We start from the raw sequence: 284162 nt of genomic DNA, 5'->3' as shown, positions 1-284162 counted from the left end.
CTTGCCTTGAGAACCCCATGAACAGTATGAAAAGGCAAAAAGATGTGACACTGAAAGATGAACTCCCCAGGTCTGTAGGTGCCCAATACAATACTGGAGAAGAGTGGAGAAATAGCTCCAGAGGAATGAAGAGGCTGAGCCAAAGCAGAAACAACACCCAGTTGAGGATGTGTCTGGATATGAAAGTAATTCCAATGCTATGAAAAACAATATTGCATAGGAACCTGGAATGTTACGTCCATGAATCAAGGTAAACTGGAAGTGGTCAAACAGGAGATGGCAAGCATGAACATTGACATTACAGGAATCAGTGAACTAAAATGGACAGTAATGGGTGAATTTAATTTAGATGACCATTATATCTACTACCGTGGGCAAGAATCCCTTAGAAGAAATGGAGTAGCCATCAAGAGTCCAAAATGCAGTACTTGGGTTCAATCTCAAAAATGATAGAGTGATCTTGGTTGGCTTCCAAGGCAAACCATTCTATATCATAGTAATCCAAGTCTATGCCCCAAACACCAATGTGGAAGAAGCTGAAGTTGAACGGTTCTATGAAGACCTACAAGACTTTCTAGAACTAACACCAAAAAAAGATGCCCTTTTCATCAAAGGTGAATGGAATGCAAAAGTAGGAAGTCAAGAGATAACTGCGGTAACAGGAAGTTTGGCTTTGGAGTACAAAATGAAGCAGGGCAAAGGCTAACAGAGTTTTGCCAAGAGAATGCACTGGTCATAGCAAACACCCTCTTCCAACAACACAAGAAACAACTCTACACATGGACATCACCAGATGGTCAATACCAAAATCAGATTGATTATATTTTTTGCAGTCGAAAATGTAGAAGCTCTACAGAGTCAGCAAAAACAAGACCAGGAGCTGATTGTGGCTCAGATCATGAACTCCTTATTGCCAAATTCAAACTTAAATTTAAGAAAGTAGGGAAAACCACTAGGCCATTCAGATATGACCTAAATCAAATCTCTTATGATTTTACAGTAGAAGTGACAAATAGATTCAAGGGATTAGATCTAATAGACAAAGTGCCTGAAGAAGTACGGACAGAGGTTCGTAACATTGTACAGCAGGCAGTGATCAAAAACATTCCTAAGAAAAAGAAATGCAAAAAAGCAAAATGATTGTCTGAGGAGGACTTACAAATAGCTGAGAAAAGAGAAGCAAACGGCAAAGGAGAAAAAGAAAGATATACCCATCTGAATGCAGAGTTCCAAAGAATAGCAAGGAGAGAAGAAAGTTTTCCTAAGTGAACAATGCAAAGAAATAAAGAAAAACAATAGAATGGGAAGGACTAGCAATCTCTTTAAGAAAATTAGAGATACCAAGGGAACATTTCATGCAAAGATTGGCACAATAAAGGACAGAAAAGATATGGACCTAATAGAAGCAGAAGATATTAAGAACACGTGGCAAAAACACACAGAAGAACTATATTAAAAAAAAGATCTCAATGACCCAGATAACCATGATGCTGTGATCATTCACCTAGAGCCAGACATGCTTGAATGCAAAGTCAAGTGAGGCTTAGGAAGCATCACTTAAAACAAAGTTAGTGGAAGTGATGTAATTCCAGCTGAGCTATTTCAAATCCTAAAAGATGATGCTGTTAAAGTGCTGCATTCAATATGCCAACAAATTTGGAAAACTCACCAGTGGCCACAGGACTGGAAAAGGTCAGTTTTCATCCCAACCCCAAAGAAGGTTAATGCCAAAGAATGTTCAAACTACCGCACAACTGCACTCATTTCACATGCTAGAGAAGTAATGCTCAAATTCTCCAACCTAAGCTTCAACAGTATGTGAACCTGGCATACTAAGATGTTCAAGCTGGATTTAGAAAAGGCATAGGAACCAGAGATCAAATTGCCAACATGCACCGGATCATAGAAAAAGACAATGCCAGAAAAAAAATCTACTTCTGCTTTATTGACTACGCTAAAGCCTTTGACTGTGTGGATCACAACAAACTGTGGAAAATTCTTAGAGATGGGAATACCAGACCACCTTACTTGCTCCCGAGAAACCTGTATGCAGGTCAAGAAGCAACAGTTAGAACTGGACATGAAACAATGGACTGGTTCCATATTGGGAAAGGAGTACGTCAAGGCTGTATATTGTCACCCTGCTTATTTAACTTATATGCAGAGTACATCAAGCAAAATGCCGGGCTGGATGAAGCACAAGCTGGAATCAAGATTGCGGGGAGAAACATCAATAACCTCAGATAGGTAGATGACACCGTCCTTATGGCAGAAAGCGAAGAGGAACTAAAGAGCCTCTTGATGAAGGTGAAAGAAAAGAATGAAAAAGTTGGCTTAAAACTCAACATTCAGAAAACTAGGATCATGGCATCCAGTCCCATCACTTCATAGCAAATAGATGGAACAATGGAAACAGTGACAGACTTCATTCTCTTGGGCTCCAAAATCACTGTAGATGGTGAAAGCAGTCATGAAATTAAAAGACATTTGCTCCTTGGAAGAAAAGCTATGACAAACCTGGTCAGCATATTAAAAAGCAGAGACATTACTTTGCCAACAAAGGTCCATCTAGTCAAAGCTATGGTTTTTTCAGTAGTCATGTATGGATGTGAGAGTTGGACCATAAAGAAGGCTGAGCACCAAAGAATTGATGCACTTGAACTGTGGTGTTGGAGAAGACTCTTCAGAATTCCTTGGACTGCAAGAAGACCAAACCAGTCAGTCCTAAAGGAAATCAACCCTGAATTCATTGGAAGGACTGATGCTGAAGCTGAAGCTCCAATACTTTGGCCACCTGATGGCAAGAGCCGACTCATTCGAAAAGACCCTGATGTTGGGAAAGATTGAAGGCAGGAGAAGGGGACGACAGAGGATGAGATGGCTGGATGGCATCATCGACTCAATGGACATGAGCTTGAGCAAGCTCTGGGAGATGGTGAAGGACAGGGAAGCCTGGCAGTGCTGCAATCCATTGGGTCGCAAAGAGTCCGACATGACTGAGAGACTGAATAACAACCATATGCTCCAGGGCTCATCTTTCCGCAGTAAATCGTCCAGGAATGGGCGTGGTCTTCTTCGTCCCACCTGTGCAGGGAACCTAGCGAAGAAACAAATGGGCAGAGACCACAGGAGCACCGCCCTCGACCAGAAAGTGAACGGGAAAGTTGCTCAAAGAGTCAGACTCTTTGCGACCCCATAGACTATAGCCTGCCAGGCGCCTCTGTCCATGGAATTCTCCAGGCCAGAAAACCAGAGTAGGTAGTCAATTCCCTTCTCCAAGGCATCTTCCAAACCCAAGGATGGAAACCAGGTCTCCCTCATTGCAAGCGGATTCTTTACAGTCTGAGCCACCAGAGAAGCCCAAGAATAATGGAGTGGGTAGCCTATCCCTTCTCCAGCGGATCTTCCCGACCCAGGACTCGAACCCGCGGTCTCCCATTGCAGGCGGATTCTTTATCAGCTGAGGTACTATGGACGCCCAGTCGGTCAGAAGCAGCCTCGCCCAGACCAGCCTCCAAATAGGAACTACAATTCCCAGCGGCCCCTGCGGACGGCGGGCCGTGGCCACGATGCGCCTGCGCAGTGGCGCAGGCTTGCCCTGTGTGGTTCCCGCCAATTCTTGCGGTAGTCCTCCCACGGTTGAATTCTGTGTTCCATGGAGGCGTTTGATCCTGCCGAGCTGCCCGAGCTGCTTAAGCTTTATTACCGAAGGCTCTTTCCCTACGGCCAATACTATCGCTGGCTCAACTATGGCGGAGGTGATGGAGGCAGGGAGAGGGGTGGTAGTGTGTCTGCAAAGGCGTGTGAGGAGGTTTTGGGAGGGTACCTTGGAATGACAATATGAAGTGCCTCCTGTGCGCCAGGCGTTGTGCTGGGCACCTTCGTTTGTTATCTCCAGCCCTCTCCGTCACCTCTGAGGGGTAAATGGGCCGAGAGAGGATGTAATCACCAGCCTACGCCGCACACGGAAGGGTATAGCCGCTACCACTACGTGTTAGTGTGTGCTAAGTCGCTCGGTCATGTCGACTTTTTGCGACCCTGTGAACTATAGCTCACCAGCTCCTCAGTCCATGAGATTTTTCCGGCTCAAATGGTCGGACTCACTTTCCGTTTGATGTTTACCTGCAACCACGGGGCGTGAGGGGAGCGGGGGGTGGAGGGGAGGAGGTACAGGGTCATAGCATGAAGCTGCAAAGTCGTGATCTGCTCAGGGACAGAGGGGCATCTCCTAAAAGAGGAGAGGTACTTAACTCTTGCCGCTTTAATTTATTAGTGCCCACCAAGGAAAGAGAGGTGGTATTACATATTGAAAATATTTCTGCATTTTTATCTTCATCTTTGTAAACCCCTTCAAATTAGGAACTAGCTCTTGTCTTTTTTTTTTTTTAACATGTAGCATAGTGTTGAGCAGAGGACTCATTAAAAATATCTTCTCATTGGTTAATGTTTTAATGCTGTGAGCTGGATAAAGTACCAAATTAACTTTAAGGTGTACATTTATTTTGCAGTGGTAAAGAATTACTTTCAGCACCGTGAATTTTCATTCACATTGAAAGATGATATTTACATTCGCTACCAATCCTTCAACAACCAAAGTGATCTGGAAAAGGAGATGCAGAAAATGAATCCGTACAAGATTGATATTGGCGCAGTATATTCCCACAGAGTAAGAAATCGTTTTTTTAAGTAGTTTGTTGCTTTTTAAACCAAGAAAGGTTTGGTGCCCCTAGCATTTTGAGATAAATTTGTAGTGTTTATTTTATTTGAAGAGCCACACTTCAACCATTTTTGTAAGAAAGTTGTAAAGTAAAAAAAAAAAAATCTTTAATACTTTACTGACTGGAAATCATTTGGAAATGGATTGGGTATATTCACTCTAGGACAAAAAACTTTCAGCCAGTATCTGGCTAAAAGACTAAATGAGGTCCATTAAAAAAGAAATGTTTAAAAAAAAAAAGACTAAATGAGGGACGTTCCTGGTGGTACAGTGGATGCAGGGGAAATGGGTTCAATCCCTGGTCCAGGAAGATCCCACATGCCATGGAGCAATTAAGCATGTGTGCCATAACTAATGAGCCTGTGCTCTAGATCCTGAGAGCTGCACCTAAAGCCCAGGCGCCCTAGAGCCCATGCTCCTCAACAGGAGAAGCCACTCCAATGAGAACCCCGTGCACCGAAACTAGAGAAAGCCCATACAGCAACGAAGAGCCAGCACAATCAAATAGATAAAAAAACATTTTTCAAAGACTAAATGAAGAAGTCAGCATGGTTGAGCACAGAAGATATTGGAGAGAATCATTCTTGATTCCTCTCTCACACCTATATCTGTTTCACTAGGTAATCTCTTTAGCTCTTCCATAATAGTATCTACTAACCACTGCTACTAGTGGTCATATCATCACCATCACCTCTTATCTGAATTATTGTAAAAACTTCCTAACACTTTGCTCCTGTAGACTCTAGACTGTATTCTCAACACGGCAGCCAAAAGGATCCTTTTAAAACAAGTAAGATCATCGTGATTCATCTGCTCAAAACCATACTCCAGTGGCTTCTCATTTTACACAGAGTAAGCCACTCTCTCTCCCTCACTCACTCCATTCCTGTCACACTGACCTGTGCTCAATCAATTTCCATGGCCTAGAACCCATTTCCCAAAGCATCTTTTTGGTTCATTTTTCTCACCTTCAAGTCCTTACTCAAAGAGGCCTGCAGCCTGCCCTTCCTCCTACCCTCTCCCCTCACTGATACATTCTAAGTGCTTAGAATACTGCCAGGCAGAGAGAGTATCTGTTGAATGAATGAACATAATTGCCCAAAATTGCCCTTCTTCCTCTCTTTAAAAATATACACAGGTAGGGAAAAGATACACATAGAATAACAGCTTTTATATGGAGCTTTTTCTTAATGTTGTATAACTTGTTTTTCATATCATTCTTCATTATTCTTTTTTTAAAAAGAGAACTTAAATAATTTGGCCAAGGTTACACAATTTCTAAATGAGGGAGATAGGACCTAAATCCAGGTTTTCTGACTCTAAATCCCAAAGGAAAGGGAGAGGAGGTAAGAAAAGGCAGGCAGGGAAAATACTTTGGAGCAGGTTTCTCCTCTTTTAGGGATGGAGATTAAAACTGAAGTCTCTATAGAAGAGCCAAGGTGTCACTCTACTCCTCCCTAGCACAGAAGGGGGAAAAGGTGTCATTTCTTAAATTGGGCCAAGACAGGCATCTATACATCATCTTTGTGTGTTTTTATTGGTTATACATGCACGTAGTTTACAAAATCAACTACTATTAATTAGGCTTTTTTTTTTTTTGGTCTCCTACTTTTGCCCCTATTTTCTGTTCCCAAGAGGCAACCTCTTTTTTTTTTTGGCTGTGCTGGGTCTTAACTAAGGTACAAGGAACCTTCAGTCTTCATTGCAGCATATGGAATCTTTAGTTGTGGCATGTGGGATCTAGTTCCCTGACCAGGGATTGAATCCCAGGCCCCCTTGTATTGGAAGTGCAGAGTCTTAACCACTGGACCACCAGGGAAGTCTCTTCCTACTTATTGTTTTCATTTTCTCTGCTTTCTGGGGAATTTCCTCAGAGGTTTTCATTTCTGCTATTATGTTTTCATTTCCAAGAACCTTTTTTTTCTCACATATCCTGTACTCTTTTCATTGATATATCTGATCCTGCTGAAGATATCAATGACAGGTTTTTACATTTTCTTCTGTTACACAGGTTGTTTTATCTACAGTTACATTTTTTTCTGTTTTTCCACTTTTATCAGAGGTTTTCCTCATATATCAGGTAATGTCTTGCTTGTTGCTTATATTTAAGAATAGAGTACCAAAGAGCTGATTGGAAGCTCTGTGTACATGGCTGAGATTTCTTTACTACAGAGTGATCTGACTGGGCCATTTTATTGTGGGAAGCTCTGGTGTCAGTTTCTCTAGGTCTTTGCTAGAATGAAAACTCCAGCTGATCACTGATCTGTTCCTAGAGCCTAATAACAATGCCTGACACACCTGGTCAGTCTTCAGAGCGGAATCTTCCTGTCTCCTGCCTGGGGCGGCAGTGGAAAGGTACAGAGGAGACAGCTAGGTCTCAACATTCCACAAGTAAATGTCTAATTAATCCCCTGAACATCTGTACAGTACAACGTTTTTTCAGCTGTGCCTACTCTCCCCTTCTCAGTCCAGGGACCCTCTGTTTTATGCTCTCCAGGTAATGATTCAGGTGTCTTTGCCAGGGAAATGGAAGCACAGTCACCTAGCTCCACAGAGTAGGTTTAGCACTAACTGCCTCATAAACAGGTTTGTAATCAATCCTCCTGTTTTTAATCTCAGCTCCAGAGATACATGTTGTCACCTGTTCCTAAGACTTGGGGATTCTGAGATGTAAACTGGGTTTCTTCTTGTTCTTTCTTTACTGAGAGCTGAAGATTCAGCTTTTTGAATCTCCTTATAAAAATTGTGGTGGTATTGTCTCGTCTCTGGTTCTTTTTAAAAAGACTTATACCTGTCTTTAAAAAGAAAAAATTATTTTTGTACAGGTTTAGAGGAAGCCAAATAAGTATTTGCATTCAGTCTATCTTCTTTACCAGATACTCCATAGCCTCAAAGGAAATTACTTAGAGCTTGAGCCAGACTGACTTGAGAGATCTTTTTGAATTATTGAAAAGTTTTAAACACATTTTTGTTACTTATATGCCCAATAACAATTAAAGGTCCTTAAAATATCTTGCAGTAGGCTTCTAGTTATTTGTATGGACCTTTCCTGATCAGAAACCTAAAAATGCTTTCTTATGATTTCTATTGATCAACAAATGTTTATTATACAATGTCTTATGTCAATTATATCTCAATAGGATTATAAGAAAACATAACTTATGGTAAAACATTTATCAAACCTTGTTTTTAGTAGATGAAAGTTACACTGTCATCACTTCTGGCTGTATAGGATCAAATCAATGTCAGTCACTGACAGACTTGGCATTATATGGTTTCTTTCCTTCTCTTTGGCACCTTTTTCTTTATAAGTAGGAAATTAGCATATCTGACACTGTGGCAGCTCTTACAGAAACTGATTGATATTTTGTCCCTTTAGCCCAATCAACACAATACAGTGAAGCTGGGAGCTTTCCAGGCTCAGGAAAAAGAACTGGTGTTTGACATTGACATGACAGACTATGACGATGTGAGGAGATGTTGCAGGTGAGCTCGGCATGCTTTGCTAGTAGGGTGGGTGATATCACTGACAGTGAGTAATGATCATCCTGCCCCAGTTCTGCAGACATATGTTCCAAGTGCTGGACCCTCATGACGATGGCCATACATATCATCGACCGAGCACTGAAAGGCAAGTATTATCAGTATCTAAATGGGGTCACATGCAAGAATCTTTTTTTCTTCTGAATATTAATCTGTCTACACCATTTTTACAATCAATTCTCATAAATTTCTGACATGTTTCTTTGAAATATATGATGGGAAAATAAAAGATTAAAGTTGTAGTTAAAAATTTGATAAACCTGTTGATCAAATCATGTAATTTTTTTCCCAATTCAGTCATCTGTTGAGCAACTCTTGCATGCCAGTTACTGTCCTAAGTGAGGGAACTATGAAAGATAACAATTCTTACCTCAAGTAAGTTATGCAGTCTAAAGAGGAAACAAGAAAATTCAGGATTACGTATGTGTTAATATGCACAGGGTGCTATGGGGATATAGAACAGCAGGAGTGCATACAGGAATGGGAAGATATTAGATCAGAAAAGGCTTCCTGGAAGAGGTAATGGTAAGGATAACAATGATAATGACTAACTTATATAAGAGGCTTATTATGTACCAGGCACTGTTCCAAACACTTTAAATTTGTTACCTCTTTTAATATTCTTAGACTGGGTCTTCAGAGAGAAATGGCAATTGGTCAGGGAGAGAAATGGAAGTAGTGGGGCATGAAGAAATTCTTAGCAGAGTGACAGAATAAGTAAAGAACTGAAGGCAAGAGCTCAGGGAACATGGGAAAGTACAAATAATGTACAGTTGACCCTTGAACAACATGAATTTGAACAGCGCAAGTCTACTTAACACAGATTTTTTTCAGTAGTAAATACTGCAATACTATATGCTTCATAGTTGGTTAAATCTGCAGATGTGGAACCACAAATATAGAGGAACTGCTGATGCAGAGGAACTCGTCCTTTTACATATATATATATATATATATATATACACACACACACACACACACACATATATATATACACACAAACATATATGTATATATACATACACATATTTATTTGTTGGCTGCACTGGGTCTTCATCACTAGACATGGGCTTTCTCTAGTTGACAAGGAGGGCTGTTCTTCGTTATAGTGTGCAGGCTTTTCTTATTGCAGAGTATAGGCTCAGTAGTTGTGACACGCAGGCTTAGTTGCCCCACAACATGTGGAATTTTCCCTGATCAAGGATCAAACTTGTGTCCCCTGCATTGGCAGGCAGATTCTTAACCACTGGACCACCCAGGAAGTTCAAGGAACTGTTTCTATGGAGGGCCAACCATAAGTTTTATGTGGATTTTCTAGTGGGAGGGTCGGCATCCCATTTTGTTCAAGGGTCAACTGCAGTATAGTTAAGATGAGTACATGTGGATAAGAGGTAAAAAAAATCAAGCTAGAGAAGTATGCAAGACCAGAAATTTACAAATGTATTTTAAAACTGATGCTTTCTTCCCTCCTCAGAGGACTTTGGATTTAAACATCGTCTCTGGGTATATTCTGGAAGGAGAGGTGTTCATTGTTGGGTCTGTGATGAATCAGTTAGAAAACTGTCCTCTGCAGTACGTTCTGGGATAGTTGAATATTTGAGTCTTGTAAAGGTAAGGTCTTCTTAATGATAGTTTACATTTCTTCGTTAGCTAGACATTACCCAGTCTTGTATGCTTAGTAACAAAACAAACTATCTTTTAAGTATTCATATTTCAGAGTAAATGATTTTACCAGTAGATCAGTTAAAATCATAGTAGTTACATTTTTTAAGATATCTCATATTTTGCTGTAAGTATCCTCCTTTGTGGCAAAAGGAAGTTTGGTTTACTTTTCTGGTCCAAGTATGTCAAGTAAAGTTAACCAAGAAAATTACAGGTATTAAGATCATATAAAATGGCATCCAAGATTCTATACTTTGACAGAATTTAATCAATATCTTTAGAACACATTAAAGAAAATTTTGATTTATTTCATCTATGTTATATAATATACATGAAGTTTTTGTTTGTTTGTTTGTTTTTGATGGTTTGTTTTTCAGGGTGGTCAAGATGTTAAAAAGAAAGTTCACCTAAGTGAAAAAATTCACCCTTTTGTCAGGTCTGTTGGGGAAGACTCCATGAAGTTTAAGTTGTGTCTGATTTACCTGCATGTGCTTTTAGAATTACTTTATCAATTTTCTGCACCAGGGTAGCATTTTACAACAGTAATAGCCAGAATTAATTAATTGTCTGTTTTGTACATTCCAGTATTCTTGATAGGTGTTTCACAAATGTTCTTATTGGTCTTCACAACAACCGCATTAGATACATGATGGTTATCTCCACTTATAGATGAGAGAAGTGAGATTTGGAGAGATTTTATAATTTGTTTGGCTTTATGCAAGTAATTATTAAAATCAGGATATATGTCCTTGTCTGCTTGATTCCAAAGACCATACCCTTTCCATTGAATTCACTACTTCTCTAGGATAATGGAAAGAGCATTGCATTAGAAGTAAGAATCCCTATTCTGCCACTTTAATATGACCTTGATAAAATATTAGAGACTCTGTTTCTTATCAGTATGGGGAGAACAGTGTCTACTCCATCTATCTCAGAGTTGTGGCAGAGATTAAATGAAACAGTAGAAGGGCCCTGGCAGTCCAGTGGTTAAGACTCTCTGCCTCCACTGCATGGGTCATGGGTTCAGTCCCTGACTGGAGAACTGAGATCCTGCATGCTGCGTGCTGTGCAGCCAAAAAAATAATAAAATAAAAGCCAGTAACCTAACATACAAATATATATACATAAAACAGCAGATGCAAAGTCTATTTTCAAAATGCAAAGCACTTTGTAACTGTTGAGATGCTAAAGCAAGCAATTCAGAATAGAAACTGTGGATTGTACCCCACATCCTACTACTGATGTATTATTACATTGTCCTGATTTGGTTGCTTTCTGCCCTTGTTACATGTCTATGATGCTATTAACCTTCTAAGTTGTGGGATTTAAGAAGTAAACATTTCTTGAATATCTAGTCTAAGCCAAGTACTATGCTAGGTTCTTTCCCCTTAGAGTGTTTCATTTAACTCTCATAACCCTGTGAAGAGGTATAATTCCCATTTTATCTAATTAAGTTCTAGAAATTCAGTGAAAATAAGTACTAGCCTCCCTAGTGAACAAAAGCCATGTGCCATATATGTCGCTAATAGTGTTGGGACTTTGTTATTATTGTTCCTACAGAAAATCTATAAACATAATAAAAAAATACTTTGAACAATATGCCTTAGTTGATCAAGATATTCTTGAGAATAAACCAAGTTGGGATAAAATTTTAGCCCTTGTTCCTGAAAATATCCTTTCCCAAGACCATTTCTATGTGAGCTACTTGTACTGACCTATGATACTATAAATTTGTTCTACCTGCATGTTCTCATATACTTGTATAGTTTTAACCTTTTTACACAAAACATCTCCTGTATTTCTGCATTTTTTTTTTTAATCTCTAGTCTGGAATACAATAAGAAGTGAGGCTGTTTTGTAAATAAATTTCCTCATTTTGGAAGTTGATCCTCCTAAAATTAGTGACTACTTAACGAATGCAAAATCATCATCAAAATATATACAGATCATGGACCAGTTTTACCTTAAACCTTACAGCTATTTTGGCATTCTTTCTGTCATACCTAATACAATTTAACAGGGGAATTTTTCTAAGGTTTTGTGTTTAATATTTGTATTTTAGAAGACAATAATTACTGTGTAATCTTTAGATATCCTTGTGGTAATACACAGTGAAAATAAGTTGTTCATTGATGTACCCTAAATGAGTGTGTTCCTTAATGATCCATCACCAGTGCGTGATGAACTTCAACAAGGCTTCCAAAGGCATAGCAATTCACTTCAGCGTTGGGAGACTTTGAAGAACACCATCAACAAATATCAGGTATATTCCATTGAAATCTGTATTACAAATACAATAATGCAATTCTTAATTAAATTATCATTTTTTCACTTACTAAGTTAAACATGGTTGAAGATCATTTTTTCACCACCTTAAAGAAATCTTCAAAAGTTCCTACTGATCCTCATGCTGGACTTGCATCTGTTTTTAGAAAAACAACAAAAACGACAAATGTGGACTCTGGCTTGAGTGGGAGATCATGCTCCAGTATTGTTTTCCACGACTGGATATCAATGTTAGCAAAGGAATCAATCATTTACTGAAGAGCCCTTTTAGTGTTCATCCTAAAACAGGTACTATGTAAAAAAAAAAAATAAGAAAAACAAAAGAAAAATCAAAGTTATTTTTTGTTATAGAAAGCATGTCGCTGGGTGTGAATGTCTGAAATAGTAAAGCTTGAAGAATTGTTCTGTCAGCTAATATCTGAATTAACTTATTTTTCCATTGTCAGTTAGTAGCTATTCAATGAGTTTCCACTATGTAAATAATTTTCAGTTGGGTTTCTAAGGTTCAGCGTTAGAAGTAGAGTTGGAGAGGAACTTAAAAATCACAGAACAGCAGCACATATTGTACAGATGAGAAAACAGTGGCTCGAGAGGTTAAAGTGATTTGTCCACAGTCTTAAAACAAATTTTGGGGAATTCCCTAGTGATCCAGGGAGGTTAGGACTCAGCACTTTCACTCATGGGAACCAGGTTCTATTGCCATTTGGGGAACTAAGATCCCACAAGCCTCGTAGTATGGCCAAAAATAAAAAAATTATGTCAGAACTGATAACAGAGTTCAATTCTTAAGACTCAAAGTTCCGTGCTTTTTAGAAATAGAATCACATATGTAGAGGACAAACTTCTGGTTACCAAGGTGGAAGCAGAGGGTGGAATGAATTGGGAGATTGGGATTGACATACATATACTACTATGTAAATAAATAATGGGAACCTACTGTATAGCTCAGGAACCTGTACCAAGTATCTGTGAGAACTTAAATGAGAAGGAAATCTTAAAAAGGAGGGGGTGGGTATATGTATACATAGAACTGATTCATTTTGCTGTACAGCAGAAATTAACAACACTGTAAGGCAACTATACTCCAATTTAAAAAAAAGTTCCATGCTCTTTCCACTATGCTGCTTCCCTCAGGTCTTTTTCAATAGATTTAGCTTTCTTCTTTCACTCTCTGGATAAGATTTGATTAACTAAAACTGACTTTACAATAAGTATGATAGTCGAGCTAGTGGCATAAACTTTGCTCCATCCAACTAGAGGACACAATTAGAAGTATCTAGTTATCCTTTTTAGTGTCAACGATTCAACTCTGCCACTTGCTGTGGGAAGTTAAGCAAACTACCCTTGGTTTTAGCATCTGTACAATGGAGATACCTCAGTGGTTTATGGTGAAGATCTAAAAGGTAAAATGCTTAGAAAAGTGTCTGTCACATGTTCAATACTCCCAAATTGCCTGCTGCTGCTGCCAAGTCGCCTCAGTCGTGTCCGACTTTATGCGACCCCATAGACGGCAGCCCACCAGGCTCCCCCGTCCCTGGGATTCTCCAGGCAAAACCACTGGAGTGGGCTGCCATTTCCAAATTGCCTAGTTTTCTTTAATAGTCTACAATGACTCTGTAGTGTATACATTTATATAGCCCCTTTTCAAATCTGCCAATTATGTGTTTTTAGTTTATTTTGGTAATAAGCTTAATGTTTCTTAATGTTCATCTTAATATTCTAAAGCTTCAGTGAGTATTCCCTTTATTTAATATTCAAGATTTGAGTAACTAATTACATTCACTTGTAGGTATACATTTTTATTGTATCTTTTTCCCATTAAATGGCTATAGTCTTTTCACTCTGCCTTCCACCAGTAACTCCCAATTTCCTTAATTATTTTGTTAGTCACCTGCCATTCTTTAAATTATCTCATTTTTCAGATATGAATTTTATGTCATGTCCCAGTTGTGGATTTTGTAAAAGGGTAATATGTCATTTATATTATTTCCAAAGATGCTCAACACATAGGTGTCTGTTTTGATTTCAGCAAATTAAAGTAATGAAGTAAACTACTTCCATCTATTTTGTGTTCCATCTTCACGACTCACTAAATTTGAGATTGTTCCGTACTTACGTATTGGAAGATATAGGGAAGAGGAAAACAGAAATCAAAATGGATATAAGAGCAACTAGGTAATAGCTCAACAGTCTTTCACATCTATTTTTTGTTTTTTTTTGGTGTTTTTAGAGAAATAAAAGGCACTAATGTGAAAGTACTTTTTTTTAAGACCAAATTTTATTGTATTTATGTATTTTTTGAAACTTTTTGGCCACATGGCATGTGGGATCTTAGTTCCCTAGTCAGGAATAGAATCATACCCCCTGCATTGGAAATGTGGAGTCTTAACCATTGGACCTCCAGGGAAGTCCCGAAAGTACTTTTAATTTATATTTCTAAATAAATACTCTTAACAGATTAGTGTAACCCTTTTTCTAAGCCTTAAAGTTTTAGCCAAAAATAACTCATAGGACACAGCCTATAATTATTTGTATTGTACAATATTCAGCTTATAATTTTTTGTTTCTCACAGGTCGCATTTCTGTGCCTATTGACTTACAGAAAGTGGATCAATTTGATCCATTTACTGTTCCAACCATAAGGTATGTTCCAGATCACTGATCACTTCTTTTTTGTTTGTGGCTATTATAAATGTGAAGTAAATTGGATTAGATCCCTTATGGAGAGGCAGCTTCTCTGAGGCTGTATGATGGTGCCCTTCCAGAAGAGCATTTCCTAGTGAGTTCTACAGAACACAGGTTTTTCAGCTACTATTATACAAAAAAAAAAGTTCAAATAAATTTGAGAAATGTTGACTTGAGCAAAATTTCCTAGTCTTTAATAGGCTAACATGCATGGAAAACTCCAGAAAGAGAGCATGATGTTTAGAATATCCCAAATTTATTTGGCCACATTTTTTTCACAGAAAACCTTGTGAGATTCATGTGCTTTCATACACTGGGTCATACTGACCAAGAATCAACTTTTAAATTATCTTCTTCTATTATTTGTAGTTCCATTTGCCATGAGTTGGATGTTATTTCTACTAAAGAAGAAAAAGAGAATGGAACTGAATCTGATACTAAACACAGAACCAGAGGTAGGTTAGTATATTGAAGTCTCACTTTAACATAATCTTTTTATATTGACATCTTTCTGTGACTCAGTAATTAATTTGCCTTGGATTCAGACCAGAATGGATCATTTTTTATCCTGAAACCAGCTCAGTAGCAAATAATATGATCACAATGTTTCTCTCCTTCATCAGTTGCCCAAATGGTGCTGTTGAATCCAATGTGAGTCAACAAATATTCACAAAGTAACATTTAATGCCAGGATCTATACTGAAAAATTAAATTGTCAATTGATTTTGACAATTGTTTGAATCCCATAGTCTTAGATTCAATAACTATTTACTTAACAACTACCATGTATGCAGTATTTTGTTCTCTACTTGTTTTTGTATCCAGATGAGTGTTACGTTAAATATATGTCTAAACTGTAACTGAATTGTATATCCAATAATTTGAAAGAGCTGGGAGTATAAAACGGCCTGTTCAGTTCAGTTCAGTTGCTCAGTCGTGTCCAACTCTTTGCGACCCCATGAATCGCAGCATGCCAGGCCTCCCTGTCCATCACCAACTCCCAGAGTTCACTCAGACTCATGTCCATCGAGTCAGTGATGCCATCCAGCCATCTCATCCTCTGTCGTCCCCTTCTCCTCCTGCCCCCAATCCCTCCCAGCCTCAGAGTCTTTTCCAATGAGTCAACTCTTCGCATGAGGTGGCCAAAGTACTGGAGTTTCAGCTTTAGCATCATTCCTTCCAAAGAAATCCCAGGGCTGATCTCCTTCAGAATGGACTGGCTGGATCTCCTTGCAGTCCAAGGGACTCTCAAGAGTCTTCTCCAACACCACAGTTCAAAAGCATCAATTCATCGGTGCTCAGCCTTCTTCACAGTCCAACTCTCACATCCATACATGACTACTGGAAAAACCATAGCCTTGACTAGATGGACCTTTGTTGGCAAAGTAATGTCTCTGCTTTTGAATATGCTATCTAGGTTGGTCATAACTTTCCTTCCAAGGAGTAAGCGTCTTTTCATTTCATGGCCGCAGTCACCATCTGCAGTGATTTTGGAGCCCAAAAAAATAGTCTGACACTGTTAGTGAAAGTCAAATCTTATACCAACACCCAAGAGACACTATAGCAATAGCTCAACAGTACCTTCTGTGATGAAAATGTCATGCACTGTCCAAATGGTAATCACTAGCCTTTTCACGTGACTTTTGATAACTTAAAATGTGAGAAACTGAATTTTTAGCTTCATTTAATTTAAATAGGCTCATGTGACTTGTGACTACTGTAATGGGCAGAACGGATCTCTGATTGATCTTTTTAGTCAAATGTTGCTACCTTGCTTTCAGAATCCAAGCTCAAATGTCACTTCATATATTTCAGCTCTAACATAAACAAGGTACATTCCTCCATCAATATTTATAAAATGATTACAAGCATTCTGTTTAAAATAATGCACAAAAGTCTCAAACAAACTGGATAATAATAAACTGAAAAAAAAAAAGAACTCAGGGAAAATAAACAATGCAAGGAACAGAGGAAACCTTTTTTTAAAAAAACTGATATCCTCAGAGATTAAGAGAAGACAGTGTATCCATGAAGCAAGACCAGAATGCTATGAAAAAAAAAAAAAAAAAATTCAGAATAAGAAAGAGGTCTTAGAAATCAAAGACATAATCGTTAGAATAAAACTTTCACTGGAAGGGCTGGAAAAGAAAAGAGGAGACTTCCTAGAAAGTAGTAAAAAAAAGACAAGTTAGTAGGTTTTTTAAGGAGGAAAAAGATAAAATTAAAGACTGATTCAGGAGGTCTAATATCTGACAGAAAAAGAACAAATAAAATAGGGATGGAAAAAATTGTCAAAATTATATATGAAAACATCCCAGAAATGAGCCCTTTGTTAAAAGGGCTCAGCAAAATGAGAATGGTATGCCTACACCAAGGCACATCGTTTTGAAATTTAACACTCAGAATTAAGAGAAGATCTTAAGAGCTTTCAGACCCCTTCCTACAGTCCCTCCCCACAAAAAAGCCATGGACCTAGGAAGAATGGCCTTAAATTTCTAAGTAAAAATGGAAGTATTCATTTTTAGAAATAAGTGCTAGAAAAGAAAAAAGTAGTTGCCATTCAAGAAGATGGAAAGGTTAGCAGGGAGCTGCTATTTTTTCCCACCATAAACCTGTTAGTATTATTTTACTTTTTTTTTTTTTAACAAATTACTTTTAACACAACTTTTTTAATTTAATAATTAAAAAATAATAAATTTAATAGTATCTCTTTGTGAACATCTTCTTACTTTGTTCAGAGGTTTTAAGAAAGCAAGTTTTGGCTCCCTATAAGGAGAAGCTTTATAATAAATGTGTTCAGAAATAAACTGCACTTTCAAGTATTCATAAAGGCTATTAGCCATAAGTCAGGGATGCTTTAGATGAGGTGGGAGGCTGGCATAGGTGATATTTAAGTTCCGTATTATTTCTTTAATTTCTATGATTCTAAACTTTTGTCCATTTTCATATTAGTACCATTTGCTCCTTCCCTTCTACTTCCCAAATACTGGTATGTTCTCTACCCTCCTCGCTGACTATCTAATTAAATCTTTTTTCTAAGACCCAGTTCATAGCTACCTCAGTCAACTTTGATTGGTCAGTTCTTTGGACACAAAATTATCCGTATGCCTGTTTGGCCTTTAATTATATATTGTCTTCTGTTACTACATAGAGGAGTTGTTTTTCCAATTCATTTAAAAGCTTCTTGAAGGAATTCCCTGATGGTCCAGTGGTTAGGATTCCATACCTCCACTGCAAGGAGCCTGGGTTCCATCCCTGGTCAGGGAACTAAGATCCTGCAAGCCTCACAGAGTGGCCCAAATAAATAAATAAATATTTTAAAACATAAAAATTTCTTGAGATGAAGTAGTTTGTATGGATTATACTTTTTTATAATTTAGCATAGTACTCAATATATAATTATGGCATGTGGGATCTTAGTTCCCTGACCAGGGATGGAAGCCTACCCTGCAGTGGAAGCATGGGGTCTTAACCACTGGACCACCAGAGAAGTCCCTGGTTCCTTTTCTTTTTTTTTTTTTCTTTAAATTATTTTTAGTAAACTATTATGAGTATTCTTAATTCCATGCAGATAAAATCCAAATCTCATTTTGATCTCAATTAGATTTTTTCCCTTCCTTTGGGTATTAATTATAGATTGTATAATTAAATGGATGATTAAGATTCTGTATTCAAAGTTTTATATACATTTTTAAGACTATTTTATAAATCAAAAAATACCTGTACTTAATGCATGTGACTATAAATTTCTGATTGTTTCTAGAAGGTATGGCCCTCACTTCACATTTTCAGTGTTTTGATCTGTTGGTAAAACTATTTATTATTGAAGCCACTTTCCAAAGAAAGGAGTGTTTGGTGGGACTTAATACATAGCAGTAGATGATGTTGGTCTAGTACCAGAAAGCCTACTAGAGTAGTTATATACATATGGTTTGGATGTTTTAGAGCAGCACTGTCTATAATATATTAGCTACAGTGTGGCTATTAGGCATTTGAAATATGGCTAGTATAACTAAAGAACAGGGTTTTGTTTTGTTTTGTTAATTTTAAGTAATTTAAGCTTAAAAACTGATAACTGATTCAATTATTAGAAAACTTTTAAGCATGTTAGAAAAATTAGTTATATGAGCTTGCTTTTTTAAATCTAGATCAAGTATTTCCAATGATATGATAATATAGTATCTGTTAATAAATTGAGTTATACTTTAAGTATAAAACACTACATTTCAAAGACTTAGTATGAAAGAATGTAAAATATTTCAATCTTTAATGGCAACCCACTCCAGTATTCTTGCCTGGAAAATCCCATGGATGGAGGAGCCTGGTAGGCTACAGTCCACGGGGTCGCAAAAGTCGGACACAACTGAGCAACTTCACTCACTTTTTATCATATGTTGAAATATTTTAGATATAATGGGTTAAATAAAATATACTATTAAAATTAATTTCACGTTTTTAATGTGGCTACTAGAGTGTTTTAAATTATACATTTCTCATTATTTTCTATTGGACAGCACCATTCTATAGCATTTTTACAAGAGACTAAAAGTTATACTTTCATGTTATTCTTGCTGCCAAAATGCTAATTATAACTCATGGTCTTCATAATTTAGATTATAAGAAGACCAGTCTAGCTCCTTTTGTAAAAGTTTTTGAGCAGTTTCTTGAAAACCTGGATAAATCCCGAAAAGGAGAACTTCTCAAGAAGAGTGGTAAGATTCTATACCTTTCCCTTATAGCTGTTTTGATCTTAGTATGAGCAGTTTAAAACATCTAGCAAGTGAACAATTTTTAGAGCTCTAATCTTTGCCCTCTCAAGAAAAGTTACTAGTTTATCTTACTATCTTTAGTGTTTTGAAAACTGAGGTCCCTTAATTCAGTTCAGCACATACTCATTTAACACTGTCTATATGTCAGGTTCTATGAGAAAAATAAAAATGAATTATACAAGGATGAATTCCACACTATGGCTCCCTGCCCTTAGGGAGTACTAACTGATACCAAAAAAAGAAAAAAAGTATAAAATGCTAAAAAAGCAATAGAGGTCTCATCTGACTGAGAGAACCTGGGAAGATTTTATACAAAAAGAATGGCATTTAACTCTATTCAGTGAACTACTGTATGAATTCTAGTCCCCAGTGCCAATATATCAGGCCTTGAGGTATGAGTAGGAATTCCACAAACAGATTTGATGAGATAAAGATACAAGAGTGGAGAAAGGAGACAGGTTGTTCATTCTTGAAGGAACAGCAGAAACAAAGGCATAGAAGCAGGAAAGCATCAAGTTACTCTAGAGGCCATCAAGTACATAGCTTATTTGGAAAAAGATGCATCAGGAAGTGATGAGATAGAAATTCAAAGAAGCCACAGTGTAGATTGCCTTGAGTTCCAGACTTGGGAGTTTGAGTTTAATTCACATAAACAGGGAAGCAATTAAAGCTTTTTGAGGAAGGGAGTATCATGATTTGTTGTATCTAGAAAGTTGTGTCTAGAAAGAAATCTACTAGCAGTATCTGGGGAGAAACGGAATAGAATGAGCTGTTAGTATTAGGACAACAGAGCTGGAGATCTCCAAAACATGCAGATACTAGAGCCATCCTTGAAACTTGGTAATGATTTTTTGGTGAAGCTGAAAGATCTAAGCATAAGTGTCACAGAAGCCAAGCAAGAGGAACGTTTCAATGAGCTTATCAAGTTCTTTGACTAGGAGACACCCAAGCATATGTGTAAGGCAAAAGGAAAAAAATCAGTAATGAGTATTATTCAAGAGATTGATGAATACCATAGAAAATTGGCAATGTTGTAGAAATGCAAGCCCCCTTTCCACTTCATTTTTTAATAAAACGTATGATGATTAAATAGTAGTGCCTAAGATAATGCTCTACTCATAGTAGACACTCAAATACGTGCTTGTTGAATGAACAGTGATGACTCTGAACTTGGAAAGCCTCATTGAAGCTGCCATTCCAATGCAGCATATTAAGTCCTTTGTATTCTCGTTCCGTACTAACTCAGCCTATAATGTGGGCTTCAGCAAATGTGAAAGCAAATCTTTATGCATGATGTGAATTTAATGGAAGCATTAAGCAAATCAGAATGTGAAATAAATGAGCTTTGTTTTCCTTTACTATCCTTGATAAAAATCTATCCTATTTTAGATTTACAAAAAGACTTCTGAAGATAACAGCTCCTTTTATATGAATATGGATTATCGTCTACCTTCAACCAAGAATCAAATACTTCAAGAGCCATTTAATAAACGTAGCAGAACTGTGTATGTGTCTTAATGCTCAAAGCAAAATTTCCTTTTCTTGAGAAATAATTATGTTGAAAAGATTTGGGAAACCACCAAAGGAGAATGTTCAGATTCCTGGAAGGAGCAATAATGGGAAGATATAAGTGAATGCAGATTAATCTGTAAAATTTAATATTATAATTCTAAGATTACTGATACAGGTACTAACTTCTAGTAGTTGCCATGTATCGAAGTGAGTAGTAATATGACCAAGACTTTAATGTCAGTTCACCAGATTCAACCTCATATTTCTAGGTGTATGAGGGTTTTGTTCTTAAGTTCTTAATTAACACTTAAGTTAATTATACCTGGAGTGTATATTCAGTAACTTCCTCATTTTGTTCACTGATACTTTTATTGGTCAGGCCACACCCCACTCCCTGTCTTTTAAAAAATCATTTTAAAATGGGCATCTAAACCTACTATAACTTTACTTCAAAAGATATGACTTAATACAGTTACAATATTAGAGCCTAGTATTTTTTACAACTGTTGGCAATTGTAGCTCCTAACTTCTTCCCTGAGAGAATAATTTTCTAAGCAATTTAGAAAAAATAAACCACTTCACCAGCATAAAACTTTTTGTACTTGTCAAAACACTTGGACTTTGTAGATCTCCAGATACTTTAAATTTAAGTGTGTTTTTTTTTTAATTTAAATTTTAAAGGTTTCATTTCTTCCATATTTGACTTCATGTGATAGATTCTGAAATGTCAGATTTCTTTTGCCTGATTTTACAGCCAGTCTAAACAAAACAGTCATTCTGGTTTACATTGTCTTTTGAGAAACATTGAGAAGCAGGCTTTCAGGCTGGTGCTTTCCATGGGGTATGAAAATTTTCCTTTCTTTGCATTACCTATAACATTGTTTTCACCATAGCCACAGTCTTTTTTTTTTCTTTTGTCTTTTGACTTATATAAAACAGATTGTGTAATACAGTCAACACACTGAAATGCCTTGCATTTCTTTCTCTTTTCTAATTTTTTAAGAAAAAAAGTAAAGACTATTGTGTAAAATTCCTCTGTTGAACTTCTGTTTGCTATATATTGTTCAGTCTTTTTGGAAAACAGGGACTGGTCAATTAAAACTCCTGAATACAAAATTACTAGAGACTTGTTAGTCCATCTTAAGTAAATGAGAGGAGAAAGACTGGGATTACCCGTTCAATAAAAGATGTTTTAGCATTAAAGCATTTTAATGCTTTAATATTAGAGCCCTTGATAAAAACTGGTATAACAGCCCATAAAATAAATATATTGTGCTTGTATATAACAATGTCTGATTCTTGAAAATAGCAGAAACATGTTCAAAGACAATTAACTTCTCTTAACTCTGATTTGCCAACTCATCCATGTATGAAAATTGTAGAAACAAAGGGCACAGAACTAGTTTCCATCTTCTAACTTGCCCAGTTTATAAAGAAACCCAAAGAAAGAAAGTACATCCTTCCTTAGCTAACGATTAACAGTTATAAGTCAGTGGGCTTGCTGGGAAAGAAAGGGGAGTAGTCAGAATGTTTTACTTATCTAAGGCCACAGTTGGCTATTATTGGCCCTTTCTTCTGAAGGTAAATGAATGCACTGAAAGCCTCCCACATCACTATTAAGCAGAAATATTATCAAAAAATTTAATAGTAACAATAAGTTGGCTTACATTACCTTCCTAACAATCCTATGAAGTAATCCTCACACACAAAAAATTTGGCTTCCCTGGTGGCTCAGACGGTAAAGCGTCTGCCTGCAATGCGAGAGACCCGGTTCAATCCCTGGGTTGGGAAGATCCCCTGGAGAAGGAAATGGCAACCCACTCCAGTACTCTTGCCTAGAAAATTCCACGGACTGAGGAGCCTAGTAGGCTACGGTCCATGGGGTCACAAAGAGTCAGACACGACTGAGTGACTTCACATAGTAAAATAGTGAAATTTTAAAGTAGCTTTTAGACCATTTAAAATATTCACTGCTTATCTTAAAAGTGTTAGGCTCTCAGGCATGTCCAACTCTTTGGGACCCCATGGATTGTAGCCCTTCAGGCTCTGTCTATTGGATTTCTCGGGTAAGAATACTGGAGTAGGTTGGCATTTCCTTCTCCCAGGGAACTTCCCCACCCAGGACTCCACCCCTCATCTCCTGCATTGCAGGCAGATTCTTTACCACCTGAGACAATAGGAAACCCACTTATCTTAAAAGATAGCCACAATTGTCTTAAAGCCACTAGCTTTTAAGTGTATTTAAAAGTGTGGTGTTGGAGAAGACTCTTGAGAGTCCCTTGGACTACAAGGAGATCCAACCAGTCCATCCTAAAGAAGATCAGACCTGGGTGTTCATTGAAAGGACTGATGTTGAAGCTGAAACTCCAATACTTTGGCCACCTGATGCAAAAAGCTGACTCACTGGAAAAGACCCTGATGCTGGGAAAGATTGAGGGCAGGAGGAGAAGAGGACGACAGAGGATGAGATGGTTGGATGGCATCACTGACTCAATGGACATGGGTTTGGGTAGACTCCAGCAGTGGGTGATGGACAGGGAGGCCTGGAGTGCTGCGGTTCATGGGGTCGCAGAGTCGGACACGACTGAGCGACTGAACTGAACTCAGTGTTAATACTGTACTCAACAAATACAGTATTAACACTATTTGTTGAGTCCTTTTGGAGAGGATATGGGAATCAGGACCCCTGGCCTTTTCATTAACAAAACGTTTACATTCTACTTTTCAAAAACTACTGCATAAGGAGTGGGATCCTCTAGAACGGATGAGTTTCAGGATACGGTGTCCAAAATAGAGGCAAAAAGAAATATACTGAGTATAGAAATTCACACCTTCACGATAATCTCATTTAAATTATGTATTCCAAAATAAAATAATTGACAGCCTAGGTCACAGCTACCTTTCATTGGTGTGACTACAATCTCCGTGTATTCGTCATTATTTAATACGTCGTTCTACTGAATTAATTGATAAAAGAAAGTCCGAAAGTAATACTGTTGTGGCTACTTTGCTGACCCGATTGAAGAGGCTGCTGCCTCAACATGAGGGACGCGAAGGGGTCGGCTATCTAAGGACTGCATAGCTCAAGATAGAGAGTTCTGCCAGGCCAGCGAGTCCTGTTCTAAATTCATACCCTTATTTAGACCTCGTCACCATCCACAACTGGAAACAGCCGGATGACTTACTGGTTAAAGGAAGTGACTGTAAGCAGCTCCTGACCCGGAATTAGATCCTGGTCCCGCCCCCTCCGCCAGGCTTCGTTCTGCAACAGGCGTGGGTCACGCTCTCGCTCGTTCGCTCTCTTTCTGCCGCCATCTTGGTTCCGCGTTCCCCGCACAGTAAGTGCTTGCCTTCGCCGCTACTTTTTATCCGTAGCCATCCGCCTTTCTTGCGGCCTGAGGCGCCGCGCAGAATAAGAGCTAAGGAGAATTAGAGGTTTTATGGGGTCACGGGGTTCCTATTCAACCCTGGGCAGTGTGGCCTTGGGGCCTCCGGACAAAATGGGGTCTGCTCTTGGTGTCCTGGCAAGAGTAGGGCAGAAAGGCCAGAGAGTCCAGGGCTAGGGAGATGGGAGCCGTTGGGGATGGAAGTGGGCTGCGTCTGCTGTTGGAACTGGCTTCGCCAGAACCCAGAGGATGTTAAGGGGTCACAGCTTTGGAACAACCACCCCCGACCCCCGGGCGCCCGGGCGCGTATATGCACACACACACACACACCCTTATTGTGACAAGCCAATGTTGGGACTTAAGACACCCTCTTTCCCCTTCTGGGTCCCGGAAATCAGCAAACGAGGGTCCTGGAGGTCCTCGCCCAGAAAGCGTGTGGGGGAGAGGGGGCGCGGCGTTTCAAGGTAGCGTCTGAAGTCTCCCATCCCGTGCTCAGGAGCCAGACCGGGATCCTCTCCCTCGGGTTGAGAACGCAGTGATAATTGCTTCTGTGTGGGATTTGGAGTGTGGAATAAAACGAATCCCTGGGCACTGGGAAATCCGCTGTCCGCGGAGTGAAGAGGAGCGATAAAAAGGTGATTCTCTTGATCAAAAATGTGAGGGTTACGTCGTGTTTTTCACCTATTCCAGCTACTTTGGGGAGGGTTGTCCCACACACCCTTACGGTATTTAACAACCCTCAGCAGTTTTAAGCGTGACTCTGGATTGGGCAGCAGAATGGATCCGAGTCAATTCAGGCCTCCTTTTTATTCCCTTCAGAAATGCCCGGTGAAGCCACAGACACCGTCCCTGCTACAGAGCAGGAGTTGCCACAGCCCCAGGCTGAGACAGGTAGGTTCCCCCTGGACCCCTTGCCCTTAATTAAGATTGTAAAATTGTCCCTAAAAATATATGGTGGGTTAAATGACAAATAGACTATACTTCTGTTTTTTAGTATTGGTTCTCATTAAAGATGGGGCTGTAGCTTTACCAGGGAGGAGAGTCCATAATAGTAACTTACTTATTGGAAATAGGTGGCACACTGGCAGGCCAAGGAGCCCTGAGCTTTTGTGAAGTTCCAGCCAGCAGATTGCATCGAGGTTTTAGATGGCAGTGCTTGGCATTGTGCGGTCATCACATGCCTGGATGAGATGTGTGCTGGTGGTAAATGTGTTCTCCTGGGCCCTGGGACCCTCCTAGATTGGTTAACTTGTTTTGTGGATTGGTGCTGAGATGTTTTTAGTGTCCTGGAACAATGCCTTCATCAACAGCTTATCTGGAACCCAGGATTGAATTAGAGCCTTCTTTTGACTGCTCTTTAGCTTTGAAATTAATGAATGTAGAACGTAGTGTAAATGCAAGGTCTGAATTCTGTTTAAAATACATCTCTACAAAACCTGAGAGGGGTAGTGAAAAAACTTTTATGGTAGTCTTCTTGCTGTTCAGTTGTGCAGAAGTAAATGAAGGGAATCTTCAGGCTATGACCTCCATTCTCACCTCTCCCCACCCCCATGGTAAATTCTTTTTTTTTTTTTTTAACTCCACCTGTCACTTAAGGGCAGTTTCTATCTCCTGGAATTAAAATAGTTGAAAGCATTAAGGTTCTCCCTCCCCACCTGTCTCTTTAGCAGCTGAACGGATTAATACAGCTGCTTGAAAAGAAAAAGGAGGGGGCCTCTGAGTTGGGGAATGAGCTATATGAAATCCTTGAACTACTGGGACTTAAGGAAGGTTATAAAATAAGGGACTGGTCTCTGAAGATTCTGTACTTTCAGTGTTAGACAAAACTTTGGAGAGTCTCAACTTGATTTTATAAGTGTGGGGACTGAAATTCAGATGAGTTTTGAATAATCTGAATCAGGCTTCAAAATTAATGCTGTTTGCTTCTGAAGCAGTCCTCACAGCTGTTCAACTTATACCTGAGTATTTTGAGATTGCACTGTAGGTTAGATTGAGTGCCTGTAGTGAATACTCGGGGTTTGTTTTTTTGTTTTTTTTAAATACATAACTATAACTAAATAATTATTAGAGTTAGTATAGAAACTGACTCAGGTTATGGTGTCTAAAGCGAGTAATTTGGGCCTTATCCTGGAGTTTTGAGGTTCAGTAAGAAGAAAACATTCTAAGTTTCAAATTCTGATTAATGTTTGAGAGCGTTTGCACTGTAGTCATAAAGACTTTGAGCTACCAAGTTTCCAGGAAAGACTGGTTTGAGCCTACCTTTGTAGTGGGATACTCTTGATTGAGTGATCTGTGAATTTGGATGCTCTAGGCTTTTTTAAAAAATAATACTAATACTCCCTTCTAGGTGTTGAGCAGTCATTTAGAATCTTTTGCATAGCTTCAGTGTGGTGCTAAGCAGTGCCTGTTTTGGCACAATGGCATACTCGTCCAGATTAAGGGGTGAGGACCCAGTGTATTCTCTCCACTTGAATTCCCTACTTTCAAAATAGAACCACAGTCTAGTTTGACCAGTTGGATTACAGTTTCATAATACAGTCCCTACCCATGTGACTAAGCTCTGTTACTCGTGGTCTAATTCATCCAGATTGATGTCTGAAGAGCTAACATTGCTTAGAGACTGTAGAGTCCACGCTTTTGTGGTTGGTGTTTTGTTTGTTTGATTTTGGTGAGTAAAATGAAGTACAGGGAAGCTCAGTGACTTAGTATTTAATATTGAGTATTCTGAAGCCTGAGCATTAAGAGTCCAGTTTTTCTCATTCAGCTCTGATTCTCCATCAGTATTGCCACTCATTAGCTTCCTTGTTCCAGTTTTCAGCATTTGTTTCAGTTCATGCCCCTTGGGTGGATAGAGTAGAACTTTCTATTGGTGATTCCATGGTCTGTGAGAAAGTCTTAGGGTTCCTTTGAGGAGGGAAGAGAAGGGCACAACTGGGAAAGGGTACAAAGCCTGCTGTTGCCAACTTATTCCTGGGCCTGTGCTCCCCATTTAGAGACTAATAGGCTGGTCTTAGACTGTTCTTCACCCTAAAGGGGTTTACTTATTTTAGTAGATTTGGGAAAGGAAAAGAATGATGTATTCTACTTGACCACTGAAGTATGTTTAGGGAAGATTGCTGTTGCTTGTCACCTTTGTCTAATCCTGCGTGGTGACTTTCATTCTCAGATTTAAAATTCCAGTGTTTCTTGTGTGAGGCGTGTTGTACTAAGTTGGGCTGTATAACTCACTTGTTTTTTTCCTTCCCTTTCCTCCTTCACCCCCCGCCTTTTTTTTTTTTTTGCTTTTCTTCTCCAGCTGTGCCTCCTGTGTCTTCATCCTTGAGTGTCACTGCTGCTTTAGGGCAGCCTAAACCTACGCCTACCCCTCCTTGTTCCCTGGCCTCCCAACAATGCCCTCTGGCAACCCCTGACCAGCCTTCCCCATTCCTTTCTCCCTCTACCATTGCCTCAACCTCTTTTGAAGCTCCTTTTCTCCAGTCACCCCATGGGACAGCCCTGCCTTTGGGAGCTGCCCCTCCCACTGACACCCCCATTTTCTTACCAAACCTAATAGGGCCTCCCATCTCCCCAGCTGCCTTAGCTCTGGCCTCTCCCATGATAACTCCAGCTCTGAAAGGTGCTCATTCCTCTTCAGCTCCCTTGGCTCTGGTGGCCTTGGCTCCCCACTCAGTTCAGAAGAGCTCTGACTATCCCCCTAATGCTCTTAGTTCACCTCCATCTGTTGCCGTAATTGAGTCGGAGTCAGTGACATCTCTGTCGGCTCCAGTTGCTCTCTCAGAACCAAAGCCCTCTCCTAGTCAAGTTCCCTCTCAAGTAATTCCTAATCCAAAGGGTACCCCCAACCCTCCAAGTATAGTCAGTGCTATCCCTTCCCATCTTGTAACGCCTTTGGCCTCTATTCAGTCTGAACTAGCCTCGTGTTCTCAGATAACACCCGCCACTCCCCCAGCCATCCCTTCCCCTCAAGTTAAAGGTGTCTCTGTTTCCTCAGCTCTGACTGCTCCACAAAACCCTGTAAGCCTCAGCCTAAAGGGACCGCTTAGTCCACCCACTGCTTCATCTCTTTCAACTCAGTCTTTTGCTGTGGCTGCTGAGTCCCCTCCAGTTTTCCTCACGTCTCTGGACTCTCATCTTACACCTTTACATCAGAGTTCTCCTGTCCAAACTTCAAGTTCTAATATTCTGTCAGATCCCATAGAAGATACTATTTTTGTAGATCATTCTTCTACAGATGCTTCTTACACTTCTCAGAGATCTGTAATTCCTCCCCTTCCTTCCAGAAATGAGGTGGTTCCTACTGCTGTGACTGCTTTTCCAGGGGGGACTCCAGCTTCCTCTCTGGCTCTGTCTGCTGACAAAGGCATCTCTGCTGTCACTGACCTAGCCTCCTCAAATATAGTTGCCTCTTCTCCATTATCTCCTACAGCCTCTCTCGTTCTCAAAGATTTTCCTAGTACAGCAGCCCTGGCAGCACCTAAAGATGCCCCCTCTCCCCAAATTACATCATCTTCTCCAGAGATAGCTCTTTCTCCTGAAGCCACCCTAGCAACAAAAAGCTACCCAGAGCCTCTCCCTGTAGTGAAGCCAGCCAGTACTACTCCCTCTTCTTTGAGTGTTAACTCCCCAATCTCTGTAATCAAGACAGATTCTTACGCAAGCCCAGACCCAACTAATCTGCTTCTCAAAAGTTCTTTCACTACCCCAACTGTAGCTGCATGTCCTTTGGAAAGTGCTGCCATTGATGGAGTGGCTCCTACAACTGCCAAAGGTCCTTCCACTCTTACTACTTCACCTTTGATGCCTCCAACCTCTGAAAGTTGCCCTATGGCTCCAGTAATGACTTTATCTTCCCAGAATGTTTCTGCTTCTCTAGCTCCTATGGCACAGGTCCCTGAAATTCCCAAGTCTGAGTCTTCTACCCCTCTGCCTCCAACTGGTGCTCCTCAGGGTGAAAAGAAAGTTCATGGCATTTCTCAAACCTCACCATTGGCACCTGTGGCTTCCGCTCCTGAAGGGTACCCAACTGAGGACTCTGGTGCTTCTATTACTGCATCTTCCAAAGGAATGTACCTAGCTGACTCCCCATCTCCTCTAGGGACTACTGTGTCTCCTCAGCCTAAAAGAATTCCAACCAAGAAGGGTTCAGCTACTGCTCCCTTAACTCTTGCCCCTTCTGCTGCTAAAAGTGTACCTGCTATCCCTGATACTCCTGCTGGAAATCTTTCGTTCACTGTTTCTCCAGTTGAAGCTTCCTCTTTTCCAGAGGCCGATCTTCCTTTTCATGTCTCTAAAGGATCACTAGCCGAGAAGCATTCCCCTACTCCCCCATCCCCCAGAGAGGCTCCTGTTGCCCCGCCTATGGCTCCTTCCCCCAAGGAGGGGCCAGCATCCCCATCCCCTAAAGAGACCCTTACTCCTCTAGCTGTGACCCCTTCCACCTCCAAAGGAGCCCCAGCAACTCCTTCCCCCAAAGAGGCTCCCACTCCCCTAGCTATGACTCCTCCTTCCCTCAAAGGGAGCTCAGCAACCACATTACCTAAAGAGACTCCCCTTCCTGCTGTGACCCCTTCCTCCCCAAAAGGAGCCCCAGCAACTCCTTCCCAAAAGCAAACCTCAGCCACCCCACCTCCCAAAGAGGCTCCCACTTTCCCAGCTATGGCTCCTCCCTCTTCCAAAAGAACCCCAGTTAACCCACCTCCAAAGGAGGACTCCACTCCCCTAGCTGTGACTCATTCTTCCCCCAAAGACAGCCCAGCAATCCCACCTCCCAAAGAGACTTCCTCTCCTTCAGCTCTGACTCCTCCCTCCCTCAAAGGGACTCAGGCCCCCAAAAGAGCCTCAGCTACCCCATCTCCCAAAAGAGATTCTACTCCCCAAGCTGTGACTCCTCCCTCCCCCAAAAGGGGCCCAGCAACTCCATCTCCCAAAAAAGCCCCGGCTAGCCCACCTCCAAAGGGAGACTCCGCTCCCCCACCTGTGACTCCTCCCTCCCCCGAAGGGAGCCCAGCAACTCCATCTCCCAAAAAAGCCCCGGCTAGCCCACCTCCAAAGGGAGACTCCACTCCCCCACCTGTGACTCCTCCCTCCCCCAAAGGGAGCCCAGCAACTCCATCTCCCAAAAAAGCCCCGGCTAGCCCACCTCCAAAGGGAGACTCCGCTCCCCCACCTGTGACTCCTCCCTCCCCCAAAGGGAGCCCAGCAACTCCATCTCCCAAAAAAGCCCCGGCTAGCCCACCTCCAAAGGGAGACTCCACTCCCCCACCTGTGACTCCTCCCTCCCCCAAAGGGAGCCCAGCAACTCCATCTCCCAAAAAAGCCCCGGCTAGCCCACCTCCAAAGGGAGACTCCGCTCCCCCACCTGTGACTCCTCCCTCCCCCAAAGGGAGCCCAGCAACTCCATCTCCCAAAAAAGCCCCGGCTAGCCCACCTCCAAAAGGAGACTCCACTCCCCCACCTGTGACTCCTCCCTCCCCCTCCCCCGAAGGGAGCCCAGCAACTCCATCTCCCAAAAAAGCCCCGGCTAGCCCACCTCCAAAGGGGGATTTCACTCCCCCAGCTGTGACTTCTCCATCTCCAAAAAAGGGCCCAGCAACTCCATCACCCAAAGGAACCCCCACTCCCTCTGCTGTGACTTCTCCCCCCAAAAGGGGTCCGGCAACCCCACCTCTCACAGGAGACCCTGCTCCCCTATCTGTGGCTCCTGTCTCCCCCAAAAGAGCCTCAGCAACTCTGGCTCCCAAAGAGTCTCCAGCAACTCCAGACCCCAAGGAGATTGCCACTTTAGCAGCCATGACTCCTTCCCCCAAAGAGGCCTCAGCAGCAGCATCACTCAAAGAAACGCCCACTCCTTTAGCTGTGGCTCCTCCCTCCTCCAAAGGGACTCTGGCCGCCAAAAGAGCCTCGGCAACTCCAAACACCAAAGAAGTCCCTACTTCCCCAGCCGTGACTCCTTCCACCAAAAAAGCAACAGGAACCCCAGTCCCCAAAGGGGTGCCCACTCCCTCAGCTGTAATTCCTCCCTCCCCAAAAAAGTCTCCAGTCCCCAAAGGGGCCCCAGCAACCTCATCCTCCACAGAGGCTCCCGCTCCCCCAACTGTGATTCCTCTCGCTCCCAAAGAGGCCCGTACTTCCCCAGTTTCAGTCACATGTCCCTTGGGGTCCACTGCCCCTCAGGCATCTAAAGGGCCCCCAATAAAGAAAGGCCCCACAGCTTTCAAAGCAGTGCTTGATGGTTCAGCTCCAGAAAGTGCACCAGTCATCACAACTCCCACTCAGAAAGGTCCACCAGCCAAGAAGAGTGCTATTTCACCACCTGTATGCCCAGATCCCTCAGCTCAGAATGGTACTAAAGGACCCCTTCCTGCAGTGGCTCCAGCTCCTCTACCGACAGTCTCTACTCAGAAAGGTTCTTCTCCAAAGGCTCCAAAAGCCCTCCCTGTCTCTCCCTTAAAGGGTAAAGATTCTTTCCATTCCCCAAAGGGCCCCTTGCCGCCTCCTTCTGAGTCAGAGACATCTACCCCTTCAGCAACAGCTGCCCCAGAGAAGATCCTTCCTAAAGCTGGATTAGTGTCTGTCTCTCCAGCACCTACCCCGTCAGTCTCTCTGCCTCTTGCTTCCTCCCCAGTTCCCCCTCTGCTTCCTAAACAGCAATTTCTGCCGTCCTCACCTGGGCTGGTGCTGGAATCACCCTGTAAGCCCTCAGCCCCTGCTGATGAGGATGAGCTGCCGCCTCTGATTCCCCCGGAACCAATCTCGGGGGGAGTGCCTTTCCAGCCGGTCCTCGTCAACATGCCCACCCCCAAACCTGCTGGGATCCCTGCCCCAACCCCCTCTGCCAAGCAGCCTGTTCTGAAGAACAATAAGGGTATTTGCCTTGGTTTGCCGTGTGCATGGTGTGTTGCCCACAACCCTCCCGGGCTACCCACCAATACTAACCATAGGATGCGCCGCTTTTTCCAGTATACCTGCTTGTGTTTGGGCATAGAACAATAAGTTTAAATGCAGAAACTCTAGGCATGTGAGACAGAATCTTGGTTTTCGCCTCAGATAGTCCATTATGTATTTATTATCTTGTGTAATGTGGTCCAGACTAACTCTGGGTCCATCATCTTCCTTACCTACCTGATCTGACACTGAAAACCAAGACATTCTAGACTTTTAATTTGCTCTAATCTCTACCACATCACTAACCTTGTCCCTGGGCCTGGGATTTGCTAAAATATTGGGAAATGTAGAACTGCTTGAATTTCTTCGTATCTTAAACTTAGTAATAACCAGTGCCCAGGGACTCTTCCTCCAAGACCTATTATGTTTCCTAGCCTGAGAATGGTGGAGGTGTATGCTTTTACCCTCAGTAGTCCATTGATGCTTGGCCTTTGAATTGAGGGAAATTTAAATATGTGAGTTACATTAGGAAGAAATGAGTGAGGACTATTAGAACTATAGATAAAAAAAAAAAACTATAGATCAGCATTTTGAGACTATTTGGGTTGTGTTGATTAGATCAAATTGCTAGGGTTAGCAGTTTGAAAATAAAGCTAAATGTGTACACAACTGCTTCTGGCCTCCCCCAACCCAGTTTAAAGGATGAGGGGAAAGTGTCCTCTCCCCTCAACCCCCTCAAGACCGCCTCCACAATGTCATCTTAACTGTCTTCACTGAAGTATACCTGGAGGCACCTTGCCTACCAGAACCTTTCTAAGATGGATGGGCTATTGGGTAGAATTTGGCATTGCATAAATCATTGGTATTTGCCTGTGCCGAGAAGTGAAGAACTTGAAGAAAAAGTAACAGTTATATAAAATGCTCAGCTGTGTCTAGTGTTTCTGGGGCTGGGTCTTTAATGGATGTGTACACACTAGTTTTTGACTAAGTTACAGGCTATCATACTGTATAAACCAGTGACTTTTGGTCTGGGCAAGCCATGGTGAGGTGCCTCTTGTAATCTTTGCTATAAAATGTAAAAGTTATTTGTCATTTTAGGGTCTGGAACAGAATCTGATAGTGATGAATCAGTCCCAGAGCTTGAGGAACAGGATTCTACACAGGCAACCACACAACAAGCTCAGGTGGGTATTATCTTAACTTACTAATGTAAGTACTTGGGTCAGAGAAACATTGGTGAACCAGTGTTGATCAGAGAAAGCTGGCTTATGCGTTTGGAGCTGTGAACTTTTGTAAAGGGAAAACCACATGGGGATTTTGGTATCCAGGTTTTACATTCCAGTTTACTCATAGCTATTTGATTTTCTTAGCTGGCAGCAGCAGCTGAAATCGATGAAGAACCAGTCAGTAAAGCAAAACAGAGCCGGAGTGAAAAGAAGGCACGGAAGGTAAGAATTGAAGTTATAAACAAGAGTTAAAGGTTCTGATGAAGCAACTTTCGAAAGGGGGAGTCTGTAGTGGAACTCAGGGTAGTGGCAGGAAGCCTGGGAATCAATGATGTGTTCCTGTATAAACTTTTCTTCGCCCACAGAAAGTCTTTGCTTAGAATGTAGTTTTGTTGAGTTTATTTCCTGAAGCTGCTTCTAAAGAAGTTGACAACTGTTCTTTTTTATTCTTTAGGCTATGTCCAAACTGGGTCTTCGACAGGTTACAGGGGTTACTAGAGTCACTATCCGGAAATCTAAGAATATCCTTTTTGTCATCACAAAACCAGATGTGTACAAGAGCCCAGCTTCAGATACCTACATTGTTTTTGGGGAAGCCAAGGTAAGGAAAGTTTTCTTGAGAATTACTATAGACCAGGATTTCTCAACCTCAGTGCTGTTGACATGTTGGATCAAATAATTCTTTGTTGTAGAAGGGCTATCCATTAAGCAGTATCACTTGGAGTTGTGATAACAAAATCTCCAGGCTTTTGACAGATGTCCCTTGGGGGACAAAATCACCCTCCAGTGGAGGACCACTGCTTTAGACATAAGCTATTTCTTTGTCTACAGGGATATATCAGTATTATCTGAGTGAGATCAAGCCATTTAAAGCTAGGTGGTAAGTTAATGTGATTTAGATTTAAGTTAGTTAGATTTAGAGTGCGAGTTTGGGAGAGATACCATTTTGTTGATTTACTGCAATTGATCTACTCATTTGAATCTGTACTTTCTGTCCTGTAGATTGAGGATTTATCTCAGCAAGCACAGTTAGCAGCTGCTGAGAAATTCAAAGTTCAAGGTGAAGCTGTCTCAAACATCCAAGAAAACACACAGACTCCAACTGTACAAGAGGAGAGTGAAGAGGAAGAGGTATATAAGGAAACCTTTTGTACCTTAAATCCTTTCAAGATAATACCATGTTTGTATTGATGGGTGTGTTCTATATGGTTTTAGGCTCTTGAACTCCATGAGTTAAGTAGCTTTTGACTTACGTTAAGGTACTGTCTGTAGATTCAGGAGATGCCTGACAATTCTTGAAGTTGTTCTTGCCTTTAGTTTATTAAGTATTTTTTCCTTATCTTAGGTTGACGAAACAGGTGTGGAAGTTAAGGACATAGAATTGGTCATGTCACAAGCAAATGTGTCTAGAGCAAAGGCAGTCAGAGCCCTGAAGAACAACAGTAATGATATTGTAAATGCTATTATGGTAAGTATCCAAGCTTATTCTTTGACTCCCGCTGCCCTGACCATTTGTGGGTGACTAGTTTTTGTGCTTAATATCAGCCAATTAAGAAGCCTCTTTCCAGAACCTGTTCTGAGTTTTCTTGGATTTTAGTGACCTGTATTCTCTGAATTTGCATGTAACCACTTCTGATGATCTCTTTTCTCTTACAGGAATTAACAATGTAACCATCTGAAAAGACGACCTTTTTTTGGTGTTTCAAAAGAGTAACTGCAGCTGGGTTTGAAATTTGTACTGTTTCTATCTAATAAAGTTATGGCTTCTTGTTGGATGAACTCAATGGGTGCTTGATCTCTTTGGGGTTGTGGGGACAAAAGCGCTAGAAATAAAAACACATTTATTTGTAACTCTTAAGACCTCAGCTTCAGTTAAAGATGTTTAATGCCACAGGTTTCCCTTTTAATAATTATCCTCTCTTCTGACCTATGATCTTTCTGAAAACATATTGGGACTCATCTGGCCTCTTGTCATGTAATATCTTGGTACAGGGTTGGAAGTAACAGATGTGAAATGCTTGCCACAGAGGCCAGATGAGGCCCAATATGTATTCAGATAGTACTTTGTAAAAAAGTGAAGATACTAGGACTTCCCTAGTAGTCCAGTGACTAAGACTCCTCACTCCCAATGCATGGGGCCCAGGTTAAATATTTTTTTAAAGGAAGGTACCTCATGAAGGAGAGATTTTTGACTATAGACAGTGCACATGCTGTGCTCTTAGTCATACAGACATATTAATCTGTAAATTCTGATTAGGGTAGCCATTAATTGTGCTACAATAATAAATGAAATCAGAACTGCTCCAGGCAAATTGGAGTTTAGCCAGTCGTGATAAATACACAATACAGATAACTAGAAGTCATAAGAACAGTGAAGTTTCTGAGTTGCTCAGTTGTTTCCAGCTCTGTGACCCCATGGACTGCAACATGCCAAGCTTCCCTTTCCACCCAACTCCCAGAGCTTGCTCAAACTCCTTGTCTGTTGAATTGATGCCATTCAGCCATCACGTCCTCTGTCATCCACTTCTGTCTTCAATCTTTGTAAGCATCAGGGTGTTTTCTAATGAATCAGTTCTTCCTATCAGGTGGCCAAAGTGTTGAAGCTTCAGCATCAAATCAGTCTTTCTAATGAATATTCAAGACTGATTTCCTTTAGGATTGACTGATTTCATCTTGCAGTCCAAGAGACTCGAGAGTCTTTTCCAATACCACAGTTCAAAAGCATCAATTCTTCGGCACTCAGCTTGCTTTATGGTCCAACACTGAACGTCCATACATGACTGACTACTGGGAAAGCCATAGCTTTGACTAGATAGACCTTTGTCGGCAAAGTAACGTCTCTGCTTTTTAATATGCTGTCTAGGTTTGTCATAGCTTTTCTTCCAAACAGCAAGCATCTTTTCATTTCCTGGCTGCAGTCACCATCTGCAATTATTTTGTAGCCTAAGAAAAAGTCAAGTGTTTCCAGTGTTTCCCCATCTTTTTGCCATGAAATAATGGGACCGGATGCCATGATCTTAGTTTTTTGAATGTTGAGTTTTAAGCCAGCTTTTGCACTCTGCTCTCTCACTTTCATCTAGAAGCTCTCTAGTTATTAGGAAGTGGTTTGGGGGAGAGCAGAGGGCTAAAATTTGAAAATAGGAAGGCTACATTTTTTAAAAAATTAGACGCTGTGGTATGTTTTGGGAACTAAAGTTTAAATCTTTTTACTATTCTCAGTTCCTTTGAGAAAGTAGGCATTATTTTAGGAGTTGGGATTAAGGACCAAAAGAGGTTAAATGACTTCCCCAAAGACTGTGGTAGGCTATCCTAGAGAAGCACAGATTGACTTCTGGCTGAGAATAATGATCTGCTTCTATTTCTCTGGAGTAAAACAATCATTAAATGAACAGAAGTCTCAAGAGGCTGAATTCTGCCAAGTCTGAGTCAGGTAGTAATTATTTCAGGAAGAAATTAGGGATATTAACTCCCATTTCCTCACCCTTCCCTTTCTACAGAGAGAACAAACTGCCAGTTCTTGGTTATATTTTTAGAGAAGTATCTTATTCAAGGCTATTACTGCCACTGATAACTGTAGTGTATTCCCATTTCAGACTATTGCTACCCTTTATATCATGTATTACAGGCATTTGTTGTTTAGTTGCTAAGTCGTGTCTGACTTTTGTGACCCTCTGGACTATCACCCACCAGATTCCTCAGTTCATAGGATTTCCCAGGCAAGAATACCAGAGCAGGTTGCCATTTCCTACTCAAGGGAATCTTGCCAACCCAGGGATCAAACCCATGTCTGTTGCTTTGCAGGTGGATTTTTTTTACCACTGAGTTACCAGGGAAGCATTACTTTACTAGCATGTGAGATGAGTGCAATTGTGCAGTAGTTTGAGCACTCTTTGGCATTGCCTTTCTTGGATTGGAATGAAAACTGACCTTTTCTAGTCCTGTGGCCATTGCTGAGTTTTCCAAATTTGCTGACATATTGAGTACTTTCACAGCATTATCTTTCAGGATTTGAAATAGCTCAACTGGAATTCCATCACCTCCACTAGCTTTGTTCATAGTGATGCTTCCTAAGGCCCACTTGACTTCACATTCCAGGATATCTGGAATATGATCACTGGTGAGTGATCACACCATCATGATTATCTGGGTCATGAAGCTGATTTTAGAAAAGGCAGAGGAACCAGAGATCAAATTTCCAACATTCGCTGGATCATTGAAAAAGCAAGAGAGTTCCAGAAAAACATCTATTTCTGCTTTACTGACTATGCCAACACCTTTGACTGTGTGGATCACAATAAACTGTGGACAATTCTTAGAGATGGGAATACCAGACCACCTGACCTGCCTCCTGAGAAATCTGTATGCAGGTCAGGAAGCAACAGTTATGACTGGACCTGGAACAACAGACTGGTTCCAAATAGGGAAAGGAGTACGTCAAGGCTGTATATTGTCACCCTACTTATTTAACATATGCAGAGTACATCATGAGAAACGCTGGGCTGGAGGAAGCACAAGCTGGAATCAAGATTGCCAAGAGAAATACAATAACCTCAGATATTCAGATGACACCACCTTTTTGGCAGAAAGTGAAGAACTAAAGAGCCTGTTGATGAAAGTGAAAGAGGAGAGTGAAAAAGTTGGCTTAAAGCCCAGCATTCAGAAAACCAAGATCATGGCATCTCGTCCCATCACTTTATGGCAGATAGATGGGGAAACTGGAAACAGTGGCTGACTTTATTTTTCTGGGCTCCAAAAATCACTGCAGATGGTGACTGCAACAATGAAATTAAAAGATGCTTACTCCTTGGAAGGAAAGCTATGACCAACCTAGATAGCATATTCAAAAGCAGAGACATTACTTTGCCAGCAAACGTCTGTCTAGTCAAGGCTATGCTTTTTCCAGTGGTTATGCATGGATGTGAGAGTTGGACTATAAAGAAAGCTGAGCACCGAAGAATTGATGCTTTTGAACTGTGGTGTTGGAGAAGACTAGAGAGTCCCTTGGACTGCAAGGATATCCAACCAGTCCGTCCTAAAGGAGATCAGTCCTGGGAGTTCATTGGAAGGACTGATGTTGAAGCTGAAACTCCCAATACTTTGGCCACCTGATGCAAAGAGCTGACTCACTGGAAAAGACCCTGATGCTGGGAAAGATTGAGGGCAGGAGGAGAAGGGGACAATGGAGCATGAGATGGTTGGATGCATCCCCGACTCAATGGACATGCGTTGGGGTGGACTCCGGGACTTGGTGATGGACAGGGAGACTTGGTGTGCTGTGGTTCATGGAGTCGCAGAGTCAGACACGACTGCTTGACTGAACTGACTGAACTGAACTACCAGTGAAACCCAGAAAAGAAGAAGGGGTAGTAAGGCAAAAAGGCTAATCTCTGGCATACCTCAAAGATATTGTGGGTTCAGTTCCATACTACCACACAATACAGTGAGTCATGAATTTTTTTTCTAGTGCATATAAAAGTTACGTAGGACTTAACCAGGTGGTTTTTTTTTTAACTGGTGGAAGTCTTGATGGCTACCGACTGATCAGGTGGGAGTTTCTGAAGATTGAGAGTAACTTTTTTTTTTTTTATGGCCATGCCATTTGGTTCAAAGTCAGTGTGTAGGATCTTAATTCTGGACCAGGGGTAGAACCCTGGGTCTTAGCAGTGAGAGGTTGGTGTCCCAACCACTAGACCACCAAGGAATTTAAGACAATAGTGAAGTTTGCCATATCGATTGACTTTTCCTTTAAAGAACAATTTCTGCAATGCTGGTTTTTTTAAGTTTGTTTGTTTGTTTTTAACATTTATTTTACTATTTATTTGGTTGTGCCAGCAACTTGGGATCTTCAATCTTTGTTGCTGCCAGCAAACTCAGTTGTGGCATATAGGATCTAGTTACCCAACCAGGGATCAAACCTTGGCCACCTGCATTGGGAGCGTGGAGTCCCAGCCACTGGACCACCAGGGAAGTCCCTGCAATGCTGTTTGATAGTGTTTTTAACCACAGAAGAACTTCTGTCAAAATTGAAGTCACTCTTAACAAACCCTGCTACTGCCATATCAACTAAGTTAATGTAATATTCTAAATTCTTTGTCATCATACCAATAATCTTCACAGCATCTTCACCAAGAGTAGATTCCATCTCAAGAAACTACTTTGTTCATCCATAAAAATCAACTCATCCATTCAAGTTTTATCATGAGATTGCAGTTATATCTTAAGGTTCCACTTCTAATTTCTAGTTCTCTTCCTATTTCCACATCAGCAGTTACTTCCTCCACTGAAATCTTGAACCCCCAAAGTTATTCAAGAGTGCTAGAATGAACTTCTTCCAAACTCTTAATACTGATGTTTTGACCCCTTGAATCACTAATGTTCATGGCTTCTAGAATGGTGCATCTTATCCAGAAGGTTTTCAATTTACTTTGCCTAGATTTATCAGAGAAATCATCATGGCAGCCTTACGAAATGTATTTCTTTCTTAAGTCATAAGACTTGAAATTACTTCTTGATTGCTGAACTGCATCAGGGATATGTTCAAAAACAACATTAATTTCACTGTACATCTTTCAGGGCTCTTGGATGACCAGGTGCATTGTTGATGAGCCATAATATTTTGAAAGGAATCCTTATTTCTGACAGTTAAGTCTCAACAGTGGGCTTAAAATATTCAGTAAACCCTGTTGTAAGCAGATATGCTATTATTACCCAGACTGTGTTGTCCCAATTACAGAGCAAAGGCAGCATAGACTTAGCATTTTTAAAAGCCCTACGATTTTCAGAATGGTTGATAAATGAGCACTGGCTTCAATTTGGAGTCACCAGCTGCACTATCCCCTAATGAGAAAGTCAGCTTGTCCACTGAAGCTTTTCAGCCAGGTATTGACCTTTCTACCTATGAAAGTCCTGAATAGTCTCTTTACTGAAATCTGTTGTGTAGTGTAGCCATTTTTATTAATTATATAAGCTAGATTTTCTGGAGAACTTGCTGCAGCTTCTACACAACACTTGTTTGATCTTGCAGTTTTATGTCATGGCCTACTTTCTTATATCTCATGAACCAACTTTACCAGCTTTTCCTTCTGCAGCTTTTACCAGATTTTCCTTCTGCAGCTTCCTCACCTCTCTACTGTCACCAAATCTAAGAGAGCTGGGGCCTTGTTCTGGATTAGGCTTCTGTTTAAGGGAATGTTGTGACTGGCTTGATCTTCTATACAAACCACTAGAAATTCTCTTTATCAGCAATAAGACTGTTTTCGCTTTCCCTTGTGTGTTGCTGAAGTAGCACTTTTAATTTACTTCAAGAAATTTTTTGTTGCATTCACAACTTGGCCAATTGTTTGGTGTAATTTAGACCTAGTTTCAGCCTATCTCTGCTTTTGACATGGCTTCCTCACTAAGTTTAATCATTTCTAGCTCTTGTTTTAAAATGAGAGATGTGAGTCTCTTCCTTTCACTTGAACACTTAGAGGCCATTGTTTGGTTATTAATTAGCCCTAATTTCAGTATCCTTGTGTCTCAGGAAATAGAGAAGCTTGAGGGGAGAGAGAGAAAGAGAGATGGCTGGTCAGTGGTCGAGTTCACCATCTTATACAGGCATGGTTAATGATGTCCTAAAACAATTACAGTGGTAACATCAAAGATCACAGATCACCATTAAAAATATAGTAATTTTAAAGTTTGAAATATTGTGAGAGTTACCAAAATGTGAGATAGACATGAAGGGAGCAAGTGCTGTTGGCAAAATGGCGCCAATAGACACTCGACGCAGGGTTGCCACAAACCTTCAACTTGTAAAAAACACGGTGTCTGCAAAGCAAATAAAATTAGGAATGCCTATAATTCCTTCAACCATTTTTTATCTACTACCTTTAAAATGTACAACTAACCTCCTCTGCTACCAAATGATTAAATTTTTAGTTCTCAAATTAGGGGATGTATAGTTTCGATAAACCTTTTAAAGAGAAATTGTTCCTTCCTATTCTCAAACTGATTAAATACTTACGTTCAAATACTCAATAGGCCACATATCAGTGAAATCTCAAGTAATATCTGCTTCCATCTGTAACAGTAGACCTAATACTCCCAAAACATATTTAGAATGTTAGAAGCATTTGATAAGAATTTGAAATTGGCACAGGTTATTTACTAAATCACCCTTCTGATTTAAAATTAAAAGTATTTTCCTGGTGTTACAGTGGATAAGAACCTGCCTGCCAATGCAGGGGACAGGGGTTCAATCCCTCGTCCAGGAAGATTCCACGTGCCATGGAGCAACTAAGTCCATGTGCTGCAACTACTGAGCCCACACACTGCAATAAGAGAAGCCACTGCAATGAGAAGCCCACACCATTGCAAAAAAAAGTAGCCCCTACTCGCTGAAGCTAGAGAAAGTCTGTGCTCAGCAACAAAGACCCAACACAATCAAAAATACATATAATAAAAATAAAAAATGAGGACCTTCCTGGTGGCACAGTGGATAAGAGTCCTCCTGCCAATGCAGGGGACACAGGTTCGATCCCTGGTCCTGGAGGGTTCCACACACCCCATGTGCCACAGCTACTGAGCCCACATGCTACAGCAACTGAAGACCGCATGCCTAGAGCCTGTGCTCCACGGCAAGAGGCCACTGCAATGAGAAGCCCAGGCACTACAACTAGAGAAAGCCTGAACGCAGCAACGAAGACCCAATGCAATCAAAGGTAAAAATAAACATTTTTTTTAATGAAAAATGAAAAGCTTCCTAATGGGCCAGTTTATTTACTTAGCTAGGTTTCACATTTCAGCCATTCACTTAAATTTTTTTCTTTATTTTTGGCTGCGCTGGGTCTTCACTTCTGCACGGGCTTTTCTCTAGTTGCAGGAGCTACTCTGTAGCTGCGGTTCGCAGGCAGAAGCCATGGCAGTGGCTTCTCATGATGCAGAGCACTGGCTCTAGGGTATATGGGCTCAGTAGTTGTGGCTCAGGGGCTTAGTGGGATCTTCCCTGATCAAGGATTGGACCTGTGTCTCCTTCACTGGCAGGCCAATTCTTCACCACTGAGCCACAAGGGAAGCCCCATTCACTTAAAAATTGATTATTTTATTTTGCTTTTTTAGGCCATGCTGTGCAGCATTTGTGCTCTTTGTTCCCCAATCTGGGATCAAACTAATGACCCCCTGCTTTGGGGAGACACACTCTTAACCACTGGGCTGATAGGGAAATCCCCAAAATTGATTTTTTAAATTCCTATACATGAGTTCCTATTCTTAACATACATTTATAATATGCCAAAAAAGTTAGTGTTCTGCAAATTTAAAACTTTAAATAAAATTGTATTGTATATTACATATCTTCATGTAAATTGCTTTTCAACTTACTTTCCAAGATTTATCTATGATGATAGATGTATTCATTCCCTTCCCAGTCCACTGTTGTCTTCCTTTTATCTCTACTTCTCCAGGAACTGTTTCTCATCCAGGGCTGCTCCTGCTGCTGCTAAGTCGCTTCAGTCGTGTCCGACTCTGTGCGACCCCATAGACGGAAGCCCACCAGGCTCCCCCGTCCCTGGGATTCTCCAGGCAAGAACACTGGAGTGGGTTGCCATTTCCTTCTCCAACTCATCCAGAGCACCTAGTTGCTAAGTCCAGTGGACGGACACTTCATGCATGGCTGCATTTGTCTTTCTTCAAATTAGCTTTCTTAACATTATCTAGTCTGTCAAAATTTTCCTTTATGTATTTCCTGCTAATACAGTTAATGAATGACACAGCTATTCATTCAGTCATGTTTAAAAAAAAAAGGAATTCCCAGGTGGTCCAGTAGTTAGGACTCTACATCCTCACTGCCGAGGGCATGGGCTCAATTCCTGGTTGGGGAACTAACATCCTGCAAGCCACGCAGTGCAGCCAAAAATTAATTTTAAAAAAGTAACTTGGTCTTTGCAACAAATTGTGTCAGGAAAACTAGATATCCACATGCAAAAGAATGAAGCTGGACCCTTATTTTACCCCCATATACAAAAATTAACTACCAGGAATTCCCTGGCAGTCTCGTGGTTAAGAGTCAGCACTCTCACTGCTATGAGCCTAGGTTCGGTCCCCTGGTCAGGGAACTAAGATCCCACAAGCCTCATGGTGTGGCCAAATATATATATATATAAAATAAACAATAACTACAAATGGATCAAAGACCTAAATGTAAGACCTAAAATGATAGAACTCTCAGAAGAAAATGGGGAAATCTTCATGTTCTTGGATTTGGCAATGATTTATTAGACAACAAAAGCACAAGCAACAAAAGAAGGAATTAGATAAATTAGATTTCACCAAAATTTAAAATTTCTATCAAAGGACATAAATCAACAGAGTAAAAAGACAACTCAGAAGTTGGGGGAAAGTACCTGCAAATGACAATTTTGGGGTTATAATAGGTTAATATCTACAATGTACAAATAACTACAACTTAGTGGGCAAAGGACTTGAATAGACATTTCTCCAAAGAGGTTATTCAAATAGCCAATAAGCACATGAAAAGATGCTCAACATCACAAATCATTAGGGAAATGCAAATCAAAACTGCAATGAGATACCACCTCACTAGCATTAGAATGGCTACCATCAAAAAATAAAATAGATGACAAGTGTTGGTGAGGATGTGAAGAATGGAAACACCTGTCCTCTGTTCATGGTACTATACAGTACTTCAACTGCTACAGAAAATGGTATGGCAATTCTCAAAAAATCAAAAATAGAATTACTATGTGATCTAGCAGGTCCACTCTGGGTATATACTCCAGTCAAAATCAGGACCTTGGAGACTTCTATACACCCATGCAGCATTATTCACAATAGTCAAAATGAAGAAACAACCTAAGTGTCCCTTGGAGATGAAGGAAAAAGCAAAATGCAGCATATACGTATAATGGAATATTATTCTGCCTTAAAAGGAAGAAAGTCTGATACATGCTATAAGAGTAAACCTCGACATTAAGCTAAGTGAAATAAGCCAGTCAAAAAAGACAAATATTAATGCATATGATTTCACTTATATGAAGTACCTAGATTAGTCAAATTCACAAAAACAGAAAACAAAATGGTGGTTTCCAGAGGTTGGGGGAGAAACGAAGGGAGAATTAGTGTTTAATGGGTACAGAAGTTCAGGTGGGGAATATGAAAAAGTTCTGGAGATGGATGGTGGTAATGTTGCAAAATGACAAGAGCATAATCCCACTAAACTGTACATTTTAAAAAAATGATTAAAAAAGTAAATTTTATATTGTGTTATTTTTTTAAAAGAAAAGTCTTGTCATCCTAACCTTGTCACAGTTTCCTGTTGATGTAGGTTGCTTCCATGTCTTGGCTATTGTAAACAGTGCTGCTATGAACACTAGGGTGCGTGTATTTTTTTAAACAATCATTCTTCTAAAAATTTTTTTTTTTGGCTGTGCTGATCTTCATTGCCACATGTGGGCTTTCTCTAGTTGGAGCAAGTGGGAGCTACTCTTTGCTGTGGTGCATGAGCTTCTCTCGCTGCAGAGCACAGGCTCTAGAGTGCATGGGCTCAGTAGCTGTAGCACACAGGTTTAGCACACGTGGCCTGTGGGATCTTCCCAGACTAGGGATGAACCCATGTCCCCTACATTGGCAGTCATTTTTTAAAAATAATACTTTTGTTATTTATGGCTGTGCTGGGTCTTCATTACTGCACATGGGCTTTCTCTAGTGTGAGGTGACAATTAGCAATACTGAGCATCTTTCCATGTGCCTGTGGACCATCTGTATGTCTTCTTTGGGGAATGTCTGTTTAGGTTTTCTGCCCATTGTTTTGATCGGGTTGTTTTTTTGATACTGAGTTGTATGAGCTGTTTGTATATTTTGGAATTTAACCCCTTGTTGGCAGCATCATTTGCAATATTACAGTTGTGGTGAGTGGAACTCTTCGTTGTGTATGAGCTTCTCATTGCAGTGGCTTCTCTTTTGAGGAGAACAGGCTCTAGGCACAAGGATTTCAATAGTTGCCACACACAGGCTCAGAGGTTGCAGCTCATAATCTCAGTAGTTGTGGCGCTTGGGCTTAGTTGCTCTGCGGCACGTGGAATCTTCCCCAACCAGGGTTTGAAATTGTCTCTTGCATTGGCAGGCAGATTCTTTAGTACTGAGCCGCCAAGGAGGCCCTTATGTTAATTTTTGATTGAGTACTCTGACATGAATATTACTTTGTTGGATTGTGGTTATTTTTGTATTTCTATAAACATTCTTGAGATTTTTTTTCTGAGGTGCAGTTAAATTACTTGCAAACAGTTTGATTCTTTCAGGTCTTACTTTTAACTTTGTTAGATGAGGCCAGGGCAGAGTTTGGTCTAGGGCTAATTTTTTCCCAGTACTGAAGCAAACTCTTCTAAGTACACTTACTCAATCATTTATGAGGTTTTCAACTAGTGGGAATAAGCATTATTCTTGATCTTATCTTACATTCAAAGATTGCTCTCTTTGTTTCAGGTGGTTCTTTCCCCACTCTAAAGGTTCTTTTCTCACGTATATGCACTAAACAATACTAAGGAAAAGACCTAAGAGGGAACCCCTAAAGATTTCTAGAAATCTCTCAGTGTGTATCTCTCTCTTTTCTGATACTTTATCCCATGATACCTTGGCCTCCATCTCCTTTCAGTTCAATTCAGTCACTCAGTGTGTCCGACTCTTTGTGACCCCATACACTGCAGCACTCCAGGCTTCCCTGTCCATCACTATCTCCTAGAGCTTGCTCAAACTCATGTCCATCAAGGCGGTGATGCCATCCAACCATCTCATCCTCTGTCGTCCCCTTCTGCTCATGCCTTCAATCTTTCCCAACATCAGGGTCTTTTCCAGTAAGTCAGTTCTTTGCATCAGGTGGGCAAAGTATTGGAGCTTCAGCTTCAGCATCAGTCCTTCCAATGAATATCCAGGACTGATTTCCTTTAGGATGGACTGGTTTGATCTCCTTGCAGTCCAAGGGACTCTCAAGAGTCTTTTCCAACACCATAGTTCAAAAGCATCAGTTCTCAAAAGCATCAATTTACTCATCCATCTCCTTTACTCAGGGTAATGGCCAGGCTCCTCCTAGATTCTTCCTCCTTGTGCCATGACCTGGAACTTCTCTCTAGGCATTAAACGGAGACAATCTTAGGGTTCACTTCATTGGTCTGTCATTTTTAAGTAATCACTAGCCTTTGTTACCTGATGTTCAATGTCTTGAAAACAATTGTTTCATATATAGTCTAGTATGATTAGATTAGATCCCTGTTACTTTATGTTGGCCAGAGCAGTAGTCCTGGCACTTTTCTGGCATAGCTCCTTCTTCATCAGCAGTCTATGGTGGTTTCCCAGGTGCCTATTGCTAAAAGAGAGAAAAGATATTGATTTCTATATGTTTCTATTACCTTTATAAGATATGTCTCTGAGTGGAAATGGGGAGTAAGGCTGTTGGGGCTGGTTATTTTTTCATAACATACAGGACTGAATGACTCTTTTAAACCACATTCTTCTGTAATTTTGATTAAAATTACACAATAAATGGTAATGGGGCATCCCAACTAGTTTATGATTTAAACATTGCTGTAGTGTTTTACCATTTAGGATAATATTTGCAATTTGTTTGGATATAACATAGCTTTTGTTTAAATTGTTTCCTTGAATTCTTATTTACTTAGATTTATTATTTATATTGTTATGCATAAACACTGACTTGTGAAAAGTTTTTCAGCTTTCATTAATAATAATCCTAATACAATCATAATAAATTATAGTAATTGGTTTCCTTAATATTAAACCACCCCTGCATTCCAAAAATAATCTTGAGTTAGTTGTAGGGTATTATTCTTTTGCACACTGATGGATTCTCTTTGCTAATGTGTTATTTAGAATAACCACCCCACCAAGTAGGAACTCTCCTACTTTTTTGTTTATTGTTTGATGTTTAAATAATTAATGATTACTAACTGCATGTTGATTACAAATCAGAGCGAGGTGCTAGGATGAACAGTTTTCTAAATAGGGCACCAGGATCCACAGTTGCAGGGCCCAGTCAGCCACTGGTTTAGGCAGTTCTGTACTAAATAATGGAGTGGGTACAAAGGGGCAGGGCTCTTAATGGTTTTTGTTAACAGAAATCCACTTCTTCCTTGCCGCCAACAACTCTGGAAGGGGCCCATGTTCACAGCTGCCTGGATAGACTGGATCCGCTGGTCCATTCCTGCATAGGGCCAAGATCAAGCACACCACGTGGTTTCCCTCAGCCATCCAACCATCTGCCTCTGTTTCGCAGGCTTTTATGAACTGCTTCTTGTTATTGCAAATATAAAGCTCAAAGTAGTTACATTTCTGGCTGTCACCTATCTTTCTGATGCTCAGATTCTTCAGGGGCATGACTCCTCTGGACTCCTTATCCATCATATACTCAAAATAGTAGAGGCAATTGTCTCTGAGGATTAACCAGTGCTGCTTCCACATTTTCACCTGGCCCACTTCCCCCACCCCAGTTTAAGGAGTCAGTGTCAGGGCACTGGTTGAAGAATTTCAGATTATCATTCCTGATCATCCTCAGGCTCTTGAAGGGCTCATTTTGGGTGTGGTCCTAGAAGTTCCAGATCAGCTCCTTAGGCAGGTCCCACCCTACTTGTGCTGGTTCATAGCCACAAAGTGCTCCAAGCCTGGCTTGTTCCAGATGTTGGGACTGTAAAGGCTGGTGTTCAGCATTATCTCTGGTGAAGGACAGTACATAGCAGGCATCTGTGGACTGGATAATCCCAGGGTGGCATCTGCAGTATCCACAGGCAAAGGCTTCCATCATCTGATCAATCTTCTAGCCCTCTCTGGGGAGACAGTAAGCTCCATAGAAATTGCCTGAGGGCCTCACCAGTCATGTAGATCCATGAAGGTATGCAGCAATGGTAGGTTCAGGTCTTCCCTCTCCCCTAAGTAGTCCCCGTGACTGTCTTGTTCAGGCCCTTGCCCTTGAACAGGAAACAGGAATTGACCCCTTGGGGGTGTGCACTGGAGAAGTTTGTTCTCCACCAAGAACTTAATCCCCCTTCTTGGGGTCCTTGTTGAAGTTCTTTCTAACTATTGCCATGTTCTGATCCTATTGCAAGGACTCACTGCCCTCAATGGCCTCCAGGCGCCCTCGCTCATGGCTTCATTGAGCTCCTACCACAGGTGGTGGATCTCCAGCAGCAGCTTCTGCATCAACAATGAGACATTCTCCAGCTCCATCTGCTCCTTAGGACTTTGGTCTGGGTGCTCATAGACACTGTCCTCCATGGCTGCCAAGTCCCCTCAGGCAGGGCTGGATCCAACTTCACCTGTGGGCTCAGATCAGCCAGTCAAATATCTTGAGGGCTGCTGCCACTGTCTAAACAAGGGGAAAGTAAACAAAAAACAAAAGGAGTAGCAGGATAGTGGGAAAACTGGAATAGCTGCCTCCTAATAAAAAGAACAGGTTCCTGACATTGTTTAGGAGGTGGTGATCAAAACCATCCCTGAGGAAAAGAAATGCAAAAAGGCAAAGTGGTTGTCTGAGGAGGCCTCACAAATATCTGAGAAAAGAAGAGAAGCAAAGGCAAAGGAGAAAAGGAAAGATATACCCATCTGAATGCAGAGTTCTAAAGTAGCAAGGACAGACAAGAAAGTCTTCCTCAGTGATCAATGCAAAGAAATAGAGGAAAACAATAGAACAGGAAAGATTAGAAGTCTCTTCAAGAAAATTAGAGACATGAAGGGAACACTTCATGCAAAGATGGGCACAATAAAGGACACAAATGGTATGGACCTAACAGAAGCAGAAGATATTAAGAAGAGGTGGCAAGAATACACAGAAGAACTATACAAAAAAATCCTAATGACCCAGATAACTATGATGGTGTGATCACTCACTTAGAGCCAGACATCCTGGAATGAGAAGTCAAGTGCGTCTTAGGAAGCATCTCTATGAACAAAGCTAGTGGAGGTGATGGAATTCCAGTTGAGCTATTTTAAATCCTAAAAGATGATACTGTGAAAGTGCTGAACTCACTATGCCAGCAAATTTGGAAAACTCAGCAGTGGCCACAGGACTGGAAAAGGTCAGTTTTCATTCCAATCCCAAAGAAAGGCAATGCCAAAGAATGCTCAAACTACTGCACAATTGCACTCATCTCACATGCTAGTAAAGTAATGCTCAAAATTCTCCAAGCTTCAACAGTACATGAATTGAGAACTTCCAGATATTCAGGCTGGATTTAGAAAAGGCAGAGGAACCAGAGATCAAATTGCCAATATCCGCTGGATCATGGAAAAAGCACGAGAGTTCCAGAAAAACATCTATTTCTACTTTATTGACTACACTAAAGCCTTTGACTTGGATCACAATAAACTGTGGACAATTCTGAAAGAGATGGGAATACCAGACCACCTGACCTGCCTCTTGAGAAATCTGTATGCAGGTCAGGAAGCAACAGTTAGAACTGGACATGGAACAACAGACTGGTTCCAAATAGGAAAAGGAGTACGTCAAGGCTGTGTATTGTCACCCTGCTTATTTAACTTATATGCAGAGTACATAATGAGAAACGCTGGGCTGGAAGAAGCACAAGCTGGAATCAAGATTGCCAGGAGAAATATCAATAACCTCAAATATGCAGATGACACCACCCTTATGGCAGAAAATGAAGAGGAACTCAAAAGCCTCTTGATGAAAATGAAAGGGGAGAGTGAAAAAGTTGGCTTAAAACTCAACATTCAGAAAAAGAAGATCACGGCATCTGGTCCCACCACTTCATGGGAAATAGATGGGGAAACAGTGGAAACAGTGTCAGACTTTATTTTTTTAGGCTCCAAAATCACTGCAGATGGTGAGTGCAGCCATGAAATTAAAAGATGCTTACTCCTTGGAAGGAAAGTTATGACCAACCTAGATAGCATATTCAAAAGCAGAGACATTACTTTGCCAACAAAGGTCTGTCTAGTCAAGGCTATGGTTTTTCCAGTGGTCATGTATGGATGTGAGAGTTGGACTGTGAAGAAAGCTGAGCGCTGAAGAATTGATGCTTTTGAACTGTGGTGTTGAAGACTCTTGAGAGTCCTTTGGACTGCAAGGAGATCCAACCAGTCCATTCTGAAGGAGATCAGCCCTGGGATTTCTTTGGAAGGAATGATGCTGAAGCTGAAACTCCAGTACTTTGGCCACCTCATGCAAAGTGTTGACTCATTGGAAAACACTTTGATGCTGGGAGGGATTGGGGGCAGGAGGAGAAGGGGACAACAGAAGATGAGATGGCTGGATTGCATCACTGACTCGATGGACATGAGTCTGAGTGAACTCCAGGAGTTGGTGATGGACAGGGAGGCCTGGCGTGCTGCGATTCATGGGGTTGCAAAGAGTCGGACACGACTGAGCAACTGAACTGAACTGAATGAGTGATGGAATGGAGAGCTCCAGAGTAGAATTTAGGAGACCACTTATATTTTAGAGGACAGCAGAGAGTCAGTGAAGGACAGAGAAGGACCAGTCAGTCATCAGTCACAGAGATTGAAAAGAACTAGAAGGGAGCCATTTCAAGAAAAAGGGGTGATTGATCAGTTACGTCAGATGCTTCAAAGAGGTCAAGAATAAGGACTTAAAAGATCTTTTAAAAAATTATTTCCCTCACAGATCTGGCACATGACACACTCTTTAAACAAATTATTTATTGAGCAAGAATCAAGATAAAGCTATTAGAAATAGGAACTTCCCTGGTGGTCCATTGGTTAGGACTCCACACTTCCACTGTAGGGGGCACAGGTTTGATGCTTGGTTGGGAACTAAGATCCTGCATACCCCACAGCATGACCAAAAAAAAAAGCTACTAGAAATAAAACCAGATGCTGTTGGCAACTGCAGCGATCAAGAGAGTGACCCATGGGCTAGGAATTAAAAATATCCCTCTTTAAGCGGGGAGTAGAGTTTCCTGATAAGTCAAGAGGGACTCAGATTTGTATATTTTAATTTTTTTATTTTTGCTGTGCCATGTCACTTGTGGGATCTCAGTTCCTCGACCAGGGCCTGAACCCAGGCCACAGCCATGAAAGCCTGGAAGCCTAACCACGAGGCCACCAGGGAATTCCCAAAACCTTATTTTTTTTAAAAATGAGGGAGTCAGTATCCTCAGGGTAAGAACAGCTTCTGCATGTTTTCCTGCTGACCTCTGTCAGCAGCAGTCAAGTAGGAATCCCAGAACTGTGCATGTCCTGGCAAAAAGTCCCCATTTTACTCAACATTCACAGCTTCTCTAACACTATCTCCCTTGAGATCATTATGCCCTTTATCCCTGTTCAGTCAGTTATCATTAGAATCCAGGATTTCCCAGCCATGCCTTTATATCCTGATCTCTAAAATTCCTACAGTCTGCATATCATCGCTTCAAACTTTATTTTACACCCCTTCCTAAATTCTGAAATCCTTTCACAACTGAACTCAAGATCAAATGTCTGCAAAATCACTTACTTCTCAATCTCTTTTCTGAACATTTCCTTCACCTTAGTGCTCTAAGTGAAATCTGGCTCTCCTTTGATGGCAGTGTTTCCCCGCAGCCTTCTTGAATGTAACTATTCTCCTACAGTCTTTGGGACTATGGGGCCTTGAGATGGGGTGTCCTCTTTATATAAGTTGGACTTCCCTGGTGACTCAGTGGTAAAGAATCCTCCTGCCAATTCAGAAGACATGCGTTTGGTCCCTGATCTGGGAAGATCCTACGTGCTATGGAGCAGCTAGGTCCATGTGCCACAATGGTTGAGCCTGTGTTCTAGAGCCTGGGAGCTGAAATTACTGAGCCCATGGGCCCTAGAGTCTGAGCTCCACAACAAGAGAAGCCATCGCAATAAGAAGCACTCAAACTGCAACTAGAGAGTAGCTGACACAGCAACGAAGACCTGGCATAGCCAAAATAAATTTCTTTTAAAAAGCATAAGTTATCAGACTACACACAGCCCCAACTTTGAACTGTATAACTTATGGTTGGTTTTTCAACTTTACAATGGTGCAAAAGAACTATACATATGTGTGTGTGCTAAGTCTCTTTAGTTGTGTCCAATTGTGTGTCACCCTGTGGACTGTAGCCTAGGGCTCCTCTGTCCATGGGGTTCTCCAGGCAAGAATACTGGAGTAGGTTGCTGTGCCCTCCTCCAGGGGATCTTCCTGATCCAGGAATCAAACTCATGTCTCTTATGTCTAACCTGCATTAGCAGGTGGGCTTTTTACCACTAGGGCCACCTGGGAAGCCCCAATATGCATATAGTAGAAACCATATTTCAAATTCTAGATTTTGATCTTTTCCTGGGCTAGCATTATTTGGTATAATACTCTCTTGTGATACGAAGCAGTGCAGGGACCCACAGCTCCCAATCAGCCATGTGATCTAGAGGGTAAACAAGTCATACGCTGACAACCATCCTGTACCCATATGATCAATTTGTTTTTCACTTTTAGTACAATTCAGGGATACTTTGTTTTATTGTGCTTCACAGGCTTTCTCTAGTTGCCTCAAGGGGGGGGCGACTCTTTGTTGTGGTGCACAGCCTTCTCATTGCAATGGCTTCTTTTGTGGTGGAGCATGGGCTCTAGAGTGTGGGCTCAGTAATTGTAGCACAGAAGCTTAATTGCTCCACAGCTTGTGGGATCCTTCTGGACCAGGTATCGAACCTGTGTTCTCTGCAATGGCAAGCAGATTCTTAACCACTGGACCACCAGGGAAGTCCCTCTCATTGTAGTTTTGAATTGCATTTTTCTATTAGTGATGCTGACCATTTTTTTATGTCAACATTATAAAGTAATTTGTGTTCGATGATTTTGCCTAACTTGTAGGCTAATGTGTTCTAAGCACATTTAAGGTAGGCTAAACTAAGCTATGTTGTTCAGTAGGTTGTATATTAAATGCATTTTTAACAAAAAATGGGTTTGACATAACCCCTCTGTGAGTTGAGGAAGATCTGTATACTACACACTTGCTAGCTCCTCTTTTAATTTACTGCCTTTTTCCCTAGGTTACTTCTACTCATTTCTTTAAGATTTTAGATCCTGGTTGTCTATCACTCTCTCCAGGGACAAAACTATCAGAATTCTTGGTGATATCAATATTTCTTCAATACCTTATGTTTCAAGTTCATTGACTGCTTCTCCCCCAATGATATTCTACATCATACCTGAGCCACTCATTTCAATGGTCTCACCCTTATCATCACCAATAACTGTAACTTATCCATAACTTCATTTCTTTGCCAACTTATTCGGCCACATACTTGAGAATGTGTAATTTTAATGTATATTAGATATTTGGCAGTGATTTTAACTTCTTAAATCTTTTTGTAAAAGATATTGAATAATACATCTCAGCATACTTCTTGCTTCTTTATTGCCTCCCTGACTACAGTGTAAGCTCTTTGAGGGTAAGGATTTTTGTTTTGTTTATTGTTATATCCTGAACATCTACAACAATGCTGGGTCATAGAAGGTGCTTAATAAATGTGTTGCATAAATGAATGAAAGAAAGATCTATTACATATCAGGCCCTAGGAATACAACAAACAAGACAAAATCTCTGACTCTTTGGAACCTACAATTTTATACTGAAAATAAGAATATTAAAGTGATGAAACTTCACTATTTAGGTAACAAAGTATTCTTTTATTTTTTTGAGATATGAGCTTCAGTACAAAATATTCTTGAGTCTGTATCAGGACTCTATCAAGAGTACTCCCATTCTTGAGCCTTCCCTGGTGGTCCAGTGGCTAAGACTCTGCACTTCCAAGGCAGGGGCCTGGGTTAGATCCCTGGTCAGGAAACTATATCCCACATGCCACCACTTAGAGTTCGCATGCTGCAACTAAAGATCCTGCATGCCACAATTAAACATCCTGTGTACCACAATGAAGATTGAAGATCTCATGTGCCATAACTAAGACTGCTGCTACTGCTACTAAGTCACTTCAGTCGTGTCCGACTCTGTGCGACCCCATAGATGGCAGCCCACCAGGCTCCGCCATCCCTGGGATTCTCCAGGCAAGAACATCTTTCTCTAATCCATGCAAGGGAAAAGTGAAAATGAAGTTGCTCAGTCGTGTCCGACTCTTTGCGACCCCATGGACTGCAGCCCACCAGGCTCCTCTGTCCATGGGATTTTCCAGGCAAGAGTACTGGAGTGGGTGGCTGTTGCCTTCTACAATAACTAAGACTAGACACAGTCAAATAAATAAAAATAAATATTTAAAAAAAAGGAATGCCCTCATTCCTGTTATAGTTATCATTAAAGTTTATACAAAGGTGATTGGATCTGTATGAAATCATCACTTTGATATATGACTGATCATCTTTGGCAAATGTTGGGCTGCTCTAACAAAGTACTATGTACTACATAGCTTAGAATCAATAGAACTTTACTTCTTACAGTTTTGGAGGCTAAGAAATCTGAGATCAGGGTACTAGCATGGTAGGGTTCTGCTGAACAGGCTGTCTTCCCAGTTACAGACTTTTCATTGTATCCTCACATGGTCGAAAGATGAGACAAGAGCAGTTGGTCTCTGGGTTCCCTTCTAAAAGGGCACTAATCCCATTTATGATGGTTCACCCTCATGTCCTAATTACCTCTCAAAGTCTCCACCTCCTAACACCATCACATTGGGAGTTAGGATTTCAACCTATAAATTTTGGGGGGATACAAGCATTCAATCTATCACAGAAACCCAAAACTTAGGGTTAGAGTACCAAATAGTTCTATCTGTATACACTACATAAGAGATCTCCTTACAAGCCAAGCCTTGAGTTTTGTTTTTTGTTTTTAGCCTTGAGTTTTTGTATGTTAAGGGGTTTAGAACTTGCTTATATAATAATTTAAAAGCCCTTAGACATTCATCGCCTTCTCTGTTTCCTCTGGGTTTTATCTTCTGCGCCTCATATCAGACCTTGTGCTCTCAATTATCCTGTCTTCGACCACTCCCTTTCTACTGGCTTTTTCTCTTACTCTTCAAACATGATAAAAACAAAACAAAAACCCTTCCTCATTCCTAAACAAGCCACAAAAATAAAAAACCTTCCCTCAACTACTAAATATATACAATATTAAAGTCTCTTCTTACTTCTCCATCTGTCCCTTTTAGTTTCAGCTAATGGTGTCATTCACCCACTCTCCCAAACTAGAAGCCTCTTTATCTCGTCCCCCTTTTCTAACTGGTCTTCAAGGTCAGAAATTAGTCAAAATTTTGGGTGAGCACTCCTCTTCAATTCCTCAGCGATTGTTTTAGTTCTGGATCTACTGTCTTGCCTAAACTACCATAGCTGGCCTGTCGGCAGTCTTTTTACAGCAAATTATATTCCACAAACTTTTGAGCATCTATTACGTGTCTGGCACTGGAAACACAAAGACAAATATGACACCAGTCCCTATAGTCAAGAAGCTTGTCCACTCACACTGTAGCATCATTCCTATATGATTAATAAAAAAACTTCTGTTGCCAGCAGAATTAAATCCAAACTCCTTAAGCAAGCATATAGGGCCATTTACCATCTGCCCTGAACCCACTGAATTTGCTGTCTTATTTCTCACTACTGTCCTTTACCTACAGTCTCTCCTAAGCTCTGGCCATGCTGAACTTTGCACAGATCCTTGAAAATTCCATTCCTTTTTATGTGCTATCTTATGCCTGGAATAACCTCTTCCACCTCTCACCATTGGCCTGGGAGAAATTAATTCAGCCTTTGAAACTCAGCTTTGATCATTACCCCTTTTTGACACTTTCCCAGACTCTACTTATTTCTCTGGGTTGCTGTTCCCACAGTACTCTGGGTTGCTGTTCCCACAGTACTCTGTTTACAGCTCTAATATAGAACTCATCACCATGCATTATAGTTTATGTATTTACTTATTTATCTTTTCTACAATTCCTGGAAGTCAGGAACAGTATCAGGCTTTGCTGTATCAGGCATATGATAAATTCCTTTTTTTTTTTTTTTTTTGCCACGTTGAGTGGCTTGTGGGATCTTAGTTCCCTGATCAGCGATGAACCGGGCCCACAGTAGTGAAAGAGTAGATCCTAACCACTGGACTACCAAGGAATTCCCTCCAAATATTTTTTACATGAAATCTCTAAGCACTTGGTCTTTTCTTATTTCCCCCAAATGGTAGTCTTTATTTCCTAGAAAAAGGAGCATTAAAAAAAAATTCAAGTGAGCAACAAAAAATCAGAAAAAAAAAGGCTCCTTTAACTTTGAAAGTAATCCTTTTTCTCCATCATCCCATTATATATCCAGTTATCCTAGTTATCCTGCAAAATGCTGAACAAAATGTTAATATTCCACCAAAATATAATGTCTGAATGTATATGTAACCTTCTTCTGGTCACTTCCCACCTTACTCAATGAAAAAGCACAACGACCTATTTACCTATGGCAAACAGAGTTACCCACAAACAGTAATACATTCTCTCTCATTAAGACTATGAAATTAAAACTATTACCTCATTTTTTCTGATCCCAAAGAGTACTGATAATTTACATAGAATTAAGAATATATCACTATTTATTGTCATATTTTCTACAATATGAACTGCAGTAAGGTGATGTTTGGGGTAGACGACCATTTTTAGGCTATTTCAATGTTTTATTTTAAAATGAAATTAGCTTTTTAAAGCCTCTTCCTTCACTTAGAGCAGTTCATGCCTTTGTCATTCTACTGTGAGAAAGTAGCAGCAAAACTCAGGATATGAAAAAGCTCAATATAAGACAATCATTTTTTTACCCCTTTCTATTACTGCCAAACCAGGCTGGCAGGGTATGTTTCTAGCAGGAAGATGTGATGGTATCAGAGATCATAAAGTAATTTAAGTTAAAAAAAAAGTAATTTACGATCATAAAGTAATTTAAGTTGGTATATGTTATGTTTACATCATGGAGTATGTGATGTTTACAACATGTCATGTTGTCTCTCTTAAACTTTGACCAATTTCTTATACCCTATACCTAGAACAGATTACTACTTGCTCCTTTTCCTTTTATTTACCTTTTATTTACAAAAGTTATTAGAAAACCCATTCATAAAACTGGACTTTTTAAAAAATGGCTCATGTCAATCTATAAAGTCATCTCTTGCTATTAGTGACTGTGGACACACACTTAAATTCCGGCCTCAGAAAAATATCAGGGAAAAGATGGATGCTACAACTGAAACTGACAAATTCTTTGTGTTCCTTTTTACTGCTATTTTTAAAAATTGTATTTTTGGCTATGTTGGGTATGTTTCTCTAGTTGTGGAGCAGGGGCTACTCTCTAGCTGCAGTGTTGCACAGGCTTCTCATTGTGACGGCTTCTCTTACTGTACAGCATGGGCTCCATCTAGGCTTGGGCTTCAACAGTGGCAGCACATGGGGCTCAGTAGTTGTGGCACATGGGCTAAGTTGCTCCTAGGAACGTGTGATCTTCCCGGACACGAATCAAACTGGTGTCCCCAGCAGTGGCAGATGGATTCTTAACCACTGTACCACCAGGGAAGTCCACTAGTTTGTTAAACTGGCCTGGGAATTCTTTTCTCTTGGAAGACTGTTAGGATCAAATTTGTGAAATGGCAGCTAATACCAACTATTCTCTGGTTTCTGCCAATTTGGGTTGCATATTTTTCTCCCTGGAGCCCTGACACTATAGCTACACATCTTTGAAACTAGATTTTGTTCCCTACTAGATATAAAACTTTTCAGTGAATTTGAAAAACAGGATCTGGTACAAATTGGGTCCCCATCAGTTAATAGATAAGCTGTATGCATGGATAATCCTGATTACATGGTATTTGTGAAACTTTGGGTGGGAAGCCATTTCCAGAGCTACAGTAACATTAAATCCCTTAAAATATGTGCAATGGGGGTAGTAAATAAACTATAAAACACAATGCAATGGATTTGAATTTTCAAAAAATTTGTATGGAAGGCAATTTTTCCCACAGCACTTTCTTTTGATAAGGGAAATTGCCATTTGTTTCAGCTTGCAGACTTCCAAATGCCATTTTCAATTCCTCCATTTTCAGTTCATCTTATATGTTGTTGCCAAATTGATCTTTCTAGAACACAAGAGTGTTACTCCCCTTCAAAAAAACCCAATAGTTTCCCACTGTCAGAGAAATAAGATGAAAACAATCAGCCTGCTACTCAGTGCCACCATTATTTGGTTGCAACCTACCTTCCCCCATGCTCTGGACTACCTATGCTGAGGATTGGCCTGCAGCCTTCAGGCTGTTAATTTCTGTATAGCCTTCAAGAATGACTTTTATATTTACAAAGGATGGAAAAGAAAATAATGTGACACGTGAACATAAAAAATTCAAATTTCAGCAGTTTTTTTTTTTTTTAACACAGTCACTCTGGTTTTCTTATATATTTTCTGTGGTTGATTTCTTTTCTTTTCTTTTTTTTTTGTGGTTGATTTCATGCTACAATGCTGCTAAGTCGCTTCAGTCGTGTCCAACTCTGTGTGACCCCATAGACAGCAGCCCACCAGGCTCTGCCGTCCCTGGGATTCTCCAGGCAAGAACACTGGAGTGGGTTGCCATTGTCTTCTCCATTGTGTGAAAGTGAAAAGTGAAAGTGAAGTTGCTCAGTCGCGTCCGACTCGTATGGACCCCATGGACTGCGGCCTACCAGGCTCCTACATCCATGGGATTTTCTAGGCAAGAGTACTGGAGTGGCTTGCCATTGCCTTCTCCGTCATGCTACAATAGTAGAGTTCAAAAGTTCCAGTACAGACCTTGTGGTCTTATCTGAGCCTTTACAGAAAGTTTGCCAGTCCCACCAAGATCCACTTCTGTTCCCACCGCTTAACCTATCAAGATCCCTCCCTGCCTGGAATGTACTGCTGCTGCTGCTGCTGCTGCTGCTAAGTCGCTTCAGTCGTGTCCGACTCTGTGCGACCCCATAGGCGGCAGCCCATTAGGCTCCCCGTCCCTGGGATTCTCCAGGCAAGAACACTGGAGTGGGTTGCCATTTCCTTCTCCATGGAATGTACTACTCCCACTCATTCCTGATGTCACCTCTGAGGATATCAAAGTAGAATTTTCAAAAACTTTCAAAACATGCTTCTCCCACAAATACAAAATCAACATGAGCCAAGCATTAACTTAGACTTCCTTGGTGGCTTAGATGGTGAAGACTCTACCTGCAATGCAGGAGGCCCAGGTTAGATCCCTGGTTCGGAAAGATGCTCTCTGGAGAAGGGAATAGCAACCCACTCAGTATTCTTGTATGGAGAATTCCATGGACAGAGAGAAGCCTGGTTGGACTACAGCCCATGAGGTCCATAAAGTTGGGCATGACTGAGCAACACTTACACTTAAGTATTTACTCAATTCACTGAGGGACCCAGTAAGATGGTAAAGCTGGTTCCAAGGGGATTTGCTTTTTTTTTTTTTGCATTTCTTTTCCATGGGGATGGTCTTGATCTCTGTCTCCTGTACAATGTCACGAACCTCCGACCATAGTTCATCAGGCACTCTATCAGATCTAGGCCCTTAAATCTATTTCTCACTTCCACTGTATAATCATAAGGGATTTGATTTAGGTCATACCTGAATGGTCTAGTGGTTTTCCCTACTTTCTTCAGTTTCAGTCTGAATTTGGCAATAAGGAGTTCATGATCTGAGCCACAGTCAGCTCCTGGTCTTGTTTTTGTTGACTGTATAGAGCTTCTCCATCTTTGGCTGCAAAGAATATAATCTATCTGATTTTGGTGTTGACAATCTGGTGATGTCCATGTGTAGAGTCTTCTCTTGTGTTGTTGGAAGAGGGTGTTTGCTATGACCAGTGCATTTTCTTGGCAAAACTCTATTAGTCTTTGCCCTGCTTCATTCCATATTCCAAGGCCAAATTTGCCTGTTACTCCAGGAGTTTCTTGACTTCCTACTTTTGCATTCCAGTCCCCTATAATGAAAAGGACATCTTTTTTGGGTGTTAGTTCTAAAAGGTCTTGTAGGTCTTCATAGAACAGTTCAACTTCAGCTTCTTCAGTGTTACTGGTTGGGGCATAGACTTGGATTACTGTGATATTGAATGCTTTGCCTTGGAAATGAACAGAGATCATTCTGTCGTTTTTGAGATTGCATCCAAGTACTGCATTTCGGACTCTTGTTGACCATGATGGCTACTCCATTTCTTCTGAGGGATTCCTGCCCGCAGTAGTAATATAATGGTCATCTGAGTTAAATTCACCCATTCCAGTTCATTTTAGTTCGCTGATTCCTAGAATGTCGACATTCACTCTTGCCATCTCTTGTTTGACCACTTCCAATTTGCCTTGATTCATGGACCTGACATTCCAGGTTCCTATGCAATATTCCTCTTTACAGCATCGGACCTTGCAAAATGGCTGTCTGGGGAGGCCTTTCAGATAGCTGTGAAAAGAAGAGAGGCGAAAAGCAAAGGAGAAAAGGAAAGATATAAGCATCTGAATGCAGAGTTCCAAAGAATAGCAAGAAGAGATAAGAAAGCCTTCTTCAGCGATCAATGCAAAGAAATAGAGGAAAACAACAGAATGGGAAAGACTAGAGATCTCTTCAAGAAAATTAGAGATACCAAGGGAACATTTCATGCAAAGATGGGCTCGATAAAGGACAGAAATGGTATGGACCTAACAGAAGCAGAAGATATTAAGAAGAGGTGGAAAGAATACACAGAAGAACTGTACAAAAAAGATCTTCACGACCCAGATAATCACGATGTGATCACTGACCTAGAGCCAGACATCCTGGAATGTGAAGTCAAGTGGGCCTTAGAAAGCATCACTACATACAAAGCTAGTGGAGGTGATGGAATTCCAGTGGAGCTATTTCAAATCCTGAAAGATGATGCTGTGAAAGTGCTGCACTCACTATGCCAGCAAATTTGGAAAACTCAGCAGTGGCCACAGGACTGGAAAAGGTCAGTTTTCATTCCAATCCCAAAGAAAGGCAATGCCAAAGAATGCTCAAACTATTGCACAATTGCATTCATCTCACATGCTAGTAAAGTAATGCTCAAAATTCTCCAAGCCAGGCTTCAGCAATATGTGAACCGTGAACTTCCTGATGTTCAAGCTGGTTTTAAAAAAGGCAGAGGAACCAGAGATCAAATTGCCAACATCCGCTGGATCATTAAAAAAGCAAGAGAGTTCCAGAAAAACATCTATTTCTGCTTTATTGACTATGCCAAAGCCTTTGACTGTGTGGATCACAATAAACTGTGAACAACTCTGAAAGAGATGGGAATACCAGACCACCTGACCTGCCTCTTGAGAAATCTGTATGCAGGTCAGGAAGCAACAGTTAGAACTGGACATGGGACAACAGACTGGTTCCAAATAGGAAAAGGAGTACATCAAGGCTGTATATTGTCACCCTGTTTATTTAACTTATATGCAGAGTACATCATGAGAAACGCTGGACTGGAAGAAACACAAGCTGGAATCAAGATTGCCGGGAGAAATATCAATAACCTCAGATATGCAGATGACACCACCCTTATGGCAGAAAATGAAGAGGAACTCAAAAGCCTCTTGATGAAAATGAAAGTGGAGAGTGAAAAAGTTGACTTAAAGCTCAACATTCAGAAAATGAAGATCATGGCATCCGGTCCCATCACTTCATGGGAAATAGATGGGGAAACAGTGGAAACAGTGTCAGACTTTATTTTGGGGGGGCTCCAAAATCACTGCAGATGGTGAGTGCAGCCATGAAATTAAAAGACGCTTACTCCTTGGAAGGAAAGTTATGACCAACCTAGATACCATATTCAAAAGCAGAGACATTACTTTGCCAACAAAGGTCTGTCTAGTCAAGGTTATGGTTTTTCCTGTGGTCATGTATGGATGTGAGAGTTGGACTGTGAAGAAGGCTGAGTGCTGAAGAATTGATGCTTTTGAACCGTGGTGTTGGAGAAGACTCTTGACAGTCCCTTGGACTGCAAGGACATCCAACCAGTCCATTCTGAAGGAGATCAGCCCTGGGATTTCTTTGGAGGGAATGATGCTAAAGCTGAAACTCCAGTATTTTGGCCACCTCATGTGAAGAGCTGACTCATTGGAAAAGACTCTGATGCTGGGAGGGATTGGGGGTAGGAGGAGAAGGGGACGACAGAGGATGAGATGGCTGGATGGCATCACTGACTTGATGGACGTGAGTCTGAGTGAACTCCGGGAGTTGGTGATGGACAGGGAGGCCTGGCGCGCTGTGATTCATGGGGTCGCAAAGAGTCAGACACGACTGAGCGACTGAACTGAACTGAACTGAAGGGGATTTGAGGGAATATTTATTTATGGGCATAAAAGAATTCAAATAAGGTGGCATGTTAAAACTGGATAGTGTCCCACAGAGCAATAAAACTCTAAACCTTGGGGTTACCTTTTCATCAGTCAGAAAGTTGCAACTCAAGTAACTTCACAATATTTGAGCTCTAATTACATAACAAGTAGCAAAGTTAAACAGAGGTACCTTCTCTTACAGACTCATCCTTGGGCAGAGGTTAAACCATGTCCCAGAGTCAACTGAAAGGTCATTCATGCCTCCATTCATTTCCATGTTTTAGATCATCTTTTTTCATAAGGCCTCTCCTAACCCTTCCAGTCAATATCGTCCTCTCCTTTTATGCATCCATTGTATTTTGTACTTCCATTATAGGACTCAAATATCTTGACTTGTACGCGTACTCCGTTTTCCCCAACAAGTACTAGGCTCAGTAGAATCATAGTATATGAGAGCTGGCGTTTAACCTCCCCTTTTACCGAGATTCGAGCATTGGGTCCAATCTCTGTAGCTCCCAACATCTGCCTTGCACAGAATAGACACTAAGTCCTCAATGCTGAACATGCAAGCCCCCAAACACTTCTCAAGTCGATTGCACTTTCCTTAAATTTTATCTGCTAATGAGCGGTGCACTGGTGTATGTCTCCCCTTGCTCCAGGGTTAAGTGACCTTCTAGAGTAGACAAAAGGAACTGTGTTGATTGTTTACCAACCCTCTAGATCCTAAACCAATGCCTTACACAAACTGGCAGTTCCACAAAAAACTGTTGGAAAAAGATGGGAGGGGGGCCTATCCCCCAACTGATGCACCTGGAGACAGGAGTGTCCTAATCTCTCCATTCCTACAAACTTAAACGGCTAATAACCTTCCTGTCTCACCTACAGCACTAATTTCTCAAACTAGGTGCAAATGCCCGGGCCCAAAGGGTAAAAAAAAGTTCCCCCTCAAAAGACCTCAAATTTTCTCTGCCTCTTTACAGGATCTCCAACCCTCAGAAAGATGGCGAGGTGGACCCAGGCCCTTAATTCAGAAGTTAGCCCTTCTCCGCAAATATGAACAGCAGAGGCTTCTGCGGTGCAGTCTCCTCAGCGGACTGGTTTACTCTCTTTAAGAGTAACCGAACCTCCACTTCACTTTCCGAGACTCTGGGCTCCGCACCCTTCGCCTCGGCCTTTCTTCCGCGGCCAACGCGGCCGTTTTTCTGGGAGATAGTCCGAGGCGCGTGGCGCGGCGGTTAGACGGCCAACGGTTTTCCACCGCTAGGGGGGAGCGCGGGAGGAGCGGCGGGAACCAGTCCGGCCAGAGGCTGCGGACGTAGGGCGGAGCCAGCGCCGGGAAGGATCGCGAAGGAGCTGGGAGGCCCCGCCCTTTCCGTAGATATCTCTAGAAAGCCGCGCAGGAGCCCGAAAACAAAGAGTGCGCACGCGCGGCGGCTAGGCCCGGGCATTTTGCTGCGTCACCAGCCGCCGCCCGGCCTCACCACCCCTCGCTCGCACGCACGCACGTTCATTCTCCGTCCTCGCGCCCCTTTTCCTACACTTTCCTCTTCTCTCCGACCGGAGGAGTCGCTCTCCCCGCGCGGTGCATTCTGGGGAGCCAGGTCGAGCCCGCCGCCGCCGCCGCCGTCGCTTGAGGAAAGCGAGAAGAGGCCGCGACTGGGGAGAAGACGCCGGAGTCGCCACCGGAGAGGAGTCGCCTGCCCAGGAGCTGCCGCCGGAGAGGCCCGCCCACCCGTTCGCCCGTCCCCCTGCCCCGTTTCACGATGTGAGTGCGATACCCCGCCGAGAGAAGGTCGTCCGGGAGGGAGGCCGAGGCCGCGCGGGGGGCTGCCGGGAAGCCGTCCCTTCCCCTCCCCCTCTTTCGGCCCCCTCGGCTTTCGTCCTCAGTGGAAATCGTTCTTGCCTGGGGGTGGGAGGTTCATTATCCTAGTTCCGGTTACCGTTGGCGGGTGGAGGACATTTTTCCTCCGATGTCCGCTTTCCCCACCTCTAAACTGGCCTTTGGCTTCCTTGCGCCGGAAATCCCACTTACCCCCCATCGGCCGGGCGGGCCGCTCCTAACTCTCGGTAACTTAGCCGTAGGCCTTAATCTCCTGTGAGCTTTTAACCACGCGGGCGCCCTGGAGGCGTGGACCCTCGTGGGCCTCTGCTCCGCTCCAGGGGCAGTTTGCCCCTGTCGCTCTGTGATGCTGGGACTAGGCCCGGCGCCAAGTGCACCTGCGGTGGGTGCTACCACGAGGCTGCTGGTGCTCGTCGTAGAGCACCACGCGGCCCTCCCCCGCGAGCGACAGGTACTTCTAGGCGACTGGAGGGAGGCCATACCTTCTTCGCAACTTAACTTCCCTCTCGGGGTCGTGATTGCTTGAGCATGGTCTTTCCAGACTTCCTCCTGACTCCAGTCTCGCTAAGGGAGTGAAGGTTGCCAAAACTCAATCGTGTCCCTGGCAGCGAGGAATTACCATTGAGCGGGGAGTTCTGCACGTGTTGGAGTCGAGAAATACTTATGGACATTTTCTGTGTTCTATGTTAAACTTGAGGCGAGCTTTCGGTATCCTAGCTTAATTTAAGGATGAAACAGGTATGTCCCTACTTTGGCTCAAATTTGTTTATGTGAGGTGACTAGATACTTTAGAAATTTTATGATACAGGGAAACCTTGATGATTTTAACCAAATGAGAAATCTTGGCACCGCCACTTTCAGCCTTTAAATTTTTCTCAGGGAAAGCTTTACCTTTTCAGATGTGAGAGTTTTTTGGCACTAAATGCTTCCTAAAAATTGCATATGGAGAGCAATTGAGGGGAACAGTTTTTATTCCTGGAAAAAATAATGCACTTTCAAGGGTTTCCTTAATAAAATAATGATTTTGCGGTGAGTATATTTAGTTAGACATCTAAATGGATATGGAAAAAAACACCAGAGCTAGTTAACGATGGAAAATAAGCCTTGAGAAGAACGCGTGTATTATTGTAAATATTAGAATTTGAAAGGATTCCTCCACCCCCAAAAGTATATAATAGATTTTAATCGACGTAGTTTGTGCTTTTACTCTTAAGAAATCCGTATTCCAGATAATGTACAAGGATTGTCAAGTTTTAAAACTGTGAGGACATGAATCCTCACTTAAGGCATTACCAACTTTTAATAGGTTAAATGTAGCCAAGCAAATCTTTTCACGAAGAAATAGTACGTTGAATATGGTTTGACATAGAAACACTCTGGGAGGTCACATGAGATAGTTAAATAGGTAAGAGATATTAAGTATTTGTATTGTAAATAGATTAAGAACTCGGGAAAAGTGTAACAATCACTATTTCTAAAAGCAGTCTGTCTATAATTAAGAATGCTACTTTCAAAATGAGTGTTTTGAAGAGTCCAGGTAAATCTCATTTGTTTTAAGATAACTCCATATATACCCTCTAGCAAGTTCTCTAGGAGATCTTATTAATGACTGAATGAATTTACAAGATGAGTATTATGAGTCAGTTACTTGAGTTGGAAAAGACTTTTTAGTTAAGAGTCCTAGGAAGAATCTTGGCTGATGAGGGTTCATTTTGTTGATGTCTGCTGGAAACATTGTTTTAGTTGTGGAGAAAGACGTTTTTGCCGGACATCTCAAGGGTTTAGGGTCTGCTTTTTATCACTTCTTAGCTCTTCAGTCATTTCCTAGGTAAATTTCTTTCAAGTTTTTAAACTTTTGTCTAGTAGTTTATGTAGAAGTGAAGTCTCAGTCGTGTCCGACTCTCGGACTGTAGCCTACCAGGATTCTCCAGAACGGGAGTCGGTTGCTATTTACTTCTCCAAGGGATCTTCCCGACCCAGTGATCGAATCCAAGTCTCCTGCATTGTAGGCAGATGCTTTACCGTCTGAGCCACCAAGGAAGTCATTCTCCTACTTTAGAGAATGCTGAAATTGAGGACCTCTCCTCTGTTTAAGACCCACACAAATCCCCCGCAGAGGGTGCTACTTTACTTTTTCTTTTTTAAGCTATTGTAGTTGGTTTTAAGTTGAACCTGTTAAGAGATGGTGTAAAATGTTTAGATTTGAGCTATTTGAAGTCCTTCTTTCCAATGTCTTTTACTTAAATTATTACACTGTCGAGAAACTTACTGTGACTATTGTTACCGTTGGTTAACATCGTACTTACTTTGCCATCATTCAACTTTGTAAGATTGTTCCCAAAATAAAATCCATCTGTTTTCAATCTCCAAAACAAGTGGTAATAATGACCATACAGCATATGGTTAATGTCTATAAGCTAAGAGTAACTGATGATGGCTTTTGTTCAGTGTTGATTTTCTAATCACTGTAACCTGGCAACTGGATTTTCTTTTCGTTTTTTTTTCTGTGTTTGCACTAGAAGGCAGTAGAAGCAAAGTGACAGATGACTTGAGTGCAGACCAGTATGTATTGTTAAGATTTTCCTGTTGAATTGTGTTTAAAGATCTTTTAGAAGCTGTATCATTGTGGAGTCATAGGTGGTTAGTGATAATTGCGTCCCAGGAAAAAAATACCTTTGTAATATCAACTGTTTAGAATCAGTCTAGTTCTGAAACACTAAATTGAAAATTGCTGTATCTAGTGTATTTTAAAGTGTTATTATTTGCTGTGTAGATTGGCAGTGATAGATTTTACATTTACAAGCTGACTTCCCCAGAACACCTTTGAACTTTTGGTTTTCCAGGAAGATGCCAATTCACCTGTGTTCTATTCCAGAGCCAAATAAAACGTTTTTTTGTGGATTGTCTATGCAATAGTTGATCTTCTCATGTACCCATAGTTTATTGCTAGAAAGGGTTTATGTCAGGGCTCTTTCCATTAATTATCTTTGTGTACTGAAAGGATGTAAGTCACAGAGGTGTTTTTTTAAATTTTGAGTATTACTACAAGGTTTGGTTCTTCAACTATGATTTGAACCTAGAATTTCTGACAGCAATTTTTTTCCCCTACTTTATGAAAAGGGAGAATAATTGTCCAAGTGGTCCTTATATTTCCAATAAGGAAATGGCAACCCACTCCATATTCTTGCCTGGAGAATCCCATGGACAGAGGAGCCTACTGGGCTACAGTCCATGGGGTCGCAAAGAGTCGGACACGACTGAGCGACTTCACGATCACTAAACATGTCTGTAGCTCGGTTTTATTATCTAATATAACTGCTTCTATTAAAACCTTCCCACTTCCTGAGATAAGAGGCTCTGAAATCTGTAATGGAAGCAATGAGAGAGTGACCTTGCTTCAGTTTTATTTATATGAAGAAAAATTAAAAATTGTACCTGGTTTGACGATGTTAAAAGGATATGTGCACAAAAGTGGGAATGTGAGAAAGTCATAGAGTTGCTTGGAAGAAAGGCACTATGTTGGGTCGGGAATAGTGTATTTAAGAACATATTCACTTTTATATTTTAAAGTGGTAATTACCAAAGAAAGGAACTAGCACAAAGGTTCACTGACCCCTTGGTGTCTTGGTAGTGTTTCTGTTTTTGTTGTTAACTGTTTTGGGGTTGGTTAGTTTTTTAATGGTGCTGCTAGACAGCCAAATGGCGTAACCTAGCAGTTCTATTTATTAGGTAGTTGGATCCAAACAACTTAAATGCTTTGTCCTAACAACTTCCTAACTCTTTGGAAAACTAATACACATAAATTGCAAGAAAAATGTAGTTTCTTGAATAACTATGGTTATTAATGGAAGGTGTCTGCCTTTTGGGCACTCTATCACTTGTTATACCTTGAAATCAGATTGGATACTTCCATCTCAATTCCGCATTGATTTTTTTGTTTGTTTGTTTTTGGTTTGTTGTGTTATTTTGTTAGTTTTAAATTAGAACAGCCTCCAGAAACCCAGCTATGCAAAGATGAAACTTAGTGGAGAAGAAGGATATAGTGCAATAATCTACTGTTGAAACTGAGCTACTTGGTATCTTGACTGAAGCTGAGTATCGCTGAATTCCTTTTAAATTTGAAATCTTCTGTGACAGCTCTGTAAATTCTCCCATAGAGCTGTGATCCACCTTGGCACCCAGTTTGGGAATCACTGGACTTAGATGTATATTCAGATCACTTTTCCAGAAAGTTTTACATAGTAGTGCAACTGACATACAGAAGATCTGAAAATATGAGAAGGATATCAGGGTTTCTGTGAGCAAAGAATATGTGAAATAGAGTTTGGTTTTAGATGTTTACAGGCAGGACTTTTGATAATACTTAACTCACTGGAACTGCTTTTTATCTTTTTTAGCAGAATTATTCATGTTTCCATATCATTCCTCACTTGATACAAACTGAAATAGATTACCAGTTTCTTTTTTTGTAAATGATAGGCCAGTTTCCAGACTTAAAAGTGTCAGTTATTCTGAACTTCTGTGACATCTTTTTTAAACTTTTTTTCTGTTTTCTCCTTTTTAAAATTTTTTTTACTTTTAATGTTTATTTATTGGTTCGGCTGTGCCTGGTCTTAGTTCCAGCATGTGGGATCTAGTTCCCTGATCAGGGATGATAGAACCTGGGCCCCTTTGATTGGGAGCGTGGAGTCTTAGCCTCTGGACCACAGGGAAGTCCCTGTAATTTTTCTAGATGTTTAAAAATACTCGAGGTATATTAAAAATGAGTGATTCTAGTCTTTAAGAAGCTTTCCATTTACTAGAAATGTTTAGTTTATCCTCTAAACATAGAGTATATTTACTCCATTAAGTTCTACTTTAAAAAAAAATTTAGTGTTCTGATTACTATTGTTATATCTTAGAATTCAAAGTGATCTTTTAATTCAAACAAACATGTTCCATTAAAAATGAATTCATAGGGGACTGTCATTACTTCTGAATAAAGTATGTGAGGTTGTATGTCATAATGTATCTTACAGTTAAATACACAGATGAGTTGCCTTTGAAAGTGCTAACCAACACAAGTATCTTATGGTGTATCACATATTTATGCTTTAAGAAAGATAAATCATAACTAGTAATGGATCTGAACCATCTACACCCATGTTTCATAGAAGACTTTTGGGCTAAATGTCATCCAACTTGAATGTGAGTTTCTTAAAGGCATTTTATCTCTGGACAGTTGTATCTAGACAGTTCCTGGTATCATGTTCAATAAATACTTGTTTATTGAATAATATTCAAATTCTAAATCTCTTAGCTATAAGGCTCGACTATGAGGTTCTTGACAGTGAAGGTTGGGACTAACTCAGATCTTCTACAGCTGGTCCTGTGTTCTGCTATATCACATCTTTGGTCAAATTCAGCTATATATCATATAGATTCAAAAGTAGATTGCTGGTCAGTAGTTGAAAGGTAAAGTTGGTGAGAGTCATCTATAGCTTTAGATTCTGTTAACTGAGGCTTTGCTGTATTTGGGGAAATCGGGAAAAGAAGTACCACCAAATGAGTATATATCCTCAAATTATGTTTGACTTGTTTGTGAGCCCTTTATTAGGGAAATGTTTATTTTGGGAATATTTATTAGTTATAATTTGATCAGACTGATCTTTCTCTTAATTAATTGAGTGGTATTACCATAGATTCTCTTTTAAGAGATTCTGCCCTTCTACCCTCCAATTTTTTTTTTACATCCAAAGAAATTGGCCTTTCGGTAAAAAAGTAATACTTTAACTTTTTATGCTTGATTAATTTCTATATGTGCCCATCAGTTGAAGATAAAACCTAATACATTTTTTAATTTCTTATTTGTTTGTAGCTGTGCTGGGTCTTTGTTGCTGCATGGGTTTTTGTCTAGTTGCTACCAGTGGGAGGGCTGCTACCTAGTTGCAGTGCCCGAGGTTTTCCTTGCAGTGGCCTCACTTGTTGGGAAGCGTGGGCTCTAGGACACATGGGCTTCAGTAGTGGCACATGGGCTCAGTAGTTGCGGCTCTCAAGCTCTAGAGCACAGGCGCAATAGAGTCTGCACAGGCTTAGTTGCTCTGTGGCACGTGGGATCTTCCCAGACCAGGGATCGAACCTGTGTCTCCTGCATTGGCAGGTAGATTCTTTACCACTGAGCCACAAGGGAAGCCCAAATTTATCTTTTCAAAATGTACTTACTACTTTGGCTGTGCCTGGTTTCAGTTGTGGCCACTTTGTGTCTTCAGTTTTCGTTGTGGCATGCAGGATTTTTAGTTGTGACATGCAGGATCTTTCGGTGAAATGTACGGTATCTAATTCCCTGACTGGGAATTGAACCTGGGTCCCCTGCATTGGGAGCATGGACCACCAGGGAAGTCCCAAGACACATTTAACAATATTTGTTTTATCACAAAGATTCTTGTCATTTAGCATGTGCTCATATCACATTTTTTAAGCCCTTTAAGTACTTTTACAAAAGTAGAACATTTTTGGTTTTGTTGTTTGGCCAATCTGTGCCGCATGCAGGATCCTGACCAAGGAAAGAACCCATGACTCCTGCATTGGGAAAATGGCATCTTAACCACTGGAGCACTAGGGGAAGTCAGTGGTGCGTCCATTTTTTTAAAGGGAGAAGTGCCCCTCCCTCAGAGCTCAGTAGTAAGAATTCACCTGTAATGCAGGAGATGTGAGTTCTATCTCTAGGTTGGGAAGATCTTCTGAAGTAGAAAATGGCAACCCACTCCGGTATTCTTGAATGGAAAATCATGAACAGAGGAGCCTGGTGGGCTACAGTCTGTGGGGTTGCTAAAAAGTCTAGACATGAATGAGCAGCTAAGCAACATATGAATACTTATAGCTGATTCATGTTGTAAGATAGAAACCAACACAACATTGTAAAGAATCATTCTCCAATTTAAAATAAGGAGAGAAGTGCTTATTGTTTTCATACAAACCATAGTTAAGATGCACCAGATTCTAGTATGTTAAAAGTAGTATTTGGGAACAAATGTGGTTTCCACTCTGTCATTCATTCTAAGACAAACTAAGAAATTTTAGTCAAAACTACAGAAGAGAATTTTAGGTAATGCAATTTTTAATTGCTCGAATTGACATAGCCCTAAATATTGAACTTGAAAATATTTGTCAGAAGAACTTGGAATGTCCCAATTCAGGGATTTTGGGTGGTGTTGTAATTAGTGACTTATTCACATAATGTATAGAGAGATGATGAAAGTTTTGCATCTATGTTAGTATTAAAAAATGGATTAACAGACTTGAACAGTAGTGTGGGATTTTGCCAGGGTTTGTATAAGACTAGAGATAAATCCAACATAATTTAGATGGTAGAGTTTAAAATCAGCCTTTCTCTGGGTTAATAGGAAAAAGGGTGATGTGATATGATCCTCACAGAAGACAAAAAGGAATTTCATAAACACTTGGTTTGCCTTTCAAGTGAGTGAGTATGTGTGTCTGTTACTATTTAGGTTAAGGGTAGGATTTCCTCTCGTATTTTCTGATGGTTTAGATCGGGGTCACTTGGTAACTATTAGGCTTTACAGGCCATGAGTATCCCTGTCTCACATTCTTATTTTTGCAACTCTTAAATATTACAAAAGTTAAGACTTCCCTGGTGGCACAGTGGATAAGAATCCACCTGCCAATGCAGGGGACATAGGTTCCGTCCCTGGTCCAGGAAGATTCCATATGCTGTGGAGCAACTAAGCCTGTGCCCCACAACTGCTGAGCCCATGCTCTGCAACAAAGAGTAGTCTCGCTCACCACAACTAGAGAAAGCCTGCACAAAGCAATGAAGACCCAGCACAACCAAAAATAAATAATAATTTATTCACATATATATGCATATGTGTATATATATATACACCAAATGGCTCCTGGGCCAACCTCTGATTTGGATCATTTGAGTTTGCTTTTATTATCTGGTAAATGATCGTATTAGTTTGTTAGGGCTGCCATAGCAAAGTACTAGAGGATGTGTGATTTAAACAGTAAAAATTTTTTCCTTACAATTCTGGAGGGTGGTTAGTTCAAGATCAAGGTGTCAGAAAGGTTGCTTTCTTTTGAAGCCTCTACTTGGCTTGCAAATGGCCTTCATCTGTCTTCACAGGGTCTTCCCATATTTTTGTAAAAAATTAATATATTTTTAAAATTAATTTTATTGAAGTACAGTGCTGTGTTTGTTTCTGCTGTACAGTACAGTGAATCAGTTATGTATACATATATCCTCTCTTTAGATTTCCTTTCCATTTAGGTCACCACAGTTCCCTGTGCTATTCAAAAGGTTCTCATTAGTTGTCAGTTTTATATATAGTAGTGTGTATATGTCAGTCCTAATCTCTCACTTCTTCCCACTCCTCCCTTCCCTGCTTGGTAACCATAAATTTGTTCTCTACATCTGACTCTCTGCGTTGCAAATAAGTTCTTCTGTACCATTTTTCTAGATTCCATATATAAGCGATATTATATGATACTCGTCTTTCTCTTTCTGACTTCTCTCTGTATGACAAACTCTAGGTCCATTCATGTCTCTACAAATGGTGTTATTTCATTCCTTTCTACAGCTGAGGGTAATATTTCATTGTATATACCTATCATATTTTCTTCATCCGTTCCTCTGTGTATGGACATTTAGGTTGCTTCATTGTAGCTATTCTGATCTCTTATAAGGACATTAGTCATACTGCATTATGGCCCACTATAAGACCTCATTTTATGTTAAAGACCCCGTCTCCAAATACAGTCACATGAGGTCTAGGACTTAACATAGTAATTTGGGGGTTTAGGACTTAAACATAGGAATTTGGGACACAATTCAGGCTGTAACAATGATGTAAATCTAGATTACTGAATGTGAATTCAAGGAAAGAAGAAAGATCCTCCCAGATTCCATTGTCCTTGATATGAACAGAAACCGAAGAGTTTATGTACTTGGTTTTTGATAGAGCGGCCAGGTCACCAGTGGTGCGCCTCCTCCATTACTATAGCTTCTTAATGCATAACTCCACTTGAAGAAGGTACTGCTAAGTCACTTCAGTCGTGTCCGACTCTGCGACCCCATAGACGGCAGCCCACCAGGCTCCCCCATCCCTGGGATTCTCCAGGCAAGAACACTGGAGTGGGATGCCATTTCCTTCTCCAATGCATGAAAGTGAAAAGTGAAAGGGAAGTCGCTCAGTCCGACTCTTAGCGACCTCATGGACTGCAGCCCACCAGGCTCCTCTGTCCATGGGATTTTCCAGGCAAGAGTACTGGAGTGGGTAGCCATTGCCTCCTCCGTGAAGAAGGTAAACACTCTACTTTAACATGGTAAATGGTACTGTTAACCATTTCAGATTACGTTGTTCAATTGGCTGGAAAAGCGTGTTTACCAGTATTGAAATAGCCATTGGTAAACATGCTGGGAGAAGAATTTTCATTAATCAAGTTAATTCTACATTGTAAGTCAGCTTGGGCCAATAAAAATTCATTTTTTTTTTTTTTTTAAATCTGGGTATTTGTTTTTAGCGATACTGTTCCCCCCTCACCCCCCAAAACAGGAAAGATAGAATACTACAATGAATTCTTCAGAAACCCATTATTCAGTCTCAACCTTTATCAGTACAGGGTTATTCTTATTTTATCTACCCCCCTCCCTTTTCCCCAGTGGATTTTATATTGAAGAAAATCCCAGACATGTTCCTTTAAGTAAGGAACATCTGCAGTCTAGGTACCTTTGACAACAGGCAATTCTGTTTACCAAAACAATAATTACTAAACTTGAGAATAAGGGACAATTGGACAATAAATCCTAGACAGATTTTCTGGGTTGTAGCTATTTCAGTCTTTGTTGTTTTGTGTCTTAATTGAATGGAAAAGATTGATTTTTCTTTTTAAATAACACAGTTTCACCATTAGACTGTGTTGCTCTAAAGAAACAAACCATTCTGTGTCAAAACCATTTAATATCATTTTTCTAAAGTGTGAAAATAATAAACCCATCTACCCTTAGCAGTTTGAACGTTTAGCAGGTCATTGCCACGTAGCTTTCTCTCTCCTCCTTTCCTTTCCTTAATTAATTTAACGCAAGCCTCACGTACTTCTCTCTTAATCTTGAGTGGAGGTTTTTTTCCCTTTTGTAAAGCAGTGCCTTTCACACCTAACAAAACTACCAGCTTTCACGTTTTCTAATACTCTCTCCATATCTAGGACAGGTTTCCGTGGTTTTGGGAATCTTTTTTTTATATTCAGTTTGAATTGAGATGCATACCAGATTTACAAATTGTGCTTGTTCGATAGTTCTTAGGTCTCTTTTAATCTAGAACAGTTATGTTCTAGATTGGAATGAATCATATTGATCAATCAGAAGGTAAATGTCTGGTTGTCCCACTTTTGGTGATGCTGAGATCATAAATTCTTTATCTGCTCTTCATCTAATCATTACTCATGGTCCTATTTATTGATGAATAACTGCCAAATCAGTATAAAGATTGAAAAATGGTGATTTTATTTTATTTTTTGTTTTTGCCCCTCACGTTTTATTCCATACCAGAGCTAGAATTCTGTAAGGAAGCTTCCTTCATGAAATGGTCCTATTCAGGTATCATGAATAAAGATTCATAAAGGGGACTTCCCTGGTGGTCCAGTGGTAAAGAATCTCTGCCAATGCAGAGGACATAGGTTCTATCGCTGATCTGGAAAGAGTCCACATGCCACAGGGCAGCTAAGCTTGTGTGTCAGAACTGCTGAGCCTGCATTCCACTAGAGCCAGAAGTGGAGCCTGCACACCCTAGAACTTGCACTCTGCAACAAGAGAAGTCTGAGCACTGCAACTAGAGAAAGCCTGAGAGCAACAGTGAAGACCCAGTGCAGCCAAAAATAAAATATAAATGGATAAACAAAATTTAAACATTCATAAAGGGAAAACAGGATAGATGCCTGTTCTTTCTTCTTAGTTGCCTTTTTGTAAAGAATTGGAGCTGTATCATCTTCTGGTGATCTAGAATTGTGGATAGTTTTTTAATCAATATAAATTTGGAGTATTTATAGTCAGTGTATTTGGATCAATTTGCAATCATTCTTTCAAATTGTCACTGGCCAAGGAGAGAGACACCATACTTTTTTTGCCTCAAGTGGGCAAAACATTGTTTTTATTTTTATTTCTTTAAATTTTTGGCTGTGCTGGGTCTTCGTTGTAGCATGTGGCCTCTTTGCTGTATGCAGGCTTCTCATTGCAGAGCCCTGGGCTCAGTAATTGCAGTTAGTGGGCTTAGTTTCCCTGAGTCATATGGGATCTTAGTTTTCCAGCCAGGGCTCAACCCAAGTCCCCTTCAAAGGGAGATTCTCAACCACTGGATCATAGAGAAGTTCCAACATATTATTGACCAAAGAGATATTAATTTGTTTAATTGTTTAGTTCCTGAGTCATGTTTAACTCTTTGGACCACCGTGGATTGTAGCCTGCCAGGCTCTGTCCATGGGATTTCCCAGGCAAGAATACTAAAGTGGGTTGCCAATTCCCTATTCAGGGCATCTTCCTACCCCTGGGATCGAACCTGTGTCTCCTGCATTGGCAGGCAGGTTCGTTACCACTGAGCCATCTGGGAAGCCCAAACATTTGTTACCCAAACATTATTGACCAGAGATGTTAAATATTCACTTACATAACAGATTTCCAGCCACTGGTGTTTTTGCAAAAATTCCCTAGTCAATAATGAGTTAACAAGTACTAAATATTTTCCTTTAAAGAGTAAACATGGGGGGAATTCCTTCTCAGTCCAGGGATTAGGACTGCTGGTGCTTTCATTGTTGAAGGCCCATTTGACCTCTGGCTGGGAAACTAAGATCCCACAAGCTGCATAGAAAAGGCCAAACATATTACCACATATTGAGAAAACTGTTTTGCCAAGAAAATGAACTAGAGGTAATGTGTGGCCTATTGGAACCTATTAATAAACTTCTAAATCATATATGTACATTGACATAGTAACATTAGAAGTTGTGATTTTAATTTTTTTTAGTCCACAGAAGTTTGGTTCTTTTTCAAAGTGAAGTCGCTCAGTCGTGTCCGACTGTTTGCAACCCCATGGACTGTAGCCTACCAGGATTCTTCATCCGTGGGATTTTCCAGGCAAGAGTACTGGAGTGGGTTGCCATTGTCTTCAGGGGATCTTCCTGACCCAGGGATCAAACCTAGGTCTCCCACCTTGTAGGCAGACGCTTTACCGTCTGACCCACCGGGGAAGTCATAGACATTTTTCAAAGACATTTTTAAATCCCACCCCAGTCTGCCAGTAGATGCCTAAAGAAATGATTTGTTGGTATTTCGGCTTTGGAAATTGCTGTTTATAATTTTTTTTAAATATTTATTTGCCTGTGTTGGGTCTTAGTTGTGGCATGTGGGCTCCCTAGTTGCGGCTTGTGGAATCTAGTTCCCTGACCAGGGATCAAACCTGATCTGCATGGGGAGCTTGGAGTCTCAGCCAGTGGACCACCAGGGAAGTCCCGCCATTTATAACTTTTAATTTCAGAGCTGATATCAGTGTTCCAGAGTAGTGTGTGGCAACTAGTTTAACCATTACACAAGTGTAACCATTGTGTAAAAATATTAATGAGCTGTGGCTGTAACATTTTAGAACTTGAAACGGTTACACCTTAGGATTGGGAATTTTGGAAGCAAACAATTCCTTTATGTTGAGTTGATTTATGAGTAGTGTTTGACAATATAACTAATTTGTTTAAAAGTTCGGATTTGAAGTTTTGGGTTTATAGAAAAGTTTTTAAAAATACAAATAATTCCTGCAACTTTGGTTTTTAGGTGATCAAAGTGGCACATACTTATTTTTAAAAAGTAATTGCACCCAAAATGCAAAATAAATGGTTTTTTAAATAATTGTAACAGTTGAGATTGATATGGCTCTATTTCCTTTCTTTTCTCTTTCTGGCTCATGCTTTAGAGGCAAGTGCTGTTAATCTACCTGTTCTTCGTGCGCACATGCCTGCATGTGTGTGTGTGAGAATTCTTGGAATTTTTATGAGTGTGTAAATATTTATCGAAGTAACCTGTCTTGGTCTTGAAGATAACAAAGAAAAATTTTATTTATCACATGTAATCTTGTGTGTGTGTGCACTCAGTATTGTCTGACTCTGTGACCCCATGGACTGTAGCCCACCAGGATTCTCTGTCCATGGGATTTTCCAGGCAGGAATACCGATTGGGTTGCCATTTCCTGTTTCAAGGGATCGTCCCTACCAAGGGATCAAACTCATGTCTCTTGCATCTCCTGCATTGGCAGGTGGATTCTTCACCATTAGCACCACCTAGGAAGTGCTTATAATCTTTACTGCCTGTTAATTAACCATATTTGACTGTATTTGCTTCTAGCAGATTTTTAGTTATATTTTAAAACATAATTTTTGATGGATGAGTAGAGCTTTAGGCAGAACTTTGAAATACTGTCATTTCTCATACTTGTAAAAAAATTCCCCCCCCCCCCCCCCAGTTTCTCGAATTGTAAGTAGAAATGTTGCATACTGTATTTCATATGACAATGGATTAGTTCTTTTAAATCATGTGAAGTTGAATTTTTAAGAGCAGGGCTATAAAGAAGTAGCACATAAATTTTAACAGGGCTACCTAAGTGGTTAACTCCATTGAACATTTTGGTCGTATGTTTTAAAATCCCTTCCTATGAGGGAACAGTATCATTGCATTTTAACCTGAAATGCACCTGTTAGGGGAAAAACATATTAATAGTTCACATTTTAAATTGTAATACTCCCTCAAAATAATGCTCTTATGGAGAATAGAAGTATGTTACTTACATGCTAAATTTCGGAGGTTTATGTAAATACCCACTTAGTGAACTTCAGCTTAACTTTGTCTAATTTTATCTCATTATAGGCAACCTGCTTCTGCAAAGTGGTACGATCGGAGGGACTATGTCTTCATTGAATTTTGTGTTGAAGACAGTAAAGATGTTAATGTAAATTTTGAAAAATCGAAACTTACATTCAGGTAAATTACCATTTTTATATCATTGGGTGAAATACTTGTTTCAGACAGTTTGAATAGCTTTGGTTTGCTTGTTTTGTGTTTTCTCTGAAGTTATTACTAATCTTTACCTCTTTGAAACTCATTTTCCCCCTTTTTTTTGTACAGTTGTCTTGGAGGAAGTGATAATTTTAAACATTTAAATGAAATTGATCTTTTTCACTGTATTGATCCAAATGTAAGTAGTTTTGAAACTTTAATCCCCAAAAAAATTTAAATTTAACTTTAAATTGTGAGGAAATGGACATAATTTAAATACTCATTTTAGAGATAAATACTAATTCTTAACTGTTCAGAGGCTAAAATATAATTGCATGGTTTGCATTGTTTTCCATCTTGTAACTGCTTCTCTGCATATTATTTTTGTTGTTATCAATGTTTGGACTCAGGACAGTACTGTCTTTTTTAACCTTTTTAAAATTGCAGTGTAGTTAATATAAGGACAGTACTCTTGATGCTTGTCTTATTTAAGCATAGATGTAGCTAAGTATGTTCTATGCTTACACCATGTTTACTAATTTTTTTAAAACTTCTTATGCTATTCACCTTGTTCAGGGGAGGCAAAAAAAATGATATTTTTGCTATTGGATAGCTTATGAAATCTTCAGTAGCCTAGGGGATGTTTCAGGGTGTAGGGAAAGAAATAAGGAGGAAAGAAATGACAACAAGCAACTTTGTATCCTATATTGATACTAGAGAGTTATAACAGTATGAAAACACTTATTTTTGTTATAGGATTCCAAGCATAAAAGAACGGACAGATCGATTTTATGTTGTTTACGAAAAGGAGAATCTGGCCAGTCATGGCCAAGGTTAACAAAAGAAAGGGCAAAGGTAGGTTTCTTTTCCTTTTTTTGAAAGTTAGGTAGTTTTAAATAATTTAAGGTACGTTGACATCAAACTCAAACGTTTCTGCCCAGCAAAGAAAACCACCAAGATGAAAAGACAACCTACTTAATGGGAAAATATATTTACAAATCATGTATCGATAAAAGGTTAATATCTAATGTATATGAGGAACTCCTACAATTCGGCAACAAAAATCCAGTTAAAGTGGGGGCAGACATCTGCTATACGCCAATATAAAATAAAAATTAAATAACAGAGGAACAGGTAGAGCAGTTCCCTGGTGACCTAGTGATTAGGATTCCAGGCTTTCATTGCCTTGGCCCAGGTTCATCTCTAATTATTAGAGAAATGCAAATTAAAACCACAATGAGATATCATCTTCTGTTAGAATGGCTGATGTCAAGAAGGCCAATAAGAAATGCTGTTGTTGCGATTATAAACTGGTTTAGCCACTATGGAAAATAGTATGGAGATTCTCAAAAAATTAATAGGAGTAGAACTACCATATGATCTAGGCATTCCAGTTCTCGGTATTTATCTGAAGAATATGAAAACACTAGTTGGAAAAAATGTGTGCCATCTCTATTCATTGCAGCATTATTTAAAATAACCAAAATATGGAAGCAGCCAAAATATCCATTGATGAATGAATGGTAAACCGGTGTGTGTCTGTTCAGTGGATTAGTAGTTAGCCATCTTAAAAGAATGAAATCTTGCCATTTGCAGCAACATGGATGGACCTTGAGGGTAATAAGTAAAATGAGTCAGAAGGAAAAAGACAAACCTAATTTAAAAAAATACAACAAAACTAAAAGACACATACAGAGAACAGATTGATGATTACCAGCAGGGGAGGGGTAGTTGAAGGGGTAGGTAAGGGGTACAAGGAGTCAATTTTATAGTGACAGACAATAAGGGAACTTGGAAGGTAATCACTTTGTACTTGGAGATGTTGAGTGACAATGTTATACACCTGGAACTGGTATTTTTAAAAATTGGTATGAGGAATCATAGTGTATTTATTTCATGGCATAATTACTATTAAGGCCCTGTGTTCTATACGCTTTTCTCTACTTTGAGATTTATTAGTGTCAATACCGAGGGTGGTCAGAATAAGGTCAGTCACTAATTGATGCAGGCTCTTTTGCATTCAAGAGAAAGACTTAAAGGTATAAATTACTCAAATATCAGATCAGAGTATATCATGGTGGCATTTAAAAAATAGTAAGTTAATTATCTGAATTTGAATAGTTTCTATTAGTGAATTTTTTTTAAAGGTTTCTGACAACTGAGACTTCATGAAACTATATTTACTAATATATATTGCATTTAACTTCTGATTTTTCTAGTCTATTCTTTTTTTGTGCTGATTCCATGCCTTGCTAGTGAGTATGAACCTCATAATTCAATAATCTAATCAGAGGGTGATATTTGTATTGATCTATAGCTTAATTGGCTTAGTGTGGACTTTAATAATTGGAAAGACTGGGAAGATGATTCCGATGAAGACATGTCTAATTTTGATCGTTTCTCTGAGGTAAGTTCTTTTAAATGCATTCTTCCACCTCCCTCTCAGTACAAGTCTTTCTAGTCAGTTTAATTTGGTTTTAAAGGCCTAGTGATATGTAAGGACCTGCATTACTTTAGTTTCAAGACTGGTTTTTTATGAGTTTATAAAAATTGTCAAGTTCTAAAGTTGATGTGTAAGGGAAAAAAATAAACTCTAGGGTCAGTACAACACAGCTAGTTTTTACTGTTTCTTTGGGAAAAAAAAAAAAGTTAAAAAGTAAGTACCCAATTTCATGTATGCAGTTTCTTATTTAACATCTCTCACATGGCTCTGGCACCTTGATTTCAAAGGAGAGAAGGGAGAAGTGATATTCATTGTCCTAAACTGTGCTTCTCCTTACCTGTAGTAATTGGTCCCACCATTTACCCAGATGTGCACGTTACAACTTTTACCAGTCTCCTAAGTAAACTCTTAAATGTATTCAGTTCTGTGTCTGTTGCCATTGCATCTTGACATCTAGTATTGCACTTGGAGACTTCTGAGTATTTTTCTGCTTAAAGAAACTTAACCAGTATTTAGTGTCTTCAGATGTAGGAAAACTCTTCACTAGTTACTCATATTATTTGAGAGTAGATGCTTAGGATTTTTATACTGAAAGGTTTTTGAGTCAGTATCTTTTTAAGACCCCTTCAAACTCTGAAGTTCAGGTAAGCGTGTTTTTGAAGTTCCATATGAATTATTTAGTCTGCTTATTTATACCTCTTTACGTAATATATTGCAGTTCTTATTATTGGGCCCAGTGTTTTTAAGTATGTAAGAGTATTTTACACAGCCTATATGTTTTGTTTCAAGGATTATGTTTATTTTCTGTTTTTAACTTAGTTACTAGTATTTAGCTGAATTCAGTATTCAGGCCTTTTATACAAACTAATCAGCCCAAAGGACTTTTTTTTTAAGTTACCATTGATTCTTCACAATATTTAAAACTACAGTGAGAATACCATAATACACACGCCATTTAGTTGAACATACAAAACTTTACAACTAAAAATAATCCCATTCTTAGTCACCAGAGGTACCTGCTATTCAGGATTATGGTATTTAATTTCTGCATCATACATATGTATCTTGTTGGATGAATTTTAAAAATTTCACTTTTCTTCAATGAGAACCTACTCTTAACTTCCTAATACAGTTCAGGATTTTATGTAATTACATAAAATCTACTTTTTCCAGAAAGGAAAGTACCTAACTAACCTATAGTTGAATTTTTTTTTAATTGGTGGAAATCTATGGCAGAGCTAAGGTTTATTCTGGAGTGTGCAACCTAATAATTAGGGCTTAATTTAACATCATTTTTAAAACTAATTTTTACACTTCAAATAGATGATGAACAACATGGGTGGTGATGAGGATGTAGATTTACCAGAAGTAGATGGAGCAGATGATGTAAGTCTATAAATTCTTTTCTATGTTTAATAAAATAGTAAGAAACAATGTATTTACAGGTTGTTTTATATAAATCAAGACTGCTTTTTTTGCCATTGGTTGGTTTTTTTTCCTAAAAAATACTACAGGGAAAACCAATTCTTTTAGAAGTGTTCATTTTAGAGGGATGGATACTTACTAGGAAACAGGTGTCCCATGGATCATTCTTAAAGGGACCAGATTTATAGTTCAGAATAATTATTGTACAGAGACATGTGCCTTATTCAATTAACAGTTTAGGGAATATTTTGACAAAGTTAAACAGGATCACAGCAGGATGGTCAGAGAGACATATAGTATACAGATGGATGTTGTGAATCTGTAAGGAGGATATACTGGTCCACTCTTCTCAACATTTTCCCACCTGGCATCCTGTTAACATCTTTAAGAAAGTTTTTCGATCTAGTTTGGAAAATATTTATTTAAATAGTTCAACAGTTAGGATTAGAGTTCATTGTCTTCTGTCATTCCAGTGGTCTTCATATTGAGCCATTTTGTCTTGCATTAAATGCCGAGAGAAAAGAAACCATTTTATAGAAAATTTCATTTTGATTAGTAGAAAGGAGTTCAAAGGATGGGCTCAATTCCCTCCAAAAGCACACATCTTATAGGAAGATATATCCTCAGCTGTACATACTGTTCATCTTAAATAAACCTGTTTTTAAGTCCATTGATAAGTTCATGAGATGAATGTAACCACATGTCTCTGCTACTTTGGTCAAAAGTATAGTGCTTCAACTTTAAGGCGAACAGTTCAGTTAGCGGAGAAATATTCGATCAATTTGGTTGAAATTTTTATTTCTCTTTCTGCAGGATTCACAAGACAGTGATGATGAAAGTAAGTATCTTTGTAAAAATAGATCTACACAGAGATATTTCACATCAAAAACCAAATTCTCAAAATAGAGAAGTTACTTGTTTAAAATTCTTAGATCCGTGATTATGGAAGATACGTGATTATTTCTTTATGGCCTCTAACAAATAGCTAAAGCAAAATTTTGAATGATTCAAAGTTGTTGGGTTATTATCCTCTTGTAATTTATACTAATCTTTAAAAAATCTTTTCAGAAATGCCAGATCTGGAGTAAGGAATGTTGTCATCGCTGGATTTTGAGAAAGAAAAATAACTTCTCTGCAAGATTTCGTAATTGAGAGAATTCCTGAATTGATAGCTCTAAAGGCAGATGCTGTATTTGCCTCCTTTAACCCATTTTTCAACCTGTTTGTTTTTTTTAAGGCTTCACTAAGGGTTGATATGTACCATTGTATGGGGCAGTTTTAAGTCAGCTAAGGCAATAACCTTGTGCATGAACATTTCCCAGATTTCCATGATGCTGTTGAGGTCCTAAGCAATTGACACAGCAGTTGTGATAATTAAAAATCTCACCTAAGTCTCCTTTACTCATAACTTAGATACTGACATGATAGGAAGCTCTCTGGCTTAGGGAAAGTAACTAAATTTTAGATTTTAGAACATGGACTCAAAGTGGCTGAAAGAATTGGTTGATACTTTAAACTGGTAACATGTTATTCCTCTGGCATATCCTTCAGGGTTGTTCCACTAAAGTTTTATTTTTCAAAAAATTTACTTCACATTATTGTATGTAAGTGATCCCTTGTCAGTGTTCCAGATGTATCTTTGCTAAAACTAGTGAATGCCCTAACTTAGATGGTTTTGAAGCCTGTACATTTGGTATTGTTTGACCCTTAAACTTTTACATCTCTTAGCATGGAGGACTAAGAAAGGCTGTACATTGTTGCTTGAGAGTCTGTACATTTAGACCAAATTTGTATTTGCACTGTCAGTATGGCAAATGAGTGGAAAAAAATGTTAATACACTATTGGATTTTTTTATTCCTTTTTTTTTTTGGATTCAGCTTGTACCTGGGCTGAAAACCTCAATTTATGTTCATGACAGTGAGGATTTTTTTTTAATGTCTACATTCTTTCTAATAAACTGTTGGAAGACTTCTTGGCTATCCTTTCAAGTGTCTGGTTTACTGTAATTTCATGTATTGCCATTTACTGGAATGGAGTTTTTATTTTTACTTGAGGAAGAATTTGGGAATATTCCTCTGTTTGGGGGAAACAAAGGCTTGCTATAATGTCACAGAAAATCTTTTAAAAGTGGATCTGTAATAGAAAATTGTAGATGCACTTTGCAACAGTTGGAAAAGAAAGTGTTGTGATTTGATTGAAATAAAACTAAATGTGTTGTCCTCCTCTAAATCTCTGAGCTTTCGCATTTTGGCACTTCTTATTCCTTCCAACTTCTGTGTATTTGTCAAAGCATAGAAATGCTTCATATTTCAGTACTTTCTCATGTCAGACACTAAGGACCTTTGTTATAGGCAGTGTTAAAGTGCTGGGGGCAGGGAATACAAAGATAAATCCTTTAGGTAATTGTATACTCAGGGAGCACATATCACAAGCTAAGCCTTGGGACAAATAGTGAAAAGAAACTTGGGAAATGGCAAATGTAGTAATAGGTATGGATAGAGTGTTGTGGGGATTTAGAAGGAAAAACACAACCTTTTTTCTTTCCTTGTTAAGTATATAATTGTTCCAAATGATACTCAAAGCCATTTTCTTGAAATGGTACAAATAGAAAATCATACTACTTAGAGACTGGGCAATCAACTCTTTTGTTACATTGGTCGGTCTTATGAGAATGCAATTTTTCTTCAAAGCCTTAGTTTTTTCCACATTAGGTATATTTGGACTTCTGTCCTAGAAAATTAAGGTCTCCTTTCTCTGGAGCATGCCAGAGGTATCAATATGATTAATAATATACTGCTTCATAGAAAAACTTTAAATTTTCAAAAAAAAAAAAACCCCTCTAGTTTTATTCTCGCAAAGAATTCTTTTTGTATGTTCTGGAAGTTAGAGAGTCATTAATGATTTATTGACTTAATGCCAGCCATTGGGCTACAGCATTAAAATATAGCATGATGGATTTCTAATTTCATCCTGTTCCTTAAGATTTTTTCAAACCTGCTTTGTGCTCAAATACTATAGTGGGATTTCAGTAATCCTTATTGCTGTCAGGTATGAAGGCCTCTCAATGGTATCTGACCTCTCTTTAAGTTAGAAGGATATCATGCCAAAAGGTGAATTGACAGGCCAAAACTTAAGGACTATTAGGCCTTGCATTGCAAATCTGAACCGTGGCTACTTATGCCTTTAAAGAGTCACTGGGGAGAGGATCATTTGGTGAATTTAAGCTTGGATGAGGGAGATGGCATCTCTTTATTACCATTTGGCTATTGTGACGTGATAAAGATGGCTCTATTCAACTTCCTGAACTGTGAAGTTACCTTCAAGGAAGAAAGGAAAGTGATTAGTTGCTACAGCTTACGTTTTATTTACCCATTCAGTTCTGTGCAGTTTTTTTCTTCTATTTAGCAGGAGTTCTTTTGACGTGTGATAATGAACTTCACCTGTATGTGAAGATCAGCTGCTGTTCCCTTTCGCTTTCCCAGTATTGTACTACCCTTGAGAACATAAAGGCTGGGGAGGATAGGGTAGACAGGTTTGTGTAAGGCCTACTCTTAACTCCCAAATTATTTTACTCTAATAGGCTTCCATACTTGATGATAGTCGGTTATCTCTTCAGGAACAGTGAAGGATGTATATCACCACTAAATATCCCACCCTGAGGACAGCCACCTGCTAAAGTGAAAACAAAATGTCAATTGCTTACAGCTTTTAGTGTCAGCCTGGATAATTTCATTGTTTATGTGAAGAACCTATCCAGACCTCTAGCTCAAATTTCTTTGCCTCAAGTCCAATGACCTTGACTTCTCTCCTTAGCAACCCATTCCCATATCTCGTGATCACAGCTTTAGGAGGGATTGCTGTAAAGCTGTTTACAGTACAATTAACAGCCTCTTGAGTTTACCTCCCTCCCTCAACCATATTTTTGTATTCTCACAAGTTTCATCTTGAAGCTCTAGTTCCTGTCCTGTACCTATAGCCCTGTAGCTATAGATCCACTTTGGGTCTATGTGGATTCAGAAGGCCCAACTGGAAGATACGCCTTAGGATAGTAGGTGCATGTGGGGCCCAGAAAATTGCAATTTGATACTTGACGTGTGATCCCAGTGGTCCAGTGGCTAAAACACCATGCTTTGGATACACAGGGGGCAGTGGATTGATCCCTAGTCAAGGAACGAAGATGCCACATGCCACAAGGTGCAGCCAAAATAGAGATGTAGTTTTTGGTTTTTTTAAGTGTCCTGGCTACCAGCATCAGTCTCACCTAGGAACTTGTTAGATATATAAATCCTGGGCCCCCAAATCTTCCAAATCAGAAACAGCTGTAGGGTCTTAGGCCCTCTAGCTGATTCTGATGTGTGGTGAAGCTTGACAACTTCCTTTAGATCTAAAACACAGATTCTGAGTAAGTTGGTCCTGCTAAGATGGCAACCCCGTCCAGTGTGACTGATGAAATTGTTCTGTGTGTCTCCATTGTCTGATAGAGTCCGTGCCAGCTGCAAAGAACTATTGGAAATGTGGCTAGTGTGACTGAAAACTGAATTAATTTTATCATGTAATCCCATATAGCTAGTGATTACCATCGTGGATAATGTAGATTTAGATGATTCTGGTGCTGGTGGTTCCTGGCCCACTCACTGCAAAAAGTTCAGATTCTTACTAACGATATGGGGAAATTCTTCCAAGAATGATGCAAAATCTACAAGGTACAAAGGAGAGAGAGAGAAAAACATAGGTAATTCTTGCTGGTCCAGTGGTTAGGATCCTGTGTTCTCACTGCCAGGCACCTGGGTTCACTCCCTGGTGGAGGAACTAAGGTTTCCCCATCCCACAAGCCCTGTGGCACAGCACAAAATAAAATTTTTTAAATTAAATGAACATTAAACCATTTTATTTCTAGTAATTTTAAAGAAGCAATAGATGGTATACTCATGTTTATAAGATTTCTTTTTTCCTTCAATACTGCATGTAATAGCCATTTAAAACAATCCAAATAACCATTAATGGAGTAAGTTATTACACATTTCTGTGCCATAAGGTGTAGCTACAACCAAAAATGTAAACTGACACAAAGTTCTCAAAAACATAAAGATCAGAAACCTTATGTTTTCTGAAGTGTGCCTCCACTGAAGTTTTTTTAAAAGACAAGAATATATGTTTTATGGACATGGGATGGAATGAAAGTGAATGCATACATGCAAAATATTTTTTAATGCTTATTTCTGGGAATGAGATTTGGGTAGTGATGAAAGGATTTATCCTGATCCTGTGTGCTTACAATTTGTTCATGTATTACTTGCATTAAAAAAAAAAAAAAATTGTGGTCTGACGAGAATATTAGATTTTTGAGGTACAACTTGAGTAGGATACTCAAGTGGAATGTCAGTTCAAAACTAATTGGAATTGAAAAGATTAAAAAATTCTGAAGCCAGGGAATTGATTGGATTATTTTTGAAATTGGATTATTTTTGAAATCACCCAACATGATTGTCAAAAAATATCGTAGAGACAAAGTACTGAATGAATGTGGGACTTGGCCACTATGAATGGCAGTTGAAATGAGTTTGTAAGGAATTCCCTGGCAGTCCAGTGGTTGGGACTGTCCTTTCACTGCTCTGCGTTCAATCCCTAGTTAGGGAGCTAAGATTCCGAAAGCTGCTGCTCAGCCAAAAGAAAAGTTCATGGTAAACAAAATTTTCACCTTAAGGTGAAATTCATAAGGTTTCCAGTCATAAATTGAGAGGTTAGTTAATTTGAAATTAACTTCAGGTTCAGTCTTTGTGATCTCTCTTATCCCATGGAAAGTAACTTGTATTTTACATGAAATACTACCTGGGCTATCTAGAAATCAAGAAAGAAGCAAGACCAAAATATGTCACAACTTCAAAATGTGCTGTGTTTAGTTGTATCTGACTCTTTGTGACCCCATGGGCTGTAGCCTGCCAGGCTCTTCTGTCCATGGGGATGCTCCAGGCACGAATACTGGAGTGGGCTGCCATGCCCTCCAGGGGATCATACCAACCCAGGGATTGAACCCAGGTCGCCCACGTTGCAGGCAGATTCTTTACTGTTTGAGCCACCAGGGAAGCCAAAGAAGACTGGCTACTGCTGCTAAGTTGCTTCAGTCATGTCCGACTCTGTGCGACCCCATAGATGGCAGCCCACCAGGCTCCCCCCGTCCCTGGGATTCTCCAGGCAAGAACACTGGAGTAAACCACCATTTCCTTCTCCAATCGTGTCCGACTCTTCGCGACCCCGTGGACTGCAGCCTACCAGGCTCCTCCGTCTATGGGATTTTCCAGGCAAGAGTACTGGAGTGGGGTGCCATTGCCTTCTCCAGAAGAATACTGGAGTGGGTAGCATATCCCTTCTTCAGCAGAACTTCTCCACCCAGGAATCAAATGGGTCTCCTGCATTGCAGGTGGATTTTAGACAGTATTATAAATTGAGCAGGTTATCTAATTTCAGACAGCAAAGGAGTTAGAAAAATTAAAAATTTACGAATGAGCATAGTGGAGAAATGGCTTTATATATCCACATTAAGAGCATTTAGCGTTGCATTGTGATACAAAGATTTGTTTAATGTAACCCAACTGCCCAAGGGAGAAGACAATGGCAACCCACTCCAGTACTCTTGCCTGGAAAATCCCATGGACGGAGGAGCCTGGTGGGCTGCAATCCATGGGGTCTCGAAGGGTCGGACATGACTGAGCGACTTCACTTTCACTTTTCACTTTCATGCATTGGAGAAAGAAATGGCAACCCACTCCAGTGTTCTTGCCTGGAGAATCCCAGGGATGGCAGAGCCTGGTGGGCTGCCGTCTATGGGATCACACAGAGTCGGACACGACTGAAGTGACTTAGCAGCAGCAGCAGCAACTGCCCAAAGAATCAAGTTTCCTGATAATATCCTAAATATGTAAAAACATTTCAAAAAGTGATGAGCCTCAGTTACTTGGAATTTTATGTTGAAATCTTTCTTTGGACACCTGGATTAAGTGAAGTGTCAGTTTAAATGTTTGATGGTTAATAAAAATTTTGGCCACAACCAAAAGTGATGATACAGAACCAAAGGATCTTAACACTAAGTCAATAGTAAGTAAAAAGACTACTTAACACAAATATGGTACTGATTATGTGCCAGACATTTTTCTAAATGCTTCTTTCACATTTTAATCTATTTGATTTTTGAGACAACTCTATGAGATAATCCTCATCTCTTATAATGAGGAAGATGATATACAGAGATTTTAAACTTGCTCAATGATGTCTAGTAAGTGTAAAAATTTTAAACCCAGTCTGGTTCCAGGGGCAATACACTTTAAGTATCTTATCCTTTCTATAGAAACTTCAACTCTAATAGTTGAGAAAAGCAAGTGAAATGTATAGGTTCCTATTAAATGGGATGCTGCCCCGTGTAATCGGAAGAGCACAAGTTGCAAAACAAAAATGTATATCCTGCATGCAGCCCATTGAAATTCTTTGACCCTGTATCACTGCAGAATGAATTCCTAGTTGCCAAACCCAACAAGTTCTTTTGAGCCCTTATTTTATAGCATAGTTATGTCATTGATACTATTGACCACTTTCTCCTTAATATTCTACTTAATTCTTGCATAGTGTATGTTCTTCGGTCTTCTTTTTCCTCTGCTGTTTCCCAAGATGGTTTATTTTTTTCTACCTGCTCCATACACATTGCTGTTTTCTTGGGTTCTTTCCCTCTTACTAGGCAAGATTACCTGTGTGGATGCTAAGTTGCTTTAGACGTGAACTTTTGGGACGCTATGGACTGTAATCCACCAGGTTCCTCTTTCCATGGGAGTCTCCAGGCAAGAATACTGGAGTGGGTTGCCATGCCCTTCTTCAAGGAATCTTCCTGACCCAGGGATGCTACCCAGGTCTCTGGTCTGCACTGGCAGACAGGTTCTCTACTACTACTAGCGCCACCTGGGAAACCACAGGCACTTCAAATTAAACTTTCTCTAATTCTCTTATGTTCCTGCTTTCTCCTTTTAAGTTCTTTGTAGTTCTTGCTACCAAACAGTAGAAAACTCAACTATCATGCAGAAAAATAAGAACTAATGTGTGCTGGTTGGAGAAAGTCTGGGGAAGTAGCTTCATGCTGACCGGCAGCCATGTTTGTCATTAGCCATGTTTGTTCTAATAGATTAAGGGTTTCCTCCACCCTGCTCCCAAATACCTTAAATAAAGTCAATACTACATTAAAGGATGTCCTATTTATTTTATGATTTTTCGTGTTCAAGGACCACACACTTACCTCTGCCCTGCCTCCACTCCCATCCAAGGCCCTGAGAACTGGTTCTTCTCTCTGTATTCATCTCTTTGCTGAGTCGCTTCAGTCATGTCCGATTCTGTGCGACCCCAGAGATGACAGCCCACCAGGCTCCCCCGTCCCTGGGATTCTCCAGGCAAGAACACTGGAGTGGGTTGCCATTTCCTTCTCCAATGCATGAAAGTGAAAAGTGAAAGTGAAGTCGCTCAGTCGTGTCCGACTCTTAGCGACCCCATGGACTGCAGCCTACCAGGCTCCTCCGTCCATGGGATTTTCCAGGCAAGAGAACTGGAGTGGGGTGCCATTGCCTTCTCCATTCATCTCTTTACTCGCCTCTTTTTCCCCTTCCTCACCTGAAACCTTCCTCACCTGCAGTACCACAAAAGAAACATGCTGTGTAATACAAATATATAATGGAATAGTCTTCCTTCCTACTTTACCCTAGGAATTCTACGGATGTTTCCCAACAGGTCTGTCAACCTCTTCCACTTTAAAGGCAATTCCACCTACATTTCACATTTCTAGATGACCTAAATTTATCCCTTCCTCCATCTGTTTTACCCTGTACTAACCAAGACCTATCACACTTTATTGTATTGTTTGCTCATCTGTTTTTAAGTCTTATTTATCTTTGCCTCCTCAATGCCCAGCACACATTTTTTAAAAGACTGGTTTACATGAGTGTCTTTCATTTGTAGCTTTAATTCTGTCCAGATTCCCGACCTGCTGAATTGTCTAAAAAATTCCAATCTCCCTACTGCGGAAGAAAAACCGTTTGACTCTAGAGAAGACTCCTACTAGCCAAGGTCAGTCAATGTTGCCTCATGAGGCTACCACTTCCATAAAACCGCCCCTGAGACTGTCACCTAGCTCAAGGTCCTATCTAAGGAGAGAGCCCAAGGACAGCCAAAGACAGCCCACGTGCTTCCGCACAGGAACTCGGCCCCTTTCCCAAACGCAGTTCCTCCAAGGGCTCTCTCCGACTGACATCCCTGTTGTCCAATTATGTTTCAAAGTTCTGAGGGTTGCACCGAGCCAGTCATTGTCCAATAAAAAAAGGAATTCAGATTAGCACGAATTTTGGCCAATGATTGAGAAGATGAGAGACTATTGGCCTATAGCAGCAGCGCCCAGAGTGATAAGCAGAAAAATTACCCAATGGCCGTGCCTACCGCAGAGTGGGTCTCGCCTCCAACTGCTGGCAGTTGGAGGCCAGATCGCTGCAGCGCTCAGTCTCCACCCGGGCTCCGCCATGTTGGGACTTGTGGGTCGTGTGGCTGCTGCCTCAGCCTCCGGGGCCTTGCGGGGACTCAGCCCTTCAGCGCCGCTACCGCAAGCCCAGCTTTTACTGCGGGCCGCTCCTGCAGCGTTCCAGCCTGGTAAGTGCCTTGCTCTAGCAGCTGGGTTCGCTTCTGTCGTCCCATGACCTTGAGCCTGGGGCCAATAGTTGCTCCGGCCTAAGGGATCTGTGGTGCTAGAAGGACGCCAGGGCCAGCGCCCTGCCCTCTAACGGCGGAAGAACAAGAACAGGGACAATCTAATTCCGTCTTATTTTGGAAGAGGGGCGCTGTGTGACGTAATAGTGCGAGCAGGTGCATTGACCTTCCCGTGAAATGGGGGCACCGCTCGCGCTCTCGAATAATGGAGTTTTGTGCATGAGGATGGAAAGATGGTGAAGGCTCGCTCTTCGTTTCCAGCGCGGCCCTCCCTCTGGACCCGCCTTCCGTGCAAGCGGAAGGGGGCCGGGCCTGGGCTGCGTTCACTAGTCCTTGTGAGTTAAGTCCGGGCGTCCGATGACCTTTAACTGTGCTAACCGCAACTTTAACATCTTTTTTGTCTGTTAGCCAGAGACTATGCCGCTCAAGCATCTCCATCGCCAAAGGCCGGCGCCACCACCGGGCGCATCGTGGCGGTCATTGGTGCAGTGGTGGACGTCCAGTTTGATGAGGGACTGCCTCCCATCCTAAATGCCCTGGAGGTGCAAGGCAGGGAGACCAGGCTGGTTTTGGAGGTGGCTCAGCATTTGGGTAAGTAGAATTTGTTAGGAATACTAAAGATCTTGTTCGACCCAAATATCCCTCAAAACCAGGCTGTCTTCTATGATGATTTTATCAAAATGACTTTCGTTCTTCTGAGTTTGCTGAAGCCACATTTAGGTACTGAGAAGAAGTCTTGGTTGACTTAGGTGTTTAATGCCAGCTACAACTTAATTAAATACCACGAAGCCAGTTTGTCCTTCTGTGTAATCCTGCAATGCCTATATCTGACAGGTGAAAGCACAGTAAGGACCATTGCTATGGATGGTACAGAAGGCTTGGTTAGAGGTCAGAAAGTCCTGGATTCTGGTGCACCAATCAGAATTCCTGTTGGCCCTGAGACCTTGGGTAGAATCATGAACGTCATTGGAGAACCTATTGATGAGAGGGGTCCCATCAAAACCAAGCAGTAAGTATTCCTGTTGTTGTATCTACACACAAAGGAACTTTTTCCTAGCAGCTTTATACATTAAGGTGGCACCATCTACTATAGCAGACTTTTTCTGCAGAGAATCCCTAAAATGCTGCTCTAGTCATTTCTTTAAACCACACAATGCAATTTCTTATGAAGAAAATGAATGATGCAGAAAATCTGATTATAAAGAAGAAAACTGAACTCCAGAGGTTGATTATTTCAGTTCATCTTAATACCAGTGGTGTTTGTATTTCATATTGGTATATGAAGAAGTGCTGTTTAGACTCTGTAAAAGGAAAACTTCATGACAGAGTTGTCAGGGAATGGGATTATTGCTTCCTGAGATAATGAAATTCCTTTTATTGCAGAGTATTTGGGCTCGATGGTGGGTGGTAATTTGTCTAGAGTGTTATATAAAAGATGAGACTGTGAGTAAAGGGTTAGGCTTGAGAATTGAGAAGAACTTTTTAATAAGATGAATAGACACTGATCTTCTCATCTGCCTTTACAGATTTGCTGCTATTCATGCTGAGGCTCCTGAATTCGTGGAGATGAGTGTGGAACAAGAAATTCTGGTTACTGGTATCAAGGTTGTGGATCTGCTAGCTCCATATGCCAAGGGTGGCAAAATTGGTATGTTAAATGACAGGTAGATATTTTCCAAACCTAATGTGGGAAACAAATCCTACCATGTTATGAGTGGTTACTGAGATAACATCCCTCACTGATGAGCAGCTTCTGACTTTCGTTCTTCTGAGTTTGCTGAAGCCAGATGCCATTTCTGAGAAGGGAAAAGATGGAAAGAAACAAAATTTTTTTTTTGAAGTTTGCTTTTGTGGAAATGAAATTCTTAATTTGTTTTCTCTCAACCTCATGTAGGGCTTTTTGGTGGTGCTGGAGTCGGCAAGACAGTACTGATCATGGAGTTAATCAACAATGTTGCCAAAGCCCATGGTGGTTACTCTGTGTTTGCTGGTGTTGGTGAAAGGACCCGTGAGGGCAATGACTTATACCATGAAATGATTGAGTCTGGTGTTATCAACTTAAAAGATACTACCTCTAAGGTGAGCACTGAGCTGATGTCCGTATAAGTAGTGTCAGGAAACTGTTGAAGTTGACTTGTTTTGTATTTTCATTTTATTGTCCTAGGACCTACAAAGGAAAGTTCTATCAGTATTTTCCCCTGTTTCTAATACACTCATGTACATTGCATTTTCCTTTTTAATATTAGATAACATTTCTTGGGTTTTTGTTTTTTTGATATCTAGACCCATCATTTGAAAGCTAATTCTGGGGACATCAAACGTGGTTCTTAATGTCTCAACCCTATTTTGTGCCTTTCACATATTTACAGTTTATTTCCTTCCTGCCAGAAGAATTTTGCCTCAGTAATAAAAGAACTTATCTTTTGTTTTGAACTGCAGCTGTAAAAGGAAAAGGAAATTTATGAACAAAAACCTAGACACCTGAGGAGGAGAGTTTTTTGGTAGTTTCTCTGATTTGGTGACCTTGGATAGATGACTTTCACACTCCTCTGCCAGGATTTCTGATTGTTTATAATTGCTGCAGGTAGCGCTGGTGTACGGTCAAATGAATGAACCACCTGGTGCTCGGGCCCGGGTCGCTCTGACTGGGCTGACTGTAGCTGAGTACTTCAGAGACCAAGAAGGTCAAGATGTGTTGCTGTTTATTGATAACATCTTTCGCTTCACCCAGGCTGGCTCAGAGGTAGGCTTGGGAGAACCTGGTTCATTTGACCTTTCTATGGAATGATGCAGATAAGGCTAATGATAACGGTTTTTCTTTTTTTTCCCAGGTGTCTGCTTTATTGGGCAGAATCCCTTCTGCTGTGGGTTATCAGCCTACCCTGGCCACTGACATGGGTACCATGCAGGAAAGAATCACCACCACCAAAAAGGGATCTATCACCTCTGTACAGGTGAGAACAATTAATGGATGAAGGTCTAATTTGTGTAAAGGCATGTACAGAGGTATAAAATCTTGTTACTTTTTTTAAGTAAGTACTGGAGCTTAAATAATATTTAAAATTCTGTGTGTGCATGTTAAAGACCCTAAAAGATTAAGAAACCACTCATCTGAACTAATTGAAGGTGTATATGTAAATGTAGATCACAAAATAGTGGTTTCCAACCTGAAGAGAACTTTGAAGTGAGCTTTAAATATGTACTACACTGGCTACTACAATTTTCAAATGTATGTAGATGGTATATATAGTAAAATTATCAAAAACTTTGTCTAAATTTTTTTAACTTTCATGATTCATTTTTCTCATATAGTAGGGCGAGTGTTTTGGTTTAGAGTTAAAAAGTGGGATGAAGAACAAAAGGAGTAACAATGAAAATTCTTCCATTACAACTTGGAGGAACCAGATAATATATAACCACTAATACTCTGCATTAGGAGTGTAAGAGTCTCCATTGGACTCTTGAATATTGAGAAGATAGAGTAACATAATGAGGAGGGGTCAGAAAAGGGGATGGTTTAAGTAGAATTACTTGGCTTCCTGCTGCTCTTAATGGGTTCTTGATTCACTTTAGGCTATCTATGTGCCTGCTGATGACTTGACGGATCCTGCCCCGGCCACTACCTTTGCCCATTTGGATGCTACCACTGTGTTGTCCCGTGCTATTGCTGAGCTGGGCATCTATCCAGCTGTGGATCCTTTGGACTCCACGTCTCGCATCATGGATCCCAACATTGTTGGCAGTGAGCATTATGATGTTGCCCGCGGGGTGCAAAAGATTCTGCAGGTGAGATCAGTGGCCATAAAGTCGTAGAGGGAATTTGGGGACTATATTAGGACAAGATCTTCCTGGAAATTTGTGTGATTTGCTTTAGAGCAAGGAAAGAAGAGACTAGTATTCCTAGTGAGTGTTAATGAGGTCTCCTGAGTTTCCAGGTTTGGAGTCGCAGTTTTTTATAACAGCACCTGATAGATTCAGAGTAGGGGAAACAAGATACCAGTCTTAGCTGAGGGCCCTCATGACCCTCATTTAACTGATTTGTTTCAGTTAAGTGCAGTAAAGTGCTAAAATGCTCTATACAAAGCTCATTGTGAATATAAAGTTGTATTAACCCTTAAGTTTTGCCCAAATTTGAGGAATGTAAATATTTACTTGGCGTCTCTAATCTTGTTTTTTCATAGGACTACAAATCCCTCCAGGACATCATTGCCATCCTGGGTATGGATGAACTTTCTGAAGAAGACAAGTTAACTGTGTCTCGTGCACGGAAAATCCAGCGTTTCTTGTCTCAGCCATTCCAGGTGGCTGAGGTCTTTACTGGTCATTTGGGGAAGCTGGTACCCCTCAAGGAGACCATCAAAGGATTCCAGCAGATTTTGGCAGGTGAGATTTCCAGTATAAGGCTGAACATAAAGTGGCATAGAAGCTGAACTTCCTTGAATGCTGTGCTGTGTTCCTGTTCAAGGAACCATCAAGCAATATATATTATGCCTAATTACATAATTTATATATGAAAATAAGTTATTCTCCATCAATTTTCTTTGAAAATACCATCTGAGAGTGAGCCTTATATTTAGTGAGTCTTAGTTTTCAGTGCCAGCTACTCTTCTAAGTGAATTATAACATCCTTATAAAGAAGGCATTATTATCCTATTTTACACATTAGGAAGCTTGAAGCGTGGAAAGTTTAACTGGCCCCATTATCATACAGCCAGAAAGAATCTGAACCTGAGTTATGTGACTCCAGACCATATATTCTTAATCTGTACTGTAGCATTTCTTGTAAATTGTGAGGCGAGTTTAAGAAAAGAAAAGAACCTAAGATGACAGGATTTCATCACGTTCTGACTGGTGGCCTCAAGTGGTGAGGTATGTAACCACTGTAGAAGTTAATATCCTTCACTTCTCACCAGTTGAATTTTTTTTTCCATATAGGTGAATATGACCATCTCCCAGAACAGGCCTTCTATATGGTGGGACCCATTGAAGAAGCTGTGGCAAAAGCTGATAAGTTGGCTGAAGAGCACTCATGAGGGGGTCCTTTTGGCAAATTAAGCACTCATCCTCCATGGTGTCCCTCTCCTCGCCCCTAATCCGGAAATCGCAGTTTTCTCTGTAGGCCACGTGAGAGCCTTGATTGAAGACATTGTGTTCTGTCTGAAGAATATTTAAGGTTTCCAATAAAATGTACATCCCTCAACATCTGTCTGTTTTTCTTGGTCCTGACAACACAGCCAGTACTGAAGTTTTTAATAGTATTTTAGAAAATGGGGCCATCCAAAAAGAAAAGCCATTGTCTTGCATTGTTGAATAGTTTAGTCTTGTGAGGGGGTTTCCTGGGAATGATGGGATCCTAATAGGGCCTCATTTTTGGCCCTTTTATGTCATTTTTCAAGTTGAGTTTTGCTTCTTAAATATATGTAGTACAGTCCTACTTTTTTAAAAAGCAAAAGGATTTTTAGAACATTTTGGGGAAAATGGGTTTAGAAATAACTGCTATTCTAAGAGAAGGCACAGGTCAATCAGTGAGTTAAATTTTTTGGAAATGATGCATGTTCTGAGGGATTAAAACTGAGTCAAAAGGGCTCTCTTCTATTACCACCATTTTTTTCAGAAGGTGTCCCTGACTACTACCTCCTAACATATTCTGGGCAAGACTTGTATGTCTGATTCCTTGCGGCAATGCAGAATATAAAGTTCCTTAAGGCCTATTTTGAGGTTTGCTAAAATTCCTTAAGAAAATTGGGGAAAAAATGTTACAGGAAGAGTAATTTTCAGACTTCCCTGGTGGTCCAGCAGTTGACTCCTACCACTGTAGGGGGTGCAAGTTCTGTCCCAGGTTGGGGAACTAAGGTCCACATGCCCTGTGGTGTGGCCAAAATAAATTTTTTTAAGAGGTAATTTTCAGGGTTGTTGGGCTTGAGTTTCTGAGCTAAATAATGGAATGTAGACAATCTTCCCTTCATTTTAGGCTTCATTTAGGCAGGATTACAAGAATAGCCACCTAACAATTGCCTGTTAAAGTGCAGGGTTGGATTTGGTGCCCATTAGGTGTTCCCTTCGATGTTCTTTTGTAGGCCCAGACCCAGACCCATCTGCCCTCTGGTGGTAGGACTGAAGGCTTTGCAAGAACTGATCTCACCATTTTGAAATCCATGAAGGCCGTTTGCTGGGATATGGTTCTTTGCTAATGACTGTTTACAAACCAGCTGGGGGTTTTGTCCTAAGGAGGAGGCTGAATCTATAAGCTCCACCCCGAGGCTTTCAAGTTGGGTAAAAGCAGGGCCGGATAAACTGAGATCCCAATTCAGAGGCCCCTGGGGGCTGAAGGTTGGGGAGGGGCCTTGGGAGAGGTGCCAGGGGTGGAGTAGGGACCTTTAAGTTTCCTCCCATCTGCCTCTGACGTCCTTGGCACCAGCCTGTCCTGTGTCACGGTTTGGCCGGAAGGTGGAGCCCCTGAGCCGCCTGTGCTCAGTAGTTTGCCCCTAGGAAAGCCTGGATTTGGGGAAATGCTGAGTTACGGGGGTGTGGGCACATCCTCTAGGTTTTGACTCTGGAATGGGTAACAAGCTGACGCAGAAGTCCCCGGGCTATGGGTCCACCCTCTCTGCTCTGTTTTCCCATGTTATCTAGATGCAGAAAGACCTAGGAACTGGGATCCTAAAGGTGGTTTCTCCCATACTTTTACCCCTCCCCCCACACATTTCTGTCTCTTAGCATTCATCGAGAACCTTCTCCTTCTCACTATCTGCAACTATTTATTTCCTTCCCCCTTCACCACTCCTGGTACCACGCCACTAGGGTGTCAACACAGATCTAACCTTCCTCCATATTTCTCCTGGTTCGGCCCTGTCCTCACCGCCTCCTCCCTCTCCACCCAGAGAAAGCCCCGCCCCTCCCTCCTCCCTCCCCACCCCAGTCTGTCACACAGGGACATCACCCTACAGCAGTTCAGTCTGTGGTTCGCAGGAAGCATACATTGGCTTTTTGATTCGTGCTAGTTCCCAGCTCATAGTTTGGGAGGATCTAACACCAGCCTGCACGTGAAGGGGGAACCAAGGACAGTGAGGAGCTGGTGGTCCCAGCCCTGGAGCCCTGCCAGCCTGACATGAGTAAGTATGAGGACCAGCCCCCGGGAAGGCCTGAGGGATGCCTACCTTCCTCCCTGGCTGACTCAGCAGGGGTGGGGCCTAACCTTTGCTCTTCTGGGGGGAGAAGGAGGGGAAACCAGACTATAGGGGCACAGGACTCAGCTGGTGAGGCTGCTGACCAAGGGATCGTCAGCGTTGGCAAGCACCAGCCTCAGGGAAGAGCCTGGACTGCCCCTTAGGTGGGGGCTTCCCCCCCGCCCCACTCCCGCCCCTTCAACCCCCCAGTCCCTTGTGCCTCCCCATTAAGCTGCTGGGATTCAAGAAATATTTTACAGCACTCATTGGTGGCCTCCCCTCTAAAGTAAAGCCCACTTTTGGTCACGTTGGAGAATTTTTAAGGTGCCTCTCCCTCTATTTTTTCCCAGGCCTTTTTAAGTCCCTGTCTTCTTTCCTCCCCCACCCCGACCCACCACCAGGTGGGGGCTGCACTGAGCAGCTGCTTCCTGTTGCCCCAGAGGTTGCTGCAAGGGTGGCGGTGGTTGGGGGAAAACTGAACTAGAATAAAGCCGATTCTCACGGTCCCACATCAGCTTCACCAGCGCAGCTACTGGCGGCCCCCCACGCTCCAGTCACTGAGAGACAGGCAGAGGCAAGACTGAGGTTGACAGGCCTAGGAGGTCTTTGCCCTCGTGGCTTCCTGATTCCAGAAGCTTTTACACTTGGGTCGTGCCGGGGGAAGGAGGCTGCGTCTCCCCGCAGCGGTAGGGCTTGAGCTCCCGAGGAGTTGAACCTGTTCACCTAGTAGGGCCGCGGTGCGTTACCCGCAGCAGGCTCGGCCGTGAGTTTCCTCTCGGACACCTCTCTATTCCTCCGGAGTCCTTGTGACTCTCACTGCCTTCCTGGCCCTCCTTTGTGAAGAGATCTCGGCCGGTGTCTCCCGGAGCGCGGGTGGAGCTATCCCAGGTCCTCCGGTTCTAACCCACCACCATCCCCCACTTCACCACAGAAGTTTCTGTCTCTTCTTCCTGGGGATCTGTTCTCTTCCTCCATCTGGGATTCTTCCTGGTTCTGGCCCCTAGGAGACGCCACCGGCTTCCCCCTCCCCCAGCGGATTCTTCGCGACAGCCCTACCCGAGCGCTTGTCCCTACCCCAGTAGCTCCTGCCCCTTTAAGTGCTTCCCCCCCTCCCCCCCCGCCCCGCCGGCGGCCCAGGGCTGGGGGAGGAGGCGCCGCCGCCGCCCGGCTCGGCCACCTGCGCTGCCGCCACCGCCCGGCCCTGCTCCAGGTGAGGCCTGGCACCCACGTCCGGTCCCGGAGTCCCAAGGCGGGCCGCCCCTGCGGTCTTCTACCCGGGATCCGCGCTGCCCGGGACTCAGGATCTGATCCTCCCCCTGCGGGAGCTGCCCTTCCTCTCTCCCCCGCACTATCTACTCGCGCATTTCTCCCCTGTCCTCTGCGACCGGAATCCGGAGGCGTCTCACGCCTTTCGGCCAACCTCTCCCGGGTACCCCTCCTATTCTGGACCCAGGATCTCCCCCTCCCCCGCGCCTTCCTCGCCAGAAAAATCTCCCTTGGTCTGGATATTGCCCCCTCCCCTCTGGAACCATCGCTTTCCCACGCCATCCTAACCTCCAATGGGAGGGGGAATAACCGTCACCCCAACTCCTCTCCTTCCCCGTAGTAAGGGGGGTGGGGGTTATCATAGCCTAGAGTCACTTTCAGGCCCTGCTCCGTTTAGCCATTCAAGTTCAACTAACTCTCATCTAAAGCTTTCCTGAAGCCCTCACCGTACGTCATTTCTCCGAGACTTCGGGGGTGCGATCTCAGCACCAACCCAGGTGGGAAGGGACCTTCTAAGCTTGGGGTGGGCCAGTCGCGCCTAAGACCGCTCTTACCCCAGAGTCAGGGAATGGTGGGGGGTGCCACCCAGAATCTTGTGATTCTGGGCTTAAGGGGCTGTTGGAGAACAGTGGATGAAGGGCTAGGACTAAGTCTCTAAGGGTGTTGGGGGTGGTGAGGAAGGCCTGGGAAGCCCGGCCTTTTCTATTCAGATGCAAAAGAAGTCCTGAGGAAATTAGGTCTTTCCCCATCCTCTTCTGAGACCAGTTTGGATAAGCTCCTTGGAGAGTTTGAAAGAAGACTGCTGAATCTGAGGGGACCATACCAATTTGGAGAGAAGACGAATGAGGTCCTTTTGATGGCGAGAAGAATCTGGCCTCCCCAAAATACGGGGTGGGAGGGTGTGGGGGGAGAAGACTGTTTTCCATTAATCTGGAGAGGAGAGTGGGACAGGTTGGAATGGTTAACAGGTTGAAGGCTATCTCCCCACTAGACCCTATTAACATGTGAACCCTTCAGCCAGTGAGGGCAAGGGAGGTCTTTAATATTGATAATTACCCTATCCCCTCCGTCCAAATCCAGCTGAGACCTTAGCTCTGCCCCTTTTCTTCTTGCCCTCTCATTCCCCACTGTCCCCAGTACAACACACTCCAGAATGAAGGGACAGGGTGTCTGGATTTGAGTCATGTTTCACAGGCTGAGAGGGAGCTGGGTGGGGATGGGAGATGAAGGAGAGGGTGGTCAGCAGTGGTGGTTGGGGTTGAATTCCAGGAGTGCCTGGACAGGGAGAGGGAGAAGTAGAGGGATGTAAACGAATCCGCCGTCTCTTGCTTTCTGTCTCTTTCCCCTCTGAGCTCCAGCCCTCTGGCTTCTCAGTGGAGCCATGCACTATGGCAGCTGACCCCAGTCAGGGTGGTATAGCAGGAACACAGGGAGGGTGAGAAAGGGAGAGCAGGTGCTAATTTCTCCCTCCCCATTCTCTTTATTACCCGCCCACTGGCCTGGCTTGTTAGAGGTTCAGAATATTCTCTAGCTATTCTTCTCACAAGTTGCTGAAAAAAATGACCATTTGCCCCTTCCTGTTTCTAGTAGCTTCCTAAAGAGAGATGGGGTAGAAATTGTCCACATCTGATAGGACTGAGGAATGTCTGGGGATCTAAAGGGTCAGTCTGCCCTCTGTCGTCTGGATGTGGGGGAGAAGCACAGCTGCTCTTTGGGGTGGCTTCTGGCAAGAAGGAAACACCCAGCTGTTGGCATATTGACACCCCAGCCTCATCCTTACTCAAAGAGCAAGGAAGACCTCTGATTAGAAGGGACGAGGAGGGGTCTCATTCAAGGAGGAGGGTGATTGTAGTCTTTCTGAATCAGATGGGAAAGAATGGATCCTGCCTCACTTTCTTTTCTAATCCCGAGTAGCCCTTTCCTATCCAACACCCTTCTTCCCAACGGCTCCTGGCTGGGATAGTCCTAGGGGTTGCCCTGGAGACTAGGCCTGAGGCTCGGAAGGGGTGGGGGCAGTCAGTGGGGCACAAGAGTAACCGGCTCTTCCGGAGAGGAGTGGAGCCAGCGGGTGGGTGTGTGTGGGTGTGTGGTGGTGGGGGAAGGGGGCGTGGCTACACCCGTCTGACTGGAGCAGGCTCCTCCCCTGCCGCCCGCCTCCTACTGTCCTGCCCACTGATAGGGGGCGGGAGGTAGGAAGTTCGCCCTCATCTGCCCTGGAAAAGGAACAAGAGAAAAAGAAAAAGGATACCTAGCTCTCTCTCTTGTCCCTTTAGGAAGCCAGTTCCATGCCCTGAGCTCTCTTCTTCACTTGTCTTTATTTGGGGGATGGGGGAGGCATTCCTAGGCAGAAGTTTGCTGGGTCCTTGCTTTCACCAGAAGAAGGGACCCTCCCTCTACCCTGAGTGTGATCCCTATTTACCCAGAGACTTGAGGTTAGTAGGCTTTTAGGGGTCTTGATTTTTTATTCAAGGTGACCCTATAAATCTGTTATTGAGTCGTGGAGGAGAAAAGGATTTTGATTTCTGTCTGCTCCTTCCTACTGGCAACCTATTTTTTTCAGGAGGAGAGACATCCTCCTAACCCTCCTCAGCCTGTCTCTGGCCTACACACTTTGAGCTTTGCTGAAGTTCACTTCCTTCTTAGCTTTTCTGAGCCATTTGTTTGTTGTGGTGAATGAAGTCTGTCAAAACTCAGGAAGAACTCACTTCTCTGTGGAGCAAGAAAATCCAATCTAGACTGATGGATTTGGTCCTGCCTTACTCTGGTCCCACCCAGTTTTCAGATCTTCTTCCTCCCCAGACTCCCAGAGGAAAAAAGTATTTGTTGACCCCTGCAACCTGCCAGAGTTTCATCATCCCCACTCTGAAACTGTTCCTCTTCCAGAGAATTCAGCCTGAGTTTTGCACAGTTAGGCAGTTGTTTGTAAAACTGCATTGCAATGAATTGAATAGGAATTATCTTGACGCCTGCAAAGTCTGTTGAGTTGCAAGGAAAAAAAACCTGGTTTCTGGTCACATTTTATCCACTGTTTGACCTTGAACGAGTTGGTTACTCCCTTCAGGCCATAATTTCTTCATCTAACAAGAGAAGATTGAACTAGAAATTCTCTAAATTCTAACATCACATATGACACTGTTCTCCATTCTGGGCCTCTGCAATAGACATTTTAGGTGATAGATTTTTCCTTTCTTCTCTCAGAAGTTTTCACATATAGCGCTATCAGAAAAAGTACTGTAACTATATAAAAAGTGATTTGGGGCACCTTTTTTGCTGGTCAGTTTTCCTGTTCCTCCCCTGTCCGTCTGACCAGATTTAGGCTAGACTCTGGCCTTCCCTTTCTCGTCTTAAGGTTCCTTTTCTTACCCACAGGAATCTTCCTGACCCTCAGGGTCCTGCTGATGTCGCCGGGAAATTGGTGATACAGGCAGGACCGGGCTGCCATCCACGGGGCAGGTGAGTGGGCAGCAGATGGAGCTTGCCTTCTTCCACCTCTATACCAGGATTTAATTTTTTCTAACCTTTCCGCTCCTGCACTTCCACTTTTCCACTACTTATCATGGGAAATAGCTGCCCCCGAAATGATCTCCCTATCCTATCTCCCGCCCCGCCCCCCCCTTAGGGGACTGGCACATGTCTTGGTCCTAGAAATTTGGTGTAGTCTTTGAGGTTAACCTTGGGTTCAGGGCACGCCTTTCAGCTTGCTCAACGTGATGCGGGACTACCGCCCACAATGAAACAGTGCAGAGGTAGCTTACCGGTAAGCTAGGGTGACGCCGCGGCGCTAGGACCCAGATCCGGGTCAGGGAGCCGGGATGTCCGGCGCTAGGACCCGGCGGCGAAAGGCGGCTCTCTTGCGACCGCAGCTTCCCCGCCCCCTCCGGCTTCGACTCACTCCTCCCCCGCCGGCCATGTTGGCTCCGCTCGGGCCCCGCGGTTGAGCCGCGTCCCCCTCCCCCCTCCCGGACCCCAGACCCCCTCCCCCGCGTTCCCCTCCCCTCCTGGCGCCCGGAGCGCGGCCATGTGAACCGCCAGTCCCCCGGGGAGAGACAAGCCCCGAGCCTGGCTGGACGCCGCCGCCTCAGGTCTGTTGGGAATGTGGCTGGGGGCCTGAGGGGAGGGAGCCCCGCTTTCATCCGAGGTTTCCCTCAGGGAACGGAGGCTCTGGAACCGCCTACAGCCTTGAGGGGAAGTAGAGGGAAGAGACGCCGACTTTCTAGTTAGGATCCAGCCCTGGGCGGGGGTCTTTCCGCCCGGGGGGCTGGAAGGAGAAGGGGGCTGGCCGGCCTGCTGTAGACCCGGGATGGGGCGGCGGGGGCGGGAGCGAGAGGAGCTGTGGAGGCTCCCGGCGACGGCGGAGGCTGCGAGGAGGAGGCGGAGAAGCCTCCTGGCTGGTGGAGATGACTCCTGTGGGGGACTCAGGGTGGAATCCCCGGGAGGGGCTCCACCTCTTCAGAAGGGGTGGGGATTACCCGAGTGCGAAGGGTAGGTGAGGGGGTTCCCTGGACGGGTTACACACTCCGTTTGTGGGGGTTGGGGCGTTTTGGCAACGGTGAGTGGAGGTTAAAGGGTTTTCCAGGGGTCTCGGGGTGTCTCCTTGGCGGAATGGAGGGGTGGGTGCACGTTCTCTTGAGCTTGGCGAGCAGGAGCGAGCCCTGCTGGAGTGAAGCTGTGCTTGGCTTGGGGCCCTCGAGTCCAGGGAGAATCCCCCACTCCAAGGATGGGGGTTGGTAGAGCCGGTGCTGAGGCGTCCGGATTTGAGCTGGGCTTAGGGGCCGGAGGGAAGAATAAAGAGGGAACCCTTAACAAGCGGGATCCCTCTCTAAGGGGATCCCCATTTCCGTGGCAGAAAAGATGATCCTGCATCATCCCTTTCTTTCCTGAGGTCCCCAGTTTTCAGGGGAAGGCAGTGCCATCAGCAGTCATCCTTTGTAGGATTTGTTGGAGTGAGAGATTTGCATCCTTCGGGGGGCGATGCGGGGGGATAGCTTCCACCTCCATCTGTACACAAACAGCCCCTCCCCCAAGCCTCCCGCAGGAAGTGGCCGGGAAATGGCAGCTGTGCGTTTGCTGCTGCGTCTCTTGTTGTTTTGAAATGTCCATTTTAATCAGATTTGGTTTCATTTTCTGAGGCCTTCAGGCAAGCTTGGATCCTGCCAACCATGTGGTCTGAGAGTCCTTTCTTTCGACTTTTTTTTTTTCCCTTTTTAGTAAACTTAATTTGTCAACTGAAAGTAGTCACTGCGGTTGCCTCACTGATCCCAATCCCCCCTCCAAAGCGTCTCTGTCTCCTTGTCTGGATTTTTTTCTCCTGAGCTAGAGGTCATAGAAAATCAAACTCACTCATTCACCAGCAGGGCTACACTTTCAGTACAAGTGATGCAAATTCCCTGAGTGTAAAGAGCAGCCAGGAAGACTTGGGATCTTTTGTGGCATGAGAGTGGCTTTTGGGGATCTTGATTTATATGTGTATATGAATATTAAATATATTCTTACATATGACAGTTGCTCTATTGCAGACCACTTGAGCAAGTGAGCTTGTGAAGAAGTTAATTCTGAGATGTGGAAGAAGAGGAGGGAAGGGGGAAGATTTAACTGAGTGGGATTTATGTGTTGGGGTAGGACTGATTTGCAGAGTGAGGGTGGTGGGCTTGTTCCTCAGTGGTGATTCTAGCCTGAGAATAAGTCCCTGTTGGAAGCCTGCTAGTTAACATAGGGGATGGTTTACCTTCTGCAGAAACAACTCATTAGGAGAGTTAGTTATCATATGACTTACGCCTCAGTTCATAAAAGACATTCTCTCTTATTACCATTCATGGAGAGTGGTAACCTTTTCCCCTGTTCTAAGCAAAGTCATGTGTCTGCGAAGATTTTCTTTTTCTCCCACCTGATAATCCCAGGAGATTTTTATTGCAGCGGACAGTGATGGACTCTGTACTATGCCCCCAGGCACTTAGTTAGACCCTGGATTTGGTTTGAGGTGAGTTGGCCACGGAATTTTATTTATATTTTGAGAGATGGAAGTATTGAGATCATTTGAACTACCCTGAAGATGGCTTAAGCCTAACATTTAAATAATCTTTTCAGTATTTTCCACCTGAATTGTAGATTCTTAGATTAAAGGTCCAGGATAGGACCTGGTAGACATATGATGATGTGACAGCAGCATCATCACTGTTAGGATAGCAGCATTGCTCTTTTTACTGGGGCTGTTGGAGTTGATATTCTGGAAACAGTAAAAACAAGTTCAGTGTCATTGTCCTTTTTTTTGCCCCTCTGCTTGACTGGTTGGCTCCTTTGAGTTGCTTTCTGACAGGGTTGACTTGACACTGATTTTTAAGTTCCCCTTTCTTCAACCTTTGTTTACCTAGATTGGGGCCTGACAGAATAGTAAATTGGTTTTCCCTGTTGGAAATTAAAACAATAAAGGAAGGAGAAGGACTACTCCTGTTTCTTTGGATTCTTTAAGAGAAGTTGATATTTGAGATAGCTATGGCTTCATTCGATGTGATTGATCAGAAAACTGAATGAAGTAAAGCTTTCATGTCCTTTTTGTAAAATGGATGTAGTTTTCTCTCAGAAGTGGATTTCTGAATATTGACTTTGTTGGTTTTTTTTTTTAAGCCTCTCTGTAGAGGAGAAAATTTGAGGTGTAGAGAGAACTATGTGGGCCGACCTCAGAGTCAGTCAGAAATCTAGAATGCCCTGCGAGGCTCATCTTGCAGTCTTGTGGTTCTGGAATTGGGTGTTGCCAAGGGAGAAGCAAAGCTTGTTAGGGTTACTGTGTCTTGCTCCTGTTGACCTTTCTTCTCACCTCTGAAGAGGTCTGCTATATTCTTTTACTAAAATAATAAAATAGTTAAAATAATGTGGAAGTTATTCCAATAACTGGTATGCTGCTCAGTCTTGTGTGAGATGTGTACAGTGAGGCAGTAATGTCAGAAATTTTATTTCCTATGACATAGAGTGACTTATAAAACTCTTGAGGATTTTGTGGGGCAAGTAATCTTCTGGATTTGTTTCTTAGGATATGAATGTTCTCATATACCTCATAGCCCAAGATTATACTTTCTCAGCATTGTTGCACATGGGTCAGAGGGACCATTTTTCACCACCTTGTTGTTTTTCATAATTCTGATCTATAAAATTATAAATTTATAAAACCTGCTTCACTAAACGGGATCTTTACCCTGCCTTCTCAGCTCAGGTTTTTTTTTTTTTTTTTTTTTTTGAGGAGGGTAATATATTTTTGAAGAAAGGGGTGAAGTCTGACTGTTAGAGCTGAAATTGAGAAACAGAGCTTGAAAGGGAAATAACCTTGTTACAGCCTCTGGAGTGTGGCTTTTAATGTCCTGCAATTTTAAAGGCATTTCCAGTTCTCTGGTGAAGTGACCAGAGCAGTGACAGAAAACCTAGCCTAGATTGTTGGTATGTGGTTCCTTTATTCAGTCACCAAAGATTTTAAAACCTGCTATATACCTTGAGTGTTCAGTTAAATCATGCTTCCCTGTTTCTAGGCCTTATTTTCTGCATGAGACATCTGTCTAAAATATGTCAAGATTTGGGGCCTTCCCTCTAGAAGAGTTACCTCTATGAACAATGAAACTGAATTTTTTGTGTTCCTACTATTCTCTGAGAATGGTAGGAGCAAAAAACCTATTCTATATTGGATGAGTAAATTGATAGTAACACGAAAAGATAGGTTTATTCATTCATTTGCTTAATCTACAGGTTCAACAAATATTTCCTTTCATTTTTTTATGTACTCAGCACTAAATTAAGTGCTGGAGATATAATGGTAGAACTAATACCTGGTTGATGCTGTAGAACCTACATGTGTGCTCAGTCGTCAGTCTTGTCTGATTCTTTGTGACCCCGTGGACTGTAGCCTGCCGGGCTCTCGAAGTTCATGGGTTTTTCCATGCAATACTGGAGTGGGTTGCCATTTCCTACTCCAGGGGATCTTCCCAACCCAGAGATTGAACCCATGACGAACTCTTGAACTGGCAGGTGGATTCTTTACCACTGCGCCACCTGGGGCCCCTAGAACCTACATAGTATAGAAGAAATAAGAACAGAGAATAATCATCTTTGTGTTCTGTGCAGCTTGGGCATGGCAGTTGTCTTTGAATAGCTTTCTTTAGTATAATAACCTTCCTTCTTTCATCTTCCTTCTGCCTCACTGTCCTGACTAGAAAAGGGAGGTTAAGGAAAGGACATTATGAGAGAATGAGCCTCAGTCAGTATGGCTATAGTCTGAGTCAGCATTCCAAGGGAAGTCAGTTACCAGTGCTGTCAAAATGGACTATCCTGACAGGAGAAGAAGGCATGTTGATTTTGTGGCTTGACACTTGGAACTCTATTGGTGGAGGAAGACAGCCTAGCCAGGGAAGGGGTTTTTAGATTTGAAAGGCAAGTCATCCTTGTTTGCAGCATCAGGCATTGGGAATAGTGAGAACTTTTGGATCTTCCCCAGAGAATAGGATAGGAATGGGAAATGAGGCTGCTTTTGTATTAGAGCAGAGTTTTTCAACCTTGAGCAAGAGCCAAATAATCCTTTGTTGTGGTGGGTTGTCTTGTGTATTACATGATCATTAGGAGCATCCCCAATGTCGATTTCTTAGATACCAATAGCATATACCTTTCTACATAACTAAATGTCCCCTGGTTGGGAACCACTGTATTAGAGTATGGTGGGTGAATCCAGAGATGTTCAGTGTTCAGAAATATCATAACATGCACCATTACAAATCTAAAATATAGTAATATGATTTATTTACTATACTGCAAGATTTACATTCACCGTTTAGTAAAGACGGGTGTTTGAAATCTCTTCCTAGGCCCCCATATTAGAAATCTCTCTGGAATTTTAGCATTCTGTATGGGAAGAATGAAGCAAGAAGCTGCAGGCATTGCTCAAGGGTCCAGCTGGATGGTGTTGATGTGTCTTGTTTGGGGGTAGGTAGCCTCAGAGGTCTGAGTGTTGGTGTTGGTCAGGGCACCTGCAACAGTGTTGAAATTTGCAATGTTTATTTCAATACTTTGTGCATTGTCAGCCTTTTTCTGTTAAAGCCGTGTCACAGGTCCACAGAGTAGTACCTCTTCAGTTGCAAGTGAGAGAAAGAGCAGGCTGTTTGGCCATGTGGCAAGAGCTTTACTGCCTCAAGCTTAAGGGGCAGTGTCCCTCCTTTAACTCTTATAAATGAAGCTTAAAGTCTCTTAAGAGATCCATTTACATAGTACTGGGACTGGGCTGGGTGCTGGCCTGATTGTACTTCCTGGTCAGGAGAGATGTCTACTATTCTGGGGGTTGAGCACTAACTGATTTCCTTTTTTTATTTGGCCAAAATCCTGTTAGTTCAAAGGGAGACACTCTCCTTTGCTTTACTGTTCTCATTAGCTCTAGATGGGAAGACATGATTTACCTTCAGGCCTTATCGTGAAAATCATCTTGGGTAGAAAGGTTAAAATAAAATACCTCTGATTTTATTGCTGAGGGGACCTGCCCACATTTTCTTTGCATTCCTGTACTGTGGTGCCATATTTAAGTGACATCTGAAATTAAAAGGCGCTTGTTCCTTGGAAGAAAAGCTATGACAAACCTTGACAGCATATTAAAAAGCAGAGACATCACTTTGCTGACACAAAGGTCCATATAGTCAAAGCTCTGGTTTTTCCAGTAGTCGTGTACGGATGTGAGAGTTGGACCTTAAAGAAGGCTGAGCAGCGAAGAATTGATGCTTTCGAGTTGTGGTACTGGAGAAGACTCTTGAGAGTCCTTTGGATAGCACAGAGATCAAACCAGTTAGTCCTAAAGGAAATTAAACCCTGAATATTCATTGGAAGGACTGATGCTGAGGCTGAAGCTCCAAAACTTTGGCCACCTGATGCAAAGAGCCGACTCATTGGAAAAGACCCTGATGCTGGGAAAGATTGAAGGCAGGAGGAGAAGCAGGTGACAGAGGATGAGATGGTTGGATGGCATCACTGACTCAATGGACATGAATTTGAACAAACTGGGAGATAGTGAAGGACAGGGAAGCCTGGCATGCTGCAGTCCATGGGGTTGCAAAGAGTTGGACACGATTGCGCGCTGAACCACAAAAGTATACAGTGAGTCTGGCTGGGAGGATCATCCCTGCTTTTGTAATATCTCATAGTAGTAAAATAGTAATGGTTTTAAAGTAACTTGTCAAGGTCACACAGCTAGTGGTAGTAGAGCTGGAATTAGTACCTAAAGCCCACTGTTGTTCCACTGATCTCACTGCACAGCACAGAGTATTCTATGTTTCTTTCTAGGAAATTTCTTATAAATGAAGTGATGGTGGTACTGGTGACCCCTCAGTAGAGGCTACTGGGGAAACAGACCTCAGGCACTAGATAACTTCTCATTCCTTTTACTTATCTGATTTCTGTAAGCCATCCATTTATGCTTGCTGCTGCTGCTAAGTCGCTTCAGTAGTGTCCAACTCTGTGCGACCCTATAGATGGCAGCCCACCAGGCTCCTCTGTCCCTGGGATTCTCCAGGCAAGAATACTGGAGTGGGTTGCCATTTCCTTCTCCAATGCATGCATGCATGCTAAGTCACTTCAGTCATGTTCCACTTTGTGCGACACTATGGACAGCAGCCCACTAGGTTCCTCTGTCCACAGGATTCTCTAGGCAAGAATACTGGAGTGGGTTGGCATTTCTTTCTCCCCGTTTATGCTTATTAGTATATAATTTGTGAGACAGGAAATGGTATACTGTCCCAGACTAGCAGAGATGAAAAAGTCACTAGTTTCCTCATGGATTCAAACAGAAAAAGGACAGCTAACTGTGGCCTATCATTGAGTGGGAGAATATAGTCCAGCAGATATAGGAGAGAAGATGTGTGTCTCACACACCCCAGCAGATATGTGGCTGTGCATAAAATTGGAGGAGTGGAGAGGTGGGGATCAGATGAGATTGGCTCTCATCTGATCATCAAGCATAGATAGCATTTCTAGACTTGTGTAATGAATTACTGAATATCCTCTCTGTGATGTAAGTTTGCTTATAGCTTTGCTTATTATTATTTTGGCTGTACTGCCTGGCTGGAGGGATCTTAGTTCCCCCACCAGGAATTGAACCCAGGCCCCAGTAGTGAAAGTACCGAGTCCTAACCACTAGACCAGCAGGGAATTCCCTGTGATGTACACTTTCCCAGGTGGCTCAGAACTTGCCTGCCAATGCAGGAGATGTGGGTTTGATCCCTGGGAAAATCCCTGGAGAAGGAAATGGTAATCTACTCCAGTATTTCTGCCTGGGAAATCCCCTGAACAGAGGAGCCTGGTGCGCTATAGTCTACGGGATCGACAATCCATGGGGTCCCAAAGAGTTGGACATAACTTAGTGACTGAGCATGCATGCAACCTAGGAGATAGAGGATGAACTTTTCTTCCTTAATGTCTTTCATTTTGGAAGGATCACTATTCTCACAATGCTTATTTATCAGACCGTTAGTGCTAAGGAGTGGCCTTTAACTATAGGGAAATCTTGGAGGGCCCTGAGGTCTTCTCTGTAGAGACCCAATTTCTTCATTGTTGCCTAGCAAGTTTGGATCTGCTGCTTATTTTAGAATGAAGATAGGAAATCCTGTATGGTAAATAAGTTTATCCTAAAAACTTTTTCTCCCTTAAATTGACAAAATACATTGGCTTTTATTTTTCAAATTCTAGTTAAAATTGATGAAGGTGGAGACAATTACAGTATTAAGCATGGAAAATCTTATAGCTATCATACCATATGCTATACTGGGTTTTTGTTTCATGCTCAGGTTCTTAGGTTTACCTAATGGTGGCCAATTTGCATTATCTAGCATGTTCAAGAATATGGTTCTTATAAACCTTGGGCAGTGGTCTTATATATTCTTAACTAATTTATTCATTCTTTAAAAAGCTTTACTTCTAGTTATTTTATTTTTTTAAGAAGTTATTAAAAAAAAAAAAAAAAACCTCACCTAGGGGACTTCCCTGGTGGTCCAGTGGTTAAGACTCTGTGCTGCCAGATTTGACCCCTAGTCAGGGACCTAGATCCCACATGCACAACCGAATAAAAACAAAACAAAAAATGTAACCTAGGACTTCCCAGGTGGCACAGTGGATAAGATTCCATCTGCCTGTGCAGAGGACATGGGTTCAATCCTGGTCCAGGAAGATTCCACATGCTGCAGAGCAACTAAGCCCGTATGCCACAACTATTGAAATCTGCGTGCTCTAGGGCCTGCAACAAAGAGTAGCCCCAACTCTCTGCAACTAGGGAAAGCCTTCTCGCACCAATGAAGACCCAGCACAGCCATAAATAAATAAAATTATATATTAAAAAACACACATAACCTAGGTCTGCTTATTATTTCATCTTGGGAGCTTGATAAATCTTTCTACCTGAATTCTTCTGTCCTTTTTCAAAATGTAGTAACCAGAGGAGTTGCTTTTTCTGTATCACAACAGATCATGTCTCGCACATGTCAAATTAGTATGTGCTAGTATATCCTAAGAATCTGATTGATGTGTCAGACTTTGCCAATAATCCTAGCTTCTGTTTCCTATCTTTCTTCCTTTTTCTCTTTGCTCTATCAAAGTAGTAAGAGTAAAAAAAATTTACTCTTTAAAAAAAATTGTTTTTTTAATTTTTATGAAGATCTATTTATTTTCGGCTATACTGGGTCTTAGTTGCCACACTGACTTTGTTCAGTTGGAGCGAGCGGGGGCTAGTCCTTGTTGTAGTGTGTGGGCTTCTCATTGCGGTGGCTTCTCTTGTGGAGCACAGACTCTGGGGCGGTCACGCTCAGTAGTTATGGGGCACAGGCCAAGCTGCTCCACTGCATATGGGTTCTTCCTAGACCAGGGACCAAACCCATGTCCCCTGCATTGGCAGGCAGATTCTTAACCACTAAAGTTCCTCAAAATAATTTTATTTATTTATTTATTTTTGGCTGTGCTGGGTCTTTGTTGCTGCAAGGGCTTTTCTGTAGTTTTGTACAGAGGGGCTACTCTGTAGTTGCAGTGTGCGGGCTTCTCATTTTGGTGCACAGGCTCTAGGGTTCATGGGTTTCAGTAATTTTGGCTCCCTGGCTCCAGAGCACAGGCTCAATAGTTGTGGTGCATGAGCTTAGTTGCTGTGTGGCATGTGAGTTCTTCCTGGACCCGGGATCGAACCCATGTCTCCTACAGTGACAGGCGGGTTCCTTACCACTGAGCCACCAGGGAAGCGCCAAAGATAAATTTATTCTAATCATCATTCCTACTAGTATATCACCTCATATTCAGTAGAGGGTAAAGAACTTTTTAATCATATTTCTCCCCAATGAGCCACTGCATTTTACAGTTTAAGTACCTAGCAGTTCTCTCAGTGACCCTTTACATTTAAGCCACAAAACCAAAACATGGGGAAGTAGTCATAACAAAATACTGTTCTTTAGTTTTCCAGCTCTGACACTTTCCAGAGCTATGTTCTTGAGAGCGTAGGATTTCCCATGAAAAAGGAGTAGAAGTGTTACTTGATGATTTGAATTTTGCCATTATGATCAGCTTTCCTGAAATGTGTGCTTTTCAAATTCCTTTACTCAGGTAACTATACTGTCTTCTGATGTCTGAGGCTATAGATAGGATAACATGAAAATTAACTCAACTATAATAATAAAACATGATATGTATTAAATATACGTTTTCTGCCAACATGTCCATGCTTTCCTGTCAAAAGATGGCTTTGGGAACCTTCTGTAGACCCTGAGAATGGGACTCTGACCTTAATTGAGGGGGAGAAAAACGGATGGAGAATGTTTGATTGAGGGTTAATATCTAACACAGAGGGGTAGCCTGGGCTGGGAGTTAAAAGGGTGGAGCTTATACCGGGGAAAGACTCCTCCAGGCAGCTATTTTGGTTTTTCTCCCTAACTCTTTGTATCTCTACAAGGCTGATTTTTTCAAAAATACTTTCTATAGGGTCATTGTCCAGATTGAACGTGAACGTGAAGTCACTCAGTCGTGTCCAACTCTTTACGACCCCATGGACTGTAGCCGACCAGGCTCCTCTGTCCATGGGATTTTCCAGGCAATAGTACTCGAGTGGATTGCCATTTCCTTCTCCAAGGGATCTTCCTAACCCAGGAATCAAACCCGGGTCTCCCGCATTGTAGACAGACGCTTTACCGTCTGAGCCACCAGGGAAGTCTAGATTAGGAGTATATTTCCTCTTCTTCTCTTTTTCCTCAACCCCTATTCTCCCCACCACTCTGCCCTGTCCAGTACTTAGATAGGAGAAGGGTAAGTAAAGTAGATGGAAGGGTGGGGGCATTACTTCTAGAATATTTCAGGTGACATAACCTTGTTTAACCGCTAGTATTTTTTTCCCCTTTCTCTCCCCTCCTACAGAAATGGAGGCAAACGACCATTTTAACTTTACTGGCCTTCCCCCTGCACCTGCTGCCTCAGGACTGAAACCCTCTCCCTCCTCAGGGGAGGGGCTCTACACTAACGGGTCTCCCATGAACTTCCCCCAGCAAGGGAAAAGTGAGTGTGAGGGCCATGTGGCCTGGGAGGGAGTGGGCTTCATTTTTTTATAGTAGATTGATGGGATCAGTGGGCTCGCCTCTGGGTTGGCTATTTCACAACAGCTCTCTTTTATGTCAGGTAGGAAGGGAGGAAGTGAATCCTCAGAACTCCAGCTGCTGGAGAGAAATCAAGCTTCTTAGAGCAAGTTCTAGGGGGTTTTGGAAGAAACACTGTTAGTTTTAAGGTTGGAAGAGATTAGAAGAATATACTGGCCTTTTCATATTAGCTTGTTCTTCTGTTAGCCCTGTTCCCTGGCTACTGCCCCAAAGTGGTGAGGTGGCTACTGCTTCTGATAACCAGGTTGCACCCGTGAGAAAGAGATAAAGGGCCAGTCCTCTGAGAAACTGTTTTTAGAGGTTGGAGTAGCCGCCCCTAGGACTGGAGGTAGAGGGGTTGGGTGAGGGTTGGGATGTGTTTGCCTTTTAGTTTGTGCAGCGGAGAAGAGGGCGGATGCTTGAAGTGCCTGTATCACTTCCTGTCCTTGTGGATAGAAGAGAGGGACAGGGAGAGTTTTAAGTTTACCTACTTCCCCAGAGAGAAACATCTGTAATTCCAGACGGAAGTGCTGCTGCCAGGATCTGGTCTTTCCCTTGATTTGGCTTATCAGTTGCTCTCAGCAGTGGCTCTGCCAAGTACCTCTCTACTCTTGCCTTGGTTTCAGTCAGGTACTTTATGCTTGGAAGCAGGGGGAGCTCAAACGCTTCCCTGTTTCCTTGCAGCAGAAAAATACTGCCCCAGGCTTATGCTTAACCAACACTCCCTCCTCTATTCAACCAGAGGGTTGCAGATAGAAACTCCCTCACACCCCCACCTCCCCTGAAGCTTCCCTAGTATTTTGGTTTCTTTTATTCCATTGCCCTCCAGTCCAGAGGCTGCCATGGGTGTTGAAAGCTGAAGTCTGCAGTACTGGTCATGCAGAGATTCCCCTCGGTGCCTATTACCCTGTGGGGTACAGTGCCTATGGGGAGGGGCCAAGTCCAGTCTCTTCTGAGCTGGGATCTTGCTGCTGTGGTGACTGCAGATTCTATTCTTAGCCCAGCACAAAGTGCTGGATCTGCATGTGCCAGTGAGGTGGAGGCTGTCCCTTCTGGTGCCACCGTGGGGCCAAACAGGCACTGGGAAAGGCAGGGGGGCGGGGGAAGGGAAATGGAGAATTCAGTCATGCCACTCCAAGGGAAGAATTCCTCCAGGGAATGAGGGTGGGGAAGAATGCAAGTCACTGTAGGGATTCGGCAAACAGTTTCATTTAGCAAAGAAAAAAAAAGAAAAAAGCCCTGAGCGTCAGCAGCAGCCATCTCCCTGCTGGTCGTTCCTGTAGTAGGCCGTGAGAGTTCCCCAACCCCCTACTCAGCAGCCTCAGCCGCAGTTGCTAAGCTTACATCCAGGAGCATCTGGGTTTGGTGTTCCCTGGAGACCAGAAAACTGTAAATATAGTAGAGGGGGAATCCCCCACCCCTTCACCTTTACTTTTTCTAGTCAGTGCTGTTCCTTTAGAAGAATTGGTATTGTTACTTGCATACATATCTGAAACTGACCCTTTTCCCTCCTTCTCTGCCAGGTTTGAATGGGGATGTGAATGTTAATGGCTTATCTACTGTATCTCACACTACTACTTCAGGGATTTTGAACTCTGCTCCCCACTCCTCCAGCACCTCACACCTCCATCACCCCAACGTGGCCTACGACTGTCTCTGGAACTACTCACAGTACCCATCTGCCAATCCTGGCAGCAACCTCAAGGACCCACCCCTTCTCTCCCAGTTCTCGGGGGGACAGTACCCACTCAACGGCATCCTTGGGGGCAGCCGGCAACCTTCATCCCCAAGTCACAACACTAACCTTCGGGCTGGGAGCCAAGAGTTCTGGGCCAACGGTACCCAGAGTCCCATGGGGCTTAACTTCGATTCACAGGAACTCTATGATTCCTTTCCCGACCAGAATTTTGAGGTGATGCCCAATGGACCCCCTAGTTTTTTCACCTCCCCACAGACTTCTCCTATGTTGGGATCCAGCATCCAGACCTTTGCACCCTCCCAGGAGGTAGGCAGTGGTATCCATCCTGATGAGGCAGCAGAAAAGGAACTTACTTCCGTCGTGACGGAGAATGGTGCTGGCTTAGTAGGCAGCCTGGAGCTGGAAGAAGAGCAGCCAGGTATAACTCATGTGGGTCCATGAGCTGGGTTGGGAGAGGGAAAATGGGGCTGTGGGGGGCAGTGGCTTTTTGAGGTGAGGAAAACTTGTCTTTCCAGCTCTCTGCAGTGGAGGCTGATTTGCATGTTGGTGATTAGCAGAGCCAAGTGGCTGGTGTTTTTGTGGCAGCAGCACCAGCTCGAGAGTGGGAGTGCAAATTATTTCAAGCTCATGCAGAGCTGCTGGCCTGGAGAGGGCAGGTGGGCGAGCCCGAAACAGCCCCAACAGACACCCTGCATCAAGAAAGGCTTCTTCTAAGATATAGGAAGGGGTTGGAGCATCAGCAAGAGGCAAAGAGGCCAATTTGATTTGACTGTGGCAGAGCCAGACTGGCTGCTAAAGTGGGCTGAGCCCTAAGTAGTGATTGGCACATGAAGGAGGGAAGGAACAGGCAGAGCATACCATTGCTTGTCTACTCAGTCTCCTTTCTTTTTTGTTGTTCTTAGCATTGGTGCATGTGCAGTCCCTCATCTTTTCCCTCAGAATATAATTTGCTATTGATTCCAAGTACAAGGGATGACCACCCTGTAAAGTCACAGGATGTTTTCTCTAACACCTGTTCCCACTGAATGGGGGAAAATAGCTGAAAACATGATGAGTTCTTGTCTCAGACCCCACTCTTCTTTTCCCTTTTTATCTGCTGTAAGATCTTACACATCTTTGTTTAATCAAAGTTCTTGGTATTTTCGGTACCCAACATAGAACTGGCACCCATAAATGTTGAAAGAATGATCATCTGTCCCTCTAGCAAAGATTGCCTACTATAGCTGACTGAACCCGTTGAAGGCACTGACTTTGACTTTTGCCTTCTCCTGGGGTATCCTAGAACTAAAGATGTGTGGCTACAATGGCTCCGTCCCTTCTGTGGAATCATTACACCAGGAGGTCTCAGTCTTGGTCCCTGATCCCACAGTGAGCTGCTTAGATGATCCTTCACATCTTCCTGATCAACTGGAAGACACTCCAATCCTCAGTGAAGTCTCTCTTGAGCCCTTCAACACTCTGGCACCAGGTAGGCTTGGAGATTGACTCCCTTCAACGTATCCATGCAGAGGGTAACTGACTTATACCACCTAGAAGAGATAGTAAGCCAGGGAAAGTATTTGCGAATTTGGGCCCCTGGGGCCCCCAGATGATCCTGGCAGATCACAGTTTGATGCCACTGGCCTGACTGTGCCAATTGCACTCTGAGCTGAATTGGTTCATTTCCCACGTTCTCTCCCAGTGTTCCTTTTGGCCAGGAGCCCTGGATAGGGACTTCTTACAACACAGTTTGGCTATTTGGGTTCTCACTAACTGGAAAGAAAACATTACCTTTTACCACACTGTTTTATGATAGATACTAGAATTTGGTGTTGGTCTGTGGGTTAATAGAACCATTGCCTTTCCTTCCCTAATATTAGAAAGAACCTTCACCCTGTAGGAACTAGAATTGGATATATTCACACTAATATTTCTTAAATCTCACTTGCTGATTTTCTACCCCTAAAGAGCCAGTGAGTGGAGGACTCTACGGTATAGATGACACGGAGCTGATGGGTGCAGAGGACAAGCTGCCTCTGGAGGACAGCCCTGTGATATCTGCCCTTGATTGCCCTTCCCTCAATAATGCCACTGCCTTCAGTCTCCTGGCAGATGACAGTCAAACTTCAGCCTCTATTTTTGCCAGCCCCACCTCTCCACCTGTCCTCGGGGAGTCTGTTCTGCAAGGTGAGTGAGGAAAGCTAGACAAAGTCCTTGACCTAGGAAAAGGTGAAAGTACAGGCCTTAGGGCTGGGAAATCTATGAGAACACTTTGCTGGGAGCTGAGGGGTTATGGGATGGTGTATGGTGGGACTGAAAAAAGGCATTCTGACTTCTTCTCTGTGCCCAAAAGAACTTGTGGGGTAAGACTTGGAGTTTGCAGGATAAAGGAACCCAGAGGCCTTTATTGGCTCCAGGTGAAAGGTATTCACACAGTGAGAGCAGCAGCAGTTTTGCCCTTTAACCTTCATGAATGATAGGGGAGGACAGCCAGAGGCTGCTTCTCTTTTTCCTATCCTAGGGGAAAGCCCTTGAAGTAACCTTGCTTAACTTAGTCCAGGTTTGTCTGAGTAGATTCTCTTATTTTATAGGGTCATTTTTCCTTTATCCATCCTGTCCCTTTGGATTCTAGATAATAGCTTTGACCTGAATAATGGTAGTGATGCAGAACAGGAAGAAATGGAGACTCAGGCTTCAGACTTCCCACCTCTGACCCAGCCAGCCCCTGACCAGACATCCACTATTCAGCTACATCCAGCAACCTCGCCAGCAGTCTCACCAACAGCCTCCTCAGCAGTCTCCCTGCCAGTGTCTCCAGCAGTCTCTCCAGAAATTTCCCCAGCCCTCTCCCCAGCAGCCTTCCCAGAGGTCTCTCCAGCTTCCTCAGCAGCCCTCCCACCAGTCTCCTCCGAAGTCTCCTTGACAGCCTCCCCAGTGACCTCCCCAAAAGCCTCCCCTGCAGCTTCCCCGGCAGCTGTCTTTCCGACAGTCTCCCCAGCAGACAAGGATATCAGCAGCATCCCTGAAACAACTGCTGACCTGGAAGACACCACTGTAGAAGGAGTCCCTCCCTCTGGTAGCGGTGAGTCTCTAGATTCTGTTCCACCCCTGACTGGTTCCAGGGAAACGTATCTGTCTCATGTAGCATTTAGCTCCTCCTCACTGACCTGTTGTTTCAGTATTTTGCTTTACCTCTTAACTTGGGTATCCCTGTCTTCCTCCCCCAGGTGATGTCCTGAGGAGACGTATTGCTACCCCAGAAGAAGTTCGTCTTCCCCTCCAACATGGGTAAATGCTCTAATTTGTTACATGCGTTGACCTTTGACACATTTAATGAATAATTCTAGGAAGAAGGGAAGGGAACTCTCATCTGAGATGGGGGAGGAATGGACTAGACAAGAATAGGTTAAAGGATAGTTATCTGCAATGATAATGTTTCTGGGCATGAGATTCTTAGGCTTTCTTTCTTCCTTTGTCGAGGTCTTCCTTCCCTCACCCATTCTTTCCTCATTTTGTGGCCACTTAGTTTTTTCCTCCAGGGGCTAGTGCTGTTATCTTTTCCAAATTCAGCTGGTGGGTCTGGGGTTTAGGTATCCAAATGAGTTAATTTGTCCTATATGTTTGGAGAAGGAATAGCAGTGAATGGGGAGTGGCTTCATCCCCATGAATCAGGATTTTTTTTTTTTTTAATGCACGTTAAGGGCAGGAACAGTATGTGACCAGAATGAACAAGCTAGCTAACACCAAGGGCTTTGTAGGAATAACTGCCTTCCTGATCTTCCCCACCCCCGCCCCTCTAGGCTACTTGTGGTCACCAAGTCTGAGTTCTGCTTTAAGTTTTGAGAGAAAGATAAGGCTTAGTCTTAGAATAATCTGTTGCTCAGAACACAGAGTTCCTTACTAAACCCTGGCCTCTACGGAGTCATTTCATGGAGTTGGCAGTGAGTGTGTTCTTCTGCTTGCCTCCCTACCCTCTGTCATTTCTGCCTTTATTCTCTTAGGTCTGTATTCTCTCTGCTGGAAGCCCAGTAATTTGTCCTGAATGGCATTAGGGAGGGGGTTTCTGGCTGCTCCTCTGGCTGACTTTGGAAGGGGATGGGTGGAGGTCTTCCTGGGCTTGTGCAGTGTGGTGTGTTGCTTTCCCTTGAGGCACTGAGGGGCTTGAGGCTCAGGCCTGCCTTCTGGCCAAGCTTGTGTCTCAGAAAAAGTGAAAGTGAAGTCACTCAGTTGTGTCTGACTCTTTGCCACCCCATGGACTGTAGCCTACCACGCTCCTCCGTCCATGGGATTTTCCAGACAAGAGTACTGGAGTGGGGTGCCATTTCCTTCTCCAGAGGATCTTCCTGACCCAGGGATTGAACTTGGGTCTCCTGCACTGTAGGCAGACACTTTACCGTCTGAGCCACCAGGGAAGTCTTGTGCCTCTGCATCTACATGCAGTTCCAGTGAGATAGGTGTGGGGAGGGCTATCTGCTTAGTGGGGTTGGCTTCTGGGTGGCTTAAGAGTGGGTAGGGGTGTGACCTGGCGGCAGGGCCCGTGTGTTTCTCTGGCAGATGGCGGAGAGAGGTGCGCATCAAGAAGGGCAGTCACCGATGGCAGGGGGAGACCTGGTATTACGGCCCTTGTGGGAAGAGGATGAAACAGTTCCCGGAAGTGATCAAGGTAATGGAGCTTTCGTGGACTCCTGTAGGAAAGCACAGACTCCTTTTTTGGGCCCAGTGGCAACAGGCTGGCATTGTCTGCTCTGGGGCTTGTTCTGCTTGTGTTGTTGCTGGCCAAAGGGCATGGTAGGACTGTAACTTCACTGATGCCACTTTACCTCCTCCTTGTAGTACCTGAGCCGCAACGTGGTACACAATGTCCGTCGGGAGCACTTCAGCTTCAGTCCCCGTATGCCTGTTGGTGATTTCTTTGAAGAGAGAGACACACCAGAGGTGCACACCCGAGGGTTAAATATACTTTTTTAAATATGAGGAGGGTTGGTGTACAAGCTGCAGCTTCCTTGTGGGATTTGGAGATTCTCAGGCATCAAATGGTTCAGAGGTTCTGGTGGCTTGCGTGAACTTCAGTTGTAACAATGTCTTCCTTCTTACCTCAGGGCTTGCAGTGGGTGCAGCTCTCAGCAGAGGAGATCCCATCCAGGATTCAGGCAATTACTGGGAAACGGGGCCGACCTCGAAACACTGAGAAGGCCAAGACCAAGGAAGTCCCCAAGGTGAAACGGGGCCGAGGTCGGCCACCCAAGGTCAAAATCACTGAGCTGTTGAATAAGACAGACACCCGCCTCCTAAAGAAACTGGAGGCCCAAGGTACCGTGATGTTTCTTAACTTGGGAATTCTGCTCAATCTCTGAGGTGTCTGAAATGTTGATGAATTGGTTAATGCCTGGGTTTCCCAGGAGTGTGACTGACATCTGGATGGAATGAATCTGAATTACCTTCCCTTCTCTGGAAAGCAGCATCAGGGTCCTAGCACTTTTGTGGTGGGGTTTTTTTTTTTTTAAAACAACCAGTTCCTTTCTTGAGTTTCTCTTTAGTGGAGTCTTGTGCGGGGAGGTGGGGTGGTGTCCCAGGAATAATTATGAGAGGAGAAGGCTTTCATGTCCTTTCTTACCATCTTTTAGCTTCTTACTTATCTTACTGGTCTTGCTTGTCTTATGTAAACACTCATTTGCCACCATCATAGAGGTTCAGAATTCACATCTGAATCCAAAAGATAATTGGTACTGTTTTAGTGGGATGGATAGGTAGGAAATGTCTATAATTTTTCAGTAAATATTGCACTTACCCTTATATAGTATGAAGAATGTGAAAGAATTTGGAATCAAGTATCTCTTATTCAGAATTCCAGCTCTGCCAGATTCTGACTGTATGACCTGGAGCAAGTAAAGCCTCATAGTGGTTCATCTGCAGATAGTATCTAAACTTAGAGGGTTGCTGCACAGATGTAGTGGTGGTAGTATTTCTATGCCAGAATAGGATAGGTACTATTGTATCAAAAACATCAGTTCTAAAACACTGTTGTCTGCAGAATCACATCTCAATATCATCTTCCAAAGGAGAAGAAATTCAGATATTTTAATGGAGCAAGACATAGGAGCTGAACATAGGCAATAACTATGTCAGATTTGATAGGATTCTACTAAAGTGTCCATTATCTGGGTCCTTCCTTTCTGGCACATTTTTGCTTAATTGGTGCTTCCAACTCAAGACCACCTGCTTTCTCTGGCAGTTTTTCTGCTTCCTTTCTTAGTTCTAAAATCAGCCTGTCAGGCAGCCTGGGGGAGGGACAGTCTCTAAGGCTACTCTGCTGTTCTGGCCTCCAGGACCCTTTCTAAAGCCATCTAAGTTCCAGAGGCTGGTGCTTCTGGGCACAAGATGCCATTTGTGTTAACCTCCACAGGAGGTTCCTCTCATACATTTTTTTCTCCCAGCGTTTTATGTATACTTTAAAAAAAAAAAAGACAGGCATCTAGTTTCTTCAGGGAGCTGTTTGGAGGCCAGCTTTGTGACAGGCGTGTGCTGGTCTGGATGCTGGAGATTGGTCTGCCTGCCTCACTCTTCATTTTTCTTTTTGCTCTCACAGAAACACTGAATGAGGAGGATAAAGCAAAGATGTGTAAAATCAAGAAGAAGATAAAGCAGAAGGTGCAGCGGGGAGAGTGTCAGACTACTAACCAAGGGCAGGTGAGGGACATCAGCAAGATTCCACAGCAGGTTCACTTCTCCTACAGCTGCTCTGTCTTCTTTTCCATCTCCCACGCCTGCCACCTGCCATTTCGAGAATTTGGCTTGTTCAAAAATAATGTGGACATCTCCAGGGTGAAAGAATTGATCCATTGCCAGCCTCTCATCCCATGTCTCAGCTCTTCTCCCCAGCATCCTTGTTTGTTTTTGAATCCTAGCCCAAGCAGTGATGCTTTCAGAGTTTGAGGAGAAATGACTTCCTTTATGGTTTACAGGCCAAAAACAAGAGGAAACAAGAGACCAAGAGCTTAAAGCAGAAGGAAGCCAAGAAGAAATCCAAGGTAGGTACTTATATGCACAGGCATAACTTTGAAGTCACCAAACTGATTTTGCAAGACATGTGAGTTGGTCATGTTTTATAGTCATGTTTCTGGATATAAGGTGGGGAGGAGGGGACCAGGGAAGGGTGGTGATTTGAATCTTCATGGCACTCTTGATTCCTCTCTCCCTTGGGTGGGTAGGCTGAGAAGGAGAAGGTAAAAACAAAGCAGGAAAAACTGAAGGAAAAAGTCAAGAGGGAGAAGAAGGAGAAGGTAAAAATGAAGGAAAAGGAGGAGGTGGCCAAGACCAAGCCAACGGGTAAAGCAGATAAAGTGCTGGCCACACAGAGGCGCTTGGAGGAGCGGCAGAGGCAGCAGATGATCTTGGAGGAGATGAAGAAGCCCACAGAGGACATGTGTCTGACTGACCACCAGGTAGTGAGGGGAGAACAGCAGGTCCTGGAGGGGCCGCCCATGAAGACACTTCTGTTACAGGAGGAGCCTCCTAGATACCCAGACTGTTGCCTTCCCATGTGTTTGACAGAACACCTACCACTTTTATCCCTACAGCCGCTGCCTGACTTCTCACGCATCCCTGGTCTGATCCTGCCTAGTGGGGCCTTCTCAGACTGCTTGACCATTGTGGAGTTCCTGCACAGCTTCGGCAAGGTGCTGGGCTTTGACCCTGCCAAAGATGTCCCTAGTCTGGGGGTCCTGCAGGAGGGGCTCCTGTGTCAAGGCGACAGCTTGGGCGAGGTGCAGGATCTCCTGGTGCGACTCCTGAGAGCAGCTCTCTGTGACCCTGGCCTGCCCTCCTATTGTCAGGTGAGGCCCTTCCTGGGGTCAAGGGCTTGGGATCCGTGCTTTTCTCAATTTGGCTTTCTCTTGTGAGTTGAACACATGAAAGCCCCTTCCAAAGTGATCAGGACAAGTAAAGGGAGATACACAAATGGTCCCCAAATAAGAGTGGTTTGACTTACAATTTTTCAACTCTACAGTGGTTCAAGAGTAATAGGCCTTCAGTAGAGGTACTTAAGGTTTTGATTTTGATCTTTTCCTGGACTGGAGAAATGAAATAGTACACTCTCACGGTGCTGGGCAGCGAGTCAGCCATGCATGTCACTTTTGCAGCCATTCTGTTCCTCACTTTCAATACTGTATGCAGTAGATTGTGTGAGATATTCAGCATTTTATTATTAAGTGGATTTGTGTTAAATGATGATTTTGCCTTCCTCTAGGCTAATTTAAATGTTCTGAGCATGTTTAAAGTAGGGTTGGCTAAATGGTCATGTTCTGTAGATTAGGTGTATTAAATGCATTTTCACAATATTTTCAGTTTATGATGGATTTTCTGGGACATGATCCCATCATAAATTGAGGAAGATATGCATACTACATGCTATGCCTTGTAATTTACTGCCTTTTTTCTTATGTTACTTCTCATTGCTTTATGATTTTAGGTCCTGATTCTCCATTATTCTCTCCAGGGACAAGTGGAGGAAGATCTGTAGTTTCTTCCTATTTTTGTTTTCCTCTATTTTTTATTTTTCTTTCTGACCTCCCTCTGCTTTATTTTATTCATTTTCCTTTAATATACTTCTTTTCTTTTGTACCTGTCCTTTTTCTTCTCTCATCTTACCCTAGCAACTTTCCTTCTTAACTTTTTCTATCTTAACTCTATAGTTCTCTCCTACTTTCCTACTCCAGATTGACATAACTTGAGTTGCTCCTCTTTCTCTCTTAACTCCTATTATGTTCTCCTCCAAACAGTCCTTAAAGATCTTGGGGGAGAAGGTGTCCGAGATCCCACTAACAAGAGACAATGTGTCTGAGATCCTGCGCTGCTTCCTCATGGCGTATGGAGTGGAGCCAGCCCTCTGTGACAGCCTGCGCACCCAGCCTTTTCAAGCCCAGCCACCCCAACAGAAGGCTGCTGTTCTGGCCTTCCTTGTGCATGAGCTCAATGGCTCCACCCTCATCATCAAGTGAGGGGCTGGGGTGGGGATGGTTATTATGTGCCTTGGTCAGACTGGGATAGGGGAGGGTATAGCCATCTAGAAATCCTAGGTGATGTGTGTGTACTGCCATGCTCTGGGCATGCTGGGATGACCTGGGACTGAATCTGATTTTCCTTCCCTGGCGAGTCCGAGCCTTACTCTGCCATTCATCCAGTCTAGATTCTAGGATGAAACTCCTTTTACCCTTGAACCTCCCTTCTTTGGTGTGTGTGTTGCCACTTCTCCCTCAAAATACTATTCCATTTCCCTGCAGTGAGATTGACAAGACTCTAGAGAGTATGTCCAGCTACAGGAAAAACAAGTGGATTGTTGAAGGCCGGCTGCGAAGGTAAGGACAGGACAGAGGAGAGAAGGGGACAGGGTGAAGCATGCCCAGGACTTGTGTTTGGAACTTGGTGTCCTTAGCCCCTCTCCTGGGGTTGAGACTGGTCCAGGGCCCAGGACGGCTTAGATTCAAGGTGATCCTTTTGTGGCGGTATCATGTTCCTCACCACAGTTTTCCTTAAACTCTGTGTCAAGATTGAAAACTGCTTTGGCCAAGCGAACGGGGCGACCTGAGGTAGAGCTGCAGGGACCAGAGGAAGGCCTGGGGCGGAGGCGCAGTTCTCGGATCATGGAGGAGACCAGTGGCATGGAAGAGGAGGAAGAGGAGGAGACTGCAGCTGCTGTCCATGGCCGTAGGGGTCGAAGGGATGGAGAGGTACTAGCCCAGACCAAGGAAAGTGGGAGGTGGAAAACATTCTTTCTCTTGAATCTGATGATTCCCTTTTTCTCGGTGTCTCTTGTTTCTTCTCCAGGTTGATATCACAGCATCTAGCATCCCAGAGCTAGAGCGCCAGATAGAAAAACTGAGCAAGGTACTGTGCTTCTAGCCTCCCAGGAGCTGGAGATAGGGGCTGGGTGGGAATTGGTTACCTTATGAGTTAGGCCTAGATGGTATCAATTTTATAGGGAAGCTGAGAGCCATGCCCTTCTCCCATATACTGGACGAAGTCACCAGTGTCACCCTGGAAGTGTGTTTTTCATTCATCTTCCTTTTCCACTGCCTACCCAGCGTCAGCTCTTCTTTCGAAAAAAGCTGCTTCACTCATCCCAGATGCTTCGAGCAGTCTCCTTGGGTCAGGACCGCTACAGACGCCGCTACTGGGTGTTGCCCTACTTGACTGGTATCTTTGTGGAAGGAACAGAGGGAAGCTTAGGTAGGTGTGTCGTAGGACCCTGGGTTGAGACCCAGCTCACAAAAGTTAAGCAATTCCTTTTCCCCTACCTAGCATCTTGGGCTTTTTTGATTGTATGACAATCAGTTTAGCATACTGTGGTTAAGAGCACAGTATGCTCTGGAGTAAGACTGCCTACCTTCTGCTCTGCCATTTACCAGCGATATGCTTCAGTTTTCATTTGTGAGATGGAATTAATAATAGAATGTATAGGTCATAGGGCTATTGAGGGGATTAAAGTAACTTAATAGAATAATAACTTAGAATAATGTGTAACATAGCTGGTTCTCAATAAATGTTAGCTTATGTTTATGCTGATGATAATTACTTGGGAACATAGTTTTTCTTTTGCAGATACTATGCTGGTTGCCATATAAGAATTTTCTAGTGCAATCTCAAAAAGTGGGGGATTAAGTCCAAGAGAAAAAAAAAGTATATGTCCTGTGTTTGTACACCCTCTTTCTTTCCCATTATGTATCAGTGTGTCTTATGCTCTTCCCTTTGCTTTACAGTTCCTGAAGATGTGATAAAACAGGAAACTGACTCCTTAAAAGTGGCAACCCATTCAACAACCAGCCCAGCCTACTTCTCTCTGAAGAGGGAGTTAGCTGGCTCCAGCACCTCTGCCAATTCTCCTGCCCGGGCCCGAGGCCGACCTCGGAAAACTAAACCTGGCTCTATGCAACCTAGGCACTTGAAATCTCATTCCAAGGGTCAAGGTTCAGAAGAGCCTCAGACCCAGCTTCAGCCTGAGACTCAGTCCCATCCTCAGCTTCAGGCTCATGCCCAACCCCAGCTTCAGTCCCATCCTCACACTCATAATGGGTTCCTGGAGCCAGAAGGCTCCCCATTGTCTCTGGGTCAGAGCCAGCATGACCTCAGCCAGTCAGCCTTCCTGTCTTGGCTGAGCCAGACTCAGAACCATGGCTCCCTGCTGAGCAGCTCAGTCCTCACGCCTGATAGCAGTCCCGGAAAACTGGACCCAGCCCCATCACATGCCCCGGAGGAGCCAGAACCTGACGAGACAGAAGCCAGCCCTGATTCTCAAGCTCCCTGGTTTAATTTCTCAGCCCAGATGCCCTGCAATGCTGCCCCTACACCACCCCCTGCAGTTTCTGAGGACCAGCCCACTCTTTCCCCTCAGCTACCTGCTTCTTCCAAGCCAGTAAGTAGCCAGAATTAGTGGTATGCACTTATATTCATCTGGCCACAGGCTAGATTGCCTGGCTGTGGGCTGTTGCCATGGTTGTGGGGAAGGGATGAGGCCACTGGGATCCTGTCAACATGAAAACACCCTCATCACCTAATGTTTCATCTCATTCATAGGTGAGTAGAGCCAGTGCTGCCAGTGCCTATTCTCCAGGGCCATTCTCTTTCACTCCTATGCTGGGCATGGCTCATAAAAGGCGAGCAGGAGATCCTGGAGAAACACCACAGAGCCCCACAGGGCAAGGACAGCCAAAACGGAGAGGGAGGCCTCCCAGTAAGTTCTTCAAACAGATGGAGCAGCGCTATCTAACCCAGCTGACAGCCCAGCCTGTCCCACCTGGTGAGTGACCCTGGGGTGGGATGGAATGAGAGTACAGGTAGGAGTGGCATCAGATGCGGACCACATAGTTCCCGTTGCCCACATTACACAAATAAACTGTTCACAGAGATGCGCTCTGGCTGGTGGTGGATCCGAGATCCTGAGACATTGGATGCCACGCTCAAGGCCCTGCACCCCCGAGGCATCCGAGAGAAAGCACTTCACAAACACCTAAACAAGCACCGGGACTTCTTACAGGAAGTCTGCCTACGGCCCTCAACAGGTAAATACTTAACCAGCCTGAGCTGAAGAGCCCAGGTCAATTTTGAGCTGCTGCTGTGGATGGTGAACAGTCTGATGGGCTTTTCCCTCTGTCTTCTGTCTTTTCAGACCCCATCTTTGAGCCCAGTCAGCTACCTGCCTTTGAAGAAGGGATCGTGAGCTGGACCCCCAAAGAGAAGACATATGAGACAGACCTGGCTGTCCTTCAGTGGGTGGAGGAGCTGGAACAGCGGGTGATCCTGTCTGATCTGCAGATTCGGGTACCCTGGGCTGGCACTGGGTAGGGGGTTGTTGAGGAGAGGGTGTTAATCTCTTATACCCTGTTAGGAAAAACCTAGGGTTCCCATTTTGCAAAGTGACCTCCCATGACCCTAAATGGGTCATATCTTTTTCTGTGCGTAATGTCCTTCTTTTATAATGAGTTTTATTTCTGTCTCCCACCTGCAGGGCTGGACGTGTCCCAGCCCAGACTCTACTCGTGAAGACTTGGCCTACTGTGAGCACCTAGCTGATTCCCAGGAGGATATCACCTGGCGGGGTCGAGGCAAGGAAGGTCTGGCACCCCAGCGTAAAACTACCAACCCCCTGGACCTGGCAGTGATGCGACTTGCTGCCCTGGAGCAGAATGTGGAGCGGCGGTACCTGCGGGAGCCCCTGTGGCCAGCTCATGAGGTTGTGCTGGAGAAGGCCCTGCTCAGCACACCCAGTAGTGCCCCACAGTGTACACCTACAGAGATGTGAGTGCCCACCCTCCAGTTCTTGGTCTTGGGGAGAAGGAATCAATAAATCCTACTCCTCATCCCCAAATCACCACTTTCTCCAATCAGATCATACGAGATCACCCCTCGAGTTCGGGCCTGGCGCCAAACGCTAGAGCGATGCCGGAGCGCAGCCCAAGTCTGCTTGTGCTTGGGCCAGCTGGAGAGGTCCATTGCCTGGGAGAAGTCTGTCAACAAAGTGGTGAGAAGCCTGGGGAGCTGAAGAGGTGGCAGCTGGGATGAGTGGGGTGAGTGGCAGGCAGGGAGGCTTGAGGGCTCACCCTAACTCCTTACAACCCTGGTCCAGACCTGTCTAGTCTGCCGGAAGGGTGACAACGATGAGTTTCTTCTACTTTGTGATGGGTGTGACCGTGGCTGCCATATTTACTGCCTTCGGCCCAAGATGGAGGCTGTCCCAGAAGGAGACTGGTTCTGTGCTGTCTGTCTGGCCCAGGTACGTCTTCTGCTCTCTCAGTCCACTCCCAAGCAAGTTAGAGGTTTTCTTTCTCATCCCATTTACCGCCAGTCTTAAAAATATCATTCTTCCCATGCCTTCCATCTCTCCTGGGAAAAGGTTCCAGATGACGTGCTAGGAGACCTGGGTTCTGGTCCTTTTTTGCACAAGTCACTTTTAAATTTTACCACCTTACTTGTTTTCCTTGTAAAATGGGAATGATTATACTTTGCTTTTTCACATAACCCAAAAGGGTGAGTAATAAATTCACAGACTGATTTACGCATGAAAGTATTTTGAAACCTCAGTCACACTCAGACAAGTAGTACTGTGTTAAGTCACTTTAGTCGTGTCCAACTCTTTTGCAACCCTGTGGACTATAGCCTGCCAGGCTCCTCTGTCCATGGGATTCTCCAGGCAAGAATACTGGAGTGGGTTGCCATGCCCTCCTCCAGGGCATCTTCCTGACCCAGAGATCAAACTCACGTCTCCTGCATTGGCAGGTGAGTTCTTTACCACTTGTGCCACTTGGGAGGCCCCCAGACAAGTAGGGATTGTGATAAAGGAGAGAGCAAGCAGAGTATGTATTTCCAGCTGTGGCTGATCTCACCTTTTTCTTATCCTCAGCAGGTAGAAGGAGAATTGACTCAGAAATCTGGTTTCCCAAAACGAGGCCAGAAGCGGAAAAGCAGTTATGTGCTGACCTTCCCAGAGGGTGACAACCGCCGGCGCCGGCTGCTACCAAGGGGCCGAGAGAGCCCAGCAATGCCCCGGTACTCAGAGGAAGGGCTGTCCCCCTCGAAGCGGCGGCGCGTCTCCATGCGGAACCATCACAGTGATCTCACGTTCTGCGAGTGAGTTGAATGAATTCTGGGGACAACCAGCTCTACGTTTTCCAGAGTAGAGGGCTAGGAGGGGTCCATGGTTTGCTTCCTGAGAGTGTATCATCACTGTCTGTTTCATAATAGGATTATCTTGATGGAGATGGAGTCCCATGATGCAGCTTGGCCTTTCCTGGAGCCTGTGAACCCACGATTGGTGAGTGGGTACCGGCGGATCATCAAAAACCCTATGGATTTTTCCACCATGCGGGAGCGACTGCTCCGGGGAGGGTAAGTAGACATCATTGACTCTCCTGGCTCTTCTGTTACTGCCATTGCTGGTACCCCGCTGACAGCTCTGTCTCCACCCCTGCCCAGGTACACCAGCTCAGAGGAGTTTGCGGCTGATGCACTCCTGGTCTTTGACAATTGCCAGACTTTCAATGAAGATGATTCTGAAGTGGGCAAGGCTGGACACATCATGCGCCGCTTCTTTGAGAGCCGCTGGGAGGAGTTTTATCAGGGAAAACAGGCCAATCTGTGAGGCATGGGAGGTGGGGAGTCACCCTGTGGCATTGCCCCCTGCCCTCCACACAAACCCTGCCATTCTCACCTGCTGATGCTGCCCTGGGTCCAGACTCAAGTCAGAGGGAGAACCCTGATTTTTGACCTTGCCCTTGGCAGCGCCCTACGTCTTCTTATCCTTACACCCTTTCTCCCTTTCCTCCTCTTGTTCCTCAGATAAGAGGGGCAGAGATGAGGTCCTTCTGGACTGAAAGCCAAAAAAGAAAAAATAATTTTTCCTTTGTTTTATTTCCTAATTAAATAAGAGGAGGAGGAAAGAAGCCCCTACTCCTCCTCCCAGCTTCCTCACCTTCCTTGTACGTGCCCCAGCATTCTGGGGCTATTTAACAATAGCAATAGTTCTAGTGAATGTGTGAAACCGAGAAACACTCTGTACTGTGTGTGGACCCGCAGTGACGGCCAGTAAAGTGGACTTAACTCCCAAGTGTGTCGAGCCGGACACCGGGCCCTGAACATGCTGCTTCCATGTTCAGTCCCTCCCTTGCTTCTCACTTTCTCTCTCTCACTCCCCTCTCCCCTTCAGATTTGTCTCTCATCCAATAATGTAAAACTGTGTACGGGTTCCTCCCTTCTCTTCCCCCAAATTTTTCCCTTCAAAGGAAAAAGAAGTTCAGAGGTCCCTGTCTTTCTCTCTGTCCTCATCTTCCTGCCAATAGCTAGCCCCTCTATAACGTTGGATACTCCTCACATGCTGAGTTTCTAGCCTTTTTTGAAACTCAGTAAACTGGGGAGAAGGCAGGGAGGCACCCTGGACCCTGGGCCTTCCAGCCTCCTTCCCCACCTCTTACCCAAACCTCCCTCTTGGGAACTCCTCAGGGACAACTACTGCTGAGTTCGGGCACACCCCAAGATGGAGGCCAGGTAGCAATCGACTGGCCTGAGACAGAGAGAGAGGTGTGTATGGGTGTGTGTGTGTGAGAGAGGATGCGATTGTGCCCCTGTTTTTGGTGGCATCCATTCATTTTCCCCCCCAAGTATCTGTTCCCCATTGTTTCAAACCATTGAGACACCTTTCTCATTGTTTTAAACTATCACTTTGTCTTTGGGAAACCACAGGAACAGTTTTTCTGGGTCAAAGCTGTGTCTCTTCCCTCTCTCCCAGTCATTTCTGTTCCAGCCTCTTCAAACTGTGCAATCTTTTAACAGGAACAACTTCTTTCAGTAGCTCTGAGTCCTAAGCTTTTGCAGGGAGAGGGGTAGAACTGGATCTTTTCCTAATCCCATGAGCTTCTGTGGGTTTAGTTGTGCTCTTTCCCTTATCTACTTTGTATCCTGGGACCCCTTCCCCAGTAGCAGAGACCCCAGAGCACAAGTGAGTAGGGAGCAGAGGCTCTGGGTCCATCACTGCCCTACATGTGACTATGCCCAAGTTAAGCCCCAACAGAGGAAAGCTGCTAACTCCCAGCTATAGCCATGGGCCCCTGGCCCCCTGCTTTCCTGCTCAGCAGAGCCCCTCCCATCAGAGATTACGGGTACTTGCACTGGGGAGGTGGCTGCTGGCTGGCCCAAGCAGAGAGCTGAGGCACCCAAGAAATGTTCCATTGGTGGGAGAGGGGGTGCCGGGTGAGGGGGAGCATTCCTGTACTTCTAGCAGCACTGAATTGCCACTGAAGGGGGTGGGGGCAGTGTAGGTCCTGGGGCAACCCCTTTCTTTCTTTATGCCCCTTCTCCCCCTAGCCTATTTCTAAAGTCGCCTTTTCTGTCAGATAAACCTCAGAACTTTTAATTTTATTTGAGATTTTTTTTTTTTTTTGCTTTTAAATAAGAGGTGGATTGAAGAATATTTGAATTGACTTTATATTATGCATAAATATTTATATTTTATCTAAATAACTGCTCTGTAACAAACTTTGTGTTAGTCAAGCATTTGGAACTATTATAGTTGGGGGCTCTTCTTTTTCCCCATGGCAGTTTTCCCCAGTATAAAATGTTCTAGATTAATTTTACTGTTGGAGGTTAGATGGACGGGGGAGTGAAGTTTCAATTGTTCCTGCTGTGTTCCTCTCCCAGCTCCATCTCTTTCCCTAGGGACCAGGCACTCTGAAGGTGGGGTGGAGTCCTAGCCTCAGTTTGGAGTGGGGGTTGATGGGGGGGTGGGACAGGGCATGATCAAAGGGGCCATTTCTCACTTTTCTTTCTCATCTTCACTGCCCCTTGAGCTAGGTGGATTTTCTCTTCTTGACGAGAGTATTTGATAGGGAAGGCAAGTTTTAAAAGTAAATAAAACCCACCCCTGCCCCTCTGTTTCCCTTCTCCCATCAGTCTGGTAACAGGAAGAAACCACACCATCAACACCAACAAATTTCCACGTTCCTTTTACAACAAAAGGGACTTGACTTTTTATATAACCAAATGTGGTGTTTTAGTGACTTTTTGATAATGTACAGTTTTTTGTGAATTTAAATTTATTTCTTTCTATATTTTTAGGACCAATCTCATTTTTAATAAGGTAAAAAAAGGAAAAAAAAGTCTAGAGATAAAAAAAAACTCCTGTTTTTGCCATGTGATGTTCCACAAGTGCAGCTGTAGAAAAGTGCTTGTCAGTTGAATAAAAACCACATTTGATAGAGACTCAAAAGACTCCGTGTATTTATCTTCCTTCAACAAAGGTTCTTGTAATTGCCTAAAGGGGAAAACTGGGTGGTGTCAGGGTGAGTATATGACTGGTTTGATGGAGAAGACAGCAGGCAGGAGAGCAGTGTGCCCCTAAGTGTCAACATTTCTCTCTCAACCTCCAGGCTTGGCCCTTCCTTTTCCAGGAGGCGTCCAAGGCAGAATTTCTGTTTATGTGAATGAAACGGGTGCTTCTGGCTGAGGTGCTGTAACAAAGGATTCAAGTGTGCCGAGTTCCTACCTTGTGAGGCATGGCCTTGGCTTTCTAAGGCTGCCACCTGTGTTCCTGATACAGGAAAAGTATGTGCTCATCACCACCTTCCCCAGCTTCCCACCCATGGATAAGACACCACGAGGTAGATTTTGTGTTTTATTTCACAAGTTGAAATAAGAGAAAGTTCTACCAAATTATAGGGAAGAAACATGAGAATACCAAAGGTCAGAAAATTAGAGTGGGCAGCACTGGCACAAACATGGCAAAAGTATAAAATTAGAAACCTCTGGATAAAGAACTGTACAAAATGTGTTTTGAGGATAATTAAACTTATTTCCTGTCCAAGGTGGTAAGTGCATGCAGGAGTGCACTCACCACCCCCGAAATTGTATGTGTTGGGGGATGCAAACACCAGTAAATGCTGTGAGAACTTTTTACAAGCTGGGAAAGCTTATCACACTGAAGGCTGGAAGTTTTGTTTTGGTGACCCTCTAAATGGAATAGGAGGAGAAGGAATATCTCTGTTTTCAACCCTCCAAAAACCTCAGATGGCCACTTTGGTGCATGCTTACCTTCTCAGCTAGTGGCAGCCACTGGCAAACTTAAACAAGTCATAAGTTCTGCTTCAGTGCTGGTGTTCTGGGGGTGGCTCCCAAGCATTACTTAATATCCTAAGCAGTCATCATTTGGCCTACCACAGCAATATCTAACTGAAGAGTTCACACTATTCTAGGGTGAATAAAGGAGGTAAAAATCTCAAAGACATTCCAGAAATAGAAATAACGAATTCTCGCATTTGATTGTGAGCCCTTTCTAGCCCCCAGTTTCCTAACCCTTGTGAAGGGAAAAACAGTAAAGGAAGGAAACACGTGTAAACCAGGTGCTTGTGCCTGTGTTGAATGTGGAACTGTGAGGTAGATCTGTAACGAGGACAATGAAGTTGTGGGCCATACCCGGGAGAATGGAGGTTCATTTGAAATGGAAGTGGACAGGCCAGGGAGGAGCAGCAGTGGTAGCTGGGCTGAGAGGGCACCTACCTCTCTTATTACTAGTCTCGTGGGGAGCACCTCTACAGAGGTGCCGCAGAATTCAGCAAAGAGGAGAAGGGGGATAGAGCTCACAGGCCTGGCTCAGCTGTTGAAGGAAGACCCTCCTACAAAAGGAAAGGGTAAAAGCAAGGGTGAAGGCGAGATCTGCTAATGCCTGGAAGGAGTTAAAAGCAGGTAGCACAGAAATGGCATAGTTGGTTTAGGAGGGAATCACGCAGAGGTTAATGTGGCAAGGCACAAGGTTAGACCTAGCCCTTACAGACTGGCTGTCATAATACCACCCTCTTTGAAGTTGGTCTAGCAGAGCCTGGGGACAAGTTTAGACCTGATCACTGACCCAAGTTTATCGCCCTAGGCCAAGAAGGTCGAGGTAAACTGCTAATAAGTGCAATGCTGCTGCTCTCCCAGAAGGTGGGGCACGTGCACGAAAGAACTTTTAGATGTTTACACTCCATTCCAGTAAGCCCTCACACTGCACCTTTGTGGAGCAAAATAACAACCCACAAGTAGGCACCCCAAACGGCAGACACTGAAGCAGCAGGGGATAAGCAGTGCAGGCACCAAGGGGCTAAATGAGCTCACTGATCAGTAGGTCAGGAAAAGAAGAATGGAACTGGGCTGAGGTGGCCTGGTCCAGGGCGGGTCAGTAAAGCAACAAAGTCTAGTCCTCACACTCAGTGCAAGTAATGTCCCCCTACTACCCCATCTATTCCTGACAAGGGGTATTTATTTACTCTTTAGAGCCACTAGGCTTCCTAGTCCTGGGCAGCTCTTCCAATCCTTTGGTTAAAAATACTCTAAAAATAACATCTCTCCCCACTGTCATTTCTACATCTTCCTTAACCTCGACCCAAACCCTCCTCCAAAAAGCCTCGGGTCTGAGTATCCAGAGTGAGACAGGAGCAGTAATATTGGCATGAGGTGGGACAGGCAGGTGCTAAGCCTAATAAAGGATTATATCATCTGAGAAAGTGATTCTAGTATGTTCTATTTGACTGAAAAGAGAAAAATACCAAGTAGTAAAATATTTTAAGAATGTTAACGAGCACTGTCATGATCAAGAGTGAGATATGAAGTACAGGGAGAGTACGACCTGGGTTCCATGAAGACAGGATTCAGAAAACACTAGCATAGTTTAAAGAGCCCAGCCCAAGGCTATGAGCCTGCAGACGCCCCCTACAATTCCTCAGCAGCTCCACTGCCACCAGTGGGCCATTTTGAGAGAGAAAAACTGGCCCTCGTTCCTTCTCTCCTTTTCCCACTCACTCATGTTATGAACTGTCAGAAATGAACTAACAATTAGGGGGAAAGTATCATGAGTGTAACCCAAAAGGGTCCAAACAAAATTCCACGACGCCATTAACCACCAGAAAAATAACCTCAGGCTCTCACTCCATCACTTCCCATGCCCAAACCTGCCCAAACCAGAAACATTCATTAATAAAATCCATTAAGCAGATTCACATGAGGAAAACGGACAAAAGGTAACTTCATAATTTTAAAACAAAACAATGCAAAATTAAGAGCCATTTAAACATTTAAATACAGAGAAAGTAGAACCAAGAATTCTGAGAGGCAGAGAAGGGGCAGCACTAATGTCAACAGCTTCTGTACATGAAAGGCCCTCCTTTCACTAAACCTCCTAGCAAAGCAAGGTTCCCCCAAACTACTATTAATTAACTGAACTAGACTCTTCTCTTTTTCTTCAAGGCCCCTGAAGAGACCTATGGTGTACTTTTCTGACTAAGGACTAGAGACTCGGAAACAAGAGCTACCTGCCCAGGCAAACCCTCCCAGAAGGTTACTGGACTTGGGGCTGTTTTACATCAGATAAAGCCTTCCTGAGGTTGGAAGTACCCATGAGAAAACTGTAGCAATTTCGTCTTTTATATTTTCCATCTTACCTATTATCCCCTACCTACTGTCTGCTGCCTCTACTTCCTCACCCTCAGGATGCACAAGAGGACTCGGGGTGGGGAGCATCAGGACTCTCAACTCTGGGAAGGGCGAGCTGGGCCCAAGCTCTGTGTACAACTGACATCACAGCTTCTTCCCACCCTGGAGCATCTCCTTCCTCTCCCTACAGCCAGCCTACTGAACACCTGTTTCCCCATTCTCCATCATCGGGCTTTCTGTCTGTCTGGGGGAAACGTACCTGACCTGGAAGTGAAGGGGAGCAGCACTCGACTTTCAGTGTAGAAGGGAGTGACTGGGAAGAGAAGGTGCAGGACCGACCTTCCTGGACGATGGGCAAAGGCTTCCTCCAATCTGTCTCCAGGTGCGTAGCCAGGTCTTGCAGAAGGAGATGGGGTTGAAGAGCAAAACAGAGCCTTGTTGTGAAGGGCTCCTGACCTTGGGAATACTGAGATGGGATTTATTGCTCTTTTCTCTCCTAGCTCCCTGATGTCCTTCCACAAGGAAAATTATTTTTGACATCCTGGTTCCCTGGGAAAGGGGCCCAAATGCTCTGGACAGTTACAAAGAACTTTGTCCGTTCCCACCCCAGCATAGCACACACACACAGAGAGACCAGCCCCCGCCTCGATCCCTCTCAACGTGTGTGTGCACATGGCCTGAACCCTTCAAGGGCAGCCCTTGCTGTATACATAGAGGTGCCAAAGGTGAAAGCCTGGGGAAAATTCAAGAACCTCAGTTCTCTCTCAACTAGTTGCCTGGGGCTCAAAAGGCACTGTGTGTCCAGGGCTGGGAATTTACCAAGTCCTCTGGTACACAGGCAGGCTTGACACTGTCTTCATCAAGGTTTCCTAACCGTGGCACTACTGACATTTTGAGTCCGAGTTCTTTGGTCCGGGGAGCCAGGTCTCTCCTGTGCACTAGAGGGTGTTCAGCAGCATCCCTCGTCTTCAGCCACTAGATGACAGCAGCACACAGCCTCATGCCCAGACATGACCATGAAAAAATGTCTCCAGAGACTGCCAAATGGCCTCTCGGGGACAAAACCACATCTCTGAGAATCACTGGTCTAAAGGTGAAGCCGCTGATGGTCCACGGTGGGGAAGGAACCTAAGTGGATTCAGCAAGGTCACAAATGCAAAGGCTCTGAGCATGGCAATGACATGCAACAGGGAAGAGAGGGGCCCTGAGACCCAGGGCAGAAAAGATCCTCCGGGAAGCAAAAAGCAGGTATTCCTGAAAAGCTGTAGCTGGAGAAGACATTTTCTCAGAAGGTGTGGTGCTGGCCTCGGCAGTGAGAAGAATTAGAAGTCAGTAGGTCTGTTCCTCTGGAACTTGCCAGGGAAAACCTAGTCTTCATCCCAATTTGGATCAAAGATGGCTACCAAAGGCTGTGGAACTGTCTCCTTAGCCGAGGTCAAGGCTCAAGGCTCTGCCTCCGGAAGGGCAGAGGGAGGAAAAGCCGCTTCCACTGCCTGCTTAGTCTCCCTGTTCCTTGCCCTGCCCCTCCAAATTCCATAGGAAATTTCATTCAAAAAAGAAATAACAAAATTAAAAGCTGTAAAGAGGTTAAAGTAAGCAGGTTCTGCTGTATGGAAAAGAGAAAAAGAACAATCTGGATGAGGAAAAGAAGGCATAAAATGTATGTGAAGAAGCAATGGGATGTGTGATCTAAGAGCTTTATAAAACAAAACATTGAAAGTCTGTGTATTCTTACACACACCTCCCCACAAAAAAAGTCCATTGCTAAACTCAGTAAGAAGGGCCCACAAAGGACTCCATCAATGTTCTAGCACCACATCTTTTTTTTTAAGAAATAATGTTTATAAAAAAAGCCTTCCCAAAAAAGTCCAACACATCAAAAATGGTTTTTCACAAAGAAGGGAAGAAGTTCCAGGCACCATGTCTCTTTGGAGTAGGATAAGAGTATATTGCAGTTAAAAGCAAAACAGCAAACTTTCTTCACAAAAGAAGTTTTGTTGATGTCCTTGACTGCAGCACACACAAACGGTGACAGCCACCACCCGCCCAGGCTCCACCAGGAGTGGAGGAAGAGCAGAAGGCAGGGGTGCAGATTTCTCTTTCCAGGCCCAGGCCTGTGAAAACCGATGACCAAGTGTTAGTCCTCAGCTGGGCCCACAGAAGGGCTGTACTCCTGGTCAGCCCTCTGGAGTCTGGAGCATCAGCATATCCAAGAATTCTTTTATATTCAACAAAGACGGGGAGGGAAACCCTAAAAGAGGCATAAGCCAGAGAGGGTGGGGAGGCGGAGCGACAAGCATGAGAACCAGTCTGATTTCAGGCTGTTCAGCCCACCCCACCCTCGGTGTGTGTTTCTTACCACTGTTACTTGTTGAATTGGAAAGAGTAGACGCCATGCTCTGAGGGTGCATCCACCGGCACTTGGCTTTGCTGGCTGCCACTCTCCTGTACCACAGGCAAGGCAGGCGAGTCAACTTGCACATCCTTCCCTCACCTCCCACTGAAGCAGCCTCACTACGCTGAGTGCCCTCCCCAGCCTACCCACTGCCACACACCTGTGCGAGTGCACGCACACACATGCACACTCACAGCATTACTTTCCCAACTTTAAAGCAACCTATCCTCATCCCAGAGCACACTGGTCAACGCAAGCCAGCACCCTGGGGTTAACTGCTGTCTGGCTAAACGAGAGGAAGGGCCTCAATCAAAGGCACTAAGTCTCTCCTTCCTATATTCTTCACACACCCACCAGCTATTTATGAACACAGAATCGGCATCACTGCGAGAGGAAGATTTTGATCAGTGGAAAACCTGCCTCTGTTCCTTTTCAACCCCAAGAGACTATGAAGTTCTTACCTCAACTGAAACACTGGAAGAAGGCACTGGGGTGTACTGGGAGAGGTAAGCTCCCTGCAGAGCTGCAGCTGTTGGCACATACTGGAATGAGATGCATTGACAGGTTCAGAGCAGTGATTCTTGGCTACAATTAAAACACCTGGGGAGCTTTAACTACTGTAAGTGCCTGTGTCCCCTCTCCAGAGATTCTAATTTAACTGTGCTTTTTAAAAGCACTTCCGATGACTCTGAAATACACTGGCTTAGAGAGACTTCTACCTACATGACTCCTTTTCCTCCTCTTTCCCATCTTCTGCTTTTTCTCAATGCACTGCCCTCTCTGCTTTAAGCACTGCTCCACGAACCAGAATGCACCTGAGCTTCGAGAAACCTAACAGGCTTCACCCATTCTTCCTATTACTATTCTGATAAGGCTTTCAAGAGATGTGCGTGAACCCCTACTAGATAATACGTAGACAGAAGCACTGATCCTTTAGTTACATGAAGAGGAATCAGTTAAAACGAATGAGTTTCAGAGTAGAAGGCTGTATTCCTCGCTCACAGTCCATCTCCTTTTCTGAGTGTGTCCTCGATGACAGTGAAGTCATTCCCATCCTTATCCAAGAGTATTTAAACCTAAGAGTTACACAGGTGTTCCTTGTGTGGCAGGAGTTTATAAGAGGAATATCCTGCTTTACCGTGCCCGTGCTGCTGAGAGAGAGGTGGCCCAACTGCTGGGTAAGAGGTCCCACCATGGAGGCAGGCTGGAGAGAAATGGGATGGTCCATTCCTGGTGTCAGAACTGAACCCTAGAAGCAGCAACAAAGGGCAGAGTTAGTTGGCAGCATCCTGTGAGGCTGCAGGAAGCAGAGGTTCATGGCTACCAGAACCACTGCTGACAGACATTTAAAAATCCTGGAAAATGACAGGCAAGCAACCACCTAGCCCTGCAGCAGGAACATGCACTCTGCCTACCAGGCTGGAGGCGTCCTTGTCTAAGAATAGTAAACTCACAGAATGTAAGGTCAGACACCTGGTCACACGAGAGACTGAGCCAGGACTCACACCCACACCTCCTTTCATCAAATCCCACTATTTTCTTTTACATCAAATTGGCGCTTTGGCTTTTGCCCACTTCTGAACACTCACTGAAGGCTGCATGAGGTATGACTGGTGGTGCATCCAAGACGGGTTAGGTACTTGTAGAGGAGATGTCTGAGTTACTCTCTAATGGAAGCAAAAATAAACAAACAAGAATGTTAACTTCCTGAAGACTATTATTTCACCCAATGATCTGATAATTTTCAGCAAAACACAAGTAAGTTTGGAGTGTGGGGCTTCCCTGGTGGCTCAGATGGTAAAGAATCTGCCTGCAATGCAGGAGACCCAGGTTTGATCCCTGGGTGGGAAAAGTCCCCTGGAGAAAGGAATGGCTACCCACTCCAGTGTTCTTGCTGAGAGAATTCTATGGACAGAGGAGCCTGGCAGGCTACAGTCCATGGGGCCACAGAGTCAGACATGACTGAGCGACTAACAATTTCAATTTCAGTGCCCCCTTAGAAAATAGAAATATTTAAGAATATTTTTAAAATATTAACAACTCTTACACTTCAAGTAACCCAATTTTAAAATGGGCTAAGAATCTGAGTAGATATTTCTCTCAGAAGATACACAAACGACCAAGAAGCACATTCAACAGGCTCAACATCGTTAGTCACTGCTGCGCTTAGTCACTCAGCTGTGTCCGACTCTGTGCGACCCCATGGACTGTAGCCCACCATGCTCTTCTGTCCCTGGGATTCTCCAGGCAAGAATACCGGAGTGGATTGCCATTACCTCCTCCAAGGGATCTTCCTGACTCAGGAATCGAACCTGCATCTCTTGCATTGTAGGCAAATTCTTTACCGCTGATCCACCAGGGAAGCCCCTAGTCACTAGGGAGATATAAATCAAAGTCACAACGAGATACCACTTTATACCCACTTAGATGGCTACAATTTTAAAAGGACCGAATAACAAATGTTATACACTGCAGGTGGGGATGTAAAATGGTACAGTGACCTTGGAAAACAGTTTGGCAGTTCCTCAAAAAGTTAAATGTAGAGTTAATAGGTACTGAGTAATTGTATGTACCCTAGAGAATTGAAAACATATGTCCACAAAAGTTCATAGCAGTATTACCCAATAATACTATGACTATTATTATTCATAATGGCCAAAAGGTAGAAACAACTCACACGACCATCAACTGATACACAGATAACAAAATGGGGCATGTCCATACAATGGAATATGATTCAATCATAAAAAAGAATCAAGTTCTGCTACATGCTACACATGAATAACTTTGAAAATATGCTAAGTGAAAGAAGTCCAGACACAAAAGACATTTACTATATGCTTCCACTTTTACAGTATGTCCAGAAGAGGCAAATCTGTAGATACAGAAAGTGTATCAGTGGTTGCCAGGGGCTAGGGTGAAGGAAGAATAGGGAACGGCTACCAATGGGCACAGAGTTTCTTTCTGAGGTAATGAAAACATTCTGGAATCAGATAATAGTGATGGTTGCATAATCCTATAAATATACACTACTGACTAGCATACTCTAAAACTTTTATAGTCTGTAATTTATATCTCAATTTTAAAAGAAAAAAAGCAATGAGAAGCTAGAAATGCATCTTGATAAACAAGTAGGTCTATTCCACAAATGTAAGGATTGTTCAAAATCAGAAACTCTACAAACATAAGTCAAAATTGAAGGAAAAAGTCAGTGTAATATTAGATGCTGAAAAGACATTTTATAAAATCCAACAGCCATTTACTTTAAAAAAAAAAAAAAATCATGAGGTAGGGAATTCCTTGGAGGTCCAGTGGATGTGACTCAGAGCTTTCACTGCCATGGCCTGGGTTCAATCCCTGGTTGGGGAACTAAGATTCTGAGAGCCGAGAGTTACAACCAAAAAATAAATTTTAAAAAATATCACAACAAACAGAGACTAAAAAGAAACTACTTACATATATTAAAGGCTATTACCAAAAACTTAGCTGCAAGCATTAACCCACATTAAAAACACTGCAATTATGGTAACCTATTAGGTAGTGGAGTCAAAGAAATACAATTGGGATACCACGGCATAAAATTGAAATGGAAAAGAGAGCTATTATTTTGCATCAGTGATATAACTGTACCTAGAAAACCTAAGAGATTTAAGTTAAACAATTACTAATAGTAATAAGAGGATTCACTAAGTGAGCTGTATACAAAATAGATGAACATAAATCAATAACCTCTCTTTGGTGTATCAATAAGCACCTGAAGATGATGACAAAAAGTACAGACCTACATAAACAAAATTAAAATCCTACTGAAGGACATAACAAAGATCTGAGAACATGAAAAGAAATACACCTTAGGTGAAAAGACTGTACGTTTTAAGTAGTCAATTCTCTTAAATATATAGGTATAACGTAATTTCAATTAAAGCCCTCCCTCACAGATTTTTAAAAATTAGATAAAATGATCATAAACTTACACAGAATAACAGATGCCAAAAAAAAAACAAAGAAAAGTATGAAAAAGAGAGTGAAGAAGGTTTTATCTTATTAAATATTAGAACATACTATGAAAGCCACTGTAATCAAATTAACAAATTATTGAAATAGGAACAGATACAATGATCACTGGAAGACTATAAAGGATACAGAAAAAAATTCCAGTGTTTATTATATGACAAAGGTAGCATCTCAATTCAGTGGGAAAAGGATGTGCTTAGTCGCTCAGTCGTGTCTGACTCTCTGTGACCCCATGGACTATAGCCTGCCAGGCTCCTCTGTCCGTGGGGATTCTCCAGGCAAGAATACTGGAGTGGGTTGCCATGCCATCCTCCAGGGGATCTTCCCAACCCAGGGATCAAACCCAGGTCTCTGGCATTCCAGGCAGATTTTTTACTGGCAGAGCCACCAGGGAAGCCCAGGAAAAGGATGGATTATTTAATAATTTGGTGCTAGGACAACTGGTGAATACTTTGAAGGGAATACAATAGCACCCCTATCTTATGTCATATACAAACATAAATTCCTGGTAACTATACATTTAAATGTAAAACAATGAAATAAATCTTGGGGACCACATGAACAATATACAGACTGGGAAGACCTTTTGAAATAGGACAAGAAATTCGAAAGCTATAAGAAAAAAAAAAAAAAGGCAGACATATTTAACTATATACAAATGTTAAACTTTTGTATATAGCAAAAACTAGTGATTCCCAAAGTATGATCTCTGGACCAGCAGTAGGAGCAACACCTGGGAACTTGTTAGAAATACAAATCCTTGCCTCTCACCCTAGACTTGCTGAATCAGAAATTCTTAGTGTGGTGCCCAGTACGTTTAATAAGCTCTCTGACCTAGGTTTAATGACATCAACGACTCGATGGACATGAGTTGGAGCAAGCTCCGGGAGTTGGTGATGAACAGGGAAGTCTGGCGTGCTGCAGTCTATGGAGTCGCAAAGAGTCGGACATGACTGAGCGACTGAACTGAACTGAATAAGCTCTCCAACTGATTCTGATGCACAGCCTAAGTTTGAGGACCACAAAGGCAGTGGGAAAAAAAATTTGGAAAAAAACTTGTAACAAAGATAACATTCAGGAGACTAGCACTTTTAATAGCTTTTTTTTTTTTTTTTTGGCCAGGTATGCAGGATCTTACTTCCCTGACCAGGGACTGAAACTGTGCCCCCTGCATTGGGAACTCAGAGTCTTAACCACAGGAACACCAGGGAAATTCCAATAATATTGATAGTTTTCTTTTTTAAAGCATGTGATAAAAAACCATAGCTGAGCCTGCTTCCTTGCCCAGAAGCAAGCCAGGAGAGTCTGACAAGTGTATGTGGGTAACTTAGAAATAAATCCCTCCAGCCTTCAGAACGTCCCAGAGCGTGCACTGTTGAGGTTTTTTTTTTTAACTTGGCTGGGCCAGGTCTTATGTGTGGTATGCTGCAGCATGCAGGAACTTTACTTGTGGCAAGTGGGATCTCGTTCCCTACCCAGGGATAGAACCTTGGCCCCTGCACTGGAAGCACAAAGTCTTAGCCACTGGACCAACAAAGACGTCCCAATAATATTGATGGTTTTTATAAGCTGATGGGAAAAGAACAAATAAATAGGAAAATGGGCCAAGTATATGAAGAGTAATCAGGAAAGAACAAATCAAAGTATGACCCAAAAATGCTTAAACTCAGCTTCAGTCAGGGAAGTGCAAATTAAAGCAGCATTGTACTTTACACCTACCAAGATAGGAAAAACTTTACAAGAGCAATGCCACCCCTGGCTGGAGGGAAATAGGTCCTCTCATATGTTGCCAGTGGGAACATGAATTGGCCACCTTTGTGGAAAGAAATCTGTAACATCTATAAAGCCAAAAGTCTGTATATCATTCAACCTTACAACCTCACCCCTTGGACTCTAGCCCCCTAGAAACAAAAGCACTCATCTGTGAGGACACAGGCAAAAGCATGTTTACCAGAGCATCATTTGTACCAGAAAAAACTGAAATCCAAAGAATGCCCTTCACGATGGTCTAGTGAAAGAATTCTGGTATTTATGCAACATGAACTATAATGTGACTATTAAAAAGAAATAATTAGAACAGAGCTGCACAGAACCACCTGGAGAGCTTATTAAATCTCAGGCTGGTAGGACTCATCCCCCAGAGTTCCTCTGGATCTAGGGTGGAGTCCAAGAATTTGTTTCTAAAAATACCCAGGTAGGGCTGATACTACAGGTACAGGGACCACGCTTTGAGAATCACTGGTTTATGTGGGCAAAGTGTAAAAAAGACATTTAATATGGCAAATTTTTATAACATGAACAATGACTTCCAAAACCATATATTTATACGTATATGAAAATGACCAAAAAAAGGTGGAAACTAACATGGGTTTGCTTGTGGGAATGGTGGATACAGAGTACAAAGGGTGCTTCTACAACAGCCTGTATGCGTGTAAGGGGATCATGTGTTACACTTTTATGTAAAACTGTTTGCATATAATCTGTGTAAAGGAAACAATGGAAAAAACAGCAAGTTGTTTCCAGCCTAAAACACAATGGCAGGGCAAACCCCGAGCCCTTTTCTGGGCATGAACGTACCTGATATGACGTCATAGGAGATGGAAGATACGGGGACAGTGCAGACTGAGTGAGCATCCTGTTGGGGGTGATGTTGTAAGGAGCTGGGTAAAACCTGTAGGAAGGGACCACATCAGTAAGGAGTCAGGAAACTGCAAAGCAAGGGCCCCCACTGACAGATACAGCCATGAACATCAAGGCAATCCACGCGAGGGCCTGGACACACGACTATGGCATTTTCAGGCGGGCTGTTTACATATGACACCCTTACCCATTCTGAAGAGCTGTGGAGGGGTCATAGGTCAAAGCCATGCCACCCTAGAAAGAAAGAACACAGTGCGCACACTGTGAGTGCTTAGGTGAGAACAGGAGCAGGCCCAGAATTTCAAGGCTGGAGAAGCGTCTGGTTCAACTGATTAAAAGCCAAGTCTGGACTAGTCCCCACAGTAACTGTTCCAGGCTTTTCCTGCTTGTGCAGGGTGCACAATCCCATTTACACTAAAGAGTGTGTGAAGCAGCCAGCATTGCTCATTTACATACTGGAGCTCTCAAGCCTACCCCAGGAATCAAGCCATGGAAATTTCCATTCCTTCTTTTTTTTTCCTTGGCATCCCCATTTGGCATGCAGGATCTTAGTTCCCTGGCCAGGGATCGAACCCGCCTTCCCTGCAGTGGAAGCCAAGTCCCAACCACTGAACTGCCATGGAAGTCCCATCCATTCCATTTTAATGTCATTAGTATTCTTGTCTCTGAGAGGGCCTCTTACCATGTCTCCATTTCTTGGCCAGGCCCGTCCGTTCTGCACAAATTTTCCTTGGTTCTGTCGTTTCTTTGGACCCCCATCAGCAAATTTGCAAAGCAAGGGATCAGATGGGGCTGCCGAGAGAGAAAGCAGACAGGCAGCTGAGTCCCACCTCACTTAGCCCATTCACTCATGCAAAAAGCCTCCAGAATCTTCACAGAAGTCATAACCTGTGGCCTCTCAGCCTGATTCCCAGATGCCTCACCTGGTACTCCAGGGGGTGTCTTAATATATTTTCCATTAAAGTGGGTGATGATGGCTTCACACTTCTCTGTGGACTCCATCCTAAGGAGCACAAGAGGAGTTAGGGTCTAGCTTCTCCAGGATCTATACCCTCCCTACATTTAAAGAGAAAGCTCTTAAGTTCCCAGCCCCACAAAAGCTCCAAAAATTGTCAACTACAGAAACAGAGCTTCTCCACACAAATTCAAGGCATCTTAGAGAAGAAACCCCAGCTTCTGATGAAGGTTTTTCTCAACTGGTTCCTCTAGGGATCCTGAAAGGAATAATGGGGGTCTGCAAGCCATGAATATTCCAAAGAAGATACTGATGGATGGATCTAGTATTCAGTATTGTGTCTGGGTTCCTAAATAAGAATACAATAAACAGAGGCTGTTACCATTATTTCTTATTAAAAAATTCCTAATGGAAACTTTCCTAGGTTTTTTTTGGCTCTGTTTGCATGATCTTACTTTCATGACCAGGGATTGAATCCAAGTCACAACAATGAAAAGGCTGAGTCCTAACCACTGCACCACCAGGGAATTTCCCTGTTCTTTCACTCTGATAAAACTGTACAAGCTAAGAATTTGCCAATATTTATTTTTTTGCTCTGGCTATACTTATAAAGGTCTATTAGCTACCAATAACTTCCTTAAGATTTCATGAGTCAGGGGAGGGAGGCTTATTAGGAGTGTGAGGTAAGCAGATACAAATTACTATATGTAAAATAGATAAACAGTATCATACTGTAGAACACAGGAAACTATGTTCAGTATCCTGTAATAAACCATAATGGAAAGGAATATGAAAAAGATACACATGAGTATATGCACACATATCACAATAAACTGTGGAAAATTCTTAAAGCGATGGGAATACCAGACCACCTGACCTGCCTCTTGAGAAATCTGTATGCAGGTCAGGAAGCAACAGTTAGAACTGGACATGGAACAACAGACTGGTTCCAAATAGGAAAAGGAGTACATCAAGGCTGTATATTGTCACCCTGTTTATTTAACTTATATGCAGAGTACATCATGAGAAACGCTGGACTGGAAGAAACACAAGCTGGAATCAAGATTGCCAGGAGAAATATCAATAACCTCAGATATGCAGATGACACCACCCTTATGGCAGAAAATGAAGAGGAACTCAAAAGCCTCTTGATGAAAGTGAAAGTGGAGAGTGAAAAAGTTGGCTTAAAGCTCAACATTCAGAAAACGAAGATCATGGCATCCGGTCCCATCACTTCATGGGAAATAGATGGGGAAACAGTGGAAACAGTGTCAGACTTTATTTTTCTGGGCTCCAAGATCACTGCAGATGGTGACTGCAGCCATGAAATTAAAAGACGCTTACTCCTTGGAAGGAAAGTTATGACCAACCTAGATAGCATATTCAAAAGCAGAGACATTACTTTGCCAACAAAGTTTCGTCTAGTCAAGGCTATGGTTTTTCCTGTGGTCATGTATGGATGTGAGAGTTGGACTCTGAAGAAGGCTGAGCACCGAAGAATTGATGCTTTTGAACTGTGGCGTTGGAGAAGACTCTTGAGAGTCCCTTGGACTGCAAGGAGATCCAACCAGTCCATTCTGAAGGAGATCAGCCCTGGGATTTCTTTGGAAGGAATGATGCTAAAGCTGAAACTCCAGTACCTTGGCCACCTCATGCAAAGAGTTGACTCATTGGAAAAGACTCTCATGCTGGGAGGGATTGGGGGCAGGAGGAGAAGGGGACGACAGAGGATGAGATGGCTGGATGGCATCACTGACTCGATGGACGTGAGTCTGAGTGAACTCCAGGAGTTGGTGATGGACAGGGAGGCCTGGCGTGCTGCAATTCATGGGATCGCAAAGAGTCGGACACGACTGAGCAACTGATCTGATCTGATCTGATATGAAAAATATATAAACCACTTTGCTGTACACCTGAAACTAACACCACATTGTAATTCAACTATACTTCAATTATTTTTTAAATGCGGAAAAAAGATTCCATGAGTCTGCAGGAAGAAAGAGTATTAAGACAGGGTTTATGGTGACAGAACAATGTTAGAAGCTACGCAGCTAAAGTCTCTTGTTGGGAAAAGAGAAAATGAGGAAGGAATTAGTGGTGCCTGTTCACCACTCACAGGCTCTGTGAGTCAGAACATGCACCAAAGTCCTCCGGACTCATTCCTCATTTCTGCTTCAAATCTCCATCTACCTTACCATACAGCGCTCAAATGAAATAATGTGTATAAACGTGTTCTATAAATTATATGAAGATCTACATAAGACAGGGTACAGTATTTTCCCCCTTTTCCACAGTTAAAGTAAGTCAGTATATTTTCTATGCCAATAACCACTAAAGATCTGAACAATCTCCATGTTGGCAGTTACTAGAAAAAGACCTTAAATGGAACCTTCTAGTGAAAGCATGCTGAGCATTCTAGAGCAGTGTTTAGTTGGGTTACTCCTATTCTTGAGTCTTTCAAAAGGGTGACAGGCATGTAGGGTTTTAAAAGAATCACTTTCAGGAATTCAACTTCCTCATAAACTCTTTCCTGAATGATCAAGGCTGAGGTCCCCTTTCACAACTACTCCACTCAGCTTACTTCAGACTCATCCCAAAGCTCAACAGGAAGCACAGAGGACTGAGTTACAAAAATTGTTTTTTTAAGTTACATGTTTCCAATTCTTCCTTCCCATAAAGCTAAAGGACTCAACAAGTTGTCAATTGACAATTAAAAATGTCAGTTTTGATGATGGATCACCCTGGTTCTTGGTATATAATTCAGAAAGAACTCAAAGAATTCCTATTTTAGCAAAACTCTTTCCATTCCCATTTACTTATTTATGTGAACAAGGAAACAAAACACAAATAGAACTGACATTAAATTTTGTCTTGTTACAGCAATAAACAATGTTCACTGATGGCTACATGATTTAATTATAAAAATATAAAAGAAGCACTTCCAATAAAATTTATTTCATATAAAACAATTTTGTATCAACATTTTAAAATATTTATGTTGTTTGGGGCAACTGTGAACTATTTATAAAGATAATTTCCGTATGGATTAATGCATAATGATTCAGAGCCACAATAAAAAAATTAATTTATATTCTTGTTGCAGAGAAGTATAGCAGAATGATCCATACAAAGACTTTCAACTATAAAAATATTTTAAAAACTAAAATACAATTCTGTAGGGAAATAAGATGGCAATACAAAATCAAGAGAAAAAGGAATACTATAAGAATCATTTAAGAGTTTAACTTAAAGAAATGCCCCATGTATTTTTGAAATGATTTTGTGTATTAAATTGCTACATTTAGATTTCATTTGGATATATTTTAAAATAGTATGACAGTTTTATTTAGACTAACATAGTCTAAATTATTATTAACATTATGTAAATATTATTAACATAATATTTATAATTTGCTGGAAAATATACTTTGCAAAAATCTAAATGTATGAAGAAAATTTGAAGTTATTAATGTAGAAACATACAAGAGATTTCATGGCTTTTCAAGACTTCAAAGCCATAGTTCCTAAACTGGGCTTTGAGGCACCCTGGGTCATTGTGATGAGCTCACAGAGGCAAAGCAAGGGATACTTTAACTTTCTGAAGAAAATACAGCAACACTAATTGGCTATTTAGCGTAAAGACTACTAACTCTAAACAGTTCAATACTTCTACAATCTGGTTTTTCAGTAGTTGCTATGACAAAAGCAAGTACCCTAAGAAAACCAACATGTAACAGGAAATGAGGGTGTCCTTGTTCAGTAGGATTCCAAGGTTTGAGAACTGTGCAGTGTCCAACAGGCCACATCCACTGAAAGGATAGTTATTTAAGAATGAGATAAAAATATTTTCTTTCAATGTATTTTTCAAATAACTACAAAGTTGTTAAAATATTAAACATTTTTTGAATGTTTAGAATATTTAGTTACTTGATACATTAAACTGTTAAGTATTTCTTTTGGTCTAGGACAAAAAAAATTATCTGGATGAAATGGAGCTTCTGCTTTAAGAGAGTATGGGAGCAAAAATTTTGAGTACAAGCTTTAGAAATTCCCCTTTAGTTATACATGGGGTCACCAGCAGGTGGCGCCATCGAGATTGAGTAGGCTAGGGAAGAGGCCTTATTCCACGTTCCCAAGGTCCGAACGCTGCAGAGTAAAGCAGTGTCCTTGGACCAGAGAAGATATTAAAAAAGAAAAAAGGACTTTCAGATTAGTCCAGGTCTTTTCAAACTTTTTAGAAAGGCATCAGAATCTCCTTTCAAGCAAAATCTTAAATAAAAACCATTTCCTAGGTGGGCTAGGGAAAGCTGAAGCCCTACAACAGTGACACTAAGCTCCAAAGAAGGAGCCCTGGAAAACTCTACAGCTCGAGCAAACGCCTTCGAAAGATGGTACCGATGATCCCACCTGCAGGGCAGCAGAGATGACACAGAGGTAAATAAGACTTGTGGACTCAGTGGGAGGGTGGGATGATTTCAGAGAATAGCACTGAAACATCGGAGAAGGCGATGGCACCCCACTCCAGTACTCTTGCCTGGAAAATCCCATGGACAGAGGAGCCTGGTTGGCTGCAGTCCATGGGGTCACTAAGAGTTGGACATGACTGAGCGATTTCACTTTCCCTTTTCACTTTCATGCATTGGAGAAGGAAATGGCAACCCACTCCAGTGTTCTTGCCTGGAGAATCCCAGGGACGGAGGAGCCTGGTGGGCTGCCGTCTATGGGGTCGCAGAGAGTCGGACACGACTGAAGCGACTTAGCAGCAGCAGCAGCACTGAAACATACACATTACCATATGAAAACTAGGTGACCAGTGCTGGTTAGATGCATGAAGCAGGGCGCCCAAAGCCGGTGCTCTGGGACAACCTGGAGAGGATAGGGTGGGGACGGAGGTGGGAGGGGGTTCAGGATCGGGGGGACACATGTATACCTATGGCTGATTCATGTTGATGTATGGCAAAAACCATCACAATACTGTAACTATCCTCCAATTAAAATAAATTAATTTTTTTTTTTTTTTAAGAAAATCACTCATCTAAACCTCTGCTTCACAGGGTAACCACGGCTCATAAAGGTCTGATATCACACGGGCAGTTAATGGTAGAGCTGGATGGAGAATTTAAGGCTCGCAACAGATCTGGAAAGGTAGACCAGATCTTCCATCTAATCCTGCCTATCTTGAAGCCACAAGGGCAATGGCTCTCCTCTACCACCCACTCCTGAGACCTTGGGCAAATCACTTCATATTGAGAACTCTGGTTTTCTTTTCCATAAATAGAGAATTAATATTTATTTCAACAACATTATAAGGAACTATACTCCAATTTTTTAAATTAAAAAACTACATAAGTAAAAACTCAAACTGTATAGTTAAAATTGAATTTCATTGCATTTACTGTCAATAAAATTTATTTTTTTTAATAAAAAAAATTTATTTCATAGAGTAAATGAGATAAGACAGACAGAGGTTCGCTCAGTCATGTCTGACTCTTTGCAACTCCATAAACTGTAGCCTGACAGGCTCTTCTGTCCATGGAATTCTCCAAGCAATACTGGAATGGGTTGCCATTCCCTTCTCCAGGGGATCTTCTCAACCCAGGGATTGAACCTGGGTCTCCTGCATTGCAGGCAGATTCTGAGTCACCAGGGAAGCCCAAATGAGATAACAGGATGAGAAATACTCAGGAAACTAGAACAGGATACAGAATTATAATCTTTTATTCTGCTTAGTTCTAGATCAAAGGAACAAAGGCTAAAGTAACAGGAAATAGTGGCAAAAGCACAAAGATTTGAGAGCAAAGTTTTTCTGAGTATTGTGACCTATAATTAAATAAACTTTTGATTGACTGTCAAGAACTTTTGGCCAGTATTTTGGTCCTGGGGGCAGGACACAGACTTTTTGATGACCTTCTGTGTGACATTTTTTATTATAAAAGTCATCATCTGCCACTCTTGGCATCCCTCACCTGGCAAAGCCAACCCCTCTGCTGGTCCCACTGGTGTCTCGAAGGATTCTAGTGGAGATAACCTGGCCAAAGGGCTTCAGCATTCCCTCCAGTTCTTGCTCATCCATTGACAGTGGGAGGTTTGAGATGTACAAATTCGTGGGGTCCTGCTCCTGTTGCTATGGAAATAAAAGTGAAAAAATGAATTTCATATCTCTTAACCCTCTCCCACCCTCAGCCGTTATTCGCAAAATGACATTTCAGAAAAGAGAGAGGAAGAAGGGATGACTGAACAAAGAGAATCTTAGCAACTATTTGCAACACCTAGTCCCACTACCATGGGTTATGCGTCATATATTGAGTCTAGGCTGAAAACCCCACAGATCTACTATTTCTAGCACTGTAGGAGCCCGAGCCCATAAGACAAGTCAGGGACGAAGTTTTGGGCTGTCGCTTTAAGAACCAGGCAGAGCAGTACTCCTCTCTCCCAGCCGGCAGCCTGTCCCAGAGCCTGGATTCTCCTGGACCGCCTCGCTTCCAGAGTTGGATTGTTTTGAGTAATCTCCCTCCCCCCTCTTCCGGCCACAGCACACTCCTCTTAGTAGCAGGAATGTCTGTACACTCCCTGATGGAGGGCACGCTGGAAGAAGAGAGAAGGGAAGTGCTGGGGGCTACACCAAGAGCCAGATGTACAGCACACGGGGTCACCCCAGAAGTTCCCGTCTCACAGGAAGTCTGAAGTCACTCTAATGTCAGAGGGGTTTTCTCCACAAAGAGGTGGGAGAGCACCTCCAGGGGGCAGACTCTGTAAAATGGCAACAGCTTCCCAGGGCGGTGCTGCTAAGAATTTAAGCAGTCACTCTGCCCCAGACAGTGGTCAGGTGCAACCTTACTCCCTCTTCTGCCTTTCCTTTCAGGGCTTTCTTTTTCTTCAACCATTACAGGAAAGGATGGCTGGTAGGCAGGCCTGCTGCATCAGCCCCTCTCAGGCATTCACAATGACCTTAGAAAGGCAAGAGGGTAACTCCACCTAAGAGAAGAGGGAAAAGTCTCTAGCTTTCTAGTAGCCTAAATGACAGACGGGAGAAAGGAAGGGATAGTTTCCTTTCTCTCTGTGGTGTCTATACCCCCGACACCCTACATACCACTCACCCCACCCCCGCCCGTTCCTACAGGGAACAGTGCTGGGAGGTAGAAAGCATTGTTCTGAACTTTGGAGTTGACAACTGGCTTCTTCAGAGAGTGCTGCAAAAATACCACGAGCTGTTTGGTAGGGAAGTGGGACGAGGATGGAGATAGGGAAAGAGCTGGAGGAAGGGAAGACGCCTCTGGACCCTCTTGCCTGCTTATAATACTTGATGAGAGGAAGAGAGTTAACAGAGCTACCTGCCATGGTTCTGAACACCACCTTCCTCTAGCAGCAGAGGCACTCAGTGGGGCCCTGGTTGAGACTAGATATAGTCAAAACGCACTGCAGAAAGCCCTTGCCCTTCAACCACGTGGCTTTTAAGTCCTCTGGACACCTTGGAGGCTAACTACCACCTCTCAGAGGAACAGACGTGGGGTAGTACCCTTACCTTTGCCATCTGCGCTTGTACACCACTGGCCTTCAGTGCTGTAACAGCTTTCTGTGCTGCTGAAGGACTGTCGAAGTCCACAAAGCCATAGCCTGGAACAGGGAAACAGAGTCACTGGGAGGCAGGAGGTGTAAGGGAGGTAGGAGGCCCCGGCTTTTCAGGAAACAGAGGAAGAGTTTCGACCCACATAATAGAAGTGGCAGGGAGGAAGAGAGATTAAGAGGTTTCAGGTGGTTTTCCATGGGATCCCCAAACCCTGTGAGATTTAGTCTACTTTATAGCTAAGAATGCCAAGGGCCATGAGGTCTTTGTGGTATCCTTGACTTCCTCCCTCTCGCCTAAGAAAAACCCAAGGTTTCAACAACTAGGCTCCTCTAGTAACTCACGGCCCCCCTCTATTTCCAAAAGAACTCCCTCCTCTTGTCTAGTCACATCCCAGAAATGCTAGGCATGTAGGAAATACAGCCTCTCCACTGCAGATAGCCAGCCACCTGCTGGAAGAAGCCCCTCCTCACCCCAGCGTCCAGCCCCTTCCTTCTTTCCCTCTCCACCTAGAGCTGCTCAAAACCCCAACAAAATTAAGCTGCCCCATGTACACCAACACAAGACATTTACAGTGCTCTGCTGAGTAGAAATAGTCTCACGTGCCCGTATCTACCATCCAATCCAGGAGAGCATGACACAAAGGCGTGGTCAAAGGACTCAAAGGCACTCAGTGCAGGCTTCTAGCCTTGGGTCTCCCAAACAGCACTTTTAGCTCAAGCTCTCTGGTCACCAAAGAATCTACATACCTACCTGACTTTCAAGCCTGAACCCCTGAGAGACGCCACCCTGGTACTGGAAACCAGGGGCCTGAAGCAGGGAGGGATGGAGGCAAGCGAGGGCCTCACCTGCAGCTGTTCTCCACCAGCAGGAATAGTTGTATTCTCACCTTTGCACTTGTTTGTGGTCTTGTCCAGGATGGCCTTAGTGGAGACAATCTTGCCGTATCTAAGGGAGAAGAAAATGCAAAGTGATAATCTGGGGGCAGGGGTTTAGACAAGGACAGAGACTGAGACATCTAGAGGAATCCATGCCCTGTCTTCACTCCCACTAGGAAAAACTGTCCTGCTCAATCCTTAGCAATAAGAACAAATGAATTTAAAATGTCACACTTCTCATATAAACCTATTCCCCAAAGGCATCTACAAGAAGTAGGGTAACTATAGTCCCTACACTGTCAACACATTTCTCTCTTCTCCCCCAAATAAGACTCAGATACCAGTTAGAAAGAGACTACTGTCTTTTTGGGGGGAAAGAAGCTTGGTGACGTCCATTCATCAGTGTGCAAGGGCAGAGCTCTGGCAAGAATTCCCTGAAGACTAAAAGTAATCCTTGATATTACTTATCTTCCTTTGGACAAACAGCATTTCTCCCATGAAAATCTATTTCTCTTCTCTAATATCCCACTCCTCACTCTTCAACTGGCCCCCTGATTGAAGGTCAACTTAAGCCAAACTGCATTTATTCATATCCTGATTCTGCCACTTAGCTATGTGTGATCTTGGACAAGTCATTTAATCTTTCTGTGCCTCTGACTCACCATCTGTAAAATGGAGAAAAGATTGTTGGGAATATGAAATGAGATCATGAATACAAAGCACTAATGTCTATCAAAAAACATCTGAACACTGTTAATCGCTATTATTATAATATTATATCCAAAGGACCTCAACATTTAACCAAATGGCTCTCTTTTGGGCTTTAGTGTCTAAGACTTCTTTCTCTTTTCGGCTGTGCCCTGTGGCTTATGGAATTTTAGTTCCCCAACTAGGGACTGATTCCAGGGCCCTGGCAGTGAGAATGCCAAGTCCTAATCACTGGACTGACAAGGAATTCCCTGATTTCTACCTGTCAAGATTTCAGTGTATTAGGGAGGGGGACTGGGCATTAGATTAAATGCAATAGCTGTGTTAAGAAAATTACCCAAAACTTGATAAGGCAGAATGAGGATTTCACCTTCTTTCAATGTCACTCTGGAACATTGTCTACAAGGCCCATTCAAGGTATATTCTCTTATCTAGAAGGATGTTTCTTTAGTTTGCTATTTATTACTGATGAGGCTCAGATTTTATGAAGATACATATTAACTTGTAGATTTTTATCTAGTAGAGATACAAGTAATTTTTGTCCATTAGAAAAGATAATCCCAAAGGTTACTGTTTTACTGTCCTAAAGGGTATGAAGCACTTTTCTCTGTAACCTAGTAATCTTATTCACTTTCTTTCTTCAGTACCTATCGATACTCAGTCTCTCAAATGCTCTTTGAACCCATTTTACCATTCTGCTAGTTCCCTCATTAATGAGTAAAGTAAATATTGGCATAGGCTCACCTATATTTGTAGGAGAGTTATGTTCTTCAACCTTTTAAAATTATACTTTAGCCATGTGGGGTCCTGTGGAGTTCCCCAAACTTGTCAACAGTGGAGTATCACTGTTCCAGGATATATTAGAAGTGTTCTACTAGAAAGAAATCTCTACATTCTACTCCAGGAGGGTGAACCATATTAGAGAGACAGAAAAGAAAATCAGTAACAAAGTCAGGAGTATAAAATTTAACTGGAAAACAGTTGGCAGGGACTGAATTACCTGAAACAAGGATTTTTTTCTACTTTTCCTCCCATTCCATCCCTAAAGAACAGATGATGACTGATGTATTTGCTTTGCTCCTTGACAGCCCCTGACTGTTCTAGTGGGGCTCTGTGACCCTCGGATTAGACAGAATAAGCCAAGTAGGGCCCTGGAGGCTAGAATAGATGTGATCCTAACCCTCTGGGCTGCATACTTGGATTCTTCCCCAAATTTAGGCAAGAGAAGGGATGAGGGAGACTGCGAGCTTGAGAACACACATGCTGCTATCTCCACCCAGGCCCTAGGGTGGGGCTCGCTGTGGTCTGAGCAGCCTGAGACTCTGAGCTCAGAGTTTCCACTGCAGCTGGCAACAGCTGGATCGTGCTGCTTCCTCCGTGGAAGGAGCCCTCCAAGAGAGAACCAGGAGTTCCAGTTACAGACTCCACGCCTCTCTTTCCTGCCCACCAGGGCTTAGGATCCAGCGTACTTCCCCTACAACCTAGAGAGATAGCTGGGACAAAGGCAGGAAGTCCTTCTATGCATGGGAAACACCATTCACAGAGAGGTTTATCTCCCAGCTCACATGCCTGTGAGGGTTCCACCCACCTGCTCTTCTCAGCTTCCCTTTCGTCATAACTCATCTAGCACCTATTTTTTTTCTGCCGCACTCCTACTTATGGTCCCCTCCTGGGCTCCTTACTCCCATCCTATATGCTCCCATCCTTATTATTCTCATCCCTCAGACACAACAGAAGGTAAGGCAACTATCGGTAAGGACAAAATTAGCCTTAAAGTAGAGTGAAGCAGAATTGAGCTTTTCCTCTGTCTTGTGGAGTCACAGAATTGATTTTTGTAGCACACTATATTTAGTCCATGAAACAAAGGGTAGAGAAATCAAGGAACTAGATTGATATAGTACTCTTTTCCTTCATATTCTAAGTCACTTTAGTCATGTCCGACTCTTTGCAACCCCATGGACTGTAGCATGCCAGGCTCCTCTGTCCACAGGGATTCTCCAGGCAAGAAGACTGGTGGGTAGCCATGCCCTCCTCCAGGGGATCTTCCCAACCCAGGGATCAAACACACGTCTGTTATGTCTCCTAAAGACATTCTGGCCAATTTCTATTCCCTCAAAAAATTACTAGTCCTAGACTAAGTCCCCTAAGTTAATTTAAATATCTTTCTAACAAGGTAAGCTGAGGTAAAGGATCCAGTGTTATACACATAGCCAACCTTTAGAGACTGATTCTGTGCAGCCTGGTGCAAAGAGAATTCCAAAACCACAACTTCAGAAGACTAAGGGATTTACAGAGTACCTCTGAGGCCTCATACATTCTGGGGGAAGGATGTTCAGCCTCTCCAGGATTTGGGACAGCTGGCACACGCATATACTGTTATGGGAGTTTGTGTCAGTTTGACCACTTCAGAAAATTGTTTACTAGTATCTACAAAAGCTGAACAAATGTATACCCTATAATTTAGCGATTTTACTCCTAGTAACATAAATGTATATACACATGCAACAGAAGTCTTGCTCAAATTCACAGCAGCACTATTCATATCTATAACAGTCACATACTGGAAACCAACCCGATATCTAGCAACAGTAGAACAAGTAAATAAACTGTGCTATATTCCTATGATGGAATTCTAGAAAGCAAGAAGAATGAACAAAGTTTTGCTACAAGCAACAATGTGGATGCATTTCACAAACAACACTGAGAAAAAGAAACTAGACATAAAATGGTATGTGCTATATCATTATATTTATAAGAAGTTGAAACAAGCCACATTAATCATTCAGAGGTCAAACAGTAGATACCTTTGAGGGTAGGAGAGAGATTGTCACAGGGACGTGGGCTTCTGAAGAGCTGATAATGTTCCATTGATCTGCGTTACAAGGGACTCTTACAAGGATGTGTTCACTTTATGAAAATTCACTGTTCTGTAAGCACTTATGATTTGTACACTTTTCTGTATGCTTGTTATACTTCAACAGTTTTAAACAATGGTAAATTTAGGAACTTCCCTGGTGGCCCAGAAGTTAAGAATCCACCTTCCAATGCAGGGGACGTGGCTTTGATCCCTAGTAGGGGAACTAAGATCCCACATGCCTCACAGCAACTAAGCCTGAGTGCTGCAACCACTGAACCCACAGGCCACAACTAGAGAACTCGTGCTGCAACTAAAGACCCCGCGCGCTGCAATGAAGATCCTGCTTGCCGCAACTAAGACCTGGCACGCCGAAATAAATTTCTCCTTCTCTGTAAGTACTCCCATCCTACCAGCCTCCAATCACTCCCCCACATAAATGATCTGAAACACATATTTTTCTGCTACATAGAATTGAGCTGGCATCTCTGCATGCGTGCAATTTTTCCGGCTTTCCTAACTGGGCTAATTCCATGGTAGTTATTGCTACCTCATGACTCAAGTCTATGCAAAAGAACCCCTAAGATCTTTAGGGGGTAAATACCAGTTGACAACTCTTTCTTCATATTCTTCTTTATCCACTAGTTTGAGGGCCCCTCTGGGTCCCTGGAAATATCTCTAGCAGCAGAAACTCTCCTAAGAGCATAATTCAATTTAGTCCCACTTTCTTCTATCCTCACTGCTGACTCTATCTTCTGATCAATATCTTCAGAGATATTGAGCATTTCTATTCAAGGTGTAAGGTCAGAAATCTTTCCACTAAGACCATCAGTTCTAGATACATGCTGGAAACAAACTCATATACTAACTAGGCTTTCCAGGTCAGCCTGATCTGGCTTTTTTCAGAGAAACACATGAAAGTTTTATATATTGGCAGTACATAGAATTTCTTTCGGAGGGGTTGCTGAGAAACCTTGTGGAAATAGGGGTAGAAGCAAAATAATACTGCATTTCAGGATAAGAGTATCTGGTAAGAAGCCAGCATCACCAAATCTGTACTGTCCCTGGAAACCTATCCACGTGTGCCCCAACTTACGACTGACACAACTTCACTAGGTCCTGGTCAGTAGTGCTTGGCTGCAATCCCCGGATGTAGAGGTTGGTCTTACTCAGCTGGTCCTGTGCAGTGCTCCCACTGCTGCTGTTAGGGGTACTGCTGCTTGGACTAGGTGGTGCCATTTGCTGAGACAACGACACATATGGCTGCGGGGAGACATGAAGAGCAAAAGGTCAGAAAAATCACACACTTAGATGCTCAGGAGTGAGGAAGATCTTGGCCCTTGGAAAGAATGATTCCAAACCCGAACAGCAATGAAGTCATAGAAGAGTTTTTAAAAAAATGAAGGAAAAAAAAAAAAAAAAAACACCTAGCAGAATTCTTCTCTGAATAAGAAAATATTTAACTGTCCTTTCACGGAAAATGAGAGGTCAAAATATGTTTGCTAAAGGTTTAGAAAAAAGATACTTTGTGATAGAGAAGTGTTCTTTTTACTATATAGATGCTGGAAATACAAGAGATGTATGCCTCTTAAGTAAACTGTGTAATGAGACAAGATTAATAAAAATCTAAGTTCTATTCAAAAATGACAGAGAGGAACTAGTAATTTATCAAATCAAGAAGGTACAGAAACGCTGAACACAGATTATTCATAGAGCTGTAGAACAGGAAAACTGCAAAATACTTGCAAGAGTTTGAAAATTATTATACACTTGGACAAATAAAATGAAATACTAATTATCGTGCCAGATAGTAAAAAATGACATTTTTCACTCTGCTAATAGGGGTTTAGTCGTAAGTTCTTTACAACCATATTTTAAAGGTTTAAATATGAATGAATACTAGATAAAGTATGGGTAAGGAAATCCAAGATTTGGGATGAAACATCTGTAATCTTTCACTATTGATACCAGGACAGGCAACCTGACTCTGCTACACTTTGGGGGTCCTTCTGTTAGAGAAAAACTACCAGGTTGACTAGAACATGGATTCATTCTTTCCAGGCATATTTTATATCCTAATGCTCTAATCAAGCTTCTAGTGTATACAAATATATGCTTCATAATACTCTACATTTGCATTTGTTAGTTACTAAGTCATGTCCGACTCTTTTGCAATCCTATGGACTGTAGCCTGCCAGGCTTCTCTCTCCATGGGATTTTCCAGGCAAGAATACTGGAGTGGGCTGCCATTTCCTCCTCCAGGGGACCTTCCCAACCCCAGGGATCAAACCCTAGTCTCCTGCATTGCAGGCAGATTCTTTACTGTTGAGCCACTGAGGAAGCCCCCAAATTTGCGTAACTACCTATAATGTGGTACACTTTACTATATCATACTCAAATTCCAGTTCTCCCTTGGCTTAAAGCACTTTACAGTACAAATCTATTTGGAATTACTTTCCTATAAAATGCCAGCTTCATCTCCAGGGTTCCCCCACCTGCTTTTCTTTGGTGGCGGTGGCAGTAAGAGACTGGAGTGGTAACAAGAAAAAGAGATACATAAATATAAAAGAGGGGAAACCTTCCCCCAAATAATCTTAATGTAATATGTGCCTCTTATATTTCATGCCTCTGACCTTTAGAAAACTCTTAAAAATCTTTGCTCAGGCTAAATATGTTGAAGCAAGTATTTCCCTGTTTCTGTCATTAAAAAATGTGCAAATACACATTTGTATCCACTTGCAAATACACTGTTCACTCCTTAGCTGCATACTACAGCGAAGAAGAAACTCAATACCACATTCTGGAATGGCCCAAAGACTCATTACCTACTGCACCTCCTGATATACCCTATCTATTTCCTATCCCTGTTCCCCTCTCTTTGCCCGCACTCATACTAGGATTTTCCATACAAAACAATCCACATGCTGGCAGAATATGAATTATTATTCCTCTGTGGTGGCAGTGGCAGTCAGCAAGTGCAGGGCAAGGCATGTGTATTTTTTAAGCAACTTTCAGACAACAAGACAAAAACAGGGCAAATAAACCTAAAAGTCATACATCCAGTGCTAGAAATGGCAGTACTTAAGAACGATGTTGAAATCGCCAGTGAATTAGTAGATATGTAATAATAATCAAATACTAGGTGTCAAGACCTCCCCCATTGTCACTACTATGGTAAGTGCACCATCTGATTTAGAGGCAAGAAGATTATGACCTATATTCTAATCATTAGTGCTTCTGAGTTCAGAATAAGAAGATCACTGCTAGAGGTCATTCGCTAAGACATCCTTTCCTCTTAGCTGAGAAAGCCAAGCTGATGCTTCTAAATATAAGATTCTAGGGAACTCCTGGAGGTCTAGCGATTAGGGCTCAGTGCTTTCACTGCTGGGGCTGGGTTCAATCTCTGGTTGAGGAACTAAGATCCTGCAAGCTGATGGTGTGCAGCACCCTCACGCCCCGGCAACCAACCAGGATTAGAGTCTGGGCCTGGGGATGACGGTGGTGCCGGCAGTCCAGTGGCAGCAGAAGCAACTCTAGTAGCATTGTACCAGGTACCAAGCACAAGCCCATGAGATCATCCATCTCAGTCAGAGTTCATCTGTGCCCTTTCCCAATGTGAGAGAACATTCCTAAGAGGAACTATCAATGATGCTAGGACTGTCCAAAGAAGAACCAAGGGTTACTGAGGAAAGAAAGAAATCGAAAACAAGTTACTGGTTTGCTACCATGGTTATAATCTTGGTTTTAACAGTAAGGTCTTAGGCATAATCTAAAAATATGACTTAGTCATTAAAAAAAAAAAAGGCCAGAAAAACTCCTAGAAAAAAAATGTAGTTCAGAAAAAAGAAATTTTTTTTCTCTCTTGCTGTTCCCAAATAGCTTCTGAAACTGCTATGCAGGTTTGGCTCCAAAGAGAAAAAAGAAAAATACTCTCTTTTCAAGAGAATTTACGAAATAAAATTGAGCCAGCCTCTTAAGTAAAGCTTATTTGGCTTCCCAAAAGAAACTATTTGGAGAGAGAATACTAACTAAAGTAAACTAATGATCTATGTTTACCTATATATGTAAAAGAGAAAAGGGCGATATACATGAGAGTTCAGAGGACTGAGATATTTTTGCTGGGGGTGGGAGGGGAGGGTAGAGTTGTCTTCTTTGTCTCCTCCTTGTCTGAAATAGTCCTCTGAGGCCACTGGTCCTCTATCAGGGCCTAAGCTAGAAAATGAAGAGCAAGATTTGAACTCTTTAAAGCAAGGACCCTCACATTTGGCCTAGGATCTTAAGACACCTGGGATGGTATTAAACTTGCCTTCAGAAATAAAGGATGTAGCAAAGAAATATGTAAAGTTATTCCATAGAAGAGGGGAGGCATGAGCCATGTTATGAAGATTTAATTCCGGAAGTGACTGGGAAACATTACTAGGTTTATTATAAGCTGAGAAATGACATGATATCATATATTTAAGAAAGTTGACACTGGCTGTATTATCCCAGCTGGTTCAGAGGGGTAGGAGACCAAAGGTAGTGAGACTAATTAGGAGACATTAGACACGAAGGGAGGTCAGGAAAAAAATAGAAGTTAAATTCAAACTTGCAGGGATGGGCCTGTGCGGCGCGGGGCTGGAACCTGTGGGATATCCACGCGGCCTGAGCCATGGCTGACAGTGGCCAACACCTCAGGCCCGGGCTCTCCTGCAGCAGTGCCTGTGCGCTGGGCTGCAGGTACGCCAGGCCGAGTGGGTGGAGGTTCAGAGAGGATTAGTGATCTAGTGTGCTTTTTCAAGGGCACTGATAAAGAACTTCTTCCCAAAATGGTTAATACACTGTTAAACTTGAAATTAAGTGAAACAGAAAATGGCAAGCACGTCTCTATACTGGATCTACCTGAAAACATTCTTATCATCCTCAAGCCACCCTTGGTGGGAGAGAGAAAGGAAGAAGCATGCAGCATCACTGTAACTCTGGAAAAGAAGAGGGGTTAGAACTTGATTCCCAATTTGTGAATCTCTGTAAAAAGAATCAGCTGCTAATAGCAAGTGTGCTGAAGCTGGGGCTGTGGCGGACATGGCACTCACGGCAACAGGCAGGCGTTACTGGACACACACCTAATTGAGTTTTGAAGTTTCTATAGTCGTAATTAGATTCCCTAGCCCCTTCTTCTTGAGAACACTAATCTGAAGCATTTTTAGTTAAGAAAATCCTGGGTCCCATCCATAACTCTGCAGCCTCCTAATTGGATGAGCTTGCCAGTCACCTAAACTCTGGATCTCAGTCACCTTCCATCCCACTTTCCTCTACACTGACACTCAAAAATTCCTTCTCTCCACTTTATGGTCACTGATAAGAACATGGAAATGTTCCTAGAGAGCTGTATTTAAGCATTTTTCAATGAATCATTTTGTACAATCAAGAAAAATATATTTCTTATGCCCTCAAATGTATGTAGTATGTAATAAAAATAACTATTTGTGTTAAAACTAGGTAAAACCCAGCACAAACCAATTACAATTTTGTAAAATTTGTTTTAATATTTCATATTTCCGTATTTTGAATGAAAGAATATGCAATTTACTATTCCTTTTAATACTATGAAAATGTAATGCAGAAATATTGTACATTTTAATATTACTTTCCAAGGATATCCAAGTGCTTTAAATTATTTTAAGAATCTTTAGTTGATACAGGAACAGGGAATGGGGGACTAAAAGTTGTTTTGTTTAATATTCTGGGTTAATATTCTGTTTCTCAGTTTTTTACCAAGAGTGTATGTCACATTATCTGTCTTTCATTTTTAAAAGTTACTGTTTCATTAAACTAGTGTTCATAAATGGAATTACTTGGAAAAAAATTCAAACTTGCAGAATTTGAAGTGATCTGCTTGATGCAGATATGTGAATGCTTTTACAATAAATACTGGTTAATTTTATTCATTTAATAAACATTTAAATACCTTAGAAATACCTCACAGGGAAGGCCTGAAAAGCGTAGTCGTTAAGTGTTGGAGAGCCTTAAAATTTGATTTTTTAGCTAAAAGTGAACATAGCGCCTTAGAGATGCAGGCTTACGGAGTAGATATTAACGCTTTTAGAAAGTTCTAATATTGCACTAATTCCTGGGAAATGGAATAAATTCAGTTGTGATCCCTAAAGACGGGAGACAATCTCAGGGCAAGGACTTTATGGCTTTGGATCTTCCAGTGAAACTCAGATACCTATGGGCAACGGGTTACCAAGGCAAAACAGAACACTGGCTGGACTGCAAAGGTGAACTGACGGAACGCAAATGCCAGAGAGCAGCCAATTCAAGGCTGGCAGGAGGCCTGAAGCTCTCAGTAAAACGTGTGTGGGAACACCAGCATGGGGAGGACTTGGTTGCTTCCAAGAGAGACCACTCCCCTTCAGAGTGAACAGCCACACATGAGAGCTGAAAGAAGGCAGAGAAGGGAGGACAAATGAGCTAAAGGATACAGAGTACTGAACACAGGGCTCGGCGCACAGCAAGCGCAAACTCAGTTACAGTTATGCTTTTAGAAGTTGGAATTGTTTTAAAAAATGAAGTTGTTCTATAATTAAAGGATAAAATCCTTCCTTTCAGAATATAGATAACTCACCCAAATTGAGCTATTATTTGTCTTCAGAGACTTGATGCTTCCCCTAGCAGTTCTTAAGGATCCAGGAAAACTCTGGAGAGATGTTTTTATGGAAAGCGCATGAAGAGATATGAGGTTAGGAGGCAGGCAGTGAGTGGGTCCTAACCATCTTGAGAACTACCTCTCTCTGACCACCTTGATGGTTACTTATGTCTAGATGATAAAACAATTCCTTCTGTTTTGTTCTTCTTTTACTAAGCCTGAGACCTTTAAGATAAAATATTGAAAAGACTTTAATTTCTTAAAGACTGGTGGGATTAAAGATTGGTGGGGTGGTATTTAAAGGATGATTAGAGAACTATGTTGTAAAAATATCCTGTAAGAATCTCTGGGGCATGATAATCTGGGGAAGGGCTTATAGCATGGGGATAAAGAAATATATAACTCCTTCATCTTCATCCAGAAAAAGAAAAAGCAAACTCCCCTCTTCCTGTAGCAGGAACTTTATGTTTCCTGTCTTGCTGAGTTACAGGAAACCAGGAGACAAGAGTGTGTCTTCCTTCTGCTCTCTTGCAAGAGATCACAATGGTAGCAGAGATTCAAAGCCTACTTTCCAATCACTAAGTTTTCATCAGATCTTTAAGAGAATGATCCACTCAGATGAGTTACCTGCTAATTAAAATCTAATGCAAGTAAAACACTGTCTTTATTCTGAAAATAAGGTTCTCAGATCAACTGTTCACTTTGCCTGGTTTAAGAAAATTCACAAACCCTGTATCCATTCATTTGCTATCAAAGTCATCCCCATCCTGAGCCCTTAACTTTATTATCACCAGAGCCAGAGAAAACTCCACCCCATGTCTAGTGCCCAGCTAAGTTCCGGGCACAGAATATATGCATGGATATTTACTAAAAGGAGTAAAACAAATTTAGGGGGTTTGCTAATAGTAACTGTGTATCATCTTAATAAACCCCTAAGAAAGTCTCACAGATACAAAATTCAGTGGCCTGATATCAAAATTCCTATTACAATATGGATATTGATGTTCCACAAGGCAAGTTTCTGGAACCAGTGGTCTCTGGGACATGTAACACATCTGATCATTTTTATCTAAAAATACATTATTTCCTGAGTTCTCTCATTTCTCCTAATAAAGTCCACTTTCCCTGCAAAGTATCAATCCTCTTCATATTCACTCATGAGGCCCTTTGCATTATTTGAATCATTCAATAAATATATGAATGCCGAATATGTGTAAGCTCTGCTTGATGCAGTGGGGACTCACAGGTGAATAAATGTATAAGTGAAATATTTCATAATAAATTTAAACACATACCCACAAGAAGCCATTGGGATTCCCTGGTGGCTCAGAGGTTAAAGGGTCTGCCTACAATGCAGGAGACCTGAGTTCGATCCCTGGGTCGAGAAGATGCCCTGGAGAAGAAAATGGCAACCCACTCCAGTATTCTTACCTGGAAAATCCCATGGACGGAGGAGCCTGGAAGGCTACAGTCCATAGGGTCACAAAGAGTCGGACACAAGTGAGTGACTTCACTTTCACAAGAAGCCACTAAGTAATTCACAAACCAGAGCATACAACCTAGATAACTAGCAGAACAAAATGTGTGTGCTTTTTATGGGGATCCAAGAAAAATGGTATGAGAACATGAAAGAAAAAACAATTCCTGAGGGAAAAGTTTCTCAAAGAAAATGTTTTGGGTTTTACCTTGAAAAATGAGTAGGAGGGTAAACTTTTAAAAGGGAGCCATAGGGAAAATCAAACCAAAATCATAATGAGATACAACTTCATATCCACTAGAATGGCTATAATAAAAAGATTATGGCTTTAATCAAAAGTAACTTTGATGGCTACAATAAAAAATAACAAGTGTTGGTGAGGCTGTGAAGAAACTGGAACCCTTGTACACGACTGGTGGGGATGTAAAATGATGCAGCTGCTCTGGAAGACAGTTTGGCTGTTCCTAAAATAATTAAACACAGAGTTATCACATGACTCATCAATTCCATTCCTACGTATGTACCCAAGAGAACTGAAAACATGTGTCCAACACAAAACCTGTACAAGAATTTTGTAGCAGCATTATCATAGCCCAAAGTGAACACAAATGTCTATCAACTGATAAATGGGTGAATAAAATGTGGTACATCCACATATGAGCCTATTAGTCATTAAGAAGGAAAGAAATACAGATACATGCTATGATGTGAACCTTGAAAACATGCTAAGTGAAAGAAGGCAATCACAAAATACCACCAATTATATGATTCCATTTATATGAAGTGTGTAGAACAGGCAAGTCTTTAGAAACAGAAAGTAGATGAGTGATTACCTATGGCTAGGAGAGGGCGATAATGAAAGCACTGGGAAGTGATGGCTGTGTGAGTGAGGTTTCTTTGGGGGGTTGGTACCGAAAATGCCCTAAAAGTATGGTAATGGATGCATGACTCTGCAAATATACAAAAAGCCACTGAATTGTACCATTTAAATGGGTGAATTGTACACCATGGGAATTTTATCTCAATAAAGCTGTTATAAAAATTTCACAGAGAGACGTCCCCAGTGGTCCAGTGGTTAAGAATCTGCCTGCCAATGCAGGGGACATGAGTTCAATCCCCTGTCTGGTAAGATCCCACATGCCTCGAAGCAGCTAAGCCCGTGCACTCAAGCCTGCATGCTCGAGTCTGGGAGCCACAACTACTGAAAGCCCATGCTCCACAACAAGAGAACCCACTGCAATGAGAAGCCTGCGCACCGCACCTGGAGAGCAGCCCCTGCTCACCACAACCAGAGAAAGCCCATGTACAGCAACAAAGTTCCAGCACAGTCAAACAAAGAAGTGAATAATTAAAAAAAAATTTTCATAGAGATGGGTGGAGAGGAGAGGACATTCCAACCACTGAAAACATCCTACAGGCTAGCATGACCTAGCACAGGACTCAGCTTAAGTTGGCATCACCCTACTTCATTTACAGGTAGAGAAGTCTTAAAATTAACATACTTTATTGAAATTCAAGTAAAAATATGAATTAGACATTATATCATATCAGAACAAAAAAGGAGTATTTTCAATCATCCTTCCTTCTGGAAAAAAAGAAAACAGTAACATTAAAAACAAAACGAGGGGCTTCCCTGTTGGCTCAGTGGTAGAGAATCCACTTGACAATGCAGGAGACACAGGTTCGATCCCTGATTCAGGAGGACCCCAAATGCCAAGAAGCAACTAAGGCTGTGCACCACAACTACTGAGCCTGTGCTCCAGAGCCCGGGAGCCACAGCTACTGAGGCCACATGCTGCAACTAACGAAGCCCATTGGCCCTGGAGACCGTGCCCGTGCTCCGCAACAAGAGAGGCCAAACAACGAGAAGCCCGTGCAAAACAACTAGAGGGTAGCCCCTGCTCGCCACATTGAGAGAAAGCCCTTGCAGCAATGAAGAACCAGCACAGCCAAAAATGAATGAATAAAATTATCAAAAGACAATAACAACAGAAAGGTCGCTCTGCAACATGCAGAGCCTAGGCCAGAGAACCCACACCACAGATCTGCCCAACATACCTGGTCTTAAAACATGACTCTCAGCACTTTCACTACTTCCTCTCAGCTCAAGTAAGCCTGACACCTCCAGCTCATCTCCTCCCCGCTTCTCTTTCACGGCTCTTACCGCTATAACAGTAATCTGTTTTCCACATTCCTTTAATGCCAGGGGGAGTTACTCACATTCATACCAGGTGATACTCAAACGAGATCTTAGGTATAAAATCGACATTTTCAAACCCTAACTCAAAATAACTAAAGAATCCTCAGTTAATAAAACAATCAAACTTATTGCCAAAGGATCCATCCATGCGCCCTTCCAGATCTGCCTGCCACTCCTGTCCACCTTGCTTTGTGGCTAGGAAGCTGACCATAAAGAGTGTATGAACAGGCTCCCCTGTCCTGTGGATTCCAGTTGGGTTTGTGAACCAGATACACACCAGCAGGATATCAAAGGGCAGGAGGAGGAGGAGATCAGAATATTTCTTTTCCTAGCTCCTTCCCCTGCCAGAATACCGTGATTTGACTGCATACTGCTACTGGCGCCCAAAGTTCTCTCCATACAGCTGCTCTTCGATTCTGGCAATCTCCCTCAGTTCCTTCCCCCTTTAGATCTAGAGTAACATAGGCTCTGTAATTGCTGGCCATAGGGTACTCTGCTCGCTCTCACTGGTTTCCCTAAGTCTCTTTGTAAATAGTCCCTTTATTACATCTTTCTCAAATTACTCTGCTTGGGTATGCCATCTGTTTCCTTTTGGGGCCCTGAATGATGAACAAACCATTCTACCTTAAAGACTCAGGTGCAAGGGGATACGTACGTACTCAGAAACTCTTGAGAAACTCTGCTTTCTTCAAGACTGGAAAAAGAACCTCCTCACTCCTCTAGGCACATGATGCAGAATTTTGTACTCTATCTTTTTGTCTGATGATTAACCAGTATCTTAAGTCCTATAACATTTATGATTTCATTTGCTCTTCCCAACAACTCTGTGAAGTAGAGCAGGGAATATGTTATTAGTTTCCTTCTAAAACTTAGAAACTGAGTCTTAATTTTATTTCAACATTCCCTTTGGTATGTCACTTCACTTTTTATTAAGCAGAACCAAGTAATGGAAACCCTAAGACTGACAGTATCCAAACCGGTGCAGAGAGCTGAGTAAAACAGTTCTTACATGACCCTACCTCCTTTTGTCTCCCTTCTGAGAAGAGGACAGTTCTAAGTTCCCTGGGAATAGGTAATGTCGAGTCCAAAGTAGAACATTTAAGAAACAAAGGCATTTGAACCGTGACCCAAATAAGTTAAGAGTAAAACCTACATAAGACTGGTGCTTACATAGACTGACCAGAGCAAGAGCCCTCAACTGAAATATGTGGACAGTTCTATGGGGGGCACAGCCCTTTCAGGCAGCAAAAGCCCATGCCTGTATCCCAAGGAATAACCAACTATGCCATCAGTGTGTAGGTACACGTCAGTGTGGCAACATCTCGTATGTACCAGGAAACACAGGCAAAAAGTTTAACTTCCAGGACAGGAAAAGGAGCTTTGAAGGTTAAGCGGCTTGTCTGAACATGACAACCAACTGCTTAGGCAGAACATGGCTGGGACACAACTGAGTCCCCATGGAGTGCGACTCTGCATAACAAAATCCCTCCACTATTCAGCCTAGCTGGTGGGTCAGCTGTTCAGGAGGAGATATGGTGGAAGAAGGAACTGCAAAGTGGAAAAGGGTAACAGAGCTTGCAGAGAGGTGTACGTGGCTCTCTTCCACAAAACGGTTGCCTTAGAGAAAAGATGAAGGAAAAGATAATGTCTGCCTAGAGTTTATTCTGTCCTCCCTTGTCTTTTATTCTATTTTCATCATTTGACACAATTTCATTTTGGTAAGACGTACAGAGATCACAAACCCTTAGAAGTTAGGAAACACCAGCATCCTCTTCTTCACCCTTATACTACCCACAGAAAGAATTCTTAGATTGGTAGATTAAGGGTCTGGTTTCATCAAGGCCTAAAATCTCAAAGTCATGAAAATATTCTGTTCCTGTGGTCATTAGAGAAATATTTTTGTTTCACCAAACAATAAATACTGGCAACACTACACATTTGAAGGAAGTAGCCTAGCCCAAGAATATGAAAGGTATACGTGCCTAGTCTATCTTCAGATCAAAATAAAATGTATATATGCAACCACCTAGCCCCCCATGAACTATATCAAGTTTAATCTTTATCTATGCTTATTTTTAAAAATCACAAAGGACTTTGGAAATAATTTTTCAAAGTTTGATATAATATACATAGAACTATCTCTAGAAAGATACACAAGAAGCAGTTAATAACGATGGCCACTAGAAAGACAAACTAGGTATATGGAGGATGGACTGAAAACAGACTTTTTATTTGCTTCCTTTATACTTGTCTGAACCTTTTATATTTTATAACAAGTCCATACATCTATTATCTATTTAAAAACAAAAGTCTCTTCAAGTCTGACATACTTTTTTTTAAAAAACTAGGGTAGAATGTTAAAACACTTGAGTCCATACAGCCTGACTACTGGACCCACACTCTCATAGTTTCTAACATATCTTGAATCTCAAAAAAGACAGTGATCTGAGTAGAACTCGTCCTCAGGAAAGTGTTAACCTAGTTTATCCAATTCATGGTTTAAATCACAATTGGGAATGAGGCAGAAGTTGGAGGTAAGGGGTGGAAGTAAGGACTGGTTGCCAAAGTAAGAACTGAAAACCAAAAGCCAATTATAAACAAAGGGATAAGGTCTCCAAAAGAAGAAGAGAAACTTCTGTAAGTTCTATCTAGTTCCTGGATAGTAATGTGGAGGTTCTGTAAGATCTAGTACCCATATCCACATCAAGACTTTATTTACAGAACAGCCACAGCATGCTTAATCCATTAACAATATAGAAAAAGGGGAAATCCCTATTCTTTTAGGCTGATTTACTAAAACAAAACAGCTATTTTCCTCTCTCCTTATTTCAAAATAGTTTTGATAGAACTTACAGAGCAGAATCTCAGGTTCCTGCTTACTTTTGTTATCCTTTAGAGGTGAAACTGAAAGAAAATTTAGAATGAGAATAACAGACTTATAGTTTAGAGGCAACCCTCTACTGCCCCTCACTTCTTCTCTTTTTCTAGTCTCCATCCTCTCTTATCTTACTCCTCTCCATTCTTCTTCCATTTTTTTCCCTTCCTCTCTATCTTTGCTTAGGCTTACTCCTGACAGTTGCGTTCAGTGGTGTCCTTAATTAACAACTAGCCAGTTGTTAATATCAGCATTCCTCTTCTTCACCCTTGTACTACCCACGATCCCACTACTAGGCATATACCCTGAGGAAGCCAAGACACAAGTACCCCTATGTTCACTGCAACACTATTTACAATATGGAAGCAAGCTAGATGTCTATCTACAGATGAATGGATAAAGAAGCTGTTGTGTATACATACAATGGAATATTACTCAGCCATAAAAAGGAATGCATTTGAGTCAGTTCTGATGAGGTGGATGAACCTAGACCCTATTATACAGAATGAAGTATCTCAGAAAGAAAAACAAATATCATATACTAACACATATATGTGGAATCTAGAAAGATGCTACTGATGAAATTATTTGCAGGGGAGCAATGGAGACACGACACAAAGAACAGACTTATAGACATGAGCGTGGGAGAGGGAGGAAGGAAAGAGTGGAAAGAGTATGGAGCGAGTAACGTGGAAACAAATATTACCATATGAAAGATAGATAGCCAATGGGAATTTGCTGTATGACTCAGGGAACTCGAACTGGGGCTCTGTAACAACCTAGAGGGGTGGTATGGGGAGGAGGAGGGAAGGAGGGTCAAGAAAGAGGGGACATATGTATACCTATGGCTGATTCATGTTGATGTTTGGCAGAAACCAACACCATACTGTAAAGCAGTTATCCTTCCATTTAAATAAATAAAAAATTTCAAAAATCATCAAAAATTCTACTAGATTAGGGATTTCCCGGGTAGTCCAGTGATTCAGAATCTGCCTTGCAATGCAGGAGACATGGTTCGATCCCTGGCTGGGGAACTAATATTTCACATGCCGTGGGACAACTAAGCCTTTGAACCTAAAGACCGTGCTTTGTAACAAGAAACCATAATGAGAAGCCTGCACGCCACAACAAAGCGGCTTCTGCTCCTCACAACTAGAGAAAGCCTGTGTGCAGCAATGAAGACCCAACAGAGCCCAAGACAAACAAATGCACAGTGTTTAAAAATCTACTAGATTTAAGCACTGGTCTGGTATGTGAAAATGGAACTAAACTGAGGAATCCGATCATCACCCTCACTGGGGGAATCACTTACTGCCCACTGCACTGCGCCCTTCCATGTGAATAGACAGACATCAGCAAACCATCCCTGGCGGGCAGGCAGCTCTGCTCTGGGGGCACAGCTGCCTGAAGGGAGCAGGCATTCAGCTTTGCAACAAGCTGAATGTAACAAGCTTTTTTACCTTACACACTGGTGAGGTTCACAGGGGTTGCCTCACAAGGGAGGACCATAGCTTTCTGTTTGGTTTGGTTCTGATCACTGCTTGCACCTAGGTGGAATAATCTGCCTAATTCTGGCAGTATTAGAAAATTCACTGGCCCACAGATAGGAGGTACCGTCTTGAATATCAGTTTTATCAGTAATAAAGGTGTTGGTTTTATTTCCATTTGTCAAACGTTTTTCTTATTTCTCAACTGGAGTGGAGAAGAAGGATGCTTCAAACTGAAACCCTCAAACCCCAACAGTCTTTAAGGGTTAGGCAAGTATTTGACGGCTGAAGTGGAGGCCAGGGTAAAATGTTAGCATGCCTAGCCATACCAATCTACAAATTCTGTAAATGTAAAATAATGGTTTAGTATTAATTAAATTTGGAACAACAAAGAATATAATTTTCATTTGTAATGTAAGATCTTTATGTTACAAATAAGAAAAAAAATAAGATTCGGTTTTGATATAAGCACTCAATTATTTCACTATTCAATTAGCAATTGAGTAAGGAATGAATCAATGTTCACTAAATGTTTTTTCAAAAAGCGTTAGTTCTTGTCTATAGAGCCCATTAACTAGCAGAAAGTAGTTAAAACACAGGCTCAAAAATTAAAAGACTGAGGTTTAATTCTACTATTGCCATGTGTGAGCTGTGTGACTTTGGTAAGCTGCTTAACCTTACCTGCAAAATGCAGACAGTAACAGCAACTGTATAATATGATTAGTGTGAGGATTAAAATACATACAAATAAAGCAGGCAATGCCCAAAGAATGTTCAACTACTGCACAATTGCACTCATTTCACATGCTAGCAAGGTCATGCTCAAAATCCTTCAAGCTAGGCTTCAACAGTATGTGAACCAAGAACTTCCAGATGTACAAGCTGGACATAGAAAAGGCAGAGGAACCAGAGATCAAATTGCCAACATCTGTTGGACCTTAGAGAAAACAAGGGAATTCCAGAAAAACATCTACTTCTGCTTCATTGACTATGCCAAAGCCTTTGACTATGTGGACCACAACAAACTGTGGAAAATTCTTAAAGAGAAGGGAATATCAGACCACCTCATCTGCCTCCTGAGAAACCTGTATGCAGGTCAAAAGGCAATACGTAGAATTCTACAACAGACTGGTTCAAAATTGGGAAGAGAGTACATCAAGGCTGTATACTGTCACCCTGCTTATTCAAGTTATATGCAGAGTACATCATGCGAAATGCCAGGCTGGATAAAGCCAAGATGGAATCAAGATTACTGGGATAAATATCAATAACCTCAGATACTAATTTGAAGTGACACCTCAGATGACACCATTCTAATGGCAGAAAGCAAAGAGGAACTAAAGAGCCTCTTGATGAAACTGAAAGAGGACAGTGGAAAAAGCTGGCTTAAAACTCAACATTCAAAAAACTAAGATCATGGCATCTGGTCCCATCACTTCATGGCAAATAGATGGAGAAAAAATGGAAACAGGGACAGACTTCATTTTCTTGGGCCCCAAAATCACTGCAGACGGGGACTGCAGCCATGAAATTAAAAGACGCTTGCTCCTTGGAAGAAAAGCTGTGACAAACCTAGACAGTGTATTAAAAAGCAGAGACATCACTTTGCCACCAAAGTCCATCTAGTCAAAGCTATGGTTTTTCCAGTAGTCATGTATACATATGAGAGTTTGACTATAAAGAAGGCTGAGTGCCAAAAAATTGATGCTTTCAAACTGTGGTGTTGGAGAAGACTCTTACGAGTCTCATGGACTGCAAGGAGATCAAACCAGTCAATCCTAAAGGAAATCGACCCCGAATATTCATTAGAAGGACTGATGGTGAAACTGACACTCCAATACTTTGGCCACCTGATGCGAAGAGCTGACTCATTAGAAAAGCCCCTGATGCTGGGAAAGATTGAAGGCAGGAGGAGAAGGGGACGACAGAGAACAAGATGGTTAGATGCCATTACCAACTCAATGGACATGAGTTTGAGCAAGCTCTGGGAGATGCTGAAGGACAGGGAAGCCTGGCGTGCTGCAGTCCATGGGGTCGCAAAGAGCCACAACTGAGAGACTGAACAACAGAAGCTCTCATAGTGCTTGAAATATGAAAGGAGCTCACATTCATTCGTTCAACGAATACTTCATGCCCACTTTAGAATACCAGGCACTATGTCAGGTACCAAGAGCAAAACCCTGACTTAAAGATGATCTAGAGACAAAGATGTGAGATGGTCTTGGTCCTAACAGAATTCAGCATTTAGCAGAGATACAGCCATTAATCAAATAATTGCAAAGTAACTGTATAATTACCGAGTGTGATAAATGGGCTGGGGGAAAAAAAGATCAGAAGGCTGTGACCTACTTTAGTTATTATAGTCGGAAAGGTGACATTTAAGTGAGACTTCAAGGATAAGCAGAAACCAGTCATTCAGAGAATGAAATGAAAGATCATTCCAGAAAGAAAAACGTGCAAAAGACACAAAGTGAGATTTTCAACTGAATCTGAAAGAAACAGAAGGCCAGTGACACTTGTGTATAGGATAAAGGTGTAGGTACAAATTTTCAGGCTGTCTTAAAGTGTCTGGCTTTCATTCAACCCTACAGACAGTGAATAATTTTATGTAAGAGAGAAGTTATAAGATCTGATCTAGGTTTTCAAAATACTACTCTGGCTACTATGGAAAGAGTAAACAAGAGTAAGACAGGAGTTGAAGTGGCAAGCTCAATTAGGAGGTCACCGTAATAGTCCAAACCAGAGACAATATAGCCTGTAATTGGAGAGATGGCTATAAAGATGGACAGTTAGCTTATATAATAAATTAGACGTGGGAAAGTATAGTGTCTAGCTTGAGTAACTGGATGGATGGTGGTATCATTCACTACTACTATAGAGATGGGGGGCAGAGCCAATTTGAGGACTACAAAGCAATCATCACATTTTGAATACATTAATTTTAATAATTTGTGAGACTTCTAGGAAAAAATACCAATTAAGAAGTTGGATACACAGAGGAGAAGTCTGATCTAGTAATTATCGGTAAACCTATTAGCATAGTAATAAGTGAAATTTAGGAAGAAGGTATATTTAGAGAGAGGGCAACAAAGCCTAAAGAACTAAAAATACTCAAAAAAAAAAAAAAAAAGAACTAAAAATACTCAGAAACTGAGTAGGGTAATTGACAAGAAGGTCAAAAGAGGAGGAGGAAAGGGCAAGACCCAAGAAGGTGGTGTTACCAGAAGCAACAAAAGACGGCGATTCAAGAAATGGGGAATGGTCACCTCTAGCAACGCCACTAAGAGGTTACATAAGATAAAAGACAACAAACAAACAAGATACTAGTTGGATCTGTCAACTTAAAAGTACCATGGACTAGACCAAGCAGAAGAAAGAATCAGTGAGCCTGAAGAGAGATCATTTGAAATTATCCAGCCAGAAGGAAACAAAACAAAGCCAGAAGGAAGAGGGATGAAGAAAGCCTATGGGACTTACAGGGCACATTAACAGAAACAATCCACACACCACTGGAGTCACAGAAGAAGAGAGGGAGAAAGGGGTAGAAAGCTTATTCAAAAAGTAATGGCTGAGAACTTCTCAAATGTGGGGAGAGGTGTGGACATCCAGGTTCATTAAGCTAAAAGTTCACTTCAAAATGCCAATCCAAAATGACCTTCTCCAAGATGGATTACAGTAAAACCATCCCACATGCCACAGAGCAACTAAGCCCAGGTACCATAACTACTGAAACCTGCACACCCTGGAGCCCACGATCTGCAACAAGAGAAGCCACTGCAATTAAAAGCCCACGCACCCCAACTAAAGGAACTAACCTCTACTCGCAGCAACAATGAATGACCCACTGCAGTCAAAAAAATAAACACATAAACAAAAAACTTTTTTTTTAAAGTCAGAAAAAAAGAATGTCTCTCATACAGGAGAGTCTCCATAAGGCTACGAGTTGATTTCTCATCAGAAATATTGCACGCCAAGAGGGAATGGGACGATATATGCAAAATGCTGAAAGAAAAAAAAATGCAAAACAAGAAATACTTTACCCAACAAAGTTGTCCTTCAGAGGTGAAGGTGAAATACTTTCCCTAACAAAAGTTGAGAGTTCACTACCACTTAACCTGCCTTAACAAGAAATGCTGAAAAGAATTCTTCAATCTGAAAAGAAAGGATACTAACTAATAACATGAAAATACACAACACACTGATAAAGGTAAACATAGATTTAGAATACTAGTACTTGTGCCTGGAAAATCCCATGGATGGAGGAGCCTGGTAGGCTGCAGTCCATGGGGTCGCTAAGAGTCGGACACGACTGAGCGACTTCACTTTCACTTTTCACTTTCATGCGTTGGAGAAGGAAATGGCAACCCACTCCAGTGTTCTTGCCTGGAGAGTCCCGGGGACGGGGGAGCCTGGTGGGCTGCCGTCTATGGGGTCGCACAGAGTTGGACACGACTGAAGCGACTTAGCAGCAGCAGCAGCTACAGTAATTTGTTAATGGATACACAATATAAAAGGATGTAAACTGTGATATGAAAAACATAAAATGGGGGGAGGTAAAAGGGTAGATTTTGTATGCAATCAAACTTAAGTTGTTATCAGCTTAAAAATAGATTGTCACACCTGTAACATGTTTCAGGTGAGCTTGATGGTAACAAATCAAAAACCTATAATAGATATACGTAAGATAAAGAGAAGGGAATCAAAGTACATCATATCAGAAATCACCAATTTCAAAATAAGACAGTAAGAGAGGAGAGGAAGAAAGGAACTACAAGATGGCCAGAAAACCATTACCAAGATGGCAGTAATAAGTCCTTAGTGTGTGTTAGCCGCTCAAGTGGTGTCCAACTGTTTGCAACCTCATGGACTGTAACCCACCAGGCTGCTCTATCCATGGGATTTCCCAGGTGAGTATACTGGAGTGGGTTGCCATAATAAGTCCTTACTGAGTTATAATTACTTTAAATGTAAACAGATTAAGCTCTCTAGTCAAAAGGCAAGAGTGAAGAGTGGCTGAGTGCATTAAAAAAAAAGGCCTGATGTTTATGCTGCCTACAAAGACTCACTTTGCTACAAGGACACACATAAGAACAAAATGAAGGGCTGGAAAAAGATATTCCATACAAATGGAAACCAAAATAAAGCAAGGATAACTATACTTATATCAGGGGGAAAAAAAGTCAAAAACTGTAACAAGAGACAAAGAAAATAATTATATGATTATAAGAGAGTCAATTCATCAAAAGGATTCACAGCACTGGAAGGATTGATGATGAAGCTGAAATTCCAATACTTTGGCCACCTGATGCAAAGAACCGACTCACTGGAAAAGATCCCGATGCTGGGAAAGATTGAAGACAGGAGGAGAAGGGAACGACAAAGGATGAGACGGTTGGATGGCATCACTGACTTGATGGACATTAGTTTGAGCAAGCTCTGGGAATTGGTGATGGACAGGGAAGCCTGGCATGCTACAGTCCATGGAGTCGCAAAGAGTCAGACACGACTGAACAACTGGACTAAACTGAAAATATTAAGAGGACCTAAACATCAGAGCACCTAAAATATTAAGAACACCTAAAATATTAAGCAAATATTAACAGATCTGAGGGGAGAAACAGACAATACAATAATAGCAGAGGATTTCAATATCCCACTTTCAATAATGAATAGATCACCCAGACAGAAAATCAATGTAGAAACAATGGACTTGAACTATACTTTAGATCAAATAACTTAACAGACATATATAGTCTTCCATCTAAAAATAATAGATTACATCTTCAAGTGCACCTGCAACATTCTCCAGGATAGAGCACAGGAGGTCACAAAAAGTCTCAGTAAATTTAAAAATATCGTAACTATACCAAGTATCTTTTCTGACCAATACGGTATAAACTAGAAATAAATAACAGATGGAAAACTGGAAAATTCACGAATGTGTGGAAATTAAACACACCCCTGAACAACCAATGGGTCAGAGAAGAAATAAAAAAAAATCTTGAAACAAAAATGGAAACACAACATACAAAAACTCAAGGGATGCAGCAAAAATAGAGCACAGAGGGAAGTTAATGCCCATGTTAAAAAGAAAAAAAATCTCAAACTACCTCAAGAAAAAGAAGGACATATTAAGCCCAAAGTTAGAAGAAAGAGGGAAATAACAAAGATCAGAGAAAAATAAATAAAATCAGGAATAGAAAGACAACGGGAAACTAAGCGTTAGTTTTTTAAAAAAAGATAAAATTGACAAGCCTTTAGCTAGACTTACAAAGAAAAGAGGACTCAAAGAAATAAAATTTAAAACGAAAGAGGAGATACCACAAAAACACAGAGGATCATAAGACACAATCATATGTCATCAAACTGGACAACCTAGAAGCAACGAATAAGTTCCTAGAAATGTATGATCTACCAAGTCTTAGTAATAAAAAAATATAGAAAACCTGAACAGACTAATAAGGAGACCGACAACCTCCAGGACTAGATGACTTCACAAGTGAATTCTACCAAACATTCAAAGAATTAACACCAATTCTCAAACTCTTCCAAAAAACTCAATAGAAGGGAACACTCCCAAACTCAGTTCATGAGACCAACATTACCCTGATACCAAAGCCAAATGAGGATACTACAAGAAAACAACAGGCCAACATCCATGACGAGGATAAATGCAAAAATTCTTAATAAATACTACTAAAACAAATTCAACAGCACGTTAAAAGGATCATATACCAAGATCAAGTCTTTTTTAATACTTATTTATTTTTGGCTGTGTGGGGTCTTCATTGCTGCAAGCAGGCCTTCTCTAGTTGCCGTGCATGGGCTTCTCATCATGGTGGCTTCTCTTGTTTCAGAGCATGGGCTCCAAGAGTGTGGGCTTCTGTAGTTGTGGCAGATGGGCTCGTTTGCCCCACAGCATGTGATATCTTCCGGGACCAGGGATCCAACCACTGTTCCTTGCATTGCAAAGTAGATTCTCAACTACTGGACCACTAGGGAAGCCCCAAGGACACATTTTATTATTGAGATTGAATAGGTTGCTTTTCATTTTGTTTGAACATTTGAAAGAATTTAGTCTTAAATAGGGCTTCCCAGGTGGCACTAATGGTAAAGAACCCAATGAAGGAGATGTAAAGAGATGTGGATTCAATCTCTGGATGGGAAATATCTCCTGGAGAAGGGCATGGCAACCCACTCCAGTATTCATGCCTGGAGAATCCCATGGACAGAGGAGCCTGAAAGGCTACAGGTGATCCATAGGGTCACAAAGAGTCAGACATGACTGATGCAACTTAGCACCCACGCAGTCTTAAACACTTTCTGATTTAAAAATTTTAGGACTTCCCTGGTGGCTCAGTGGTAAAGAATCTGCCTGCCAATGGAGGAGACACAGATTTGATCCCTGGGCCAGGAAGAGCCCACATGCCAAGGAGCAACTAAGCCCGTTACCCACAACTACTGAGCCTGTGCTATAGAGCCAGGAAGCCACAACTGCTGACGCCTGCATGTCTCGAGTCCGTGCTCTGCAACAAGAGAAGTCACTGCAATGAGAAGCCTGTGTGCTGCAACTAGAGAGTAGCCCCCACTCACCACAACTAGAGAAAAGCCTGAGCAGCAACAAAGACCCAGCACAGCCAAAAATAAATAAAATTAAATTTCAAAACCCTTTACAAATTTTTAAAAACTTTAACTTTTATGTATCAAGATGCTTTTTCTTTTCATTGTAGAACTTGTTTATAAAAATTCACTTCCTGAAAGAGAAATATTTGCAAATCATATACCTGACAAGGTATTAATATCCAAAATATATAAAGAACCCCTAAAACTCAATAACAACAAAAAAATCCCACTTTAAAAATGGGCAAAGGGCTTCAGTATTTCTCCAAAGAAAATATACAAATGCCCGATAAGCACTTGAAAAGATGATCAACATCACTAATCATTAAACAAATACAAATCAAAATTATAATGAAGTACCTCTCACACCCATTAGGATGGCTACTATCAAAAAAATAGAAAATAAGTGTTGGCAAGGATTCGGAGAAATCAGAACTTGTGCACTACTGGTAGGAACATAAAATGGTATAGCCACTAAGGAAAATAATATGGTAATTCCTCAAAAAATTAAAAATAGAATTACCATATGATCCAGCAAGTCCAATTCTGGGACTATACCCAAAAGAACTGAAAGCAGAGTCTGAAGAGGTATTTATACACCCAAGTCCACAGAAACACTATTTACAATAACCAAAAGAAGGAAGTAACTCAAGTATCTCTCACAGATGAATGGATACACAAAATGTGGTATGCACATTCAATGTAATATTATTCAGCCTTAAAAGCAAGGAAATCTTGATATATGTTACAACATGGATGAACTTTGAGGACATTATGATAAGTTATATAAGTCAATCACAAAAAGACAAATACTGTATGACTACATTTATATGAAGTACTTAGAGAAATCATAAAAGATAGAAAGTAGAAGAGTAGTTGCCAATAGTTTGGGGGGAGGGGAGAATGGGGGAGTCATTTAATGGGGTAATTTCAGTTCTGCAAGATGAAGAGTTCTACTAGAGACTGGCTGCACAATGTAAATGTATCATACTTAATACCATTACAATGGATACTTAAAAATGTATAAGATGGCAAATTTTGTTATATATATTTTACAATTAAAAAATAAAAAGAGCAAATATTGAGAAAAAGAGTGGAACGTTAATGAAGCAGAGATTTTAGAGGAACTACTTTTTCAAGAAGGTGGATTATAAAAGGGATCAGAAAAATGGGACAGTAACTGGCAGAAGAAATGGGATCAAGCAAGATTTCCATTGTTTTGTTTTACAATGAGAGAAACTATAAGCTTGTTTATATGCATACAGGAAGAAAAAGAGACCCCACTCCTACGTATAAACTCCAAAGAAATTTTTACACAACTGTGCCACATATATGATAATATTCTGAGCAGCTATGTTAGGAACAGCAAAAACAAACAAGCCTGCAATAGTCAAAAGCTCACTGGTGGAAGAATGGATAAATTATGGTATATTCACAAAATGAAATATTATACAGGAAAAAATGAATAAAATATACAACATGAATGAATCATGAAGATGTAATACTGAATGGAAACAAACAGAAGACTGTGTTGCAATAAGACAATAAAGCAGTGGTTGACAGCACAGATTAGGAGCCAACGATCTGAGTTCAAATCCCAGCTGGGCCATTCACTAGTAACGTGATTATTAAGCTCTCTGTAGTTCATTTTTTCTCATCTGTGAAACAGGCAAAATAATCATGAAACTGTCATGAGGATTAAATTATATATGTAAAGCACTTAGAACAATGTAAAAAAGCAAATTAAACATGATTTTAAACTATATTTTTTAAAAGCAATAGAATGATAAATATAAAATTTAAGAGCAGTTACCTTTAGAAGGGAGGCAGGCAGTGGGATGGGAAAAACTCCTAAGTATACGTAATTTACAGGCAATGATTCTAGTTCTTAAGCTGGAAGATGGGTTTACAGGTGCTCCTCTTTTTTAATTATTGTATTTCTTTCTGGCTGTGCTGGGTCTTTGCCGCCGCGAGGGCTTTTCTCCAGCTGTGGCGAGCAGGGTCTACTCTCTAGTAGTAGTAGTAGCGCGTGAGCGCTCATTGTGGTGGTTTCTCTGGTTGTGGAGCACAGGTTCTAGGGTGTGTGGACTTAAGCAGCTGCAGCTCGTGGGCTCAGCTGTTGTATCTCCTGGGCTCAAGAGCACAGGCTTAGTCGTTGTGGCACATGGGATCTTCCTGGATTAGGAATCAAACCCACGTCTCCTGCATTGGCAGGCGGATTCCTTACCATTGAGCCACCAGGGAAGCCCACAGGTGCTCCTCTTTATTATTATGCTTTATCAGTTTCAGTTCAGGGAAACTGAAGGACAGTTTCCCTGTCCATCACCAACTCCCAGAGCTTACTCAAACTGATGTCCATCATGTCAGTGATATCATCCAACTATCTCATCCTCTGTCATCCCCTTCTCCTCCCACCCTCAATCTTATCCAGCATCAGGGTCTTTTCCAATGAGTCAGTTCTTCGCATCAGGTGGCCAAAGTATTGGAGTTTCAGCTTCAGCATCAGTCCTTCCAATGAATATTCAGGAATGATTTCCTTTAGGATGGACTGGTTGGATCTCCTTGCAGTCCAAGCGACTCTCAAGAGTCTTCTCCAACACAGTACAAAAGCATCAGTTTGGAGCTCAGCTTTCTTTATAGACCAACTCTCATATCCGTACATGATACGCTTTATAGTTACATGTAATCTTTTGTGTTATTAAATAATATATTAAATATAATAAAAGAGAAATAATGGAAGGAAATAAATTGGAGACAGCTAGTATATATAACTCTTAAAAAAAACAATTCTTTCAAGATAGTTTATATACAGCGAAGAAGAGAAATGGAACAGCAGCTGAAGAAAGAAATGGCACCAAGAGAAAGGGTTTTGTTTTTTTTTTTTAATAAAAGAAATAACAGTCTATTTACATAGGTCCTAGCACATTCTGGAGCTATTTAATGAATGTGAGTACGATGAACAAATAAATAGTAAGGCCATTCCAAAAGGAAGGGAACAACAACAAAAAAGTATCAGAAGCTGAATACTACATGAAGCACAAAGACAACAGAATCAGAGAATAGGAGGGATTATGAATAAACACATATATTTGGAAAGTATCAAGTAACTGATCATGAACCTTTTCACATTTTGGCTTCTGTATCTCTCATCTTTAAGAAAATTCTCCCCACACTACCACTATCTTCTTTCAGCCTTTATCTCATTTCTCTGCTCCCCATCTTTTTAAAATAACTTGGGACTTCTCTGGTGGTCCAGTGGCTAAGATTTCATGCTTCCACTGCAGGGGGCCCGGGTTTGATCCCTAGTCAGGGAACTAGATCCCACATGTCACAACTAAGACCCAGCACAACCAAATTAAAAAATATAAATAAATAAAATATTAAAAAATAAAAATAACAGCTTTATTGAGATGTAATTCACATACCATGTAATTAACCCATTTAAAATATAATTTCAATGGTATTTGGATCACTATAATCAATTTTAGAACATTTTCATTACCCCAAAAAGAAACCCAATACCCCATTGCTGCTGCTGCTAAGTCGCTTCAGTCGTTTCTGACTCTGTACAACCCCATAGACGGCAGCCCACCACGTTCTGCCGTCCCTGTGATTCTCCAGGCAAGAATACTGGAGTGGGCTGCCATTTCCTTCTCCAATGCATAAAAGTGAAAAATGAAAGTGAAGTCGCTCAGTCATGTCCGACTCCTAGCGACCCCATGGACTGCAGCCTACCAGGCTCCTCCGTCCATGGGATTTTCCAGGCAAGAGTACTGGAGTGGGGTGCCATTACCTTCTCCCAATACCCATTACCAGTCACTTTTCTTTCCCTCTGAACTCTCCTACTCCATCTCTAGGCAGCTGCTAATCTCCTTTCTATCTCTGATTCTGGACATCTCATATAAATGGAAGCATCAAATACAGCTGATCCTTGAACAACACAGATTTTAACTTCACGGGTCCACTTCCATGTGGATTTTCTGCTATTGGTTTAATCTGAGGATGCAGAACTATGGATATGGAGGAGTCATGGACACAGAGGATCAAATATAGCTTATATGTGGATTTTCAACTGAACAGGGCTGGTGTTACAAGCCCCGCGATGTTCAAGGGTCAAATGTATGTGGTCTTTCGTGACTGGCTTCTTTCACTAACATAATTTTTTCAAGGTTCTTCCATTTTGTAGACTGTATCAGTACCCTATTACTTTTTCTTTTTTTGGCCACATCACACAGCAGGTAGGATCTTAGTTCCCCAAGCAGAGATCAATCCCATGCCCTGGAGTCCTAACCAGTGGACTTCCAGGGAAGTCCCAGTACTCTTACTACTTTTTAATCACTGAATAAAATCCAAAATTCCATTGTATGGGTAAATATAGTATTTTACTTATCCATTCATCAGTTGATGGATATATGGATTGTTTCTACTTTTTGGCTATAATGAATAATGCTGTTATGAACACGATGTACAGGCTTTTTGTGTGGACATTGTTTTAATTTCCCTTGGGTATATACCTAGGGGTGTGTTTAACCTTTTAAGGAACTGCCAAAATGTTTTTCAAAGCAGCTGCACCATTTTACATTCCTATCAGCAGGTTATAAGGGTACAATTACATCACGCTGCTGCTGTTGCTGCTGCTAAGTTGCCTCAGTCGTGTCCGACTCTGTGCAACCCCATAGACGACAGCCCACCAGGCTCCCCTGTCCCTGGGATTCTCCAGGCAAGAACACTGGAGTGGGTTGCCATTTCCTTCTCCAATGCATGAAAGTGAAAAGTGAAAGGGAAGTCGCTCAGCCATGTCCGACTCTTAGCGACCCCATGGACTGCAGCCCACCAGGCTCCTCCATCCATGGGATTTTCCAGGCAAGAGTACTGGAGTGGGGTGCCATTGCCTTGAGTTTTTGATTACAGCCATCCTTGTGGGTGTGAAGTGGTATCTCACTGTGGTTTTTATTTCCTTGATGGTTAATGATGCTGGACATCTTTTCATGGCTATTTGTAGATCTTCTTTGATGAAATATCTATTCAGACATTTTGCCTGTTTTTCCTGCACTTTCATCTTAATCCAAATTCTTAAAAGATCAGTCTATATTTACCATCTATACTTCCTTACTTTCATTCACTCAACAACCCACTCCAACCCTGCTTTTACTCCCCAATCTGAAATTGCTTGTTAAAGTCACAACCACTTCTCCACTGACAAAATCATGACTATTTATCAGTCTTCATCTTCCAGGATTAACTCTTACGGTTTGCACATCTGCATTTTAATTCTAGCTGACTTTTTTTGGCCACATTGAACACCCACAGCATGTGGGATCTTAGTTCTCTCACCAGGGACTGAAACCGGGTTCCCTGCATTGGAGATGTACCATCTTAACCACGGGTCCACCAGGGAAGTCCCTGACTTCTTCTTCTGATTTATATTCTCTTCTGTCTTGTTTCTTTTCTATATTTTTCTGTCTTACAGCATATTTTCTTAGGCGATTAGAAATGTAAACCAACAACCAAAGAGTATGACCAGAGAACTGCAGGTAACACAACTGGTTCACGTGGAGTCAGCGTAATGGCAGCGTGCAGGGGAGGTGGGGGGATAAGGTAAGCAGAACCAACAGTGGGCACTAGGCTAAGGATTTGGACTTTGTTTAGCAGGTAATATACACCCATCCAGCAATGCAGGAGACCCAGGTTTGATCCCTGGGTCAGGAAGATCCCCTGGAGAAGAAAATGGCAACGCACTCCAGGATTCTTGCATGGAAAATCACACGGATGGAGGAGCCTGGCAGGCAACACCCCATGGGGTCGCAAAGAGTCAGACATGACTCAGCAACTAACACACATATGCCCATCAAAGGTTTTTACACAAGAAATGCTCAGCACTATACTGTTGGAATGTTGGAAGATTATTCTGGTAGCGGGTATAAAATTACTTGGGGACAAGGGGTAGGGAGTGGAGAAACAGGAGACGAGGAGATCCTGTGGGATGTTTATTACTGTAGTAATACGGGCCTAAGTTAGTGTAGTAGAGCTAAAAAAGGGGGAATCAATGGAGAGACATTACCAGTAAACTTGAACCAACTGAGTTCCCTTTATTACCGATAACCAGAACTATGAGCTGCCACTGGTCATGAGATGTTGGACTTTAAAAGTTCCACCAGGGAATTCTCTGGCAGTCCAGTGGTTAGGACTCCGTGCTTCTACTACAAGGGGCACAGGTTCAATCCTCGGTGGGGAAACTAAGATCCCACATGCCACACATTGTGGCCAAAAAATAAAATTAAATAAAAGTTCTACTCAATTTGATTCAGTGGTAACTAGATGAAAATGTAGCAAACACACAAAAATTCTCTCTCCCTGTTAGAAGTATAAACAATTCTAGTATTGCTTCCCACTTTCTGCTCTCCTGAGTAAACACTTCCAAAAACTTCAGGTAACTCAAACTTCTTAAAGAGTGAAAATCTGGCAATGCCTACCAGCCAGTTCTGCTCTCATCACGGCCTCTGCTCCTCCACCCCACCCCACTCCCCGCAACTCCCCACCCCAATATGGCCTTCAATATGTTAAGATCAAGAAGAAATAGAAACTTATGCAAAATAGGTCAGGGAAGGCAAATTATCCCAAGTTAAACAAAGTCTCTTTTCTTTTTTTCCAAAGGGAATGGTTGTTGATGCTCTGAGGAGTTAAGTTATAATAACACATGCCAGGAAGATGATGTCAGGGAAGGTGTGGTTAGGCTCTTTACAAGTCTGAAATTCCTTTACTCACAAACACTTCCTCTTTCAGACTCACCTATACACAAATCTCTCTACTGAGGCAACTCTTTCAAAAGTTGAAGGAAGTGTTGAGACCTTAGAACTCTGATCTTTTTACCTTTAGTCTTTTCTTTTTTTTAAGAACTAAGAATAATTAAGATAGATTTTTTAAAAAATACCATAATTTTTCAGAATCTCTCTTTGAAATTCACATTTTCTCCTTTCTATGATTTAGAATTCTCCAGGCAAGAATACTGGAGTGGGTTGCCATTTCCTTCTCCAGGGGATCTTCCCGACCCAGGGATCAAACCAGTGTCTCCTGAATTGGCAGGCAGATACTTTACCACTGAGCCACCAGAGAAGCCCTTGTGATTATTTAATTCCATTAAAAAGAATGGATATTCAACAGTACATCCTGAGAAAGAATGTGTGTGCCTTTATCAGGCATTAAACATGTGTTGATTGTATACCTATATTTACAACAGCCAAGAAAGAGTAAGAAAACTGTAATTGTCCTTGGCTCCTCGGAAACAACTTCTCTGATAAAATATACACATGTTTCAAAATAAAACAATCCTTTTTTTTTTTTTTTTTTTTGCCGAATTGCAGGACTTACACGATTTGAGTTCCCTGACCAGGGACTGAACCCCAGCCATGGCAGTAAAAGCACTGAGTCCTAACCACTGGACTGCCAGGAAAGTCCCCAAACAATTCTACTTTTAAAAGACATTAAATAAAAATCAATCAAGTTACAAAAGTGCTGTACAAATAAATCTTTTCAAACTGAGCTCACTCAAGAAATTATTTTTATTCCACTAAGCAGAAGGGACAACTACAGTACATTATGATATAAAAACTCCTTAAAGAAAACGGCTCTACAAGCCTGTTACTTACAGATTTTGGTACAACAAAATGATGGAAAAGAAAAGCAGATATTTATAATGTGTACCTTTTCAGAAATTTAGAATTTTATTTCAGTTTTTCAAATGTTCCAGAGATCTCCAAAACTTTGCACATAGACTTGTCCTACCTGACAAACTTAGGTATTAATAGAAACGGCAAATAAGCCAATGTCAAAATTAAAACTTTAACTTGTCATTGAAAAAAGTCTGGTAGAATAGACAAAGCAAGCTGCTACTAATCACTTCCCTTACCGGGGGGGATTTAGGTAAGTAACATCAGGACATGAAGTGAAGATTTTTTGTTTTATATACCTCTTGATGCTTAAATTTTAAAAATAAATATGTCTTACGTTTATTACTAAAAACTAACAACTTATTTTAAAAACTAACCTTCAGTATATAAACAACCAGATTACATGATCAGATTCACTCAAAACATTCTTCTCAAAAAATGAACACATTAAGCTGTACATATCAACAAAAACACAAACAGTAACGTAGTAATCACTTCATTTAAAGAGGCCCAACACCTACAAACCTATATATACACACAAGGTGTCATAGTCACCAAGTGATGTCATCATAATGCTGACCTATAAGAACCCAAAGAACATTTGACAAATACCCTGAGTAATTACGATCTACCCCATCCCAGGTTTCTTAATGCGCTTCTCAAACCTTACAAGTTATCAGAAAGAGATATATTTGAATCCCAGTCCACAATAATAACCCTCATCCCCTAAACCAGTGGTCCCCAACCATTTTGGCACCAGGGCCTGGTTTCGTGAAAGACAATTTTTCCACAGATTGGTGTGGGAGATGGTTTTTGGATGATTCAAGAGCATTACATTCATTGTGCACTTTATTTCTATTATTTCTACATCAGCTCCACCTCAGGGCATCAGGCATTAGATCCCAGAGGTTAGGGACCCCTGCCCTACAATATCCTCGATTTAGAAGCTGGTTAAATCTTTCCTATACAACAAGCAGAAAAGGAAGTACAGAGCTAAGAAACAAGAATATTTTAGATATCATCAAATACATGGGTACTAATAGGAAAAAAACAATTTCTGGAATTCATTTTACTGTATTTTAATGGGTAATCTGAGAGACTTGGAGGGAAAAAATTAGCAAGGAAACTTTTATACAGTACTATACAAGATTTGATGGAGAAGGCAAAGGCATCCCACCCCAGTACTCTTGCCTGGAAAATCCCATGGATGGAGGAGCCTGGTGGGCTGCAGTCCATGGGGCCGCTAAGAGTTGGACACGACTGAGCAACTTCACTTTCACTTTTCACTTTCATGCATTGGAGAAGGAAATGGCAACCCACTCCAGTGTTCGTGCCTGGAGAATCCCAGGGACAGGGGAGCCTGGTGGGCTGCCGTCTATGGGGTCGCACAGAGTCGGACACGACTGAAGCGACTTAGCAGCAGCATACAAGATTTGAAGAGAATAAAGACAGATGAGCTACCCCTCTGTCAAAATCATATTGATTTATGTGTGTACATAAAATTGATAACATATGAACCCATATTTCTTAAGGATATAATAGTGTGTGTGTGTTTACGCACGCACGCGCGCATGTGTGTGATAGTTACTCAGTTGTATCCGACTCTTTGCCACCCCATGGACTGTAGTCCACCAGGCTCCTCTGTCCATGGAATTCTCCAAGCAAGAATACTGGAGTGGATTGTCATTCCCTTCTCGAGGGGATCTTCCCAATCCAAGGATCAAACTCTGGTCTCCTGCATTGCAGGCAGACTCTTTACTGTCTGAGCCCTCAGGGAAGCAATGACAGAATGAATACCTTATAAACTAACACCAGGTGTTTCGGTTCCAAACATTTACCCACTGCCTTGATCAGATACTTTGTTCACCTGTATCAGTCTCCTTAGGTATATAAGAAAGTATCAAGAATCCCTTCCCATGCCCCAACAATCCATCAAATGAGCAAAATAACCTAAAATATATATGGCACCTTTTTCTACAAAGAACAGCTAGAGAATCAAGACAGGGAGTAAAGGGTCTTTCTGCTACAGCATAAAGTTCCTCCTAGTCAGCACTGTGTGCACTGAAATGCCAAGAAACTGCCCAAGATATTCCTTGGCAACTGTGGGCACGACTGTACACCTCTCCCCAGACTGCCCCTGTGCCCAAGCATAGCACAACTCTCTGGCAGCTGTGGGTTAATCAAAAAGACTTCAAAGATGCCTGCTGAGCCTGGCTATCTGCAGAGCAGGAAGCCCCAGCTTAGCAGCAGACCCCAAAGAATCCTAGAACTTTCTGCCTTAATTCCCAAGGTCTTCTCTTAAAAACTCCTTGCCTACAGGCTGGGTGGAGTAGGGTCTCTATCTAAGCTCCAAGAGTAGACTCAGTCCTCCGATGAAGCTGTGATTTCACTGACTGTATTCAAGCTACCCGATAACGCTGATGGAATGGTAGGAAGGAAGGTGGGCTGGAGGAGAATGCAGTTAATCAAAACAACGAAATAACCTTGGAGTGAGCAGGCTGGGGGCCAGGGTTTGAGGTGACATATTTTCCCTGTGAAAACTGGATACATCAGCAGGAAGTCAAACTAACTTCACAAAGCTCCGAACTTGCAAAACTTGATTTGTTTTTAATTCCACTGCCTTCTCAGGCCTCAGGTAAGGGACTGTAAATTCCTGGAACTTCAGAACCAGGTAAGAAAAGATGACAAAAAAAAGTGGTGGAAAAAGAGGAGCTGAGAGGAGAGAAAGCCTGTTCCCCTCTTAAGGAGAATGTTAAAGCCAAGGGCACTCCCCGATCCCCAGAAAAGGAAGTAGCTGAATTCCAAAAAAGCACTTTTCCCTACCTTCTTGTTGTTCTTGTTATAGCCAAAAGTCGAAATCCCAGGCCTGGACGTCACTGATAGCAGCATTTTCTCTTTAATGTCAGGAAGCTAAGAGAGAAAGAGGGAGAGGGAAAGGGAGAGGAAAGAAGGGAGAGAAGGAGGGAGGGAGGGAGGAAGAGAAGGGAGAGGGAAAGGGAGGAGGAGGAGGGGGGGAGGGAGGGGGAGTAAAGAATGAGCTAGGGCTGCTTGTTTACGTCACTGATAGAAGTTAACCCCGAGTCTGAGTGAGGCTCTTCCACTGGGTCCTAATGCCCAAGATGTTATTTTTTAATTTTTCATAGGCTGAGCAGTTAGACCAAAAAGAAGTTTTTAGGTCTACCTCTTTCAACTCTATCCCCTTTCCTATTTATTTTGTACAAGTTCAGATTCTCATGGAAAAAATGAGGACATTTTCTCCTTAGATCTCAGCTATAAGATTCCAAGCTTGATTTTAAAGGGACACTGCTTTGGAGAACATGTGAAGAAAATAAGCTCAGTACTTCCCCACACACACACACTTTATATTTACAGCGAGCTTAACACACAGAATAACAAACAGAAGAGCTCACCAAAGAGCAGAGACAAGCAAAACAGAGGATGGGAAGTAACTAGTTTCAGATCTTTGGACAGTTTTATTTCTCTCAGGTCACGCTGATGCTTCTTAATCCTTTCAGATTCCCCCAGGTATGACTTCAAAAATGATTTTTCAAACTGGACTAAGTCATTAAACTTGATGCTTAGTGCTTTTTTTTTCCCCAGCTTGACTGAGACGTAATTGCCTAGTGATTTCTTTGACAATTGTAAGCTATCTTATATGAATCTTCATCCCACTATTCCGAGCTTCAAGGTCCATGAAACTGAAACGATTACTCACACTATCTGAAGTTTATGCCCAAGCTGAAGTTCACAGAGTTGGGATGTTTGCTTCAAGCTGTCTCTAAACTGCAGAAAAATAAACAAATAACTATTTTAAAAACACATTTCACAGAGAAGAAAAATACAAAGATCTTAGGAGGAAAGGAACATTAACTTTAGAGTCAAAAATTTAACACAATTGCAACACTTACCTCTAATATTACTAAAGGAATGTGCTGTAGAAGGTGCCTTAACAATAAAATAAACTTGTAGGAAACCAAAAATTTAAGAACACTATCCAGTAATTTACCAATCTAGTCCAAGTGGAACAGGGATATAGGGTGAAAGCCTTCAAATCCCTTCTTAAGGCCCCCTCACTGTCATAGTGGATATTCTAAGAAATAAATTAACCTGTCTGCTTTGCCACAACAAACATTAAGGCCAAACCCTCCCTTAAATGAAGTCCCAGTCTCTATTCTAGTTCTCCTGTCAGCTTTTTGCTATCATAAAGGGACAAACAGTACCAACATTCTGCAGAGTAAATACATACATACCACAGCCCCAATCTCGAACTTTCATTTCTAATAGGACAGGAAGTGCCTGCTAAGCTCAAGGGACACAGGAAGGGTGGGAACAGCCTCAATGTGGGAATTGCAACTGAGACTGGAAGCACAGCAGCCAGATGCAGTCAATAAATCAATAAAGGCATCTCCAACGGATACCATATTTTTTTAAGTCCCTTTTCTGCCCTCAGAGGTTCTCATTCACTATATGCCAAGTTATCACTGCCATTTAGGTCCTTCTCCCTTAGCCTAACAATGTGGCACAAAACCTTAGTCTTTAAGACCTGATTTATAATGGGGCTTATCTTTCAGTGGTTAAGACTCTGCGTTCCCAATGCAGGGGCCCTGGGTTCAATCCCTGGTCAGGGAACTAATGACTATATAGAGCTGAAGTGAAGTAGGGGTCAAAAAGAGTCGGACATGACTGAGTGACTAACACTTCACTTCAACTCTATATTAGAGCACAATTCTCATGCTGCAACTAAAAAGATTCTGTGTGCTACAACTAAGACCCAGCAGAGATAAATAAATATAATGAGGTTTATAACAGCACTCAACCTAATTTCTTAAAAATCCTAATATTCTCAATGTGTTGTGTTCTCTTACTGCATTCCTTAATGCTCAACGATATCTTAGAATATCTTATGGTCAAAACCATAAGTTTTAGAGAAAAGCAGACATGCATTCAGATCCTGACACCACTGTTAGTTACTGTTTATGTAACTTTAGGCCAAGTTACTTAACATCTCTGATGCACTCATTTCCAAAAGGGAGATAATAGCTCCTTCATTAGCCTTTAGGGTCAAATCTAAGTTCTGGTTCAGTCCTCTCACTCACAAGCTGAGTGACACTGGGAGAACTACCTCACATGTCTGAACCTCACTTTGCTCATCTGTAAAATACAGTAAATAAATAGTCTCTACTTCCTAAAATTGTAATGAAGTGAAATAAGGCAACGCATATTAAGCCCTTAGGAAGCTACGTGGCACACTTGGTAAACACTTGGTAAAAAGCTAATAGATGTTCAATTCAGTTCAGTCGCTCAGTCATGTCCGACTCTTTGCGACCCCATGAATCACAACACGCCAGGCCTCCCTGTCCATCACCAACTCCCGGAGTTCACCCAGACTCACGTCCATCAAGTCAGTGATGCCATCCAGCCATCTCATCCTCTGTCGTCCCCCTCTCCTCCTGCCAGCATCAGAGTCTTTTCCAATGAGTCAACTCTTCGCATGAGGTGACCAAAGTACTGGAGTTTCAGCTTTAGCATCATTCCTTCCAAAGAAATCCCAGGGCTGAACTCCTTCAGAATGGACTGGTTGGATCTCCTTGCAGTCCAAGGGACTCTCAAGAGTCTTCTCCAACACCACATTTCAAAAGCATCAATTCTTCGGCGCTCAGCCTTCTTCACAGTCCAACTCTCATATCCATATATGACCACAGGAAAAACCATAGCCTTGACTAGATGAACCTTTGTTGGCAAAGTAATGTCTCTGCTTTTGAATATGCTATCTAGGTTGGTCATAACTTTCCTTCCAAGGAGTAAGCATCTTTTAATTTCATGGCTGCAGTCACCATCTGCAGTGATCTTGGAGCCCAGAAAAATAAAGTCTGACACTGTTTCCCCATCTATTTTCCATGAAGTAATGGGACCAGATGCCATGATCTTCGTTTTCTGAATGCTGAGCTTTAAGCCAACTTTTTCACTCTCCACTTTCACCTTCATCAAGAGGCTTTTTAGTTCCTCTTCACTTTCTGCCATAAGGGTGGTGTCATCTGCATATCTGAGGTTATTGATATTTCTCCCGGCAATCTTGATTCCAGCTTGTGTTTCTTCCAGTCCAGTGTTTCTCATGATGTACTCTGCATATAAGTTAAATAAGCAGGGTGACAATATACAACCTTGACGTACTCCTTTTCCTATTTGGATGTTAACTCCATTTAGATTAATTACTCTGTCTTCCAGTGTGTATCCCTCTGGGTATTATATAACCCAGATTTTATGATCTGATGTGAACATTTCCAAAAACTAGTATTTTAGTTACATTCAAAAGATCATACTAGGACTAGACAGGCTGAACTATATAAGTGGAAATACTGAATAAGAAATTTCAGGAATCATCCAACCCAATTTCTTTTCTCTATCTTCCAGAAGCAAACGATCTGATTGTTTGAAAATTCTTTTCATAACTCCAGTCTCCTGAAATTGGTGGAATATCTCTTATCTCTAGGGAAAAAAAAAAGGAAACAAAATAATACAGAATCAAAGCACATTAGACAAGACATCCCAGCTCCCATTTCTCTAGAGTCCTGCTACTTTAAGAAACTGAAATAGATTTTTTTAAAAAGGTAGATCTTCATTTACCCTAAAATTTAACACGTTTTTGCCATTCTAAAAGTAGATAAAGAAGGATCCAATTAAATAAATTCTATTATATATAATAGAATTTATTTAATTGGATCCTTCTTTATCTTTATATATTATTCTTTATATATATATTTTTATTTGTTAGGCTGTGTTGGGTCTTAGTTGCCGCTCACAGGATTTTTTGTTGTGGCCCATGGATTCACTAGTTGTGGCTCAAGACCTTAGTTGCTCACAGCATGTGGGATCTAGTTCCCAGGCAGGGATGGAACCGAGGCCCCTGCATTGAGGCTGCAGAGTCTTAGCCACTGGACTACCAGGGAAGTCCCTGGTAAGTATATTTTTAAAGCAAGTAGGGACTCCCCTGGTGGTCCAGTGGCTAAGACTTTGTGTTCCCAATGCAGGGGGCCTGGGTTTGATCCCTGGCCAGGGAACTAGAATCCACACACTGCCAACTAAGACCCAGTGCAGCTAAATAAATAAATAAATATTTTAAAAATAAAGGAAGGAAGTTATAGAATCTTATGGAAGCAATAGCAAAGGTGATGGAGTTCTGTGGTTAGATTCAGAAAGTGTATGAGAAGGGGAAGAATCCTATTTCTTCCAGTGTGTTTACTTTGATACCCACCCAACTCATCTGCTTTGCCGATTATGACTGCTTACATTTTTCTAGATTTAGTCAAAGCTTCTCAAATTCTTGGTTCTTTTGGGCCCAGCACCCAAGAGTTTTTCTGAGGGGGAAAAAGTAAAATAGTTATTTGGAACATCTCTTAGAAAGAGATATCTATACCTCAGATTCTATATAGACTAGTATGTGATTTCTCCAGAAAAACTGTAAAAGGGAAGAACAAATCTGACTCCATATTGGATCTGTTTTCTTTACTTTAACCTTTGTATTCTATTGCTTTTGCTACAAGTTAAGAATGCTGCCTATAGCCTGAAATATAAAGAATAGCCCATTTTCAAGGTTCTGACTTTTAAGGTATAACATTTTTCCATTCATGTAACATTTGTCATGTTGGAGGTACAAAGAAACAATATAACCTGACCTACATGGACAGATGCAAGAACAAAGGATTCTGACCCCAAGAAGTCTGTAACAACCAACCACACCCCCTCTCCCCTTTTAGTATAAAAGCAGCCTGAATTCTAACTTGGGTAAGGTGGTTCTTTGGGACAACAGTCCATCTTCTCAGTCTGCTGGCTTTCCAAATGAAGTCACTACTCCCTGCCTCAACAACTTGTCTCTCCATTTATTGGCCTGTTCTGTAACAAGCAGTACAAGCATGAACTCAGTAATAAAACAACAGTTTTAAGTGTCTCAGGTAGAGCAGTCGGAGGTCTTGGGACTTCTCTGGTGGTCTGCACTGCCACTGCAGGGGCATGGGTTTTATCCTGGGTGGGGAACTAAAAAAAAATCCTCTGTGGGTTATCTTTCCTCTCACTGATTAACTTCTGCGACCAAAAGTCTAAGTAATGACAAAAGACCCAAAAGTTCAATTTATTTAATGGTAAAGAGATGAATAATGCCTCAAGAAGTGGTGGGGGGGGGGGAGGAGTTTAACACATCAGCTTACTCAAGCAGAAATATTTAAGGATCTGCATCAAACAACTAGAAAAACTTAGCCCTGTTCCCTTCAGATGTAGGATGGAATGACAAAATGACAAAATTGGTCTAAAGCTAGAAATTGAGAAAGTTCGCCCTTTCAACTCCTTGACATAACTCATAGAAAAGAGAGGGAAAAGACAGGCAACTCTGAAGAATTATTTAATTAATCATACCCTGGATATCAGTGCCAATAGTATATTCTCCTCTTCCATAAGAAGATACTTCTGGCCAAAACTTATTACAAAGAAAACCCTAACAAAACTTTCAAGTAACTCTTCCTTTGCCAGACACTAAAGAAATATAGCAATCAAATCATCTAGCATCCAGGGACCAGAAAATTAGCATAATGTAGAAAGAAAAGACTAGACTGGATTCTATGCACACCCAGAATGGACTGCATTGATAGGCAATATTATAGTCTCCAAATGCATGTTTCCTTCACACTTGAGACATTAATTTTGTTTAGCTTCAGCTATCCCTAAAATAGGACTGATGCTAAAGCTGAAACTCCAATACTTTGGCCACCTCATGTGAAGAGTTGACTTATTGGAAAAGACTCTGATGCTGGGAGGGATTGGGGGCAGGAGGAGAAGGGGACGACAGAGGATGAGATGGCTGGATGGCATCACTGACTCAATGGACGTGAGTTTGAGTGAATTCTGGGAGTTGGTGATGGACAGGGAGGCCTGGCATGCTGTGATTCATGGGGTCGCAAAGAGTCAGACACGACTAAGTGACTGAACTGAACTGATCCCTAAAATAAATAACTCAGATAATCACAATAAAAGCCCACAACTGAATTCAACAATTAGACTGAACCAAATGAAATGGCTGGTTATGTAGGTTAAATACAGAATCTTTTCAAATAGTCAAATACTGGTAATTTCATGTGATTAAATCCAACATTGCAAAAAGTGTGAGGCAGTGAGGATGATAATGAGTTAGAACACTGGTGAACTGGATACCTCCTTTCCTTTGTCCTGTCTCATTTTCAGATTAAAAAAAAACAAAAACCCAGAGAGGTAAACTCACTTCCATAAGGTCCTGGGAGTCAAATAATATCTGACACAGGAATCCAGACTTTTTTATCAGTGTGATTTGATTGTAAAATTTAAAATTCTGATAAATATATATTTAGGGGTCATAAATAATAAAGGAATAATCCTAAGATTCCAAAGGTGAAAGTTCAACTGTTTTCCTGAAATCAACTCTATCTCAAGTAGCAGAAATATCTAACATTTCAGTCTGTTCCTAAATTGCACAATGGAGGATATTTCTAGGGCTAAACCTATAATGCAAACAAGAAAATTTATAGAAAACTACAGTTGTTGGGAAGTGCTGCTAATTAAGTATTCAAGATTCTACCTGAGGTTTGATTCATTATATATTTAGAAGGTAATTTGCTTGAATTCTGCTTTCCTCTCAGGGATAATTTGTACTATAACCTGAAACTCTCAGATGAAACACAAGAAGATTTGAATATAAGAAGTGGCTTCTAAAACATCAACATACATTACTTATGAGGTTACTAGTCACCAGTAGGTTTTGCCAGAATCACAATCTTGATGAGGACAGGGACTGTGACTATTTTGTGTACCCTATTATATCCCCAGTATTTAACAGCATCTGGCTAAATTAACATTTAAAAATATTTGTCAGCAGTGACAACCTCCCCATGAGAGTTTGCTTCTTGAAAAGGATCTCCTTCATCCCTTTCTAGAAGAAGAGGAGAAAGGAAACTCCACCTAGAGTGGAACCCTAATTCCTACTTAGTGGATGTAAAACGCCCAGATGCTATAAGATCAACACTCTCTTTAGTCATGCACAAATGCTAGGTTTGTGCTCTACTGTCCTCTGGCAGTCGCAGGAGAAAAAGCAAGGCTTACAGAAACATGCTCCTTTAGACAGAAGCAGCAGTAAAAACACCCTGGGACTTTCCTGGTGGGTGCAGTGGTTAAGAAACCACCCGCCAATGTAGGGAACACAGGTTCGATGCCTGGTCTGGGAAGAGCCAACATGCCACATAACAACTAAGCCAGTGCACCACGACTCCTGAGACTGTGCTCGAGAGCTCAAGAGCCACATTTCCTGAAGCCCGCTCGCCCTGGAGCCCATGCTCTCCAAGAGAAGCCCTCATACTCAACTAGAGTAACCTTGCTCACAGCAACTAGAGAAAGGCCTCTCGTGAAGCAATGAAGACTCAGCACAGCCAAAAATAAAACACTAATTAACTTGAAAAAATACAAGCACCCTAAATCAGGATGAACTAGAAACCATTTCAACACACACATTTTGGATACACATGTGAAACACACACACCACTTAAAAAAATATATTTGGTTAATGAACAAATGGAATAAACTTCAACACTAAATTTACATCTGAAAAAATATTAAAAATACTGAATATAGTGTTGATAGTGATGGAATGGCACATTAGGACATGTAGGAGCTTTTTCCTTTACATTTACAATGCATATGATTTTCCTTTTGTGGGTTATTTTTTTTGTCATTAGGACATCAGAAAGCTAGAATTTACCTGTGTCTCTCATCTGTGTACTAGATAAAACTATACCATCATCACATAAAAGACACCACCCAAAAGGCCCACTATAAATTTGTATTCCCACAGCATTTTATACACAATATTGTAGGCTTTGAACTCTTACTTACTGCCCCAACTCTTGTACCTACATGGTGACTTTCTAGGAAGCAGACACCAACTTTATTCATCCTTTTATCTTTAACACCTAAATATAACTTACACTCAAGAATACCAGCTGGAAGAATACAATTTTCAATTCAAGTGTCTCCAGTGTGAAAGTGAAGCTCAATGAACATTAAGAGAACACTGCCACCTCCTGGGTAATATAGGTCGTGCATTCTTTAGCAAATACCAGGAAGAGAAAGCACAGAATTTGTATATAGGTAGATCAGAAATTCGAAATTTAAACCCAGCTCTATCATTTGCTGTGTTAAACTGGAAAATCTCAATCAGTTTTCCCTTCTACAAAATGAGCATAGCACCTGTCCTATTTCTCAGGAATAATCATGACAGTCAAATTATAATGACTGTAAAAGTACTTTGTTGGTTATAAAATGTTTTTCAAGTATGAGACCATAGTTGACTATTTACTCTGCTGTGTTGAGCATAATAAATCCATCTTTTTTTAATTGAATATTTCATTAACATAATAGTTGTTTTAACAAATCCATCTTACTTCTTACCACAAATCTAACTAAATAACCTGCAGGTTGAGGATCAGAGCCAACTCATTAAATTTTAGATGTCTAATGGCAAATTTCTTTATATGTTAATGTAGACTGTCATTAACTTATTAAAATGTGTTGTTGAGCATAAAATTAAAATTACTTGGCGACACCACTTCTCACCCACCAGACTGGCAAAAATCCAAAAGCTTGACAACAGACTGGTGGAAAGAGTGTGGTAAAAAGGCTATCATATATTGTGTGTGGAAATGCAAAATAGCATATCTCCTTTTGCACTATTAAGCAAAAGGACATATATTTTTACCCTCTCTCAACTTAAAAATTGAGTAATGTTTTATTCGGAGGGAATTTGTAGGACGTCAAGCCCAGGAGACAGCCATTTCAAGTGACTGACAGAACTGCTCAGAGGCGGTGGAGGAAGGAGTCAGGGTTACACAGAAGTTTGCAATAAGGGGCAAGTAGTCTGAATATCAAAAGATTATTGTTAATTAAGAAAAACTAGGTTAAGGAATTTATTTATTTATTTATTTATTTTATTTTTTTGGTTAAGGAATTTATTAACTTGAATTTATTAATTCAAGTTAAGGACTTTATTGCTTTTCTATTTTAGGGAAGATGCAGGAGTCTGGGCTTGCTGAAGTAATTTCTTTCATATGCATCTCAGCTATTTGGGGCCAGTATTCCGAGTATTTCACATCTTTGAAAAGGCAACATCAAAATCATAAAATTTACATGTGTTATGAACCATATCTAAAACTAAATATAATAGAAATTTTATTTCCTGATTTTATTTCAGGAGAATTAATGTTTAGGAAATCTATTACGTGAATCTTCTATAAATTACTGTTTCTAATTTTCGGTCATACTCTTAATGATTGCAGCAAGATAGTCCTAAGATATACATCAAACCTAGTATGCATTAAAAATCCTGTAAGGTCCTAGGTAATTTTCATTTAATTATTCATTAAAGAAACGCTTACTCTATCATGAACAGTGTGAAGCTCTTGCTGTTGTTGTTGTTTTGAAATTATTAATTAATTTTGGGCCACACCCTGAGGCATGCGGAACTTCCCCAACCAGGGATCAAACCCACATTCCCTGCACTGGAAAGGGTCTTAAAAACCGGACTACCAGAGAAGTCCACAAGCGTGAAGTTTTTTTTTTACTGTTAAGATCTGTCAACCATAAAAAAAAAAAAAAAAAAACTACTGGAGTTGTGTCAAAGGATTCGAGAGTCAACTTCAGGGGACTCCCACTATCCAGAGATGGGATATTTGAGCATCAGAAATAAAAATTGCAAAGAATGTAAACATATTTTAGTTGTTCAAATTCATAGTAATTTTTAAAACTGACTGATCACCTTTGATATTATAGAACCAACTTATTATTCTATAAATTGGCAAGTAAAGAGAAACAAATCAAATATACAGCCTACCTTTTCTATATGAACTGTATCCGTGAATGACTAAATACTTGATGAAGCAAAGTCCTTATTTATACAAGAATTCAAAATAATAAATAAGGAATATACAACAAACCCTAGTGAAACAGCTGGTCTGGGCAATGATTATCAAAGGATATGAAAAAATCATTAAATTAAAAACTGATTAGGATCATAAGGAAAAAACTATATACAAATATTCCTTATGAATGCAGATATAAAAAACCTCAATGAAATATTAGCAAACTGAATTCAGAAACATATAAAAAAAGGTTTAAACACCATGACCAACTGCAGTTAGTTCCAGGAACCCAAGGCTGGTTAAGTATCTAAAAATCAAGTAATGTAATATGACATATTAATAGAATTATGGAAAATCCCCATGAACTTCCAGATGTTCAAGCTGGATTTAGAAAAGGCAGAGGAACCAGATATCAAAAATCCACTGGATCATGAAAAAAGCAACAGAGCTCCAGAAAAACATCTACTTTTCCTTTACTGACTACACCAAAGTCTTTTACTTGTGTGGATCACAACAAACTGTGGAAAATTCTTCAGTTCAGTTCAGTTGCTCAGTCATGTCTGACTCTTTGCGACCCCATGGACTGCAGCACCCCAGGCCTCCCAACCATCACCAACTCTCAGAGCTTACTCAAAATCATGTCCATTGAGTCAGACATGCCATCCAGCCATCTCGTTATCTGTCGTCCCCTTCTCCTCCTGCCTTCAATCTCTCCCAGCATCAGGGTCTTTTCCAATGAGTCAGTTCTTTGTTGACTGTATAGAACTTCTCCATCTTTGGCTGCAAAGAATATTATCAATCTGATTTTGGTATTGATCATCTGGTGATGTCCACATGTAGAGTCTTCTCTTGTGTTTTTGGAAGAGGGTGTTTGCTATGACCCAGTGTGTTCTCTAGGCAAAACTCTATTAGTCTTTGCCCTGCTTCATTCTTTACTCCAAGCCCAAATTTGCCTGTTACTCCAGGTATTTCTTGACTTCCTACTTTTGCACTCCAGTCCCCTATAATAAAAAGGACATCTTTTTTGGGTGTTAGTTCTAGAAGGTCTTGTAGGTCTTCATAGAACCATTCACCTTCAGCTTCTTCAGTATTACTGGTTGGGGCATAGACTTGGAATACTGTGATATTGAATGGTTTGCCTTTGAAACGAACAGAGATCATTCTGTTGTTTTTGAGATTGCATCCAAGTACTGCATTTTGCACTCTTTTGTTGACTATGATGGCTACTCCATTTCAAGAGATGGGAATACCAAATCACCTGACGTGCCTCCTGAGACATCTGTATGCAGGTCAGGAAGCAATAGTTAGAACTGGACACAGAACAACAGACTGGTTCCAAATCGGGAAAAGAGTACGTCAAGGCTGTATATTGTCACCCTGCTTATTTAACTTATACGCAGAGTACATCATGAGAAAGGCTGGGCTGGTTGAAGCACAAGCTAGAATCAAGATTGCTGGGAAAAAATATCAATAACCTCAGATATGCAGATGACATCATCCTTATGGAAGGCAGTGAAGAGGAACTAAAGAGCCTCTTGATGGAAATGAAAGAAGAAAAGAGTGAAAAAGTTGGCTTAAAACTCAACATTCAGAAAACTAAGATCATGACATCAAGTCCCATCACTTCATGGCAAATAGATGGGGAAACAGCGGAAAGAGTGACAGACTTTATTTTTTGGGGCTCCAAAATCACTGCAGATGGTGACTGCAGCCATGAAATTAAAAGATGCTTGCTCCTTGGAAGAAAGGCTATGACCAACCTAGATAGCATATTGAAAAGCAGAGACATTATTTTGCCAACAAAGGTCCATCCAGTCAAAGCTATGGTTTTTCCAGTAGTCATGTGTGGATGTGAGAGTGGACTAAAGAAAGCTGAGTGCCGAAGAATTGATGCTTTTGAACTGTGGTGTTGAAGACTCTTGAGAGCCCCTTGGACTTCAAGGAGATCAAACCAGTCCATCCTAAAGTAAATAAGTCCTGAATATTCATTGGAAAGATCAATGCTGAAGCCAAAACTACAATACTCTGGCCACCTGATGGGAAGAACCAACTCATTGGAAAAGACCCTGATGCTGGGAAAGATTGAAAGCAGGAGAAGGGGACGACAGAAGATGAGATGGTTGGATGGCATCACCGACTCAATGGACATGAGTTTGAGTAACCTCTGGGAGTTGGTGATGGACAGGAAATCCTGGCGTGCTGCAGTCCGTGGGGTTGCAAAGAGTCAGACACGACTGAGTGACTGAACTGAAATCCCCATGATCATCTCTGTAAACGTAGAAATAACATTTGACAATATCTAATACTCATTCATAATATAACTAATTCATGATCTCCTAATAGAAATTTTCATTTTAATAGACAAAGAATAAATACAAAAACCCTACAGCTAACTTCACATATGCATGCATGCTAAGTCACTTCAGTGTGTCTGACTATGTGTGACCCTATGGACTGTAGCCCACCACGCTCCTCTGTCTATGGATTCTCCAGGCAAGAATACAGGAGTGTGTTGCCATGACCTCCTCAGCTAACTTAAACTTAATGCTAAAAAACTGAATGCATTCCCCCTAAAATCAGGAACAAGGCAAAGGTGACTGCTCTCACCATTTCTGTTCAACACTATGCTGGAAGTTCTAGACAACGCCCTAAGAAAAAGCAAGCAAACAACAACAACAAAACCAAATAGCGTAAAGGCATCCAGATTGGAACGGAAGAAATAAAGCTATCCTTATTCATAAACACAATTGTCTGTGCAGAAAATCCTAAGGAACCTACAATAAAACTGCTAGAATTAATAAATGAGTCCAGTGAGGTCACAGAATACAAGATCAATATACAAAAATCAACTATATTCCTACACACTAGCAATAAACAGACTCAAATGAAATTAAGAAAATTCTATTCATAATAACATCAAAAGGAATTAAATGGAAATAAATTTAATCAAACAAATGTAAAATTTATACACTGAAAAGTATAAAACATTGCTGAGAAAAATTAAAGAAGTAATTGTTAAGATGATAATTTCTACTAAATTCATATATAGTTTCAATGTCAAAATCCTAGTAGGCTTCTTTGCAGAAGTTGATAAGCTGGTGAAGCTGCAAAGGACCTAGGATAACCAAAATAATTTTGAAAAAGAAAGAAGTTTAAAGATTTACACTGAATTCAAAACTTACAAGAAAGTTAAAGTACTCAAGAGAATGTGGTATTGTTATAAGGATAGGAATGTAGATCAATGGAACAGAATTGAGAGACCAGAAGGAAACCCTTGTATTAGTGGTCAACTAATTCTCAAAAAAGGTTTCCACAAACAATGCTGGAATAATTGGATATCCACATGCAAAAAAGAAAACTGAGATCCTTAAATCACACTATTCACAAATATTAATTCAAAATGGATCACAGAATTAAATGAAAAAGGTAAAACTATAGTCTCCTAGAAGAAAACAGGAGAACATCTTCATGACTCTGGACTAAAATTCTCAGACACAACACCAAAAGCACATGGCATAAAAGAAAAATATGATAAATTGGACTTCATTAAAATTTTAAACTTTTGACTTTAAAAAGATACTATTTTAAAAATGAAAAAAAAAACAAGTCACTAGCTGCAAGAAAATATTGCAAATCACATATCTGATAAAAGACTTGTGTCTAGAATATACAAAGAACTCTTAAAACTGAATAATAAGACAATAATCCAATTTTAAAATGTACAAAAGACTAGTGGTGCCCAAAGACATTTCATCAAAGACATCCAAAAGACTAATAAGTACATAAAAAATCAGAATCATTCGCTTTTAGGGATATGCAAATTAAAACCACAATGAGAAACTACGATATGCCCATTAGAATGGCTCAGGACTAAAGAATCCGCCTGCAATGCAGGAGACACAGGTTCAATCCCTGGGTTGGGAAGATCCCTTGGAGAACAAAACGGCAACCTACTCCTGTATTTCTTGCCTGAAAAATCCCATGGACAGAGGAGCCTGGTGGGCTACAGTCCATGGGGTTGCAAACAGTTGGACATGATTTAACGACTAAACAACAATCAAAAAGACATTAAGTGCTGATGAGGATGTAGAGAAATCAAAGCTCTCATACATTGCTTGTGGGAATGTAAAATGGTACAGCCACTTTAGAAAACTGGCAGTTTTCTTTAAAAGTTAATCACATTATTACCATATAGCTTTATAAAAGTTTTGATATCTGGTGGAGAAGTCCAGACACTTCTTCACTCTTTTTCAGAATTATCTTGGCTTCTCTCTTTTGTTTTCTACTAAGATTTTAGGATGCATGAAAATTCTGTGCAAAACCCTGTTGAGATTTTGATTGGAATTGTGTTAAGATTATGTTACTTTGGGGACAGCCTCCATCTTTTTGATTCTGTTTCCCTCCATTTAACACTGTATGTGTTCTGTTACTCGCTCAGTCGTGTTCTACTCTTTGCGACCCCATGGGCTGTAGCCTGCCAGGCTCCTCTGTCCATGGAATTCTCCAAGCAAGAATACTGTAGTGAGTAGCCATTCCCTTCTCCAGGGGATTTCCCCAACCCAGGACTCGAACCCAGGTCTCCTGCATTGCAGGCAGATTCTTTACCATCTGAGCCACCAGGAAAGCCTCTTTAGTTGTCTATTACCACATAAGATATTACTGTAAACTTAGTGGTATATAACAACACATATTTATTATCTCACAGTTTCTATGTGTCAGTTGTCTGGGCATGGCTTAGCTAAGCTACAATCAGTGTTGGCCAGGGCTGAGTTCTCACCTGAGGCTCAAAGCAGGAAGGATCCACTCTGTCACATGATACTTGGCAACATTCAGTTCCTTCCAGGCTTTTGGATGAGGGCCTCACTTTCTTGCTAGGTGTTGGCTGAGAGCTGCCTTCAGTTTCTTAGCATGTGGCTTTCTCCTTAGGACAGCTCACGTGGCAGCTTGCTTCTTGAAAGCCAACAGGGAAAGTAACGATTGCTGTATTCTGTTTATTAGGAGCAAACCAGAGCTCCCATTCATACTTAAGGCGAAAGGTTTACACAGTCATGAAAATCAGGAGGTAGGGATCATGGGAGCCAGCTTAATATATAGTATACCTTTCCATTAACTAATTTCTCCCTAAAATTCTTTTATTAGGTTTATTAATTCTATACTAAGTTTATTTATGTGTACTTCTCATCATGTAACACCATCATAAAAAATAGGCATAATTATTACTTCAACATAGCAATGCTATTGAATTCTGGATACTCATCTTTTTATCTAGCAACTTTGCTGACCTCTTATTAGTCCCAATAATTTACCTGTTACTTGGATTTTCCTTATAAATATTATTTGTAAATAATGACAATTTTGCTTTCTCATAATCTTTATACCATTTATTTTTCTTATTTTACTGGACAATAATAAGACCTTCAATAAAATATTTAACAGAAGTAGTAAACCCAGGCCTGTTCCCTGATAAACCTTTTGTCAGGTTTATCAGGATATTCCTTTCCTTGCCTAGTAGACTAAGAACTTTCAAGATGAACAGATATTTAATTTTACCAAATATTTCTTCTGCAATGATCTGGAGGATCAAATAGATTTTCTATCTTAATCTACTGATTTGGTAATTATGCACATTTGCTAGTATTAAACCATTCTAGCATTCCTGGGATAAAAATTTCTTGATTACAAAAATGTATGATTTTTGCATCTATGTCTTTAAAAGTAGTTTTCCTAAACTGTTCTTGTCTGGTTTGGGTTTTAAAGTATATGGTAATTTAACAAAGCAGGTTGTAAAGTTTTTCTTCCTTTTCTCTTTTGTGGAACAAAGCAAATTAAGATTGGGATTATCTGTCCTCTGAAAGTTTCACAGCACTCCCACATAAACTGTCTATATATTTTTTCTGTATAAAATGTTTAAACTACAAACTTCTCATCTCAACATGCTCTTAGATATTTCCCAACACTCCAGAAGATTCTAGTTAGTGCCTTCCCTTAGCTCTACAATAGCTGTTCTAAGTACTTATCAGTCAAGCTTTCTACCTCACTTCTTCCTATAATCTCAGCATATAATATTCACCTCCTATCTGCAACCTTTTCATCTCTACTGCCTTTCCTCCTCCGCATACTGAGATGATAGTTTTCTTAAAAAGACAAAACAAAAACAAATATTCAAAACAAACAAAAGCCCCTTCCCTGAACTGTACATTCTTCTCTAGCTATTCTTATTCTTATTTTCCCCACAGTTAAGAGCTAGCTACATTTGCTAAGTGTCCTCATCTCTCATGAGAAAACATTCTTCCCTTTCTTTTTTTTTTTTTTTTTTACTATATTTTAAATTATGCTCGATTTGGGAAACCAGCAGTGGGTTCTAGAAAAACAAAACACAATCAGATTTGCATTTCTCAAAGGTCACTTGTGGCTATGCTGTAAAGAACAGATTGGAAGTGAGTGAAACTGATGGGAGGGAGACCTAAATTAAGAAACTTGAATAGTGGCAATGGGAATGGGGAGAAGTAACAGTTTTGAGACCTATTATGGAGAAGGAAATGGCAACCCACTCCAGTATTCTTGCCTGGAGAATTTCACAGACAGAGGAGCCTGCCAGGCTACTTAGTCCACGAGGTCACAAAGAGTCCAACATGACTAAGCGACTAACAAATACACACACACAGAGGATCTGAAGGATGAGGAAATCAAAGATTACATATTTATTGATGAATAATGATAAGTCATTGGGTAGAAGATACAAATGGAGCAATCTGACTACATAAAGATTAAAAATTCCCATATGGCAAACTACAAATGGAAAACCAAAAGTCAAATGATTTGGGAGGTAGAGGGATGTATGGAACTCATTTCACAAAAGGCTAAACACCAAAACTCTAATAATCAACAAAAACATGGAAAAACATGTAATTCATAAAAAAGGAAACACAAAATGCTCTTAAACACATAGAAAGATGCTCAACCTCATTTGTAATTTTTAAAAAGTAAAATAAAAACAACACTGAGATACCATTTTACACCTATTAGAAAGAAACATTTTTTTTTAAGTGATAATGAACTGAAGTAAAAGTGGAAAAACAAGTACTCTCCTGATTACTGGTGAGACTGTGTTACCAATATGGAAGGCAACAGGGCAACATCTATGAAAACTGCAAATGTACATGCCTTTTGACTCAGCAATTCTACCTCTAGGATTTAACTCAGTTATATTTGCAAACCTGCAAAATAAAAAGGTATTCATTCATATTCACTGCAGCATTGTAATAGCTACTGCTGCTGCTGCTGCTAAATCGCTTCAGTCGTGTCTGACTCTGTGCAACCCCATAGACGGAAGCCCACCAGGCTCCCCCGTCCCTGGGATTCTCCAGGCAAGACCACTGGAGTCAGTTGCCATTTCCTTCTCCAATGCAGGAAAGTGAAAAGTGAAAGTGAAGTCGCTCAGTAGCATCCGACTCTTAGCGACCCCATGGACTGCAGCCTACCAGGCTTCGCCATCCATGGGATTTTCCAGGCAAGAGAACTAGAGTGGGGTGCCATTGCCTTCTCCGTGTAATAGCTAAGGTAACCATAAAACATACTGTTTTGTCCAAATCAGGACCCTTTAAAAAAAATGAGGGCACTGTTACTATTTAAACTGGGACAACTAGCATAGATGGGACTGTCCCAAACAAACCAGGAAATGAAGTCCTTCTAATAATAATAGAAAAGGGAAAATACAAAAATTCACCAATAAGGGATTTTCAAAATAATAATGATATATCTAGACAATGGAATACTACATAGCCATAAAAGAGAGCACAGTATATACTGAATTGGAAGGTTCTCCAAGATGTACAGTAAAAAAGATACATAATCATTTTTAATTCATTCCATGAATATGTCAGAGTTCCCAGTACTTGTATTTTATCCAGTAAAAGACAATATTATCTGTTACAAATGGAGAAACTAAGTCAGGAAGGGATGTACACCAATAGCAACATTAGCAGCCATGAAATTAAAAGATGTTTGCTACTTGGAAGAAACGCTATGACCAACCTAGACAGCATATTAAAAAGCAGAGAAATTACTTTGCCAACAAAGGTCCATCCAGTCAAAGCTATGGTTCTTCCAGTAGTCATGTATGGATGTGAGAGTTGGACTATAAAGAAAGTTGAGTACCGAAGAACTGATGCTTTTTAACTGTCGTGTTGGAGAAGACCCTTGGGAGTCCCCTGGACTGCAAGGAGATCAAACCAGTCAATCCTAAAGGAAATCAGTCCTGAATATTCATTGGAAGGACTGATGTGGAAGCTGAAACTCCAATCCTTGGTCACCTCATGCAAAGAACTGACTCATTGGAAAAGACCCTGATGCTGGGAAAAATTGAAGCGGGAGGAGAAGGGGACGACAGAGGATGAGATGGTTGGATGGCATCACCAACTGGATGGACATGAATTTGAGTAAGCTCCAGGAGTTGGTGATGGACAGGGAAGACTTGGGTGCTGCAGTCCATGGGGTCGCAAAGAGTCAGACACAACTGAGCGACTGAACTGAACACAACATTAGCAAAACAAACACTAATGAAAAAATAACTTATATGAAATAATCTTTCACTTGGACTGAGATTCTAACTACAGTCTAAGAGTAGAACAAATGAGAGTCTCTAAATCATAACAAATAAACATCCTCCAAACATAAGCATCAAGTTTCTAATTTTGTACCACAGAAGATACAGCTTTTCTGATTTTAAAAACTCGAAATCCTCCTCCATATACCACAAAACTTTAGCACAACCAGGGACTGACCTAAAAATCTACTATTAGAGATAGCTGAAAGAGTTTTCCTTCACTTGTGAAAAGTCAGATCTAGATGGCCATGTCACAGTTGGCGAGTACTTCTGCAAAGATTCAACTAGACAGGACCTTTTCCAAGCAGAAACAGAAAAAGAACTTGACACTGCTAAACTCTAACCACCTAGGATGACAAACTTGTATCTTCTTAAATGCTGTGGGCTTCTCAAGTCACCGGTCATCCTCATGCAAAAGCAGCTATGTTATAATGGAAGAATCAGTCCAAAAGTCAAAGAACTCTATGCAGAGTCCAAAGTCTCTATGAAAAGAACCTCCCCTTCTACCCATAGATTTTTTCATTGCCCAACCAGTTCCCACTATCTGAGAGAACTGGGGAAAAAGAGAGTGAGGAACTTATTACTGATTATAATTAAAGCTAATTCAAAAGAGCAGGGGCTAGGAAATAAAAAGCAAATACCTTCTGGGTAATGCTTAGAAATGCCCTGATACATGTCATCTGTTTCTTGACAGCTCAAAAAGCTTCAGAGAAATAACATTCCTGTGAAATAAGGATACGATTAGCCTACTACATTTGGAAAAATCAATGCTGGCTCAAGTTTACACTAAGTATTAAGTCCCAAAACTTTCTTAAAGAATCAATAGGCAACACTGTAAAGCAATTATCCTCCAATTAAAAATAATAATAAAAAAAGAAGTAATGGGCAAATCCATTAATAAGGCAGCCAGGGTATGCTGGAGTCCCTGAATTAGGGTCCTACCTACAGGAGAAGGGATAGGGTAGTTAAGGAATGACTACAGCAGAGAAAAACAAACCAAAACAAAAGAAAGGTCACTCTACTTGGTTTTACACTAAATAACATTCCAACCTTAACCAAGCCAAAGGAGAACTGCCTTTCCACAGAACATACCAGTGTATGGTTTTGATATTTCTTTTCCCACAGTTATCCTTGTTGCTCATTTTAATCCAAAAATAAAAAGGAAAGCTAGTGACATTCTGTGATACAGTAAGCCTCTAGCCAACTCTTAGTATTGTATCATACCGTCCCCACACAAATCTTCCTTCAGGAAAGAGGTCATTTCCTGGGATAATTCAATGGTTAATTTTGGTAAGGGCTGCACGGTGGAGAGGGCCTTGAGGTCAGAGACTGGAACCTATTAGAGGGGTTATCTGAGTCAAAGAAAATCTTAATTTCTGAGTCTTAGTTTCCTCATCTTCAAAATGGGACTAGTAACAGCTATTCTTTAGGTCTCTGGTAAGAAGGAGGGAGACTATATAAAGCGGTTGACACACCATAAGAGTTATTATTTCCATGAGCTTCTACTAAATGCTGTGAAGATACAGGCGAATGCTCTTCTTGTTGCAAATGATAAAATTTCTGAATGTGCTTAGTTTTCAAAATCCTTTTTGTACATCTTTTCTAACCGTGAGGAATACAGAGGCAAGCAATTAAAAAATAAGATAAAATTTCAGGAGCACCTAACGGTTTATAAAATGTTTAAGGGCTCAGAATTAAGGACACCTAAGTCTTAAACGGCCACTAAGAAGTAGAAATAAAACGAAAACCCAGGCACCCTTGCAACCTAGGGTGATCTTTCCTCCGCCCACAGATCTCACTTAAGTGCTGCAGGCTGTTTCCAGCCGGGGTAATTTCCGGCCGTCTGACTCCTCACTCACCAACACCACGTGCTGGAGACTCGGCGTTCCGCCTCGATGCCATACTACGAGGGAGGGTACTGAGGGCTGGTTCTGGCTTTCGAATGTCGAAGGTCACGTAAGAGGCCTCTTGAACATGGCTCACTCTTATCCGAGTGAAAAGGGTTACCGCTCTCCCCTCTCTCCGAGACTTCCATCGTTCTGACCGCCAACGCGTCCTTGGCCCTCGCCACTGCCCCCACTTCAGCTTTCCCGCCCTCAGCGCCTTCATGTACCGCTAGCCGCAGTGGGGCAGAGCGCAGAGGAATCGGCCCGCTTTTATGGACGGCCCACCGCCTTGCTTTCATTGGGTAGCCTCATCTTATCTCCGCCCCCCATTTTTTTTTTTAAACTTTCTCAATGATTGGACCTGGGCGTTGTCCATCCCAACTCTCAAGCACCGCCCCCTTCTCACCAGCTGCTAGACCCCCCGCCCCCCACCCCCAGCCTCTGCTCCATCGCGTGCGCGCCTCCGCGATGCCCTGTCTAGGGGGAATTGGGTACACCTGGCAGTGTCCCGAGCCTTGTAGAGACCGGCCCCTCCTCCTGCACCAACCCCACCCACCGGGCCTCTCCTCTCCACTGCACCCCATCACTGAGCTCTCCCCACCTGGTCCGCGATTCTTCCGGCCCTCCCTCCAACCACCTCTCAGACGCCCTGGGCGCTCGGGCCGAGCGGGCGGCAAGCTGGGGGGATGCGCTCCTTCAAGGCTCTACAGAATTCGCTGAGCAGGGCTGGCAGTCACTGCCGGCGGGGAGGCTGGGGTCACCTGAGCCAGAAGAACCCTCTCCTTACCTGGGGCGTCCGGCACCACCTCAGTGAGGCCGCGGCGCAGGGCAAGGAGACGCCGCACAGCCACCAGACGCAGCATCAGGATCAGTAAGACTCGCGGGACAGGGGCAAGGGACAGTCTCGCTCCCACTCCCACTGCGGTTCCCGCTAGCTTCCGAGTCGTATTCCCTCAGGAACGCATCCCATCTTCCTTCTCCTCTCCTAGCTTATTGTCCTGCGATGCCTTTTCCTTTAGATTTGGGGCTTTGGGTACGCCACGCTCGGGCGGTAAAGTGCCGTCCGCCCGGGAGGGCTTTTGGGCAGGTCGGTGCTCGGGATGGTGCTTATCCAAGGTGCGTACTTAATTGGGAACGCTGGTGGGCGCGGAGTGTTGCTTGGTGCACGTGTCTGAGTGCAGGGCAGTGTGAGCACTGCCCATCCTCACCCTCCTTTTCTCCCTGATCCTCGTGTGTATTTTCGAGGATGCGTGGGTGTGGAACAGCCTGCCTCGTGTCCTGGTGTACTTGGATCTGTGTGTGACCTGTCTGTGTTTCGGCATGTAATGTGTGATGTTCGAGTGTTATCGGTACGCAGATACGTGCGTATGTCATCTGCGTATGTGTTGTGTGTGTAATCAGGACTCCCTAATCTAGAATAAGGGTGGTTCTTCTATTGGTTTTTGAAGGAGGAAAATCTATAATGGAGGGGAAGATCATAAGACGCAGATCTCCCAAACCAGAACCAGTGAAGAGCCATTAAACGTGCTGCGCAGGCGGCTCCCTGATTTAAGGTGTTTTCTTCCTTTGGTCTCAATCAGCCTTAGAGGCTGAACCTCTCTCCCCCACCACCCAGGAACACTTGGTGGGTGAGCCTCTTGTCTTCCACACGCAGAAACAGACTGAGCAGGAAATTTTGTCGTCCCCAGAAGCCAACACAGACACTATGCAGGTAGCCCCTGCTCTTTTATAGCAAGAATAAGAAATGAACCAACTCCCCTGTCATTGACATCTATTGAGGACAATCAGAAAGACATGCACACTATAATTAAAATAACCAGACAGACCACTCTGTCCTCTACCTCTCCACCACCGGATTTCCAATCTCCAGGCCAGAATACTGGAGTGGGTAGCCATTCCCTTCTCCATGGGGTCTTCCCAACCCAGAGATCGAACTCAGGTCTCCCACATTGCAGGCAGATTCTTTACCATCTGATCCACCCAGGAAGCCCCCTGTCCTGGCCAGGTAACATTCAATAAGCTTTATCTATTTATCCTTGATGGCTCAGTTGTAAAGAATCCACCTGCCAATGCAGGAGATTCCGATTCTGTCCCTGGGTGGGGAAGATCCACTGGAGAAGGAAATGCAACCCACTGTTGCCTGGGAAATTCCATGGACAGAGGAGCCTAGCGGACTACAGTCCATGGAGTCGAAAGAGAGTCAGACAAGAGTTAGCAACTAAACAATTTATTATTGGTAAGAATTGTTACTGTGCTATACATCAGCCTCTTTTCAAGGAGACACAGAATGTTTAAAGAATAAACCTTCTGTCTCCCAGTCTACTTTCCATCCAAACTTTTCCCAAATAATCACCTTGAGAGAAATAGTGGTGGGATAGAGAAAAGGTTTAATCTCTCTCACCCTCACATCTTCTGTGGGATGGGGAGCAAGAGACATCCCTGGTTCCTGTACACACACACCTCCTTCCTTATCCTGTGGCTCAGGTAATAGAAGTGGTGTGTGTATGTGTGTGTGTGTGTGTGTGTTTAACTGGAGTATTTGATTTACAGTTGGAAGTGTTCTTAGGAAACTTGATCCTCCTACCTGTTGCTGCCTGTGCTCCCAGAGACTTCTTGGTTAAAGGCCTTGGACTGATACTCCTTTGGGCAGGAGTTGAGGGCATGGAGGGGGATGGGCTCTGGGAATGTGGCACCATCCATGAGGGGAAAGTGTTCTTGGTGAAGGAGGGTAGCAAAGAGAAAAAGCCCTTTAATTCAGGTTATTGTTTTGTTTTTTAACATTTAGCTTTATTTCTAATTATTAAAGAAAAACAAGGTAAATAGAGTATCAAGGAAAAAATTAAGGTCCCAATATTAGAGGCAACCATGTATCTGTATTCAATATAAATCCATGATTTATATCCACATATATACTATATGCTATATATGGATATATAAAAATTTAACAAAAGTAGGATATTTCTATTCTTTGATAGCCTATCTTTTCCATTTATAAACAGCTTTTAATATGATTTAATGTGTACATGCATGATATTGTCCTTTTAATGGCTGCTGTTTTGCCATTGTAAGATTCCATTATATTGAGATATCCTAATTTATTTAACCAATCTTCAGTTTGGTTACTACATATTCTTATGCAGTTGTTCAATTGTGTCTTAGAGTAAATTCTTAGGAAATTTTTCTCCGCAGAGACATCTGTCATTGATATCTTGTACAACCTTCTGGAGATATTTTATGCAAATATCAACAATTATATGTTGATATCTGTGGTAGGGGAACTAAGATCCCAATGCTGCCTGGCCCAGCCCTACCTCCAAAAAAAACCAAGAAGACACGACAGTAGAGCAGGGAAGACTGTTTTTTGTCAATAAGGTGGTATGTTGTGTCATACCAGCAGCATAAGCAAAATCTAGGAGTTTGGGGAAGCCTTTACAGAGTTAATAACATTTGATATGGACTTTGTAGGATGAGCAGAACTGTACAGGTGAAGGAGGAAAAGGTCTTTCCATGCAGAAGTTTCAGTATACACAACAAAGGCCAGGAAGCCTGACAGTGCCTTAGCCCATTTGGGGAGCCACCTATTTATTACCTGTACCGTACTATAGTACCGTAGTATAAACAGTGTTCTTCAGCTTGCTTCTCTTATTTACTTCTTTTATTTACTCCTGGCATAACTGGAGTGTGAGGGCATGGTAGAAAGTAGGAAAGGAATGTTGGCAGATTTTAAAGAGCGTTTAATGCCATACCAAGAAATAGAACTTATTTTGTAGGTACTAGGGAGCTATCAAAGGTCTGATTAGAGAAATGATATTTGAGTTTTAGAAAGATAACTGTCACATTGTGAACAATGGATTGCAAGTCAAGAGAATGTGTAATCAACAAACAAGGAGCCACTGAGCATCTACTTTGTGAAAGATAGTTTTTCATGGAATGTCGTTGAAATTAAACCTCACATTACCCATGTGAAGCAGATATTAAACCCTTATTTTAGAGATGAGGAAGCAGGTTCAGCTGTATTAAGTAACTTGACTTACTATCCATATTAAGATCACACAGCTATTATGGGGCAAACCCTGTACTTTCTACTACCCCATTCCAGCAGAGGGGGAGAGAAGAAAAGCACATGGATTTGATAGATTCATCCACGTTTGGTTATGGGTGTAAGGTGAGGGGATTGTCCAAATGATTCCATGTTTCCAGCTTGGCTTGTGGGTAAGTGGTAACACTATCAATCCAAATGGGAACCACAAGAGGAGGAGCAGAGGGAGGGAGGCAGGCAAGATGACCTCAGACTTGGACATGCTGAGTTTGCAGTGCTATGGTACACCTAGAAATGCAGTTATTTGAGAGGCAACTAGAAACAAATGTCTGAAGTTTAGGAACAAAAGAAAGCTGGAGAACAGGACAGATATGAAGGTTAGAATTATAGGGATAGATCAGAAGGTTCGGGGAGGAGGTGTAGACCGAGGACACCTCCCTACTGATCAGCCTTGTTCTAACAGGAGGAGCAGGGAGCAGTTCTCAGGTTCCTGTCCTTCTCCCCTGTCTCTGCCTCCAAACAGTGACTCTTCAGAGAGTGGCATGCTGTCCCGTCTGGGTGACCTGCTCTTCTACACTATTGCTGAGGGACAGGAACGAATCCCTATCCACAAGTTCACTACTGTAAGTTCCTCTCCACCTGCTTGGGACACTAATCCCTTAGGATCTCTGGAAACTGGGAAAAGGAAGGTAGGATAGGTACAAGGCAGCTAACGGGCAGCTTCATTATGAGGATGAAAAACAGCTGACGATAGCAGATAGCCTAGGCTGTCCCAGAAGGGGTAATTCAACCCTCTGACTCTGCCTATCTTCCTGGTTTGGCACATGCATCCAAGGGGGTCAGAAACCAGCTGCCTTGATGAAAAAGGGCAAGGAAACCCATGTTAGCCTTCAAAATTGTTATACTGCATCCTTTCTTTGTCTGCAAACCCATTTGTTCCACCTGTTGTAGTAGCTGGGGTTGAGTTCATTGTGATCCACTGGGGAAAATGATTAGGATTGGATTATTGTCCTTGTAGTTGACCTTACCAGGCTTCTTTCCCCGGAAGGCGCTGAAGGCCACCGGACTGCAGACGTCAGATCCCCGGCTCCGGGACTGCATGAGCCAGATGCGCCGCATGGTTCAAGAGTCCAACAGTGGTGGCCTCTTGGACCGAGATCTTTTCCGAAAGTGAGGGCCCGGGAAACAAGGGCACCCCCTCTCAAAACTGTTCTGGGGACACAGACTTTAACAGCCAGGAGGGATCCTAGGGATTCAAGTCAACCCCTCACTTAATTTTATTATTTACTGGTTACACAAGCAACACGTGAATATGCCTATACTTATTATAAAAATTCAAACAACAGAGAAATACATGTTCTCTTTTCCCTCTCTCCCCGATCCCAGTCCCTTTTTCCAGAAGTGAACAGATTACCTAGTAAGTATCTTCTAGGTAATGTCCATATACATATGTAAACATATGTAAACATTTAAGATTTAAAATATAAAACCTACTATACAGATTATTCAGGTTTTTTTTCCTCCTATCCCAGGACACTATGTCTTGGAATATCTTTCCATATCATTACAACCCTTCATTTTAGAGGCATAGAAACAAGACCCAGAAAAATCCAGCGATAGACCCAAGGTTACATACACAGCTGTTGGTCCCAAACCCAACGACCACTCACACTTTTTATTCCCAACCCCCATGCCTCCACATGAGTCACAGCTGTGTCTCTCCAACCCTCTAACCCAATTGTGTCCGGGATCCAGGTGTGTGAGCAGCAACATTGTGCTACTGACTCAGGCCTTCCGAAAGAAGTTTGTTATTCCTGATTTTGAGGAGTTCACGAGCCACGTGGACCGCATCTTTGAGGATGCCAAAGAGCTCACTGGAGGCAAGGTGAGGGCCAGGGGATGGAGGGGCAAGGGCTCTGGGCCAGGTATACCTTGCTTCTCGGAGATTTCCTGGCGCTGGAAATCCAATTGACGAGAGATGGGAAGCAGAACCTCTAATGTGGGGGACAAGGGCTTTATGTATTTTTACCTGTGATTTCTAGAGCAAGTGAGGGAATCTGATGTTTTTATGGAGACAACTGATGTAAGGATTCAATAGAACTTTGAAAGAGACTATAGGGTTATTGAGCCTAAGGAGAGAAAGGAAAGCTAACCCAGTATTCTCTTTGTATTAATACCTTCTATGCACTTTACTGCTATCTCTATAGGAGTGGGTCTGCAGAAGGGTAAGGCCTAGGACTTAAGGCTTCAGTGTCTCTAGGAACATCAAGCAGGAGGGAACCCTGTTGTCCTGCACAAGTCAGAATTTTAGCTTTTATCTAAAAGATTCTCCTGATCCTGAACCTCAGCTCTGTCCCCCCTCTCCATGTCCATTTCTCCATTCTGTCTCTGTTTTCTCTACCCACTCCTACGCAGGTGGCAGCCTACATCCCTCAGCTGGCCAAGTCAAATCCAGACCTGTGGGGCGTCTCGCTGTGCACTGTGGATGGTCAACGGTGAGATGCTGGGTGAGGAAGGGAAGGCAGGGCACAGGTGCAGAGCATAGTCCAACCCCTTTCATGGCCCCCGTTTGCCTCCAGGCACTCCGTGGGCCACACAAAGATCCCCTTCTGCCTGCAGTCCTGCGTGAAGCCCCTCACATATGCCATCTCCATAAGCACCCTAGGCACGGACTACGTGCACAAGTTCGTGGGCAAGGAACCCAGCGGCCTGCGCTACAACACGCTCTCCCTCAATGAGGAAGGTGAGCATTCCCTGGGCCCGGACCAGACTCACAGATGTCCCCTTCTTATCCCACCCCTCTCCCAAGGGTATGTGTTTCTTTGCCCTTTTTTTTTTTTTAATCTTTGACTGCACTAGGTCCTCATTGCTGTACAGACTTTCCCTAGCTGTGGCGAGTGGGGCTACTATCTAGTTGCGGAGCACTGTCTTCTCATTGCAGTGGCTTCCCTTGTGGAGCACAGGCTCTTGGGCACTCAGTCTTCAGTAGTAGCAGCACTCGGACTCAGTAATTGCAATGCACAGGCTTAGTTACCTTGTGACATGTGGAATCTTCCTGGACCAGGGATCAAAGCCATGTCCCCTGCATTAGCAGGGGGGATTCTTTACCACTGGACCACCAGGGAAGTCCTCTGCCCTTCCTGATCAGCTCTGTCACTCCATCCTCCCCAGCAAAGAAACCTTTCCCATCTACCCTGCAGAGTGGGCAGGCTGTAAAGGTTTTACTAAGTGGCTGATAAGACTCTGGGTGGTTTGTATTTCCCCAGGAATCCCCCATAACCCCATGGTCAATGCTGGTGCTATTGTCGTGAGCTCCCTGATCAAGGTCAGTGCTACCTAGGCTTCTGGAAGGTACTGCTTTCTAGCTCGCCTTGTTCTTCTATCCTTCATATCTGCCTGTCTCTCCAGGGATATTGGTGGGGCCTTGATTCCTTTGAGGGTGCCCATGAGGCAGTGAAGACACAGAAGGGACTCATAAATTATGCTGAGGACATTAGTAAAAGGAACTGTATCCCTGCCCCCACCCACAAGTCTGGAGCCCAGAGCTTCCTGGCCCAGAGAGAAGACAGCAGGTCCTGACCCCAGCCTAGAACCAAGGGCCAAATGCCAGACACAAGGGGAGGACAGCTCTATTAGGTACTGATTGGCCACTTCTGGGTGAGGGACACATGGAAACAAGGGTGAATGGCCAGACCAGGGCAGCTATTCACGTCACCCAGAGCTGTGAGTTGGCCTTGAGCAAGGAAGTCAGGCCAGCCTGTCAGCTGTAGGTCTCCCAGGGCTTGAGCAAGAACCTGAGAGCAGTGTGGGCAGCAACAATCCAGAGCCAATCACAGCCCCTCCTGAGGAAGGTGGTGTTAGGACTCAGGTGTCAGAGTTCCTGCAGTGTTGACACTATAGTTGACACGGACAGGAAGCAATTGGAGGTTTGGGAGGGACCAGGCTCTCCCCTTGCTCTGGGATCACTCTGTCTACAACCCTGTATCTGGGACCTGCCTCATTCCATTCCCATCTAAACAGGCCCTACTGACGTGACCCTCAGCTAAAATCTTTAACTTTACTTCAACTATCAATATAGTTTATATAGTTGAGCATTACAGTGTATACAACACACACCCTCCTCCCATTCCCATCACTCACTCCAGTCTTGAGATGGCTGTGGGCGTCAGGAATAGCACAGAGTAAGGCTCCAGCAGGGGAATAAGCAATGAGGATGGGGAGCAGGAATAGGGGCGGGGCTTGGGGACAGGACTGGAACCAGGAACACGAAAGTGGGAGTGGGGGATGAGGATTGGCATTGAGGATGGCGATGGGAGTGAAACCCAGGGATGGGTGAGGCTCACAGATGGGGTGAAATTATCTGTACTCATTACTTGATCATAAACTCTAAATGGTTTTTAAGATCACTACATAGGCATGGATACAAAAAGTCTCAAAAAAAAAAAGTCATTGTAAAATGCAACACATGCCCAGTAGCAAAACCAATCTAACAGTCTGTCTCCACTAGGTCCTTCTGGCCCTCCCTGTCAGCCTCCTAGGCTTAGAATACTGACAGCTCTTTTTGTTGCCTTGCAGATGGACTGTAACAAAGCAGAAAAGTTTGATTTTGTAAGTTCCCTCGCTGCTCAGCCCCTGGCTGCTTTTCTCTATGGCAAAGTGTCCATTCCAGCTGCCCCAGTGCCTGGCTTTAACCACACTTTGATGGTGCACCAACCCATACTAGAAGACTTATTTTCAGAAGTGTGGGGATCTGGTGTCAGGGAGGAAGACCTTCAGAAGTCCCTGCTGGGATAAGGACTGAGTGCAGAGGGTTAGGAGTGCAGAAGCCTGTGTGTGTTCACTAGGGGTCTTCACGCATGGGGTGCCTCCCATGCTTCCTTTTCTCTTCCAGGTCTTGCAATATCTGAACAAAATGGCTGGGAATGAATACATGGGTTTCAGCAATGCCACGTAAGGCCCTGTTCACAGGACTGGCTAAATGTGTGTTGGGGGGGGGGGGGTGTTTTGAGGGTGTGTACACACATGCTGAGGGGTGCTGTGGGGTGGGGGGGGGCTTGTTGAATCAAGAAGGAAGATAGAATGTTAGGAGGAAGGAATCCCTGGGGAACTTTGACCTACCAGGTTCCTCCCTGCCCCATCCTCCACATTTGTTTGCTTTGTAAAAGAATTTGTTCCATTTCTGTTTAGTACTTAACGTGAAAAACAGCATGAGAGTCTGCACCTGGGCCCTTTCTTGCCAAGCTTCGCGAAGCCAAAAACGTCATTTTCCTAGGCTAGATGACCACACCATTGGGTTTGGTTGTGTTTTTCACACTACCATAAAGCTGGGCCCAGTGCTGGCTGAGGTTCAGACATTTCCTCCAGTATCACTGGGAGAACTTATAAAAGGGCTGATTGACATGTGCGATCTAGTTTTCTGTCTGAGGGAAGGTATTTTTCCCCCTTCTCCTCACACCCATCTTTCCAATGTCAACTACTAAATTGGGTGTCTGCTTCAGATTCCAGTCAGAGAAGGAAACGGGGGATCGGAATTATGCCATCGGTTATTATCTAAAGGAAAAGAAGGTAACCGGGAGAGGTGGTAGAGAAAGTCCCTGGGAATTCTGCGGCTGGTGTAAGGGCAGAGGGGGTTGGGGACTTCTGGCAGTGCGACAGGGACTGCTGATGGCTCTCTCCTCTTCTTCCTTGCAGTGCTTTCCTAAAGGGGTGGACATGATGGCTGCCCTTGATCTCTACTTCCAGGTAAGCAAACGCCGCCATTCAGGGTCAAGGGTATAACAGACTGCCTTCCTTCCTGTGACCCACAAGATGGTCACCAGGGGTCCCAGGGTCCTTCAGAGACACCAGGGCAATTTGTTGAAGGGTCAAGGTGTCAAGAATATTGCTCTACACCTCAGAGCACAGCATTCAGGTCCACTCCGCACCCTCACCTCTGCCTCGTCTCCACAGCTGTGCTCTGTGGAGGTGACCTGTGAATCGGGCAGTGTCATGGCAGCCACCCTGGCCAACGGTGGGATCTGTCCCATCACTGGAGAGAGCGTGCTGAGCGCGGAAGCCGTGCGCAACACCCTCAGCCTCATGCACTCCTGCGGCATGTACGACTTCTCGGGCCAGTTTGCCTTCCATGTGAGTGCATCTGGCCCTGCCATCCATTCATCACGAGCCCAGAGCCAAGAAGAGAGGACACTGAGTCTCTGAAGGTGGAGAGGTGGACGTGTGTTCCTGCCTCTCACTCACTAACCTCCAGCCGGGCAATTTAGACCAAGAATCCTTAGGGGAGTTTGCCAAACACAGCAAGCCCCTCAAACACATAAACGCAGGAGGGTACAATTTCTGAACCACTCTGCTGCTGCCCTTCACACGGCTGGAGACTCTTCAGGTCTCATACAGGCGGTCACTTCCAGAGAGGCTTTTCTGACCACCCACTTCTCCACTGAGTACCTCCCTCCCTCCCTCCCTCTCACTTCATCCTCAATCACAGCACTCTGCTCTTTTTCTAGTGTGTTATCCTAAGTTGATTATTTTTGTCTTTGTCTACCTCCTACCACCTGAATGTAAATTAACTGACCGACTTTGCCCTAGCTCTAGGATCAGCGTCAGGCACAGAGTAGATAGGTTCCTTACCGAAGCCACAAATTTAAAAGAGAGCAGGGGAGGAAAGGAATAAGAAAAGCTAATTAACAAGCCAACAGTTTGAGATGGGCGTGGCCTTGCCCATGCAGTCATTTGGGATTGGCTAACTTGTTAACTGAGTTGGGGCATCTCTGGCTCATCCTCAGTTCCAACTTTGTCCCCAAGGTGGGCCTGCCAGCCAAATCAGCTGTGTCAGGAGCCATCCTCCTGGTGGTACCCAACATCATGGGGATGATGTGTCTATCACCTCCACTGGACAAGCTGGGGAACAGCTATAGAGGGGTCAACTTCTGCCAAGTAAGTTACTTTGCATATAGTACTTCGTATTTTTGAATGAGAAAATAAAAGCAATTTCAAGCTCCTACTAAGTGCAGGGAGGAAGTAAGCAATCTCTTTGCCTTACAATTCTAGAGGTTGGTGTCTCTCTTCAATTTCCACAACTATGATAACCTGAGGCACTGTGCTCGGAAATTAGACCCACGGCGTGAAGGGGGAGAAGTCCGGGTAAGGAGAACCCCTGGGGCGAGGGGACTCATAAGACTATTTCAGAAAAGAACATTACTTAACACTTCAGTAAAACCCTAGGCTAAGTTAACCCCTAAGGCTAACCCATGAGGGAGGGGGACAGGGAAGAGCTGGGCATGGGTGGGTTCAAAGTCACAGTTCATCTCAGGCGGGTCTGATTTGTTTTCCAGAACAAGACTGTGGTGAACCTCTTATTTGCTGCCTCTAGTGGAGATGTCTCAGCTCTTCGAAGGTACTTCTACTCTGACCAAATAAACACAATGAAATACTCTTAGTCAGAGATCTCATTAGCCGTCAACATAGCCAAATAGTTAAGTGCTTCAGCCTTACAGTCAGACTGAATGGTCAGAGACTGTATTTAAATGAGTTTTTTTCTTTAAAGTACAGTGACTGCCATGTGGTAAGAACTTAATTAATGGTAGCCACTGTTGTGATCTGGGTGTTAAAAGCAGAGTCCTAGGAGGTCGGTAAGGACCGTGCCTCAAATGGACTACCAACATCAATGAATCTGTACCGGGCACCTACTACAAGTAGGCAGTGATGTTCCTGGAACCATCACACTCCCCCCGACACAGGAGTTGACAGCTTCATCAGATAGAGAACACAGACTGTACAGAGTCCGCAGATCTCGTCATAAGCTCTGTCTTGCTTTTTCTGGAACTCATCCAGTCTGACCCCACTTCAGAAAGGCTACCAGTGACTCTAGGCTGATCTGGGCAACTCCAGCTACTTTCTACTCCCCTTTAGGTTTGCCTTGTCAGCTATGGACATGGAACAGAAAGACTATGACTCCCGCACCGCCCTGCACGTTGCTGCTGCTGAAGGTATCTGAAGGTTAAAAATAAAGAGGGGAGGCAGATCCCAAGACCTTTCTTTTCTACCAAGAGTGCCCCCCATTATGTGTGCCCTCAAGGTTACAGAGGCAACAACTAGTTTTTGTCTGGATGGCCTTCAGTGCTCAGGCTATTAACTGGGTGCTGCAGGGAGCAAAACTGGGAAGAAGCCTCCGCCCCCTCCCCTTTTAGTTCAGACTCCAGCTGCCAAGTGTCTGTACTCATGTTAACACCACAAGCCTTAGAATCTGTACCCTCTCATTTTCCTTGTGCCCATGTTCCTAGGACACATTGAAGTTGTTAAATTCCTGATTGAGGCCTGCAAAGTGAATCCTTTTGTCAAGGACAGGTGAGTAGGATTAAGCTCAAGTGGGGGGGCGGGGGGCGGGGGGGGGGACAGAAAATAGGCAGCAATCTCTCTACTTCTGCGCTCCAGCCACCAGGTAGGTGTATAACCAGGGCACTCTTGATGTCTTCTTTGCCTGCTCATGGTCTCTGTTGCTCCTCTCAGGTGGGGCAACATCCCCCTGGATGATGCTGTGCAGTTCAACCACCTGGAGGTGGTGAAACTGCTCCAAGACTACCAGGACTCATACACACCATCTGAGACTTGGGCTGAAGCTGCAGCTGAGGCCCTGTCCAAAGAGAACTTAGAGAGCATGGTTTGAGCATGGGGCATGCATGGTCCCTGCCCAAGAAAAAGCACAAGCTGGCCACACACTTAACATATAACCACCAAACATGCTACGGAGGGCCGCACTGCTTCAGTGGGGACCAGGACTAAGGCCAGTGCTTTTTGTGAAAGAGTCAAAATACCCCATTCCCTTGGCAGAAAGAGTATAGAGAAGTGCCTTTGTGGACACCTGCAGTACAGCTATCTGCAAAGATTGTGGGCTTCTTAAAAGTACAGACTAACGGCTTAGCCCACTCCAGATCATCCCAGGTCTTCACGCAGGTCCCCTGTTCTCTCCGAAGAAGCCATTCTGAGAGACAGTCTGGTGGAGGGGCTCTAGCCACATCACACGTGTATATATACACAGAAGAGGGAGCTATGTACCAGGCTTTAGTAGTCTGGAGACTTCCCCCTTGGCCAGAAGTGCTGCTGCTACTGCTAATAGCAATTTTATAGACAAAGAAAGTATTTTGTGCTCAAATAAACTTTAATTACACAAATTATTTTTGCCAGACCCAGTCCTTCTCTTTCTCCCCTAGGGCCACCCAGCTGCATCGCCATCATAAAGGTATTGTAGAGTAAGATGGAACCACAGGGTCAGACAGAGCCCAAAGAATACATATTTCACATACATACTCACCCCACTAGGTTTTCCTCAATCCCAAATACTGCTTTAGATTAAGTGTATTCTGCTGCCAAGTGGGGGCAACTGCTCGGGTCTGAACAAACCCCCAAGTGAATTGTGTAAGACCTTAGGCCTCCTTCCTTGCTCTGGAAGTCAAAACTGTAGCTGAAATGAAGATGGACCGCCTGGAGAATAAAGTTTCTAGCACTAATTCCCTCAATATCCCCCATGTGTCTCTTCCCCTTTGGTCATGATTGTAACTGGTCCAGTGATTGCAACTGATGACCAGGTATCAGAGGTGTGCAATTAAGGCAGATGGACTCAGGGTGAGGAGACCTGCAGCTGTGTGGGGCTGAGAGTCTTAACACTGAGGCATTAGGGAAGGAGGGCTCTGTTCTCATCCTGACACAGTCAGTAAAGCACTTCCCGAGGGAGCCAGAGCCCAAACTCTGTATGTGCTGTACAGAAAGGGCCAAGTCATTCACGGCACCACTCCTCCAGCCAGAGGTAGAAAGGATTTACTCTGGAGAGATTAGGTAGAGCCCCCAAAACAAACGAGTTACATGTGGGCAAACGGAGGGAGAGGTAGCACAGTAATGAAATTCAAACAAAGCTGAAGGGTAAGACCCCCAGGACTGAATACAGTCTGAGAAAGGCCTGGACACAGGGAGGCAGAGAGATTGAAGGATGCAAGTCAGAGAAAGTACATTCATAGTAGCTTAGGAAATTGGCAGTGGTTTGGGGGAGGGGAGAGCGTGGCCGTATGCCTAGCTTTCACAAGGTAGGAGAAAGGAAGATAACAAATATTGCACAGAGGACCCATCTCTGAATTTTGGGAGCCAGCAGTTTCTTCGGGCACAGTTAAAAGGTTTCAGACACTTGGAGCAGGAGGCAGGCCAAGAGAGTGATTAGGGACTCCAGTCATGGACATACTAGAGCCCTTCAGGTACCTGAAGCCCTGAATGGGTCAGCAGCTCTCCATCCCAAAGGGCAAAGGCAGGCACCACTGGACCCCGGAAATCTGTCTGTAGTATGTGGACCACAGCAATCCGGCTCACATCCACCAGGCTCAGCTTCTGGGCCTCATACTCCAGCAGCAGCCCCACCTTCTCTGGCTGCCCCATGCCCTCAACTGGGGCTTTCTCGTTGGCCAACATGGTGTGCCACTTGCGCTGAGCATAGGTGAACACCCAGGAACGATCGTCAACACCGATGCAGCTATCGCGAGACATGTCCACATCTGCCACTCCTATCCGGAACTGCTGAGAGCGCTTCACTGTCACCTCCCAGTAATGCCTGCCACTGGTGACAGCTGTGTCTGCCAGCACAACTGCCCACTCCCGGAAGCGCTCCACATTAAGGGCTAATTTTGTGGGCTCCAATCCCACCATGCCGTATTTGACCCCTGTGTCACCTTTGAAGAGTAACAGGCTGCTGTGGGCTGTCTTTTCTTCCAATTTGAAACTGATGCCTGCGGGCAGAGCAAAAAAACTGGATAATGACGTGAGCTAGAACTCTAGAACATATACGAGCCGATGTAAAACAGGCAGACAAATCACGAGGAAACACGGAAGAGTCAGAATGTCGAGCGGACAAGAGAGTGGGGACGGTTTAGTACGGGCAGCCCAAGGAGCCGAAAAACTCGGACTGGAGAAGCCGTGTAATTTAAAGAAACCAGTGTCCCGCGTTTGGAACGCAGGTGGAGGACGGGAATGAGTCGAAGGGGCTGGGAATGTTTCTCCCGCGGGCTCCAGGAATATCAGACGGAAACTATTTCGGACGTAAAAGAGAGTAAAAGCATAGAATCCTACCTCTGCGGGCTTCCGCGGCGGCAGCCCCCAATCGTTTGGCTCCCCGGCGGCACAGACACAACGAACGTGCAAAGGGGAGCGCCATCTTGCGCCACGGATGAACAGGGCACGCCCCCAGCTGAGACCCCCCCCCCCCAATCTGCCCGCCTTCTCCTCTCGCACGTGGCGCTCGAGAGCGCGCCGCGCAGTGTGATGACGTAAGAACCGCCATTTTGGTGAGTTCTGTTTCTGTTCCCTCGGGGGTTGGCTAATCGGTTATTTTGCGGAGAGGAATGCTGTTCTTATTTTAACTAAATAGGACGTTTAGGGAGTGTAGCAAGATGGTTATAAGTATAGATTTTAGAATTAAACAATGATTGGATTCGAGCCCACCACCTGTGTTGTTGTTGTTTTTCAGTGGCTCAGTCATTTCCGACTCTGCGACCCCATGGACTGCAGCACGCCAGGCTTCCCTCCATCACCAGCTCCTGGAGCTTGCTCAAACTCATGTTCATCGAGTATGTGATGCCATCCAACCATCTCATCCTCTGTCGTCCCCTTCTCCTCTTGCCTTCAATCTTTCCCAACATCAGGGTCTTTTCCAATGAGTCAGTTCTTCACATCAGGTGGCCAAAGTATTGGAGCTTCAGCATCAGTCCTTCCAATGAATATTCAAGACTGAGTTCCTTTAGGATTGGTTGGATCTCCTTGCAGTCCACGGGACTCTCAAGAGTCTTCTCCAACACCACAGTTCAAAACCACTTAATTTTTCCGTGCCATAATAGTCTCATTGAAAAAAAGGTTTCTAGCTGTCAACCATAGTAAAAGTTAAATGAGAGAATACCCTAGAGTACATCTTGACAAATAACAACCACTGGGTAAGTGGCGGTTGTTAACAATAAATATTAATAAATGTTGGTTTTGTGTTTTCAGAGCTGGCAAGGGAAGGTTTAACTCAATATTTGGTTTTCTCAGCTTACCCCAAAATATCACTATTTTAGTTCAGAATGGATCAGTTAAGTGGGTGATTATTGAGGGCCTACATTTTGAACGTTTTTATTTGCTTGAGTCTCTATATCCCTGCTTTCTAGAATTATAAAGCCTCTTCTCAACACTCTACTGGCCACCCAAATAACATCCCACTGATGCTAACCAGTGTCCTGTGGGGCTCCCGGGCACAGAGGCCTTTTTGTCTCCCATTTCTTGTAAACAGGACTCCAGCTTCCATGACTTGAGTTCCAAAGGGCAGATCAGCCACAAAACCACCTGAGGCAATATTAAAGCTCATCAAGATTAGGAGACTGGTTGTTAAGACCAGCACACACCCTATTATTGTCAACAACCCCACTCTTGAAACTTCGCAAAGAAAGAAGCATGTGTGACTTACCGCCTTGATTCTTATCACATACACTTGCCTGACTATATAACCTCTTCCTCCACACTGGAGGGGTAGGAGGAAAGGGGAGTGGGACAGTTCTTGAGGCATTAGCCTACTGCAGTCCCCCTTTGCCTGGCAAAGAAATAAAACCACTCTTTCCTTCTCCTCCATAACTCCGGCTCCCTATTTTTGTTTGGCATTAGCACATAGACAGCCAAGATTCTGGCATCACCATCTTCCTCCTATTCCCCCGAAAAAGGGATTTCAAGTCTTTCAGGCCTAATTTACCAAAAATGATTCTCTTATTCCAGAGTTCCAACTACTGGGCCTGTGGCAATGTCCCTGGTTCAGGGACTGTCATCCTTGACCTGAACGGGGACTTTCTTGTTTTAAATGTGGTAATGTGGTCGCCTCTAAATTGGTCTCCCAACTTCCACCTGTCTTCCAGTGTTCACACTACAGTCAGGGTGATTTTTTTTAAGTTTTATTTATTTTTGGCTGTGCTAGGTTTTCATTGCTGTATGGGCTTTTCTCTAGTTGCTGTGAGTAGGGGCTACCCTATGGTCACCGTGCCCCGGTTTCTCACTGCGGTGGCTTCTCCTCTGGAGCACAGGGGGTTTCAGTTATTGCGGCTCAAGGGCTCTGGAGCACAGGGTCGGTTGTGGTGCTCAGGCTTAGTTGCTATGCGACATGTGGATCTTCCCAGATCAGGGATCAAACCCGCGTCTCCTACACTGGCAGATGGATTCTTTATAACTGAGCCAGCAGGGAAGCCTCAGAATGATATTTTTAAATCACAAATCTGTTCACGCCACACTACTTTTATCTTTTGGGTTTTTTTGTTTGTTTTTCTCTACTTAAATGTTTTACTATGCCTGCATCAAATTCCCTTGCACTGTTACAAGGTTTTACATGATATGACTGCTGCTTAACATCTTTTTCCCACAAAGCACAGTTCTTCTTTCAAAAGTCTATGAATCTAGTGGGAAGGTTGATGAGAATATTGGCAGCTGCATTATCATGGACTATGTGCTGTGATTGAAGTGGTTATAGGATGCTCAGGAAGCAAAGGAGAAGCCTCTGATTGAGTAGTACATGAGGGATTGTTGGGAAGAGCCTTCCCAGAAGCCATATCTATGGCTTGCAAAACAAAGGTGGTTAAGCTAATTTTGCTTTCCTACACACTTTTTCTTCCTCTATCCCTTGACTTGGTGAACTGTAACCCACAATGGTGCCCAGGCCAGAAAGCTGGAAGTCCTTGACTTCTTTGTCTCTCTCACTTCACATATATCAGTTCAGTTCAGTCGCTTAGTCGTCTCTGACTCTTTGCCACCCCATGGACTGCAGCACGCCAGGCTTCCCTGTCCATCAGCAACTCCCGGAGCTTGCTCAAACTCATGGCCATTGAGTTGGTAATGCCATCCAACCATCTCATCCTCTGTCATCCCCTTCCCCTCCTGCCTTCAATCTTTCCCAGCATCAGGGTCTTTTCCAATGAGTCAGTTCTTCACAGGTGGCCAAAGTATTGGAGTTTCAGCTTCAACATCAGTCTTTCAAATGAAGATTCAGGACTGATTTCCTTTAGGATTGACTGGTTGGATCTCCTTGCAGTCCAAGGGACTCTCAAGAGTCTTCTCCAACACCACAGTTCAAAAGCGTCAATTCTTCAGCACTCAGCTTTCTTTGTAGCCCAATTCTCACATCCATACATAACTACTGGAAAAATGATAGCTTTGACTAGACGGATCTTTGTTGGCAAAGTAATGTCTCTGCTTTTTAATATGCTGTCTAGGTTGGTCATAGCTTTTCTTCCAAGGAGCAAATGTCTTTTAATTTCATGAGTGCAGTCACCATCGGCAGTGATTTTGGAGCCCTTAAAATAAAGTCTGTCACTGTTTCCATTGTTTCCCCATCTATTTGCCATGAAGTGATGGGACCAGATGCCATGATCTTAGTTTTCTGAATGTTGAGTTTCAAGCCAACTTTTTCACTCTCATCAAGAAGCTCTTTAGTTCTTCACTTTCTGCCATAAAGGTGGTGTCACTGCATATCTGAGATTGTTGATATTTCTCCCAGAAATCTTGATTCCAGCTTCTCACATATCTGATTGTTATTGTTATTATTATTTCTCCCCTGGTCTGCTGCATTGGCTTTTCACCTGGTCTTCCATTCTCCTCAGTGAGGCTGAGGGAACATTTAAAGAGGCTAGCCCACCCATTCGGTTGTGAACTCATAAGGGGCATTTAGTCCTTTGTACTCTGTGCTCCTGCGTCTCAATGTTCCCCTTAGTATAGAGTAAGTGTTCACTGTTTTTGAATAAAGGAATACATAAGGGAGTTTTGTGCCAACGTTCTTGCACGCACTAGCTCATTCCTTCCACCAGGGGTCAGCCTGGCTCAGCCTTTCCATCCCTATTAGGGTGTTCCAAGAGAGGTTTCCATTCTCTTCAACACTAGAAGCACATGTGTGAAGGTGACTTTTCCTTCAGTAGAGTCATCCTCTCCCAGGTGACTCTAGTGGTAAAGAACTCACCTGCCAATACAGGAGACAAGGATGCAGGTTTGATCCCTCGGTCAGGAAGATCCCCTGGAAGAGGCCATCACAACCCACTCCAGTATTCTTAACTGGAGAATCCCATTAAGCTAGGAGCCTGGCGGGCTACCATCTATAGACTCACCAAGAATCGGACAGGACTGAATCAACTTAACACAGCACTCAGTGATGAGAAATTTCCAGGGTTGTATTTCTGTAGGACTTCTCCTTCTGTTCCTCCTGGTCCTAAGAGCTGAAGTGATCATTCCATGTTCCTCACGCGGTCAGACCACACCTGTATTACTTTATTCCCTGCTCAGGGAATAGTTTCTTACCTGTTATCTCTTGGATTATTTCACTTTCACAGACTATCTATCTGATAAACTCACCCTTATTCTGTTGATCTATCTGCCTCATTGCTAATGAACAAGTAATTAACTCTTGAACATTTCCATGCATAATAAATAATTAGGAAGAGATAGAATTTTACTTGACAAAAAAGGAAAAGACATTTAAGCTAGAGGGAACAGCTTAGGATAAAGCACTGGCTTATGAAATAGAGTGGGTGTTAGACGAACAACAAGAAGCACAGTATTCCCAGAGTCACACGCTAGGGAGATAAGGAGTAGTTAGAAAAGTTGAGGCCGAATGATGAAGAGTCATATATGCCCTGATAAGAATGTTTTTCAGGCATACAAGAGTTGTTAAAGGGAGCACAGGGTAATGACAAATTACAGGTCCTTTTACAAACAGAGAGCTGACAGCAACATGGAAGGTGAATTGGAGGGGATGAGACTAGAAACAAGTCTTTGGTGTGGGCTCAGCTATCCAAAAAGTAGAACTGATGGAATTGTGGTTATTGTTAGATGGGATTGAGAGGCAGGAGAAGGAAACTTGATTCATAGGTTTCTGACTTAATGAGAGGATACAGCCAGGGAAGGGGGGCGAGGGAAACCCACGAGGGAGGGGATATATGTATACATATAGCTGATTCACTTCATTGTACAGCAGAAACTAGCACAACATTATAAAGCAACTATAATAAAAAATTTTTTGAATGGGATACAGAAGGAAAAACATGTTTGGATGGGGAAAGATAATTAATTAATTTCAGTTTTGAACAGGCTGAATTTGTGGTCTGTGGGACACCCAAGTAGGTGAAGACATTCTGTAGGTATCTGGATATAAATTTCAAGGGAGGGGATGACTTAGATGAAGTCATCCAAGGAGAGGATGTAAACTAGAGTAAGTAGGGAATAAGCTGAAGGTGTGATCCTAGGGAATACCAGTATATGAGATATAAAAGTGCTTAGAACAGGACCTGACCCATAGCAAACATTGGTCTGCCTGGCTTGGGTTACATCTGACTCCACAGGAAAGAAAGTCGAGAAGGAGGCGAGGACAGGGTCAGTTCAGTTCAGTCGCTCAGTCGTTTCCTACTCTGTGACCTCATGAACTGCAGCACACCAGGATTCCCTGTCCATCCCAACTCCCCAAGCTTGCTCAAACCCATGTCCATCGAGTCGGTGATGCCATCCAACCATCTCATCCTTTGTCATCCCCTTCTCCTCCCACCTTCAATCTTTCCCAGCATCAGGGTCTTTTCCAATGAGTCAGTTCTTTGCATCAGATAGCCAAAGTATTGGAGTTTCAGCTTCAGCATCAATCCTTCCAAGGACAGGGTAGACTAGACTATCTACTCTATTTCTTGGATTACCCCGTTTCTAAAACGCAGGGGCCCTGGCCTGATACAAGTGCTAATTGGAGCCCTTAAATATGAGTGGGAGAGGGATGATGCCCTCAGAGCTTGGTGATTGTTCTGGACTTTGCCAGGAGTCAGCAGTCAGCAAAGCATTACCAGAGAAAGAGAGAGAAGGGGGGCCCTCAGGAGCCAGCCAAAGGGGCTGCTAGGCTAGCTTGTGCTGTGCTGGGGCCTTTGTCCTACTGAAACTGTCCACACAATGGAGCTGGGTTAAATGCTGACCTGGCATTCTAAGTACAGGGCTGGAATGGAGATTCCACGTGGTGGAAGCAGCTACAGATGGTCACCCAGCCCCTCAGTACCGTATCACTATTCACCCACACTGTAATTGCTAGAGAGGATGGTCCATACTTGATAAGCATGAAATTGTGTTTATATCTGATTAATGCATGAGTCAGTTCATTTATATTTCAAGGCAGTCAACTTAACATGGATGTATTGCTTAGGTGTATATCATCTTATCCTCATACAATTCTGTATGATCAACAAAGTGGATTTTTTGTGTTTCTTTTTTTTAAATTTCTTTCTAATTGAAGGATAAATGCTTTACAATATCGTGCTGGTTTCTGCCATACATTAACATGCATCAGCCATAGGTATACATACATACCCTCCTTCTTGAATCTCCCTCCCACCTCCCACCTCCCACCACCCCTCTCTGTTGTCACAGAACACTGACTTGAGCTCCCTGAGTCACACATCAAATTCCCACCATCTATCCATTCTACATATGGTAGTGTATATATTCCCATGCTACTCCCTCCAGGAGACAGTGGACAGGGAGGCCAGGCATGCTGCAGTCCACGGGGTCACAAGAGTCAGATACGACTGAGTGACTGAACAACAACTCTCTCCATTTGTCAGCAAAGTAGATTTTTTTGTGGAACTCAAACTTGGGTTATTCTTTGGGTCCAGGGGATACAGGGTGGCTAGGGAGTAGCTTCAGAAAGGTAGAGAGTCGGTCCTAGGCAACCTCAGAGGAAGCTGTAGTCATCACACGGGACCACTGTACAGAAATGCAGCAAGGCAAATTGCTCTGCCTGAAGATTCCCTACACTTTACAGACTCACTTGCTCCTTGGTCGTATGGATTATGCTTCCACGGCACCTCTATGGGACAGAAATGGGGTCTTCTGACATGGGGAGTAAACAGGCTCACTAGCCCCAGGAACAGAAATAAGTTGAAAGGCTGATGGTTAGTAACCAAAAATAACTGAATCAACTGTAGAGATAGAGGAGACTCTAGAATGGATTACTATTACAAGCCATGAAGACTTGAAATAACTTTGTAACTACCCCAGGTTTGTTTTTTTACAAGTTCCTTTTCTCCATTTCCATAGTTCCTAGTGGAAAAAACTTCAAAAATGTTTGCAAGAGGCTTCCCTGGTGGCTCAGTGGTAAAGAATCCACCTGCCAACGCAGGAGACACAGTCTTCTCTGGTCCGGGAAGATCCCACATGCCACCCCGGAGCAACTAAGCCCGTGCTCAGCGCATGCGCCACAATTACTGATCCTGTGCTCCGGAGTCCGAGAGCCGCAACTACTGAGCCCATGTGCCGCAACTGCTGACCCTATGTACCCTAGAGCCCACGCTCAGCAACAGGAGAAGCCACCGCAACCCCACACAGCAGTGAAGACCCAGCCAAAAATAAATACATAAATAATTTTTAAAAAGCATTTTAAAAAATGTTTGTAGGTTTACTTAAAGCCGGAAGAGAGAAATGTGGAGAATGCAGGAGTAAACTTCATTGTCAACCCCCGAAAATAACTCCCAACACAAGAATGGCGTAGTGGGGAATTCCCTGGCGATCCAATGGTTGGACGCCACACGTCCAATAACAGGGGGCATGGGTTCAGTCCCTGGTTGGGGAACTAAGATCCCACATGCCAATCTGGATGTAGCCAAAAATATTTTTAAAAAGAATGAAGTAGAATGATAGCAAAAAAGTGAACAAACTAACCAGAAAAGAAGACCAAGTTGAACACTGTGTGTCCTGGGTGATCCCAGGAGTGTTGACCTAGGAATCCCCTGCACTCCCATGCAATTCCTCAAAGATGCTTTCCTTTGCCGATTCCAGTGACCCAAGTGCTGGCTCACCACTGGGACCTGCTCACTGCTTGACTGTTTATGGTGAAGGATGGACTGTCTTTACCTTGGCTTTCCTAGAATTCTTCTCACTGTCTTCCAGATCTGCACACTAGCTTTCTTCTTTGCCTCTCTGACTCCTGAAACCCAGGTTCATAGCGATGATTAGGAGTGAAACAATGAGTCCCTCCCTTCACTGTGAGCACCTCTGGTTGACTGAAGCCAACCAGAAGGCTCAGAGGACTTATACTGATTTATTCAATGAGTATTTATTTACTGCATAGTGTGTGTCAAGCACGGGGTTTGCAGAGATGAGCAAATTGACAAGTCCCTGCCCTCCTTGAGTTTATATCTAGTGGAGATAACTTGCCTACCTAGAAAGTGGTAAAGCCAGGGTTTTTGTTGTTCCTGCTGTTATATATGGATTTCAAGTACACAGAATAGTCATTTGTTCATGACATCCCCTTCTCATTGGCCTACATGTGACTCCCAATTCCTGTACTTCACACGGGAACAGCTTGTGGCCTCTGTGACTAGCCACCATGTGGAGATGTTGAAAGCTAACAGTGTGTTCCCTTCTGCCTTCTCCACCACACAGCCCCCACCACTAGACTGCCAACTTCCTCACTAAGCCTGGCCACAACTGAATTTCTTTGTCCAAGCTTTTCTTCCCCATCTTGTCCTTTTCTCTCTCCTTGACCACCTTGCTGCCCCAGATACCCACATCCCCAGACCCTTCCCTAAGGGTCAAGATTTAAGACTTTAATAATGTCCTGATCATAGCCAGTTTAGGGGGTATTAGACCCTCCTGTGCTTCATAGGCAAGACTCAATTTCCTTCCTTCAGTACTTCCTGCTAGGACCTTATGAATTAGGAAAGATGAAGTACAAGCTGATTCTGAGATTTAATTACTAACCTCTCTTCTCCTCTCCCTGGTGGCTCAGATGGTAAAGAATTAGCCTGTAATGTGGGAGACCTGGGTTTGGTCCTTGGGTAGGGAAGATCCCCTGGAGAAAGGAATGGCAACCCATTCCAGTATTCTGGCCTGGAAAATTCCGTGGACAGAGGAGCCTGGCCAGGTACAGTCCATGGGGTTGCAAAGAGTCGGATATGACTGAGCGATCAACACTTTCACACTTTCATTTCCTCTCCCAGCTCCCCAATATCTCCCCAACCTATCCATGGAAAATAGGTTTTTCCCTGTGGTTTAAAAGGCCAGGCTGGGACTTTCCTGGTGGTCCAGGGGTTAGGACTCCGTGCTGCCACTGTCGGGGGCATGGGTTTGATCCCTGGTTGGGGAACTAAAACCCTGCAAGCCATGTGATATAGCAAATAAATAAATAATAAAAGTAAAAGGCCAGGCTGAGGGCTTGGAAAGAGAGGTGCTGGCATGCGTCAGGGGTAGGGAGCCCGGGCTCAGAGAAAGCCAGACGCAGCAGAACTATTCTGTCCCAGGGCTGCAGGGTCCACAGATTCCAGCCCAAACCAGCCAATGGGAGAAGGCCCCCTAATCCCAGAGAACTAAAGAATTCTCTTCAGTTATCCAGCTTCCCTGCCAGACTCCACTCCTGACCCCCACCCCCACCCTTACCCCTGGCCAGTTCAGAGGCGCCTAGAGGCCCCCAGAAGCATAGCCTCATGCTCTGTGAAGTGAACTCAGCTTCACTAACCTTCCCAGCAGAGTTGAGGAAAGCTCTAATACAGATGTCAGTCAGGACTATGAACCCCAACTTTGACGTGAAGAGAAAGGCAGACTCCTCAGGCCCCCTGTTCTTGGTCCTTTCTTCTTGGAGCCTCACACCAGCCCTGACCCCGTTCCCACCCTCACACCCGTGGCTCTGCTCATCTCCCAATTGAGGAGGAGGGGGAAGTGCTGCAGCTTTATCTGAGGCACCAGAGCAGGCCTGCCCGCTGCAGCTGTGAAGGGGTTAAGAGGCTGGGCCAGTCACCTCAGCCTGCCCCTCCCAGGGATTAAAAGTCCTCTATAAAGGGGACTGTCCACCCAGATCAGGTCAGGGGGGTGTCAGGGACCCAGGCGTTGTGCCCATCCCCCCTGCCATGTGGGAACTGCGGTCAGCCTCCTTCTGGAGGGCCATATTTGCTGAGTTCTTTGCCAGCCTCTTCTATGTCTTCTTTGGACTGGGGGCCTCGCTGCGCTGGACCCCTGGACCCCTGCATGTCTTGCAGGTGGCTCTGGCCTTTGGCCTGGCCCTGGCTACACTGGTGCAGGCTGTGGGCCACATCAGTGGAGCCCATGTCAACCCTGCAGTCACTTTCGCCTTCCTTGTGGGCTCCCAGATGTCCCTGCTCCGTGCCATCTGCTACATGGTCGCCCAACTCCTGGGAGCCGTGGCTGGGGCCGCCGTGCTCTACAGTGTTACCCCACCTGCCGTCCGAGGAAACCTAGCACTTAACACGGTAATGGTTGGCTGAGTGGGGCTGGGGGACTTGGTGCCTTGACTTCCTCCTGTGCAGGTAAATCAATTCCTCGGGGGTCTGGGACATTGTGTGTGTGTGGTGTGTGGATGTTTAGGATGGGGAGGATCAACACGTACTGTGGAGGGGTATGGAAGTCATCAAGCCCTGGACCTGAGTTCGGGTCCCAGCTTTTCTTCTGGCACCTAGCAGGTTCTTGAGGAAACTTATTTTACTTTATGGGGTCTCAGTTTCCTCATCCATATAAATGGGTACATTTATTTCTACTATGCAGGAATATTAGTAGGAGCAATTAAGGAGCAAATACAATTACTGTGAAGGAGGTGCTAATATCGTTCCTCTCCAGGGAACGGATGCCATAAAGGGGTTCCTGCCTGGGAAGCCATGAGGAGGTAAGGCTGTGGCAGCCCTGAGACACTGCCTCTCTTCTTCTTCCTTTGCCCAGTTGCACCCTGGGGTGAGTGTGGGCCAGGCCACCATAGTGGAGATCTTCCTGACGCTCCAGTTCGTGCTCTGCATCTTTGCCACATACGACGAGAGGCGGAATGGCCGCCTGGGCTCCGTGGCCCTGGCCGTTGGCTTCTCCCTCACCCTGGGGCACCTCTTTGGGGTAAGCAGGAGAAAGGAGCAACTTCTAGTTTTAAAACTCCAGGGCCCCCAAACCTTTGCCAACTTCTAAGCATTCTTCCTGCTCACTTCACTGTCAAACATGAACATGATCCCCCTCCCTCTGTATCAGACAGCACAGAGGAACGAACCCTGCAGCGTTCCCCTCTCTAGTGACAGCTGTAGCTAGTCCTTCTTGACCCCACTGTAGAAAGGCATGCCTTCTGGGAAGACAGGGGCTTTGCCAGGGAACCCATAGTCTGTCCTCCGATGAGCATTAGTGACCCCACGGTGGGACTTCCATGCACATTGTCATCCTTACTTGCTGCTGGCTACAGACAAAGTGCCAACCCTTGGAGGACAGGTGGGTGGTGGGAGAGAAGCTGGGCTGGAGTAGGGGGGAAAAGTGTGTCAGTTACAACTGTGTCTTTTGCAGATGTATTATACTGGTGCAGGCATGAACCCTGCCCGCTCCTTTGCTCCTGCCATTCTTACCAGAAACTTCACCAACCACTGGGTGAGTGAGAGGAGGAGGGCCAGATCCTGAAGGCCTCCTGGATGGGTGTGGACTGCAGGTTCTAGGTTTGGTTCCTGCTTCCTATCTGGATGTGCTGACTGTTCTACCAGCCCTCAGCTAAGGGGCCTGTCACAGAGCTTGCCTGCCTGTGTGAGCAGGATTCATTATTTTGCTAGAAAGATGGACTCTTGCTCATATTGTTCCTTCACTAGTTAGTCAGGGCTTTTTTTGTTTTTTGTTTTTTTACACTAAATATTCGCTGGATTCCAAAACTAGGAGCTATGAGGACAGACTACTGAACAGGAAGACAAAAGCTTCTACTCTCAAGAGGCTGGGACGTGTACAAGCACGAATGGCCTCGGCCTTGTCCCTGTTCTGCACGTCACTAGCCTCATGTGTGACCATGACAAATAACTCAATCCTTCTGCACCTTGGTTTCCTTAAGTACAAAACAGGATATTATGAGAAATAAATGTGAAAATCATATGTATGGAATATTTAGCACAGAATCTGATACAGAGTAAGTCCTCAATAAAAATTGGCTATTTTTGTACTGTCTGGCCCTATGCCAGTCAAGCATATGTAAATAATTCAAAAGATTTTTCAAAGCTGGTACACTCATTTTCAAGGTAGCATTATTCACAATAGCCAAAAGGTGGAAGCAATCCAAGTGCCCCACACAGATGAAAAGATAAACGAAATGTAGTATATACATACAATGAAACAGTATTCAGTCTTAAAAAAGAAGGAAATTCTATACATGGTAAATAAAACATGGAGGAAACTTCAGGACATTATGCTCAAATAAGCCAATCAGAAAAAGACTCATATTATATAATTCTACCTATATGAGGTATTTAGAATGGTCACATTCATTGAAACAAGCCAAATGGTAGGTAACAGGGGCTAGGGAGTAGGGGATATGGGAAGTTGTTTAATAGGTGTTGAGTTTCAGTTTTGTAAGATAAAAAAGTTTCTGGAGATGGGCTATACAACAACATGAATATACTGAACACTACTGAACTGTACAATTAGAAATGGTTAAGATGGTAAATTTTATGTTCTGTGTAATTTACTACAGGTAAAAAGAAATTTTAAAAGCAATATGGAGGGACTTCCCTGGTGGCCCAGTGGCTAAGACTCTGAGCTCCCAATGCAGGGGGTCCAGGTTTGGTTCCACATCAGGGAACTAGATCCTCCACGCTGCAACAAAGACCTTGGGCAGCCAAATAAATAAATATTAAAAGACAAAACAAAAAGCAATATGGAAACTAGTACAAATTGATAGCAAAAAAATAGAATATACATGTGCTAAGAAGCTATGGGATAAAGGAATAACTTAATAAGTCAGAAAAGAAATGAATTCTGAAGTGCAGGCTATGGAGCAATCTAGGAGTTTTAAAACGAACACTGACTTCTGCTTAAATAGCGCCCAATTGTATGTGCTAAGTGCAGGATGTCTGTTTTACAACAACGGGATTGGAAAAAGAGCAACCTTGCTCTTCATCCGCTGCCCAAACCTGATTGTTTTTTTCCTCTTCCTACAGGTGTACTGGGTGGGCCCGGTCATTGGAGCAGGCCTGGGCAGTCTCCTTTATGACTTTCTCCTCTTCCCTCGGCTCAAGAGTGTTTCTGAGAGACTGTCTATTCTCAAGGGTTCCAGGCCCAGTGAGTCCAATGGACAACCAGAGGTCACAGGGGAACCTGTTGAACTGAAGACCCAGGCCCTGTAAAAGCTCCAGCCGGATAGAGGGAGTAGGAAGCTTCTGGGTTTACATGGAGGGGCTGAGCCAGCCCCCGGATGAAGAAAGAGACTGTGGGGAGGGGCATGTACTTCTTTATTTTTAAATTTATGTGTGTGTTTTTTTTTTGCCCTTTGCCGTGTGAAATCTTTCAAGTTGCATTCATGAGCTGTTTGGTGCAAACTTCCCTTTCTCCCCATCCCCCTTCTCTTCGCCGCTGTGTGTGCATGATTGTGCGTATGACTGTGAGTGAATGTGACTGTGTCTTGAGTTTGGGGGCTTGGCATGAGAGGTAGGGAATGGAAAAGAGCTGTCACCCTATACCTTCCTCTCCCTACGCAGTGCGGTAAGTACAGGGAATGAAGACCTTAAGTTTCTGGCCTTTACCCTGCTGCCAGTCAAGTGTATGCTCTGGGTTTCTGAGGGAGCAGGGAAGCATTTTGTTACTCCTCAGAGGAGGCAGATGGAGGGAAGTGGAGGTGACAAGGCATTCCAAGAGTTGGGAGAAGCAGCTGGGCATGGTGTAGATATCAGCCCCAGATTAGAAGGCAACTGTACCAAGAAGTTTTGAAGAAGTTAACAGGAGAGTGTAGCCCACTTATCTCAGGGATGCTTGCCCCACGGACTTGGGTGGCAAAACAGCTCTGAGAAAAATAAATACTGGGGTTGGGACCCTTCTGTAATTCCACATCAACCTCTCTACATCCACTGGCTGGGTTTGAGATTATTCTAGCATGATGGATCTCTTTGGAGGTCCTGGGTGACTGAGCTCCCAACCCAAGCAATGGATGAGCCTAGAGCCTAGAAAAATGAAGCAGCATAACTGTTCTGCCTGACAAACCCCAGTGTGACCTCCAAACAGAAGGTACTTAAGTCCAAAAGTGCTCCCTAAGGCCAAAACAGGAAATCTGATGCCTAGAGCAAATGCAGTGGTAGGGGTGGGGGGCATAAAAGAAAGAGGATTTGACACTCAGAATTTTAATTTAGAGCAGCCCCAAATAATCTTCAAATGGCATCTTTCTGCCTTTATCACTAGTTCTACAGTCTTTATTTTCCATTTTTTTGTGTCTTTTCACTTTCCGCTCATCTGTCTTTTCATCTTCAGCCAATTTCTTCTAATGCCTGATGTCCCAGAAATTGATTCCTTATATTCAAATTTTAATAATTAACGAGATATTATTTGTTTGATCCCTATCTTCCTTCGTTGTTGGGAAAAAACACTCATCTCAACAGAAGCCAGAGGAGCCCCTGACTTGACGATGAATACTTACGTTGACCTTTTCCTTTTAGAAGCCAACTGCACACTTCGCAAGCTTTAAACCTATACCTATAGTAAGATAGGCACCCTGGCCCCAATGAGACCACTATTGCGCATAGCCGTACGCTCCATTTCCTCACAAATAAAGCCTAACTTTTCTAACTAACCTTGGTAAGACTTTGGAATAATCCACTTGACTAGGAGAAGGGGAAGAATGTTTGTAAATTCACCTCTATTCGCACTTAGATCCAAATGATCGTAAGTCAGCAGGAAATCCATTGCACTGTGAGCTCGGGCTCAATATAAGGGATCGACTCAGATAAAACAATACTTGTACTCGCTTCCTTTTTTTTAACTTCATCACCAACTCCCCCGGCCGCTAAGGGTCACACGGACCAGCCTGGCTCGCCCCGCCCCTGCTCCCGACGTAGGCAGGGTCTGGTCCGACGTAGGCAGGGTCTGGTGCGACCCACACTGGTGGCGGGAAAAGTAGCGGACCTGTGCTTAACAGCTGCTGGCCCCGCGGGGATCTTGAGGAGCGGCGGGGAGCGGGTGAGTGAGTGTGTGGGCAAGAAGGCTCTAAGTGGACTGCGTCCCTTCGTAGCCACGGGGGCTCTCCTGGGAAGCGCGGAGTCCCCTTTCCCGCCGCTTGGTTTAAAGGCAGGGGGCGGGGCGCGCGCCTTAGGTGCGCACGCGCAATTCCCAGTCGGGTCTCCTCTGTGGCTGTCCGGGCGTTTCCAACTCGCCTGGGACTCCCCCTTGTTCTCCCGAGGTCACTCCGCACGGCCTGGTCCGCCCGCGGGGGTGCGGCTGTGATGGAAAGGGGCTTGGAACCTTTACTATAAGACAGAAGCTTCCCAGGAATTTCCGCCTCTGAACTTCCCATCCAACTCAGACCCGAAAAAAACAGGTGTGCAACTTGGTGGTCAGCAGGAGCCGGGATCCAGTGGTCACTTGACTTCAATCTTGAGTTTTTATAAAATGTATTTCTCATTCCCTTCTGACCTTTCCCTTGGTAGACTTATGGAGGTTACAGTCTCTGCTTGAGTTTGTTAGCTGGACCATCAGCCGTTAATTAAGCTCCTTCCCTTGAGTATCTCAGTTCTTGGCCCTTCGTGCTGCCACTCATAATTACCTTTATAAAAAGTCAATCTGGTCATTTCAGATTACTTTTAAAACTCCTCTTTGGCTGCCCACTGTCAAGTTTAAATCCTTAGGTGGGTGTCCAGACCTTTGGCAGTCTGACTCTGACTCAACTTGTTTTCTAAAGGTTCTTATCATGTTTTTTTCCATCTCATGCAGTTGAATCCCAGCCCTGTGGAAAGCGTGTCTGTATTGTGTCTTTCATGCTTTGATACTTGTGCTCCAGCTGTTCCCTGAACTTGAAGTTCTTACCACTTCTCTGCCAAGTGAGCTTCTCTTTCAGAAGCGAACTCAACTGTCCCTTTGAAAACCTCTCTTTCCAGCCCTCCTAGGCCAAAGTAGTCACTTTTTCCTTTGTGTTCCTGAAGTATTTTACCTCCTTCTATATATGACGGGCTTCCCTGGTTACTCAGTGGTAAAGAATCCATCTGCCAGTGCAGGAGACATGGGTCCTATCCCTAGGTCAGGAAGATTGCTTGGAGAAGGAAATGGCAACCCACTCCAGTATTTTTGCCTGGGAAATCCAATGGACAAAGGAGCCTAGCGGGCTACAGTCCATAGGGTCCAAAAAGAATCAAACACAACTTCGCGACTAAACATTTTCTGTGGCACTTATACAATTGAGTAAAGGGTTACTCACCTCCAACTGTGCACTGTGTTCAGCACCAGATGGACAGAGATGAATAGAACAGAGTTCCTGCCCTTAAGGAACTGGAAGGAACAGATGTGAGCCCTCTGCAGTTACAGGGTGCCAGAGAATTCCACCCTGGCTTCCTTACTCTGCTCACTTGGAATTGTCTTGAGTAAACTTCTCTACTTTCACAGCTTGACAGACCACCTAACAACCTGATGCCTCCAAATCTCCAGCCCCAACCTCTCCTCCCTCAACTTCAAAACTTGTCTTAGAAAGCATGTATTGACACTTATGTTGTGCTGGTCACAAAGATTTCTAGTCTCAAAGAGTTTATATTTTAGTGCAGGTAACAGGAGCTTGAATTAGAGTCACCCAAAGAGTGTTTTCAGAACACTCTTGTCCAAGACCCACTCCCTGTAGATTCTGACTCACTCACTAGACTCTGAAATTCAAAGGTGAATATGAAACAGTTCCTGCCTTCAGGGAATCTAAGGCTAATTCAGGGAGATAGATGTTTTAAACAATCTATTTAAGTATTATGTACAACATGAACTACAAATGCCATGATGAAAGTCTGTTTATGGCACAAAGTAAACATAAAAGAGAGATACTTTCTGTATGGAGAAACCAGGAGGAAGTGCCAGTTGGGCAGAGTTCTAAAAGGTGAGTGGATAGCCTCTAGGTAGATGACAGAAGGGTGTTCCTGACAGAGGAGTGTCCTGGGAGAGAAGGTTAACTAACAGACAGATCATGAAGGACTTTGTATTAGCGCATTTTGCATTAGCGCAATTTGCATTAGCCCATGCTGAAGGTAAACAATTCAAATAGTACTGAAGAGAAAGATAACTATTTATCCTGACCTAGGTCCCCCAGTTCTCCCCAGAGATAATTACTATGAATTTCTTATGTAGTCATTGAAAGGTTTTAAGCAGTGTGGTTAAATGGCCAGACCTGGTAACCGTATTATGGATAGATTTAAGAGAATGAGACTGGACACAGGAAAAGAGGCTAGGTAGCAGTTGAGTAATCTAAGCAAGAGATACTCAGGACCTGAAGCGAGGCAGTGGCAATGGGGATAGACAAGGGCCAGACAGAAGAGCATAAGGAAGTAAAATTAGCTTGAGTGAGTGACTCAAGGTATTTAGAATGACTTCTAGGTTTCTTGTGTGAATAACTGAGTAGATTGTGTCAATTCCTGAGAAATCCAACAGAGAAGTAAGACAACCAAGGGAAAAGATGTTCCATGTTGGACATATTAAGTGTGAGGATTTGAGAAGATGGAGATGGCTATTTATTTGTGGGACTGGCACCAACAAGTTCAAAGTGGCAGGAGATAACAGATTTGCTGGCTAATGGCTCAGAAATGGTAGTTGAAGATGTGGGAGTGGATGAGTTTGCCCAAGGAGCTGTGTAGAGTGAGACAGGAAGAGGACTAAAGGTGTAGGCTTAGGAGTCCCCGGTGGCCTAGTAGTTAGGATTCCAGGCTTTCACTACCATGTCCAGGGTTCAAGCCCCGACTGAGATCCCACAAGCCTTGCAGCCGTACATACATAAAAAGGTGCAGGCCTAAGGACCATCATCACTTGAGGAGAGGGGGAACAGCCAGTATGGGTTTGAGGAAAGTTTTGGTTTTTTGATTTTCGCTTTATTGTATTTGCCCTCCTCCTAAGATGAAAGAGCTTTGAGCAACTTATATGAGAATGGAGCCAGTATAAAGAGAATGTTGGAAACAAATGAAGAAGAACCAACTGAGGGATAAGAAGTGATTGATCAGGGACTTCCCTGGCGGTCCATTGGTTAAGACTCTGAGCTTCCAGTGCAGGGGGTGTAGGTTCAATCCCTGGTCGAGGAACTAAGAGCCCACATGGCATGGCCAAACAGTAAAAAAAGGAAGAAGTGAGAAGTGATTGAGCTGTACAAATGGAGAGCTTAGATTCGAAGCAAAAAAGTCACTGTGGGCATTTGAAATATGTTTGTTTTTCAGCTTGGGTGGAGAGAATTGAGAGAGTTCATTTCTGATTTCTGTTGTTCTGAGAGGAAAGGACCAGAGACACCAGCTGAGAGGTGTGGGAAGCAGTGGAGTAAAAGGACTTAAGGGTAATGGGTGAAAGTTAGAAACAGCTGTTCCTCTAGAAGGAGAAGAGGGAGAGGACCAGGAATACTAAGGATGCTGGGTCAGGCTGAAGGCCTGTTCAGATTGAAGACCACATTTGTTGTGTATCATTGTGTGGGGTGGTTTGGTTTCCTCCAGCAAATCCTAGTCTAGATTTGAATCTTAGAGCCTGGAAAGTAAATGGTTGCATTGATCTGAGGCTGGGATCTTTTGTAGAGTGAATGCAATAAAAGGAAAAAAGATTGAGACTTTACAAGAGTTATGTGTAGTGATACAATAGTAGGATATGTGCTCCTGCGTGCTCTACCCCAGTCTGATCATTTTATTTTTCAGCTTAGAAATCTTCAATTAGTCCCAGGCTTCTATTCTAAATCCTTAAATTGATTGTCAGTAAGTTTTCCCATAAAGCCAGTTCCAACCCTCTTTTTCGTTGCTCTCCTGTTAAGCTCCTTTATTCATAGTGGTTCCCTCTCTGCTTTTGCTCTGGAAGATTCTCTGCTTAAATTCCCCTCCTCCCAGCTACCTAAATTCTAAGGCAGCCTTCAAAGGCCCAGTTCTAATCACACTTCTCTGACAAAACCTCCTTGACAAAACCTCGGTCTACGTCAGCCTGAAAAGAGCCCTAGTTTTTCAGAATTTTTTTTCAATATCACTTATTTAGAGCTTGTACTAACTTGCCTTTTATAGTGTTTTCTCTATAGTAGATGAGTTTTATTTGTGCAACTAAATTCCTTAAATATCTTCAACACCTCAGCCACTGCACCTGCACAGCCGTGACTTTTGCCTAAGGCTCTTTGTAAGCACTTAATGACTAACTATAGAGTCCAGTAGATGGAGAGGAAATTAATATTTTGAGAAGTCTTTGTACTCAGCACTCCGTAAATATCAGTTTGATATCAGTGCTTCTCAGACTTTTTTGGTCAAGGACCAGGATTTTTCCCCTCCCAAGCTATTGCGGATCAATGCTTTCTCCCCCTCCCACTACCAACTTTATCGTGATGTAATTGATATATAAAGAACTGTTTTAAAATAGTGGGACTAGGAACTTCTATGGCAGTCCAGTGGTTAAGACTACGTGCTTCCAACGCAGGGGACATGGGTTCGATCCCTGGTCAGGTAACTAAAATGCCACATGCTGCGTGGTGCTGTACCCCACCCCCTACACATACAAATGTAACTTTAAAATTAATTAATGAGTTTAAAAAGTAAAATAGTAAAACTTGAACAGTGTTATTAGAAAAATTAAATTACTAGAGAAGTAACATAAAAAAAGATGTACAGAATAGAGACATTTTTACTATTAGCCCATGGGATCACAAAGAGTCGGACACGGTTGAATGACCAGCACTTTACGTTTTTCACTATTAGATTCAACACACATCAGCTCTGTCAGAGTGCTATAAGACATCCTAAATGCTTATGCTTTGTTTTCATACTAATCTTGATGCAGACAGCTAACAGTTTGGACCGCCAATGGTCCACTGCTGCACAGATGACTTGAGTTCCATGACCTCATTTGAACCACCCCCTACTTGTTTTTCTTAGTGTACCAATAAGAAAACTGAGGTTTAGGTTAAGCCACATGCTGAAGATCACCACCTTAGTCCTGGACAGAACTGGAATTCAAATGCCAAGTGTCATTTTGTTCATACTGCTGCTGCTGCTGCTGCTAAGTCGCTTCAGTCGTGTCCGACTCTGTGCAACCCCACAGATGGCAGCCCACCAGGCTCCACCATTCATACTGGTGCTACTCAAAGCTGCTTCTTGGAGCAGGGTGGGTTTGGGGCCAAAGTTTTTGTTTGGTTTTGTTTTCAAGAAGTGTGTTAATTTTCTGTTTTGAATTACAAGCATTTTTAATCTTTATCCTTTGTTTTCCTTTGGGTCTTGCATTTTGAGGCCTGCAAGTATTAATTTCAGATGATTATTGCCTCATCTCAACTGCTTAGTACTCAACTGAGTGGGAAACTTAACTAACATTCCTTTTAAATGTCCAGGTCTGCTTTGTCTAAGGTGTTTGATAAAGTTCTCATCTGTCTATGATGAAATGTGAAAATACAGCATAATGAGTTTTTTCATAAAATCAAATATATTAAATTCAAAGGACTATTTTATCCTGGGATTTTTGTCCTTGTTAGGTGTTCATGGAGTTTTTTTTTTTTGGTGTTTAAATACTGAAAACAGAATGTGTAGTAATTGTGTGAGTGTTTTTATAATAGCTGTTTGGAGACACAATTCACATACCATAAAATTCACCCTTTTAAAATGTACAATTCACAGAGATTTGCAACAGTTACTGCTGTCTAAGTTTAGAACATTTTCATCACTCAAAAAAGAAGCCATGAACATGACTCCTAGCAATCGGCCCCATTCCCCCCTCTCCCCCAGTCCCTGGCAACCACTGATCTATAATACTTTATATCTCTATGGATTTACCTATTCTGAGTATTTCATATAGATGGAATCGTACAATATGTGACGTTTTGCATCTAACTTCTTCACAGAACATAATGTTTTCAGATTTCATCCACATTGTGGTATGTATCAGTACTTCATTCCTTTTTATTGTCAAATAGTATTCCATTGTATATATATACCACTTTTTGTTTATTCATTCATCAGTTGATGGACACTGGGGTTTTTAACATTTTGGCTGTTACAAATAATGCTGCTTGAACAGTTGTGTGCATTTTTTGGGTGGACATACATTTCATTTCTCTCATATGTATACCTATGAATTGGAGAATGCAAAGGCAACCCACTCCAGTACTCTTGCCTGGAAAATCCCATGGACAGAGGAGCCTGGTAGCTGCGGTCCATGGGGTCGCTAGGAGTCAGACATGACTGAGCAACTTCACTTTCACTTTTCACTTTCACTTTCAGGCATTGGAGAAGGAAATGGCAACCCACTCCAGTGTTCTTGCCTGGAGAATCCCAGGGACGGGAGAGCTGGGTGGGCTGCTGTCTATGGGGTCACACAGAGTCGGACACGACTGAAGCAACTTAGCAGCAGCAGCAGCATACCTACGAATGGAATTCCTGGGTCCTATATTAACTCTGTCTTTAACATTTTGAGGAATTGCTAAACCAATTTCCACAGAAACTGCACCGTTTTATAGTCCTCTACCAGCAAAAATGAGGTTTGTGTGCCTGTATATATATATATTTTTAATGTCCTTAAGTTAAAAAATTTAAAGACTGCAACCTTGGGTTCAGATCAGATCAGATCAGTCGTTCAGTCGTGTCTGACTCTTTGCGACCCCATGAATCGCAGCACGTCAAGCCTCCCTGTCCATCACCATCTCCCGGAGTTCACTCAAACTCAGGTCCATCGAGTCAGTGATGCCATCCAGTCATCTCATCCACTGTTGTCCCCTTCTTCTCCTGCCCCCAATCCCTCCAAGCATCAGAGTCTTTTCCAATGAGTCAACTCTTCGCATGAGGTGGCCAAAGTACTGGAGTGTCAGCTTTAGCATCATTCCTTCCAATGAACACCCAGGGCTGATCTCTCAGAATGGACTGGTTGGATCTCCTTGCAGTCCAAGGGACTCTCAAGAGTCTTCTCCAACACCACAGTTCAAAAGCATCAGTTCTTCGGTGCTCAGCTTTCTTCACAGTCCAACTCTAGCATCCATACATGACCACAGGAAAAACCATAGCCTTGACTAGATGAACCTTTGTTGGCAAAATAATGTCTCTGCTTTTCAATATGCTATCTAGGTTGGTCATAACTTTTCTTCCAAGGAGTAAGCGTCTTTTAATTTCATGGCTGCAGTCACCATCTGCAGTGATTTTGGAGCCCAAAAAAATAAAGTCTGATACTGTTTCCACTGTTTCCCCATCTATTTCCCATGAAGTGATGGGACCGGATGCCATGATCTTTGTTTTCTGAATGTTGAGCTATAAGTCAACCTTTTCACTCTCCTCTTTCACTTTCATCAAGAGGCTTTTGAGTTCCTCTTCACTTTCTGCCATAAGGGTGGTGTCATCTGCATATCTGAGGTGATTGATATTTCTCCCGGCAATCTTGATTCCAGCTTGTGTTTCTTCCAGTCCAGCATTTCTCATGATGTACTCTGCATATAAGTTAAGTAAGCAGGGTGACAATATACAGCCTTGACATACTCCTTTTCCTATTTGGAACCAGTCTGTTGTTCCATGTCCAGTTCTAACTGTTGCTTCCTGACCTGAATATAGGTTTCTCAAGAGGCAGGTCAGGTGGTCTGGCATTCCCATCTCTTTTAGAATTTTCCACAGTTTATTGTGATCTACACAGTCAAAGGTTTTGGCATAGTCAATAAAGCAGAAATAGATGTTTTTCTGGAACTCTCTTGCTTTTTCGATGATCCAGCGGATGTTGGCAATTTGATCTCTGGTTCCTCTGCCTTTTCTAAAACCAGCTTGAACATCTGGAAGTTCACAGTTCACGTGTTGCTGAAGCCTGGCTTGGAGAATTTTGAGCATTACTTTACTAGCATGTGAGATGAGTGCAATTGTGCCGTAGTTTGAGCATTCTTTGGCATTGCCTTTCTTTGGGATTGGAATGAAAACTGACCTTTTCCAGTCCTGTGGCCACTGCTGAGTTTTCCAAATGTGCTGGCATATTGAGTGCAGCACTTTCACAGCATCATCTTTCAGAATGTGAAAGAGCTCAACTGGAATTCCATCACCTCCACTAGCTTTGTTCATAGTGATGCTTTCTAAGGCCCGCTTGACTTCACATTCCAGGATGTCTGGCTCTAGGTGAGTGATCACACCATTGTGATTATCTTGGTCGTGAAGATCTTTTTTGTACAGTTCTTCTGTGTATTCTTGCCACCTCTTTTTAATATCTTCTGCTTGTGTTCGATCCCTACCATTTCTGTCCTTTATCAAGCCCATCTTTGCATGAAATGTTCCCTTGGTATCTCTGATTTTCTTGAAGAGATCTCTAGTCTTTCCCATTCTGTTGTTTTCGTGTCTTTCTTTGCATTGATCCATTAGTCTCCCTGAATTAAAAAAAAAAAAAAAAACAACTTAAAGACTCATCCATGAAATCCAAAAGTTTGGGAACTACTGCCTTATACTAGTCTGTATTTTAAAACAAAGCAAACAAAAGAAAACCACCAAAAAAACCCTATCCAGAAGGTCATCAATAAAAAGAAATGATGAGAACTAACTGCTGACTGTTGAATAAAGTTATAGAACTTCCTTTGCATGTTGATTTTTCTCCAGCATAAAAGGCTTGCGTATCTTAAAGCAGTTTGCAATTACAGGGTTATTTGGCAGACATTTCCTAAATACTGTGCCTGGGCCCGTTTTCCTCAGCCCCTGGAGTTTCTGAATATTTGGATTGGGCCTAAGCAGACGTTCTAAGATGGTTTGGATTTTTTGTGTTTATGCCTCATGTGGTGGCATGCGGGATCTTAGTTCCCCAACCAGGTATCAAACTCAGACCCCCTGCTTTGATCAGAATCCTAACCACTGGACAACCAGAGGGGTCCCTCTAAGGTGACTTTGAAGTGCAACCTGGCTCAAATGACTGCAGTCATTCTGGGTATATGTTAATTGGGTATAATACCAATTGAGGGTATAATGTTAATGCTTTTACTTGCATACTTGCATGTTTTGTTATTTCTAAGATATCTTTTTCAAGGGAAAAAAAAAGAATTTCCTGTCTTTTCTATTGATTCTTGGCAATCTTTTCAAGAAAAAAAAAGAGAATTTCTTTTCTTCGTTTCTATTGGTTCTTTAGCAAGCCAGAATGCTGGTTTTACTGTTTTGCCTTTATTGTGGGTCAAAGAGGGAGCATTGGGGAAATTATTTTCAAAGTAGAAAACACGAAGGAGAATAAAGTACTCTGATTGAAACAAAGATAAATTAAAGGCTTGTATGGGGACTTCCCTGGTGATCCATTGGTTAAGAATCCGGGACTCGGTCCCTGGTCTGGGAACTAAGATCCCACCTGCCCAGAACAACTAAGCCTGCGCATCTCAACAAAAGATCCTGTGTGCTGCAACTAAGACCTGCTGCAGCCAAATAAATAAAAATTTTTTAAAAAGAACATTTAATAGAGAAGAAAAGAGATATTCTAGATAATTATAACATAAAGAAGTGTTCAGTGCTGGAGGAGGCAGTCCATTTAGAATGACATGTGCTGTCAGAACCTGCGCTGCTGTAGATGCTTGTCCTCGTGAGGAGTTGGGTGGCATTGAGCTGGATCGTGAATGTCAGATAGGCTTAGAACTTTTGGAGTTAAGGGAGATAGACTTTCCAGAAGGTGGGAGCAAGGTTTGGAGAGTGCAAGACGGGGCTCTATGTCTAAGAATGTGTATGTTTATGTTCCTGAGCTGGAGGGTTAGAGAGCCAGAGAGACAGCTAAGGCATGGATCTAGGAAGTGGTGGGTTGGGCAGGTGTGTGTGATGTAGATCACATAAGACAGATAATCAGATTCTAAGTGGTCTAGGAGAGAAAGAGGAGGCCACACAGACTAGGTGATAAGTAGCTTCTATTTAATCAAATGAAAAGAGAGTGAACTGTAAGTTTTCTGTCCCTGGCTGATTTTTTAATGGTATGTTTCCACCAGTGGGGGCTTCCCTGGTGGCTCAGACAGTAAAGAAACTGTCTGCAAGGCAGGAGACCTGAGTTCAGTCCCTGGGTTGGGAACATCCCCTGGAGAAGGGAATGACTACCCACTCCAATATTCTTGCCTGGAGAATTCCATGGACAGAGGAGCCTGGCGGGCTACAGTCCATGGGGTTGCAAAAGAACTGGACATGACTGAGTGACTAACACACCAGGGAAGGGAAAGCAGCAGCCTAGAGAAATAACCCAGTTACATAAACACAGAGATACAGCACCAGGCATCAAACCTTGGTCCTTTGGACATGCCCATTTCCTGTGGGGGAACAGGGGTGGAGTTGGGCTAGAGGTACATATGGAACCTCTGTGGGACATATGGGAAAGGTCTTTTTAGAGGAAGCTGAGAGTATGGCTGAATGTGATAAGGGGACAAGATTGATGGATATTCCCGTGTATGTGTTATGTGTGTGTTACTAGTGTCAGGTTCCGAAACATCCAGGACCTGTACCTACTTGATTATCTGATGCAGGTTTAAGGACTTTTGTAAAGCAGGGCATGCTTCTGAAAAGGAAGATGGTCCTTCTGCGCAGAGGGACAGGAAGTTTAACTAGTTCCTATTTACTTCTTTTTTTGTCCACCCTGTTAGGTGCTGGCTTCTACTTAGATCATCAAAACTTATGAGTAACTTTGGGGAGGAGAGTGAAGGAACTTTCTCTGCACAGCCCTAAGGCCTTAGAAGCCTTCGGGCTCCTGGGATGTATCAGATCCTCAGTGGGATCACCTCACAGTCACAGCTGGGTTTTCTCAGTTCTTGTATAGAAGAGCCATAACTGTGTGTGGAAGGGGACTGGGGCTGGCAATTTTAAAGGAGAGGAAAGCTCGTTCCCCTCATAGAGCTGCAGAGCTTTCTCAGGGTGAGAGTCTCGGTGATGATGCCCTTCACTAACCAGCCTTTCTTTCTACTTCATCATCTAGACTCTGAAACATACAGTTTCAGACCCAGGTTAGAGGATGCGTGCATGCTAAGTCGCTTCAGTCATGTCTAACTGTTTGCGACCCCATGGACTGTAGCCCACCAGGCTCCTTTGTCCATGGGATTCTCCAAGCAAGAATACTGGGGCCCAGGGATCAAACCTGTCTCTCTTATGTCTCCTGCACTGCTAGGCAGGTTCTTTACCATTAGCCCCATCTGGGAAGCCCCAGTTTAGAGGATGGGATGGCTTAATTCTTAGGCTTGGAGCCTCCTTGGTTGAAGCCTTAACTTAAAGCTTTCCCTAAGACTGGGAAAAACACTGTTGGTGCTGATGGAAGTGAAGCATTTGAGGATTTTGTTCAGAATACCCAAAGCATGGGGGCCTGTGCGCTCCCCTCTCCCTTTTATGGGGAGGAGCCACATTTGTTATCTTTCCTTGTCTCTGTAGGCCTCGTCATTTCTGTGTCCCTTGGCTCATCCACTGATGTGTGGACTTGAGCATGATGAACTGTGAACTTCTTGCCACATGTAGTGCCCTTGGGTACTTGGAGGGAGACACTTACCACAAGGAGCCAGATTGCTTAGGTGAGTCCTTTTTTGAGGAAACAGATTTAAAAAGAAAAAAACTTACTTGAACCGAGATGTTTTTAATTTCTCAAGCCATGGGTATGAAGGGCACATGGACCTGGGTGGAGCTTCTTCCCTGGGTCCATGTAAGTGTTTATTCTGTCCCTGAAGAGAGTGTGAAGGACTTGATCCGCTACTTGAGGCACGAGGATGAGACACGGGACGTGCGGCAGCAGCTGGGATCGGCTCAGATCCTGCAGAGTGACCTCCTGCCCATCCTCACCCAGCATCGCCAGGACAAGCCTCTCTTTGATGCTGTTATCAGGTTGATTCCCCAGCTTTTTTTTTAATTGAAGTATGGTTGATTTATAATACTGTGTTAATTTCTGCTGTACAGCAAAGTGACTTAGTTATACACACATGTATATATATGTATATATATACACACATTGTTTTTTATATTTTCTTTCATTATGGCTTATCACAGGATGTTGAATCTAGTTCCCTGGGCTATACAGCAGGATCTCATTGTTGCTTCCTCCACTTTTTAAGGTTTATCATGTGCTAGCCTTTGGTGTTGGTGCCTGGTGAGGAAACTTAACAGCTTCTCCCTCCTTCATGATCTCCCTAGGCTGATGGTGAACTTGACACAACCAGCCTTGCTCTGCTTCGGCAGCATGCCCAAGGAGCCCAGCTTCCGGCACCACTTTCTGCAGGTGCTGGCATACTTGCAGGCTTACAAAGAGGTGAGGTTTTACCCCAGAGTCCCTGGGGCAGAATTGGGGGCAGTGGGGAAGGAGAAAGTGGAGGCTACTTAAGGTCCACTCCCCTATTTCATAGGCCTTTGCCAGTGAGAAGGCATTTGGGGTCCTCAGTGAAACTTTGTATGAGCTGCTGCAGCTGGTGAGTCTCCGCTTCCCAAGATGCCAGGCTGAGGGGTGGGGGGGTGGGGGTGAGGGGTACAGTTAGCGCCCTGCTCCTCGTCTGCATAGAGCCCCAGGCAGGGCATTATCATGGAGATATGGCCCCAATCCCTGGGGTACAAGTCCAATCCACCGCACTGAGTCTGCTGCCTCAGGACTGCTTGAACACTTCCTTTCTTTTCTTTTTAATCCTGACCCTTCTCTGTGCCTCTGTCCCTCCGTCAGAGTAGGGCCCTCCTGCTTTCCCCAGGGAGTCTCTTCCTCTATCTCTCCTTCTTCTGACCAGGGCTGGGAGGAACGCCAGGAGGAAGACAACTTGCTGATTGAGCGGATCCTGCTGCTGGTCAGAAACATCCTCCATGTCCCCGCTGACCTTGAGCAGGAGAAGGTGATCTGGGGTTGTCTGAGTTCTCATGCTTGGTTAGGGTGAGCAGCCCCCTTTTCCACTGTTCTGTCCTCTGACCTTGGTGGGGGCCACCTTGGTTAAGGAAGGAGTTGAAGAACCTCAAGGCAGGGCAGGAGAACTGACTGAGTGCCCCCTTTCCACCTCACTGCTCAGCGGATTGACGATGACGCCAGTGTGCACGACCGGCTTCTCTGGGCAATCCACCTCAGTGGCCTGGATGACCTGCTCCTCTTCCTGGCCAGCTCACCTGCGGAGCAGCAGTGGAGCCTCCATGTGCTGGAGATCATCTCCCTTATGTTTCGTGACCAGGTGAGACCCTGACCTGTTGCCGCTGACCCTTCCCTCGTGTCCTTTTCTGCTGTGTGGCCAGAATTGCTCTTGAGTCATGACTGAAATGTCTGGGGAAGGCAGGAGACTTGTGGAGTAGCCATGTCTTAGGTACAGGGTCCCACCAACAGCCCTATTTTCGTTCACTCTTTCTGTCCCCCCAGGAGGTGAACTCAGAATAGGGAATGACTACCCTTCTGACTCATCCCTTCTTGTTCTAAATTCAGAACCCTGAGCAACTAGCAGGAGTAGGGCAGGGACGCTTGGCTCAGGAGCGGAGGACAGATGTGGCAGAGCTGGAGGTCTTGCGCCAGCGAGAGATGGCAGAAAAGAAGACTCGAGCCCTGCAGCGAGGCAACAGGTGAGTGGCAGAGAGCCGCTCTACCTGTGTTCCTGTTCCTGCACCGCAGAATGTCAGGGCTCGGGCCAGACACTGGGTCACAGTGGTGACCAGAGAGCACTTTGTGGTTACAGCACGCTTGATGTGCTGCTGAAAGAGTGAGCACGGAGCTTCCACAGAATTGAGGAGTCACCCTGGAGGTTTTTTGGTTTTTTTTTTCTTCTACAGGCATTCTCGGTTTGGGGGTTCCTACATCATCCAGGGCTTGAAATCCATTGGGGAGAGGGACCTTGTCTTTCATAAAGGTCTCCACAATGTGAGTATGGTCCTGTCGGGGCGGTTGGGGGGACATTGCAGAGTAGGGGGCCTACAAAGGATAAACATCTCTGGAGGTAAAGCTGTCTCTCTTCTTGGGCTTAGAAAGTTGGAGACGTAGGAGGCATAGAGTTTTGGCAGTGTCTTTACAGGCATCTTCACTTAGTACTAGCGGGAGAGAACCTTCTATAAGCTTCTTCTGAGAAAACTGAAGTACCAAGGATGTGGAAAGAGCTGCCAGGGAAGGAGGTGTTCAGAAGTAATTCTGATCCCCTCAACCTCTACCCCCAGCTCCAAAACTATACTTCCGATTTGGGAAAGCAGCCCCGACGGGTGCCTAAACGTCGCCAGGCTGCCCGGGAGCTGTCCATCCAGCGCCGCTCTGCCCTCAACGTGAGACTCTTTCTTCGGGACTTCTGCTCAGAGTTCCTGGAAAACTGTTACAACCGCCTCATGGGCTCGGTGAAGGTGAGAGCCTAGGAAGGATGGAGCACAGAGGTGACTCAGGCCGCAGTGAGGAGAAGGGCAGGCTGGTGAGAAGCCCACAGGAAGCTAGCCAAAGACCATCGACTAGTAGGTGGGAAGGGTGTAGGGTGCTCCTGAGACATGGTGATGAAGTCAAGAGGGAGTGGGTTATTGATGGACAAAAAAGACTCTGTAGAGTAGCTGCCCCAGAGGAAAGGGAAGGGAATGTGGAGAGGATAAGAGAAGGATGGAAATTTGGGTCCTAATATATTGTTACAGTGATGTCCAGGATCCACCTGGTCGCAGTAGGACAGGAGGAAGTGGGAAGCCCTGAGGTCACGGAGTGATCTGTTTTTCCTGGACATAGGACCACCTGCTTCGGGAGAAGGCTCAGCAGCACGACGAGACCTACTACATGTGGGCTCTGGCTTTCTTCATGGCCTTCAACCGAGCTACCTCCTTCCGGCCAGGCCTGGTTTCTGAGACACTCAGTGTCCGCACCTTCCACTTCATTGAGCAGAATCTCACCAACTACTATGAGATGATGCTGACCGACCGCAAGGAAGCCGCCTCCTGGGCACGCCGGTGAGCGGGAGGAGAACTGCGGTCAGAGTGGGCATCTTGGCCAGGTTGGGAATCGGAACGCCTGAATTCGGGATGGTGCTTTCTTCCCTATTTCAGGCTTCAGGTGGTCAAGCTGGGGAGCAAGGATGGGCTGGGTCATTCAGTTTTTGATGGAACTATTTTGGGAGGTGGGGGTGCAAAGGGGTGATATTGTTTCCATGAACCAAGGTCCTAAGCTGTCCTCCCTTTCACCTCTTTTCTTCTTGCAGGATGCACCTGGCTCTGAAGGCGTATCAGGAGCTGCTGGCCACGGTGAATGAGATGGATGTGTGCCCAGACGAGGCTGTGAGGGAGAGCAGCCGCATCATAAAGAGTGAGGCCTGGCCTGGCTGCTGGTCCCGCCTTCCCTGCCTCTCAACCCAAACCTCACCCTTCCCATCCCAGCTCCACCTGTCTCTCCCATCCCCAAGCTTTCCAGGCCAATCCTTCCATCCCCTTCTCTTCCCTGTTTGCAGACAACATTTTCTACGTGATGGAGTACCGGGAGCTCTTCCTGGCTCTCTTTCGGAAATTTGATGAGAGATGCCAGCCCCGCTCTTTCCTTCGTGACCTAGTGGAAACCACCCACCTCTTCCTCAAGATGTTGGAGCGGTTCTGTCGGAGCCGTGGGAACCTGATGGTGCAGGTATGGGGCGGCCCAGTGGTGTAGAAAGAGCTGGAGGGAAAGGAGGAAGGGGAAAGCTGATCTGTTAGAAATACTCTCAGCTAAGGCCAAGAGTTTTGTTGGTGTTGCCATTGTGAGTTGGCCTTGTAAATTTCCTCTCATTCAGTTAATTCCTGATCTACCATAAATATCTTCATTCAGGAACCATTTATTAAACACCTGCTCTTTGCTAAAAGCACATAGACTCTGGCGGTCCATAATTTTAGGATTTAGTAATTATGCTGTGCTATTTCCTGGTTATTCTTCAGAAGCACTGTCGTGAGATAGAAAGGGCCTTTTCTTACAGTAAAAGTCAGATCTGGGGACTTGCCCAGTAGTCCAGTGATTGAGACTCTGCACTCCCACTGCAGGGGGCCAGGGTTTGATCCCTGGTCTGGGAATTAAGATCCTGCATGCCGCCTAGAGAACCCAAAAATAGAAAAAGTCAGAGATCTGGGATTTCATCCTGTATTAGTTACTGGTAGAATAACTCAAACTGCTTGTGTGAGTCTCCAGGTCTTTAAAGTTGATTATAATATCTACCCATATGAGCCTGAAATGAAATAATAAATGAAAAATCTGGGACAAGAAGAAAACCTCAAGGAGTTTCTATCCTGGAGACACAAGGACTCTGCTTTGTAAAAATTTTCCTATACTTCTATTTGCTGCAGCTTAAAACTTGGTCAGAAGTGAACTTGAAAGGGGCTGTGGTACCAGTGTACTCAGTCACTCAGTTGTATCCATTGCAACTCTTTGTAACCCCATGGACTGCAGCCTACCAGGCTCCTCTGTTCATGAGATTTCCCAGGCAAGAATACTGGAGAGGGTTGCCATTTCCTACTCTGAGGATCAAACCCAAGTCTCTTGCGTCTCCTGCATTGGCAGGTGGATTCTTTACCCCTGCTCCACCTAGGACACCTGTAGTACCAATGAGACTTTTCTAAAAGGCCTTTTTACACTCAGAACTCTGTTGTATTCTCAGTACTGTATTGAGCGTTTGGTGTGTACTATGTCTCAGATGTTGTGCTAAGATTTTCCCATAATCCTCATGGCAACACTAGGACACAGGCACAGAGTGGTTAAGCAACTTGTGCAAGGTCTTGCTGGTAAAAGACCAGCATCCATACTTAAATCCTGACCTGCTGGAATCCAGGCTCATGCTCCTGACTTTTGGTGTGTTTTAAGTTCCTTGAATATAGCATGAATCTCATTAAGGACCTCATAACCCATCTTATTTACCCACAGCAAAGACTGATTCACAGCCATGACTTGGCGAGACAGGGTCAGGGTATTGACTTTCATTCTCCTGCTTTTCAGGAGGAAGAAAATCGTGGTGTACTTTTGCAGAATGCTTTCCTTTTTACAAAGCCTTTTCATATAGAAGTTTTTATCCTTATAGCAAATCTGTTTATTCTATAGACTTCTGCTTAAGGTGTCACTGCCCCAAGAAATGAGTCACATGCTGTTCCTGTGTTTTGCCATGGCATTTTATGCTCAGCCACATTCTAGGTTTTATCCACGCTGTAGTGTTGTTTACCTACTTACCTGTTTCCCCCAAACTAGTGCCTCAAGGAGAAGGCAACATGCTGGTCACTGCTGCTTACCCATCGCCATCAAGTAGCACATAGTGGTCACTCCATGAATGTCTAATTAATTCAGACCTCTGACTAATTAGTTCTCAGAGGACATTGATGGGAAAAGGCGTCTCTGGCTCTCCTGCTGTCCTCACAGTTCTTTCTCCATAGAACAAACGAAAGAAAAGAAAGAAGAAAAAGAAGGCCTTAGATCAGTCTGTTGCTTCTGGTAATGCCCCCTACAGCCCAGAGGAGCTGGAGGCCATGTGGCCCTCCCTGGCCGAGCAGCTGCAGTGCCGTGCCCAGGTAAGTAGCTGCAGAAACCTTCTCCTGAGTCTAGTGCCCTGGACAGGCTGTCTTGGCATCCCCTCACCCCCACCACTGTTTCCATAGCTTTAATCATCCCTCTCTAGGATTCTGAGCTCAGTTTGGACTCGGTGGTTCCCTTTGATGCGGCCTCAGAGGTGCCAGTGGAAGAGCAGCGGGCAGAAGCCATGGTGCGGATCCAGGACTGCCTCCTGGCTGGCCAGGCCCCGCAGGCCCTGAGCCTCCTGAGGTCTGCCCGGTAAGAGCGCTGCGTGCGCATCCTCCTGCATCCAGCCCCTGGACTTTTGGGGGCAGAGAGTGGCTTTCACTGGGGCACAGGGTTCTCAGTCTTTCAAAGAGAGCAGTCCCCTCAGAAGTGCAAGAGCTCTGCATGGAACACTTGAGTCCTGGGAAGTTTTGGTTGGTTTATTAGGGAAGTTTGTTGTTTGTTTTGTTTCACTTTTGAAAAATATTAGCACAGTTAGTTGGGGGGGAAAATAGAGATAATTCTATGAGCCAAAGATAGCCATCATTAACATTTTGATGAGTTATCTTCCAGAGTATTCTCCCCCTCTGTGTTAAATATAGACATATGCACCTTCTTTTACAAAATCAGAATATTATGATACTGATTTGTAGTATTTTTTTCAATTCTCAATATATTGTGAACATCATTTCACATCAGATATATTTCTGCGATTGTTAATGGCTTTAAAACCCAATCATGTATATTTGTCCAACTAAATGTCATGCATTTAGATTACTTGCATTTTGTTCCTTTGATTTTCATTGCAGTGAGGCTTATGAGGGAAAATTTCCCTAGAGTCTTTGTTTCATCTTTGAGATGACAGTTTGCATTCTCTTTCCAGTTGGAAAATAAGTCTAAATTCCTTCTACTACTTCAAATTATAATTCAGATTCCCTCTGGTGAAAGTGTGTCACTCAGTTATGTCTGACTCTTTGGAGCCCCATGGACTGTATCCCACCAGACTCCTCTATCCATGGAATTCTCCAGGCAAGAATACTGGAGTGGGTACCCATTCCCTTCTCCAGGGAATCTTCCCAACCAAGGGATTGAACTGAGATCTCCCACATTGCAGGCAGATTCTTTACCATCTGAGCCACCAGAGAAGCCCAAATTCCCTCTGGCAAAAAGCCTTTTTTTTTTCTTTCTGTGTTCCAGAGAGGTGTGGCCAGAAAGAGATGTGTTTGGTGCTCAGGACATCTCCCCAGAGGAGGAGATCCAGCTACTGAAGCAAATCCTCTTGGCCCCGCTTCCCCGTGAGTCTCCATTTCCTTCTCATCACTCTCCTTTCCCATGCTTCTCCAGCACCAACGTCACAGATACCCGGTAATCCTCACTCTTTCTGTAGGCCAGCAGGGGCTGGAGGAACAAGGGGCAGAGGAAGAAGACGAAGAAGAGGAGGAGGAGGAAGAGTTAGAAGTGGTCCAGGTGTCGGAGAGAGAATTTAACTTTTTGGACTACCTGAAACGGTGCACGCCCAGAGGATGGAGTTGGTGTCAGGGTGGAGACCAGGGTGCCATGCGGATGAGCTATATCTTTCTCACGCCTGCGTCCTCTCGCTCCTTGTCTCGGTGCAGCTTCGCAAACTCAACCGTCCTCCGAGCCTACCTGCTGCTGCTGCGGAGCTACAAGCAGAACAGCGCCCACACCAACCACTGTGTGGTCAAGATGCTGCACCGGCTGGCCCACGATCTCAAAATGGAAGCCCTGCTTTTCCAGCTTTCCCTCTTCTACCTCTTCAATCGTCTGCTCAGTGACCCTGCTGCCGGGGCCTACAAAGTGAGGAAATACCAAAGAATGGGGGTCTGGAGGCCTAGGGACGTCCTGGGGTAAAAGGTTGAGAGGTAAAGTGCCCTGAGGGGTGTCAGGGCTGAGCCATGAGAGAACAGTGAGGATGCAGGCAGGTAGGTTGAGGGAGTTGCATGGGGAAGGATAGAAGAGGCCAAGCGAGGAGGGCCAGCTGGGGAACAGGTCTAGAGACAATACCTAGAGGCCCGTGTTTATGTACATGTGGCCACGGGCCTGATAGCCTCCCTCTCCCACAGGAGCTGGTGACTTTTGCCAAGTATATCCTGGGCAAGTTCTTTGCTTTGGCTGCTGTCAACCAGAAAGCCTTTGTGGAGCTGCTGTTCTGGAAGAACACTGCTGTGGTTCGAGAGATGACTGAGGGCTACGGCACCCTGGATGGCGGGTGAGCTTGAGGACAGCGTGGTGGGCCTGGTGGTGGGTGGTGGGGGCGACCCAGTACAGTGTGCCAGAGCTGGAGGGCCTGGCAGGTCAGGTGGCGTCGCCTTTCTTTCCCTTTCATAGACGAGAAAACAAGCCCCGAAGGTGAAGCTAATTTTACCTGTTAACTAATTTCACCCAAGAGAGAAACTGGGATCGAGCCTAAGTGTCCTGTCTACTCTAGTTTCCTTCTCCTTCACCGGTGTTCGGGGCGCGCTCAAAGTTGGGGGCCCACAGAGACTCTGTATGTGCCTTATACCAGGAAGTGCTGGGAGGCCATAAGGAAGCCCAGAAATGCCTGTTCTCTTTCTCTGAGTAGCTTGGCTCCTCTCCTTTCACTTTTCTCTCTCCTCGTAATACCCTCAGCCCCTGCAGTGTCAGGTTCCAGGGGCCCAACCTGGAAACTCTTAGTTTGATTTTGGGATTCTTAAGTAGAAGGAGAGTAAGAGGAAGGAGACACACCTTAGGCCTCCGCTGGCTGGCTGCTCTGAGGTACCTGGGTCACCCTTGCTCCTGTTAGAAGAGAAGGCCCTTGGTCTCCTCTTTCGGACCCAGCAGCCTCCCCGATCCCCTTCTTTCCCCACTCAGATCTTCTAGCCGCAGACTCCCTGGATGGAGCCCAGAGGAGGAGGCCCAGCTTCGGGAACTGTATCTTGCCCATAAGGATGTGGAAGGTATGAGGCCTTGAGGTCTGAAGAGCTTGAGGGAGGAAGGCAGCCAGAGCCCCGGGACCCCCCTTCCCAGCGTCACCCCCTCCTCCACCTCAGGTCAGGATGTGGTGGACACCATCTTGGCACACCTGAAAACTGCTCCTCGGACACGCAGGCAGGTCATCCACCATCTGGTGCGGCTGGGACTGGCTGACAGCGTCAAGGACTTCCAGAGGTAGTGGCACATGCTCTGGAGGGAACTGATTTGGGAATCCACCACGCAGCCCCTGAGCGCCCCCTTCCACTGACACCTCCCTCAATAGGAAAGGAACCCAGATTGTGCTGTGGACGGAGGATCAGGAGCTGGAGCTGCAGCGGCTTTTTGAGGAGTTTCAGGACTCCGATGGTGAGTGAGGGGGAAGCTCAGGGAGCCTCTGAGAGGAGAGCCAAGCTGTTCATTTCTTTTCCTGCCGTTTCCTCTTCCCAACGAAGGCTTATTTTCTCCTTTCTGTCCACCTGCTCTATTTGTGGTGACACGTTTGCTTGTTTTAAAGATATTTTTTCTTTTTTTAATTATATAAGTTACAGGTGTACAATTCACTATAGTATGGTTCACTATAGTCACTAGTTTTTTTTTATAGTCACTAATTCTTAAATTTTGTGCTCCATTTATCATTGTTAAAAAAATATCGGCTATACTCCCCATGTTGTACAATACGTCCCTGTAGCTTATTTTATACCTAAGCTTGCAACTCTTAATCCCCTACCCCCGTATGGCTCCTCCCCCTTTCCCACTGGTAACCACTAATTTGTTCTCTATATCTCTGAGTCTGCTTCTTTTTTGTTATATTCATTCATTTTTTTTTTTTAGAATCCACATATAAGTGATATCATATTTCTCTGTCTTAATTATTTCACTTAGCATCCATATTGCCTCAAATGGCAAAAACTCATTCTTTTTTATGGCTGAGTAGTATTCCTGTATATGTGTATATTATTATTGTTGTTTAGTTACTAATTTGTACCTGACTTTGCAACCCTGTGGACTGTAGCCTGCCAGGCTCCTCTGTCCATGGGATTTCCCAGGCAAGAATACTGGAGTGAGTTGCCATTTCCTTCTCCAGGGGATCTTCCCTACCCAGGGATTGAACTCGCGTCTCCTGCGTGGCAGGTGGATTCTTTACTGTCTGAGCCACATGGGAAGCCCTGTGTGTGTATTACATCTTCTTTATTCATTCGTCTGTTTATGGACACTTAGGTTGCTTTTATACCTTGGCAATTGTAAATAATTCTGCCAAGAACATTGGAGTATATGTATCTTCGAAGTAGTGTTTTTATTTTTTTTTGGATATACACTCAAGAGTGGAATTGCTGGGTTATATGATAATTCTATTTGTAGTTTTTTGAAAGACCTCCGTACTTTTTTTTTTTGTGGTGTCATTTTTGAGTGAATTGAGTTATCCCCTTTCCAAAGACTGCTCTCTGTTTCCTTTACTAGTCCCTTTACCCTGTTGCTCTTGGCTATTCACACTTTCTCTCTCTATAGATGTCCTGGGTAATATCATGAAGAACATTACAGCCAAACGCTCACGGGCCCGAATAGTGGATAAACTGCTGGCTCTGGGGCTGGTGGCTGAGCGGCGGGAGCTGTACAAGAAACGCCGGAAGAAGCTGGCACCCTCGAGCTTGGTAACAGTCTTACCCTGGCTCTGCCAGCTGGGCATGCCTCCCTCCCACCCCTCTCCCCCTGCAGTGCTCCTTAGAAGTAGCCCACCCAGATTCTTCCTGCCTCAGGCCCTTCTGAATAGGTCCCCCCCAGTAGGGTAGTCAGGAACCAGAGGACTCCACACAGTTCCTTATCTTGTCTCCTTTGGTCCATTTCTCACCCCAATGAATTGTAGCCTAATGAAGAGGAATCCTTGCACGATTTTTGCCAGGAAGATCTAGAAGAAGAGGAAAATGTGCCAGAGAAAGAGAATGAAGAGGATGAAGAGAAAGAAGGCTCAGAAGCAGAGCAACCCCAGGGTGGCTCCGTCATTTCAGCTGAATACCTTGGGCAAAGTCTGCACCAGGAAGGTGAGGGCTTTTTTGGGAGAGATGTCTCAGATGGCGGGGTTGGTTGTATGGACCAGTTGTGAGTTTCCCACATTCCTTCAGGCTTTTCTGCTCCCCTCCTCTGGCTCCAGAACTGCCTCATCCGAGCAGCAGATGATCGGGAAGAGGCCGGTGAGTGAATAAGTGACGGATTCGGGAGGACTGGGGTCTGGAGGCTGCTGGGGACCTGCCATGGGATGGAGGGCCAGTTCTTTCTTCACATCTTCACCATGTGACTGGGTCCTGTCCTAGGCTGCTCCCAGGCAGTTCCGTTGGTGCCACTGACAGAAGAAAATGAAGAAGCGATGGAAAATGAACAGTTTCAACAGCTGTTGCGAAGGCTAGGGGTTCGGCCTCCTGCCTCTGGACAGGTAAATACATCAGTTATGGCATCAGCCAAGCATGTTGTTGCCTCTTTAAGATACATCTCCTCACTCCCTGTCATCTCTGACCTTGACTCCTACAGGAGCTGTCCTGCTAATCTTCTCCTCGCCTATCTTCTCTTCTCCTAAGTCCATCTTCCACACTGCTTCCAAGTTATCTTTCTAAAATATAGTTTTGATTATATCACTCCCCTGATCAGAGCACTTGGTGTTCCCCACTGTTTGCAGTACCAAGTCCACAGCCTTTGAGTGATGTATCTGGCCTTGGCCAAGCTTTGCAGCCTCACAGTCATGCCACCCAACACCTGCCTCACACTGTAGTCATCCTGAGCTACTTTCCATCCTCCAAACAGACTTTTTCATACCTGTAAACAGTCCATCATGCCAGTTCCCCCTACTGGAAGGTTCCAACCACATACACAGGTGGCCGATCACCCATCTTCCTGATGAACCGTCCACCCGACCTTCAAGAGTTTTGGTTCAGCTGTCACTTCCTCAGGAAAGCAGTCTCTTTCACTCCTTCAACCACACTCCCTACCAAAATTCACCAGATGCTCAAGTCTCTACTATAAAATGGCGTAGTGTTTGTGCATAATCTTTGCATATAGTCTCTATAGATCACTTGTCACAACCAGTACAATATAAATGCTGTGTACATGGTTGTCGGTGTGCAGCAAGTTCAAGTTTTGCTTTTGGAACTTTCTGGAATTTTTCATTTCTTTCCCCAATGTTTTTGATCTGTAGTTGGTTAAACCCATAGATATGAAACCCGCAGATGCAGAGGGCCAACTGTAATCATTTTGGTGGCTGTGATTTGTTCGTTCCGTTAGTATAGCCCCAGTCCTGTGGTGTTACAGTACATTGTTATAGTAGATTGGTTCTTTATCCTGTTTGATTGTGAGATCCTTGAAAGCATGGATCGTATCTGACTCACTTTTAGATCCCCAGAATCCATTCATTTATTTATGTAATTAGCAACTATATTCTCTGGCACTGTGCTAGACACTGGGCATAGACTGGATTAATAAGCAGTGAGAGTTCACAACCCTTGTGGCGCGTCACCAATGTAGGCTCATATGTATTCAGTGATTAATGTCAAAATCTGGTGAGCTAGAGGCTTCTCCTTTCCCATTGCTCCTGCTTTCAACTCCTTTGCCCCTGTAGGAAACCTTCTGGCGAATTCCAGCCAAACTGAGTCCCACCCAGCTCCGGAGGATGTCAGCTTCCTTGAGCCAAGCAGAAGAGGAGGAAAAGCTTCAGTTAGGATTAGAATCTAAGGTCCCTGGGGAGCCAGGCCTAGAGGAGGAGCACCAACAGGAAGAGGAGCATCAACAAGAGGAGGAGCATCAAAAGGAGCACCGAGCACATGCCCTGAGGACCCTCGTGTTAGCCCGGAAAAAGGAAGCAGGCCTGGTGTCGCCAGAGGGTAATACCAGGACCACTTACCTATTGTATACTTACTACGTGCTGGCCATATCGATCAAGAGGGTCTACAAGACTTCTGAGACTACAAGAACCTAGTTCCCTAATTTCATGCCTCTTGTGGTTGTTTCAGAGGAAGGGACCAGTGGTGGGAAAGAGCAGCTGATAATGGCACCCAAGAAGCGACAACTGCTGGACAGCGATGAGGAGCAGGAGGAAGATAAAGGTGGGAGCAGAAGTGGGGGAGTCCGGTCGGGACCTGCTTTTTCTTCTAACCTCTAGCACTCTTCTCTCCAGTCTAGAAGATAAATACTACCATCCTCCTTCTCCATAACATACTTAGATCTCCTCTCTCTTCTTATCCTTGTCATTCCCGTAGCACCAGAGTTGGGAGTTCCAGGAATCCGGAAGAAGAAACGGTTTCAGATAGAGGATGATGATGAGAGCGACTGAAGATGCAGATGCCCAGGGCAGAGATATACCCCATTTTTAGGTGGTGAATTTGAATCCGAGTTTGGAGGGGCATACAGGACCTGGAAACTCCTCTTACTGGACAGCAGCTGTGGAGCCCCGGACTTCCCCATGGATTTAGAGTCCAGGAAGTCCAGGCAACAGTGTTGGCCTCCTGTTACTTCTTCCTTCTCCCAGTTTTATCAGGGTGCCTCAGTAGCTCTCTGGAGACTTATTCCTCTTCTTTGGTTTTAATAGCACTCCCTGGTAAAGGAGAGGTGTGAATGAAATATAGAAGGCACCTTGGACCCCTCTTAGTGGTCTGTTGTTTTGGCTTTCTGCTGGAGGTGGGTCCCAGCACTAGATGGGGAGTCTTGTGACATGATGAGTGTGGGTGTTGGAGCATTTTAAAAAGGCTCCCATTCTCATATTCTTTCCTGTGATCATCTTTGAAACACCAGATTGAGCCCAGTTCCTACCACTGAAGTAAGGCTGAGATGCAGTATTCTAGAGGTGATGAATACATTTGGTTGGTGTTTGGCAGCGAATTAAACATGTAAAATGTAAAGTTGCCAATGTTGATCTGACTTACCAATCTAAATACCCTAACCCTCCACCTGCATCTTTGTGAAAGAACTTTTAACTGTTAGGTTTAAAAGAAACCATCAGCCTTCCTTTTTCTCTTGCTTTCCCTACAAAAGACACAAAAACATTCTTACCTCAAGATCAAAGGATAAACAGGATAAATCTTTAGGGTTAAAACAATATGCATCAGAACAGGCACATGAAAAAATGCTCAATGTTGTTAATCATCAGAGAAGTGCAAATTGAAACCACAATGAGACATCACCTGATACTACCAGAGTGGCTGTCATCCAAAAGACCATGGATAATAAATGTTAGTTATAGAAAAAAGGGAACCCTTGTACAGTGTTGATAGGAACATACTGGGCTGGCACAACTCAAATAAACTTTTCTGTCAACCCCATAAACTGGTGTAGCCACTGTGGAAAATAGTATGGAAGTTCCTAAAAAAAACCCTAAAAATAGAACTGCCATATGACCAAGCAATTCCACTCCTGGGTATATATCTGAAAAACATGAGAACACTAATTCACAAAGATATATGCACTCCAGTGTTCATAATTACCGTAGCCAAAATATAGAAGTAACCTAAGTGTCCATCAACAGAAAAATAGATAAGATGTGGCAAATATGTAATGGAATATTACTTGGCCATGAAAAGGGATGAAATTCTGCCATTTGCAATAACATGGAGGGACTGGAAGGGTATTATGTTTAGTGAAATAAGTCAGACAAAAACCGTATCACATGTATATGGAATCTGAAAAATACAGTAAACTTGTGAATATATAAGTTTAAAAAAAAAAAAAACAGACTCGGTCTATAGAGAACAAACTAGTTTCTAGTTGGGAAACAGAAGGGGGAGGGGCAATTTAGAAGTAGAGAGTTAAGAGGTACAAACTGCTATGTATAAAATAAGCCACGAGGATATATTGTATAGAACAGGGAATATAAGCAGTAATTTTATAATAACTAAATGGAGAATAACCTTCAAAATTGTGAATTGCTGTGTCACATTTTATATTGTATATCAACTATACCTCGAATTATTTTTTTAAAAAAATGCATCAGAGGACTTCCCTAGTGGCCCAGTGGTTAAGAATCCACCTTGAAACTTGGGGAACACAGGTTCAATCCCTGGTCAGAGAACTAAGATCCCTCAGGCCACTGAGCAACTAAGCCTGAGCACAACTGGAGGATTCGTGCACCACAACAAAAGACCTCACATGCTGCAACTAAGACCCTACACAGCCAAACTTTAAAAAAAATGCCTCAGGAAGAAGCAGGAGACACAAAGGGAGGAAAAGTCAGTCTGTCGCCATGGGGCATAGGGTAAGACAGTCTGGGCAAGAAAGATGAGTAAACGTTGCAAATGTCACGTCCTTCCCTTTTCTTGGAAGCCATTAGCTTTCTGGGCCTCTTCTGTTTCCAGCTGAGGTAGAGTAGAAGTGAGATTCAGGAAATAACTGTTCAGATTAGGGAGAGGCCTAGGTAAACAATTCCCTGGTGGCTCAGATGGTAAAGCGTCTGTCTACAATGCAGGAGTCCTGGGTTTGATCCCTGGGTTGGGAAGATTCTCTGGAGAAGGAAATGGCAACCCACTCCAGTACTCTTGCCCAGAAAATCCCATGGACAGAGGAGCCTAGTGTCCATAGGGTCGCAAAGAATTGGACACGACTGAGCGACTTCACTTTCACTTAGGTAAACAATGAGCTTCCCTTGTGGCTCAGCTGGTAAAGAATCCGCCTGCAATACAGGAGACCTGGGTTCGATCCTTGGGTTGGGAAGATCTCCTGGAGAAGGGAAAGGCTACCCACTCCAGTATTCTGGCCTGGAGAATTGCATGGTCTGTATAGTCCATAGCGTGGCAAAAAGTTGGACGCGACTGAGTGACTTTCACTTAACATGTGAGTCACCATGCTTACTGATCTTCACCCGTGCAGAATTAAGCATAAAGTAGTCCTTAATACTAACAATCCGGTGATCTAGAAAGAACAAGCTGGTTCTTTCACTCTACTGCATTTTCAACTTCTCTGACCCTATAGGAAAACTTCCTGTGGAGTCCACATATGCTGAACCCTGAGTATTTTAGATGCTTCTTTGAGTCACCCAGAGGAGGAAGAAAGCTTCAGCCAGTGTGGAACCCGAAGTCTCTTTAGAGCAAGGCTCGAGGGCCCTCCTGTTAGCCAGCAAAAGGAGAGCAGGTCTGGGGTTCCCAAGGGATAATAGCAAGACTGCTACTGATTACTTAGGTCCCAGCCATGCTGGTCTAGGGGGCTGGTGAAGTTACTCTGATGGGAGACCAGGCTGATAGGGATTGGCAACTGAAAACAGCACCCAAGATTTTTAGGACAGTGGAAGTATTCTGTATGATACTGTAAAGTTTTATGACATTCATTTGGTATGATAGAACTGTGCAAATGCAAAGAACTGAACCCTAATGTAAACTATGGACCTAGGTAATAATACATAATGTTTTAAATAATATAACAATCAAATGTAGCTAAGGTACCATACCAGTAGAAGATGTTAAAAATAGGGAAACTTGGGGGCTGGGGAAGAGGGAATATTTGGAAATTCTGTAGTTCTTGCTCAATTTTTCTACTAAAATAATAAACTTATTTTTACTCAATTTCTTGAGCAATTTTATTTTATTTTACTGACCACGTTATGTGACGTGCAGGATCTTAGTTCCCCGACTAGGGATTGAACACGTGCTCCCTTCAGTGGAAGTCTGGAGTTCTAACCACTGGACAGCCAGAGAATTCCCCAAAATAAACTTAATTAAAACAACAAAAAAAAACCATCACTCAAGGAGTGATAGCTAACGGGAACTGATGAGGAACAGGTAGCAGATGAGGACAGGAGCATAGGTAGGGAGTCTGATTGGAGGGACCAGACTTTGTCTTCCTCTGTCATTGCTCTCAGTCCTGGAGACAAATGAACCACCACTCTCCATCCCCTACACATTTACACATTCTCTCTCCCTTGTCATTCCCAAGACACCAGAGTTGGAAAGGCAAGCAATTTCAAGGAACAGTAATTGTCATATTGAGGATGACCTGATGGTAGTACTGGAGGTCCAGTCACAGATGGGGAACTCAAGCCAGAAACGGGAGAATTTGGCAGGATCCAAAGACCTAACTGAGCTGTACAGAAGAAGTAGATTCTTGAGGTTCCCTGTGGACTTAGGGTCCAAGAATTTCAGGCAACAGTGTTGGAGATATCTACATCTGGTTCTCCCAGTTTTAGAAATGTGTCCCTGTAGCTCCCTGACTTTTCTTATTCTAGGGATTGATTTCTTCTCACTTATTAGGAGGCCCTCCTGGGACTGAGAGGAGTAAATAAGATAGGAGGAGGGACCTGGGATCCCTTCATTGATCGGTTCCCTTTAGCTGTGTGCCATGGTGGGTTATGGAACCAGAGAGAAACCTTGATGCCATGATCACACGTGGGCTTTGTACCAGTTTTAGGAGGCACCATATGCCATCGTTCCTTATTGTTCAGACTGCAGTTTCTCTCCTAGACCCCTGGTTGAGAAATGAAGCCCAATTCCTTATATTTTTATATTGGCTTAGAAAGGGGTATTAAGGTAACACACGTTTAATTAAGGAACTACACTGGAATTAATGTAAAAACTGAGAAGTTGCTCTTATTTGGTCTGACTTGCTGGTGGATTCTATTGTTCTATTTCTCTACCTATTAAGTCCATTAAATAAGAAGTATTTTGGGGCAAACTTACAGTTACCAAAAGGGAAACTGTAAGGCAGGAGTGGATAAATTAGGAGTTTAGGATTAACAGATACACACTACTCTATGTTAAAATAGATAAACAAGTACCTACTGTATAGCAGAGAGAACTGTATTCAATATCTTGTAATAATCTAAAATGGAAAGGAATCTGAAAAATATATGTATAATTCAGATATATATATCTGAATCACTTTGCTATACACCTGAAACTAACACAACATTGTAAATCAACTATACTTCAATTAGAAAATAAAAAATAAAAGAACTATTTTGGTGTCTCCTATCCAGAAATCACTGGCATCGCTGCCTTTCACCTCCCTCTTCCCCAGAAGACACAGAGGAAATTTTCCTGGTCTAAGTTTAGGTCTAGAGAAATCCTAAGGTGAGAGGGATATGGGGCAGTATTCACAGAGGGAGAAACCTGATTTCAGCTTCGGGGCAAAGGTAAGGGCAAAGCCTGAACTAAGAAGAGGCAGATAAATATTTGTGAAGGTTGTGTCCTTCACTGTTTTCTGTGAGGTCAACTGAGGTTTTCAGAGGGGTCAACTGTTTTGACTGAGATAAAGAGAAGGTCAGATCTAGAAAGCGGTCATTCAGATCAAGAGAGGCACGGAGGCAAAGGACGTGTTCAGATCATCTCATTCCTCTGGCTTCTTTTTTTTCCAAGAGCAGGTAAATATTTCCTACAGCCCGTAAGTTCTGACGTCCAGGGCAACTGAAGTTTCCAAGGGCTGAGACACTTCCGATGTCTGACCAGTCCTGGAGTCTCTTCATCCCAAGCTTTTGCCCACTTCCCAGTCTGAGCACTGCTTCTTTCCAGCAGGGCTGTTCTGCTGACCCACCATGATGCGGGCTGTGCTGCTCCTTTGCTGTGTCTTGATGTCCCCAGTGGCTGCCTTCCCAAGAAATGCCCAGGAAGGGGTCCTGACCTTCCAGCCATCTATCTCAGAAACTGGGCATCCTTTGAGCCTGCTCTCCAACCAGATCCTTCTACCAGACCCTAAAACTTGCCAAGATCTCTTGCATGTGGCCCCCTCCTTAGCCCCTCTGCCTGAGTACCTATCCAACTTAGCTCTGGAGGTGGTCTTGGAGGAGATTGGTTGCACAACTGAGGCTCACATTCTGCAGCTCCAGCTTGTTAAGATAGGAGGAAAGGACACCACTGAAACCCTCATCCGTGAGAGCAAAAAGCACAATGAAGGAGAAGGGATTGGCCAAGTTAAGGTCATTCTAAAGGATCTGGGTGGATCTCCAGGGGAGCTTAGGCGGGCACAGCGCTCAGTTACCCTTCCGGAGGCATGTAGGCAGGAAGATAGGTGGGTGCTCTATGAGACAGCAAAAATGATAGCTGAATTTGCTGAGAAGCTCCCTAACACTGAGCTGGTAAAAGAGTTTAAGGCTGCTGCCATTGACGTCACCCAGAAATGCACGGATGAGTCCTGGGAGCATTTGCAAGCAGTAAGCAACCAGCTAGTGAACAGCCCTGAGATGAAAGACTTGACAATGCCTATGCAAGATCAGCTGTACTTTATCAAGCGTTCCATGACCATTCTGATGCACATTGTAGTGGAATTCATAAAGACGGAAGTCCAGAATATTTTCGGATAAGGAAGGCCTCCAAGGCACCCTGTTTCCTTTCTCAAATGTTTCTGATAGGATCATGTACAAGGACTGGGCACAACAGGTAGTTAGAAATGTTGAGACAGCTTAGGGTAGAAGCATCTATTCATGTGATCCCAATGCTAAAAGCCATGTGACCAGAGTCAGCTTTGCCCCCTCTCTTAATAAGTCCTAGTCTTTATTTTTTCCCCCAGTTTCTCTTTGTCAGGTACTGGGGATGTATTACGTACTAGACATGAAGGATATTCTAATCTTTCCTCATTTATCTACCTTTTACTTTCTAATTCCCAACTGGATGCTGTAACTTGTTTGTGTTCATTTTTAAACTGAAAAGAGAAATTAAATGTTGCTTCTAGATCAGAATCACAGTTATTTGATCTCTTTTAACTCTGTGTCTCCACAGCTTTTTTTTTTTTTTTTCGGTGTTGCATCACACGGGATCTTGTTTTCCTGACTTAACCACTGGACCACCAGGGAATTCCCTCCATAGCTTCTTTTGTGAGCTGGAGGTAGAATGTGGCAGGACCCACAGGAAGTGTCAATGCATTTTGAGACTGAGTATGTAACAGAGGGACAAGGTTTGAGCAGTCAATACAAATGGGCAAATATTTGTCGAGGGCATGTCCCTTGCTGATTGTTGGGAAAAGCGACCAACTTTCCTCCTCATGGGATGGAGAACTGGGCAGAGTGAGTTTAGACCTACCAGAGTGGTTTCACTTCTTGGTGACTGGATTGTGCGGTAGTTTGGGGCCCTATGCCTTCATGGAATGAGCCCACATAAAGCAGAAAAAGCCCCTGGTAATCTGGATGGGGAGACCAAAAAGAGCAACTGAGTCCCATTCTCTACTCCCTGGCCCCAAACTGAAAAGGAAGGGAGGCTGTGAGTTGATGGACAAGATGTCTTCCAACTGAACCCTGGGCTCCTTCGGACCACAGCCTAGAGGAAACAGTGTGAATGCTGTCTTCCACTCTAATGTGGTCTGATCTGGCTAAGCACCACTGAGACCCATCGTGACCTGCTCCTTGAGTGCCTCCTGCTCTACCCTGTGGTTCTCACTTCATGTACAGCCCAGAAAAGACCCTGGTATCTTTTTCCTCATCTCTGGGGATCCAGCCACCCTCTGGAGACTCCTAGTTCTGCCAGGCTGTACTCCCAAAGTCCCTGCCTGACCTTACCCCTTTTGTCCTCTGCCAAGAATGTTCCTGGAGCAAGCTGATCACCAGGCTGATCCCTAGCCCCTGCAGTTTCATCTTTATAACCTGGATGACATGAAAGCCAAGTAAGTTTTTTTTCAACCAAAAACAAGGTGCCAGATGGACAGTAGCTCAGGGAGAGGCCTCCCAGGGAGGGGCCTCCCAGGGAGTGCTCTGGTCTCTGTACTGCAGTTATTAGGCAGGGTTCAGCCTTATCCAGAAGAGAAAGATGTGCCTTCTCTACTCTAGAAAGTTAATAAGAGCAAGAGCAGCATATGTACAATGTAGTCCAGCTGTCGCCAGGAGTGGGAATCTACAAAGTCAAACATAGCTTTGTACTCTGCTGCTCAGAACTACAACAGACCCGAAGAGTGAGGCTGAGATGGGGCCATAGACCTGGGGCCATAGATCATGCCCAGGTTGTTGGGGGACCAGGGGCTATTGGTGAGCTCTGTGCTTAAATCTGCAGTGAAATCTGGGATTCAGTAGCTGATCTAGTATTACTATGAAAAAGAGACAAATACCCCTCTATTAGAGACTAGGGAGGAGGGCTTGGGAGGCAGCACAGATGTGAATCACCCAGAGGTGACAAACGACAATTAAGGCCTCAGAGGACAAGACTCCTGAAGAAGTGATCTCAACCCCTGCTCATTTGGGGCCTTATTCATGGGCCATGACTTAGATACTTTTCCTAGTAACCTTATGCTTTACATAAATAAAGAGGTTATGCACAGAAGGAATTAACTGAATTTAAAATTGTCACTGATTCCCTTATCCTAATCCTCAGGTATGGAATGGAATGAGTCAACTATGATTATGTCAGTCTATCAGTATTCGTGCTAAGTAAAGAGAATCCTCTTACCTCAAACAAACAAAAAGTTTTTCCTTTCATCATAAAATCATATGACTCCTTAAGACATATACATGTTTGCTTTATTACTTCAGACTCTAGGTACTGCAATAAATTGAGATTTCCCAACCATCAGATGGCCCCAGGAGCAAGAATGCTGCCAGGCCAGCAAGTCTTTCATCAATGTGCTAATCCACACATTGAAAATCAGAGATGACATAAATCTTACCAGTCCTTGTTGAAATTTCAGATAGTTGGGACCAGGATGATCTGTCTGATTAAGGTAGGGAAGAGGAACCGAGGGGTATATTAAAATGCAATCTTAGGGGTTTTATGACTTCTTCCACAATTTTCAGACCACTGCTATCCAACAGAAATTTGAGGGAAGATGGAAATATTCTCTATCTATGCTGTCTAATATGGTGGACACAAGCCCGATGTGTCTACTGGGTGCTTGAAATGTGGGTGGTATAACTGAGAAACTGAATTTTCTTTCCATGTTTTAAATTCTTATTCATAGTTTTTATTCTTGGTATTACATGATAATGTCTCTAAGTGTTATAAACTGAACCGTTTATAACAAAATTTATAGATTGAAGTCCTAACCCAAAATGTGACTATATTTGCTCAGAGGGTCTTTAAGGAGAGGGCAGAGGGCCATTAACCATTAAGGTTAAATGAGATTATAAGAGTGGGACTGTAACCCAATGGGACTGGTGTCATAAGAAGTGGAAGAGACACCAAAAATGCGTATACATAGAGGAAAGGCCATGTGTGGGGACAGCAAGACAGCAGCCATCTGCAAGCTAAGAAGAGAGGTTTCAGAATTAACCAAACCTGCCAACATCTTGACCTTGGACTTTTAGCCTCCAGATCATGAGAAATAAATTCCTTTTGTTTAAATCATCCCGTCTATGGTATTTTGTTATGGTGGCCCTGGAACACTAATATATTAAGTATGGGTCTTTTTTCACCTATTTTCTGGTATCCTGTGAGTCCAATCAATTTGAAAAAAAAAATGTCCTCTTCATTATAAAAAAGGAACTTAAAACTAAAGAAAATAATTTTCTTGCTTCCTCTTTTTTTAGTTTACTTTTTTTTTTAAGCCACGCTACACAGCTTGTGGGATTTTAATTCCCTGACCAGGAATTGAACCTGAGCCCATGGCAGTGAAAGTACCCAGTCTTAACCATTTGACTACCAAGAAATTCCCAGTTTAGGTTTTTTTTTTTTTTTCAATTGTGGAAAAAAAAAAAAAACAAACCCACATATCATAAAATTTGCCATCTTAACCATTTCTAAGTGAACAGTTCAATAGCTGGCCTGTAACTATGAACTGTGTTCACGTTGCTGTGCGGTCCATCTCCAGAACTTTCTCATCTTGCAAAACTGCAAATCTACCCATTAAACATTAACTCCTTATTTCCTCCTCCCCTCAGCCCCCAACCACCACCCTTATATAGAAACCATCCAAAGTTTCTAAAACTTTGACTCCTCTAGATCTCTTCCTGGTCATTGCTGTTTGTCATCTCTGATTGAGATTCCTGTGGCAGCTGTCCTGCTTGTTTTCCTCTCTTCTATCTCCCCTTCTCCTAAGTCCATCTTTCACACTCCCTCTTGAATGATCTGGGCTTCCCAAGTGGCTCAGTGGTAAAGAATCTGCCTGCAATGCTGGAGCCCCAGGGTTCAATCCCTGGGTCGAGAATATACCTGGAGAAGGGAATGGCAACCCACTCCAATATTCTCGCCTGGGAAATCCCGTGGACAGAGGAGCCGGGTGGGTTAAAGTCCAGAGGGTGGCAAAGAGGTGGACATGACTGAGTACCCTTGCACATTTATCTTTCTAAAACATAGGTTTGATCCTTTCACTTTCCTGTCCAGAGCACTTGATAGTTCCCCCACTGCTTTTAAGACAGAGTCCAGAGCCTCTGAGTGTGTCTGGTCTTTGACTAATTTTGGCAGCCTTAGGACCATGCCACCCACATACCTACTTTATATTGGAGTTATCTTCATCTTGGACTACTTTTCATCTTCAAAAGCAGGCTTTTTCTCTGAATGCTTTGTCATGTCCTCTACCTGCCCTCCAGATTAAACTTCTGCCTTCAAGACTCAGCTCAGGGACTTCCCTGGTGGTTCATTGGTAAAGAATGCACCTGCCAAGGCAGGAGACTCAAGAGATGTGGGTTCAATCCCTGAGTTGGGAAGATCCCCTGGAGTAGGAACTAGCAACCCACTCCAGTATTTTTGCTTGGAAAATCCCATGGATGGAGCAGCCTGGGGTCCATGGGGTCCTGGGGTCCATGGACCCCTAGAGTCCATGGGGTCACAAAGAGTTGGACGCAACTGAGCACACAGACCTCAAGGTTCATCAATGTTACAAATTTCCTACTTTTTATCCCATTGTACATATGTACCACATTTTGTTCACCCGTTTGTGACAGACTTTTAGATTGAGTGAAATAGTCTTTCACTGTGGTTTTGATTAGCATTTTCCTAATGATTAATAATGTTGAACATATTTAATGTGCTTACTGGCCATTTGTATGTCTTTTCTGGAGAAATGTCTATTCAAGTCCCTTCCCCTTTTTTTTGGCCACACCACTCATCTTGCAGGACCTTAGTTCCTCCACCAGAGATCCAACCACTGGACCTCCAAAGAATTCTCCTTTGCACATTATTTTTTTTTAATGCTGGAGGCAATCTTATGGTGTGATATGTGTGTGCTCCGTCATGTCCGACTCTTTGTGATCGCATGTACTGCAGCCTGCCAGGCTCCTCCATCCATGGCATTTTTCAGGCAAGAATATTGGAGTGGGTTGCCATTTCCTGTTCCAGGGGATCTTCCTGACACAGGGATCGAAACTGCATCTCCTGTGTCTCTGTATTGGCAGGCAGATTCTTTACCACCGAACCACTTGGGAAGCCTCACTTTGCACATTTTTAAATTGAATTATTCGTTAAGTTGTAGGAGATCTTTATATATTCTGAATATTAACCCCTCATCAGCTATATGATATGTGAATATTTTCTCCCATCCTGTGGGTTACTTTTTCACTCTGTTGTTAGTGTCCTTGAATGCACAAAAGTTTTAAAAGTTTATTACTTTTAAGTTGTTTTGAAGTCTAATTTATCTATTTTTCTTTTTTTGCCTGTGCTTTTAGTGTCACACCCAAGAAATCATTACCAAATATGATGTCATGAAGATTTTTTTCCAATGTTTTCTTCTAAGAATTGTGCGGTTTTAGTTATGTTTAAGTCTTTAATCCATTCTTTTTTATTTTTTATTTTATTTATTTATTTATTTTTCCATTCTTTTTAAAAATATTTCTATTTCTTTAGGCTGGGCCAGATTTTAGTTGCGGCACACTGACTGATCTTCAGTCTTCCTTGTAGCATGCAGGAGCTTAGCTGCAGGATGCGGGACCAGGGATCAAACCCAGACACCCTTTATTGGGAGCGCAGAGGCTTAGCCTCTGGACCACCAGGGAAGTTCCTTTAAACCATCCTGAGTTAATTTTTGTATATAATATAAGGGAAGGGTCAAACTTCATTCTTTTGCATGTGAATATCCAGTTGTCTCAGCACCATGTATCTCATTCAATGCTTTCAATGCACTTGTAAAAAATTATTTAACTACATAAGCAAAGATTTACTTCTGGGTTCTCTGTTCTATTCCATTAGTCTATATCTCTATTTCTATGCCTATACCATACCGGTTTTTGTGTGTTTTTGCAAATTTTGTTCCTAGTTTATTTTTTAAACTGAAACTTTCTTTTGTTTTTCTCATTGATTTTTATAAGTTCCCAATATGTTAAGCAAAGTCTCTCATTCAGTTATCTGTTAGGGCTAACCTAGAATTATTTTCAAGAAATGCTTTCACTTGCCCAAGCATATTCTCTTGGGAGGCAAGCCTTGTTGAGTCGTGTATCCTAGTTGGTATCTTCATTTTTAAGAAGAGGATTATTCTCTACCTGCAGCTCAGCTGCTTATGAAAGCGCACAAATGTGACTTTGATTGGCCTGGAAGAATGGCTCCTGTGTGGTACCTGTCATTATGTAGTACCACACTGTTTTGATTACTATAGCTTTTTAAAAATTTTCAGGAACCACTTCATTTTTCATTTTACTGACTTCTTTTTGATCACCAAATTTGCTTTCTTCTTTGTAGTGATGTAGCTTTGTAATACGGAGAAGGCAATGGCACCCCACTCTAGTACTCTTGCCTGGAAAATCCCATGGACGGAGGAGCCAGGTGGGCTGCAGTCCATGGGGTCGAGAAGAGTTGGACAAGACTGAACGACTTCACTTTCACTTTTCACTTTCATGCCTTGGAGAAGGAAATGGCAATCCACTCCAGTGTTCTTGCCTGGAGAATCCCAGGGATGGGGGAGCCTGGTGGGCTGCCGTCTACGGGGTCGCACAGAGTCGGACACGACTGAAGCAACTTAGCAGCAGCAGCAGCAGCTTTGTAATAAGTTCTGAAATCAGGAAACAAGTTCTCCAATTTTATTTTCTTTTTCAAGATTGTTTTGGCTATTCAATGTCTCTTGAAATTCCATGTGAATATTAGGATGGTTTCTCTACTTTACAAAAAATATCACTAGGATTTTGGTAGAGATTGCATCAGATTTGTTAGTCTCTTTGGGTAGTATTGATATCTTAACAGTATTAAGTCTTCCAGTCCATGGGTGTAATAGCTTTCTGTTTATTTTTGCCTATTTAATTTCTGTCAGCAATGTTTTGTAGTTTTCAGTGTATAAGCTTTTTTTTTTTTTTGCCTCCTTTGTTTACTCCTAATTATTTTATTCTTTTTGATGATGTTGTAAAAAAATTGTTTTTTCTCTTAATTTCATTTTTCCATGTTTTTCATTGTTAGGCTATAGAAATGCAACCAATTTGAGGTGTTGATTTTGTATCCTGTAATTTTGCTTAATTTGCTTATTAATTCTCATAAGTTTGTGTGTGTGTGTGTGTGTTGCAGTTATTTAGGGTTTTCTACATATATGATCATGTCTTCTGCAAACAGAGATAATTTTGCTTTTTTCTTTCCAATTTGGATGTCTTGTTTTCTTTTTCTTGCGTAATTGCACTGGATAGAACATCTGACACTATGTTGAGTAAAAATGGCATAAACAAACATCTTTGTCTGTTCCTGATCTTAGAGGAAAAACTTTCAGTCTTTTTACCATTGAATATGATGTTAGCTGTGGGTTTTTCATATATAGCCTTTGTTATTGAGCAAGCTTTTTCCTATTTATATTTTATTGATGTAAGATGCTTCTCTACATCAATTGATATGATCATGTCATTTTTCTCCTTCATTCTGTTAATGTAGTGAATTATACTGATTGATTTTCACATATTGACCCACTCTTACATTCTAGAAATAAATCCTGCCTGATAATGTTGTATAACGATCTTAATATGCTGCCAAATTCAACATGCTAGTATTTTGCACTCATAGTCTTATGAAATATGTTTTCTGTAGTTTTCGCTCCTTGTAGGGTCTTTGTCTAGCTCAGATATGAGGGTAATACTGGTGACCTAGAATTAGTTTGAAATGTCTCTCCTCTTTGATATACTGAAAGAGTCTGAAAAGGAGTGGTGTTAATTCTTCTTCAAATGTTTGGCAGGAAAAAAAGGAATGAAAAAGAAAACCCGCAAATGTTTGGTAGAATTCACCTATAAAGCTGTTTTGTCTGGGGCTTTTCCATATTAGGAAAATTTTGGTTACTGAGTCAATCTCCCTACTAATTAAAGGTATATTCAAATTTTCTATTACTTCATGATTCAGTTGTGGTAGGTTGTGTGTTTCTAGCAATTTATCCATTTTCTCTAGATTATACAATTTATTAGCACATACTTATTCATGCATCCACATATGTTAAGTCTGACTCTGCAACACTATGGACTGTAGCCCTCCAGGCTCCTGCGTATGGGATTCTCCGGGCAAGAATACTGGAGTGGGTTGCCATGCCTTACTCCAGGGAACCTACCTGACCCAGGGATCAAACCCAAGTCTCTTGCATCTCCTACATTGGCACCTGGGTTCTCTACCACTAGTGCTACCTGGGAAGCCCACACCTATTCATGATATTCTCTTAAAGTCCTTTTTGTTTCTGTAAAACAAGTATTAATATCCCCATTTTTGTTTCTTCTTTTTATTGAGATGTAATTGACATATTAGTTGCAGATGTACAACATAATGATTTGATATTTGCATATATTGCAAAGCAATCACCACAATAAATCTATTTAACATCCATCACCAAGTATAGTTATGACTTTTTTCTTGTGATGAGAATTTTTAAGGTCTATTCTTTTAGCAACTTTCAAATATACAATACAGTATTATTAACTATACTCACCATGTTGTACATCACATCCCTAGGACTTTTCAGTTTTCTAACTGGAAGTTTGTGCCTTTTGACTTCCTCTACCCATTTTGCTCAGTCCCCACCTCCTGGCAACTACCAATCTGTTCTCTGTATCTGTGAGTTCAATTTTTCTTAAAAGATTCCACACATAAGTGACATCATGAGGTATATGTCTTTCTGAGGCTGACATTTCATTTAGCAAATTGCTCTCAAGGTCTATCTAGTGGTAAAGAACCCACATGCCAATGCAGGAGATGTAAGAAATGCAGGTTCAATCCCTGGGTTAGGAAGATCCGTTGGGAGATTGAATGGCAACCCACTCCAGTATTCTTGGCTGGAGAATTCCAGGGACAAAGGAGCCTGGTGGGCTATGGTCCATAGGGTCGTAAAGAGTTGGACACGACTGAATTGACTTAGCATGCTCACATGCAAATTCAGGTAACTGGACTTCCCTGGTGGCTCAGTGATAAAGAATCCACCTACCAAGGCAGGAGATGCGTCATCAATGATCCCCAGGTCAGGAAGATTTCCTGGAGAAGGAAATGGCAACCAACTCCAGTATTCTTGCCTGGGAAATCCCATTGACAGAAGGAGCCTGGCAGGCTACAGTCCATGGGGTTGCAAAGAGTCAGACACAACTTAGTGACTAAACAACAACAACAACTTCAGGTAGTGCTGGATCCCTCCCTTTGCACCTCGTTCTTGCTTCCTACAGTTTTGGTAGTGTATCTGTACAGACCAACCCATCTTCTTTCTTCTATCTGCTCTTAGTCGTCAGGGGCCACTTTTGGGAGCTAAGAGAAATAAAATAAATAGAGGGAAGGACCCTGAGCCCCTCCGTCTGGCCTGTTCCTTTTGTTTATCTATCAGAAGTGAGTGACAACACCAAGAAAACTTTTTACTGCAACCACATGTAGAAACCTGTACTAGTTTCAGAAGGCATCAGATACCATCTTTACTGCTGAACCCTAGAGGAAACTGCTTAAACCTAAACTCCCAATTTTTGGAGAATTGGTTAGATATGGAAAGAGTTACTACCCAGATGATGAATAGATTTTTTTTTATGTTTCCCATTAAAATTAGAAAAGTGAGAAGTGAAAGTTGTACTGATTTCATTCAACTTACCAATATTTTCAGTTTCCCAGAACTTCACCCAGTGTATCCTGTTAATGAGAACTTATTAAATGTTTTGGGGAGTCTTGCCAGAGATCATCAGTCTTTTTACCTTACCTCTTCTCCCTTTCAGAATCTACAGAGGAAATTTCCCTCATCTCATGTATAGGTCCAGGGTAAAACCTTAGGATGACAGGGATATGGGGCAGGACTAGCAGGGTCAAAAACAGAAAAGGCCCTATGTCAGCATAGGACAAAGGTGAGAAGGACAAAGTCTGGGCTGGAAAGAGATGAATAAATATTTGCACATGCTACATCCTTCACTGTTTTGGATGCTATCAGCATTCTGGTCCTTGTGATTTTGGCTAGGCTAAAGAGGAAAGTGGGATACAACCAAAAAATCAAAATAGTCATTCCAGCCATGAAGATACCAAAGCAAAGATGTTTGGACTTTCTTGTTCCTCTGATTTGTTTCTTCCTCAAAACAGTGAGGACCTCCCATAGCCTTTATGGGTGTGAGGTATGTTCAGGGTAACTGAAGTTTCTAAGGGCCGAGGCACTTCCAAGCTCTGACCAGTGCTGGAGTCTCTTCATCCCAAGCCTTTCCCCACTTCTCACTCTGAGTCCTGTTTCTTTCCAGCAGGGCTGTTCTGTCGACCTACCACGATCCAGGCTGCGCTGTTCCTTTTCTTTGTCTTGCTGTCCCCGGTGGCTTCCTTCCCAAAAAATGCCCAGGGAGGGGCCCCGACCTTCCAGCAGTCTATCTCAGAAACTGGGCATTCTCTGAACCTACTTTCCAGCCAAATACCTCTCCCAGATCCTAAAACCTGCCAGCATCTCTTGCATGTGGCCCCCTCCTTAGCCCCTCTGCTTGAGCACCTATCCAACTTAGCTTTGGAGGTGGTTCTGGAAGAGGCTGGTTGCACAACCTGAGGCTCACATTCTGCAGCTTCAGCTTGTTAAGATGGGAGAAAAGGACCAAACCCCTTATCCATGAAAGCAAAAAGCACAATGAAGGAAAAGGCACTGGCAATGCTAAAGTAATTCTGAGGAATCTTGGGGGACCCCCAGGGAGGCCTGGATAAATAAAAAACTCAGCTACTTACCTTGAGAGGTTTATTAATGATGGTGA

General features: G+C 42.9%; 11 protein-coding genes, 2 non-coding genes and 1 pseudogene across 42 annotated transcripts; 11 read left to right on the top strand and 3 right to left on the bottom strand.

Moving 5' to 3' along the window:
- The first annotated feature begins 3566 nt into the window (after positions 1-3566).
- PRIM1 (DNA primase subunit 1) lies at positions 3567-21168 on the top strand. Its single transcript, XM_055578252.1, has 13 exons — positions 3567-3758; positions 4509-4666; positions 8097-8203; positions 8275-8348; positions 9735-9871; positions 10300-10358; positions 11483-11592; positions 12094-12185; positions 12355-12496; positions 14782-14851; positions 15263-15348; positions 19507-19605; positions 21052-21168. Exons 1-13 carry the CDS (start codon positions 3656-3658, stop codon positions 21069-21071), a joined length of 1257 nt encoding a protein of 418 aa, XP_055434227.1. The 5' UTR covers positions 3567-3655; the 3' UTR covers positions 21072-21168.
- Positions 21169-24182: 3014 nt separating this feature from the next.
- NACA (nascent polypeptide associated complex subunit alpha) lies at positions 24183-35454 on the top strand. Of its 6 annotated transcripts, XM_055578216.1 has the most exons (10): positions 24184-24512; positions 25057-25195; positions 25380-25451; positions 27856-32424; positions 33543-33628; positions 33815-33892; positions 34125-34271; positions 34673-34801; positions 35016-35138; positions 35327-35454. In XM_055578216.1, exons 3-10 carry the CDS (start codon positions 25382-25384, stop codon positions 35339-35341), a joined length of 5217 nt encoding a protein of 1738 aa, XP_055434191.1. In that variant the 5' UTR covers positions 24184-24512; positions 25057-25195; positions 25380-25381; the 3' UTR covers positions 35342-35454. The 6 variants fall into 6 exon arrangements, with proteins under 6 accessions (XP_055434193.1, XP_055434191.1, XP_055434192.1 ...); XM_055578218.1 differs by lacking the exon at positions 25057-25195 and having other exon boundaries at positions 24183-24512; positions 25358-25451; XM_055578217.1 differs by lacking the exon at positions 25057-25195 and having other exon boundaries at positions 24186-24512.
- Positions 35455-47751: 12297 nt separating this feature from the next.
- On the bottom strand, positions 47752-48949 carry LOC129641616 (cytohesin-2-like; annotated as a pseudogene).
- A 15395-nt stretch (positions 48950-64344) lies between these two features.
- On the top strand, positions 64345-84909 carry PTGES3 (prostaglandin E synthase 3). 3 transcript variants are annotated; one of them, XM_055578204.1, is made up of 8 exons: positions 64345-64707; positions 78683-78796; positions 78941-79010; positions 79568-79666; positions 81129-81218; positions 82578-82640; positions 83493-83517; positions 83748-84909. In XM_055578204.1, coding segments are annotated over exons 1-8 (483 nt in total). In that variant the 5' UTR covers positions 64345-64705; the 3' UTR covers positions 83768-84909. The 3 variants fall into 3 exon arrangements, with proteins under 3 accessions (XP_055434179.1, XP_055434190.1, XP_055434178.1); XM_055578215.1 differs by lacking the exon at positions 82578-82640; XM_055578203.1 differs by lacking the exon at positions 83493-83517.
- Positions 84910-92180: 7271 nt separating this feature from the next.
- On the top strand, positions 92181-97606 carry ATP5F1B (ATP synthase F1 subunit beta). Its single transcript, XM_055578130.1, has 10 exons — positions 92181-92349; positions 92815-92997; positions 93241-93415; positions 93933-94054; positions 94301-94485; positions 94991-95149; positions 95238-95360; positions 95980-96192; positions 96588-96789; positions 97342-97606. The coding sequence occupies exons 1-10, from the start codon at positions 92223-92225 to the stop codon at positions 97437-97439; spliced, it is 1587 nt and encodes a 528-aa protein (XP_055434105.1). The 5' UTR covers positions 92181-92222; the 3' UTR covers positions 97440-97606.
- LOC129642592 (small nucleolar RNA SNORD59) lies at positions 93064-93138 on the top strand. The gene has a single exon (XR_008709844.1). It is a non-coding gene; the product is annotated as a small nucleolar RNA SNORD59 (small nucleolar RNA).
- Positions 94141-94211, top strand: LOC129642593 (small nucleolar RNA SNORD59). Its single transcript, XR_008709845.1, has one exon. It is a non-coding gene; the product is annotated as a small nucleolar RNA SNORD59 (small nucleolar RNA).
- Positions 97607-98724: 1118 nt separating the features above from the next.
- On the top strand, positions 98725-134363 carry BAZ2A (bromodomain adjacent to zinc finger domain 2A). 11 transcript variants are annotated; one of them, XM_055578080.1, is made up of 31 exons: positions 98725-99518; positions 104208-104291; positions 109676-109793; positions 115230-115367; positions 116968-117561; positions 118426-118611; positions 119091-119309; positions 119755-120204; positions 120350-120410; positions 121677-121785; positions 121956-122057; positions 122222-122432; positions 123709-123809; positions 124085-124150; positions 124331-124564; positions 124700-124954; positions 125900-126114; positions 126401-126475; positions 126667-126847; positions 126945-127004; positions 127202-127346; positions 127877-128529; positions 128691-128913; positions 129020-129175; positions 129283-129434; positions 129622-129911; positions 130002-130134; positions 130240-130386; positions 131014-131240; positions 131355-131498; positions 131586-134363. In XM_055578080.1, exons 4-31 carry the CDS (start codon positions 115232-115234, stop codon positions 131749-131751), a joined length of 5691 nt encoding a protein of 1896 aa, XP_055434055.1. In that variant the 5' UTR covers positions 98725-99518; positions 104208-104291; positions 109676-109793; positions 115230-115231; the 3' UTR covers positions 131752-134363. The 11 variants fall into 11 exon arrangements, with proteins under 11 accessions (XP_055434055.1, XP_055434012.1, XP_055434056.1 ...); XM_055578081.1 differs by lacking the exon at positions 98725-99518 and adding an exon at positions 99993-100335; XM_055578083.1 differs by lacking the exon at positions 98725-99518 and adding an exon at positions 103076-103270.
- A 131-nt stretch (positions 134364-134494) lies between these two features.
- On the bottom strand, positions 134495-213300 carry RBMS2 (RNA binding motif single stranded interacting protein 2). 7 transcript variants are annotated; one of them, XM_055578172.1, is made up of 17 exons: positions 212917-213195; positions 194919-196012; positions 193242-193309; positions 192350-192436; positions 160669-160835; positions 156022-156080; positions 155091-155182; positions 153535-153692; positions 147537-147616; positions 147296-147405; positions 146801-146847; positions 146551-146644; positions 141549-141626; positions 141098-141208; positions 140421-140501; positions 139924-140009; positions 134495-139815 (listed from the first exon to the last, which is right to left on the bottom strand). In XM_055578172.1, the coding sequence occupies exons 4-16, from the start codon at positions 192413-192415 to the stop codon at positions 139929-139931; spliced, it is 1224 nt and encodes a 407-aa protein (XP_055434147.1). In that variant the 5' UTR covers positions 192416-192436; positions 193242-193309; positions 194919-196012; positions 212917-213195; the 3' UTR covers positions 134495-139815; positions 139924-139928. The 7 variants fall into 7 exon arrangements, with proteins under 7 accessions (XP_055434147.1, XP_055434137.1, XP_055434156.1 ...); XM_055578162.1 differs by lacking the exon at positions 194919-196012; XM_055578181.1 differs by lacking the exons at positions 194919-196012; positions 212917-213195 and adding an exon at positions 193435-193726.
- A 186-nt stretch (positions 213301-213486) lies between these two features.
- On the top strand, positions 213487-225652 carry GLS2 (glutaminase 2). Of its 5 annotated transcripts, none has more exons than XM_055578087.1 (18): positions 213488-213814; positions 217506-217605; positions 218031-218152; positions 218738-218867; positions 219398-219477; positions 219562-219725; positions 220249-220307; positions 221558-221590; positions 221874-221932; positions 222481-222547; positions 222674-222724; positions 222932-223108; positions 223781-223912; positions 224027-224119; positions 224311-224372; positions 224888-224964; positions 225259-225322; positions 225485-225652. In XM_055578087.1, exons 1-18 carry the CDS (start codon positions 213630-213632, stop codon positions 225639-225641), a joined length of 1812 nt encoding a protein of 603 aa, XP_055434062.1. In that variant the 5' UTR covers positions 213488-213629; the 3' UTR covers positions 225642-225652. The 5 variants fall into 5 exon arrangements, with proteins under 5 accessions (XP_055434064.1, XP_055434062.1, XP_055434075.1 ...); XM_055578100.1 differs by lacking the exon at positions 213488-213814 and adding an exon at positions 213919-214059; XM_055578111.1 differs by lacking the exon at positions 213488-213814 and adding an exon at positions 214261-214292.
- Positions 225653-226114: 462 nt separating this feature from the next.
- SPRYD4 (SPRY domain containing 4) lies at positions 226115-228284 on the bottom strand. The gene is made up of 2 exons (XM_055578202.1): positions 228083-228284; positions 226115-227742 (listed from the first exon to the last, which is right to left on the bottom strand). The coding sequence occupies exons 1-2, from the start codon at positions 228165-228167 to the stop codon at positions 227204-227206; spliced, it is 624 nt and encodes a 207-aa protein (XP_055434177.1). The 5' UTR covers positions 228168-228284; the 3' UTR covers positions 226115-227203.
- Positions 228285-236757: 8473 nt separating this feature from the next.
- On the top strand, positions 236758-242543 carry MIP (major intrinsic protein of lens fiber). 2 transcript variants are annotated; one of them, XM_055578015.1, is made up of 5 exons: positions 236758-236897; positions 238117-238236; positions 238700-238864; positions 239297-239377; positions 240925-242543. In XM_055578015.1, exons 1-5 carry the CDS (start codon positions 236784-236786, stop codon positions 241108-241110), a joined length of 666 nt encoding a protein of 221 aa, XP_055433990.1. In that variant the 5' UTR covers positions 236758-236783; the 3' UTR covers positions 241111-242543. The 2 variants fall into 2 exon arrangements, with proteins under 2 accessions (XP_055433990.1, XP_055433979.1); XM_055578004.1 differs by lacking the exon at positions 236758-236897 and having other exon boundaries at positions 237735-238236.
- A 144-nt stretch (positions 242544-242687) lies between these two features.
- Positions 242688-267852, top strand: TIMELESS (timeless circadian regulator). Of its 2 annotated transcripts, none has more exons than XM_055577989.1 (29): positions 242688-242929; positions 254248-254384; positions 254538-254691; positions 254998-255112; positions 255207-255269; positions 255576-255677; positions 255849-256004; positions 256250-256383; positions 256591-256678; positions 256969-257145; positions 257510-257727; positions 257976-258079; positions 258222-258391; positions 260155-260289; positions 260397-260548; positions 261473-261570; positions 261663-261783; positions 261892-262093; positions 262360-262505; positions 263129-263214; positions 263308-263425; positions 263514-263596; positions 264737-264879; positions 265092-265266; positions 265348-265416; positions 265537-265655; positions 266832-267093; positions 267223-267315; positions 267469-267852. In XM_055577989.1, exons 2-29 carry the CDS (start codon positions 254300-254302, stop codon positions 267540-267542), a joined length of 3642 nt encoding a protein of 1213 aa, XP_055433964.1. In that variant the 5' UTR covers positions 242688-242929; positions 254248-254299; the 3' UTR covers positions 267543-267852. The 2 variants fall into 2 exon arrangements, with proteins under 2 accessions (XP_055433964.1, XP_055433975.1); XM_055578000.1 differs by lacking the exon at positions 242688-242929 and adding an exon at positions 243002-243287.
- A 4868-nt stretch (positions 267853-272720) lies between these two features.
- On the top strand, positions 272721-273485 carry LOC129641615 (apolipoprotein F-like). The gene has a single exon (XM_055566286.1). It carries the CDS (start codon positions 272721-272723, stop codon positions 273483-273485), a length of 765 nt encoding a protein of 254 aa, XP_055422261.1.
- Positions 273486-284162: the final 10677 nt, after the last annotated feature.

Source organism: Bubalus kerabau, chromosome 1 (assembly GCF_029407905.1).
Source record: "Bubalus kerabau isolate K-KA32 ecotype Philippines breed swamp buffalo chromosome 1, PCC_UOA_SB_1v2, whole genome shotgun sequence".
NCBI lineage: Eukaryota > Metazoa > Chordata > Mammalia > Artiodactyla > Bovidae > Bubalus > Bubalus kerabau.
The sequence above is the reverse complement of the archived record's forward strand: the minus strand, read 5'-3'. Positions and strand labels throughout refer to the sequence as shown.

What these genes read in the sequence shown, in the direction of transcription:
- PRIM1 (XM_055578252.1), top strand. Translation starts at nt 3,656, where the DNA reads ATGGAGGCGTTTGATCCTGCCGAGCTGCCCGAGCTGCTTAAGCTTTAT. An exon ending in CATCGACCGAGCACTGAAAG is followed by an intron (nt 8,349 to 9,734) that starts GCAAGTATTATC and finishes TTCCCTCCTCAG; the next exon opens with AGGACTTTGGATTTAAACAT. An exon ending in TACTAAACACAGAACCAGAG is followed by an intron (nt 15,349 to 19,506) that starts GTAGGTTAGTAT and finishes TTCATAATTTAG; the next exon opens with ATTATAAGAAGACCAGTCTA.
- NACA (XM_055578218.1), top strand. Translation starts at nt 25,382, where the DNA reads ATGCCCGGTGAAGCCACAGACACCGTCCCTGCTACAGAGCAGGAGTTG. An exon ending in TGTTCTGAAGAACAATAAGG is followed by an intron (nt 32,425 to 33,542) that starts GTATTTGCCTTG and finishes TTGTCATTTTAG; the next exon opens with GGTCTGGAACAGAATCTGAT. An exon ending in GTGAAAAGAAGGCACGGAAG is followed by an intron (nt 33,893 to 34,124) that starts GTAAGAATTGAA and finishes TTTATTCTTTAG; the next exon opens with GCTATGTCCAAACTGGGTCT.
- PTGES3 (XM_055578203.1), top strand. An exon ending in TTCACTGTATTGATCCAAAT is followed by an intron (nt 79,011 to 79,567) that starts GTAAGTAGTTTT and finishes TTTTTGTTATAG; the next exon opens with GATTCCAAGCATAAAAGAAC. An exon ending in TAACAAAAGAAAGGGCAAAG is followed by an intron (nt 79,667 to 81,128) that starts GTAGGTTTCTTT and finishes ATTGATCTATAG; the next exon opens with CTTAATTGGCTTAGTGTGGA.
- ATP5F1B (XM_055578130.1), top strand. Translation starts at nt 92,223, where the DNA reads ATGTTGGGACTTGTGGGTCGTGTGGCTGCTGCCTCAGCCTCCGGGGCC. An exon ending in TAAAAGATACTACCTCTAAG is followed by an intron (nt 94,486 to 94,990) that starts GTGAGCACTGAG and finishes TAATTGCTGCAG; the next exon opens with GTAGCGCTGGTGTACGGTCA. An exon ending in GATCTATCACCTCTGTACAG is followed by an intron (nt 95,361 to 95,979) that starts GTGAGAACAATT and finishes GATTCACTTTAG; the next exon opens with GCTATCTATGTGCCTGCTGA.
- BAZ2A (XM_055578028.1), top strand. Translation starts at nt 105,236, where the DNA reads ATGACTCCTGTGGGGGACTCAGGGTGGAATCCCCGGGAGGGGCTCCAC. An exon ending in GCTGGAAGAAGAGCAGCCAG is followed by an intron (nt 117,562 to 118,425) that starts GTATAACTCATG and finishes GGGGTATCCTAG; the next exon opens with AACTAAAGATGTGTGGCTAC. An exon ending in AGATAGAAAAACTGAGCAAG is followed by an intron (nt 127,005 to 127,201) that starts GTACTGTGCTTC and finishes CTGCCTACCCAG; the next exon opens with CGTCAGCTCTTCTTTCGAAA.
- RBMS2 (XM_055578153.1), bottom strand. Translation starts at nt 213,166, where the DNA reads ATGAAGGCGCTGAGGGCGGGAAAGCTGAAGTGGGGGCAGTGGCGAGGG. An exon ending in CTAGTGAAGTTGTGTCAGTC is followed by an intron (nt 156,081 to 160,668) that starts GTAAGTTGGGGC and finishes CTTCTCCCTTAG; the next exon opens with ATACGGCAAGATTGTCTCCA. An exon ending in TACAAGCGCAGATGGCAAAG is followed by an intron (nt 153,693 to 155,090) that starts GTAAGGGTACTA and finishes TTATTTCCATAG; the next exon opens with CAACAGGAGCAGGACCCCAC.
- GLS2 (XM_055578087.1), top strand. Translation starts at nt 213,630, where the DNA reads ATGCGCTCCTTCAAGGCTCTACAGAATTCGCTGAGCAGGGCTGGCAGT. An exon ending in GAGGGGTCAACTTCTGCCAA is followed by an intron (nt 223,913 to 224,026) that starts GTAAGTTACTTT and finishes TTACAATTCTAG; the next exon opens with AGGTTGGTGTCTCTCTTCAA. An exon ending in GCACGTTGCTGCTGCTGAAG is followed by an intron (nt 224,965 to 225,258) that starts GTATCTGAAGGT and finishes CCATGTTCCTAG; the next exon opens with GACACATTGAAGTTGTTAAA.
- SPRYD4 (XM_055578202.1), bottom strand. Translation starts at nt 228,167, where the DNA reads ATGGCGCTCCCCTTTGCACGTTCGTTGTGTCTGTGCCGCCGGGGAGCC. An exon ending in CGCCGCGGAAGCCCGCAGAG is followed by an intron (nt 227,743 to 228,082) that starts GTAGGATTCTAT and finishes CTCTGCCCGCAG; the next exon opens with GCATCAGTTTCAAATTGGAA.
- MIP (XM_055578004.1), top strand. Translation starts at nt 237,877, where the DNA reads ATGTGGGAACTGCGGTCAGCCTCCTTCTGGAGGGCCATATTTGCTGAG. An exon ending in GAAACCTAGCACTTAACACG is followed by an intron (nt 238,237 to 238,699) that starts GTAATGGTTGGC and finishes TCCTTTGCCCAG; the next exon opens with TTGCACCCTGGGGTGAGTGT. An exon ending in CCCTGGGGCACCTCTTTGGG is followed by an intron (nt 238,865 to 239,296) that starts GTAAGCAGGAGA and finishes TGTCTTTTGCAG; the next exon opens with ATGTATTATACTGGTGCAGG.
- TIMELESS (XM_055577989.1), top strand. Translation starts at nt 254,300, where the DNA reads ATGATGAACTGTGAACTTCTTGCCACATGTAGTGCCCTTGGGTACTTG. An exon ending in GTGGGAACCTGATGGTGCAG is followed by an intron (nt 258,392 to 260,154) that starts GTATGGGGCGGC and finishes CTTTCTCCATAG; the next exon opens with AACAAACGAAAGAAAAGAAA. An exon ending in TACGGCACCCTGGATGGCGG is followed by an intron (nt 262,506 to 263,128) that starts GTGAGCTTGAGG and finishes TTCCCCACTCAG; the next exon opens with ATCTTCTAGCCGCAGACTCC.
- LOC129641615 (XM_055566286.1), top strand. Translation starts at nt 272,721, where the DNA reads ATGATGCGGGCTGTGCTGCTCCTTTGCTGTGTCTTGATGTCCCCAGTG.